The sequence below is a fragment of the Citrus sinensis genome, chromosome 2, assembly GCF_022201045.2.
Source record: "Citrus sinensis cultivar Valencia sweet orange chromosome 2, DVS_A1.0, whole genome shotgun sequence".
NCBI classification, from domain to species: Eukaryota; Viridiplantae; Streptophyta; class Magnoliopsida; order Sapindales; family Rutaceae; genus Citrus; species Citrus sinensis.
The window spans coordinates 4,346,234-4,631,205 of NC_068557.1; the positions used below are offsets into that span (position 1 = coordinate 4,346,234).

The 284,972-nt window shown below is 33.1% G+C and overlaps 30 protein-coding genes and 1 non-coding gene across 58 annotated transcripts in view; 18 read left to right on the forward strand and 13 right to left on the reverse strand.

The window, feature by feature from the left end:
* Positions 1 to 9,818: 9,818 nt before the first annotated feature.
* On the reverse strand, positions 9,819 to 12,081 carry LOC112497032 (transcription factor bHLH167-like). The gene is made up of 3 exons (XM_025094440.2): positions 11,808 to 12,081; positions 11,190 to 11,483; positions 9,819 to 10,137 (listed from the first exon to the last, which is right to left on the reverse strand). The coding sequence occupies exons 1-3, from the start codon at positions 11,937 to 11,939 to the stop codon at positions 10,069 to 10,071; spliced, it is 495 nt and encodes a 164-aa protein (XP_024950208.2). The 5' UTR covers positions 11,940 to 12,081; the 3' UTR covers positions 9,819 to 10,068.
* Positions 12,082 to 19,271: 7,190 nt separating this feature from the next.
* Positions 19,272 to 73,713, reverse strand: LOC112497282 (transcription factor bHLH167-like). 7 transcript variants are annotated; one of them, XM_052431941.1, is made up of 5 exons: positions 73,463 to 73,627; positions 73,222 to 73,385; positions 72,680 to 72,973; positions 72,228 to 72,254; positions 71,081 to 71,415 (listed from the first exon to the last, which is right to left on the reverse strand). In XM_052431941.1, the coding sequence occupies exons 2-5, from the start codon at positions 73,351 to 73,353 to the stop codon at positions 71,347 to 71,349; spliced, it is 522 nt and encodes a 173-aa protein (XP_052287901.1). In that variant the 5' UTR covers positions 73,354 to 73,385; positions 73,463 to 73,627; the 3' UTR covers positions 71,081 to 71,346. The 7 variants fall into 7 exon arrangements, with proteins under 7 accessions (XP_052287903.1, XP_052287902.1, XP_052287914.1 ...); XM_052431943.1 differs by lacking the exons at positions 71,081 to 71,415; positions 72,228 to 72,254; positions 72,680 to 72,973; positions 73,222 to 73,385 and adding exons at positions 19,272 to 19,694; positions 20,891 to 21,184; positions 21,445 to 21,608 and having other exon boundaries at positions 73,463 to 73,713; XM_052431942.1 differs by lacking the exons at positions 71,081 to 71,415; positions 72,228 to 72,254; positions 72,680 to 72,973; positions 73,222 to 73,385; positions 73,463 to 73,627 and adding exons at positions 19,272 to 19,694; positions 20,891 to 21,184; positions 21,445 to 21,608; positions 22,787 to 22,930.
* LOC107176047 (uncharacterized) lies at positions 26,607 to 27,770 on the forward strand. The gene has a single exon (XM_052434844.1). It carries the CDS (start codon positions 26,607 to 26,609, stop codon positions 27,768 to 27,770), a length of 1,164 nt encoding a protein of 387 aa, XP_052290804.1.
* Positions 36,486 to 38,393, reverse strand: LOC107175280 (transcription factor bHLH167-like). Its single transcript, XM_052431968.1, has 3 exons — positions 38,238 to 38,393; positions 37,632 to 37,925; positions 36,486 to 36,784 (listed from the first exon to the last, which is right to left on the reverse strand). The coding sequence occupies exons 1-3, from the start codon at positions 38,367 to 38,369 to the stop codon at positions 36,716 to 36,718; spliced, it is 495 nt and encodes a 164-aa protein (XP_052287928.1). The 5' UTR covers positions 38,370 to 38,393; the 3' UTR covers positions 36,486 to 36,715.
* A 6,320-nt stretch (positions 73,714 to 80,033) lies between the features above and the next one.
* On the forward strand, positions 80,034 to 80,390 carry LOC127900247 (pentatricopeptide repeat-containing protein At1g77170, mitochondrial-like). The gene has a single exon (XM_052434845.1). It carries the CDS (start codon positions 80,034 to 80,036, stop codon positions 80,388 to 80,390), a length of 357 nt encoding a protein of 118 aa, XP_052290805.1.
* Positions 80,391 to 87,354: 6,964 nt separating this feature from the next.
* LOC102623126 (pentatricopeptide repeat-containing protein At1g18485-like) lies at positions 87,355 to 90,767 on the forward strand. Its single transcript, XM_006470451.4, has one exon. The coding sequence runs from the start codon at positions 88,140 to 88,142 to the stop codon at positions 90,549 to 90,551; it is 2,412 nt and encodes an 803-aa protein (XP_006470514.2). The 5' UTR covers positions 87,355 to 88,139; the 3' UTR covers positions 90,552 to 90,767.
* Positions 90,768 to 90,951: 184 nt separating this feature from the next.
* On the reverse strand, positions 90,952 to 93,964 carry LOC102622818 (uncharacterized). The gene is made up of 3 exons (XM_006470450.4): positions 93,145 to 93,964; positions 92,537 to 92,700; positions 90,952 to 92,447 (listed from the first exon to the last, which is right to left on the reverse strand). The coding sequence occupies exons 1-3, from the start codon at positions 93,758 to 93,760 to the stop codon at positions 91,362 to 91,364; spliced, it is 1,866 nt and encodes a 621-aa protein (XP_006470513.2). The 5' UTR covers positions 93,761 to 93,964; the 3' UTR covers positions 90,952 to 91,361.
* Positions 93,965 to 101,708: 7,744 nt separating this feature from the next.
* Positions 101,709 to 108,646, forward strand: LOC102622518 (stomatal closure-related actin-binding protein 1). Its single transcript, XM_006470449.4, has 13 exons — positions 101,709 to 101,959; positions 102,253 to 102,557; positions 103,150 to 103,278; positions 103,427 to 103,519; positions 104,078 to 104,218; positions 104,562 to 104,630; positions 106,024 to 106,107; positions 106,277 to 106,457; positions 106,804 to 106,920; positions 107,055 to 107,113; positions 107,486 to 107,620; positions 107,990 to 108,139; positions 108,294 to 108,646. Exons 2-13 carry the CDS (start codon positions 102,276 to 102,278, stop codon positions 108,336 to 108,338), a joined length of 1,485 nt encoding a protein of 494 aa, XP_006470512.2. The 5' UTR covers positions 101,709 to 101,959; positions 102,253 to 102,275; the 3' UTR covers positions 108,339 to 108,646.
* A 662-nt stretch (positions 108,647 to 109,308) lies between these two features.
* Positions 109,309 to 111,150, forward strand: LOC102622222 (molybdopterin synthase catalytic subunit). Its single transcript, XM_006470448.4, has 2 exons — positions 109,309 to 109,485; positions 110,159 to 111,150. Exon 2 carries the CDS (start codon positions 110,299 to 110,301, stop codon positions 110,887 to 110,889), a length of 591 nt encoding a protein of 196 aa, XP_006470511.1. The 5' UTR covers positions 109,309 to 109,485; positions 110,159 to 110,298; the 3' UTR covers positions 110,890 to 111,150.
* An 868-nt stretch (positions 111,151 to 112,018) lies between these two features.
* Positions 112,019 to 114,605, reverse strand: LOC102621929 (G2/mitotic-specific cyclin S13-7). The gene is made up of 7 exons (XM_006470447.4): positions 114,317 to 114,605; positions 113,871 to 113,968; positions 113,587 to 113,781; positions 113,356 to 113,481; positions 112,852 to 113,262; positions 112,568 to 112,749; positions 112,019 to 112,468 (listed from the first exon to the last, which is right to left on the reverse strand). The coding sequence occupies exons 1-7, from the start codon at positions 114,354 to 114,356 to the stop codon at positions 112,333 to 112,335; spliced, it is 1,188 nt and encodes a 395-aa protein (XP_006470510.2). The 5' UTR covers positions 114,357 to 114,605; the 3' UTR covers positions 112,019 to 112,332.
* A 1,102-nt stretch (positions 114,606 to 115,707) lies between these two features.
* LOC102621257 (F-box/kelch-repeat protein At5g26960) lies at positions 115,708 to 117,373 on the reverse strand. Its single transcript, XM_052435556.1, has one exon. The coding sequence runs from the start codon at positions 117,167 to 117,169 to the stop codon at positions 115,922 to 115,924; it is 1,248 nt and encodes a 415-aa protein (XP_052291516.1). The 5' UTR covers positions 117,170 to 117,373; the 3' UTR covers positions 115,708 to 115,921.
* A 1,515-nt stretch (positions 117,374 to 118,888) lies between these two features.
* Positions 118,889 to 125,421, forward strand: LOC102620687 (uncharacterized). Its single transcript, XM_006470442.4, has 13 exons — positions 118,889 to 119,151; positions 119,251 to 119,346; positions 119,430 to 119,507; positions 121,790 to 121,870; positions 121,951 to 122,170; positions 122,243 to 122,301; positions 123,381 to 123,430; positions 123,523 to 123,610; positions 123,706 to 123,951; positions 124,060 to 124,152; positions 124,321 to 124,425; positions 124,613 to 124,729; positions 125,051 to 125,421. The coding sequence occupies exons 1-13, from the start codon at positions 119,086 to 119,088 to the stop codon at positions 125,120 to 125,122; spliced, it is 1,371 nt and encodes a 456-aa protein (XP_006470505.2). The 5' UTR covers positions 118,889 to 119,085; the 3' UTR covers positions 125,123 to 125,421.
* A 101-nt stretch (positions 125,422 to 125,522) lies between these two features.
* LOC102620974 (feruloyl CoA ortho-hydroxylase F6H1-3) lies at positions 125,523 to 126,936 on the reverse strand. Its single transcript, XM_006470443.4, has 2 exons — positions 126,308 to 126,936; positions 125,523 to 126,205 (listed from the first exon to the last, which is right to left on the reverse strand). The coding sequence occupies exons 1-2, from the start codon at positions 126,808 to 126,810 to the stop codon at positions 125,641 to 125,643; spliced, it is 1,068 nt and encodes a 355-aa protein (XP_006470506.2). The 5' UTR covers positions 126,811 to 126,936; the 3' UTR covers positions 125,523 to 125,640.
* A 4,450-nt stretch (positions 126,937 to 131,386) lies between these two features.
* On the forward strand, positions 131,387 to 137,614 carry LOC102620410 (cysteine desulfurase 1, chloroplastic). Its single transcript, XM_006470441.4, has 9 exons — positions 131,387 to 131,749; positions 131,873 to 132,032; positions 132,904 to 133,090; positions 134,209 to 134,354; positions 134,433 to 134,505; positions 134,618 to 134,681; positions 135,789 to 135,888; positions 136,936 to 137,094; positions 137,272 to 137,614. The coding sequence occupies exons 1-9, from the start codon at positions 131,433 to 131,435 to the stop codon at positions 137,440 to 137,442; spliced, it is 1,377 nt and encodes a 458-aa protein (XP_006470504.2). The 5' UTR covers positions 131,387 to 131,432; the 3' UTR covers positions 137,443 to 137,614.
* Positions 137,615 to 138,934: 1,320 nt separating this feature from the next.
* Positions 138,935 to 150,215, reverse strand: LOC102620127 (protein DGS1, mitochondrial). 2 transcript variants are annotated; one of them, XM_006470440.4, is made up of 14 exons: positions 149,901 to 150,214; positions 149,562 to 149,676; positions 149,250 to 149,453; positions 147,628 to 147,765; positions 147,293 to 147,454; positions 146,963 to 147,157; positions 145,254 to 145,354; positions 143,873 to 143,962; positions 143,072 to 143,144; positions 142,961 to 142,989; positions 142,743 to 142,866; positions 140,677 to 140,787; positions 139,412 to 139,512; positions 138,935 to 139,274 (listed from the first exon to the last, which is right to left on the reverse strand). In XM_006470440.4, exons 1-14 carry the CDS (start codon positions 150,110 to 150,112, stop codon positions 139,154 to 139,156), a joined length of 1,776 nt encoding a protein of 591 aa, XP_006470503.2. In that variant the 5' UTR covers positions 150,113 to 150,214; the 3' UTR covers positions 138,935 to 139,153. The 2 variants fall into 2 exon arrangements, with proteins under 2 accessions (XP_006470503.2, XP_024951204.2); XM_025095436.2 differs by having other exon boundaries at positions 139,154 to 139,300; positions 149,901 to 150,215.
* A 1,269-nt stretch (positions 150,216 to 151,484) lies between these two features.
* On the forward strand, positions 151,485 to 152,912 carry LOC102619852 (cysteine proteinase inhibitor-like). Of its 2 annotated transcripts, none has more exons than XM_025095413.2 (3): positions 151,485 to 151,708; positions 151,829 to 152,040; positions 152,648 to 152,912. In XM_025095413.2, exons 1-2 carry the CDS (start codon positions 151,607 to 151,609, stop codon positions 152,027 to 152,029), a joined length of 303 nt encoding a protein of 100 aa, XP_024951181.2. In that variant the 5' UTR covers positions 151,485 to 151,606; the 3' UTR covers positions 152,030 to 152,040; positions 152,648 to 152,912. The 2 variants fall into 2 exon arrangements, with proteins under 2 accessions (XP_024951181.2, XP_006470502.2); XM_006470439.2 differs by having other exon boundaries at positions 151,829 to 152,035.
* Positions 152,913 to 155,209: 2,297 nt separating this feature from the next.
* LOC102619566 (elongation factor 1-beta) lies at positions 155,210 to 156,666 on the forward strand. The gene is made up of 5 exons (XM_006470438.4): positions 155,210 to 155,501; positions 155,593 to 155,665; positions 155,875 to 155,995; positions 156,125 to 156,238; positions 156,343 to 156,666. Exons 1-5 carry the CDS (start codon positions 155,299 to 155,301, stop codon positions 156,504 to 156,506), a joined length of 675 nt encoding a protein of 224 aa, XP_006470501.2. The 5' UTR covers positions 155,210 to 155,298; the 3' UTR covers positions 156,507 to 156,666.
* Positions 156,667 to 157,390: 724 nt separating this feature from the next.
* On the reverse strand, positions 157,391 to 165,244 carry LOC102619274 (uncharacterized). 3 transcript variants are annotated; one of them, XM_006470437.4, is made up of 14 exons: positions 164,868 to 165,242; positions 164,737 to 164,777; positions 164,342 to 164,434; positions 164,198 to 164,272; positions 164,044 to 164,093; positions 162,538 to 162,627; positions 162,329 to 162,385; positions 161,119 to 161,188; positions 160,173 to 160,274; positions 160,044 to 160,096; positions 159,051 to 159,201; positions 158,871 to 158,955; positions 158,014 to 158,142; positions 157,391 to 157,842 (listed from the first exon to the last, which is right to left on the reverse strand). In XM_006470437.4, the coding sequence occupies exons 1-14, from the start codon at positions 165,145 to 165,147 to the stop codon at positions 157,661 to 157,663; spliced, it is 1,458 nt and encodes a 485-aa protein (XP_006470500.2). In that variant the 5' UTR covers positions 165,148 to 165,242; the 3' UTR covers positions 157,391 to 157,660. The 3 variants fall into 3 exon arrangements, 2 of the variants coding, with proteins under 2 accessions (XP_006470500.2, XP_052291067.1); XR_008052391.1 differs by lacking the exon at positions 158,871 to 158,955 and having other exon boundaries at positions 157,829 to 157,842; positions 164,868 to 165,244; XM_052435107.1 differs by lacking the exons at positions 157,391 to 157,842; positions 158,871 to 158,955 and having other exon boundaries at positions 158,005 to 158,142; positions 164,868 to 165,244.
* Positions 165,245 to 169,684: 4,440 nt separating this feature from the next.
* On the forward strand, positions 169,685 to 169,829 carry MIR393A (microRNA MIR393a). The gene has a single exon (NR_129310.1). It is a non-coding gene; the product is annotated as a microRNA MIR393a (primary transcript).
* A 2,545-nt stretch (positions 169,830 to 172,374) lies between these two features.
* On the forward strand, positions 172,375 to 179,080 carry LOC112497251 (syntaxin-81-like). Of its 7 annotated transcripts, XM_052435049.1 has the most exons (12): positions 172,375 to 172,580; positions 172,726 to 172,818; positions 174,363 to 174,462; positions 174,805 to 174,888; positions 175,072 to 175,176; positions 175,488 to 175,631; positions 176,371 to 176,613; positions 176,728 to 176,859; positions 177,115 to 177,580; positions 178,213 to 178,506; positions 178,600 to 178,641; positions 178,867 to 179,080. In XM_052435049.1, exons 3-9 carry the CDS (start codon positions 174,385 to 174,387, stop codon positions 177,256 to 177,258), a joined length of 930 nt encoding a protein of 309 aa, XP_052291009.1. In that variant the 5' UTR covers positions 172,375 to 172,580; positions 172,726 to 172,818; positions 174,363 to 174,384; the 3' UTR covers positions 177,259 to 177,580; positions 178,213 to 178,506; positions 178,600 to 178,641; positions 178,867 to 179,080. The 7 variants fall into 7 exon arrangements, with proteins under 7 accessions (XP_052291009.1, XP_052291010.1, XP_052291008.1 ...); XM_052435050.1 differs by having other exon boundaries at positions 177,115 to 178,506; positions 178,784 to 179,080; XM_052435048.1 differs by having other exon boundaries at positions 177,115 to 178,506.
* Positions 179,081 to 192,351: 13,271 nt separating this feature from the next.
* On the forward strand, positions 192,352 to 205,076 carry LOC102626563 (protein FAR1-RELATED SEQUENCE 3). Of its 3 annotated transcripts, none has more exons than XM_015527791.3 (6): positions 192,352 to 192,583; positions 192,958 to 195,383; positions 195,469 to 195,558; positions 195,857 to 196,006; positions 200,093 to 200,209; positions 203,960 to 205,076. In XM_015527791.3, the coding sequence occupies exons 2-6, from the start codon at positions 193,044 to 193,046 to the stop codon at positions 204,002 to 204,004; spliced, it is 2,742 nt and encodes a 913-aa protein (XP_015383277.2). In that variant the 5' UTR covers positions 192,352 to 192,583; positions 192,958 to 193,043; the 3' UTR covers positions 204,005 to 205,076. The 3 variants fall into 3 exon arrangements, with proteins under 3 accessions (XP_015383277.2, XP_052290636.1, XP_052290637.1); XM_052434676.1 differs by having other exon boundaries at positions 192,995 to 195,383; XM_052434677.1 differs by having other exon boundaries at positions 193,060 to 195,383.
* Positions 205,077 to 205,888: 812 nt separating this feature from the next.
* On the reverse strand, positions 205,889 to 215,759 carry LOC102626268 (serrate RNA effector molecule). The gene is made up of 12 exons (XM_006470386.4): positions 215,025 to 215,759; positions 212,598 to 212,722; positions 210,775 to 210,832; positions 209,558 to 209,632; positions 209,385 to 209,459; positions 209,265 to 209,312; positions 209,040 to 209,108; positions 208,134 to 208,934; positions 207,998 to 208,046; positions 207,208 to 207,488; positions 206,931 to 207,107; positions 205,889 to 206,427 (listed from the first exon to the last, which is right to left on the reverse strand). The coding sequence occupies exons 1-12, from the start codon at positions 215,510 to 215,512 to the stop codon at positions 206,367 to 206,369; spliced, it is 2,307 nt and encodes a 768-aa protein (XP_006470449.2). The 5' UTR covers positions 215,513 to 215,759; the 3' UTR covers positions 205,889 to 206,366.
* A 3,329-nt stretch (positions 215,760 to 219,088) lies between these two features.
* Positions 219,089 to 220,361, forward strand: LOC127900248 (uncharacterized). Its single transcript, XM_052434846.1, has 3 exons — positions 219,089 to 219,868; positions 219,959 to 220,105; positions 220,191 to 220,361. The coding sequence occupies exons 1-3, from the start codon at positions 219,089 to 219,091 to the stop codon at positions 220,359 to 220,361; spliced, it is 1,098 nt and encodes a 365-aa protein (XP_052290806.1).
* A 2,794-nt stretch (positions 220,362 to 223,155) lies between these two features.
* Positions 223,156 to 226,221, forward strand: LOC102625785 (uncharacterized). 2 transcript variants are annotated; one of them, XM_006470385.4, is made up of 3 exons: positions 223,156 to 223,602; positions 225,003 to 225,330; positions 225,819 to 226,221. In XM_006470385.4, exons 1-3 carry the CDS (start codon positions 223,578 to 223,580, stop codon positions 226,033 to 226,035), a joined length of 570 nt encoding a protein of 189 aa, XP_006470448.2. In that variant the 5' UTR covers positions 223,156 to 223,577; the 3' UTR covers positions 226,036 to 226,221. The 2 variants fall into 2 exon arrangements, with proteins under 2 accessions (XP_006470448.2, XP_006470447.2); XM_006470384.3 differs by having other exon boundaries at positions 223,171 to 223,606.
* Positions 226,222 to 228,370: 2,149 nt separating this feature from the next.
* Positions 228,371 to 233,396, forward strand: LOC102625506 (surfeit locus protein 1-like). Of its 4 annotated transcripts, none has more exons than XR_008052414.1 (7): positions 228,371 to 228,758; positions 228,861 to 228,976; positions 229,090 to 229,328; positions 229,633 to 229,804; positions 229,916 to 230,171; positions 232,808 to 232,873; positions 233,115 to 233,396. XR_008052414.1 is itself a non-coding variant. In XM_052435149.1 (7 exons), the coding sequence occupies exons 1-7, from the start codon at positions 228,587 to 228,589 to the stop codon at positions 233,116 to 233,118; spliced, it is 1,053 nt and encodes a 350-aa protein (XP_052291109.1). In that variant the 5' UTR covers positions 228,375 to 228,586; the 3' UTR covers positions 233,119 to 233,396. The 4 variants fall into 4 exon arrangements, 3 of the variants coding, with proteins under 3 accessions (XP_052291110.1, XP_052291109.1, XP_006470446.2); XM_052435149.1 differs by having other exon boundaries at positions 228,375 to 228,758; positions 229,888 to 230,171; XM_052435150.1 differs by having other exon boundaries at positions 228,372 to 228,758; positions 232,808 to 233,396.
* A 352-nt stretch (positions 233,397 to 233,748) lies between these two features.
* Positions 233,749 to 238,474, forward strand: LOC102625235 (uncharacterized). Its single transcript, XM_015527673.3, has 6 exons — positions 233,749 to 234,045; positions 234,156 to 234,352; positions 236,109 to 236,189; positions 237,213 to 237,446; positions 237,911 to 237,988; positions 238,076 to 238,474. The coding sequence occupies exons 1-6, from the start codon at positions 233,931 to 233,933 to the stop codon at positions 238,328 to 238,330; spliced, it is 960 nt and encodes a 319-aa protein (XP_015383159.2). The 5' UTR covers positions 233,749 to 233,930; the 3' UTR covers positions 238,331 to 238,474.
* Positions 238,475 to 241,572: 3,098 nt separating this feature from the next.
* On the forward strand, positions 241,573 to 250,485 carry LOC102624562 (protein ALTERED PHOSPHATE STARVATION RESPONSE 1). 4 transcript variants are annotated; one of them, XM_006470381.4, is made up of 6 exons: positions 241,573 to 241,737; positions 242,417 to 243,585; positions 243,861 to 243,932; positions 246,337 to 246,551; positions 247,458 to 247,681; positions 249,437 to 250,485. In XM_006470381.4, exons 2-6 carry the CDS (start codon positions 242,478 to 242,480, stop codon positions 250,116 to 250,118), a joined length of 2,301 nt encoding a protein of 766 aa, XP_006470444.2. In that variant the 5' UTR covers positions 241,573 to 241,737; positions 242,417 to 242,477; the 3' UTR covers positions 250,119 to 250,485. The 4 variants fall into 4 exon arrangements, with proteins under 4 accessions (XP_006470444.2, XP_006470442.2, XP_006470443.2 ...); XM_006470379.4 differs by having other exon boundaries at positions 241,577 to 241,819; XM_006470380.4 differs by having other exon boundaries at positions 241,577 to 241,813.
* Positions 250,486 to 252,948: 2,463 nt separating this feature from the next.
* Positions 252,949 to 254,051, reverse strand: LOC102624273 (NDR1/HIN1-like protein 13). The gene has a single exon (XM_006470378.4). It carries the CDS (start codon positions 253,951 to 253,953, stop codon positions 253,183 to 253,185), a length of 771 nt encoding a protein of 256 aa, XP_006470441.2. The 5' UTR covers positions 253,954 to 254,051; the 3' UTR covers positions 252,949 to 253,182.
* A 2,659-nt stretch (positions 254,052 to 256,710) lies between these two features.
* LOC102623990 (probable inactive receptor kinase At5g10020) lies at positions 256,711 to 262,478 on the reverse strand. Of its 2 annotated transcripts, XM_052435423.1 has the most exons (4): positions 262,021 to 262,478; positions 260,875 to 261,738; positions 258,747 to 260,312; positions 256,711 to 257,550 (listed from the first exon to the last, which is right to left on the reverse strand). In XM_052435423.1, exons 2-4 carry the CDS (start codon positions 261,563 to 261,565, stop codon positions 256,943 to 256,945), a joined length of 2,865 nt encoding a protein of 954 aa, XP_052291383.1. In that variant the 5' UTR covers positions 261,566 to 261,738; positions 262,021 to 262,478; the 3' UTR covers positions 256,711 to 256,942. The 2 variants fall into 2 exon arrangements, with proteins under 2 accessions (XP_052291383.1, XP_006470440.2); XM_006470377.4 differs by having other exon boundaries at positions 260,875 to 262,478.
* A 2,565-nt stretch (positions 262,479 to 265,043) lies between these two features.
* Positions 265,044 to 268,016, forward strand: LOC102623514 (protein ETHYLENE INSENSITIVE 3-like). 2 transcript variants are annotated; one of them, XM_006470375.4, is made up of 2 exons: positions 265,044 to 265,210; positions 265,707 to 268,016. In XM_006470375.4, the coding sequence occupies exon 2, from the start codon at positions 265,880 to 265,882 to the stop codon at positions 267,743 to 267,745; it is 1,866 nt and encodes a 621-aa protein (XP_006470438.2). In that variant the 5' UTR covers positions 265,044 to 265,210; positions 265,707 to 265,879; the 3' UTR covers positions 267,746 to 268,016. The 2 variants fall into 2 exon arrangements, with proteins under 2 accessions (XP_006470438.2, XP_006470439.2); XM_006470376.3 differs by lacking the exon at positions 265,044 to 265,210 and adding an exon at positions 265,258 to 265,474.
* A 14,748-nt stretch (positions 268,017 to 282,764) lies between these two features.
* LOC127900242 (L-ascorbate oxidase-like) overlaps positions 282,765 to 284,972 on the reverse strand; it is a 4,044-nt gene continuing 1,836 nt past the window's right edge. Inside the window, exon 4 of the mRNA XM_052434807.1 lies at positions 282,765 to 283,816. Coding sequence (XP_052290767.1) covers positions 282,857 to 283,816 — 960 coding nt within the window. The 3' untranslated portion in view covers positions 282,765 to 282,856. The remainder of the gene's footprint in view (positions 283,817 to 284,972) is intronic.

Consider the following 284,972-nt stretch of genomic DNA (forward strand, 5'->3'; position numbering starts at 1 on the left):
AACTAAAAAAATGGAATTCTCAATTCGCTATAACTAAATGATTGTGATAGATGGCTTAACAAACTCCTAATTTGAATATTAATTGTTAGATTAAATATTTTACCAACCATATTTATGTGTAATGTTAATGATTTTCCACAAGCATGTGATGACCAAAAAAAAAAAAAACCATTACAAGATGAACGGTCTAAATTCATTCTAAAATTAAAGAGATAAAATTATACTTTGGTGTTTTCTATCCGAAGTTAAGAGAAATCCGAAGGGAAAAAAAATTAAAACCCATGTATTTACAACATAGCTAAAGGATCAAAATAAAAATTTTTGAAGATAAATTTAACTTTTAAGAGACAAGTATAAACAAAATTTATATTACAATTGAATTAGAGATGTAATGTGTTTATTGTTATTGTGCTTTGTAAATAATTCATATAAGAAAGAGAGAGAGGCAAGTTTGATACATCATGAATATTGACATTTACTATAAATAATCCATATAAGAAAGAGAAAGAGAAAGAGAAAGAAGCACATGTTGGTGCAAGTGCCATAAAATTAAGCCATTTATCTAATGAGCTCTGGATCCTCTATTAATCTTATCCTAATTTTTTGAGAATCTTGTGATCAGTAGTAATAATTTAATTGAATGGCAAAGATTTTTTTGCTTTTGTTTTCCAAAGTTAATTCCTTGAAGTAGAAAAGTAAAATAGTAAATTTCGATAAACAAATCCAATATTGTCTTTCATTCATTGTTTTCCAAATCCAATAGTGCAAGTTTGATACAAATATTGTTGTTGCTTAGTTCTTTGCTTGATAGTTGGGAGACATTAGTGGTGTCGATAAATAATTCAACACCAAATGAGAAAATTAACCTTGAATATGGTTATAGATAGGCTGCGGAATGAAGAATCTAAAAGGAAAAGTTTTGAAGCAGTTTCCTCTGAGTTAGATACACTAGTTTCAGAAAAAGCAAAAAATACAGAAGAGAAGGCAAAGAAGAAATTCCCGTCAACAGAATAATGATAACCCCAAAGGAAGATCTAAGTCCTAAAGGAGAAACATGAAGTGCTTTCATTGTTAGAAAATTGGTCATATTAAAATGAGTGTAGATTGTGGAAAAGAGAACATGCGAAAGAAAATAGTGACACCCAGAAAATGATAAAGAGAACACTGCAACCATATTTGATGGTGATTTGGTTATTGTTTATGATGAGAACTCAATAAATCTCACTTGTCATACCAATGATTGTGTGATTGATTCAGGTGTTTCGTTTCATGAAACTACACATTGTGATTACTTCACATCCTATTTTAATGGTGATTATGGCCATATTCGAATGAAAAATGAGGGGGCATCTAAGATTGTGGGCATGAGAGATATTTGCTTAGAAACCAACATTAGTTGTAAATTGTTACTTAAAGATGTCAAACATGTACAAGATGTTCGCCTTAATTTGATCTCTACAGGCATGCTTGATGACAATAGTTATACTAACCAAATTGGTGAAGGAAAATGGAAGCTCATCAAAAGCTCCCTAGTGTTAACTAAAGGGAGGAAAATAAACACTCCCTATGTGATAAAAGTCAAGATAAAAAAAAAAGAAGATGTGACTGTGGCTGTAAAAGATTATGACATTGAGACATGACACAAAAGGCTTAGTTACATTGGTGAGAAAGGAAGATACTCTTGCTAGAAAATGATTTCTACCTAACTTCGCATGTATGTCCTTCAAGACTTGTATTCATTGTTTAACTGAAAAGACACATAGAGTAGCTTTTAAAAGCTTTTCTTCATCGAGAAAGTTGTAATTACTTGATTTGATTCACACTGATATTTACATAATGCAAAATAGATCAATAAGATGTGCACTTTATTTCGTGACTTTTATTGATGATTGTTCTAGAAAAGCGTGGGCTTTTGCTTTGAAATCTAAAGACCAAGTGCTTGATGTATTTAAGTTCTTCTATGCTTATGTTAAGAGAGGGATAAGAGGAAAATTAAAATGTGTCAGGACAAATAATGATAGTGAGTATAGAGAATCATTTGAGCAATATTGCAGATCCCACGAAATAAGATTTAAGAAGACTGTACCAAAAACCCCACAACAGAATGGTGTTGCAGAAAGAATTAATAGAATGATTGAAAAGAGGGTTAGGTGTATGCTTTCTGACACTAAGCTTTTTAAATCTTTCTAGGGACAGGCTATGCGTATTGCAGTCGACTTGATTAACATTTCTCTTTCAGTTCTATTAGATGGCGAGGTACCTAAAAGAGTTTGGAATAGGAAAGATGATTTTTATAAAAACTTAAGAGTGTTTGGTTGCAGAACATATGTTCACATCCCTAAGGATGAGAGATCAAAGCTTAATGATAAAGCCAAAGAATGCATTTTCTTAGACTATGGGCATAAAAAATTTGGGTACAGATTATGTGATCTAATGGCAAAGAAATTGATTACAACTAGAAATGATGTGTTTCTTGAAAATTAGTAGTTGGTGATGCAGATAAGAGCGATGAGTCTCAATCATCTCTAGAGATTCTTATTATCCCAACTTCAGTTTCCCTATCTGTAGTTCATGACAATTATGGGGAGCTGGAGATGACAATAATGATGTTCGAGCAAAACCAGTTAAGCAAGTACCTCTAGAACCACCAACACCACCAGTTGAGCCAGAATTGAGAAGATCCACTAGAAAACTATGACCTTTTACTATATTTCTTCCACATGAATATGTTATGCTTATAGATTGAGAGGAGCTAGAATGTTTTGAAGAAACTGTCTCATCAGTATAAAAAATGAGTGGGTTAAAGTCATGTAAGAGGAAATAAAATATTTGAATGAAAACTATACTTATGAATTAGTGAAACTGCCTAAGGGAAAAATGGCACTGAAGAACAAATGGGTTTACAAGTTGAAAACTGAAAATAACTTGCAACAATATTACAAGACTAAATTAGTTGTAAAGGGCTTCGGTAAGAAGAAATGTGTTGATTTTGAAAAAATATTTTCTTTTGTAGTGAAGATGTCTCCTATTAGAGTAATTCTGAGATTAACAACTAGCTTAAATTTGGAGATTGAATAGCTCAACGTAAAGCTCGACATAAAGACAACTTTCTTAAACGATAATTTAAATGAAGAAATATACATGGAGCAACATAAAGGGTTCAGTGTCAAAGGTAAACAAGAATTTGTGTGCAAGTTGAAGAAAAGTTTATATGGGCTGAAATAGGCACTAAGGTATTGGTACAATAAGTTTGATTCTTTTATGGAGAATCATGATTTCAGCAAGACTGTGTGTGGCCATTATTTTTTTGTGAAAAATATTGGTGATGATGATTTCACCATTCTTTTGTTTTATGTGGATGACATGTTGATCGTTGGCCAGGATGCTAGTAAGATTGACAATTTGAAGAGAAAGCTTAACAAGCCTTTTACAATGAAGAACTTAGGACTGGCGAAACAAATTATTGACATGAAGATTTCCCGCGACCAAAAATCTAAGAAGTTATGGTTATTTGAAAAAACATATGTTGAAAGGGTTCTTTAAATATTTAACATGGACAATACAAAATCTGTTTGTTCACCACTTGCAGGTCATTCCAAACTTAGTTCTAAGCATTATTCTACAAGTGAAAAAGAGAAGCAAGAAATGAAAAGAGTTCCTTATACTTCAACAGTTGGCAGTATGATGTATGTCATAATTTGTACAAGATCAGATATTGCTCAGACAGTTGGTGTAGTCAGCCAGTTTCTCTCCAATCCTAGTTAGCGGTAAAATAGATTATCAGATATTTTAAAGGCACTTCTAAGGCAAGTTTATATTTTGGCAGTGACAAACTTATGTTATAAGTGTACACAGACGCAGATATGACAAGGGATGTTGATTCTAGAAAATCCTTATCAGGATATTTGCTCACATTTTTAGGGTGAACAGTCTCATGGCAATCCAGATTTTAGCAGTGTATTGTCTTGTCTACCATTGAAGTAGAGTATATTGCAATAACTGAATATTATAAAGAAACCTTGTGTATGAAGAATTTCCTACAAGAGTTGGGTATGAGATAAGATAGTTATGTTATATATTGCGACAGTAAGAGTGTCATTTACTTGGCAAACAATTCAACATACTATTCGAAATCCAAGTATATTGATGTGAGGTATCATTGGATACAAGATGTGGTTGAGAAGAAACAATTACATCTTGAGAAGATTCATACAATAGAGAATAAATTAAATATGATGACAATGTCGTTGCCCAAAGAAAAACTGAAAAGCTATATGTAGCAAGTGGGCTTGGTGGTGCCCCCCAAATGATCTAAATGGGGAGATTTGTTGGATCCATCTTATTTGGGTGGCTCGAGCCTAAATTGCATTAGTTTGGGCAACTAAATAATTAAAAAAAATTGAAAGGGTGAAATGAAATTTTATATTAAAATTAGGTTTAGAATACGTGGCTAGCTATATATATAAGAGAAAGTAGAGGCATCAACAAACTTTTGTAGAGAAGAAAAAGAAAAGAGAGAAAGAGAGAGACAATGGTGTTGAGATTATTTTGGTTTAATCTTTGATTGGACGATTTGAATGTGAAATTAACTCCGATTTCTGTCAAATTTTGAGGGTAAAGAGAGAGATAATGGTGTTGAGATTATTTTGGCCAAAAATTTCAATCTTTAATTGAGCGATCGAAAGGCAAAATTAACTCTGATTTCTCTCAAATTTTGATGATAAGTTCTTGGTATCGCCTTTTATAATCCTACTAGTCTTGATTTTTATTTTATCATCTCGTTGGCTATTATTTGAGATATCCACTTATTAGAGAGACAATTATTAGGTTGTTGCTGTAACCTAAGAATATTGAGATTCTTAATGTTATTAGCCTCTAGTATTATCTAGAGAATTTTTTTTTTCTGTAATCTCATTAATATAGTGGAAGATTATATCAGACTACGGTCCCGTGATTTTTCTCGTTTAGGATTTTCTACTTAAAAATTTGTGTAATTTGTAGTTGTTTTTTTGCTTTGGATTTGTTGGTTTATTTTTCTACCTATTTATTTGTGGTACACATTCTATTTTGATCACAGAAAGACTGAAAGAATTTCGTTTCCGCTTAATTTGCAATTGTTGTGTGAGTCTCTTTCCTAATAGTGGGTGGTCTGGTTTGATATCAATATTATTCATTTATTTAAGTCTTTTATCACTAACCTAAAGTTATGGAACATGAGATGTAGAAAAAAAATTCTTAAATAAGTGTAGAGCGCAAAATGGCTTTGTATCCCAATCCTTCTTAAAAAACTTCTAAATTTAAGGGCTATTTTTTTTACTTAATGATTTAATTAACTTAATTTTAGTCAGTTAAGTCATTAACTCTATTTGTTTTTTCAACTTAATGAAAATTTTCAGCCATTAAGTCATTACGCTATTAAGTCATTAAGCTAATTTTTTTTAATTTTTTTCTTAATATAAAAAGTCTGAATAATATTGTTAAAAAATATTTTCCAAAATATCCTTATCTAATTAATTAATTTTTTTTCCTTAAGTGAATTAAATTTAATAATTAGCATTATTACATATCTCTATATAACTTGTGATAATATAGTGGCAGATTATAATTATTTTTATCTTTTTATTTTCGTCATATTAGCATTATTGATCTTCATAATTTTTTATGAATATTTTTCATATAAAAACATCATAAATTATAATAAAATTAATTAACATGTAAAATATGGAATATTAAAGAGTTGTATTCAATTGAATATGATTTATCATTTATGTTATGATAATTTATTATCTTATTTATATTCTTTGAGATGTTTATTATTTGCTAACATTTATAATTTGTAAGGGTATAAAAGTAAAATATTAGTTTTTAGATTTTTTAAGCTAAAAAAAACTTAATATTTATGTTTAGCAATTCAGACAAAAAAAAAATGTATCATTCAAATTTAGACATTCAGCTCTATTTAGAATTTAGACTAATTTAGATCTATTCATATTTCATACAAAAAAACAAACAAAAAAACAAACGCTGCCTTAATCATCAAACTTCTAGTTGTAAAAATAAATGAAGGGCAAGTATTTTTCTTCCCCTTTTTTTTGCTTCACTTTTTTTATACCTTATTAAAAAAACTCTCATATTATTAATACTATTAAAAATTAATATTTTTTTATTACACATTCAAACTATCAATTGTATGTTAAATAATTATTGTGAAAAAAATTTAAATTAAGAACATGAAATTAATTTCGTATTGACTTTTATCATAAGGAAAATTCTATAATGTCATAATAAAAATTACAGCATCAATACTGTGATAGACATAAATATTATAAATTACACATTGAATTTGTAAGTGTAAGATAAAACTAGTAAATTCATACAAGATTATTAATTATTTAAAAATTTAACATTGTTTCTACAGAATTTTAGTGAAAAAGATTTTATTTATTTACAAAAAAAATATTTTCTTTAATTAAACAAAAACATTACTCATTAATTAAACAAAAAAACTATACTAAAAAAAGAGGAATAAGTTTGATTGATTTGGTTACCATGAATTCTATATTTATTCTAGGACGTTTGTATACGTTTTCCCCATTTTCTATAACGACAGGTATTCGTCGCCCAAAATTCCAAAACCTTTCAATCATCCAGCAACTACATGTTTATAATTTTGTGCGACAGGCATCTGTTTTCCTTGCGATTAAGGAATGCTATAACAAATAAAATGGCCAAGAAGCTGCGGTCATAGTGTAATTCGCCTGATCCAAAGAGGGAGCCAAGTATAATGAACATTTCTGCATCCGAGCATTTCTCAGGGCATATTACGAATCTTTCAAAGTTTGGAAATGTAATGGAAGCACATAATGAATGTGATGATGATCAATTGTAGTTTGAATTTGGTCGCCAACTAGCGCTATTATCGATCAGTGAGTGATCTTTAGTTACGGGACTTTGCCATGGGGCATACGATATACACAGAAACGCAAAGCTTGAGACAAACTGAAGGTTGCGTGATTTGTACTTTGACAGTGATATAGGGGTGAATCTTAAACAATTCGATGAAAATTTTGAAGATTTGAACTTTAATGATATAGATGACTTTGATGCGCTATCGATTGCGTTATATTACTTTACGGATAGAGTACTCAATGAAAGAAAAAATAAACGCAAACTGAATTCATCATTGTTAAAAAATATTGATAATCTTGGGTACTTTAAAAGTCTTCAATAGGGTTGTTCATCCTGGAAAACCGTATATGATAGCTTAGACACTACCTTAAACCAAAAATTAAACACTTTCCAAGATAGCACTCTCAAAAAGATGAAATACAACTTTTATGGCTTTTGTTCTATCATGGGGTTCAGGTGCATTGAAAAGTCAAATATGATTATTTTGTCTTGTATTTAACAATGATTAATATCTTATATCTTTGTACGTGTTCAAACAAATGAAAGATACATATAATTTGTTTATTGCACTTACAAAAAAATCCATACAATTGAGAAAAGAGAAAGATAGAATACATTATTGCTCTTGAGATTAATTATTTAGGAATAACAAATACTCATCTCACCATAAAACTCCACCAGAACATCACTCAAGCTAATTTTTTTCCCAAATATGTTTGTCCTAGGGGGTTTCAGATGTGTTGTAATATCACTACTATTTTTTTCTTTTAAGTTTTTTGGGATAAAATCTATATATACGTATAATTAAATTGTTGTATCATGCATGCATATTTCATCTGATGAATTATTAAGACATTAGCATCAGAGAATCAGTTCTTTCAGTCGGTCTTGAACTCTTTCAGTTTCCACACCAATTCTTGAATTGATGGCCTGCAAAAAGACACACGCGCATAACTTTGTTAATTTTCGAAAGCCAACCCCACCGGCCAAGAAAAGGCAATCCATGGCATGCAATTATCAACATATACGTATGGACTATATGTGCATACGCGTTCAAACCTATGCATCCTTTTCATTCTACGATCCTTATCAATCAAAATGCATATGGACTATTAATCTTGTGATTTATTTCATTTCTCAAGCATTGAATAGACATTTTGGTCAATCTGTTTGATTTACACTTTATTTTAAAGGAAAAAAATAATAAAAGCAGAGAAGAAGAATTTCAAATGTTAAAATTAAAGGATTTTTCATTGTAGGGTTGGCAATTTGTGGGATTCGATCGAGTTTTTTTAAATTATGGCCCAAGACCACATTATTGAAACGAAGTTCAAATTCTTCAAAAGCCTTTCTAAATTTGGATGGCCAGGCTGGCCAGCATGAGGTTTTTCATTAATTATAAAATAATTTTTTTATAAAATAAAAAATAATTAAATTAAAGATAATTATCTAATATATAATATAATAGTAGTCCGATATACAAAATATTAGTAACACAATATAATCAAAATATTAGTAACACAATATAATCAAAATATTAGTAACACAATATAATCAATCACAAATACTAATATAAAAAATATTACTTTAATATTTTAAGTTTTTTCTTTTCTATTTAATTTTAATTTTTTATTTATAAATTAAAATGCTAAATCCCTATCTAAATTCAATCTATGCGGGGTTTACATTTTTTGAACTCATATCCAAACCCATGGCCCAAGCTTTTTAACTAACCCTACTTCATTAGCATCTTGTTGAAGTTATTTGAATAAAGTTATTTATTCAAAAACTAGGGATTAATAACTTTTTTAGTTTTTCAGTCAAATGAGTATTGACTTGGGCTTGGCTTGCACCCCGATGGAGCTAAAATAAATTTTAAAAAATAAAAGCAAAAACTTCAATGTGAACTAAAAGATTAAAAATATATATACTCTCTATTGGATAACGTAATTAAGATTCAAAGCGAAGTTTTAAATTATTATGCTCTCTATTCACTCTTCAGCAAAGTAATTGAAAAGCAATTAATTTTTATTAATTATATATATTCAAGTGTAGAGAAATTTTATGCAAGAAAATTAAATGCGGGAGAGCCGATCGATATCGATGGTTTTAGCAGAAAAGCAACTTGATTTCATGTTCTTCTTCAATTTAATTACTCTAATTTTACTCTAAAAAAGAAATAAAGCTAAAACAAATTAGACAGAAAAATGATATATATATATATATCGTGTGTGTGTGTGAATTGTGTGACGTTTATAACTTCAGCTCCTTCTTCCTCGAGAACGCTGATATATATATAGAAACCTAAAACCGAAATGTAAATAAAAACCAGTTCATAACAAAAGAATTCACCTGCAAGTGATCATTAACAGAATCATGTGACAGTAGTGACAAAACAAAAATCAATTACAAAATGGACAATCTAAATTCAGTCGGGGAATGGATGGATGAGATTAGATCTCCTGCAAAAAAATTCAAGCCTTTTCCTATAAATTAAGGCTTGAGGAGAGATTAAAAGATCTTTTGGTCATTTCTCAACAAATTCAAGAGAATGATAAGAGAAACAATTTCACTTTCCACATATAGAGCTTGCAAATACCTTTATACTTAAACTTTTCTCTTTAGATTAAAATACCCTGACTTGATCATTGGAGTATTCTTCAAAGTACACTCCATATCAAAACCCTAACTTATTTTTTCAGATTATTAACGGAAATTATTTTTTTCAAATTATTAATGCATCAGCATCAGAGAAGCAGTTCTTTCATCTGAACTCTTGAAGTTCCCACACTAATCCTCGAATTGATGGCTTACAAATACGTACGTACGTGTTCAAACAAATGAAAGATACATTAATTTGTTTATTGCACTTATAAATAATCCATACAAGTGAGAAAAGAGAAAGATAAAATCCATCATAGATCTTGAGATTAATTATCTAGGAATAACAAATACTCATCTCACCATAAAACTCCACCAGAACATCACTCAAGCCAAATTCTTTTCCAAATATGTTTGACCTAGGTGGGTTCAGAAGTGTTTTAATATCATTACTATTCGTTTATTTAAGTATTTTGGGATGAAATCTATATGTAGACACATATCAATTGTTGTATCATGCATGCATATTTCGTCTGACGAATTGTTAATGCATCAACATCAGAGGATCAGGTCTTTCAGCCGCTCTTGAACTCTTTCTGTTTCCACACCAATTCTTGAATTGATGGCCTGCAAAAAGAGTAAAGACACAAATGCATAACTTTTGTTAATTTTGGAAAGTCAAGACCACCGGCCAAGAAAAGGCAGTCCATGGCATGCAATTTTCATCAAATATGTATGGACTACATGTACGTCCGTGTTCAAACCCATGCATCCTTTTCGTATATTCTACCATCCTTATCAATCTGTATACATGAGGACTATTAATCTTGTAACTAATTTCATTTCACAAGCATTGAATAGAGGAGAAAATAACAAAAGCAGGGAAGAAGAATTTCAAATGTTAAAACCGGGGAATTTTCTCAAAAACTCAGGATTAATAACCTTTTTAATTATCTTTGAGTGCTTCTAAATGACTAAAAGAATGAGAGAAAACTGAGAGAAACTACAATTCAAATTGTCGTTTTACTTCCTCTCTTTCTTTTGTTAGCTTTTTTTCTCTCTCTCTTCTCTCAGCACATACTTTATTTTCTCAACTTTCTCCCATTCTTCTTGATATTTAGCATTTTCCTTTAGCTTTTTAGTCAAATGAGAACTGACTTGAGCCATGCTTGGACCATGGATGGAGCTAAAATAATTTTTTTTGGAAAAAAAAGAAGTAAAAATTCCATTGCGAACTAAAAATTAAAAAAAAAATGATATATTAAAGTCTTTATTTTTCTTTTTTTTAAGTTTTCAGTACATTAAAAATATACTAACATCCTTCTAGGATAACATAATTAAGATTCAAAGCAAAATTTTAAATTATTTTCAAAGAAAAGTTTTAAATTATTATACCCCCTATTCACTCTTTAGCAAATTAATTGAAAACCAATTAATCTTTATATATATATATATATATATATATATATATATATATATATTCAAGGGTAGAGAAATTTTATGCAAGAAAATTAAATGCGGGAGAGCCGATATCGATGGTTTTAGCAGAAAAGCAATTTGGTTTCTTATTCTTCTTCAATTTAATTTCTCTTATTTTACTGTCACCAAAAAAAAAAAATCATAAAGCAAAAAAAAAAAAAAAACAAATTGGACAGAAATATGAAGATGTGTATATATACCTTGGACTGAACAGAGAAGATGACCCGATCACCCGAATTGAATTGTGTGACATTAATAACTTCAGCCCCTTCTTCCTCAAGAACACTGATTATTTCATGAAACATAAAGTTTCTATTCAGCCCACAAATCAAATTCACCTCCAAAGTAGAACCCGAAGTTGATATGTTCATTACTGTTGGCTCTGGGTGATCATCTCCTTTCAAGAGTGCTTTCTTTCTCTCAAGACTTTCCTTATTCTTCTGCAAATGCATTATATAACTGGTCGCTTCATCCAATATCTGTGGCATTGACAGCTGCATCAATAAGTTTTATGTCAGACCCACAATCATCGATAATTTCGTTGACTTTGGAATACTAGCATCAGATCAGATTCAGATTCGGGCGAGCAGTAGCTTGTTAGCAACTTTATAACGTTTAACTCGCAGAATTTAGAAAAACACAATCCAGGTTACTTAGACTTGATCGTGTGGTGGCTCTGGCAAACACCGTTACATGCTTGCTAGAATTTATTAAAACTAGTAGTATCCCAGTTAGTTTTAGCATTGTTTTCTTTCATATATACAAAAAGATATATATATATATATATATATGTATATATATAACCAATATTCAAGAACCTTGGAATTGCAAGGGATGACAGAAGCCAGCTGGGAAATGAGATCTTTCATGTGCATTCTTCGATGTTTCTCTTTTATGTTTCGCTGAGCCCTAGATGATGAACCAGCTGCAGAGCAATTTTCCCCCACCATATTTTTCGGATTCAAATAGTACAAGTGTGCCCTAAAACACAAGAATCAAACAATACAATCATCATCAAGTGCTTTGTTGATTAAAAAATTTAGTATAAATTTAAAAAGCAAAAAGAAAAAAGAATTTGTTGATACCTAAAAAAGATGAAATTATGCTAGCTAGTTATCAATACATGAAAGAATTATATGTTGTCTGGTATATAAAACCAGTGTGCGTTCGGATGTTTATAGGGAGAGGGAGTAGAGAGACAGAGAGAGAGAGAGAGAGAGAGGATTTTTTTCTGCGCTTATTAGCTAGGTCAGGGAACCAGAAAGTGACCTTGACTAGTTGGTTCATGTGATGTTAAATGGTTACACGCTTTTGTTTACTAGAGGTAAATTATCAATACATGAAAGAATTATATGTTGTCTGGTATATAAAACCAGTGTGCGTTCGGATGTTTATAGGGAGAGGGCGTAGAGAGAGAGAGAGAGAGAGAGAAAGGATTTTTTTCTGCGCTTATTAGCTAGGTCAGGGAACCAGAAAGTGACCTTGACTAGTTGGTTTGTGTGATGTTAAATGGTTACACGCTTTTGTTTACTAGAGGTAAATTATCCAACTAGTTAGATTTAAATTAACTGTTGATGTAATTTTGTGCTTGTTTTTCTTATTATTAAGATGTAGCTGGTGATTATAATTATCTGATAATGATCAACATGTAAATGGATCTTAATTGTTTGTCAAATTTCTCATAAAGTTATATGATAGAAAAGAGTTGTAAGTAATTTTTTTAAGAACTACTTGAAAGATAATTAATTGGTAACGTTGGAGCTAGAAAATGAGAATTGGATGTAACATTATTGGTCAAATGAAAATACCACACCATCAATATAAATTTTTGATAATATAGTTTGTTTAATTAGGGTTTATTTAATTCCTTTTAGAAGGTTTGCACATAGCACTTATTAAATAAGATTATCAATACAAATATAATACTAAGAGAAAAAAAAACTATTAGACATATAAATACAAATAGAATATTAAAATAAATATTAATAAAATAAACGATATATAACATGCAATTCTTTTTTTAATATTAAGCTATTTTCGATATGCCCTGATTTTATTCATATTTAAATCCATCAACTAAAAAAATTATTTTGAAATTTATGCGAATAGATACGTAAAATATTATAACATTATAAATAGAATATATATAATATAGATTTTGTAAGTCATTTTGAATTTTAGACATAATTATTTTAATATCAGTAATCTAGAAATAGATTTCTTTATTATTAGAATAGATTTTATTGTTATCGTGTGATTGTATAAGTTATGAGAAAAAAAAAAAATACATTTGATTGTACAAGAAAAATGATTTTGCTTTTGAATTATTTTGACGATGGGTCGTGCTATTTGTTCTCTTTGCCTTAAACTGGCAAAAGAATAAATCAAGGTGAAACTAAGCATTTATACACTGACCCATCATTCACCATGACATAATTCATCTTAGGGAAAATATCCACCGTCCACTGGTTTTTTACAACTTTTTTAAAAATACACAATTTCTTCTTTTTTTGGCTAGAATCCACCTAAAATTACATTTTGTTTCACTTTTCTATTTCCGTTTAGAATCCGTTAAGAAAACTAACGGAAACTTAAAAAATGACCATTTTACCCCCAAAACGAAAATTACAATTTCACCCTAAAAAATGCAAAAAATAATCAGATTTAATGATGAATATCATTATTGATACGTTAATGAAGTACAAAAAAAAAATCTTAACTACTAGAGATTATAACTTAATGAATAATAAAACTCTACTTATCTTAAATTCAATTGATGGTTTGCGAGATTGAGCTATTTTTAATACTACTGTTATAATTTAGCATTCTAATTACAAACATATTTAAAAAAAAAATCTGCATTTGATGGTTGTGAAATTAATTTCTTTATTGACCGACGGGAAAAAATAATTAGATTTAATCTGATTATTTTTTGTAATTTTTAAGGTGAAATTGTAATTTTCGTTTTGAGGGGTAAAATGGTCATTTTTTTAAGTTTCCGTTAGTTTTCTTAACGGATTCCAAACGAAAGTGGAAAAGTGAAATAAAATATAACTTTAGGTGGATTCCAGCAAAAAAAAGAAAGAATTGTGCATTTTTAAAAAAGTTAAAAAAACGGTGAACGGTGGATATTTTCCCTTCATCTTATCATCTCTATCATTGTTGAATTTTTTTTCATTTTTCCAATTCGCGTACTAAAACAGTAAGAGGATACTAATAACAAGAGAAATGCCTTTATTGGTTTGATTTTGCCGATCTTAATGAATTTAATTGCGGCTGGTCAACTAATGCTATCATCCTGCTGGATTCAGATTTGGTTACGATCTGAGCCTTTGCTCACCTTCAAAGAAGGTGATGACAAGCGGTATTTGTTGTTTTCCTCATTTTTTTTCTCTTAGTGATCTGTCTCAAACGACAGCGTTTTTTGTTAACTACCGCTGCATGAATTTTTCCCAAACTCAAGTCTTGAGCATAAAATACCAACAAGATATCTTAGCACCAGACCAACCACACCTAGGGATGTCAACTGGATCGTTCCATAATGGATATCCATAATATCCATCCAATTGAATTAGATAATATCCATCTAAAATTTTTTGGATTTTGAAATTGATCTTTTAAAATTATATCCAGATGGATATGGATGAATATATATATTTATTTTTACCCAATGGATATCCATTTAACCCAACACAAATTTAAAAAGTTTTAATTTTATAAAATTAAAAATGAAAAATATAATAAACAAACAATTGTAAAAATATTAAAAATAAATAAATACAAAATTGTCTTCAACTAAAATATTTATTGTCAAATATACCCCCACAATAAAATTATAGAAAAATATTTTAAGTTTTGAAAATTTAGAAAAATTCACCGTTTACATTGTTCCACCGCCACCGGAACCACCGCTATTCCGTCGCCGGCAGTAAAACTTCATCCAATGTTGACACCGCTGACATAAATATATTGGAAACTACATGATCTATACAAATATGGAACCGATCAACAACAATCAGGAACAACGATGGTGCACGCGCCGCAAACGTGCGACGGCCATGTGGTGGCCGCGGATCTTTGCGATGCGCGTGCGCCTCCATCATTTGTTAGTTTCTAAATCAAACACCACCTTTAGATAGATCGTTGAATTTCCGATCTGTGGGTGTGGGATGTGTCGACTAATAGTGACGTTATGGTGGCGGCGCCGGGAGAGACGGCGGTGCCGGCGACGGACTGAATTGTAATTTTTTTTTAAATTTTCTAAAATAATTTTAATTAACTTTTAAAATTAATGATTTTAGGAAATAGAAAATAAAAAAGATTTTTTAATGTAATAAATCATTGATTAATTTTTACTTTATTATTATGTTATATTATTTTCTAAAATTTAGAAATACAAATTTAATATCTATGGACATCCATGGATATCCATATTTATGTGGATAAAATCCATATCCAATATTAAATATTGGATATGGATATGGACAAATCCATCATGGATAATCATGGATTTAGACATGGGTGGACAATATCCATATCCAACTGGATATTTACCATCCCTAAGTCCACACCACAAGTAATTTTTTTTAAAAAAATTGTGATATTTCACGATTTAATGTTTGGGGGAAACTATTTCTTTGGGTTCTCATCTCCTGGGCAATAATGGCGACTATTTATATGCAATGAATTTGATTGGTTTTATTAAGAGACTGATAGATTGACAAACATATACAGGTAGGTCCGATGTCAGGCGCCCGAGGATTTAATCAGCTTTATCATTGTATTCGTATCAAAAGGGGCAGAATCAATGGATCTCACGATTCAAATATTGAAATTTTTGTCAACTTCCCATCCACTTGTTTCTTCTACTTCCTTTTCTGAATTCAACACTTGAGTCCTAACTTATTCGCATTTGAATAAAACCAATAAATTGACAAATAATTGAAATCTCAAACATTATTTGTGTTTGAATAAAACCAATAAATTGACACATAATTTACAATTTTTTTTAAAAATTGTGATATCTACATCTTCATCTTCGTATGGGTGGAAGAACTATTATGAGGAAGATTTGGATATAATTCGAAAAAGGTTTTTATTTTTATTTTTTGCGTACCTTTGACATTTTCTGCAACTGAAAAACCTGCTCTTAACTAATAGTGGTATAAGTTCTTGATTTTGAGTGATAACATATACGAGTAGTTATATACAAAAAGGATATTTTATTAAGCAAGAGAAAATGTGGAAAAAGAAAAACACAAATCAATCCTAATCATTGATAGCAAATTTTCTGAGGCATAAAAATATTACAAATAAATTATATAATATAGATCTTGTGGCTTATTTTGAATTTTGCATATAATTATTCTTATATTATTAATTTGTGAAATATGTGTCTTTACTATTAAAGTAGATTATTGTTATTGTTGTTGTTGTGTGATCGCATAAGTGATTGTATAAGAATAATTATTTTTCTTTTTCTTTTGAATTTGTTTTATTTACCTTAAAATGAAAAAGGAATAGACTCCAGTTAGTAAAATTTTCAAATAGAGTTTTTACTTTTACAGCTTTTATAAGCAGAATATTTTTTAAAAACATTTGAGTCATTTGGCTGTCAATGCGTGAGAGCTTTTATTAAAATTTATAAAATTACTTTAATAGATAATTTTTTTAATTTATGTTATGTAATAAATGAAATAAAATTATAAAATAAAATAAAAAATTTCAGGGCATTTTAGATAATTTAACTATTTAAAAAAGTTCTACAACATGTACTCCAAAGAAGACAACAATTCTCTCTTAGGATTCTTTCTCTCCTAATATCTCCAAGTGAAATGTGTGGTTAAGATTGACTCTTGAACTTTTATGTTGACAATCAAGCTGACTTGTTTTACTTTATTTATAATTAAACCGGTTTTTTTCACTAAATTTAGGAACTTTTTACTTCTCAAATTGGAGTGAGAATCCTGAGGAATAGATATTTTGGGACTGAAAGTGTGGAGTGAGAATGAAAGTACAAAATGAAAGTATGTTGTGTTATTTACACTGGAATGAGAGTATGGAATAAAAATCATAATTTTATTTATGTGTTTACTTTGTCTTCGATCAAGAGTGAATTGTTTTGAATTTTTTAATTACAAAGTTAATAAAAAAATATATTGTTAAAATAACCTTTATTAGTTTTAATAAATAAATTAATAATTATTATTAATATTCTTAATGATATAAATTAAAAAAAATTAATTTTTAAGAATGCATGGATTAAATCGATGATTAGCTTAAACTATAACGATTGAAAGAGCACTTATCTTATTTCAAAACCCATCAAAATATTGTTGCTGTTAAAAAAAAAAAAACCAAAAACAGAAACAAAGGTGCAGCTAATTGACCGTCAACGTTGATTATAATCTATAAACACGTGCTAATGTTTGAACTTTTTTTGTCGATGTGCACATGAAAGTCGGTCTGGCCGTGATTACTGGGTTTTGACATTGACTAATGCGCGTTTGCTTTCACCTTAAGTAAAATGCTAAATGTCAAGAATGTTGCACTCTTAACTCAAAAATGTTCTCATAAAAAAAAAAAAACAAAAAAAACTCAAAAATGTTGCACGTGCGGCGTGTCGGTTTTCTCCTGGACACGCATGTAAACGCAGACTGTTTTCTCCGGCCCATTGACGCGTGACTTTGTGACAAACACAATTCACTCTCATTTTTCTTGTCATTTAGCATAACGGAAAGGACGCATCTACGCAGACTATCCTTTCCTTAAATTTGTCATTTAGCATAAGGTCATTGATAAGGGTTCCTTGCCTTTTGATAATTAATTTGTCTGTGTTTCAATTTTCAGATTAGCCATCCATTTACCCCTATGCGTTAGAAAAATATCCCAAGACATCTTTGTTATGCAATATGTGACACTCTTATTTTTATTTTTCTTATCTTTTATAATAATATCCTTATGGTGCGTTCGACCTAATGAATTATATTGTATTATAGTATATTAAATTGTAATACAATATCATATTTGGTGTAACTTGAATTATGGTGGATGCAATAATATTTTATATCATTATTTATATTACTATTAATTCTAAATTACTATCATTCAAATTTAGCAATATTTATGTATTTATTATTACTTATTTTAAATTATTAAATAATAATAAATGTTTATACATTAAGTACTGTTATATAATTAAATAATCCATTATTCAGTTATATTTTAATATAATAAAAATAAAAATATAATATAATATTATTACATAATAAATTATAAATTTATTAACATATATAAATAATTGCAATGTAAAAATAAAAGAAAATAAAAAGTTAATATTACATAATGGTATATTAAATTAAAATTTTAAATTTATTTTATTATTATAGTTTAAATTAATTATAAAAAAAAAACACTAATTAATGCAGCAAGTGCTTGCTGCAGCCAAACAGGAGGTTGCATTGCTAACAGCTTGTAGACGTACAGGGAGGACTATTACTGGAGAAGAGGGGAAGAAGAAGTACTCTAATGAAATGCAAACTCACAATGTTAAGCCAACAGAAAACAGAAATGCACTATGCTTGTATGGTTGATCTCTTTGGCCGAGCTGGCCTTACGGAGGATGCATGCAGCGTAGTTCATCAAAAACCTGCCTGTTGAACCAGATACTAATATCTGGTTACCTATTTATGCTCGATATGGGCATGTCGAATCTATCGTAACGTAGAGTAGAGTTGGGGGCTTAGGCAGCTGAGCTTCTGTTTATACTGAAGGCCCAACACAGTGGATATTATATTCTTCTTTCAAACACGTATGCAGACGCAGGGAGATGGGATGAGGCTGGCAGGGTTAGGGCATCGATCAAATCAGGAGGCAAAGAAGAATCCTGGCTGCAGTTGGGTACAAAAAGTTAATGAGAGAATGAAGACCTTCACTCCGGGGGCTGTGTGATGCAAAATCCCACCCCCGAAACAATTTTGTTAGAAGAGTAAGCTGATTCTGAGGGTCTAATTTAATTGTCTGAGAAATATATCTGTGCAGTTTGGGTAATGGCATTCGAGAGACCCCGCAGTCACTCCTGGGGTATTGGCTGATGTGTGGATAATCAATATCCAATTTCTCGACAACTCTGAAAATAAAGAGATTTTCCTCAATGGTGTAATATCAGAGTAACGAAAACATGCTATAGAAAAAGAATTGATTTATTGTTTTCCCAAGTAACCATACATATATATATATAAAAGACCACTAAACTAGGATAATTGATCAGCTCACAAAAGATAGTAGGAAAATTGTTGTGTGTGAAGCAAATCCAGAAAATCAAAACGACAGAAGACCTTGTGTTCAGAAGCTGGATTCACTAAAGCCAAACGACATTAATTCGTGCGTTTTGATGAGTATATATAACACTCTTCAGAACGACATATAAACTTGCCGTTTAGCCTTAAGTTAGGCATCAAATAAAAGCTGATCATATTTGCCCTCCCGTGGATGTAAGCTAGAGAAATATAGCCGAACCTCGTTAAATCTCTCTTGTTCCTTGTTCTTTCTAATTCTTCTGTTTTCTGAACTGTGTTTGGTTAATCAGCACCAATTTTGTTGATTCAACTTAGTTAGATTCTGCAGTTATCAATCTTGAAGCATCTTGGTTTGTGATCTTGGGCAGGATCTAAGGTTGCTGGTGCTGTTTTATAGCACCTTAGGTCCTACAAAAATACACCAAATGAGGACACAATTGATCAGCTATTGTTTTCTTTCCATAGCATTCTGAATTAGCTTACATATAAAATTAAGTACAATCAAAAGGCCCAATAACAGAGGCATCACCGACGCCATCAAAATTTTCGGGGGATCTTTAAGGTCAAAAGAATTTCTAAAATATTTGCATTATATTTTGCTGACACATGCATCAAGAGAGAAACTAGGGGTGGGCATTTGGTTCGGTTTTCATCGAACCGAACCGATATTTTTAATTCGATTGGTGGGATCCCAGAAGAATATAACCCTGATTTTGACTATATCCCTTCACTTCATAGGTGATCCCATGAGTGTGTTTTTTATAAAATGATTTTTTTTATAAAATAAAAAATATTTAAATTAAAGATAATTATCCAATACATAATAGAATAATAGTTTAATACATCAAACATTAATAAAAAATATAATAAATCACAAATATTAATATAGAAAAATATTATTTTAGCATTTTAAGTTTTTTATTTAAATTTAATTTATTTTTATTTATAAATTAAAATTCTAGGCCCCTATTCAAACCTAATCTATGCACTTTACATTTTTTTGGGCCTATATCCAGGCCCGCGAGCTTGGACTGGCTCGGACTTTTTAGCCAACTCTACTTCATTAACATCTTGTTGAAGTTATTTGAACAAAGTTATTTACTCAAAAATTAGGAATTAAAACCTTTTTAGCTTTTCAGTCAACTGAGTACTAACTTGGGCCGGGCTTGGACAGGGATGGAGCTAGAATAAATTTAAAAAAAAGCAAAAACTCCAATGTGAGCTAAAAGAATAAAAATATATATATTAAGTCTTTATTTATTTATTTTTTTAAGTCTTTCAGTGCATTAAAAAGATACTAACATCCTCATAGGATAACATAATTAAGATTCAAAGCAAAGTTTTAAATTATTATGCTCCCTATTCACTCTTCAACAAACTAATTGAAAACAAATTAATTTTTATTAATCATATATATTCAAGTGTAGAGAAATTTTATGCAAGATAATTAAATGCGACAGAGCTGATATCGATGGTTTTAGTAGAAAAGCAATTTGGTTTCATATTCTTCTTCAATTTAATTTCTCTTATTTTACTGTCACCAAAAAAAAAAAAAATCATAAAGCGAAAACACAAATTAGACAGAAACATGAAGACACACACACCTTGGACAGAACAGAGAAAATGACCCGATCACCCGAATTGAATTGTGTGACGTTTATAATTTCAGCTGCTCCTTCCTCGAGAACGCTGATAATTTCATGAAACATAAAGTTTCTATTCGACCCACAAATCAAATTCACCTCCAAAGTAGAACCCGAAGTTGTTATGTTCATTACTGTTGGCTCAGAGTGATCCTCTTCCTTCAATAGTGCTCTCCTCCTCTCAAGACTTTCTTTATTCTTCTGCAAATGCGTTATATAACTTGTGGCTTCATCCAATATCTCAGGCATAGACAACTGCATCAATAAGTTTCAAGTTAGACACACAAACCTTATATATATAGTTGCTAGTTTGAGGGTTGAACAGAAACTTAACGGTTTTTGTTAGATCCACAACATCGATGTAAATCCTAAACCCTAAAACTTATATATATATATATATATAGTTGATAGAATTTATTAAAACTAGTATTATGCTAGTTAGTTCTTAGTATTAATTGCTTGCTTTTATAAATACAAAGAAATGAAAAAAAAAAATCTGACCAAAATTAATATACCTTGGAGTTGGAGGGAATGAGAGAAGCGAGCTGGGAAATGAGATCTTTCATGTGCATTCTTCGATGTTGCTCCTTTATATTTCGCTGAGCCCTAGACGATGAACCAGCTGCAGAGCTATTTTCTTCCGCCATAATTTTCGTATTCAAATCGTACAAGCAATGCCCTAAAACGCAAGAATCAAATAATACAATCATCATAAAGGGATTTAAAAAAGGGTAAAAGCTTGTTTAGTCCCTATATTATGAGGTTAATGTCTATTTAGTCCCTGTATTTTTAATAACACCTCAAAACGTCCCTGCTACTAAATATTGACACTTATGCCATTATTTTTTATTATTTTTAACTTATTTTTACAATATTACATTTTTACAATAATGTTTCTTTTTTGGATATTAATAAAAAATTAAATTATCAAATTAAACTCAAAAATAAAATAAAAACAAAAAAGGTATATATTAATTTTTGTGGAAGCTCACGTATGTCTAAAAAATTAATATCGTAAAAAATTACATCATCAATTTTTTTAGAAAAATTAATATTTTAACTCAAGAGTGTGTTCCACAAAAATTAATATATATTTTTTATTTTATTTTATTTTTTGGTGTTAAACTGGTAATTTATTTTTTTCTTTTTAATAATGTCTAAAAAAATTATTATAATAGGGTTATTTTTTTTCTTTTTAATAATGTCTAAAAAATTATTATAATAGGGCAATATTATAAAAATAAGTTAAAAGGAACAAAAGATAATGGCAAAAGTGTCAATAATTTAATGGTGGGGATGGTTTGAGGTATTTTTAAAAATATAGGGACTAAACGGGCACTAATTTCATCCAATATCTTTGGCATAGACAACTGCATCAATAAGTTTCAAGTTAGACACACAAACCTTCTATATATAGTTGCTAGTTTGAGGGTTGAACAGAAACTTAGCAGTTTTTGTTAGATCCACGACATCGATGTAAATCCTAAACCCTAAAACTTATATATATATAGTTGCTAGAATTTATTAAAACTAGTATTATGCTAGTTAGTTTTTAGTATTGCTTTCTTTTATAAATACAAAGAAATGAAAAAAAAAATCTGACCAAAATTAATATACCTTGGAGTTGGAGGGAATGAGAGAAGCGAGCTGGGAAATGAGATCTTTCATGTGCATTCTTCGATGTTGCTCCTTTATATTTCGCTGAGCCCTAAACGATGAACCAGCTGCGGAGCTATTTTCTTCGCCATAATTTTCGTATTCAAATCGTACAAGCAATGCCCTAAAACGTAAGAATCAAATAATACAATCATCATAAAGGGATTTAAAAAACAAAAAGCAAAAGGAATTTATTGATACCTTAAAAGGATGAAGTTATGCTAGCTAGCCATCAATACATGAAAGAATTATATGTTTTGTGGAATATAAAAGCAGTGTGTGTTTGGATATTTATGGGGAAGCGGGGTGTAGAGGGAGAGATGATTTTTTCCTGTTCTTATTAGCGACGCCAGGAAACATGCATTCAAGAAAACCTAGCAGATGTGACCCTTGATTAGTTCGTTTATGACCGTGATAATTAAGCTTTTGTTTACTAACAGTGAATTATCCAACTAGCTAGATTTAAATTCAGTGTTCGATATAATTTTGTGCTTTTGTTTTTTTTCCAATAAGATGTGAATATTGGTGATTATAATCATCGGATAATGATCAATATGTTAATGAATCCTAATTGTTTGTAAGATTTCTCATAAAGTTGGAAACAAAGCTATATGATATGTAGGGGACAGTTATAAGTAATTTTTTAGAAAATATTTGAAGGATAATTAGTTAGTAATGTTTGAGTCACAATTTGAGGATTTGGCGTAATCCTATTAGTCAAATGAAAATAACACAAGATCTACAATTTTTTTTTTAATAATATAGTTATTTTGGACAGGGTTTATTTCATTTAAGAAGGTTTGCATAAAGCACTTATTAAATAAGAAATCCTCTTTAATAATGAACACAAATGTAATACTAACAGGAAAAAATAAATTAAATAACATATAAATACAAATAAAATATTAAAATAAATATTAATAAAATAAAACATATATGACATGCAATTTTTTTTAATATTGAACTATTATTGATATCAACAGTTAATCCATCAATTCAAAATTTTAATTTGAAATTTATGCGAATAAAGACATAATATATTATGACATTACGAATAGAACATTTAACATAGATTTTTTGAATTATTTTAAATTTTAGATACAATTATTTTAAAATCATTAACCTGTGAAATAGATAAATCTAATATTAAAATAGATTTTATTTTATTATTGTTGTTGTGCGATATATCGTATAAGTGAGAGTAAAAAATGCATGCATTTGATTGTATAACAAAAATTATTTTTCTTTTGAATTTTGATACGCGTGCTATTTGTTTCTTTGACTCAAATTGGCAAAAGAATAAATTAATAAGGTCAAACTAAACACTTGTATTATTTTCAAATTTTATCAATTTACGTAATACCCATGTAAAATTGAGTCAAACGAATTAATTATTTTTTTGTTTTTTTGGGTAAAATGAAAAGGACCACTCATTGCCAAATTAATTAATTAAAAAAAATTGCAAGGTTATGCTTTTGTACCAATTTTATGAGAGGATAAGAATAATAAGAGAAATGCCTTAATTGATTTTGATTTGTTTTTGCCGATTTTCAAGTGTTATAATTGCGGCGGGTCAACTGATACCATTATACCCGTATTAAAGTAGTAAATATCTTCAGTTGCATTTGGCAAACACGTCCTTCATGTTCCTGTATACCATAACAAAGTATGAAACATGATAAGGAGACAACTTTTGCTCGCCGAAATGGTAGACCGGGTAGCAAAACCATCGTAGTCTCAATTTCGTTTACACGTGAAATATGCACTTATCTCCAATTTCGGTCCCAATATCGCTGCCTATTATATTTAGTAATATCGGTTGTTTCTTTTTGGACCTACATTATATATAGCTTGTTAGGAAAAAAAATTTATTGCGCGTTTTTATAGTTATGTCTAGATAATTTTTTAACATTTATTCTTATTTTATATATTTTAAAGAAAGCTCAGGTTAAATATGGGCTATCAAATTTATAAGCAAAGATATTGAAAATTATTAGTTTTATTTAAACATATTATATTATAGATAACAAAAATAAATACCTAAATTATTAGATATAAGAGTACATGTTCTTGGATAATTTGGTTGTTTATGTTACAATATTTAAAATAATTAAATGAAAATTATCTTAAGTAACCTTAATGGTCAAAGATAGTCCAAGTTAAAAAAAATTATAAGGAAGATTTTTAATTAAAATTAACTGTCCATCAAATTTTTGTTGACTTGTATTTTTTTAAGATGAAAAATAGAACCGGTTATAGTTATTTCCTAGAAGTGAGGTGAGTTTAGAAAAGTAGTGGGATGAAAAATAGAACACGTTTGCTTATTTGTCTGAAAATATAAATTTTTTTATAAAATAAATTTTCTTCAATTTATTTATTTACTTTTTTTTGTTATTATAATTTTAATCAAAGTGAGATCAAATTCCATATAGCAATAATAATTTTCAGAAAGCCCTCTCATAATTTATTAAGTTTAATAAATTAAAATAAAATGAAAAATAAAAATAATAAATGTAGAATTAATTAGCATATACCAAAATAAAAATTTGTACTGCAATTATATTCATTATAGACATTTAAGTAGTTTATTTGTGCTAATTATATTTTACAACCTAAAATATAAAGAACAAAAGAGTACAATAAACAAAATTATAAAATTCCAACAAAAAAAAAGGTTCTGGATCATGTTATATTTTACAGTGAATAAGAAAAGATGGGGAAATTTACGAAAATAACCATTAATATTTTATTATTTTCGCAATTAACCCTCTCAGCTTTTTTCTATCAACATTAGCTAAACACAAGCCTTTCTTCCCAAATTACCCTTCTTTACAGAACAAAACCAACATTGTTTCTCCCATATCGCCAAACCAAAAGCAGCTTTTCACTCTTGAATCATCAGCCAACGGCGACCGCAAAAGACAACGGTAAAAGTGATATCCGATCATAATCTATCCGGATCAAACACAAATCGACATCACTTAGTGGTATGAATTATTTTCTGAACTTACTGAACTGAGTCGGGTGAATTTGAATCTTGCGACAGGCACCCTGTCGCACCAAGCTTCGGGCGACAGGTTGCCTGTCGCACCCACCCTGGAGATTCATTAAAACTGTATTATTTTAATAGGAGTCAAATAAATTTTTTTTTATAATTTCAGGCTTAATGGATTCAGTTGTACTTGAATTGTGTTACGATGGTTGGTGGGAGATATTAGAGAATGGCCGTATGGAGTACGTGAATGGTAAAAATCGAGCTTTTTTGGTTGAAAAAAATTATCTGTTTGATCAGTTATTGGCAAGAGTATACGAGGTGTTACAAATAAACCCTAATGACTATAGTATTACAATGAAGACAACTTTGAGGTCTAGTAACACATTATATCGTATATGTGCAATGCCCATGGATATATGTGATGATGAAATGGTGAGGGTTGTGTTGCATATGACATCTGACGTAGCTAATTTTGGATGCATTCCTATATTCGTGACCACATCACCTCGAGTTCCGAGCGAAGGTATTGAGCCACATGTCGATACAGAAACTTCGTTTAGAGCAAATATGTCTGGCCCCGATAATGATGAAGAGGTGTTGCCAAGGACAATATCGCTACAGCAATATTACTCTCCAATCCACGACAATTATGACAACATTGATGATAATGGCGTTACGTTACAGGATGTTGGAGCAACGGTATTTCCAATAACAACGTCGTTGGAGCAACGATATTCTCCGTATCACAACAATGATTTTCGGGACAATGATGATTTTCATAATGAGACAGAGGGGGATAATGTTTGTGCAAAACCTTCTAATAATACGAGGCGGGGCACTCGTTTCAATAATGATGGTGATGATGGAGTAGCCGGTCCTTCGAATGTTCCGTCGTTTCAGCATGAGGATGAGTATGAAGACAATACTCCTGTGAATAACAGAGGTAATAGACCTATTCCTTCTATGGTTTGATCGAGAAGGAGAATTGACCCCCTTACAAGTCTTGCTCCAACTTTGCCTTCGAACATGGTTGCTCCAAGCTTTGTTAGCAGTTGTGACTCAGATGATATCAGCGTGGGTAAGCTATTTGCTGAGAAGAATGAGCTTATATTACAACTACGCAAGGTGGCCTTTAGAGATAAGTTTGATTTCAAGATTGCACGGTCTACTACGACACGTTTCGAGGCTCACTGTTGTTCAGAATCATGTAAATGGCGTATTCGAGCAACTAGAAGTTCGAACGAGCAAAATGTTCCTTGGGTGGTGAAGAGAATTGATAATGTACACACTTGTCATAATGAGGTATTGGTTGATGGACGTCATCAAGTAAAGAGCCGGGTTGTCGGTCATATTATCGCAGAAAAATATATTCAAGATAAGAGGATTTATACTCCCAATGACATAAGAGCAGATATGCAACATGAATACGGTGTTCAGTTAACATACCAGCAAGCATATAGGGCGAGAGAAGTTAGTCTTGAAATAATTCGCGGCAACCCTGCAGAGTCATACAACTTGCTCCCTAAATACTCTCACGTACTAACTACAGCGAATGAGGGTACAGTCACTCACCTCGAGCAGGATGGAGATGGTAATTTCTTATACTATTTTGTAGCACTCGGATCTTCCATCAAGGGGTTTATGCAGTACATTCGGCCTGTCATTGCTGTAGATGGTACTCATCTGAAGGGACTATATCGTGGAAGCATGTTCGTGGCAACATGTCTTGATGGTAACAATCAATTGTATCCGTTAGCCATTGGGATCATGGATTCAGAAAACAATGATGCTTGGGAATGGTTTATGATGAAGTTACACGGAGTTATTGGTGATAGACATGAGTTAGTAATTATCTCTGATCGATGCACTGCCATAAGGAGAGCCGTTCTTAAAGTATTTCACAATGCAACTCATGGCGTTTGTTTTTACCACATCAAAGGTAACATTAAGTCACAATTTAGAATGTCCAAAGCTCTTTGGGATGAATTTGAGCCTGCCTTTATTAATGCAGCAAAAGCATATGGCCATGAGGAATTTAAGAGACAACTTGAGGGGTTGTGGATGATCCACTCGGGTGCGGCTGATTACCTAGAAAATAATGTCGGTACGTGTAATTGGGCAAGGTCTCAGTTTGAAGGTAGGAGGTACATCATTCTTACCACCAACATCGCGGAGAGTGTTAATGCTTAGAAGAAGTAAAATTGAAGGGATAAGGTGGAAGTAATAATTAAAGAATTAATAAAGTAATAATTGAAACAATAATAGTGGTGGGCCAGCACAAAAATTTTGCCTTGTACTTTCTTAATCATTCTCCAAATAGTCAAGAACGCCAAATTTGACATTCTTGAGTTTTCTTTGCAAAAGTTTAAAAACAAAAATATTTTGTTCTTCAATTTTATTTGGAAAATGACTTAACCAAATGTGTTTTGTGTTTTTCATTTTCGGTCATTTTCGAAAAGCAAAAAACTCCCAACCGAAAATGTTACCGAACGCACCGTAGATATCCATCCTTGTTCTAATGATCTAATGCCAGTCAAGCATGCCACCATTAGCCTTATTATCCAGTGATAACCCCATGTAACTAAGGGTGTGGATTCAAGTTAGGGTTGGCAATAAAATTCGGATCCGCAAAGATCCGAAAGATCCGGATTTGGATCTTAAAAGTCAAGATCCGTGTTCGAATTCGGATAACCGGATAATTGAATATCCGGATCCGCATTATTTTATAATTAAATTATTTATTTAATTAAATTTTAATTGAAGAATATATAAATTAAATTATTTATTTAAATGTATAAGAATAATTAACTCTATAATCTTCACTAACTATGAAAATAAGTTAAAAAAACTAATAATAATAATAATAATAATAATAATTAGAGAATATTATAATAAATCGGTTTAACTTAGGTTTTTTTAATGTTTGATTTATATTGAGAAATTATTGTTTGTGAATTTTTGGTGTTGTTGTATTTTTTTTATATGTTAAATTGATGTTAAATTGTTGATTGTTAAATTATAATTGAATTTTATTTAATATTATCATGTAAATTATTAAATTTAAAATTATTGTTATGCAGATCCGGATATCCGGAATATCCGCCTTTTTTTTGGATATTTCTATACTTGTGGTGAGTTTATTTTTTTGGATACAATTAGCCGCACTTTTTTTTTATAACAACATTATTTTGATGAGTTTTAAAAAATAAGATAAATATTCTTTTAGTCTTTATAATTTAAGTTAATTATCTATTTAGTCCACGTATTTTTAAAAATTATATAAAAAATTTGTAGCAATCTCACAAAATAATTTATCAAAAATCTAACTACTTTAATATTAAATGTTGCTTATTTTATCAACCCCAAAATGACACTAAAGGTTCCCAAAGGTCTTTGTACCAAGTCAAATAAGATAAATAAAAATACAGCGGCAGCAAATTCAAACTTGTCACAGCTTCTTGTATTCTAGCTTTTAAATGAAAACTAAATGTGTATATTTATTTTTTATTTTTTGTCTGAACCACGAGGTGGTCCTGAGTGGACCCCAACTGTAGGAGGTACCTTTAAGCCCCTACCACAATCTAGACTAATCTCCGCTCGCACCGGGTCGGCCTGGAAGGGGTAAAGTGCTAGCCAAAGTGGTGACTCCATACGAGAGCAGGGCTTGAACCTCTGACATCTCTTAAGGAATGAGAGTGCCGAACCACTCACACCAACCAACTTTGATTACTAAATGTGTATACTTATAAATACACACAAACGACCACGCATTTATTTTTCATGTGTGCATTTATACACACACACTCGCACAAAGGACTATATATAAACAATCCTTTGTATTGTAGCGTTTACAATAAATGCATGGTCTGATCACTCATAATACCTAAACCCATGCAAGGATTATTCGCAAAGGATTAAATTATGTATGATATGTATCGAAAATATGGTTGTATAAACCTAGCTCAAAACGTTTTTAACATGTCCCTTAGGGATGAAGTATCTCACAATATACTTAATAGCAGGCCATTCTCAAACTAGTGATTGTTCAGAATCTGAGTTTGTTCTCTGAAATGCGGCTCTTGGGTATGAAGCATGATGTTGTATCTTTTACGGGTGCTATATCAGCTTGTACAAATCTGGCTACAACGGAGTAAGGGAAAGAAATACATCGTGTTACAGTAAGAAAACATCTTCATACACATCTCTTTGATGCAAAATCAATTTTGGACTTCTCATGGGTGGCTCTTCCTCTAGATGAAGGCTCCTAATTTTATTCCTAAATTATAGAAATTGAAATAGCAACGAGAATGCATAAATTTAATGAACCAAGGAGTCCAGATTCTTTCTCCATCTTTCTCCATCTTCGTGTACCATCCTGTTGTCACCTGCAAATAGATTTTTTATCTTTGACTAACAAGCCAAAATAATAATATAATAGAAAGTTTCAAGCAAAGGAATGAAACACTAAAAGATTACCTATATATAGGCACATACATATACATATATATGTATTCGCCTCACTTTTGATACCTTATTGAAATACTAACATAGTATTTAATATTATTGAAAATTAATATATTCTTAATACATATTCAAATTATTGACTGTATACTAAATAATTATTATGAAACAATATATATAAGTTAAGAATATGAAATTAAATTCATATTGACATTTATTATAAAATATGGTTTGTTTTACCATACACTAAATAAATAGGAAAAGTGTATTAATTTGAATAAATTAAGCTAAATATAAGAATAAGTCATTTTAACGGTCAAATTACCTAGATACCAAACTTAATTGTAGAAAATTTAAATTATTATGGATTTATGTGTTAAAACTTTTTTCTTTTTTAATTTGTAACAAAAATCAGGGACTATAGTGTCAATAACCGGACAAAAACGTCTTACTCATAGGGATGGCAGAAATCCCCATAAAGATGGAAACCCTTGCAGATTTTCCCCATTCGAGAAGGGAATGAGGCGATTTTATACCCTATTTCTTCAATTTAATTACTTTAATTTTACTCTCAAAAGAGAAATAAAGCTAAAACAAATTAGACAGAAACATGAATACACACACACACACACACACCTTGGACGGAACAGAGAAGATGATCCGATCACCCGAATTGAATTATGTGACGTTTATAAAACTTCAGCTGCTTCTTCCTCGAGAACGCTGATATATATATATATATATAAACCTAAAACCGCCAGTTCATAACAAAAGAATTCATCTACAAGTGATCATTAACAGAATCATGTGACGGTAGTGACAAAACAAAAATCAATTACAAAATGGACAATCTAAATTCAGTCGGTGAATGTATGGATGAGATTAGATATCCTGCAAAAAAATCAAGCCTTTTCCTATAAAATAGGGCTTGAGGAGAGATTAAAAGATCTTTTGGTCATTTCTCAACAAATTCAAGAGAATGGTAAGAGAAACAATTTTACTTTCCAGATATAGAACTTGCAAATACCTTTATACTTAAACTTTTCTCTTTAGATTAATCTCAAAACACCCTGACTTGATCATTGGAGTATTCTTCAAAGTACTTAGAATTCACTGATCTTAAGCATACAATGTGTTTGGCTAGCAGGAAAGTGACAGAAAAGGAGAAAGAAAATAAACTGAATAAGAGAGCTTTTATTGATCTCAAATTTTTTTATTACACTCACACATTCATCAACTTATATTATTCATTAACAGCAAATAACAAACTTCTTAACAGTTGTCAATTAAACATTGGTTAAGCTAAACCAACAATAACGAACTAACTAATTTGTCCAGCTCAGCTATCCAGCTCATCAATCTTAGTCAAGTGAATCTCAACCATTGATCTGCTGTTGTTGACTAATCATCTCAACACCCCTTCTCAAGCTTAACGATCGTGGAACAACATTAAGCTTGTCTCTATAGTAATTGAAAAATGAGTAAGCCATAGGCTTTGTTAGCACATCTGCAATGTTCCACTCACTTGGTACATACTTGATTTCCACTTGCTTGCTTGTTACCTTTTCCCTTATGAAATGCACATCCAATTCTATGTGCTTGGTTCTAGCATGATATACTGGATTTGTTGCTAATGCTGCTGCTCCATTGTTATCACACCAGATGATTGGTATTTGGCTGCACTTCAATTTAAGTTCCCCAAGTAAGGCTTGAATCTAAACAATTTCTGCACAAACTATTGACAATGCTCTGTATTCTGATTCTGTGCTAGACCTTGCTACAGTTTGCTGCTTCTTGGAAGACCATGAAATAAGATTCTGCCCAAGATATACACAATATGCTCCAACTGACTTTCTGTCATCAACATCACACGCCCAATCTGCATCTGTATATGTTGTTAACCTCATTTCATCACCTGCTTTAAACAATAATCCATAATCTTCAGTTGCCTTCAAGTATCTTAGAATTTTCTTACAAGCAATCCAGTGTTTCTCAGTTGGTGCAGCAAGAAATTGACTTAACTTATTCACTGAAAAGGCAAGTTTTGGTCTTGTAAGCACCAAGTACTGCAAAGCACCTATTATGCTTCTATATTCAGTAACATTGACAACCAAGTTATCATCATTTCCTGCTCTTCTTAGTTTCTGTCCTGTACTCATTGGAGTATCACTTTCTCTGTAATTTTTCATGTCAGTTCTTGTAAGCAAATCTCTCACATATTTAGCTTGTGAAAGATGTAAACTACCCTTTGCAGCATGTGTAACCTCAATACCAAGAAAGTAGCTGAACTCACCAAGGTCTTTTAAAGCAAAAGTGTCCCCAAGATATCCGATGAATGTTTCAATTATTGTATTTTTATCTCCAGTAATTAATATATCATCCACATATACTAACACAACCACAATACCTCCAGATTCATGTTTGATGAACAAAGATGAGTCTGCTTTGGAGTTCTGAAACTCTCACTGCAACAGTGTTTTCCTTAGCCTATCAAACCAAGCTCTAGGAGCCTGTTTCAAACCATAAAGAGCCTTATGCAACTTACAAACATGACTAGATGGAGACTGAACAAAACCCTCAGGCTGAAACATGTAGACATCTTCATTGAGCTCTCCATTAAGGAAAGCATTGTTGATGTCGATTTGTCTTATTTTCCAGCCCTTCATCACAGCAAGACTAAGTATAATTCTGACAGTTGATTGTTTGACCACAGGACTGAAGGTCTCAAAGTAATCAATATCAGGGGTTTGATAAAACCCTTTTGCTACCAACCGTGCTTTATACTTAGAAACAGAACCATCTGCATTGTACTTAATGCGAAAAACCCATTTACAACCAACAATTTTAGTAGCTTGAGAGGCTGGTACAAGAATCCAAGTTTTATTTTCCATAAGTGCATCATACTCAGCCTGCATGGCTGCCTTCCATTTGGAATCTGAGAGAGCTTGAGAGACTGTAGCAGGTTCTGGTTCTCCAAGAACAGAAGAATATGCAAGAAACTTTGGCTTAAACACTCATGCTTTTACTCTTGTGAGCATTTGATGAGTGGGCTGTAGAGCTTGATGATGTGATGGATTATGATGTGGATGAGGTAACTGTATAGTTTGATTTGGTGATGGATTATGATTTGCATGAAGTGTCTGTAGATCTTGATTAGGTGATGAATTATGAAATGGCTGAGAACTAGATGAAGAGGAAGAAGCTGAAGCTACTGGCATATGAAGCTGTTGTATAATGGTGTCACTTGAGCCTGAAGGATCATGAAGTGGAACTGACACTGAAGATACTTTAAACATAGGATGTTTATATTCAGAAACAGAGGAAGAATTCTGTTTTGAGAATAAAGGATCAGTAGAGAAAGGAAACTCAGACTCATTAAACACAACATGCCTAGCAACATAGACAACACCTTTGGAGCTTAGGCACTTATAACCTTTGTGATCTGGACTATAACAAATAAACAAACACATTGTGGTATGATAATTGAATTTGTGTTTGTTATAGAACCTCAAATATGGAAAACATGAACAACCAAAACATTTCAGAAAAAGCATAGTCAGGCTTGTGTTTGTGAAGAAATTCATCAGGAGACTGATGGGATGACAGAACTGAAGTTGGTAATCGATTGATGAGAAAAACAGATGTGGAGAATGCTTCCCACCAGAAACTAAGAGGTAATTTGGCTTGTGCAAGGAGAGTTACACCCATCTCAACAAGATGTCTGTGTTTTCTCTCTACTCTACCATTCTGGTGATGTGTATGAGGACATGGATGTCTGAATAAAATTTCATGTTTTTGAAGATAAAGTACAAAGGACCTGAATTCACCCCCCCCAAACTGACTGTAGAATCTTAATGGATGTTCCAAATTGTTTTTCAACTTGAGTTTAGAAAATGATAAAAACAGACAAAGCTTGAGACTTGGTTTTCAAAGGATAAATCCAGGTATATCTACTATAATCATCAATGAAACTGATATAGTATTTATAACCATTGAGAGATGTAATGGGTGCTGGACCCCATAAGTTTGTATGAATAAGCTCTAGTGGTGAGGCTGTTTTGTTTGCAGTTGTTTTAAAATGCAATTTATGAACTTTTCCATATTGGTAGGCATCACAAAAATCAGGAATCTGAGTTTTATTGTTGAATTGCAAATGTTTACAATCAGTAAGAACATGTTTCATGACTGTTGAGCTAGGATGACCAAGTTGCCTATGTAAGATATTTATTGAAGTGCTGGAAACTGGACTTGAATGAGACAACAAACAGTTTTGAGCAACTTTAGCTTGATTGTTTGCACTAGAACAAGACTGCAAATCATCTGAACAATGTGACACCATGGACATTGGAGCAGAACATGACTCTTTATTTACAGTAAAAAATAAGGCTTGATGAATTTTACTTCCAGGCTCAAGTTTCAGCTTATACAAACCCTTCATAGTCACACCCTCTAGCAAAATTATCCTCTCCTTCTTGTCCTTGAGAAAACAAGTATTTCCACAAAATTCAATGATCAAGGAATTATCAGAAGTTAGCTTAGAAATGCTTAAAAGATTTTTGGTGATGTGTGGCACAAATAAAAGATTTTTGAGCAACAATTTGTGATTTCCAACTGCTAAATGAGTATTTCCTATACGAGAAATAGTAAGGCCATATCCATTTCCAATTATAAGCTTTTCATTACCTTCATAAGGTTCACTGATGCTGAGATTGTTGAGATCATTGGTTATGTGGTGAGTTGCTTCACTGTCCAGATACCAGCCATCATCCATTACTATTTCTAATGTTGCCAAATAAGCTGACATATTTCTTTGACTGTAGCCTTGATTGAAACCTTGATTGTAATTGTTTTGATGTGGATACCTTGCTGGAATAAAATCCTTGTTGAACCTATCCTTGCAGGTGGCAGCTGTGTGTCCTATGATAAAGCACACTTGGCATCTAGGTTGATATGGCTGTGAAAAATGACCAGGCATTTGAGTTCTCCCACCTTGATTCCAAGATCTTCCTCCATGCATATTATTTCCTCTTCCACCTCTCATTCCTCGATAAAAATTTCCACCTTGATTGCCTCTAAAATTTCCTTACATCATGTATCCAGAATTTTCAGATCTTGATACATCTTGATTGAAACCAGATTTTGAGTTGTATGTTCCAAAACCTTTCTTATTATTGTTTCCTTTCTGAACAAAATTAGCAGCAAAAGCCATATTTGCATCCATAGTTTCAGCTAATGCTTGTTGTTCTAACATTCCCTCATGTGTCATTAACATAGAGAGTGATTATGATAAATTGAGATCTAGTCCTCTTCCTGTAATCAAAACTGCTACAGGATTGAAATCTGAACCAATTCCTCCTAATACACTTATCATAAAGTCATAGTCACTCATTGGTGCCCCTGCTGCTGCCATACTATCTGCTATGCCTTTCATTTTGTGAAAATAGTCATAAACACTCAAATCATTCTTCTTTGTCATCATCATTTGATTCTTCAGTTGTAATGCTCTGGTTTTGTTCTGTGAACCAGAGAGTTTTTCCAGAGTCTTCCAAACTTCAAAGGAAGTCTTGCATCCGAGAACGATTCCAAGAACACTCTCAGTCATGGAAGAGAGTAACCAACCTAGCAGCTGCTGATCAGTTCGCTTCCATATCACAAATTCAGAGTTCGGAATTCTCTGATCTGTGTATGGTGCTGTGATTGAACCATCAATGTATCCTTCTAATCCATTTCCCTGAATGGGTGCCAATACTTGCATTTTCTAGATCAGATAATTTGATCTGTCGAGCTTGATTGATGTAGGAAACGTATAGGAAACAGTTGTGGTTTGATTTGAACTTGACAATGCCATCTGAGCTCTGATACCAACTTAGAATTCACTGATCTTAAGCATACAATGTGTTTGGCTAGCAGGAAAGTGACAGAAAAGGAGAAAGAAAATAAACTGAATAAGAGAGCTTTTATTGATCTCAAATTTTTTGATTACACTCACACATTCATCAACTTATATTATTCATTAAAAGCAAATAACAAACTTCTTAACAGCTGTCAATTAAACATTGGTTAAGCTAAACCAACAATAACGAACTAACTAATTTGTCCAGCTCAACTATCCAACTCATCAATCCTAGTCAAGTGAATCTCAACCATTGATATGCTGCTGTTGACTAATCATCTCAACAAAAGTACACTCCATATCAAAACCCTAACTTATTTTTTCAGGTTATTAAAGAAAATTATTTTTTCAGATTATTAATATGCATCAGCATCAGAGAAGCAGTTCTTTCATCTGAACTCTTGAAGTTCCCACACTAATCCTCGAATTGATGGCCTGCAAATACGTACGTACGTGTTCAAACACATGAAAGATACATGTAATTTGTTTATTATACTTATAAATAATCCATACAAGTGAGAAAAAAGATAGAATCCATTATAGATCTTGAGATTAATTGTCTAGGAATAACAAATACACATCTCACCATAAAACCCCACCAGAACATCACTCAAGCCAAATTCTTTTCCAAATATGTTTGGCCTAGGTGGGTTCAGAAGTGTTTTAATATCATTACTATTCGTTTATTTAAGTTTTTTGGGATGAAATCTATATATAGACACATATAAATTGTTGTATCATGCATGCATATTTCGTCTGACGAATTGTTAATGCATCATAATCAGAGGATCAGGTCTTTCAGTCGCTCTTGAACTCTTTCTGTTTCCACACCAATTCTTGAATTGATGGCCTGCAAAAAGAGTAAAAGACATACGTGCATAACTTTTGTTAATTTTCGAAAGTCAGCACGACCGGCCAAGAAAAGGCAGTCCATGGCATGCAATTATCATCATATATGTATGGACTATATGTACGTCCGTGTTCAAACCCATGCATCCTTTTCATATATTCTACCATCCTTATCAATCTATATACATGAGGACTATTAATCTTGTAATTAATTTCATTTCTCAAGCATTGAATAGAGGTTTTGGTCAATTGGTTTGATTTACACTTTATTTTAAAGGAAAAAACAACAAAAGCAAAGAAGAAGAATTTCAAATGTTAAAACTGAAGGAATTTTCTCAAACACTCAGGATTAATAACCTTTGTAGCTTTTCAATCAAATTGAAACTGACTTCGGCCAGGCTTGGACGACGGATGGAGCTAAAATAATTTTTTTTTTAAAAAAAAGCAAAAACTCCATTGTGAGCTAAAAGATTAATATATATATATATATGTCTTTATTTTTCTTTTTTTAAGTCTTTCACTACATTAAAAATATACTAACATCCTTTTAGGATAACATAATTAAGATTCAAAGCAAAATTTTAAATTATTATAGTCCCTATTCACTCTTCAGGAAATTAATTGAAAACCAATTAATTTTTATTAATTATATGTATTCAAGGGTAGAGAAATTTTATGCAAGAAAATTAAATGCGGGAGAGCCGATATCGATGGTTTTAGTAGAAAAACAATTTAGTTTCTTATTCTTCTTCAATTTAATTTCTCTTATTTTACTATCACCAAAAAAAAAATCATAAAGCAAACAAAAAAAACAAATTGGATAGAAACATGAAGATGTGTATATATACCTTGGACAGAACAGAGAAGATGACCCGATCACCCGAATTGAATCGTGTGACATCAATAACTTCAGCTCCTTCTTCCTCAAGAACACTGATTATTTCATGAAACATAAAGTTTCTATTCAACCCACAAATCAAATTCACCTCCAAAGTAGAACCCGAAGTTGATATGTTCATTACTGTTGGCTCAGGGTGATCATCTCCTTTCAAGAGTGCTTTCTTTCTCTCAAGACTTTCCTTATTCTTCTGCAAATGCATTATATAACTAGTGGTTTCATCCAATATCTGTGGCATTGACAGCTGCATCAATAAGTTTCATGTCAGACGCACAATCATCGATAATTTCGTTGACTTTGGAATACTAGCATCAGATCAGATTCAGAATCGGGCGAGCAGTAGCTTGTTAGCAACTTTATAACGTTTAACTCACAGAATTTAGAAAAACACAATCCAGGTTACTTAGACTTGATCGTGCGGTGGCTCTGGCAAACACCGTTACATGCTTGCTAGAATTTATTAAAACTAGTAGTATCCCAGTTAGTTTTAGCGTTGCTTTCTTTCATATATACAAAAAGATGAAAATATATATATATATAACCAATATTCAAGAACCTTGGAGTTGCAAGGGATGACAGAAGCCAGCTGGGAAATGAGATCTTTCATGTGCGTTCTTCGATGTTTCTCTTGTATGTTTCGCTGAGCCCTAGATGATGAACCAGCTGCGGAGCACTTTTTCGCCACCATATTTTTCGGATTCAAATCGTACAAGTGTGCCCTAAAACAGAAGAATCAAACAATAAAATTATCATCAAGTGCTTTGTTGATTAAAAAATTTAGTATAAATTTAAAAAACAAAAAGAAAAAAAGAATTTGTTGATACCTAAAAAAGATGAAATTATGCTAGCTAGTTATCAATACATGAAAGAACTATATGTTGTCTAGTATATAAAACCAGTGTGAGTTCGGATGTTTATAGGGGAGAGGGCGTAGAGAGAGAGAGAGAGAGAGGATTTTTTTCTGCGCTTATTAGCTAGGTCAGGGAACCAGAAAGTGACCTTGATTAGTTGGTTCATGTGATGTTAAATGGTTACACGCTTTTGTTTACTAGAGGTAAATTATCCAACTAGTTAGATTTAAATTAACTGCTGATTTAAATTTGTGCTTGTTTTTCTTATAATTAAGATGTAGCTGGTGATTATAATTATCTGATAATGATCAACATGTAAATGGATCTTAATTGTTTGTCAAATTTCTCATAAAGTTATATGATAGAAAGGGTTATAAGTAATTTTTTAAAAAATATTTGAAAGATAATTAATTCGTAACGTTGGAGCTAGAAAGTGAGAATTCGACGTAACACTATTGGTCAAATGAAAATACCACACCATCAATATAAATTTTTAATAATATAGTTTGTTTGGTTAAGGTTTATTTCATTCATTTTAGAAGGTTTGCACATCGCACTTATTAAATAAGATTATAAACACAAATATAATACTAAGAGAAAAAAAAAACTATTAGACATATAAATACAAATAGAATATTAAAATAAATATTAATAAAATAAACTATAGATGACATGCAATTCTTTTTTAATATTAAGCTATTTTCGATATGTCCTGATTTTATTCATATTTAAATCCATCAACTAAAAAATTTATTTTGAAATTTATGCGAATAGATACGTAAAATATTATAACATTATAAATAGAATATATAATATAGATTTTGTAAGTCATTTGGAATTTTAGACAAAATTATTTTAATATCAGTAATCTAGAAATAGATTTCATTATTATTAGAATAGATTTTATTGTTATCGTGTGATTGTATAAGTTAAGAGTAAAAAATGCATTTGATTGTATAAGAAAAATGATTTTGCTTTTGAATTATTTTGACGATGGGTCGTGCTATTTGTTCTCTTTGCCTTAAACTGGCAAAAGAATAAATCAAGGTGAAACTAAGCACTTGTACATTGACCCATCATCGACCATGACATAATTCATCTGATCATCTCTATCATTTTTAAATTTTATTGGTTTGATTTTTCCGATCTTAATGAATTTAATTGCGGCTGGTCAACTAATGCTGTCATCCTGCTGGATTCAGATTTGGTTATGATCTGAGCCTCTGCTCATCTTCTAAGAAGGTGATGACAAGCGGCATTTGTTGTTTTCCTCATTTTTTTCTCTCTTAGTCTGTCTCAAACGACAGCGTTTGGTTAACTACTGCTGCATGAATTTTTCCCACGCTCATGTCTTGAGCATAAAATACCAACAAGATATCTTAGGCATAAAAATATTACAAATAAATTATATAATATAGATCTTGTGGCTTATTTTGAATTTTGCATATAATTATTCTTATATTATTAATTTGTGAAATATGTGTCTTTACTATTAAAGTAGATTATTGTTGTTGTTGTTGTTGTGTGATCGCATAAGTGATTGTATAAGAATAATTATTTTTCTTTTGAATTTTGAATTTGTTTTATTTGCCTTAAAATGAAAAAGGAATAGACTTCAGTTAGTAAAATTTTCAAATAGAGTTTTTACTTTTACAACTTTTATAAGCAGAATTTTTTCTAAAAACATTTGAGTCATTTGGTTTTCAATGCGTGAGAGCTTTTATTAAAATTTATAAAATTACTTTAATAGATAATTTTTTTAATTTATGTTATGTAATAAATGAAATAAAATTATAAAATAAAATAAAAAAGTTAAGGGTATTTTAGATAATTTAACTATTTAAAAAAGTTCTACAACCTGTACTCCAAAGAAGACAACAATTCTCTCTTAGGATTCTTTCTCTCCTAATATCTCCCAGTGAAATGTGTGGTCAAGATTGAGTTTTGAACTTTTATGTTGACAATCTGACTTGTTTCACTTTATTTATAATTAAACCAGTTTTTTCACTAAATTTAGGAACTTTTTACTTCTCAAATTGGAGTGAGAATCCTGAGAAATGGGTATTTTGGGACTAAAAGTGTGGAGTGGAAATGAAAGTACAAAATGGAAGTATGTTGTGTTATTTACACTGGAATGAGAGTATGGAATAAAAATCATAATTCTATTTATGTGTTTACTTTATCCTCGATCAAGAGTGAATTGTTTTGAATTTTTTAATTACAAAGTGAATAAAAAAATATTGTTAAAATAACCTTTATTAGTTTTAATAAATAAATTAATAATTATTATTAATATTCGTAATGATGTAAATAAAAAAATTATTAATTTTAATGTAAATTAAAACTATTAATAATGACAACACAACTGAGACATTATTATTAATAATATAGTACAAAATTAACATTTTCTTAGAATCAACTATTCATTATTATTAATATTAATATTGAAAAATATAATACTATTAAAATTATATAAATATAATTATATTATGTTTTCAAATAAAGATAGCATATAGTAATATAATTAATTCTCTAAGAATATAATAATATTATTTTTGGGTAATTTTAACTTTGAACCAATGTAAGTTATTATTTTAAAACTAAATAGAATAATATTTTATTTAAATGCGTTTAATATTATTAATTTTAATAAATTTAATATTATTAAATAATATTAGTATATTATTTATTAAATATAAAATTATTTTTAAATAAATATAAAATTATTTTATAATTATATTATATCTAATAAGTGAAGGATAAAAAAGACAGAGATGAGAGTGCATTCCCACGAAAGTGAGAATCTCACTCCTCACTCAAAAAATAAGTAGGACTCCCACTTTCCTCCTTAAATAAGTAAATAAACGTTTGAATGGAAAGAATTCACACTCCCACTCCAGCAAGTAAATACAATATTAGAACACTATGAGAGGATCCTAATCTACTCCCAAAAAGCCTAAAATTTGGGTACTTATTACAACCAAATAATCCTAAAAAAAAATTGAAAAGAGTTATAAAAATTAAATAAATGTGTATGATCATTAGATAAGTTATACTAAACATGTACTAAAAGGTCCCAATTATATATATGTTTATGTTAAAATAAGTTCCAAGGTTATGCTATTTGCGCCAATTTTAGGAGGATAATAATAATAAGAGAGATGTCTCAATTGCTTTCGTCTTGTTGATTTTAAGGAGTTTAACTACAGTGAATCAACAAATACTACTTATTTTAATATATTATATCTAACAATAATGTTAGGAATCCCAACATTGGAGTCTCAACTTGAGTTCCAATGTCATGTGTCACTTATTCGTTAGATGATGAATTTTATAGTTTGTAAAATTATTTAACCACCAATTAAGGGATGAATGACACATTTGTTAGAATTCAAATTGGGATTTAGATGTTGAGATGCCTAGCATTACTCTATATTTAAATAGGATCAAAAAAATGCAGTAGTACACAATATGGTATAAAGGAATTAAGACTAGTAGATGATATAATTAAATAGGTTTTATAGGAAACATATATCCAGTTGGGACTTTTCATATAATTTTTAAGAATGCATGGATTAAATCGATGATTAGCTTAAACTATAACGATTGAAAGAGCACTTATCTTATTTCAAAACCCATCGAAATATTGTTGCTGTTAAAAAAAAAAAACCAAAAACAAAAACAAAGGTGCTGCTAATTGATCGTCAACGTTGATTATAATTTATAAACACATGCTAATGTTTGAACTTTTTTTGTCGATGTGCACATAAAAGTCGGTCTGGCCGTGATTACTGGGTTTTCACATTGACTAATGCGCGTTTGCTTTCACCTTAAGAAAAATGCTGGATATCAAGAATGTTGCACCTGCGACGTGTCGGTTTTGTTGTAAAGTAGGGAATTGGAATCATGCGTCCATCCGGGACACGCATGTAAACGCAGACTGTTTTCTCCGGCCCATTGACGCGTGACTCTGTGACAAACACAATTCGGTCTTATTTTTATTGTCATTTAGCATAATGGAAAGGATGCATCTACGCAGACTATGCTTCCCTTAAATTTGTCATTTAGCATAAGGTCATTGATGTGGGTTCATTGCCTTTTGATAATTAATTTGTCTGTGTTTCAATTTTCAGATCAGCCATCCATTTACGCCTATACCTTAGAAAAATATCCCAAGACATCTTTGTTATGCAATATGTGACACTCTTATTTTTATTTTTCTTATCTTTTATAATAATATCCTTATGGTGCATTTGGTGCAACTTGAATTATGGTAGATGCAATAATATTTTATATCATTATTTATATTACTATTAATTTTAAATACTGTCATTCAAATTTAGCAATATTTATGTATTTATTATTAGTTATATTAAATTATTAAAAAATAATAAATTTTTGTACATTGAGTCACTACAAGAAAAATGATATTTTATTACAAAAAAAATTAGTCACTAAAGATAATAAATTAGTCACCTTATATTTTTTATGACAAAAAATAAATCGTCACTTGTTAGTCGTAGAAAGACCGTTTTAAAAGGTTCTAGCGACCAAAATTATTTTTGTCACTGAAAAATGAACTTTTTATGACTAAACATTTTGTATCAAATTAAAGTTTTAAGAGTCATAAATAATATTAAAAATGAAAAAATAGTGCTTTGAAAACATATCCGTGACAATATTTCTTAGTCACTGAATGTTACTTTTGGTGATGAAAAGTAATTGTCTCCAATTGTTAAAATTGGTGACTTTTTTTCTTTGTCGTAGATTATAATCACTGTAGTCTTGTATGCTTTACTAAGATTGTAGGTGACTAATCTTTTTTGTCATTAGAAAATATCACATGTGACTAAATTTGATAGTCACAAAAAGTTACATCAAATTAAATTTAATGACCAAAATTTTTATTTTGGCAATTATTTTGTCAATATTAATAATAACAATAAAAAAACTACAAACTCTGATAAGTAAGAATGTAAGAATGAACAAATAATTATAAAATTAAATAAACAAAAGTTGATAAAAAAATTATAATATAATCAAATAAATTCAACCACAAAAATTACAAATATCAATTATCTAAAATAATATAATGAGAAAATTAAAAAGGATTACTAATTATCTTGGTCCTTGGTAATTATTGATGAATTTAAATGCCGTTTGTAGTTGTCATGAAAATTGACTTGAACTTGTCTTTCATTGTCTTCTTCAAATGCTTCCAAACTTGTAGATTAAAGACGTTGGCCTCAACGTTATCCTACAATAAATATTTTGACAAGAATAACATTATATACAAAGAAAATTTTTCAAGTGAAAATTAAAATAACAAATAATTAATTTGTAACCAAAAAGTACAACCTTACAAATACTATAATAGCAAACTATATGCTATTCTTTAAGCCAATATATTTCTCTGAAACTTATCTCCACTTGAAATTTCACAAGTATCCGTTGGCCATAATAATTGAAATCCAGTGCATGCAACAAACTAGATAATAATGAAATTAAATAGAAAAAGAGAAAGTTTAAATAAAACTTCTGCCTTCTCTAACTTCTCAGCTATTACTTTCTTTTCAGCTTATATTTTCTTTTAACACCTTTCTATTCTCTCCTTGTTCATGCTTGAAAGAAATCACATGAAATTTATGCACGTATTTTTCACAGATTGAATTAAATAATCGGTCTAACTCAGGTGGAGCGCTTTCCGCGTTCGACCTAGTTGAGGAAAGAGTTGAAGAGAAAGAGCTAGTTGTATCTAACATAATGAGTATATAGTATATTCTATATACTATATACTCATTATGCGTTTCTCTTAAGGCGCAGAGCGAACTGTCGGACTAGGAGCTGCGTTGTTTCATAAGAAGTTCCCGTGAGGACCGTTGACTTTGATTCCCCGTCCATGAGGTTTCGAAGCATTAGCTTCTCCCTTTTTCTGCCTCTACCAAAGGGAGAGTTCGCTTCATTTCCTCTGTCGAGCCTACTTAATTGCCTTGCTTACCCGCGATAAAGAAACTTGACAAGCTGCCAATCTTAACAAGACACTAGTACTGTTATATAATAAAATAATCCATTATTCAGTTATATTTTAATATAATGAAAATAAAAATATAATATAATATTATTACATAATAAATTATAAATTTATTAACATATATAAATAATTGCAATGTAAAAATAAAAGAAAATAAAAGTCAATATTACATAATGTTATATTAAATTAAAATTTTAAATTTATTTTATTATTATAGTTTAAATTAATTATAAAAAAACACACTAATTAATGTAGCAAGTGCTTGCTGCAGCCAAACAGGAGGTTGCATTGCTAACAGCTTGTAGACGGGGAGGACTATTACTGGAGAAGAGGGGAAGAATAAGTAGTCTAATGAAATGCAAACTCACAATGTTAAGCCAACAGAAAACAGAAATGAACTATGCATGCAGCGTAGTTGATCAAAAACCTGCCTGTTGAACCAGATACCAATATCTAAGGTTGCTTGTGCTGTTTTATAGTACCTTAGGTCCTACAAAAATACATCAAATGAGGACACAATTGATCAACTATTGTTTTCTTTCCATAGCATTCTGAATTAGCTTACATAAAATTCAGTACAATCAAAAGGCCCAATAACAGAGGCATCACCGACGCCATCAAAATTTTTGGGGGATCTTTAAGGTCAAAAGAATTTCTAAAATATTTAGATTATATTTTGCTGACACATGCATCAAGAGAGGAAACTCAAATGTTCTGTTGTCTAAATTACTGGACAAACATCGCTCCAAACACTATCCATCAGCGCCCCTTTTGCCCCAGTGCTGAAAGGTTGTCCTCATTATCAGCAGACCAATGAATAAACAATCTTCTTCCCTATAGCAGAAGAGGATCGATTACCACTCCCAGTACCAATATTCACGCCAATGCTCAATCCATCAACTCTAGGCTCTTAATCATCACACCACCCTTCTGTCTCAATAAGTTTACCTTTAACCAGCAACTAAATAAATCAAAATAACAACAACAATAATAATTCTTAAGAGTATGAAAATTTTAGAAGCACAAACAGCACATCAGTACATGAGGGATATGTATGTATGTATGTATGTATGTATAGTTATGCCCCTTCTCGTTTTTCAAAATTTCAAGGATAGCAAGTTGACCCCTGTTGTTACAAACAAACAAGCTGCTGTTCTTTGTGTTTGCTGCTGCTAGTACTCTCTGTTTCAGCTTATCTTCGGTTTCTATATGTCTTCTTGGCTTTTTGACTTCTTTATGGCTTCTTGCTTGTCTTCCTACTTGCTCTGCTTCTATATTCCCCATTTTCCTTTTTCTTGTTTCTCCCTCCTTTACTGTCGTAATCTTGTCGCTTTTATAGGTAATTTTGTGCTTATCTAATATAGGTGTGGAGCTAGCCAAACTACACCTGTCTCTTATCTAATATAGGTGTCAAGCTAGCCAAACTACACCTGTCTTCATTTTAATCTCCTGCATACTAACCTTATCACCCAAAAATTATTATTTAAATTATAGATAATAATCTGAATTTATGCTAGTAATATTTTATTCACTAACAACCCCTTGTATATGGCTCAAGGTATCATCCAAAGGGAAGAAGCATCACAATGCAATCAGTTACGCAAGAATCCTGTGAAACACAATTCACAATACAAAATTTACAAATCAAAAATCATACGGAGTAGAAAAATGTAAAATGGTACCTGGAACAAACCTTGGACGCAGAAGAAGCTAAAAGTGAGAGAGAAGGAAGCAATATACTTTTCTATATTCAATCTCCTTCAAGTATGTATGAGATAACGATAATGGCGATTACTTTGTGCAAGTATTTTAATCAAACTTCCTTAAAGGGTAATTATACTACAATCCCCTTTGTTGTTGTAAAATTTAAATTAAGTTCTTATATTTCTAAATATTCACTCAATGTTCCTGTTTATTTTAATTTTTTTAACTTACCTTTATTGAAGCACCCCACCGTCAAAATTTTTAAAAAGAAGATTTACTATATAACCCACTTAAATATTTAATATATCCTTACTAAAACTAATTTTTATTTTTACTAAATAAATAAATTAAAATAACATATAAAATTTGAGTAAATTGATATAACATGCCCACTAGTTTCAATTCTATGTCTCTAATAATTAGCAATTGAATTTTATCACTAACCTAAAGTTATGGAACATGAGGTGTGGAAAAAAAAACATTTCCCAAATGAGAGTAAAGAGCAAAATGACTTTGTGTCTCAATCCTTCTTAAAAAACTTCTAGACTTAATCATCAAACTTCTAGTTGTAAAAATAAATGAAGGGCAAGTCTTTTTTTTACCCCACTTTTGTGCCTCACGTTTTGATGCCTTATTAAAAAACTATCATATTATTAATACTATTAAAAATAATTATCACATATCCAAACTATTGACTGTATATTAAATAAGTATTATGAAAAAAAATATAAATTAAGAACAAGAAATTAATTTCATATTGACTTTTATCATAAAATATGGTTTGTTTTACTATGTATTAAATTAGACAATTAATAAGAAAGTGTATTAATTTGAACAAATTAAGCTAAATGTAAACATACGTCATTTTAACTGTCAAATTACCTAGGTATGTAATAGACGTAACTGTAAAAAGTTTAAAATATTATGGACTTATATGTTAAAATTTTTAATATTTTTTTCTTTTTAAATTTTGTAGCAAAAGTTAGGGACTATAGTTTCAATAAATCAAGAAAAGCATCTTAGTTATTAAACTATTTTTAGGTTAGATCATGATGGTGGGTTAAGAAAAGACAAAAAAAAAGGGGTGACGTGGCTGGACCACTTCTGGTTTATTTCTTTCTAGAGTTGGACTATTGGCACCCCTCTCATCTCCTCATAAAACTTCCTTTTTAGTTATATTCATTTTATTTTTGAAAATACCCTTTTTTTTATATACACTTTTCTAAGTTCTTAATTTTCATTTGATTTATTTTATTGTTAAAACTCAAAGTATTATTGTGCTATTTTTTAATTATTTTCAATTTTATTATTAATCTACACACAAATTAAAAAGTTATATGAGTGATAAGTTTTTTAGTGTTAATCATTGGCTGAAATAATACATATTTCAAATTATAATTTCAAAGCAATTTTAAGTATAAAAATATTTAATCAATAAGAAATCAAAAGAGAACAATAGATTATTCTAAATTTGTACAATTTATTTTAGTTAAATAGAAAGTAATATATAGATTTTTTTTTTGTTTGAAAATGATTGATTATAAATTAAGTAATTTGCTGGATTTAATTTTCAATCCTCTTTAATTGTAATTTTATTTAAAGTGTGGTTTTATAAGCAAAATGTAGGGGTGCCAATAGCTCCACTCTTCTTTCTATAATTAAAATCCCACAAATGTAGGCAACGAGGCCAAATCCTTTTCATTTTACGATCCTTATCCATCTCGTAATTAGTTTCATGTCTCAAGCTGTCAAGCATTAAAGTCAAAATCAATCGGTTTCGTTTAGAAACATTATTATTGCTTATTTTTTGAATTGTGCGACATTTATAACTTCAGTTTTTTCTTCCTCAAGAAAGCTGATAGTTCATATTCCAATTGAATTAGAGATGTAGTTTGTTTATTTTACCTATAAATATCATAATAAGTGAGGTAACATCCATTATATTCATATCAGCACTAATCCTCGAATTGATGGCCTGCAAATATGTACGTACGTGTTCAAACAAATGAAAGATACATGTAATTTGTTTATTGTACCTATAAAAAATCCATACAAGTGAGAAAAGAGAAAGATAGAATCCATTTTTGATCTTGAGAGGCAAAATCCCTTCTGGTTTATTTCTTTCTATAATGGAAATCCCACAATGTAGGCAGAGAGGCAAAATCCTTTTCATTTTACGATCCTTATCCATCTTGTAATTCATTTCATGCCCCAAGCATTAAAGACAAAATCAATCGGTTTGGTTTAGAAACATACTTATTGCTTTTTTTTTTAATTGTGCGACATTTATAACTTCGGTTTTTTCTTCCTCAAGAAGGCTGATAGTTCATATTCCAGTTGAATTAGAGATGTAGTTTGTTTATTTTACTTATAAATATCATAATAAATGAGGTAACATCCATTATACTCATATCAGCACTAATCCTCAAATTGATGGCCTGCAAATATATATGCGTACACATTCAAACAAATGATAGATACATGTAATTTATTTATTGATCTTGAGATTAATTATCTAGGAATAACAAATACTCATCTCACCATTAAACTCCACCAGAACATCACTCAAGCCAAATTCTTTTCCAAATATGTTTGGCCTAGGTCGGTTCAGAAGTGTTTTAATATTATTACTATTCGTTTATTTAAGTTTTTTTGGGATAAAATCTATATATAGACACATATAAATTGTTGCATCATGAATGCATATTTCGTTTGACGAATTGTTAATGCATCAGCATCAGAGAATCAGTTCTTTCAGCCGCTCTTGAATTCTGTCTGTTTCCACACCAATTCTTGAATTGATGGCCTGCCAAAAGACACACGTGCCTAACTTTGTTAATTTTCGAAAGCCAACACCACCGGCCAAGAAAAGGCAATCCATGGCATGCAATTATCGACATATATGCATGGACCATTTGTGCGTATGTGTTCAATATATATTCTATGATCCTTATCAATCAATATACATATGGACTATCAATCTTGTAATTAATTTCATTTCTCAAGCATTGAATAGAGGTTTTGGTCAATCTGTTTGATTTACACTTTAAAATTTAAAGGAAAAAAATAACAAAAGCAGAGAAGAAGAATTTCAAATGTTAAAACTGATGGATTCTCACCGTAGGGTTGGTAATTTGTTGGTTTGAATCGGATTTTTTTAAGTCCAGTCCCAAGCCCACATTATTGAAACGAAGCCCAAGACCTTCAAAAGCCCGTCCAAATTTGGACAAGCTAGGCCTGAGCATTTTCATTAATGATAAAATGATTTTTTTTATAAAATAAAAAATATTTAAATTAAAGATAATTATCCAATACATAATAGAATAATAGTTTAATACATAAAATATTAATAAAAATATAATAAATCACAAATATTAATATAGAAAAATATTACTTTAGTATTTTGAGTTTCTTATTTAAATTTAATTTATTTTTATTTATAAATTAAAATGCTAGACCCTTATTCAAACTTAATTTATGCGGACTTTACATTTTTTTTTGTCCATATCCAGGCCCGCGAGCTTGGGCTGGCTTGGACTTTTTAGCCAACTCTACTTCATTGACATCTTGTTGAAGTTATTTGAATAAAGTTATTTACTCAAAAATTAAGGATTAAAACCTTTTTAGCTTTTTAGTCAACTGAGTACTGACTTGGGCCGGGCTTGGACAGGGATGCAGTTAAAATAAATTTAAAAAAAAAAGCAAAAACTCCAATGTGAGCTAAAAGATTAAAAATATATATATTAAGTCTTTATTTATTTATTTTTTTTAAGTCTTTCAGTGCATTAAAAAGATACTAACATCCTCATGGATAACATAATTAAGATTCAAAGCGAAGTTTTAAATTATTATGCTCCCTATTCACTCTTCAGTAGCGTAATTGAAAACAAATTAATTTTTATTAATCATATATATTCAAGTGTAGAGAAATTTTATGCAAGAAAATTAAATGAGGGAGAGCCGATCGATATCGATGGTTTTAGCAGAAAAGAAATTTGATTTCATGTTCTTCTTCAATTTAATTACTCTAATTTTACTCTAAAAAAATACTAATAAAGCTAAAACAAGTTAGACAGAAACATGAAGATACACACACACCTTGGACAGAACAGAGAAGATGACCCGATTACCCGAATTGAATTGTGTGACGTTTATAACTTCAGCTGCTCCTTCTTCGAGAACGTTGATAATTTCATGAAACATAAAGTTTCTATTCGACCCACAAATCAAATTCACCTCCAAAGTAGAATCCGAAGTTGTTATGTTCAATACTGTTGGCTCAGTGTGATCCTCTTCTTTCAATAGTGCTCTCCTCCTCTCAAGACTTTCTTTATTCTTCTGCAAATGCGTTATATAACTGGTGGCTTCATCCAATATCTCTGGCATAGACAACTGCATCAATAAGTTTCAAGTTAGACACACAAACCTTCTATATATAGTTGCTAGTTTGAGGGTTGAACAAAAACTTAACGGTTTTTGTTAGATCCACGACATCGATGTAAATCTTAAACCCTAAAACTTATATATATATATATATATATATATAGTTGATAGAATTTATTAAAACTAGTATTATGCTAGTTAGTTTTTAGTATTGCTTTCTTTTATAAATACAAAGAAATGAAAAAAAAAATCTGACCAAAATTAATATACCTTGGAGTTGGAGGGAATGAGAGAAGCGAGCTGGGAAATGAGATCTTTCATGTGCATTCTTCGATGTTGCTCCTTTATATTTCGCTGAGCCCTAGACGATGAACCAGCTGCAGAGCTATTTTCTTCCGCCATAATTTTCGTATTCAAATCATACAAGCAATGCCCTAAAACGTAAGAATCAAATAATACAATCATCATAAAGGGATTTAAAAAACAAAAAGCACAAGGAATTTATTGATACCGTAAAAGGATGAAGTTATGCTAGCTAGCCATCAATACATGAAAGAATTATATGTTTTGTGGAATATAAAAGCAGTGTGTGTTTGGATATTTATGGGGAAGCGGGGTGTAGAGGGAGAGATGATTTTTTCCTGTTCTTATTAGCGACGCCAGGAAACATGCATTCAAGAAAACCTAGCAGATGTGACCCTTGATTAGTTCGTTTATGACCGTGATAATTAAGCTTTTGTTTACTAACAGTGAATTATCCAACTAGCTAGATTTAAATTCAGTGTTCGATATAATTTTGTGCTTTTGTTTTTTTTCCAATAAGATGTGAATATTGGTGATTATAATCATCGGATAATGATCAATATGTTAATGAATCCTAATTGTTTGTAAGATTTCTCATAAAGTTGGAAACAAAGCTATATGATATGTAGGGGACAGTTATAAGTAATTTTTTAGAAAATATTTGAAGGATAATTAGTTAGTAATGTTTGAGTCACAATTTGAGGATTTGGCGTAATCCTATTAGTCAAATGAAAATAACACAAGATCTACAATTTTTTTTTTAATAATATAGTTATTTTGGACAGGGTTTATTTCATTTAAGAAGGTTTGCATAAAGCACTTATTAAATAAGAAATCCTCTTTAATAATGAACACAAATGTAATACTAACAGGAAAAAATAAATTAAATAACATATAAATACAAATAAAATATTAAAATAAATATTAATAAAATAAAACATATATGACATGCAATTTTTTTTAATATTGAACTATTATTGATATCAACAGTTAATCCATCAATTCAAAATTTTAATTTGAAATTTATGCGAATAAAGACATAATATATTATGACATTACGAATAGAACATTTAACATAGATTTTTTGAATTATTTTAAATTTTAGATACAATTATTTTAAAATCATTAACCTGTGAAATAGATAAATCTAATATTAAAATAGATTTTATTTTATTATTGTTGTTGTGCGATATATCGTATAAGTGAGAGTAAAAAATGCATGCATTTGATTGTATAACAAAAATTATTTTTCTTTTGAATTTTGATACGCGTGCTATTTGTTTCTTTGACTCAAATTGGCAAAAGAATAAATTAATAAGGTCAAACTAAACACTTGTATTATTTTCAAATTTTATCAATTTACGTAATACCCATGTAAAATTGAGTCAAACGAATTAATTATTTTTTTGTTTTTTTGGGTAAAATGAAAAGGACCACTCATTGCCAAATTAATTAATTAAAAAAAATTGCAAGGTTATGCTTTTGTACCAATTTTATGAGAGGATAAGAATAATAAGAGAAATGCCTTAATTGATTTTGATTTGTTTTTGCCGATTTTCAAGTGTTATAATTGCGGCGGGTCAACTGATACCATTATACCCGTATTAAAGTAGTAAATATCTTCAGTTGCATTTGGCAAACACGTCCTTCATGTTCCTGTATACCATAACAAAGTATGAAACATGATAAGGAGACAACTTTTGCTCGCCGAAATGGTAGACCGGGTAGCAAAACCATCGTAGTCTCAATTTCGTTTACACGTGAAATATGCACTTATCTCCAATTTCGGTCCCAATATCGCTGCCTATTATATTTAGTAATATCGGTTGTTTCTTTTTGGACCTACATTATATATAGCTTGTTAGGAAAAAAAATTTATTGCGCGTTTTTATAGTTATGTCTAGATAATTTTTTAACATTTATTCTTATTTTATATATTTTAAAGAAAGCTCAGGTTAAATATGGGCTATCAAATTTATAAGCAAAGATATTGAAAATTATTAGTTTTATTTAAACATATTATATTATAGATAACAAAAATAAATACCTAAATTATTAGATATAAGAGTACATGTTCTTGGATAATTTGGTTGTTTATGTTACAATGTTTAAAATAATTAAATGAAAATTATCTTAAGTAACCTTAATGGTCAAAGATAGTCCAAGTTAAAAAAAAAAATTATAAGGAAGATTTTTAATTAAAATTAACTGTCCATCAAATTTTTGTTGACTTGTATTTTTTTAAGATGAAAAATAGAACCGGTTATAGTTATTTCCTAGAAGTGAGGTGACTTTAGAAAAGTAGTGGGATGAAAAATAGAACACGTTTGCTTATTTGCCTGAAAATATAAATTTTTTTATAAAATAATTTTCTTCAATTTATTTATTTACTTTTTCTTTTGTTATTATAATTTTAATCAAAGTGAGATCAAATTCCATATAGCAATAATAATTTTCAGAAAGCCCTCTCATAATTTATTAAGTTCAATAAATTAAAATAAAATGAAAAATAAAATAATAAATGTAGAATGAATTAGCATATACCAAAATAAAAATTTGTACTGCAATTATATTCATTATAGACATTTAAGTAGTTTATTTGTTCTAATTATATTTCACAACCTAAAATATAAAGAACAAAAGAGTACAATAAACAAAATTATAAAATTCCAACAAAAAAAAGGGTTCTGGATCATGTTATATTTTACAGTGAATAAGAAAAAGATGAGGTGTAGATTAGAAGAAAAATTGAAGGGATTAGGTGGAAGTAATAATTAAAGAATTAATAAAGTAATAATTGAAAAATTAACAGTGGTGGGCCAGCACAAAAATTTTGCCTTGTACTTTCTTAATCATTCTCCAAGTAGTCAAGAACGCCAAATTTGACATTCTTGAATTTTCTTTGCAAAAGTTTGAAAACAAAAATATTTTGTTCGTCAATTTTTTTTTGGAAAATGACTTAACCAAACGAGTTTTGTGTTTTTCATTTTCGGTCATTTTCGAAAAGCAAAAAACTCCCAACCGAAAATGTTGCCGAACGCACTGTAGATATCCAACCTTGTTCTAATGATCTAGTGCCAGTCAAGCATTCTACATTTAGCCTTATTATCTAGCGATAACCCCATGTAACTAAGGGTGTGGATTCAAGTTATGGTTGGCAATAAAATTTGGATCCGTAAAGATCCAAAAGATCCGGATCTGGATCTTAAAAGTCAAGATCTGTGTTCGGATCCGGATCTGGATAACCGGACATCTGGATAACTGAATATCTGGATCCGTATTATTTTATAATTAAATTATTTATTTAATTAAATTTCAATTGAAAAATATATAAATTAAATTATTACGTGACTTGTTATCCGACAGTGCAGACCAGACTAGTGCCTATTCAGGATCACCTCTGGAATTTACGTCGTCGGTTTCCTGTCGATATACTCAAATGGGGAATCAAAACTTTTGTTAAAACACCTTCTTTCTCGGGTTATTTAACCCTAAACAGACTTTCCTTTAGTCTAAAACAGGGTACCAAACCATGTAAGAATTTATTCCAAAAGTTTTCTGATGCACAGGATCCTTACTAGAAAGCAAGTGCATAGCATACTTCCTTAGGTTTCAAAATGAACAAATTTAATTCTTTATTCTTTTTCTTTCTCTAGAGAGCTTCATTTGCAGAGAGAGGAGAGAGGTTTAGAGATTCATAGTGATAAAAACACACAAGAGTTTATTTCTTCCAACTTCTATATCATATATCTTATAAGCAAGGGGAGAATCCTTTATATAGAGGAATTCTCAGAGAAGATAAGACATGACCCCTATCTTTTTCAAAAGCAAAAGATAAAGATACGACAACATTGATCATGACTTCTCAAGTGATCATGACCTGTAGCACACCTTTTTAGAAAGCTAAGCCCACCGATCAAGACTTTGGACAAATGGACAAAAGATAAAGCATGCTTACAAAGACTTTTACAACTAGCAAAAGCTAAGGCGTAAGGCAAGCCAAGACAAAACCATAAAGTAAAACATAATTATTACAACAAGACAAACTACTTTATTGAAAGCAACAAGACAAACAACTTTATGGAGAGCGGAGATTCATGTAATCATCTTCGGATGAGCTTTCAGTTTCATCGGGGTCAGTGTCACGGTTGGATTTTGGGAAAAAGATTTTGGAGAGCTTTGGATGCTTACAGTGGGGACCACGGCAAAGGGGATAAGGACAATCTCGTCGGTATCCTGGCCTTAGTGATGTTTGAGTGGCTTTGTCAACTTTGGAGAGTTTAGTGGTCGTGTCAGCATTGGGAGGTTGGGATGAGGATCTTGGTTCATTCATGGATTGTTGTGGAAATTATTGGAGATGTTGGTTGAGGGGAAAGAAATCTTCCCAGGGGTCTTGGGAGTCTTGGAAAAGGAAGTCAGTGTAGTCTGGATTTTCTTCTTTGATAATGATTCCCGTGGATTTCGGTTTGGATATGGCGGATGGAGTGAAGATCATAGGGAGGTCATGTTGTGGGCCTAAGGAGGTGTGGAAGATATCTTTAAGTGGCGGAGGTTGGTGGTTTAATTGCAAAGGTAGTTGTGAAGGACATATTGGATTTCATTTTCAATGACAGCTAAATGTGGTGCAGTGAACCATTCATATACCTGGTCTTGAGTCCAAAAGAGTTTTGTGTCTGGATGTTGAAAGTATGGCCTGTGAATGATAAAGACTAAGGTAAACATTTGTGCTTCCGAGGCAGGCATACGTTCAAGGTTGTAAATTTCTGACAGTTGTTGGAGCTTCATTCTCCACCATGGTATGGGGGAGAACCATTCAAGTAATGTCCAGGTAAGAGAGGTGGCTTTGTCTGGGTTAAGGAGATGTTCCAAAGTGAGAGTAATTGGTAGGACTAACTTAGTGGCATAAAGGACTGTTATGCACCAGATGTACCATAACACATCTTCAGTGGTTTCTCTGGATGGATCAAGGGTTAAACCTGTAAGGAACAGATTTTCCGGGTGGAAGGAGGAAAATGGAAAGGGTTATGTGACAAGGTAGGCTTTCATGAAGAAGCGAAAGAGAGCTTTCTTTGCAAAATTCTTGGATGGCAAAGACAGAAGAGAAGTTTTTGTTAAAGGGAAAAATTTTCTTGGTGAGAGCTTCTGGGGGTAATGATGTAGTCATGGAGATGATCGGAAAGTGGTATGTAGTAGAAAACAAGGTGAGAGGTTTTTCTGGTTTTGAGAGTCTGGATAGCATTTGTGTGGTCAGCATTCCATACTGGGGGCTTCTTTTTCAATAAAGCTTAAAGGTGATGAGTGTAGTGATCCACATGTGGGATGAAGTCTCTGATGTAATTGATGATGCCGAGAAACTGTTGAACTTGCCTTTTGGAAAGTTGCTGATCTGGAAAGTGAAGCAACTTTTGGGCAATGTGTTTTCCTAGCTGATAATGGCCATCTTTTATGATCATGCCAAGGAATTCAATGTTCTCTGTGGCAATGGTGCTTTTCTTGGCAGACAGCATAATTCCATGATTTTGGACAATATCATATAATTGAGTTAACAGCTGGCGATGTTCATCATGTGATCCTGAAAAAAGTAAGATATCGTCAATGTAAATCAATGCATGATGCAGGATGGGCTGAAAGATATGGACCATGGATTTTTGAAAAATGGATAGGGCAGTTTTGAGGCCAAAGGGTAAGACGGTCCATTGGAAATGGGCATTTGGGATACAAAAAGCAGTTTTGTAACGCTCAGAGGGTTCAATGCCTAATTGCCAGAAACTTGATTTTAAATCGAATTTTGAAAAGATCTGGGTATTTTTTAGAAAAGTAAACATGCTTTGTCTACGGGGCAAGGGAAACTTGTCATCCTGCAAAAACATGTTTAATGGCTGGTAGTCGGGTTGGAGTTCATCTGGAAGAGAGGCTAGAAAGACATGTTTTAATGTCAGTTCATTGAATCTATTAAGCTTATAGAACAACAGGGACATTCACTAGTAATGGAAATCAAGATCCTTAGCATTGAGGGAACATCATTTCATGTTGAGATAGTCTCGACGTGCAGCTTCAAAGACTGTAGAAGGGTCTCCAAGGAATTGATCATGGAGAACAGCAAGAGCACTTGAGACTTCTAGTAGATCCACAAACTGTAATTGGCGGTAGCGACCTAAAGAATCAAACCAATCTCTTAGAGCACCCGTAAAACGAGTAGCAAACCCTCTAAGGACTGATTGAGTTGTGGCTCCTGGACGTAGCATTTGAATGTCAATCTAGGAAGACATTTCATTAAGGCGATCACGCCATTTATGAGATGGAAGATCATCAAAAGTGAACCATGGGCCATTTGAAGATTTTTGACTGGGTGAACTGGTATGGGCTTGAGCTGGAGGGGGTTGGTTTGTGGCAGAAGATTCAGGCATTTCTTCTTCAACTTCTGAGGGAATATCAACATATGGTTCTGTATGGGAAGTTTGGCCTTGAGGAGGTTGATCAGGTTGGGCCATCAAGATTCTGGTGATATCAGCATAAGACTTTTCAGAATCACTAGTGGATACTGAAGATTCTGTGTCAGTCTCAGTATGGCTATCGGAAACAGCTAGATTTGAATCAGAAGTTTGGTCATCTGTAGTAGGAGAGTGGTCGACCGTATGGGCACTAAACTGATGCATTGGTTGTTTATCTTTGGATTGAGAAGGTGGTTGGGATTCAGTTGGTAGTGGAGGTACTGGTGGCGATGCCGGAGTATGACCAGGAGAGTGTTGGGCAGGGATGGTAATAGATGATGGATGATGGATGAAATGTGACGGGTTGCGGTTGAGGTTTAGGCTTTGGTTTAGGTGGTGGTGGTAATGGATTGTCTCTAAAAAGAGTATGGGTCATGCCAAATAACTTGGAATGATCATACTGTCGGATGGGGGAAAGCATAGAGGCAAATTGATGATAAGTTGGACCTATGGAAGGGATAAGAGGTGACGTGGTAAAAAGGGTAGGTCTGTGTTTTTCAGATTCAATCTGATCAAGTTCAGCTTTTAAGCGTCTGATTTTCCTTTCCTTTTGGTCAAATTCTAGGCCATAATAGCGCTGGGCAAGCATAGCTCGTAGCTCAAAATCGAGTTGAGTAATTCTAGACTGGAGATTTTGGTGGATCTGCTGCATCTGTGCAGAGATGGAGTCAACTTTTGTCTCAAGTTGTTCAGTTCGTAAACTGATGTGCTCAACTTTGGAGTTGATATTCAACAAAGTATCATTCTGTGCTCTGGCATTTTGGGTTTGCCAGTTGAGGACTGATTCAAAAAGTTTAGGAGGTTCTAAGTGGCCAGATGAGGTAATTGGTGAAGGGACAAAGGGTTTGGACACGGCATTCCGTTGGGAATCGGTATAAGTGTCTAAAGGAGGAAAAAAGGAAGAATAGTCTAAAGAAGTGGATGAAAACATCATAGAAGTGAGTGGCGGTGTTGGAAGTTGGATTGGTGATGGAGTCTCAAATTTGCAATACTTTGTAATCCATTTGAGTTCTTTTTGGTAAAAGGGTAATGGAGCTGGTGGAGTTGGAGGATCTTGTGGCGGTTTAGGATCATAGTGGTGGCAGGAAACTGGAGGTTTTTTCTTTTTGGGCTGTCTGGACAGTTGTAATCATTGAAGAATAGGTAAAGGAGAGCCGAGGAGGCTCTTGTGGAGCACTTGGAGATGGTTTAAAAGTCATTCGGACTGTTCCATCTTGGCGTCTTTCAAACATGCTTTCAAATGTCTGAATTGGAGCTGTATTGTTATGGAACTGTTCATAGTTGGAGATCCATTCAAGAGACATAAGCTTGATGAGCTCATGACGGGGAATTTGTCTTGGGATTTGGATTATGGTTGGGATCTGGTCAGATTCGGCTAAGACCATGAGGGTATCCGAATGATGTTCAGGAGTTGGTAGATCTAAGGCATGATTTTGAAGCCTATAGACCAATTGGTGGTGTAAGGTGGCAATTTTGGCAGAAGAAATTTGTTCAGCACCTTGAATTTGAACTTGAACCTTCAAGGTTGTGGGCAAGTTGGGATCTTGGAGAGAAAGGTTAAAGTTTGGATAGAAGGCGAGTAAAATACTGCCTGCATGGAGGGCAGTGAGAACAGTGCCGATAACAGCATCTTGGTACTGTTTAAACCGGGTATCAAGCATAGCAAGGCGAGCTGTAACCGGTAAACCTTTTCTTCCATGAAGAGTAAGGATTAATTTGATGCCTCCAAGATGAAGATGAGTATAACCTTCTCGTTTCCAGTTGGAGAGCAACTCGGAAGGAATCTCCAGAGTGACATATTGCTCAGCAGAGGTGGCTTGAAGAGCACACTGATGCAGGCGGGAAGACTGGATATATTATTTAGAATGAGGGCGTCTGGTAGAGATGAGGATGCGGATACTGCGGGTAAAGAAGTTAGGTCGTTTGTACAACTGAGAATGGCTAATAAGAGGGTAAGAGGACTCACTGATTTGGACTGATTCAGGAATATAAGAATATTCTACAAGGTTTTTAATCTTATTGGTGGTATGAGAAGTGCAAGATCTGGGCAAAGAAAGAGTAGAAGAAAGAGTAACAGGAGGTAAAGATGAAGTGGAAGCCATGAATGAGAAGGTCTCTTTGCGCCTGAAGTTTTAGAGAGCAAAATAGAAAAAGCCTTAAATTATACCATTTTGGTCAGGAAAACGTTGATTTAGAAAACATAAAAGTTTCAAGGATGGGTATGAAAATCTTCATTAACTATGAAAATATGTTTAAAATAATAATAATAATTAAAGAATATTGTAATAAATCAGTTTAACTTAGATTTTTTTTATGTTTGATTTATATTTAGAAATTATTGTTTGTGAATTTTTGGTGTTGTTGTATTTTTTTTATATGTTAAATTGTCGATTGTTAAATTATAATTGAATTTTATTTAATATTATCATGTAAATTATTAAATTTAAAATTATTATTATGCGGATCCAAATATCCAGAATATCCACCCTTTTTTTGGATATTTCTATACTTGTGGTGAGTTTATTTTTTTGGATACAATTAGCCGCACTTTTTTTTTTATAACAACATTATTTTGATGAGTTTTAAAAAATAAGATAAATATTCTTTTAGTCATTATAATTTAAGTTAATTATCTATTTAGTCCACGTATTTTTAAAAATTATATAAAAGATTTGTAGCAATCTCACAAAATAATTTATCAAAAATCTAACTACTTTAATATTGAATGCTGCTTATTTTATCAACCCCAAAACGACACTAAAGGTTCCCAAAGGTCTTTGTACCAAGTCAAATAAGATAAATAAAAATACGGTGGCAACAAATTCAAACTTGTCACAGCTTCTTGTATTCTAGCTTTTAAATTAAAACTAAATGTGTATTTTTTTTTTGAACCACGAGATGGTCATGAGCGGACCCTAACTGTGGGAGGCACCTTTAAGCCCGTACCACAATCTAGACTAACCCCCGCTCGCACCAGGTCGGCCTGTAAGGGGTAAAGTGCTGGCCAAAGTGGTGACTCCATACGAGAGCGGGGCTTGAACCTCTGACTTCTCTTAAGGAGTGAAAGTGTCAAACCACTTACATCAACCAACTTTGGTTACTAAATGTGTATATTTATTTATTTATTTATTTATTGGTTTTGACCATGAGGTATCCTGGGGAGGGCCCCAACTGTGGGAGGCACCTTTAAGCCCGTACCACAACCCAAACTAGAAGTCCATGCTCGAACCGAGAGGCACAGGTTCTCCCAACAAAGGCGACTTCCTTGCGACTCGAACTGGGGAGCAAACTCAATCAAGCCACTTAAGGGGACTTCATTGCCAGTGGAGCCAACACTTTGTTGGTTAAATGTGTATATTTATAAATACACACAAACGACCACGCATTTATTTTTCATGTGTGCATTTATACACACACACACTCGCACAAAGGACTATATATAAACAGTCCTTTGTATTGTAGCGTTTACAATAAATGCATGGTCTGATCACTCATAATACCTAAACCCATGCAAGGATTATTCGCAAAGGATTAAATTATGTATGATATGTATCGAAAATATGGCTGTCTAAACCTAGCTCAAAATGTTTTTAACATGTCCCTTAGGGATGAAGTATCTCACAATATACTTAATAGCGGGCCATTCTCAAACTAGTGATTGTTCAGAATCTCTGAGTTTGTTCTCCGAAATGCGGCTTTTGGGTATGAAGCATGATGTAGTATCTTTTATGGGTGCTATATCAGCTTGTGCAAATCTGGCTGCAATGGAGTAAGGGAAAGAAATACATCGTGTTACAGTAAGAAAACATCTTCATACACATCTCTTTGATGCAAACTCAATTTTGGACTTCTCATAGGTGGCTCTTCCTTTAAATAACTTAGGCGGTTGCCTAGGGCCCCAATATAGATGAAGACCCTTAATTTTATTCCTAAATTATAGAAATTGAAATAATAACGAGAATTCATAAATTTAATTAACCAAGGAGTCCAGATTCTTTCTCCATCTTCTTGTACCATCCTATTGTCACCTGCAAATAGATTTTTTATCTTTGACTAACAAGCCAAAATAATAATATAATAGAAAGTTTCAAGCAAAGGAATGAAACACTAAAAGATTACCTATATAGACACATACATATACATATACATGTATTCGCCTTACCTGTGATACCTTATTGAAATACTAACATAGTATTTAATATTATTGAAAAGTAATATATTTTTAATACATATTTAAATTATTGACTGTATACTAAATAATTATTATGAAAAAATATATATAAGTTAAGAATATGAAATTAAATTCATATTGACATTTATTACAAAATATGATTTGTTTTACTATACACTAAATTAATAGGAAAAGTGTATTAATTTAATAAATTAAGCTAAATATAAGAATAAGTCATTTTAACGGTCAAATTACCTAGATACCAAACTTAATTGTAGAAAATTTAAATTATTATGGACCTATGTGTTAAAACTTTAAATATTTTTACTTTTTTAATTTGTAACAAAAATCAGGGACTATAGTATCAATAACCGGACAAAAACGTCTTACTCATAGGGATGGCAGAAATTCCCATGGGGATGAGAACCCTTACAGATTTTTCCCATTCGAGGAGGGAATGAGGCGATTTTATACCCTATTTCTTCAATTTAATTACTCTAATTTTACTCTCAAAAAAGAAATAAAGCTAAAACAAATTAGATGGAAACATGAATACACACACACACACACACCTTGGACAGAACAAAGAAGATGACCCGATCACCCGAATTGAATTATGTGACGTTTATAATTTCAATTGCTTCTTCCTCGAGAACGCTGATATATATATAAACCTAAAACCGAAATGCAAATAAAAACCAGTTCATAACAAAAGAATTCATCTGCAAGTGATCATTAATAGAATCATGGGACGGTAGTGACAAAACAAAAATTAATTACAAAATGGACAATCTAAATTTAGTCGGGGAATGGATGGATGAGATTAGATCTCCTGCAAAAAATTCAAGCCTTTTTCCTACAAATTAAGGCTTGAGGAGAGATTAAAAGATCTTTTGGTCATTTCTCAACAAATTCAAGAGAATGATAAGAGAAACAATTTCACTTTCCAGATATAGAGCTTGCAAATACCTTTATACTTCAACTTTTCTTTTTAGATTAATCTCAAAACACCCTGACTTGATCATTGGAGTATTCTTCAAAGTACACTCCATATCAAAACCCTAACTTATTTTTTCAAATTATTAAAGGAAATTATTTGTTCAGATTGTTAATATGCATCAGCATCAGAGAAGCAGTTCTTTCATCTGAATTCTTGAAGTTCCCACATTAATCCTCGAACTGATGGCCTGCAAATACGTACGTACGTGTTCAAACAAATGAAAGATACATGTAATTTGCTTATTGTACTTATAAATAATCCATACAAGTGAGAAAAAAGATAGAATCCATTATAGATCTTGAGATTAATTATCTAGTAATAACAAATACTCATCTCACCATAAAACTCCACCAGAACATCACTCAAGCCAAATTTTTTTCCAAATATTTTTGGCCTAGGTGGGTTCAGAAGTGTTTTAATATCATTACTATTCGTTTATTTAACTTTTATGGCTTCTGTTCTATCATGGGGTTCAGGTGCATTGAAAAGTCAAATATGATTATTTTGTCTTGTATTTAACAATGATTAATATTTTTTTTCTTTTTCCTTGACATTGTATCTTCGTTAGTATCTTCGTACGTGTTCAAACAAATGAAAGATACATATAATTTGTTTATTGCACTTACAAACAATCCATACAATTGAGAAAAGAAAAAGATAGAATACATTATTTCTCTTGAGATTAATTATTTAGGAATAACAAATACTCATCTCACCATAAAACTCAATTTATGCGGGGTTTACATTTTTCGAACTCATATCCAAACCCATGAGCTTGGGCCAGTCCAGATTTTTTAGCTAACCCTACTTCATTGGCATCTTATTGAAGTTATTTGAATAAAGTTATTTATTCAAAAACTAGGGATTAATAACTTTTTTAGCTTTTCAGTCAAATGAGTATTGACTTGGGCTTGGCTTGCACCCAGATGGAGCTAAAATAAATTTTTTTAAAAATAAAAGCAAAAACTCCAATGTGAACTAAAAGATTAAAAATATATATTAAAGTCTTTATTTTTCTTTTTTTTAAGTCTTTCAGTGCATTAAAAAGATATTAAAATCCTTATAGGATAACATAATTAAGATTCAAAGCGAAGTTTTAAATTATTATACTCTCTATTGGATAACGTAATTAAGATTCAAAGCGAAGTTTTAAATTATTATGCTCTCTATTCACTCTTCAGCAAAGTAATTGAAAAGCAATTAATTTTTATTAATTATATATATTCAAGTGTAGAGAAATTTTATGCAAGAAAATTAAATGCGGGAGAGCCGATCGATATCGATGGTTTTAGCAGAAAACCAACTTGATTTCATGTTCTTCTTCAATTTAATCACTCTAATTTTACTCTCAAAAAAGAAATAAAGCTAAAACAAATTAGATAAAAAAATGATATATATATATATATATATATCGTGTGTGTGTGTGAATTGTGTGACGTTTATAACTTCAGCTGCTTTTTCCTTGATACTGAAATGCAAATAAAAATCAGTTCATAACAAAAGAATTCATCAGCAAGTGATCATTAACAGAATCATGTGATGGTAGTGACAAAAGAAAAATCAATTACAAAATGGACAATCTAAATTCAGTCGGGGAATGGATGGATGAGATTAGATCTCCTGCAAAAAATTCAAGCCTTTTCCTATAAATTAAGGCTTGAGGAGAGATTCAAAGATCTTTTGGTTATTTCTCAACAAATTCAAGAGAATGATAAGAGAAACAATTTCACTTTCCAGATATAGAGCTTGCAAATACCTTTATACTTAAACTTTTCTCTTTAGATTAAAATACCCTGACTTGATCATTGGAGTATTCTTCAAAGTACACTCCATATCAAAACCCTAACTTATTTTTTCAGATTATTAATGCATATTATTTTTTCAGATTATTAATGGATCAGCATCAGAGAAGCAGTTCTTTCATCTGAACTCTTGAAGTTCCCACACTAATCCTCGAATTGATGGCCTGCAAATACGTACGTACGTGTTCAAACAAATGAAAGATACATGTAATTTGTTTATTGTACTTATAAATAATCCATACAAGTGAGAAAAGAGAGAGATAAAATCCATTATAGATCTTGAGATTAATTATCTAGGAATAACAAATACTGATGTCACCGTAAAACTCCACCCGAACATCACTCAAGCCAAATTCGTTTCCAAATATGTTTGGCCTAGGTGGGTTCAGAAGTGTTTTAATATCATTACTATTCGTTTATTTAAGTTTTTTGGGATGAAATCTATATGTAGACACATATAAATTGTTGTATCATGCATGCATATTTCGTCTGACGAATTGTTAATGCATCATAATCAGAGGATCAGGTCTGTCAGTCGCTCTTGAACTCTTTCTGTTTCCACACCAAATCTTGAATTGATGGCCTGCAAAAAGAGTAAAAGACGTACGTGCATAACTTTTGTTAATTTTCGAAAGTCAGCACCACCGACCAAGATAAGGCAGTCCATGGCATGCAATTATCATCATATATGTATGGACTATATGTACGTCCGTGTTCAAACCCATGCATCCTTTTCATATATTCTACCATCCTTGTCAATCTATGTACACTAGGACTATTATTCGTGTAACTAATTTCATTTCTCAAGTTAATATTACATAATGTTATATTAAATTAAAATTTTAAATTTATTTTTTTATTATAGTTTAAATTAATTATAACAAAAAAAAAACACTAATTAATGCAGCAAGTGCTTGCTGCAGCCAAACAGGAGGTTGCATTGCTAACAGCTTGTAGACGTACAGGGAGGACTATTACTGGAGAAGAGGGGAAGAAGAAGTACTCTAATGAAATGCAAACTCACAATGTTAAGCCAACAGAAAACAGAAATGCACTATGCTTGTATGGTTGATCTCTTTGGCCGAGCTGGCCTTACGGAGGATGCATGCAGCGTAGTTCATCAAAAACCTGCCTGTTGAACCAGATACTAATATCTGGTTACCTATTTATGCTCGATAGGGGCATGTCGAATCTATCGTAACGTAGAGTAGAGTTGGGGGCTTAGGCAGCTGAGCTTCTGTTTATACTGAAGGCCCAACACAGTGGATATTATATTCTTCTTTCAAACATGTATGCAGACGCAGGGAGATGGGATGAGGCTGGCAGGGTTAGGGCATCGATCAAATCAGGAGGCAAAGAAGAATCCTGGCTGCAGTTGGGTACAAAAAGTTAATGAGAGAATGAAGACCTTCACTCCGGGGCCTGTGTGATGCAAAATCCCACCCCCGAAACAATTTTGTTAGAAGAGTAAGCTGATTCTGTTGTAGCGGCAGAATGACTGTAGCCTAACAAAATTAATTAGGCTTTTGAAAATTTTCAAAATTGTCTGAGAAATATATCTTTGCAGTTTGGGTAATGGCATTCGAGAGACCCCGCAGTCACTCCTGGGGTATTGGCTGATGTGTGGATAATCAATATCCAATTTCTCGACAACTCTGAAAATAAAGAGATTTTCCTCAATGGTGTAATATCAGAGTAACGAAAACATGCTATAGAAAAAGAATTGATTTATTGTTTTCCCAAGTAACCATACATATATATATATAAAAAACCACTAAACTAGGATAATTGATCAGCTCACAAAAGATAGTAGGAAAATTGTTGTGTGTGAAGCAAATCCAGAAAATCAAAACGACAGAAGACCTTGTGTTTAGAAGCTGGATTCACTAAAGCCAAACGACATTAATTCGTGCGTTTTGATGAGTATATATAACACTCTTCAGAACGACATATAAACTTGCCGTTTAGCCTTAAGTTAGGCATCAAATAAAAACTGATCATATTTGCCCTCCCGTGGATGTAAGCTAGAGAAATATAGCTGAACCACGTTAAATCTATGTTGTTCCTTGTTCTTTCTAATTCTTCTGTTTTTTGAATTGTGTTTGGTTAATCAACACCAATTTTGTTGATTCAACTTAGTTAGATTCTGCAGTTATCAATCTTGAAGCATCTTGGTTTGTGATCTTGGGCAGGATCTAAGGTTGCTGGTGCTGTTTTATAGCACCTTAGGTCCTACAAAAATACACCAAATGAGGACACAATTGATCAGCTATTGTTTTCTTTCCATAGCATTCTGAATTAGCTTACATATAAAATTAAGTACAATCAAAAGGCCCAATAACAGAGGCATCACCGACGCCATCAAAATTTTCGGGGAATCTTTAAGGTCAAAAGAATTTCTAAAATATTTGCATTATATTTTGCTGACACATGCATCAAGAGAGAAAGTCAGGGGTGGGCATTTGGTTCGGTTTTCATCGAACCGAACCGATATTTTTAATTCGGTTCGGTTCGATTTTAAATAAAAAACCCGAATAGTTTGAAAATTAAAGAACCGATTGGTTTCTATTCGGTTCGGTTCAAAACCGAACCGAACCGAAAAACCATTCGGTTCTTTCACTTAAAAAAAATATTTTAATATTGATATATATAGGTAAAGTGAACGGAAAAAACCTAAATCTCACACTCACGTCTCTCAAACACGGCAGCAGCACACCTTCCCTCACTCTCACACTCTAATCAGCACATTTTATTTCTACCATCGGCAACCGCTCTTCTCTAACACCATACATGCAGCTAGCAGCCGCTCCTCTCGCACCACACAACCATCGTCAACCCTTAGCACAGTCGCCTATCAGCTACCGGCCATTCGTCACAACCCCACAACAGCCATCCTTCAGTCGCAATCATCGCAGGCCGTCGGCCACCACACAAGGATTCTTAGTTGGATTCTTAGTTTCTTCTTTTTTCTCTCACAACAAATATTATAGATCTAGATAGGGGTGGGCATAAACCCACAACCCATGGGTTTATCCAAACTCAAACCAAATTAAATGGTTTGGGTTGGGTAAATCATGAAAATGGGTTAGATGTGGGTTTTATGTAGAAAACCATTTCATTATGGTTTGGGTATGGTTTACCCATGAGTTATGGACAAAACCCCAACACACAAATTTTTCAAATGCAATAAATGAAAACAAAATAAATGAACACAAATAAGTGAAAGACCACCATTAAATTTTTTACGGCGTGATCAATTGTCAACAGTTAGAAAATGAAAATAACAGTAAAAATAAATTTAAATTAAATAAATATTGTTGTAAATAACATAAATTTTTTTCCTTATTTACAAAAATAATTCCTCCGACATGGAAGGATCATCATAGAAAGAGCAGGAGACTCTACTAAGAAGAAATAACATAAATTTCTTCTTATTTACAAAATTTTTTTCTTATAATTATTTATTTTATGAACATTTTCTTATAATAAATATTTTATAATATTTTAAAATTAAATGTAAAAAGTATAGGTAAAATATTTTATTATTTATCTTATAATAAATTTTTATTTGTCATTCAAGTTTTCTTATAATAATTTTTTTATCATTTGACTAATAATTTTCTTATATATTTATTATAAGAAAATTTTCACAAAATAAATAAGTATAAAAAAATTTTATTATTAATTTTTTTGTTCATATCAAAACATATATTTCTTGTTTTTAATGCTTTATTTTTTATTTAGTTTCTATTCATGTGATTTATTTAATTTAGAATAAATATAAATAAAAGAGTAGTTGAAAATAAGGGTAATATTGTAAACTTATACTATTATGGGGGTTTTTGGCCATTATAAAAGCATTAGGGGGAAAAATAATATACGTTGATTACTGTAGGGGGGAAATTGGCAATCTCCCTAAAATTAAACATATAAGTAGACAACATAACGCAAAACTACCAAAATGATCAATAAAAATAAATATTACATAATTAAATAAATAACAAGTGGCAAAATTTATTATTAGATTGTTAATGTCATGTTTGTGAAAGTTTATTATTAAAGTGTACATTCTTATTTATTGAGAAATAATAATTTTTGTGATTAAACTTTATTTTGATTTTCTAGTATTCTTTAATTTAAGGACTAAGTTATTGTAAAATTTATAATTTTTATCCACTATATTTTTTATATTTTAATATCAATTTAATAATTAATAACAATTAATAATTATTATAATTTTGATATAATTAAATTTTATTAAAATAAAAATTATTTTGATAATAAAATTCAAACCAAACCCAAACCAAACCCAAATGGTTTGGTTTGGTTTGGGTTAAAAATATTTGGGTTGGTTTGGGTTGGATCCAAATTTTTATGGTTTGGTTTGGGTTGACTTAAAATCCAACCCAAACCAACCCATGCCCACCCCTAGATCTAGATCTATTTCTTTGTCCAAGTAAAATTTGATTTTTTCAGCATTTTTTGGGTATTTGTAACTGTTGCGGACTTGCTAGCTTTTGGTTTATTGTATTTGTTGTTGTTGCCGATTGCTAGCTTTGACACCCATGTGTTGGCCTCGTTTGGTTGGAAAAATGGGGATTTTGATGGCCTTGTTTGGTTACTAAAAATGTTGATACGGAAATCCCATGTGCAGGCCTTGTTTGGTTGTGGGAAAATGGTGATTTTGAAACCCATGAGATTTTTGGTTTGTTATTATTTTTTTTTTTTTGTCGATTTATAATGTGTTGGGGCTTTATTATTTTGCTGAATTTTATTATATTGAATGTAATGTTAACACTGTGGGAGTTTCTTACGTGAGAAAATTGTAGAGTTGAAACCAAAAAGAACCGAAATAATCCGAACTGAACCGAAATTCAGAACCAAACCGAACCGAACCGAAAATTTTCGGTTCTGATTTGGAAGAACCGATTGGTTTCAGTTCGGTTCGATTTTCTATCTAAACCGAACCGAACCGTATAGTGCCCAGCCCTAAGAGAAACTCAAATGTTCTGTTGTCTAAATTACTGGACAAACATCGCTCCCAACACTATCCATCAGCGCCCCTTTTGCCCCAGTGCTGAAAGTTGTCCTCATTCAAAAATCATACGAGTAGAAAAATGTAAAATGGTACCTGGAACAAACCTTGGACGCAGAAGAAGCTAAAAGTGAGAGAGAAGGAAGCAATATACTTTTCTTTATTCAATCTCCTTCAAGTATATATGAGATAAAGATAATGGCGATTACTTTGTGCAAGTATTTTAATCAAACGTACTTAAAGGGTAGTTATACTACATTCCCCTTTTTTGTTGTAAAATTTAAATTAAGTTCATATATTTCTAAATATTGACTCAATGGTCCTGCTTATTTTAATTTTTTTTAACTTACCTTAATTGAAGCACCCATCGTCAAAATTTTTAAAAAGAAGATTTACTATATAACCTACCTAAATATTTAATATATCCTTACTAAAACTAATTTTTATTTTTACTAAATAAATAAATTAAAATAACATATAAAAATTGAGTAAATTGATATAACACCCCCACTAGTTTCAATTCTATATCTCTAATAATTAGCAATTGAATTTTATCACTAACCTAAAGTTATGGAACATGAGGTGTGGAAAAAAAAAATTCCCAAATGAGTGTAAAGAGCAAAATGGCTTTGTGTCCCAATCCTTCTTAAAAAACTTTTAGACTTCATCAAACTTCTAGTTGTAAAAATAAATGAAGGGCAAGTCTTTTTTTTACCCCACTTTTGTGCCTCACGTTTTGATGCCTTATTAAAAAACTATCATATTATTAATACTATTAAAAAAAATTATCACATATTCAAACTATTGACTGTATATTAAATAAGTATTATAAAAAAATAAATTAAGAACATGAAATTAATTTCATATTGACTTTTATCATAAAATACGGTTTGTTTTACTATATATTAAATTAGACAATTAATCAAAAAGTATATTAATTTGAATAAATTAAGCTAAATGTAAGAATAAGTCATTTTAACTGTCAAATTACCTAGGTATGTAATAGACTTAACTGTAAAAAAATTAAAATATTATGGACTTATGTGTTAAAATTTTAAATATTTTTTCTTTTTAAATTTTGTAGCAAAAATCAGGGACCATAGTTTCAATAACTCAAGAAAAGCATCCAACTTATTAAATTATTTTTAGGTTAGATCTTAATGGTGGGTTGAGAAAAGACAAAAAAAAAGGGGTAACGTTGCCGTACCCCTTCTGGTTTATTTCTTTCTATAATTGAAATCCCACAAATGTAGGCAGCGAGGCAAAATCCCTTTCATTTTACGATCCTTATCCATCTTGTAATTCATTTCATGCCCCAAGCATTAAAGACGAAATCAATTGGTTTGGTTTAGAAACATACTTATTGCTTATTTTTTGAATTGTGCGACATTTATAACTTCAGTTTTTTCTTCCTCGAGAAGGCTGATAGTTCATATTCCAATTGAATTAGAGATGTAGTTTGTTTATTTTACTTATAAATATCATAATAAGTGAGGTAACATCCATTATACTCATATCAACACTAATCCTCGAATTGATGGCCTGCAAATATATACGTACACATTCAAACAAATGAAAGATACATGTAATTTGTTTATCGTACTTATAAAAAATCCATACAAGTGAGAAAAGAGAAAGATAGAATCCATTATAGATCTTGAGATTAATTATCTAGGAATAACAAATACTCATCTCACCATAAAACTTCACCAGAACATCACTCAAGCCAAATTCTTTTCCAAATATGTTTGGCCTAGGTGGGTTCAGAAGTGTTTTAATATCATTACTATTCGTTTATTTAAGTTTTTTTGGGATAAAATCTAAATGTAGACACATATAAATTGTTGCATCATGCATGCATATTTCGTCTGACATAATTGTTAATGCATCAGCATCAGAGAATCAGTTCTTTCAGCCGCTCTTGAACTCTTTCAGTTTCCACACCAATTCTTGAATTGACGGCCTGCAAAAGGACACACGTGCATAATTTTGTTAATTTTCAAAAGCCAACACCACCGGCCAAGAAAAGGCAATCCATGGGCCATGGCATGCAATTATCAACATATATGTATGGACCATATGTGCGTATGTGTTCAATATACATATGGACTATTAATCTTGTAATTGATTTCATTTCTCAAGCATTGAATAGAGGTTTTGGTCAATCTGATTGATTTACACTTTAAATTTTAAAGGAAAAAAAATAACAAAAGCAGAGAAGAAGAATTTCAAATGTTAAAACTGAAGGATTCTTCATCGTAAGGTTGGTAAGTTGTGGGTTTAGATTGGACTTTTCTAAGACAATTCTCATGCCTAGCCCAAGACCTTCAAAAGCCCATCTAAATTTGGACCAGTCAGGCTTGGGCTAGGCCTGAGCTTTTTCATTAATGATAAAATAATTTTTTTATAAAATAAAAAATATTTAAATTAAAGATAATTATCTAATACATAATAGAATAATAGTCCAATACATAAAATATGATAAATCACACATATTAAATAGAAAAATATTACTTTAGTATTTTGAGTTTTTTATTTATTTAAATTTAATTTATTTTTATTTGTAAATTAAAATACTAAGCCCTTATTCAAGCCTAATATATACAGACTTTACATTTTTTGGGGCCCATATCTAGGCCCGTACGCTTGAGCCGGCTCAGACTTTTTAGCCAACTCTACTTCATTGTCATCTTGTTGAAGTTGTTTGAATAAAGTTATTTGCTAAAATATTGGGGATTAAAATCTTTTTAGCTTTTCAGTCAAATGAGTACTGACCTCGGCTTGGGTTGGACGGAAATGGACCTAAAATAAATTTACAAAAAAAACAAAAACTCCAATGTGAGCTAAAAGATTAAAAAATATATATATTAAAGTCTTTATTTTTCTTGTTTTTTTTTAGTCTTTCAGTGCATTAAAAAGATGCTAACATCCTCATAGGATAACATAATTAAGATTCAAAGCGAAGTTTTAAATTATTATGCTCCCTATTCATTCTTCAGCAAAGGAATTGAAAACCAATTAATTTTTTATTAATTATATATATTCAAGTGTAGAGAAATTTTATGCAAGATAATTAAATGCGACAGAGCTGATACGATGGTTTTAGCAGAAAAGCAATTTGGTTTCATATTCTTCTTCAATTTAATTTCTCTTATTTTACTGTCACCCAAAAAAAAAAATCATAAAGCGAAAAAACAAATTAGACAGAAACATGAAGACACACACACCTTGGACAGAACAGAGAAGATGACCCGATCACCCGAATTGAATTGTGTGACGTTTATAACTTCAGCTGCTCCTTCCTCGAGAACGCTGATAATTTCATGAAACATAAAGTTTCTATTCGACCCACAAATCAAATTCACCTCCAAAGTAGAACCCGACGTTGTTATGTTCATTACTGTTGGCTCATAGTGATCCTCTTCCTTCAATAGTGCTCTCCTCCTCTCAAGACTTTCTTTATTCTTCTGCAAATGCGTTATATAACTGGTGGCTTCATCCAATATCTCTGGCATAGACAACTGCATCAATAAGTTTCAAGTCAGACACACAAACCTTATATATATATATAGTTGCTAGTTTGAGAGTTGAACAGAAACTTAACGGTTTTTGTTAGATCCACGACATCGATTTAAATCCTAAACCTTAAAACTTATATATATATAGTTGCTATAATTTATTAAAACTAGTATTAGACTAGTTAGTTTTTAGTATTGCTTTCTTTTATAAATACAAAGAAATGAAAAAAATATGACCAAAATTAATATACCTTGGAGCTGGAAGGAATGAGAGAAGCGAGCTGGGAAATGAGATCTTTCATGTGCGTTCTTCGATGTTTCTCCTTTATATTTCGCTGAGCCCTAGATGATGAACCAGCTGCAGAGCTATTTTCTTCCGCCATAATTTTCGTATTCAAATCGTACAAGCAATGCCCTAAAAAGCAAGAATCAAATAATACAATCATCATAAAGGGATTTAAAAAACAAAAAGCAAAAGGAATTTATTGATACCTTAAAAGGATGAAGTTATGCTAGCTAGCCATCAATACATGAAAGAATTATATGTTTTGTGGAATATAAAAGCAGTGTGTGTTTGGATATTTATGGGGGAGCGGGGTGTAGAGAGGGAGATGATTTTTTTCTCTTCTTATTAGGGCCGCCAGGAAACATGCATTCAAGACAACCTAGCAGATGTGACCCTTGATTAGTTCGTTTATGACGGTGATAAGCTTTTGTTTACTAACAGTGAATTATCCAACTAGCTAGATTTAAATTCAGTGTTCGATATAATTTTGTGCTTTTGTTTTTTTTCCAATAATATGTGATTTGTAAGATTTCTCATAAAGTTGGAAACAAAGCTATATGATATGTAGGGGACAGTTATAAGTAATTTTTTAGAAAATATTTGAAAGATAATTAGTTAGTAATGTTATAGTCAGAGACTGAGTATTCGGCATAATATTATTAGTCAAATGAAAATAGCATGTGGGCCACAAACTTGTATATTAAAGTAATTTTATAAATTTTTAATAAAAATTTTTATTGACAACCAAACAACTAAATTTTTTTTAATAAAAACTCTATTTACAAAAGCTCTACTTAAAAAGTTGTACCAAATGAAACCTTAGTCAAATGAAAATAGCACATGATCCATATAATTTTTAATAATACAGTTATTTGGACAGGGTTTGTTTCATTTTAGAAGGTTTGCATATAGAACTTATTAAATAAGAAATCCTCTTTAATAATAAACACAAATGTAATACGAACAGAAAAAATAAATTAAATAACATATAAATACAAATAAAATATGAAAATAAATATTAATAAAATAAAATATATATGACATGTAATTTTTTTTTAATGTTGAACTATTATCGATATTAACACTTAATCCATCAATTCAAAATTTTAATTTGAAATATATGCAAATAAAGACATAATATATTATGACATTACAAATAGAACATATAACATAGATTTTGTGAGTTATTTTAAATTTTAGATACAATTATTTTAAAATCATTAACCTATGAAATAGATAAATCTAATATTAAAATATATTTTATTTGAGTGATGATACATCCACAAACACAAACTGATGTGGCATTAATTCATTGGTTGGATGAAAATATAAAATAATAAAAATAAATCATGTGGGCCAAGAGATATTTAATTCAACCAATAAATTAATGCCACATCATTTTGTACAAAATAAATTTATACATGAGTTTGTGGCTATATCATTATTCATTTTATTTTATTATTGTTGTTGTGTGAACGTATAAGTGAGAGTAAGAAATGCATGCATTTGATTGTACAACAAAAATTATTTTGCTTTTGAATTTTGATACGCTTGCTATTTCTTTCTTGGACTCAGCTAAGTTGCAAAAATTATTTCTTTCTTGGACTCAAATAAATCAAGCTCCTTCCTTCTTTCTTTGCCTCAAAATGGGAAAAGAAAAAATTAATAAGGTCAAGCTAAACACTTGAATTATTTTCAAACTTTATCAATTTACGTAATACCCAAGTTTTGATTTTTTTTTTCTGCCCTAACATGGAAAAGAAATAAAATGGAGTCAAACTAATTAATTATTTTTGTTTTTTTGGGTAAAATGAAAAGGACCACTCATTGCCAAATTAATTATAAAAAAAAATTGCAAGGTTATGCTTTTGTACCAATTTTATGAAAGGACGACGATAGCAACAACAGCAACAACAACAACAATAATAATAATAAGATAAATGTCTCAATTGATTTTGATTTGTTTTTGCCGATTTTTTAGTGTCATAATTGCGGCACACTAATTGCGGCGGGTCAACTGATACCATTATACCAATATTAAGTAGTAAATATCTTCAGTTGCATTTGACAAACACGTCCTTCGTGTTACTGTATACTATAACAAAGTATGAAACATGATAGCAAAAACCAAAGCAGTCTCAATTTCGTTTACACGTGAAATATGCACTTATATCAACAATTTCGGTCCCAATATCGCCGCATATTATATAAAGTAATATAGGTCGTTTCTCTTTGGACCCACATTATATGTAGCTTGTTAGGAACAAATTTATTGCAAGTTTTTATCGTTATGTCTAGATAATTTTTTTGATCATTTATTCTTATTTTATATATTTTAAAGAAAGCTCAGGTTAAATATGGGCCATCAAATTTATTTGATTTATAAGCAAAGATATTGAAAATTATTGGTTTTATTTAAACATATTATATTATAGACAACAAAAATAAATACCTAAATTATTAGATACAAGAGTACATGTTCTTGGATAATTTGATTATTTATGCTACAATGTTTAAAATAATTAAATGAAAATTATCTTAAGTAACCTTAACGGTCAAAGATAGTCTAAGTTAAAAAAAAAAATTATATGGAAGATTTTTAATTAATTAACTGTCCGTCAAATTTTTGTTGACTTGTATTTTTTAAGATGAAAAATAGAATTGGTTATAGTTATTTCCTAGAAGTGAGGTGAGTTTAGAAAAGTAGTGGGATATTATATAGGGTGCATCTGATAATGTTTTTTAATTAGTATTTTTTGGTCTCATTTTAGAGAAAGATAATGATGTTTTTCATGTCATACTTTTTAAAATAAAAATTTGTTCGGTAGTTTGTTTTCAAAGTAATATATAAAAATGAAAACAATAAAAAACACATTTGCTTATTTGTCTGAAAATATAAGATTTTTTTATAAAATAATTTTCTTCAATTTATTTATTTATTTATTTTTCTTTTGTTATTATAATTTTAATCAAAGTGATATCAAATTCCATATAGCAATAATAATTTTCAGAGAACCCTCTCATAATTTATTAAGTTTAATAAATTAAAATAAAATAATAAATGTAGAATTAATTAGCATATACCATAATAAAAATTTGTACTATAATTATATTTATTATAGACATTTAAGTAGTTTATTTGTGCTAATTATATTTTACAACCCAAAATATAAAGAACAAAAGAGTATAATAAACAAAAGGAAAAAGGACAAACACACCCCCAACGTTTAAGTAAAGTGACAAAAACCCCCATAACGTTTCAAAAAAAAATATTTACACCCCAATTTATTATAATTTTACCATTTTACCCTTCTAGCATAAAAAAATTATTAGATTATCCAATTTGTCTATATATTGTTAATAAAATTATAAATAGACAAGTTGGATATTATAAAAAAAATTATAAATATACCCTCATTGCCTCATTCTTCTATTTAAATTTTTATCAATAACCAATTTTCAAAAAAAAAATCTATACGCCTGAAAAAATTGTAAATAAATTATAATTTTAAAAATAAAATTGGTTATTAATAACCAATTTTATTTAAACTTTAAACTTGTATATTTAACAATTCTCCACATGTCAATCATTTAAACTTGTATATTTATAACTAATTTTCTATGTTATTTATTATGGTATTAATAACCAATTTTATTTTTAAAATTATAATTTATTTACAATTTTTTATAAGTGTGTAGATGTTTTTTTTTTGAAAATTAGTTATTGATAAAAATTTAAATAGAAGAATGAGGCAATGAGGGTTTATTTATAATTTTATTAACAATATACAGACAAATTGGATAATCTAATATATATTTTTATATGCCAGAAGGGTATAATGGTAAAATTATAATAAATTGTGGTGTAAACGTTTTTTTTGAAACGTTAGGGGGTTTTTTTATCTCTTTGCCTAAACGTTGAGGTGTATTTATCATTTTTCCTAAATAAAATTAAAAAATTTAAAAAAAAAGGTACTGGATCCTATTACAAAGAGATAAGGCTTGTTGAGTGGTTACAGTGAATAAGAAAAAGATAAGAGGTCAAAGAACTAAAATTGAAGGGATAAGGTGAAAGTAATAATTAAAGAACTAATAAAGTAATGACTGAAACAATAACAGTGGTGTGCCACCACCAAAATTTTGCCTCGTCCTTTTTTAATCGTTCTCCAAATAGTCAAGAACATTAAATTTGACATTCTTTGAGTTTTCTTTATAAATGTTCAAAAACAAAAATATTTTGTTCTCCAATTTTTTTTTGAAAAATAATTTAACCAAACGTATTTTGTGTTTTTCACTTTCGAAAAGTAACCGAAAATGTTACCGAACGCACCGTAGTAGATATCCATCCTTTTTCTAATGATCTAATGCCGGTGAAGCATGCCACCATTAGCCTTATTATCCGGCGATAACCCCATGTAACTAAGGGTGTGGATTCAAGTCCTTATAGGGGTTGGTTTAATTTAGATACAATAATATTAAGAATTCTAATTAATATTTGAGTTGATGTAACACTCGTTTATTGAACAGAGTAGACTTTGCGAACTAACGCTCAGGTTAATGAGTCATATCAAGCGGTCTACGTTTGCATGCGTATTTACGACGGAATCACGACTCCAATTTGGAATCTCCAATCACATTGATTGAGGAATTCAAGACTAAATTTAACACGAATACGTCACAGATACAAAGATTTTTCAATTATACAATTACGAATACAAAATATTCAAGCCGTGATTAAAATCTGTGGGGATAAAAAAGGCTGTATTTCGTCAATGCATGCAAACTTTTAAGCTTTAAACCAAATGCATATCACGCTACATATGCCATCGCTTTATGAGTATGGACCGACATTTATGTGCACATGGCCATAAATTCAAACACAGCATGATATTGCAAATTGACGGAGTACAATTCTGAAGCCAAAAAAAAAAAAAGTTGATAACCGAGAAAAAAATTTCTATGCTTGTGGTGAGTTTTTTTTTTATACAATTAGCCGCACTTTTTTTTTATAACAACATTATTTTGATGAGTTTAAAAAAAAAAGATAAATGATCTTTTAATATTTATAATTTAAGTTAATTATCTATTTAGTTATTTTTAAAAATTACATTAAAAAATTGCAGCAATCTCACAAAACAATTTATCAAAAAGCTAGCTACTTTAATATTCAATGCTGCTTATCTTATCAACCCCAAAATGACACTAAAGGAGGTTCCCAAAGTTATCTTTGTACAAGTCAAATAAGATAAATAAAAATACAGTGGCAGCAAATTCAAACTTGTCACAGGTTCTTGTATTCTAGCTTTTAAAATGAAAACTAAATGTGTATATTTATAAACACACATAAAGGACGGCCATGCATTTAATTTTCATTTGTGCATTTATACACACACACACACACTCGCACAAGGGACTAGATATATACAGTCCTTTGTATTCTAGCGTTTATAATAAATGCATGGTCTGATCACTCATAATAACTAAACCCATGCAAGGATTATTCGCAAGGGATTAGATTGTGATCTGTTTCTCACCAATGCTCTGACTGATATGTATCGAAAATGTGGCTGTCTAAACCTAGCTCAAAACGTTTTTAACATGTCCCTTAGGGATGGAGCATCTTAAAATATACTTAATAGCAGGCCATTCTTAAACTAGTGATTGTTCAGAATTTCTGAGTTTGTTCTCCGAAATGCGGCTCTTGGGTATGAAGCACGATGTAGTATCTTTTATGGGTGCTATATCAGCTTGTGCAAATCTTGGTGCAACGGAGCAAGAGAAGGAAATACATCGTGTTACAATAAGAAAACATCTTCATACACATCTCTTTGTTGCAAACTCAATTTTGGACTTTTCATGGGCAGCTCTTCCCCTAGGCAACTTAGCCGGTTGCTTAGGGCCCTACTATAGATGAAGACTTCTAATTTTATTTTTAAATTATAGTTATTAATTATTTATTTATATTAATTATTATTTTATAAATATATTTTCCATAAACAAACTACTAAATCCTTACAAAGTCCCCTTCTAACATTATAATTAATAATTTTAATCCCATTAATTTCCTCCATATTTTTCATCTAAAACTCTATAAAGGTCACATTTTTTTTAAATTATTATCCATTAATATATTTTTCCAATAAAAAAATACATGAAATCTTCATTACTTTGGTGAAAAAAACTATTTTCTCTACCCTACTTTTCACTTAAGAAAAAAAATTTAATTGTTTTATTTTTCATTGATCACTGCTACTCAAAGCATCAATCCATCAAAGTTAAAGTTCTCAAATTTTCAGGTTCTATCTTTCCATTCTCTTATTAATTAATTAAGTTGTTTAGTTGTTTTTTTTCTTTTTAAAAATATTATTGTGTTCATAGGTTGTTTCCTTGTAATTATCTAGCATAATTGTTTAGCTAATTACTCTTGTTTCACTAGAAAAAAAAAATTGTCTACTAAAAAAATATGCATTAGGATACAAAAAACTTTAAAAATAAGAGAAGAATAGAAAAGTTAGTTTAATCTCAAAAATGACCCATTGATAAAAACTTGTTTAAGATCAACTATGTCATAAGAAAGATTAAATAGGTTAATTATATTGTTTATTGAGAAAGATATATTTAAAAAATTAGAATATTAAAGTTTGATTAATAATTTTACTTCTCAAAAGCTAGAGAAATTGATTTTAAATAAATAAAATTTTAATATAATTAATACATATATTTTACCTCAAATTTTTTGGAAGGCCTAAGTAAAACAATTTGCCTAAGGCCTAAAATATGATTGAACCGCGCCTGGACTTCTATACTAGGACTGGACGAATTGATCTAGCTAATAAGATATTTGATCGTCTCCCAGTCAAAGATTCAGCCTCTTGGATTACACTGATTTTAGGTTATGGAATGCTTGGTGAGTTGGACGTTGCTATCAATCTCTTCGAAGCTATGAGAGAAGATGGTGTGGAGTATTATCCTGTTTCGCACATTGGTGTTCTGACGGCTTGTAGTCTTGGAGGACTAGTCGAGAAGGGGAAGAAGTTCTTCGATGAAATGCAAGCTCGCAACGTTAAGCCAACAGAAACGCACTATGCTTGTATGGTTTATCTCTTGATAAAGTACAATCAAAAGGCTCGATAACAGAGGCATCACCGGCAAGATCAGAATTTTTGGGGGATCTTTAATGTCAAATCACTTTCTAAAATATTTGCGTTACATTTTGCTGATAGATGCATCAAGAGAGGAAACCCAAAACGTTTTGTTGTCTAAATTATTGGATAAAATGCTGATGTCTCCAAACACTATCCAGCAACACCTCTTTTGCCCCAGTGAAAAGTTGTTCTCATTATCACCAGACCAATAAACCATCTTCTTCCTTACAGCAGAAGAGGATCGATTAGCACTCCCAGTGCCAATATCCATGCGAATGTTCAATTCATCAACCCTCTTAATTATCACACCAGCCTTCTGTCTCAATAAGTTTACCAAAATATTTGCGAAGTTTCTGTGATCTCTGGGTAAAGAAACTTTATCCACCAAATTTGCAACTTTATACAAAAAAATTGTTAGTCCAAAATTTCTGAACAGAAGATGAGCACTAATTAAGTAAGAACATCTCAGCTTCTTGAGTCAAGATGAGTCAACACAAAGGATGAATAAGAAGCCAAGTCAGCAGGATGATTGTGCTGTGTATTTTTATTCCATTTTCTGTTTTACTAGTTTGTGGTTAGTTGTAGATTTAGCTAGCTCAGAAGATTGATATAAATACATGCATTGGAATTTTCATTTTGTATAATTGAAATAACAAGATTCAGTTCTGGAATATTCTTCTTCTGAAAATTTTCTTTCTTGCCAAAAGCGGTAAAGCATTATTCTTTCAGCTCCATACAAAAAGCAGTTCAGAACTCTCCCCTTAGTAGAAGTCCGACGTTGCATCAATTGGTTCAAGAAACTAATCATTACTAAAAGGAAGAAAATTTGCATCCACTACCCAAGCGCTATACCTATATTCTAAACACTTTTTTATTACATATACCTTCACCAAGACTTCCTTTGTCAACCGAGCAGTGGAAGTTTGTAAGCTCAGTGATTCATATGCTCTGATATCAATCATTGGACGTCCCCTTCTGGCAAGATCATACAGAAATTCAGAATGCGGGCCTCCAAATATGTGGTTCTGACTATTTATCCTCTCAAACTGGCACAATAGGTTCCTTGTTACTGCTTTGGATGCCCCAAATAAGCTCGCTACCAGAACTGTTTCTTGTCTCTGAACAGAGGGAAGAACAGAACCAAGATCATCCATGCTTTTCACAACTCTTCCAGGCAATACTTCTCTGAAACAGAAATCGTGCCATTTCAGATTACTCAAAGGCGGCATAGTCGGAATGTTGAAATCACGCGAACTTTCATCCAATGGTTTGGAATCTGGCCCAGCTGATTTTCCGTAGTTAACACCAGCATCTCGGTGAGAGACACTCAGTGCCCTGGCATTTGGAAAATTGGTGTAGAAATTGAAATAGCAACGAGAATGCATAAATTTAATGAACCAAGGAGTCCAGATTCTTTCTCCATCTTCGTGTACCATCCTGTTGTCACCTGCAAATAGATTTTTTATCTTTGACTAACAAGCAAAGGAATGAAACACTAAAAGATTACCTATATATATATAGACACATACATATACATATATGTATTGGCCTCACTTTTGATACCTTATTGAAATACTAACATAGTATTTAATATTATTGAAAATTAATAAATTATATTTTATTTCACTTTTCCACTTCTGTCTGAATTCCGTTAAGAAAACTAACGGAAACTTAAGCAAATAACCATTTTACCCCCCCCCCCTCCCCCAAATTATAATTTCACTCTAAAAATGCCAAAAATAATCTGATTTATTTTTGGCATTTTTTAGAGTAAAATTGTAATTTTCATTTTGGGGGGGTAAAATAGTTATTTGGTTAAGTTTCCGTCAGTTTTCTTAACGGAATCCAAACGGAAGTAGAAAAGTGAAACAAAATGTAACTTTAGATGGATTCCATAAAAAAAAAATTGGGTATTTTTGAAAAAGTTAGAAAAAACGGGTGGACGGTAGATATTTTTCCTAAAATAAAATATGTGTGACATGCAATTTTTTGGTCCTATTATGTTGGAACGGTTCCACGATAGGGTATTGATGATGATTGTATAATTATAGAGATAAATATTAAACTTACACTTACTGCTATGATCTGACTGTCATCATTAGTGCATAGCCACTGCCTTATTTTTAATGTTAAGTTATTATCGATATGTCCTAAATTTATTAAATGCTTAAATCTATCAATTCAAAAATTAATTTTCGAAAATATTTAAAAACATTACAAATAACTATTTTGATATCATTAATCAGTGCAATAAATTTCATCAATATTAAAATAGATTTTTGTATTATTATTATTAACTGATAGTATAAGTGAGAGTGAAAAATGCATGTGATTGTATGAGAAAAATTATTTGGCTTTTGAATTTTGACGTGCTATTTGTTTTCTTTGCCTTAAAATGGCAAAAGAATAAGTTGAGGTCAAACTAAACACTTATATAATGAGCCATCAACCATGACATAATTCATTCCGTCACCTCCATAATTTTCAATTTTTTTCAATTTATGTAATACCCATGTTTTTCTGGATCGTGCATTTTTTTTAATTCCCTGCCTTAATAAATTAACATGGAAAAGAAATAAAATGAAATCGAATGAATTAATAATAATGATAATAATAATAATAATAATATGAAATCGAATGAAGTATTATTATTATTATTATTATTTTGTAAAATGAAAAGAACCAATGGTTGCGGCTGGTCTACTAATACTATTGTACTAGTTATATGACAATGCCCTCAAAATATGCAAAAATGAATACTATTTAAGTGGGATGCACTTAAATTTTGCATGAACAGTTACACAATCATTTGTAAATTATATTTAATGTAACATACAGTCCATGTAATATGGCAATAGACCCCACTTTCATGTTATTAGTTTTAACTTATTTTACAAAAATATAAGTTACATAAGTTAGTAATTTAGTAAAACTCATATATCTTAAGTTACACTTAAGAGAATATCGGTGCATTTACTAATTAGTAATCGTAATAGGAATGAAAATCAGAATAAATTATTTACTTTAGTTGTAGGAATCAGAATCAGAATCAGAATTAATTATATTGTCATTAATGTGTTTACTTCATCTTGGAAGCAAAATGGATTGTTACAAGTTACTAAACTAACATTAGTCAATAATAATAATAATAATAATAATAATAATAATAATAAGGAAGGATAAAATGATAATTTTAAAATTTAAGTGGGGGTAATATGGTCACTTTAGGAAATAGGATTAATAATTATTATTATTATTTATAATAATTATATTAATAATAGTAATGATTATTATTCTTATTATTCTTATTGGTATTATTATTATTATTATTAGTTATAATGATTAATAAATATAATTAATATTAATAGTAACTATTTTTTATCATCATGAATAATAATAAATTATTCAACAACAACATTAATAATAATAAGGATAAAATGAAAATTTCACAATTTAAGTTGGAGTAATATAATTATTTTAGGGAATGAAAACTTTAGCTATTATTCTTAATTTTAAATGGGACTCACCACTTTAATTTTTAATCGAATTTTTATTTATATAAATAAATACACCATTTATTTTAATTTTTTAATTCTCATTCCTATTCCGATTAAATAAACACACGATAAGTCATTCATGTTTCAGTATAATCTACGAAACATGATAGGGTAGCAAATTTTCTGACCGAAATGGTGGACCGAACAGCAAATCAATAATAGTCTCAATTGCTCTAACACGTGAAATATGTGCTTTCGTTGATTTCTGCCTCAAAATTGCCGCTCAGTCTATAAAAAGCTTGTCAGTGTCGGAACAAATTTATTGCACGTTTTCTCAGTAATGTCTAGGTACTTTCGTATCTTTTTATTATTTTAAGAATTCCCTCGTGTAACTTAACATTAACCTTATGTCAAGGGTGGGCCTAAGTTACATTTCAGGGGTCCGCCGTCCGCCTAAGTGATAATATGCCATTTGCCTATTGACGAATGCTCGTCAAATACGGGACCCTCGACTTTATGTCATTTACCGGCGGCGGTATTGAAAACTGCTGGCTTCATTTAAAGTTTTAAACACATTTTTTTAATTTTTTTTGTTAAATAAACCTCGAGAGAGATATAATGTATTGAATGAAAAAAAAAAAAAAAAAGACCAATGCCAGTCAAACACGCGTCCAGCGTGCGGCCTCATTGTCCCATAGCTGACAGTCAGTCATGCACAACTGTGTGCTCTTGGTAAGAATTGGTGCTAAGTTAGAGCTGCTGCCTGTAATTGACAGCTCTTTGAAAAAAGTCATGTGCGTAACATAACAAAATTCAGGTAATAAATGCTACCGAAGCCGCATGGCTTTTTCTGATTTGACAGAAGATTAACAGAGACTGCAACGTCCTAATAATTTGTGACAAGTCCCGGGTCACTGACAATGAGCCATATCAAGCGGTCTTGCGTTTACACGCGCATCTACGACTGAAACATGACTCCGTTTTGGAGCTTATAATTCCCTGCATTGGCTGAGGAACTCAAGACTGCCACACGCACGTCACATGCAGGAGTTTTTTTTTTTTTTTTTTTAATTTTGAATTTTATAATTAAGAATACAAAATATTATAGCCGTCATATGCAAAGCTTTTTTTAATGTATTTTTTTTAAATTAATGGGAACAAATAAAGATTTTATTGGGCAAATAAGATTTTTAGCATAAATTAAAAAAATAATTTTGAGAAAAATTTGCTATCCTGCGTTAAAATTAAAGTCTTAAATTTCATACATCTAACGATTAATAAGAGTAAAGTTAATGTCTTATATATTTTTTGTTGATGGTGAGACTAAAATTTTAGACTTACTCATCTAAATTTTCAGAATACAAATTCTCCCATTGAATTTTATAAAAAAAAAATTATACAAAAAGACTGAGAGACTTTAAATTTTAAACCAAATGCATGTCATGCTACATGTCATCGATGTATTAATAAGTAGAAACTACAGTAATAGCCAAATAGACCGATATTTATGTGCACATAAACATAAAATTAAGGGTTTAACTATGTTGGAACCGCTCTAAGGTAGAGCAAGCCTTCATAACCACACAATCAAAGTTATAACGTATTTTTTACTATTTATCACTTTGCGTGTGTAGTTGTGATTTGCGCTCTACCTTATAACATCTCCAAGGTAGCCCTTGCCTAAATTCAAACATAGCGTGATATTGCAAATGACCGAGCGTATTTCTGAAGGGAAAAAAATGATAACCAAGAAAAGAGTGAAGAAACATTATTAGGGTTACTGACCTGCAATCATTTTCTTTTATAATGAATCATTCAAAGAACTAGAGGTCATCAATGCAAACATCGAAGGAGCCAACAATACAAATGTCATAGGAGCAGGGGTGGCAATATGTGTTAGAATTCATTTATTCGATTCAATTCGATGCGAATTAAATAGGTTTGGGTTTGAAAAAATTGATTCGTTTAAAAAATGAGTGAATTCGATTCGATTCATTAGTTAAACGAATCGAATTCAGGCTTGAAGATATTGATTCATTTATTCATTTAGGATTCGTTTAATAATTGGATCATAAACGAATCGAATATGAGTTGATTCGTTTAAAATCAGTTTAATTAAACTATTTTTTTGTCCTTAAATTTCTTTTAAAATTTTTTAAAAATTAAAGGTTAATATTGTAATTTTGAGCGATAATAAGACTACCCATAAAGTGAAACAAGAATTAGGGCAGGCAGTCCTAATTTTGCATTTCACTGTTTCGCTCTTTCTTTCCCTTCATCTCTCAGCTACGGCAACCTTCTCTTGTCTCCAGTGTTCAGTGTTCACGATTCGCCCTCAGCAATTTCTTTTTGTTCTCTCCACAATTTCTTAGACGACACCATCTCACCTAACTCACACTCGCATAGTAAGCTTTGATTTTTTTTTTTAAAATTTTAGAGCTATTTAGAGGTATATCTCACATTATCATATATTCTTTGCCTTTAGATTTCTCCATCACCTGAGATTATTCATCCCTACACATTTGAATTGATATGATTCTTTTTCTTTTACCTTTTTTTTCCAAATTAATGCACTGTCATCGTCAAGATGCATCCTTTAGTAATGATTGAGTTTTTGAGCTTAAAAGTTATTCAAGCTTATGATTAGTTGTCTTTAAATTTCCATCTCATAATTGATAAAATGGATTAAAGCTAGAGTGAAATATTTTATAATTTATTTACTAATATTAATTATTGTTTCTATTACTCATCTTATCCTAAGGCCTAGCTCTACTTCTCAAATCTTTCTAAATGTGGTCATCATATCCGATATTATCGTATGCTTGATTTGTTCAGCTTCCAAAAGTTACACATCATTGGTCAAGTTTCCTTACTCTAGAAGAGAATTAATTATTATTATTTCCTTAACAATACTACAAATTTGCTATATATTTAATATTTTAAAATTTTACGGTAACTATCATCAGTGTTGCAGCATGTTAATATCATTTTATTTACTTTTTGTTGTAGGATTTTTGTTTTCAAGGTGACAAAGAAAAAATGAAGAGAATTAAAGAAATCACCTTACTTTATAATTTGAATTTGAATTATTGTTAAGAACTTGTTATTTAGTGTTTGAATGACCGTATCTTTAATCCTAAAATATGGTATGGATTATTTGTATTTTGTAGGATATTAAATTTGTGGTTTTTTTATATTTTATTTTGCTTAATTTTTGTATTAATTATATTTTTCTAAACGAACTGCAAACGAATTCATATTTGATTCAATTCATTATGGATTCGTAATAGGATAAAAAAATAGTAAACAAATCCAGATTCAATACAATTCATTTATTAATTCTACTAAACAAATTAAACGAATCAAACTAAATATCCGTTTAATAAATTAATCGAATCTGAATCATGAAAATTTCAACCCAATTCGTTTACAATTCGATTCGAATTTAATTTGTTTATTCGGTTTACCACCCCTATAAGAGCTACCTTAATACAACCTCACACAATAAAACACAATTATTACAATCTTCAGACATTAAGAATTTATAATTCTAGATAGAAGAGGAAAAATTTCACCCATTAAAAGCAGGACAAATTTTACGGGAAGGATTGATTCTACCTTTCCCCAATTACTGTAGGTAAAAAGAAATCGAAGATTTTGTAAGCATAACCTAGATCTAGCACCTCCACTGATAACATAAGCTGAAAAACAAAAGAACACCCGCTGCTCATATGGGTGAGAAGAACAACACAGCCGCAAGGAGCCCTTTCAGGGCCATAAGTGGCAAAACCACCAATCTAGCACCACCACCAAATGGGTGAGATAATATCCACCGGAAGAGAGCTCCCAGCAGGACAAGAGGTTGTTCGTAATGGGGACAGTGGATTTAGGAAGAGAAAGAAGAGAGGATTTTTTTTTAAAAAAAAAAAAATTGAAGAAATGCAATAATGTATCTTTTTTTTTAATATGCAAAAATGTAAGAAAAAAAAGTTCCCTGTATTGTTTCAAAAAAATTAATTGATCATCTGTCTCCTTATGATTGAAAAAATAAATCAAAACAAAGTGGCAGCAAATTCAAACTTGTCACAGCTACTCTTAAAAATGTGTTTGATTTCTGAATCCCTTCATAGAACCAACGCGTATTTTGGGTCGTTTTTGAATAGAAAGCTTCACACAATCTCAGTATAATTCTACTTGTGTTGGGACGCATTCAAACAAACACTTTTATAATTGCCATTTCCATGTTATTACGGAGCCACGCACGTACTGCTCTTAGTCTGGGACTGAGTTTGTACAAACCCGAAGCTCATTTCCTCTTCACAAAAGCCAACCACCAGTCCCACATAAATCTCCTCGCAATTTCCTCCGACTGCAAGTCTCTATACCAAATCAAACAAACCCACGCCTTCGCAATTCAAAATGGCTTCCTTCCTACAAGTGTCTCCCTCTCCGCGTCTTTAATCCTTCGCTACGCGGCGTTTGAAGAACCAAATGCTGCTATCTTTCTCTTTGAACAAACTATCTCACATTGCCGCACTGCATTTTTGTGGAACACACTCATTCGAGCTCTATCCGTTGCCCGAATTCACGATGGCTTCACAACGTATAATCGAATGGTTCGGACCGGCGTTCGGCCTGATGATCATACCTTCCCTTTTGCCCTCAAGGCGTGTGCCGATAATATGGAGCTTCAAAAGGGCATGGAGATTCATGGGAGTCTGTTCAAGCTTGGTTTTGATACAGATGTTTTCGTTGGCAATACCCTTTTGCTGCTCTATGGTAGCTGTGGGTGTTTGGGTGATGTGAAAAAAGCGTTTGATGAAATGCCTGAGAGAGATACTGTGTCCTGGAATACGATAATAGGAATGTTTTCGGTTAATGGATATTATGTGGAGGCGCTTGATTTGTATTATGAAATGATTTCAAGGTCTGGATTTAAACCAAATCCTGTTAGTATTGTCAGTGTTTTGCCGGTTTGTGGGTGCCTTGCAGGCGAGGTCATGGCAAGGCTGATTCATTGTTATGTTGTGAAGGTTGGCTTGGATGTTCAGGTGACTATCAGCAATGCATTGGTTGATGTGTATGGGAAATGTGGGAATGTGACGGCTTCGAGACAAGTTTTTGATGCAATGGTACAGAGGAACGAGGTCTCTTGGAATACCGTAATTTCTGGTCTTGCCTATACTAGGAATAATATGGAGGCCTTGGATATGTTTAGGCTGATGATTGCTGCAGGGTTGACACCCAACTCTATTGCAATATCTAGCATTTTGCCTGTTTTGGTTGAGTTAGAATTTTTCAATTTAGGGAAGGAAATTCATGGTTTCAGTTTAAGAATGGGAGTTGACTCTGATGTTTTCATTGCCAATTCATTGATTGATATGTATGCAAAATCAAGCCGCCCAGCAGAAGCGTCCTATTTGTTTCACAATATTGCAGAAAAGAACATTGTTTCCTGGAATGCCATGGTTGCTAACTTTGCTCAAAACAGGTTTGAGTTAAAAGCTTTGCAATTAGTAAGAGAAATGCCCATTCATAATGAGTTTCCCAATTCTGTTACTCTGACAAATGTTCTTCCAGCTTGTGCACGGGGTCATTTTCTTCGCCCTGGGAAAGAAATCCATGCAAGGATTATTCGCAAGGGATTAAACTTTGATCTGTTTCTCACCAATGCTCTGACAGATATGTATGCAAAATGTGGCTGCCTAAACCTAGCTCAAAACGTTTTTAACATCTCCTTTAGGGATGAAGTATCTTACAATATACTTATAGTAGGCTATTCTCAAACTAGTGATTGTTCAGAATCTCTGAGTTTGTTCTCTGAAATGCGACTCTTGGGTATGAAGCATGATGTAGTATCTTTTATGGGTGCTATATCAGCTTGTGCAAATCTTGCTGCAATAAAGCAAGGGAAAGAAATACATGGTGTTACAATAAGAAAACATCTTCATACACATCTCTTTGTTGCAAACTCAATTTTGGACTTCTATACTAGAAGTGGACGAATTGATCTAGCTAATAAGATATTTGATTGTCTCCCAGTCAAAGATTCAGCCTCTTGGAATACATTGATTTTAGGTTATGGAATGCTTGGTGAGGTGGACACTGCAATCAATCTCTTTGAAGCTATGAGGGAAGATGGTGTGGGGTATGATCCTGTTTCGTACATTGCTATTCTGACAGCTTGTAGTCATGGAGGACTAGTCGAGAAGGGGAAGAAGTACTTCGATGAAATGCAAGCTGACAGTGTTAAGCCAACAGAAATGCACTATGCTTGTATGGTTGATCTCCTTGGCCGAGCTGGCCTTATGGAGGATGCAGTGAAAGTTATCAAAAACCTGCCTGTTGAACCAGATGCCAATATCTGGGGAGCTTTGCTCGGGGCATGTCGAATCTATGGTAACGTAGAGTTGGGGGCTTGGGCAGCTGAGCATCTGTTTATGTTAAAGCCCCAACATTGTGGATATTATATACTTCTTTCAAACATGTATGCAGAAGCAGGGAAATGGGATGAGGCTAGCAAGGTTAGGGAATTGATGAAATCAAGAGAGGCAAAGAAGAATCCTGGTTGCAGTTGGGTCCAAACAAGGGACGAAGTGCAGGATTTTGTAGTTAATGACAGAATGAAGACCTTCACTCCGGGTCCCGCGTGATGCAAAATCCCCTGAAAATAATTTTGTTAGAAGAGTTGAGCTGATTTTGAGGGTTTTATTTATCTGACAAATATGTCTTTGCGGTTCTGGGAATGTCATTCAAGAGACCCTGCAGTCATTCCTGGGTATTGGCTGATGTGTAGATGATCAATATCACATTTCTTGAGAACTCTATAAAACCAATACACAATGCAATGTAAAGATGAGTTTCCTCAATGTTTAATGTCAATAAGGAAAAGGTGTGAAGAAAAAGATTTGATGTTAAAAAAAAAATGCACACTAAACTAGGACAATCGTATCAGCTCACATAGGATATTAGGAAAAATACCAGGTAGGGACAATTGATAGCTTATGTTTTGTTCTCATAGCACTCTATATTAGGTTCAATAACTGAAGCACCTTTGAAACCATCAAAATTCTTGGGGAATCTTTAAGGTCAAAAGAATTTCTGAAATATCTGCATTACATTTTGCTCACAGATGCATCAAGAGAGGGAGCTCAAATGTTTTGTTGTCTAAATTACTGGACAAAATGCTGATGTCCCCAAAAACTATACATCAACACCCCTTTGCTCCAGTGAAAAGTTGTCCTCTTTATCAACATGCCTAATCACAACTCTTGACCAACAAGAATGTAAATAACCTCACAGCCATACCATCATTTTGATATACATCACCAACTCCTTTGGTGCCTGGATTTTGGAAGCTTCAAGTTCCCAGTACTTTGAGCGGAGCAAAAGAATATGGAATATGAATAAATGAAACTTATCAAACCATAAGGACTTTAAACTTTAATAACTGCCACCAGATGCTATGACTGGTGACAAATGACTGCCTTGCAAGATGAGTCACTGTCTATATCCCACAGACTCAATTCTTCAAGCTGCTTTTGAATTCTATCCGGCCCCAGGTCAGCAGACCAATAAACAATCTTCTTCCCTACAGCAGAAGAGGACTGGTTAGCACTTCCAGTGCCAATATCCAACCCAATCTTCGATTCATCAACCCTCTTAATCATCACACCAGCCTTCTGTCTCAATAAGTTTGCCATTATATTTGCAAAGTTTCTGTGATCTCTGGGTAAAGAAACTTTATCCACCAAATTTGCAACTTCATACAAAAAATTCTTAGTCCACATTTTCTGAACAGAAGATGAGCTCTTTACAAAAAGCAGTTTAGAACTCTCCCCATAATAGAAGTCAGAGGTTGCATCAATTGGTTCAAGAAACAAATCATTACTAAAGGGAAGAAAATTTGCATCCACTACCCAAGCACTATACCTATATTCTAAACACTTTTTGATTACATATACCTTCACTAAGACTTCCTTTGTCAACCTAGCATCAGAACTTTGTAAGCTCAGAGATTCATATGCTCTGATATCGTTAAGAAATAGGTCCGCATCAATCACTGGATTTCCCCTTCTGGCAAGATCATACAGAAAGTCAGAATGCGAGCCTAAAAATATGTGGTTCTGACTATTTATCCTCTCAAACTGGCACAGGAGGTTCCTTGTTACTGCATCAGATGCCCCAAATAAGCTCACAACCAGAACTGTTTCTTGTCTCTGCACAGAGGGAAGAACAGTACCAAGATCATCCATGCTTTTCACAACTCTTCCAGGAAATACTTCTCTGAAACAGAAATCGTACCATTTCAGATTACTCAAAGGCTGCATTTTCAGAATGTTGAAATCAAGCGAACTTTCATCCAATAGTTTGGAATCTGGCCCAGCTGATTTTCCATAGTTAACACCAGCATCTCGGTGAGAGACACTAAGTGCCCTCTCATTTGGAAAATGGGTGTAGAAATTGAAATAGCCATGAGAATATATAAATTTAATGAACCAAGGAGTCCAGATTCTTTCTCCCATCTTCTTGTACCATCCTGTTGTCACCTGCGAATAGATTTTTGATTTATGAGTAACAAGCCATAATCAAATAATAGAAAGTTTCAAGCAAAGGAATGAAACATATAAAAGATTACCATCCCATCAAGAAATGGCTTGATGCCCCTGGCTTTGTGATCGTCATACCACAACCTGAACTCCTTCCAAGGTTGTGGAAAAAGAAGCTGACCCCAAGTGCCAACCAACTGGTACAAGAAAAGCTGTGTTCCATTATCTAGGTGTATTTTGTTTCCATGCTTACCTATAAGCAGCAACTAAACAAGTCAAAATAATAATAATAATAATTCTTAAAGAGTATGAGAATTCGAAAAGCATAGACAGTACACGAGGAATAAATTTTAACACATACAATAATATGCTTTCTGGCAGCGACAGAAGTGAAGTGATGCAGTATAGATATAGTCAATGTGGATGCCATCTAGTTGAGATCGTAAAATCTCATGCTACCAAAAGTTTTGGGGCTTAAACCCTGCTCACATGATTATGTGTGTGCATACAGGCCCTTCCTAGTTTTTCAAAATTTCAAGGATAACAAGATAATCCCTTTATGCATGGCTCAAGTTTTCATCCAAATGGAAGACGCATTACAATGCAATCAGTTGCACAAGAACACTGTGAAACACAATTCACATTACAAAATTTACAAATCAAAATCATACAGAGTAGAAAAAACGAAAAATGGTACCTGGGACGAACCTTGGACGCTGAAGCGAGGCTCCGTAGATAGAGCGAGTAAGATTGGAAGGAGCGTGATAGTAGTAATTGACGATCAAACCCCTAAGAAATTTGTAAAAAAGAGGCGAAACCTCCAAATCATCTTCAACGACAAAGGCAAACTCGTGATCTGAAGTTGGCCACCAAGCCTCGAGCCATTGAGCCTGCAGCCCCGCGTTTGCAGTCCGATAATGAACGAATTTATCCCCGAATTTCCACTCAAATCCATCAAGAAAACGCAAGATCGCCCGTGAGTCCGACTCCGACGACGATTGATCGGCGAGAGGGGCAGAATGGTCAACGTAGACATGGAGATGGACTCTGTCGGTTAGGTAATCGGCAGCGGAAAGAGAGTGGAGGCAGCGGGATAGGGAGTTGAGGCGATTGAAGGTGAGGACTTTGATTATGAGAGTGAAATTGGAGGAGTGGGAGGGGGCATTTTGGGGAATTAAGTTAAAGGTTTCGGTTTCGGTGCGAGTGAGATTTTTGGAAGTGGGAAGAGATGAATGGTAATAATAAGAGTAGAAGAAGACGAGGGCAACGAGTGAGTAGAGTAGCAAGTGTCTCTTTTGATTGCTACCCACCATTTTTTTTTTCTTTTTTTGGGTCTTTTTTCTCCTAAAATCTCTGTGACTGTTGTTAGCAGAGCCAGAGGCTCTCAATGCTTCTCCATTAATATGCTGTTCGTGTGATACTGTTTTGTTTGCTCCGTTTCTTTTCTGCTGCCCGGATCTGAACTCAAAACACTTTTATTTTGCTTTAACAACCTCCTATCAGAATCGGAACGATCTAAAATTGAAATATAAAAATAAAAATTAGAATAAATTGTTTATTTATTTGAATCGCAGATATTAGAATTGTAAGAATTTCCATAATTATAATTATTAATAGGGGAAACCTTAGGTGCAACTGTGGCACTGTGTTACAGTTGCATCTAGCCGTTGAATGCCAGTGGATCCCACCAATCCAACTGCATCCAACGGTTAGATGCAACCGTGGTACGGTGTCATAATTGCACCGTAGCATAATCCTTATTAATATAATGGTTTTATGTGGAAAGTCTCATGATCTTTATAAAATTGTTGCAAATAAAGAGAATTTTTAAATATAAATGAAAGAAGCGTGAAGAGTATTTTCAAAATCAATTTTTATTAAAAAAAAAATTAGATTCAATCTAAAAATGTTTTCTAAATGAGAAAATATTTTTAAAATAATTTTTGAGAAAATATTTTCAGTATTCTTTCAAATTTTTTTTGAAAATATTTTCAAAATTCTTTAAGATATATTTCCAGATTCATTTAAAGAAACAGTTTCTAAAATAGTTGCCAAATACATTTCTATATTTATTTTTTTGAAATTTCTAGGCTATAACAATTTCATAACATTAATATTAGACTATTGGTTCTTTATTATTCATTAGCGTACTTTGATACCACGTCACTATTTATAACCAGTGTCATTATTGTTTAAGCTCAAATTTGTTATCCAACTAAAAACTAATCATAGTCAAAATTAAAATATAAGCTTAGTTAAGTCATGGTAATACATGTACATCTGATTGTAAATATTAGTGTAATATTTGTTATATAATAATTATAAATATTTATACAATGTAGTAATTTGATGTATAACCAATATTTAAAAAAAAAATCATAGTAACACCTAATTATATTTTTGTACCTTACCCTCCATACCGGAGAAACCTTAGGTGCAACTGTAGCACCGTACCACAGTTGCATCTAGCCGTTAGATACCAGTAGACCCCACCAATCTAACTGCATCCAACGACTAGATGCAACCGTGGCACGGTGCCACAGTTGCATCGTAGCATGATCCCTCCATACCGCATAATAAAATCATGTGGATCGTAAATCACTGAACCTGAATTTGCAATCAAATCTAACATTTTTTCAATGGAGAAACAATTGATTCTTCTGACACGTGGCCTTAGACAAAATTTCCGCACCAAATGGATAACAATCATTATAAGAGAGGGATAATGAAAAAATATGCCCATTTATATGAAATTAATGTACAATAAACACTCATATTTCCCATTCAAATATACACAATTTAGTGAGAAAAATTAGTTATGATTTTCATTTTCTCGATTTGATGGGACTTAATTATCAATTTTTAGAATTATATTTGTCAATTGAATATGTTTTTTTTTTAACTTTTACAATTTATAGATACAGAGGGTTGACATTATGCACACTATTGCAGATCAAAACCCTATAAATATATTATAGCATGTAATTTACAGAAACATTACAGTTCTGAATTTTTTTAAAAGTTCAGATATATAGACTTTATATTAAGTTTACTATATATTAACTCCTTAGTCTATTCTTATGAATAATACAGGTTCTTCTCTAACGATGACATCCGCGCTTTGTTGAAGTGATGATGTCAATAAAATATAAAAAACACGGATTTTATACATTAAATAATGTGTTTTTTGGTCTATTAGTGTATTAAAATTTATGTTTTTTTATATTTTACTAGCATCTTTATTTTAACAAAATAAAGATACCCTTCTTAGAAAACAATATATATAATCACTTTACCATATATTTATTAGATTATTTAGCAAGCCTAGCAACAATCATACATCTAAAGGCTTGGGTGCATACACAGTACCAGGATGGATGTGTTTTCGAAATAATTCTATATTGATTGCTTTGTAGAGAAACAAATTGGATCGCGGTTGGCAAATTTTAAACTTGATATGATACTTAGCGTTGTTATCTAAGGAATCGCTCCTGCTCAGTTATTTTAAAGCAGATCTTTAATAGCGCTTTGGACCAGTAGCCCGCATCCTCAAGTATTCCAGCTGATATACCAAATCAATTTTGTTTTACCAAATAATAATTAAATTCTTTAAACGCGGTTAGTCAATTTTTATAATCACTTTACCGTATATTTATTAGATTCTTTAGCAAGCCTAGCAACAATCATACATCTAAAGGCTTGGGTGCATACACAGTACCAGATCTGGTTCCCAGAAATGGTGCTCTGAAGGAATGGAGGGAGAAGAGAAGATTTACAACTGAGGATCGAGATCTGGTCTCTTTGCCTAAGAGGAATGTACAATTTATATGGCAGATCTGATAGAGATCAGTCTGCAGAGCATGCTTTAAAAATAAATAAATTGCTGAAATTTAAATGTACATAAAATTAAATTGCAGAAAAGTAAATTGCAGAAATTTAAAGTGCGGAAATTTAAATGTACATGAAATTGAAATTGCTTTAAATTTAAATGCTTTACATTTATTTCTTTTGATCTGACAGCTTTAAAAATGGAAAATCGGAAAATAGTCTGAAAACAAGGAACTTAGGAAAAATTCCTTGAATACAGAAGATTTTCTTTAATTCCGAGAGAGAGAAGAGAGATAATTCTAGAGAGAAGGGAGAGAAGAAGAGAGAGAAGTTCTAAACTTTAGAAATGAAAAACCTGAGGAGTCTAAGTCTTCCTCTCGGTTTAAATACAAAAAATTTTTAAACTGTTCACTGTAGCGGAGCTTTGAGTGCACAGTAATCTTTGGAACTCTGCACTGTTCACTGTAGCGGAGTTTTGAGTGCACAGTAATCTTTGGAACTCTGTACTGTAGTAGAACTGTAGCTTTATACAAAATACAGAATACAGAATACAGAATACAGAATACAAATACAAGATACACCCCGGGTGAAGAGACATGTGTGCTCTCACTTGTGTCCAGAGGACCACCCGAAGAAGAATAAGGGAAATAAAAACTCTTATTTTTTTTTTAAGTACAAAACTTGTACATAGATACAAATAAGTAAAGTTTTAAATTGGCTTTAATACAGCTTTAATGCTTTATTGGAGAGAAAATACCGAAGCAGTCATCTTCATTTTCATCACCAAGAGAAATAAAAGGTTCTTCATCTCCTGAAGTGCTTGAAGAGGAAGTTGCAACAGATGTCTCTGACCTTGTGGCGAGAAGTTGATGCATAACATTGAAGTATTCATCTTCAGTCTTGGCGCTGGCAATGAGAGATTGGGCTTTTGTTTTTTGGCTCAAGAAAGTTTGGTGGACTTTAGATTGTTTAATGGTCGGTTGAAGAAATCCTTTAGCAGAGAGCCAATCTCGGACCAAATTGTCAGTCAATTTTGACTGTTCGTCAAATTTTGACCACCATTTTACTTTAAAGGTTCTTTGAAGGATAATTTGGGCATCTTGAGCGTGGTAATTGAGGTTCCACATCCAAACCCAAGGAAGAAAGAAGTTTGTACAAAAACAGAAGAAAGACGAAAACCTTTTCTCTGATTCAGATGGATTATAATGGGCTTTGAACAAATTTAAACAGTGGGTGGCATTTGGTGTAAGGATATCAGGAGTTGGGCCAAAATGATTCCACCATTGTTTAAACCAATTAGAAATGCTTTGTACGGTTATTTTGGAATTAAAGAAACCACCCATTTTTCTCATTTTACCCAAAATATACAAATTTTTTTTTTTAATGAATTCCACCTAAAGTTTACAAAATGTATCATTATTCATATCGCCTAAACTGCATAAGAGAATCTAACAAAATATTAATAAAATAATTATTTTACCTTTTAATGTAAAATTATTATTTCACCCTAGTTAAATGATAAAAAAATTAGATGACTTCGGTTATTCTTTGCAATTTAGACATAGAATAAAAAATGAAACAAAATAATCAAAATTATAATGAATGAAACAAAATAACCAAAATTAAAACGAAAATAATTAAAAGAATTAAAACCCAAACCTAATTCCAAACTCAATCCAATAACCAAATTAATACCAACACGAAACCAAAAAATTAAAAGTTAAACCAAAAAATTAAAAGAATTCTGGCAAAGCAGTCGAGAGAGAAGAAAAAAAAAAGGCATCAATTACAGTAAGATTCAAAGGTAATCTTCTTGCTCATCCGCTCTAGATTCAGCCTTTTCTTCCTTTTTTTTTTTTTTTTAATTATCAACCTATTCTTGTTCTTTAACAAAAATTGTACTGTCATCTCTTTTTTCTTAAAAAAATAAATAAATAAATTGCAGTATCTTCTCTTCTTAGTCAAATAAAAATTGTCGCCTTTTCTCTTGCCTTTCGCTCATTACCAACTTCAATCACGTCAGCCCCCATGGCGCAGCGCCGCATCACCGGACACTAGAGTCGCTCAGATTTAGCAACCGCATTCCTCACTCCATCTTGCCTTACCACACCATGCCACTGCCACTAGCAGCTGTTCACCAACCATGCATCTTTTTGTTGTTATTTGATTATAAATTAAACAAAATTTAATTCTGATTTTGGTTGTGCGTGGCCGTTGAGTTAGGGTTAGAGCTGAGCATTTTTCTTCCAATTGAATTAAACTACTTCGTTTGGATAATTTGCAGCGTTAAATTTTTTATTTGTTAAAATTAAATGATAATTTTATCTTTTCAACGTCGAAAAAATTTTAACTGAGTTTAGATAGTAGTGGATGAGTGGAAATAATATTAAGTTCGAGTGGAATTCTGTCCCAAAAAAATGTGTGAAAAATGAGTAGCCGGTACAATCCTTCTTCTAATGTAAACGCTTCATTCTTTTTTTTTTTTTACGTGGACAGACTTTTAAGGCATTTGATTTAATAGAGTGAGATTTTATTTGTTAAAATAAACGATTTTATAATGTATTAAAAAATAATTATATTAATATGCACGGCTTACATTTGAGAATGATTATACGTATAATTATGTGAAAAGTTATCTACTGATAATAAAATTCTTAAAAACACCGAATGACGGCTCTCCAATTTCTCAAGTCAAGACTTGTTTCTCAATGAGGTCGGTGGATTTGTATCATACACGAGCTGCTTTTGAAAATTTAATAATAGACGAAGAAAGCTACTTGCTGGGGAGAATTGAGATAAAGAGATCTGGACGGCTTTGGTCTACTGGCGTGCAGCCAACTTAACAAAGTCTCAAGAAGACATCTTTTTTTTCTTAATTATAAATGAAAAGATACGTTTGGTTTAGAAAATTCAGACAAATCTTTTTCAGAAATATATTTTATGAGATTCTAAACAAATTGTGTGATAATTCTAAAGGACGTGTTTGTATTAGAGTTTATATTAGTAAAAACTATTAAATTACTTTAATAAACATTTTAAAAAAAATTTTAGTTACAGCCTAATAACATAAAAAAATATTTAAAAAGAACTTCTAGCATTAAAAAAAAAAAATAGTTTTGGCAGCACAAAAGTCATACCAAACGAACAGTAATTATTACTCAATTGTAATTATTAAGGAATTTATCAGTCACATACTCTAAGTTTATCGTGTTGTTAAAATACAATAAAAATTTAAATTTTTTATTTTTTACCTTAATCTTATCATTTGTATCAACCGTCCACCAAAACATTAACACCATTAGAATATTGAATGAAATCCAAGGGAAATGATCATTTACCCTTGAATTTAAGGGCATTTTTGACTTTGCATAATAAATAATAAAATAAAATTCAAAAAAATTATCGGCTATCTAATGATGCAGAAACGAAAAAGATTGATGGATAAGAGAAACTGAGTTTCCAAATTCATAGAATTTTTTTACTCGACCATGTTCAGCATAAGCATTTTTTATTTGATTTGTCTCATCGCAAATTTCAAAATAATATATTATCTAAAATGAACAGCTTTAACCTAGTTTATGCCCTCATGAAGGTACCCTATTCATCCTCCGCAACCATCCTACATCACTATCTCCTAATTTTACAACGTTAATCAAATACTACAAAAGCTCAAATTTATTTGATTTTCCACCATAAATTTGTACTTTTATTTCAACCATCTATCAAAACATTTATATTGTTAGCATATTTAACATAATTTAAGTAAAATGGTCATTTTACCATTGAATTTAAGAGGTTTTTTTTTTTTCACTTTGCACTATAAACAATCAAATAAAATTTAGTTTTTTTTAATTATGAAATTGAATTTAAGAATTGGATTGATTGGGTGTTTATGAATTAAGGGTAAGGGTAATTTTTGAATTTAGTTTGATTATATAAATTTGTTTAGATAAATTGAGAAGACAAATTATTTTTTAAATTAAGGAAAAAATTAGAGATTGAAGTGTAATTAATTGCATATTGGTTAGCTTTTTATTTTATATTTTAAACCATCATTTTATTTTGTATTTAACATATTACATTTCTAAATTTTTCTTGTGTCATCATTAATTATAAACTGTAGTTAACCTTTTTGTCGATGGTTGACACCAATTACAAACTTAAGGTAGAAAAATGAATAAATTCAATTTTTTGTAAAAATTTTTCATAACATTATAAACTAAAGGTTTATGATTGCTAATTTCTCTTTTATTTTTTATTTAACATGTTAAATGTCCAATTCCCCTTGTGACATCATCAATTATAAATAGGTGTTAACATTTTGGTCGGCAGTTGATACAAATTACAAACTTAAGGTGAAAAATTAAATAAATTTAAAATTTTGTAATATTTTTAATAATATAATAAATTTAGGGTATATGACTGACATTTTTCTTAATTATCAAACCATATTTGTCACAATTTTAATGTAACACCTAGAGTTTATTCAGAGGAATAATCTTTTTTTTTGTCAATCTCTCTTTCATGTGATATGTAAAGGAGAGAACCTAAGATTACATTCATAATTTATGACCCGTGCTTTAATTATATAATTCTTTTATGTGGGAATACCATTTTCGGTTCGAGCTCATCGCTCGTCCAACTTTTTCCTCGGAATGTTGTTGAAATTTTATCAATAAAAAAAGAATTAAAAAAGAAGAAAGAATGCAAATTAATTACAAAAATGATATCTTTGGGAGTTCTAAGAATCTTCATGTAATTTTTTATGAATAGGGGCATATAGAAACAGTTAAGCAATATCTATATTTGCTAAGGGTTTATTTGATTAACGTTTGAAGTTTGAAATTCTATTAATTTATGTATGATTTCTAGACATTTGCATCTTAATACAAAATTTTTTTTTTGACTCTTTATCTGAATGAAAAAATATTTGAATGAGAAGTATATTATATTATAAAATTATCTTTATAAAATATATTTATCTCTTGAACTATAAAATTTAATTCCTTTATTTATTTTTATTTACAAGAACATAAATATTAAATAGCTATATTTAAGATGTTTTTATTTATAAAAACAAAAAAAATACCTTTAGATATTAAAAAAATAATTCAAATATTTATATTCAAATTCATACTAAAGGAAAAAAAACATTACCTAAGTTATGCACAATGGAATCATAGTACAAATAAAATAATAATAATAATAATTCTTAATTTTTTGTTTTTGTCCTTTGAAATTCGAATTCGAAAGTGCAACCAAAATTACCAAATGATGATCATGAGACAACAACATGTGGGACCCGCGAGGAAAATGGAATTTGAAAAGCAGAGGCTTGACAATACAATAGAGCATCTGAAGTCATCTGGTAACAGTGAACAGAAACACAGTTGTATTGAAATTTTTTCTTTGAAAAAAAAAAATTAATAATAATATTAATAAGGAAAGACATGGAAGGGCGGCTTTTTCTTCTAGGCTTGCCTTTTTAAAAAGTAAACAAAACCTCACGCATTTTGCTTTCCCTTTTTAAATTATTTTCTCGTTCTCTTCCTTCTTCTTCCTCTGCCACGAATTGGACATTGTCTCTAGCCAGCCATAATCAAATTCAAAATGCCCAGTTAAATTTTCACCTGATCCAAGGAATCTTCAAAAAATTCCTCTTTGTTACATTTTTTTCTTCATCTGTAAGTTCAACTTTCCCTTTTTGTCTCCATTTGTTAACCTTTTTTTTTTTTTGGAATTAGGGTTTCATTTTCGTCCTGACCAGTTAATGCAGATGTTTACTGTTTGTATATTTAGTTATTTTGATGGTACTATACACATTTGTTGAGTGATTGTTAAAAAACTAAGTAGGTTGTTTGTTAACGGTTGGTAAATGCTGCTGACCCACAGTTTCTCTTTCCAGTTTTTTTCACAATGATTATCATGTGGTTCAATTCTTTGGTATTAAGCTATAACGCTTGTTGGTGATGAACAGATGAGACCAGTTAGTTTGTAATTATGACGAGACTAAGCCGTGATTTTGGTAACACAATGCAAAAAGATGCTGTCCCGGCTGTATCAGCAGATGTAGTATTTGCTTCCAGTCGGTTTCCCAATTACAAAATTGGAGCTAATAATCAGGTAGTCGATGGTAAAGATGATCCGAAAGTACTCTCCATGAAGGAGGTCGTTGCGCGCGAAACTGCACAGTTATTGGAGCAGCAAAAACGCCTCTCTGTCCGTGACCTTGCCAACAAATTCGAGAAGGGCTTAGCTGCTGCTGCTAAGTTGTCCGAGGAGGTTGTGTTTTTATTTCACAGTTTCCTAATTTGTATTCCTAGGCCAATAATCTTCTTAAATTGTTTGAGAAAATATTTACCTAACTATTTATTTAAATTGTTATATATTTTAGTAATGGAAATTTATCTTAACTATGACTATTAAACTCACTAGTTCAGGTTTTGGGTGATGTAGTGTTCAGAATGCAAAACCGTAGGGACTTTTTTGGAGTATTTAAAGAATGTGATTATGTTAGGCCAATTCATAGGCTTGATAGAAAACTTGGAAAATGTTTGGTCTAAAAAATTAACATGTTTAGCTTAGAAAACTATTTTCGATTTATACTTCCTATGTATCCTTGGACCAATGCAAAATGATGACTGGTCTTAGAGTTCTCCCTTTCTTGGATTTCCTTCTGTAAGGAAGTGTAAATGGAGTTTGGAAATAATTTGATACCCTTTATAGTTTGTTGCACTCAAGTGTTGCTGCTTTCTTTGTTGTTACTTTCTACAGTTGTGAAGCTGTACGAATGTGAATTTTCTATGAAATCAAATGACTCAAATATTAATTTCTTTTTCTTTTCTTTTCTTTTTTTTCACTTGGGGAAATGCAGGCTAAACTCAGAGAGGCAGCGTCATTGGAGAAGCATGTTCTTCTGAAGAAGCTGAGAGATGCACTGGAATCCTTGAGAGGACGTGTGGCGGGTAGAAACAAGGATGATGTAGAGGAGGCTATTGCTATGGTTAGTATTGTAATTTGGTCCTTCATTGAACTTGTTCCTTTGTATTTTTAACACTCAAATGCCACATTTAGATTTTTGGTTCATTTAATACTGCTGATGCTAAATTTCCTATGCAAATTTTAACTGAAAATATGTTCTTTTCCTCCAGGTGGAAGCTTTAGCAGTTCAATTGACTCAAAGGGAAGGGGAATTGATTCAAGAAAAAGCAGAAGTGAAGAAGCTAGCAGATTTTCTGAAAAAGGTAACCGTATCTTTTAATCGAACTTGTTTATTGCCTCTTTATCGTGATCTTTTAGTCACTCTCTTAGGGAATTCCATATCTAAATTGTATTTGCTACATCTGCTGATAATCTAAGGAGTTTAGCAATGATTGGTGTGGTGCTCGTTGGTTCAACTAGGAAAACCTCTTGGTGCTTGGGGTAGTGTAAGATATATGGGGTACAAATCAAGGTTGGAAGGGCTTTGGTTTATATTCATATGATTTTAAAAAAAGAAAAACTTGTCTCCCTTTTCTTCAGACGGTGATTGGTTCAATGTGCATGTATTCCTTGTTCAATGATGATTGGTTCAATTGTTTTGGTTAACTATGAATTTTAAGAATTTCATGGGGGGAAAAATTCCTGTAGATAGTTACCCTGCAACAAATTTATGACTTATATTTATCATACATCTAATGTGCATTGGTGTTGTAGTTTGGATTTTTTATGTTAATTATTTGCTTGTTTATATTTGTCAATACGCCATTTCAATGTCATGCATGCACTTTATCACACAAATGAGTACTTGTGTCAATTTTTAGGCTTCAGAAGATGCCAAGAAACTTGTTGATGAGGAAAGAGCTTTTGCTCGTGCTGAAATTGAGAGTGCCAGAGCAGCAGTTCAGAGGGTGGAAGAATCTCTTCAAGAGCATGAACAGATGTCTCGTGCTTCAGGGAAGCAGGTAATACAAGGTTTCAATTGAACATGGATGTGAAATTGGAGAGCCTGAAAACAAAGTATAAGATTCACCACTGATGAAGCATGCGATCAACTGCATTGACCATTTGAACAGAATATAATCAGCTTATAACCAAATTATTTTATTCAGCTGTAAATGAAAATACATTTCTCATTACATGTCCATTTGCAGCATTAAATCATGCTTGCTTTGAAGTCGGCAATTTTCAGGAATTATGAGTTTTACATCTTTCTCTGTTTCTTGTGTGTAAACTTAGATATTTATTCTTGTTGTTGCTTAGTCTCTTATTCTGATTCCTCACAAAATATTTGGCATGTGATTTCAGGACTTTGAGGAATTAATGAAGGAAGTTCAAGAGGCTAGGCGGATTAAAATGCTGCATCAGCCGAGCAAGGTGTATATTAGATTTGTGCTTCTGATGTTTTTTCTGCTTACAGAAACACGAGATATCTATTTATAAATATTTATAAGCATGTTGCATTGTTGCTATAACTGCTATTTCAATTCCCCCCCCCCCCCCCCCCCCCGAAATTGTTTAAGTTTACATGTTATATTTATCTTTATGGTTGATTTTCCAAGTTGTTGATCTATCTGTTTATTTTATCATGTACAAAGAGATATCTAGGCGATTGTGTTTGTCTTTTAAGATGTTTCATGTGCTATTAGCTCAATGAAATGTCACACGGCCTATGTGTCAATACCATAGATGTGTGGTGGAAATATATTGGTTGGACTTTGCCATAGAATGTTGGACATGGTTGCTTCAAAGGTTAAGAAGATAGTGTTTTCCGCTGCTTTTTTCTGTAAGGAAGAACTGGCGTTAGAGAGACAGAGAGAGAGAGAGAGAAACAGAAACAGAAAGAAAAAATGTAGGGATGAAGGGAGGAGAGTCATTTGTAAAATAAAATGAGCAGACACATGAGAAAGAGGGAGCCCGATGTTCAGGAACTGTGGAAAGTATGGTAGATGAATGATGGTATGTAAGTCCATGATCTTTCGACTAGATAAAGCGGATGCATAGTTTGTGTTTTTCCATGGTGAATCAAGTTTATGATGGTCATATTGATCTGTGTGGATGAATGAACTGAGGACATAACTTTCTTTCAAAGAACTGAGGACACAACTTTCTTTGATGAATTACTGGTTTGGGTGGCTTTGTTTACCTTCATTCTTTTCAGAAAATAGTTTGATTCCTATGCTAATGATTCTCTGTGCATTCAGTTCTGTACAGTAGTTCACTTAATTATAATGATTATTGAATAGTAAAGGAAACCGCAACGTGCTAGTTGTGCATTTTTTAGTTGCAGAAAATCTTGAAATCTTAATGGAGTTAAAATTTGAGTTCAGGTTTCCTGATACTGCTCTCTAGAGTTTCTATAGCTGTTAGCTATCATTGGTTTTTAAATTTCTATTGAACCTATTGTTTGACTCTACATCTTTGTTTACAGAGTTATGGAGACATTCTGTTGTGTAATAGTCATTCTTGAAACTTTTCACTCCATTAAGTACTGTTATTATTTTCCACCGTTATTGTAATTTGCACCTTTTATTTAGTTTCTTATTTTTATGTCTTATTCTGGATTGATAAATCATATCAACACAGGGTGATGGTTCAGTTAGTGGTCTTGTAGTCATTCTTGTCATCTTTCACTGTGTTAGAGGGTGTAACTTTGATTTGAAAACTTAAACATCCGTCTTTGTGGTATTATGAATGCACGCTAAACCGATGTATTATATCAACTGAAAGCCATTTGTATATAGGGAGTAAATCAAGCTTAAATTTGTAGGTTATGGACATGGAACATGAGCTACGGGCATTGAGAATTCAACTTGCAGAGAAGTCTAAGTGTTCTCTTCTGCTTCGGAAAGAGGTCTGTTTGTTACATTACTAAACTATTGCTCTTTTGTTAGTAAGAAATTTTCCTGACCTATTTTTTCATGGTCTGGGTATCCAGTTCATGTTTGTATGTGCTTAGGTTGTAGAAAATGTTTCTATGATTTACTTCCTGAATGTTTTGTATTTCATCTAATGTTTTCCAGCTAGCAATGAGCAAGAGAATCGAGGAAAAACTTTCTGATTCATACGAATTAGATGGTTCTGAAGCTTTAGGTTCCTACTTAAGGATTAAGCCTTGCTCAAATAATGGTCCAGAACTTTCCAAATGTTCAATTCAATGGTATCGTGTACCATCTGAAGGAGGAAAAAGGGAGCTTATATCAGGTATAAAATAACTAAATGATTTTGTTGCTTTAAATGTGTTAGACTATTAAGAATGGATATTTGATTGTACGTGATATATATAATTTTTGGAGGTAGTTAATGAAGAAATTTAAGTAGGTACAATCTTTATCTTTAAGTTTGATTGCAAAATCGAGATGAATAAAATCAGGATGTCAACAGGTCATGAATTCTAGTCAGCTCAACTGGTAGAACAAACCCACTTGCATGAGTGGGAATGGCGCTTAGTTTCAGTTTCATGCAATGTTAATAGGGATGAGTTGATGGGAATATGATCTGTACAAAAGGTCTTTTTGCCCAAGTCTAATGATATGAATTTCCACCCCAGGAGCCACCAAATCAGTCTATGCACCAGAGCCTTTTGATGTTGGAAGAATACTACAAGCCGAGATTACTTATAATGGCCAACAAATAACATTGACAACAACTGGTGCCGTTGATCCAGGTGTGATTTTGGTTGATCTTGTTTTTAACTTGGTTTCTTTTTTGAATTTATTATTAGTTTATGAGGTTTTTATCTTTTATCAGTTATCATATGTGATTATATATGCTTCAACTGATTTAATATTTATCAAACAGCTCCTGGATTGGGAAGCTATGTGGAGGCACTTGTTCGGAAGCATGATGTTGAATTTCATGTACGTGCTCCCCCACAACACCCCCCCCCCCCAACACCATTTTCAAGACTTTACCCATTTCTAATATAACTCACATTCCATATATATATTATTCTGTATTCATTTCCATTTTTGGTGTTGCAACCACCATTTGATGACTATTTTGGTGATCCATTTGGTAAGTGGTTTGACCATTGATTTTGGTCATGATATTGATTTTTGATATTTTTCTATTGTAACTTTATTCGATAATCATACATTCCATTGAGTTCAACATATAGCAAAATCTGGTGTTAACATTATCCTTGTAGGTCATTAGTTACTGCTTCAACCCTTAATATTATACATATTATACTTTTAATATTATACTTATTCTTCTTTTACTTTCCACAGGTAGTTGTTACCCAACTGAATGGAGTAGATCATCCATCAGAATCAATACATGTGCTTCATGTAGGAAAGATGAGAATAAAACTGTGTAAAGGAAAAATGACAATCGCTAAAGAGTACTATTCCACTTCAATGCAGGTACTACAGATTTCCTTCTTTTCTTTTATATTAGTACAAAGATCATTTTGATGTTGAAGGAGAAAAAGAGCAAGTAATCTTGGGATAAGGATCAGTTTGATATTTATATGCAATTATTCAATTCTTATCGTTTTCATTTGATTGGAGACTAATGACTAGTCATGTCAGCAAGAATCATACATTGGAGAATCGATTGAGAAAGAAATTAGATGTGACTTGCATGACATTTTAGTTTTCTGCTCGTGCTCAGATGTCAAATGCTTAATTATGAAGTCTTAATTGCTCCTGTTTATATTTTGGTATTGAGAATGAAAATAAATCATGTCTCTCATAATAATGATTCCTGACATTATCTTATCATATTTTCAGTTATGCGGCGTTAGAGGGGGTGGCAATGCCGCGGCTCAGGCATTGTTTTGGCAAGCAAAAAAAGGGGTTTCTTTTGTTTTAGCATTTGAATCAGAGAGAGAAAGGAATGCAACTATCATGCTTGCCCGGAGGCTTGCTTTCGACTGCAATGTAGGTGTTTATAATATATTTTTATTTTATTTTGTTTTATTTTTTCAAGTTTTCAGCAAGCATGGGACTTTGAGCCTGATATATGTACATATATTTCTCTCTTCTTTTTAATCTGACTGGGAGATCTTTTAATTCGAAATGCTTAAAATGCCAGATCATGCTTGCTGGACCGGAGGACAGATCTCCCTTAGGAAGCTAACCGGACTTCTTTCGTAACTACTGATTCACAAATTGTAATTATTGTCGAGTTTCGCTGTGTATTATATCAGTTTGAACCACCAGGATTTCGCGTTGTATGATTGTGTTCTTACTTCTACCGTTCCTGACATTATCTTATCACCTTCTGGCCTCAGCACCAAGGCGTTTTTATTTGCCTTTTTTTGTATGAGTGTGACATATTCCCAATGAAATATGGAGAATTATTTGCAGCTGTACTTCAAATGTATACACGATGAAAGATTGTTGTTTTATTTACCGGGAGTTATGATTGATGATTGCTTTATTATATCTGAAGGCCTTTGCTCAATCCTTTTTGTCCGATGAGTCACTGGGGATACTCCTGAATCGGGTAAATTTTAGAAAAAGTGAGCTTTTAACACTCTTCTGGAATTCTTATAACATTCCTTTTAAAAAATAAAGCGTAGTTTTGAAATAGTTCTTTTTAAATAAAAAAATTAGAAAATAAATTTATGGCACGATTGATGTGAAGAATATAAAGAGAGAAGAGGAGAGAAAAAAAAAAAATTCCCTTGAATATAAAGAGAAAAGAGAAGAGAAAAAAAAGGTAAAAGGAAAGAAATAAAAAACGAAAGATGAATTTTATGTTCGATTAAATGATAAAAATGAAATTGATTTTTTTTTTTTTACACATTTTCTCTCTCTTTTCCTTTCTAATTTCTCTTTTCTCTTAACATGAGCTTAGAGTTTATTCACCCCTTTATCTTTGGGGGGAAAAAAAAAAGTAACACGCATTTAAAGAAAAAGAATAAATTTGTTATTTAAAGATAAAATTTTAATTTTATTTATATTTGATAAATAAAAGTTTTAAGGGTATAATAGTCATTACACAGTCGCTCCCTATTGGAATCTTTTTTTTTTTTTTTTTGGAAAGGCGCTCCGAATTGGAATCTAAATTAACAAAATAAAGCAAAAAATCAAAACCATGGAGGCTAATATCTCAATACACATTTAAGAAAAAAAAAACACAAGTCAACAAGAAGAGCTCTGTCTTTTCTTATCTTAAACCCTAATTTTCTCCCTCAAGTATTTTAAAAATTGTTCTGATTTTTCTGCAATTCTCACGCCAGCCCAACCAATTTTGTTGCTGCCACCACAACTCATTCCCTGTAAGTTTTTCTTTTTTTAAAAAAAAAATTCAGTTAAGTTGTTTATAAAATAGAGTAATGAAATTTGGATTGTTGCTTTAGAGTATTTCACTTCCGTATTTGAATTTGTATGTAGAAATGAGATGAAGACATTCAAATAAGCTTTCTCACTGACATGTTTTGGTCAATTGCTTCGAAAATGGTTTACTTTATAACCTCCCTGCTAGTGCTTAGTGTTAGTGCTAGCTTTTTGTTGTGTGACTGGAAAAGTTAATGGAGAACAAGGATCGACACCCATATAACCATCTTTTGATTTATCAAGTCTGAAAAAGAAATTATTATTATTGTATTCATGTTTGTGAAATTCTGTTGTTAAATTAGTTGATGGATTTAGAATTTCTGGTTTCTGTTCTTTCTTTATGCTGTTGTCGAAAGTCGGGCCTTTGGTAGGCCATTTCATGATTTGAATTGGATGGATGGTTTAGAGTTTCAGGTTTTAGTTCCATGTGAATTTGACCTCCCTTGCATGATGACATACCTAATTTTCCGTATTAACATTGTACATTTTATTCCTCTATGCTATTATGGAAACATGACATTGGTTATTTGCCAGACTATGTGTTTTTTGTTAATTTATGTACAAGTCAAGGCAGGACCTGTCTTTCTTGACTGTATGTTTTCCTTTATGTGACAGTATGACATTGCAGTTCATATGCCATTGTATAAGAGTCTCAAGTGTGAGACCGATATATGAGTTTTAATGGTTCCTGAAATTCCCCAAGAATAGTCTTGGTATACAAGTTACACAAATATTCACAGCTCAGAGAAATCCCAATGGCTGGAGAAGATAGAACTCTGGTGGAAATCTTAGAAGAGAATAACCCAGTTGACATGACAAAGTATATGACTTATGTCAGTGCTCCACAAGCTGGTGCCATAGCAACGTTTTCAGGTACAACAAGGGATACCTTTGATGGAAAAATAGTCGTGGAGCTAAGGTATGAATCATATGTATCAATGGCAATACGCTGCATCAAATCTATCTGTTCACTGGCTAGATCATCTTGGAATCTCCACTCCATTGCAGTTGCACACCGGCTAGGCCCTGTGCCGGTGGGAGAAACAAGTGTTTTCATTGCTGTATCAGCTGTTCATCGAGCTGATGCCCTGGATGCTTGTAAGTTTTTAATTGATGAATTAAAAGCTTCTGTACCCATATGGAAGAAAGAGGTTTATTCTAATGGAGAAGTTTGGAAGGAGAATTCAGAGTTTATGGAGAGGAGGCTCGATCTGGGGAAGAAGGATGGCATTTGCTGTGGAAGTGGAAGAGAAGTTCCGGTGAAGTCACACGCTAGAAAGACCTGCTGTGGGGCCAAGGTAAAGGTGGATGATGAAGGACTGGCCAATATCAACAGCAGCAAGTGAGCAGTTGTTAGAAATTTCAAAAGGGGAGAATTTCCTCTTATTGGAGTTTTTTGTTTCTTTTTTATTTGTATACTAAAGTGAAACAATAGTTAAATACTTGACCATGTAATGAATAACTCATGCCGAAATTTCAAAAGGGGAAAATTCCCTCCTATTGCAGGTTTTTTTTTTTTTATAATTTGTATTCTAAGGTGGAACAATTCATATTCATAACCATGTAATAAATAACACACTTCTCTATTAAAATTTACAATTGCCTTCTATAGTTCCATATTTTTGCATTTGTTCTGTTTTTTTTTTTTTTTTCAAAAACTTGATTTTGCATGAGCGCCAGCTAGTTGAATTAGTAAAATATCTTTGGTTGATACAATATTAATGGGGTTTGAACACACATGGGTGGGAAGGAATTTTTTTTTGCTGTAGCAAAAAACAACTCATCCTCCCACCCCTCCCTGTCAGGTGACAACTTTATAATGAGTTTCTTAAGTGTGTCCAGAAAGACTATGTTTCTTTCTTATGTATCTACAAAGATTGAATTGTTTATTTTCTATGTCTGCATATTGAAATGCAGTACAGCAATGCCACCCCCTCCCTAACCATTTCTCATTGCTGTCTATGTATTTTGCAGTTCTTTCAATAGTATAAAATGATTTCTCAAATGTAAACAATTCAGGTAACTATTCCTCAATATCTAACAATAGAATATTTAGAAGGAAAAATATAATAAATAGTGAGAAACAACTGTAAGGCCTCGGAGTTGTGATTAGGGATTCAACTGGAAATGTCATGGCTGATGCTATCAATATTTCAAAGTTTTATGGGGATGTAGCATATGCAAAAGCCGATGCTCTGCAAGCTGGGGTTTACCGGTGGGTAAAAACGCAGGTCTAGCTTCATTAATTATTGAAACTGCTTCTCAAATGGTGGCTGATTTATTGGATCATGGTAAACATTGAAGTTCAACATATCCCAAGATCTTATAATGCAATTGCCCACTCTTTAGCTAAGTTAGTTTTAGATCATTATTTTGAAATTGTTGTTTGGTTGGGTTCATTTCCAACAGAAATCATGAATGTATTCATTTTGTTGAATAAATTAAAGTTACACTTTAAAAAAAAAAGGAAAAATATAAAAAAGAAAACACATCATCATGTTTAGAAACATGTTATGTATCATCATCACATCCAAATTACACACAATCATGTCCAAAATAAACCCCCACTGATAAATGAGGCAGTAACAGAATATACACAATCATATCCTGATAAACCCCATTGATAATGAGGCAAGAACAAAATAAGTTCTTAAGATAAAAGACTTTTGGCTGGCTTAAGAAGAGCCATAGCACCACAATCCAAACTGGAGAATTTCTTGTACAGTGCCTTGAGCTTACTTTCCGCAGCTGCAGAGTGAAATTTATTGAGGCAAGAACAAAATAAGTTCTTAAGATAAAAGACTTTTGGCTGGCTTAAGAAGAGACACAGCACCACAATCCAAACTGGAGAATTTTTTGTACACTGCCTTGAGCTTACTTTCCGCAGCTGCAGAGTGAAATTTAACCAACAGCTTGGCGCAATTCCTATTAGCAGGACAAGAAAAACTCAACTAACAGAAATGTACAAAAACCAAAATATCAGAATCATAAACAAGTATCAATTTGAGGGGAAAAAAATATTACCTTAGCTGATCTTCAGAGTAACCTGTGTGGTGCTTTAATGTTTCAGTCCAGAAAGGGTTCTTATTAAGGGTGCATCTCGCAGCATATACAGCTGATGCCGCTATCATCGAAGGACAGTACAGAACTATTGTGGGATACTGCATTAGTCCAAGTTCAGCAAGGAAAAAAACCATGTTTTCCATCTGCATTTTTATTATTGTCGTTATTAAAGTAGTTAATAACATTAAAATCTTTAAAAAGTTTCAAGCAAAGTAATGCAAAATAATGAAAAGCCAGAATCATACCTCCTTATCAGATGTAACAGACGCCTTGATATATCGAACCAGAAAAACATAGGGTGTAGGAACAGTTAAATGCCATTCCAACTTTCGCAAGATTGCTTTTTCCGCGGCCAGGACTTGTTCTCTGAGATAGGCACTGTCTGATATGCGTACAAAGTCATTAACTTCTGGCGCCCAAATCTCCTCATACTTGCATGCAATGAGCATTGCGCTGATGCCGACTAACTGAAGTTCCTTCCGCTGAATAGTCTCCTTTGAAAGGAAACGATCAACGATATGAACGGTAAGATAGAGGGTTTCTGGCATTAGTTCAAATTTTCGATGAACTTCAGTTAACCAGTCCACCAGAATTGATCTCATTTTTGCATTAATTTCTGGTTGTGCATCCATGTAGTCGTGTACTCGTCCCTCATCCTACCAATCAACAACAAATTCGCATCACTGTATCCGAAAAATTACGAGTGAGCCAGAGACAAATTAAAGAAAAGTTAGAGAAAAGATCATTACTTCTGTGAGCTTGTAGAACTTGTAAATATCATCAACATATTCGACAACTGCCAGTTCATTATCAATATCAGTTACATCAATGTCTGATATTAGGTCCTTGGGCTTGTTGATGAGTCCACAAGCAGCCTGCAGGGGTTGTTGTAGATGAAATTCAAGCACTCAGGCACGGGGCAAAAATCGACAAATCAAATAACCAAATTGCAAACACCAACAATTGTAATCCAAATTTACCTTGCTTCGAGCAGTGAGGACTGAAGTGAAGGACTTGTTAGGTTCCTTCCTTGAAATTTTTCTGTTAACAGGTTTGCTCTCGTCGCTTTCATCATCAGAGCTTATTACAATGACGCTCTCAGGTTTCTTCGGCTTGTCAATTACCTTGCTTTTTTCTTTCCCCACGGCAGCATTTACAACTTCAGTGATTGATTTCTACAAATGCCAAGTAGGAGTCATGAATTGATAAACAAAATTGAGGAGGCAGACACGTAGAGAAAGAGAAAGAGATTTCTATCCGATACCTTTCCCTGAGGGGCTCCTTCAGTCACAAAATTACCAATATCTTGAAGAACTCTTCTGCCTCTTCCGTCTGCTAATACATTCTTCTGCTTCACTTCGCCTGAAAGATTTGCAAGAAGAAAACTTACACTTCAATTAAACAAAATTTATATCAAACTAGTAATACGACTGAATAACAAAAAGGCCCAGAAAAGCCAACCAAATGAACCCTAACCCATGAGCCAGAAATGTTAAAGTCTCAATGAACACAAAAGAGCACAAAGGTTCGCTGACGCCAAAGAGAGAATTTTTACATATAAATTTCAAAGCATAGTCTATCCCATTTGCATATAAATTTCAAAATTCCCAAATAAACCCACAACCATACACAAAAAGATCATGAAAAATAACAAGACGTTAAAAAGATCCCAAATAAATCAAATGTTCAACGATGAAAGAAAAAGGGTACCTTTGAGTTGATTCTGAGGAAGAACAGCTCTTGAAGCCATTTCTGGTTCTTGGGTTTGGCTAAAGACACCTCCAATGCTAGCAAATAGTGACGAGAAAAACTCTTGGAGACGGCTACTACTACTACGCGTCTCTAGATCTCCCTCTGCAAATTCTTGGGTCGCCACCCTCTTTCTTGCTTTCTTTCTATGAGTTGCTGATTAAAAGACCAAAGAATTCTCTGCAAATTCTTTTCTCTTTCTTGTTTGCTTTGTGTGAGTGAGTGGAAATCAGAGAAACGCTCTGTTTGATTCCTTTTCAAGGAAGCCCGAAGCTCCAACGGTCAAATTTTTCATATAAGGGAATACTTACCGTTGGATTTATTAAAATGATCTAACGGCTATCATCTCGCTTTATTGTTTTGGAATTTTCTAGCCGTTAGAGGTGCGGGCCTTTCGGGTCCATGGGCCGCGGGCTGTTGTTGAAAGCCTGCAAGAGGGCCGCTGCCGCTTAATGCGATGGAATGAAACGATGGGTTGAGTCACCCAATAATGTTTTCATTTTATTAAAATTACCAAAAGAGACAAACAAAACAAAGGAGTAGTTCAACAGCATGCATACACAACATCATCATCCTCCCACAGTTACTGGAAAAAGGCATAAACGTCACAGAAAGTATGTAATTGGCTTATTTAACCCTAAATTAATTGAAGTCCCACTAGTTTTTATTAGTTTATTAAGGGCAATCAGACGATGTAATCAACAAAACAAATGAGGCAAGAGGTAGAGTTTTCTTTCTAATTTCTATATAATAAAAATATAAAGGTTGGATAACTATAGATGTCCACTTCTGTTTGATTAATACTGTAATTTAAAAGTTACATAATTAAAGTATTTAATAAATATTTATTATTATAGTTTTGAAGTTAAGTTGATTGGATGAAAAATCAATAATATTTTTATAATTTTCTTTAATTTTATTATTTAAAAACAACATTTACTATACATTACTAATTCTTTTTCATAATTTTTTAAAGCCCCAACACTTTCAATACGAACAGAACCAACAGGACAAATGATTTGCCCCCACCATTCTAAAAAAAACTCAAAAACATTTTCCCATGTTATGTGGCAGGATGATATCTCTACGGATATTAATTGAAGTAAATTTCCGAGCTGTATCAATGAACATCTAGATTGAATATATTTGGGTTTCCAATATACCTCAACTATTTTTAGGAGTTTGTTTCCTTGATTTTCATGTTGGACTTTGCAGGTGCTTATCTATGTCGGGCAAAGGGCTTTGTAAATTATATTGTATACAATATTAAAAAGGCCTATCCAACATTTTTAATAAATAAAAGAATTATTATTTTAGAAAATAAACAAATAATTTAGGGGTTGATTAAAGTCTAAAACTTAAATCCTTCCATTTTTCATTAAAAAAAAGAAAATGAAATGTGGTTGCTTGAAGTTGAAGCCAGTCAATGTGGGTTACATGCCCAAGATGACGCTTTTTGCTTTCCTGAAATAAATAAACACGTTAGGACAATCATCTTTGTCTGCTACCCAAACTACATATACACAAACCACAACACAACAGTAACCTCTCTCTCTCATCTCTTACTCAGCATTCCAAGTTCACACAAGTGGCGCGTGGTATATACTCCGGCAGATCCGGACCGCAGCTCCAGTCTCCGGCCACCGTGTCGTAAATCCAAACAAACCTTTCGTCGCTTGCCCTCAAGACTCTCCCGTTCTTCATTAAAGCCAACATCACCTTGTTTCCGACACCCACCAGACTGAACTTGATGGACCCGTCTAGCCTCACCGGCTGCGCCAGCTGCGGCGTCTTCATCCTACTCCACTCGCCAAACCCTCCGTGTCTCCGACGCGCGTCGAATCTCCAGAACGACATCTCAACCGCATGACTCGTGAGAACATAAATAAACCCCACAGCTGCACACGCGGCTATAACGCATCCTCCGCCGGGAACCGCGCGGCTTCTCAACCAGACACGCGCCCCCGCGTCGTACAAATCCATCGAGCTCATGTACATCTGCGCATCCGCCGCTCCCGTGGGAGGCCCGTCGATCTTCAACCCGCCAATCACGTAGAAGACTCCGTCCGCCGACGCGCCTGTGCAGCCGTAACGGAGCCTGGGGGCGCGGGAGACCACGCGCCATTTGTTGCTGTCCGGGTCGTACTCGTCGACCGTGGCGGCCGCACACAGAGAGCCGCCGGCGATGTAAATCTTACCGGAGACGACGGCGCAAGCGAACTTTTTTCTCGGCGCGAGCATACGCGAGAGTGAAATGATACTGTCGGTCCAAATATCGTAACGAAGGGTCGCGTATCGGCCGATAACGAAGATTCTTGGTCCTATAGAAGCGAGTCGCGACTGGGGCAAGTATTCGTACAAGTTGCCAAGAAAAACGTAATCGGTCGGGACATAAATCCTCGTGTTCCAAGCAAAAATGGTGTAGTCAAGGGGCTCGAAGGTGAGAGTGGAGGCAATGAAGCCGGAAGCGGAGGGGGTGAGGGCGTAAACGGTGTTGTGGAGGCGATTCTGGTGGCGGCGGAGGTTGAAGAAAGAGGGGGAGTGGAGAAGGCGGGACCAGCGGCGGCAGACGAAGCAGAGTGTCGAGAGTGAATCAGATGGAACTCTTACGAAGCACTCTAAAAGAAGATCGTCCGGCAGAGACGACAGCGTAGTACTGCTGGTGGTTAGTGATTGAGATTGACAGTGGTGGTGAAGATGATGATTTCTTGTCGCAGAAGCTCTAATAGATGATTTACAATTACCGTCGTGTGGATTTGGGAAGCAAGATTTCATCAGCCATGAGAAGTGGCGTGAGTTGCAGCTCTCTGACATGTTCCAAGGAGAATCTAGAGATAGGTAGCAGTGCTTCTGACTTCTGAGTAAAAACTACTCTATCATCAACTATGAAGAAGAAGAAGAAGAACAAAAAAGTTAAAATGTGAATAATAAGATTCTTTTTTTTTTCTTCGGCCCCCTTTTCAACGACATGTGCAAGTGGACTTCGTCTGTAATATTTATTTTCACGGAATTAACGGATTAACATCTCTCCCATCTGAGCTCTCCTCCATTTTTTTAAGATATGCCTTTTAATAATAGTTTAATTTTCCATGGGATTTAATTCCTTAATTTTTTTTATTTATTAATCACTAATCACTAATCACTCATGTCTATTTTTATTTAGAAAGTGATTAGATTACGAGATTTGACTTTGATCAATTGTATAATACAAGTAGAGTCTCTCTAGAAATATTTTAAGTGGGGATGGCAAAAAAATTCAATTTTAATAATAAGGTTGTCCTCCACTAAATCTTGTTCAATAATTATGTATATAATCTCTTTAAACTTATAGGAATATTAATCAGATTTACTCATTAATAGAAATCAATCTCAAACTGAATTTGTAAATAAAATCGCGTCCAATTCTTTCTTCTTCTTCTTCTTTTTTTCATTACAGGTTAGTCTTCCAAGGATATTGCAATTAATTTGGTTTGGTTTGGGTTCAGTTTGGACTTTTCATAAATGGGCTAAGCTAATTTTGCTTTAAGCGATGCTACTATCACCACCCCTCTATGTTCATAGCTCTATTCTTAATTAAATTTATATTAACGAGCAAAAATAAATATAATTAAAATTGAATATAAATTCTTTTTATTATTAACTCTTCACACCCCACCAATTACTGTACTAGAGTTCTTTTAAAAGAATATATATATATATATATATATATATATAACGCACCATTGAAGCTCAAATCAAGATCTAAACCCTAAAAAAGTAGTTATTTATCAAACAATGGAGTTAGACTCTAACTTCTATTGGAAATCTTTCTTATTTTGGCCTTAATTTTTTATTTTTTCTCAGATAAAAATTTTGCAAAACTTGATGATGAACATTCAATAAATTTGATAAATGTTTTATTTTAATTTTTCTAAAAAACTTTGATAGTTAACCACTTAAATTGGTCTGTTTTGCACTTCAAAATCATTTTGAATTGGGGGAAAAAGTTCCTATATTAGACCTGAAATAAGGAGTTTATGAAGTGGGAGCATAGCCAAAAAAAGAAAATACCAAGATTGATTTAATTAATTAATTTATGTACTTGTATGTAATTTTATCTATGTAAAAAGCAATCAATGCAAAGTGCTTTTTATAAGAATATTGAAGGGGGATTGATAGGTCTTTCTTTGGGCGTTTCATAGTTGGGCTTAAATCTTAATTCAGTTATAAAATGCGTGTAAATTTCTTTTTTAATAAATTTTGATGGATCTCCTATCGATCTTTTTAAAGTATTATTTAAATTCTTTAAATTCTTTCTAATATTAAAAAAATACTTATTTTACTTATATTTTATTAAAAAAAATTTATTTTTATTATCATTTCGTAACAAAGAGATTGCCCCACTTACATTATAAACGTATAAAGACTTTTTCACAGGACTAATGGCCGATTGGTTAAAATGCGTTTAAGGTTGACGGAAGGCAATTTTGTCCTTGCACATAATATAAAGATTAAAAACTGAAAATGAAAGGGCCCTTTGCATACAAATTCTCATATAAATAAAAGCCTAGGAGTAGAAAGCAGAAAGGAGAGTTACTGTTGAGTCAGAAGATTGAAAACTGATTGCGTATCACTCAGGATTACGGCCTCAACCTCAACCATTTGATATATATAACGAAATAATTAAGTAATTAATTTTTTTAAAAAAAAGAAAGAAAGATTCAGATTCAGAGAGAAGAAAAAAAGGGGGGATGGATTTCCAAGTGGTGGTGTTGGCTGGTGGCACTTCAAAGAAATTAGTTCCGCTGGTGTCTAAGGTCTCTCACTCAAAATCTCTTCTCCTCCATTCTCCCTCTTTTTAATTTGCTTTTGCTTTACAAAATCCTTTTTTTTTTTTTGTTTGGTTTTGATTGCAGGAGGTGCCAAAAGCCCTACTTCCGGTGGCCAATCGACCGGTTCTCTCATACGTGTTGGAGCAATTAGAGCTCAGCAATATTAAGGATCTTATAGTTGTACGTTTTGTTTCTCCCTTTGGTTTTTAGCTTTTTGTTTTGTGTTTTTGCTTATCAGTGCTAATGGTATTGGTGGCTTTTAGGTTGTTGAAGGGGCAGATGCCGCTCTCCGTGTTGGTGGTTGGATTTCAGCAGCTTATGTTGATCGTCTACATGTCGAGGTTGGTTTTTTAACCTTTCCCTTAATCAATTTTTTTTTTTTTTTGTGGTTGTAAGAAGATTTAATTGAATGTTGTTAGTATCTCATCATTAGTCCAGGACTGTGGTAGTTATCACTTATTAGGTCTTAGTTTTGTATAAAATTCTTGGTTTCATGGTGTTGGTGGTTTCTGAGGCATTCCACTTACTTGTTTGCATTATCACCCCAATTTAGAGGATGAGATTGTCTTGAATTCTTTTCTGAGGGCTTTTGTGTGATAAGCATTTTGATCTTTTAAGCTAACTCTTGGTTTAACTGGTAGACTAATGCGTAGAGGGGAAAAATCATAGTATTGCTAATCTCACATTGATAGTGCTATCTTTCCCCTGCAGTTGGTTCTTACTATATGAAATCGAATACCCTAATTAACTACTATCAATTTTTGATATCCACAAGGCATCTTGGAAACTGCAACCAAATCCCTTTTATGTTGCGCTATTTCTTAATTTGGTTGTCCAGCGCAAATTTATTGAGAGTGTCCGCAGCCTTCATCATAAAGGTCCCTGAGAGTCAAAAGCAATTTCAACCTCTAAACTGTGTGGCAATTATTAACAGTTCAGTTCTTATTAGTTTATGTGAGAAGCAATAATCGATAATGTCTTAAATGTCAGTAACTATGACATGGCTTGTGGCACCTTGATGTGATGATAATGAAGACTTGAAGCTTCAATGATAAAAGGCAGGGGTCTAAAGAGTTTGAGGCATGGCTTTTGTGTGAGATTGTGTCTGTTTTCATATATGGGCATATTGGTGTCCTTTTAATTTTATTTTTGTTGTTTTTTTTCATGTAATTTTGTGCTTCATTGCAAGAAATATAATCAAGTAGGCTATCCCCTTGTTAAGGAATTAGTGGCCTTTTGTAGCTGTGTCAAACTCATCAATTATGTAATTTTCTTTGTATACTCCCAATAACTTTAAAGTTTATATATAATTTGATGAATATTGTTTCAGTGTTGTTAATAATCATCTGCTTCCCCACTTCTCTTTTTCAACTGTATTTCAAATGAAGCTTTCAAAGTTATGTGTATATATATCTCACCCAAATGAATGAGAAGATTGGAATAGATAGGGTTTTGTACTTCCTAGATGTCCTGTGGAAAATGAAATCTTTTGACTCTCTGCTGGTTTTGATTAATCCTAGACGTGATTAACTTCAACGGCCTTCAACAGGAGTAGGACGTTCCACTAAGGGTACATATCAACCCTCTTGCTTTAACTCGTCTGTCGAAAAACGCATGCTTGGAATAATTATTCTGTTACTTGTTTTCATTAGAGAATCAATTTCATACAATGATTGGGCTGATAATATCCATGCAAGAGTTCCTATCACTTATGTCTGGCATTCAAGTTATGGGGTGTAAGTGGAAGGTGATAACAAGGTTCCTGACCGGATTGGAAATCAATAGAATTGTGTTTGGGAATAGTAGAGTCCACTGGACTATAATTCATGCAGCAGGAACTTAATCACTGCTAGCTCTTATCTTTTAGGCTTGTGTTGCACAATAGTCAAGACCAGTTGAATTATCATCAAAGTAATGAAACTATAACCTCCCTTTGGGACAAAGGAGATTAAGGGCTGAGAGATAATCAGTCGTTGAAAAAAATTTGCATTATTTTAAACGTTGACTACTGATGAGTTGTGAAGAGTCACTCTGTGTTAAACTCACAATTAGTTTAATAGAAGGCTTTTTCTCGCAGAAGAAAGTGCGGGCTATTTTCTGTTATTTTTTGGAGTCCCTTTTCAATTCTCTATCTCTAGAAAGTTCTGGAGCTTCAGGGATACACTGTTAGAGTTCAGGTGATGTGCATTCTGTTCTGGAAGTTCAGTCTTCAATTTGTGTCAGTCTGTGCAATTATGCAACATTTGTCTCTTTAGCTGATTTCTTGAATATACATACAAGTTATCTGTGTTTTATCCTAAAAATTTCTGCTAGGAAATAATCTACTTTTTTAATATCATTGCGAAGCCTTTGAGCTTTTCACCCACTTTAAAGTTTCTTGGAACCCAAGGTAACACATTCACAGATGTGCCTGAATTTGATATAGTGTTAAATCACAAGACTTATTTGTATTTTAGTCGTCTTATTAGTCCTTTATGTTTTGAACCTACCAAGTCTTCTCTGCGTAAAGTCTGGAATCTTGAATTTTATTTTTACAAGGTGTTGGGGCCTTATATCAACTTAAGAACTAATTTGTATTATCCGTCTAATACGATATATACATAATATATCTGAAATCTTGCAGGTTGCTACAGTCCCTGAGGATGTTGGAACTGCTGGTGCGCTCCGGGCTATTGCTCATCACTTGACTGCAAAAGATGTTTTGGTGAGCACTGACATCCTTAGTGGTCTTTGAGTTGCAGAAATGTGTTTATTTATTCCCATTGGTACACAATGTGCCTGCAGGTTGTGAGTGGTGATCTTGTTTCTGATGTTCCGCCGGGTGCAGTTACGGCTGCTCATAGACGACATGACGCTGTGGTGACTGCAATGATTTGCTCTGTTCCTGTTAGCGGCCTATCGGAGGCAGGATCGTCTGGTGCAAAAGACAAAACCAAGAAACCCGGGCGCTACAACATTATAGGAATGGACCCCACAAAGCAATTTCTGTTACACATAGCTACAGGTTCAATATTTGAATTTTAATTCTAATAATATTAGAATTCGTCCTTATTTTTGAATTGGTAAATTTTGATAGGGGCTGAACTTGAGAAAGATACTCGAATTCGAAAGAGCATTCTCCGTGCTGTTGGGCAGGTGAAAGATTTCCATCTGCCTCTTATCTTAATTGCATTTTGTTAATATGGTATCTAGTCTTGTTGAGCTGTGATGTTCGCATAGCACGGTGTACTCTCACATCTCTCGTTATCAAGCTATATAAAACATTCTTGAGTGCTCAGGATGAAATATCACTTTTACACCATTTGACAAAACTCTAGATTTGGGGGATATTTGCATTTCAGTCCCCAATGTTTTTTAAAGTGCCACTTATGTGCCTCTGTCTAGTGTATTACGGCTGACTTCATTATGCTGTTAACAATACATCAGAAATGCCATTTTGCCCTTGAGCTTAGCAATAGTTGAAAACAGCATTTAAAATATTTTCTTTTGGAGACATTACCTAAAAGAGTTAGTTTGAGCAACAGAGTCAAAATACCCTCAAGATCAAATGCTTATATATATATATATATACACACACACAGAGTAAATGAAAATGTGGCACAAACAATGTCAGTAGCTTTTCATTTGAATGGTAATGCCTCTTGGGGTGCTACAAGAGATTTGAGGTTTGATTCCTGGTCACATTGGGGCAGAAAGAGGGGTTTGGTTTATATTAATCTAATATTTAAAGAAAAAAAAGCCTAAAAGTAAATGTCACAGAAAAGTTAACTGTCATTTTGTCAATTTATAGGTCCAGGGATAAGATGATGTTTCTGATGTTATGTTAACTTGCACAGTGAAGTTCACAGGTCAAGGGACCACTGCCACTTTGCCTATGTGCCCATTTTGTGAAACCTATGGTTTTTTGTCAATAAATCAAGGAGATGTACATATCCCTAGTTAGTGATACCATTCAAACCTTTCTCTGCACTGTCTATATTTAAGAATGTTGTAACTCCTTGACTGAGTTTCTATCCAGTATGCATTCCAGTCCCTACAATTATTGCAGTAGTCAATGATTTCTATTTTCTACCCTCGTAACTTTTTCGTTGAAAGAAACTAAATTATCTTAAAATTACATCTTTCTAAGTTAAATGTCCATCAAACTACTGTTAAGTTGACTAGATCAACTTGTTTCTTTTAACTAATGTTCTTATTTTCATATATTCTTGTAGATGGATATTCGAGCTGATTTAATGGATGCCCATATGTACGCATTCAATAGGTCTGTCTCTTTGCTCTTCTGCTTCCAAGTTATCTTTTAAATACGTTCTTATATGTGCTTCTTTCTTATTTTTCTCTTTGCATCCCTCCCAGATCTGTTCTGCAAGAGGTTCTAGATCAGAAGGATAAATTTCAAAGCTTAAAACAGGATGTTCTACCTTATCTTGTTCGGAGCCAGCTGGTTAGTTTGATAATTCCTGCATATTCATTGTTGTTGGAAACATCTTTTCCCCCTCTCTCATATCTGTGATCTGTTTCATGATTCATACGCATTAGAAATCAGAGATATTGATAAATGGTGCACCACAAGGACAGCAAGCAAAAGAAAATGGAAATGACAAAGTTAGCTACCGAATCCTTGCTAATGCATCTACTCCAAGCTTTCATGAACTCTATGCATTGGGTCCTAATGGCTCTGCTCCTGTCCGAAGAACCCATAAATGCTGTGTTTACATTGCCAGCAACAGCAAGTACTGTGTGCGGTTAAATTCCATTCAAGCATTTATGGACATCAATCGGGATGTGAGTTCAGACAGCATATCAACATATCTAATACGTTTTTACTTAATTTTACCCTGATGTACTTCTGCTTGATTCAGTAGTGCTTATTTTCATTTTTTAATGTGTCAGGTCATAGGTGAGGCAAACCATCTGTCAGGTTATAACTTCTCTGCTCAGAATAACATTATTCATCCTTCGGCAGAGCTTGGATCTAAAACTACTGTAAGTTCAAGTCTATGCTAATACAAATTTTTCCAGTTGAAAACTAGTCCGCACTCCAGATAATTGCTAATTTGCTACCAGTAACCAGTCTACGTATATTTTGTGGTTTACTAAGGCTGTTATTGTTGCACTTCCCTGGACACTCAGCAATTGGCTTGATAATTGTAGGTGGGACCACATTGTATGCTGGGGGAGGGTTCACAAATGGGTGACAAATGTAGTGTAAAACGATCTGTAATTGGCCGCCACTGCCGGATAGGTTCAAATGTAAAGGTATGGTGATTTCTTATTTGTTGACTTCAGAAAAGTTTAATTTGGACTGGATGACAAATTGCTGTCGGTAAAACTGTGTGGTCAAATTACATAGCTATTTTTGTTTTCTGAAGTTGAAAAGAAAGCTAATATGTGGGCTAAGATAATTATCTTTATTTTAACCTTTAGTTCTTTCATGTGTATGCAGGTTGTTAATTCAGTTGTGATGAATCATGTTACCATTGGAGATGGTTGTTCAATCCAAGGTTCTGTGATTTGCAGCAATGCACAGCTCCAAGAGCGTGTTGCACTGAAAGATTGTCAAGTACTCTTTCTCTCTACCTCTGTATTTTTGTCTCTGTCAAGTAATGAATATTTGTGACTTAAAACTGACTCTAAATTTTTCTAGCTGTCCATTTATCATAATCCATTGGTTTAGGGTGTAATGTTAATTGAAGTCAGGACGGCATGTTTCATTTGGCAACTTAACAACTCTGTAAACCTTGGATTGCAATAGATGAATGCTTTGGAGTCTATGGCTCAGTTAAAATTAAAATTCTTTGTAACAGTAGGTTGACCTTATATAAATATCGATAGACTTAATACACTTCTGGTTGATAAACTATGATGTTACCCTCCTCCGCAGGTTGGACAAGGTTATGTGGTTTCTGCAGGCTGTGAGTACAAGGGAGAGTCCTTGGCCAGAAAAGAGAAATGAATACCAATGTCAATGAGTCATGTTATTCTTGCAGCATGTTTTATCATTTTTGTTTTTCGGTTAACTGCTGGCGGTTTCATACATGGCAAGGCAAGAGAAATGCGGATCCTAGATAGTGTCATTCTGGCTTTCTGTTGAGTTATTGTAACTAAATTGTTGCGTTGCTTGTATCTGATCGAGGTTATTCCATGTATTCTAGTGACACAGACGACGAGATTTGTAGAATACCAATTTTGTCATCTCCTCACAGAAAGATGTTCAAATTTATTAAGAACTGAAAATGAAGCATTTTTCTTGCAGCAAGTGTTTCTTCTTCTCCAGTCATTTCTCCTGGTGAAAGATTGTCTCGTTCTATTTTCTATCAATAGTGATGTATCTTATAACTCTGTAATCATGTTGATGGCCAGAAACGAGACTTTTATTTTGAATTAAGGGATATGATTATTACAATGAAAAGAAACTGGAATTTCATGCATGGAAAGAAGGCTACTCACATCCCTATCGTTATTATTTTCCCATCATATTCTTGCATAGTCAATGGTCTTCTTCCCATCATGGGGTTTACTGAAGTAGAAGTTGAAGTAATCTGAGAAAACAAGTTGCTTGTATATTGGTATCTCTCCACTTTCTGGCAAAGGACCGAAAACGGCATCAGGTGCAGGGTTCACAAAGATGGGAACTGAAACCCTGTTCTTGATTTTATTGGCAACAACTCGATGCTCGATACTTTTGTATTTATCATTGCTTATTATCTGCAGCACATCACCAATGTTAATCACAAGGGCCCCTTTGATTGGAGGGACGTGGATCCAGGTGTCATCCTCTATCCCTCTCACGTAAAGCCCACCAATATCATCTTGAAGAAGAACAGTAATGGTTGATATATCGGAGTGAGGTCCTACTCCAGCTGTGAGTTGTGGGTTTGGACACTTTGGGTAGTAGTTGAGGTTGATTCTTGGCGAACCCATTAGAGTATGTTGTGTGTCTCTGTCAAAATCCTTCACATTGAGTCCTTTCAATAGCACCTGTAATAGATTCTTTATGACAATTTCAGCCTTTTTCATGTATTCTAGCACTTCATCCCTACAAGCAAGCCAATAGCTCTCAATCGTTATTATATAACAGCAGTTACATAGAATTTCTTCAGAACAGAAAGTAAAAAAAAAAATTCCAAAAATTACATACTTGCAAACTGGTGGCCATAGAGCAGAAGCCTGATCATTTCCAGGGATGTACTGGAAGCTCAGGTAATCTCTCCATTCCAAAGCCACCTCGGCCTGAGGAGAAAAGCTTGTTGCTAAGAACACAGTTTCAGATGGCGAAGCTCCTTTGTAATACTTGCTCCTTTGCTCATTTGGCAACCCAAAGAAACTATGAGCTGCGTCCGTGATATTTTCAAGAACCTGTAGAGGAATTCCATGATTGATTATTTGAAAGAAACCCCACTTACCTGATGCTTCGCAGATTGATTTGATGACCTCAGGATCATCCCAATTTGAGACATCGATGATGAGAATTGAGTCTTGAGAAACTACTTTGGTCAAGTCGAATCTTTGCTGAGGAGGTAGAATATATCTCTCGGGAACTTTTTGAATGCCTGAATCAACTAGACCCGTTATTCCATTGCCTCTATTTACTACAAAATCGGTGACATCATCAAATGAGTTCGGAATTGTTGAAGAAGACATTACTGCGCCTATGCAGATACGATAACTGCGAGTTCGGTCGCTTGTCAGATATTCTTTTTTGTAGTGGTTGGTGCCTGATCTCGGACGTAGGGATGGTAAAACCCCGGGCCGGGTCCAGGTATCGCAATGACCGGACCTGATCCGGATGCATATATGTCGGGGTCAGGTTGTGTCGAGCTTTAATATGAGTATCCGGGTTTTATAATTTTTTAATATTATGTGTATTTTTTATTTTTTGGTAATTTTATAAGTTTTAAATTTATTTTAATAAAATTTGACATGAAAATATGAACTTTAAATGTTTAAAATTTTATATATATGTAATAAATGAAACAAATAAATATAAATATTTAAAATAATATTTTTTATAATATTTTTAATAAAATTCGGGTTTCAAATTTATCAAGTGATGCTTAAGACCAGCCCGACTTCAATACCCGGCCCAAAACGCCTGGGTACGGTCCGGGTCTGGACCGAACGGATATTTTTACCACCCCTACTCAGACGTTTCATCCCTTTCGCCGAGTTATATTAAAATTTTAAATTAATAAATTACACCAAAAGGATCAAATTAGTCTATAACAAATTAATAATATACCATAAGTTACGTCGGGTTCAAAATAAGAAAACTAATATTCGACCATAGGTTATGTTGGGTTCAATATAATGGCTAACAACGTAAACATAATATTAAAGAGAATAGAAAGGAGTATAGATAGGATATTAAAATTAAGTTTTCATTTTATTTTTTTGTTGATGTGATATTCATTCATTCGATTTTAAAATAATAATTCTATAAAATATAAAAATTATTATTTAATAGATGAGTGATACATCGAATCCAATAGATAATAATTCTTTAAGCAAATGCTGAGTTACAATTATTGTAACTTAGAGGCTCCCAATTCTTTATATTATTTTATAAAAATTAATTCCATATAAGTATACGCTACACATTCTTTATAACCTAAAAAATTAAAAAAAAAAAACTTAAACTCACTGGGATCAAAAGATCTAATAAAAAATGAGTCTAACATAATTTACCCAGCTTAATTATTATTATAAGTGAGTCACATTTTAATTGAAAAATAAAATCATTGTAAGCTCTGAACCAATAAAATAATAAAAGATAAAATTAAAATTATAAAAAAAAATATTAGAGCATCACTAAAAGACTTTTCAAATGAAACTTTACTTCTCATACGAGAAGCTACGTGAGTATGACAAAACTTTAGAGGCTGTATAATATTAAGGTCTTAACCTTGTGTGGAATTGGGGCATTCGATTTTAGAGGCAGAGGTCGATAGCCTTTGCATACCGCGTATGATGGAAACTAGAGATCATACCCCGATTGTGCACACTGCTTTGATAAATTCGATCAAAAATCTTCTCTTGAAGGATTGGCATGTTTTATTTCGACATATATATCTATTGCAAAGCCAACTTTGCAGCTGATTTTTTAGTTAAGAATCCAGGACCTTTGCCTCCTGGATTTCATGTCTTTCAGGAGCCTCCAACAGGACTTGGTCCTTGACTCCTTGGCTTTCTGATGATACGTACGGGATGAGAATTTCCAGATCTATAATATCTTAGCTTGGCTGAGCCTTTTTGTACCAAAAAATAAATAAAATAAAAGTTACGTATGTAAAAAGAGTTGTAAAAAACTTTTTCAAATGAGATTTTTAATTGAAATAGTACTTCTCTCTCTCCAATATTATATTATTTCTATCTTATTACTCTTGAAGATAGAGAAATATTATAATTGTTATTATTTTGGTGGAAGAAATAATTTGATTAAAATATAAATTTATAGTTATTTAAAGATTCTTTTAGGAAGGGGCTTTCCTTTTTCACCTTTCTATTTACTACATAAGTAAATAAATAAATATTTGAAAGAAAAATTAAAAGAGTTTTTTAATACATAATGCTTTAACAAAGTGATTCAATACCATAATTATTTTATAACAATAATAATTGAAATTTTAACAACTGAACTTTAAGTTAAGTCCAATTCCAATTATTATGTATTTTTTATTTATTAAATAATAAATTTTATAACTGATGTTCAGCATTACTCATTGCAGCACAAACTTCCCACTATTATTATTATTATTATTATTATTATTATTGTTGTTGTTGTTGTTGTTGTTGAATATTATATACAATACGCACAACCAAATCTTAGGACAAGATACGCAGGAGAGAACAATTTTTTCAGACATTGTGGACCAAAGCCCAACAAGCAACTGCCTACTAAAGTCCAATACGTATAAAACACAACCTCATAGAGATTCAAACCCGAGATACCGATCAATCCGAACATCCGATCAAGGATCCGGGTTGTTGGCAAACTAGCCGCCGATATAGAATAACAAACAACAAATGAAAACTTACAAAAATTATTTTGTATTTTTTATTTATTAAATGATAAATTTTATAACTGATCTTTAGTATTACTTAGGTCATGTTTGGGAGTTAGGATTAAGCATGGGATTGGATTAACTTTGGGATTAAATATTTTATCTATTTGCTTGGATTGGATTAGGGAGGACTAAATTTAAATTTAGTCCTTAAATCATAGGATTAACAATCCCAATTTATAAGTGGGTTTAGATGGGATTAGAATAAGAGAAAAAGATTTATTCATATTTCTTTCATAAATAACACTATTTTTTACTTGTAACCTAAAATTTAATTAATTAATTATTTATTTTATTCATGATTTACTTGAATTTATTTTTTATTTTTTTATAGTCTAATTAAATTGGTACTTTTACTCCAATAAAATTAACTATTTAATAATTCGTTATAATAATTGATTGTATTAAATTTAATAATCACCAATGTAATATTAAAAATAATCATGAAAATTAATAATACAAGTAAATAATTGATTTTATTTATACATTATTTGCTAACTTTTTGATAAAATAAAATATATCTAAATATCTAATAAAAATTAATTAAATAATTAAATAGTTTTATTAATTTATACTTGTTTATTATAATTATGACTACCCAATAACTAATTTACTACATATATTAATGCTCTTGTTAATTACTTTTAAATTAATTTTAATTATTACTCTTAAATATTCATAAATATTTTTTTGTATTTAAATATGATTTAACATTGACCAATCCGATATTTTATCAAACATAATATATAACATAATATAATTTAACTTAATCCAATCTAACTTAATCTGGTCCAATTCTAATAATTAGTTCAATCCAATCCAACATGTCAAACATAACCTAATTGAATTAGGATTCCAGCACAAACTTCCCACTAATATTTGTATTTATTACTATTATTTTTGAATTTTTTATTTTTTTTCAGACATTGTGGACCAAAGCCCAACACGCATGACGCAATGGTCTACTAAAGTCCGATACGTGTAACACACAACCTCATAGAGATTCAAACCCGAGATGCCGATCAGGCCTAGGGATGGCAATGGGGAGGGAAGGGGAGGGACCGATCTCCCCGTACCCCTCCCCGTCCCCGTCAGAATTACTTGAGAAAATTCTCATCCCCTCCCCGAATAATAACAGAGGATCCCCAAGAGTCTCCAATCCCCGAATAACTAATACATTTTTTTTTTCAATTTTGAGTTAATCATATTAAAATAAAAGTAAAGTTCGAAATATATCTTACATTAATATCTATTACAAAAGTCACATACATTAAATTAGTAAGTAACGCAACATGCAAGGAATACAAACTTCTTTTACAAACTATCATGAATAAATTAATAGTTTAATACAAAATTGTTACAAATAAAATCGAATTTAGATTCAAAATTAACTTTTTCAATGGTGGTGTGGGCACTTTATAAATGTGGATTATTTCCTTTACAACACAATAGTTAAATCGGAGCAAATCAAAAGCAAATATTAGATTAGATTAGATATTAAAATTGTGATTCGCTGTGGGCAATTATAACATCTAAAAATAAATAAAAAAATAGATTTAAGTTTAAAATATTTAAAGAATATTAAAATTTAAAAAAAATGTTTGGCTAATAGAATCTACTCGGTCTTTTTAATGTCCTAAATAAAAATTTAGGACTTTAATTAGTTAATTAGGCCTAAAAGTTTAATAATATAAATATTTTGATATTTTTTATTTTTACCAATATTTATAATTTTATAATTTAAATTTTATTATTTATTTACTAATAATTTTAAAAAATTAAAATAAAACTAAAAATTAAAATGGGGAAATGGGTAGGGGATGCAGATTCCACCTTATCCCCGTCCCCTCCCCAAATAAGAAATTGAGTAAAAAAATTTCTCCATCCCCTCCCCGAATAAAAAATTAGGTATGAAATTATCCCCATACCCTCCCCGAATGAGAAAAATCTCCAAAAATACCCGTTCCCGTAGAAATTTTTGCCATCCCTAATCAGGCCGAATATCCGATCAAGGATTAAGGAACCACTAGCCGCCCTTATAGCCACGAACAACAAATGAAAACTTATAAAAAACAATAATAAAATAAAATAGCATAATTTTGAAAAAAAAAAGAAGGGTAAAAATGAAAATTTACATGGTAAGGCCAATAAATAAAATCAAAACGGCCGTCTGAGGATAGTGTAGTGGTTGGCGTCGAAAAAATGGAGGCCGTGGTTCCGAAACTGGCGTCCTTCAATCTCTTAAACCCTAAATCTAAGTCTAAATCCGCTATTAGAAGATTTTCTTCTGCTCTCTGCGTATCGTCGTCGCCTTCTGTAACTTCGACCGACTCAGTTTCGCTGGGTCACATAACCCGACCTGATTTCCCAATTCTATACCAGGAGGTGTATGGGTCGAAGAAACTCGTGTACTTGGACAACGCCGCAACTTCTCAGAAGCCCATTGCTGTTTTGAAGGCCTTACAGAACTATTATGAAGCTTACAATTCCAATGTCCACCGTGGCATTCATTTCTTAAGGTTCCTTTTCTTTCTTTTTTTTTAAAATTATTATATATTATATATTTCTCAACTCAATTTCAATTTTTTTTTTGAAAACATAATCTTGATTTTTTTTAATTGCCTGTGAATGAATGAACATAGTGCAAAGGCTACCGATGAGTACGAGTTGGCTAGGAAGAAGGTTGCTGCTTTTATTAACGCTTCTGATTCTGGAGAGATCGTTTTTACCAAAAATGCGACTGAAGCTATCAATCTAGTTGCTTATTCCTGGGGCCTCTCTAATTTGAAATCTGGAGATGAGGTCTCTCTTTCAACTTCAGCTCATTTTTCTTCTTCTTTATTGCAAATTCAATAAATTTACATGTTGATTCTGGGATTTTGGATTTTGATACTGGGATTTCATGTGACTAGTCTTGTTTGCAGAATTGCTTTATGAGGACAAAATCTATTAGAGATTGCTTGCGTAACTACATAAACACAGAGTTGTATGGTTGCTAAATGAATTAACTCAATCTAGGTTACTTTCTAGATAGTGGCTCAAGGTAAGATTGATGTTACTGATAAAGTTGAAAAGAGGATGTCTTAATTTCTCTTTATGCCTCAATGTGGTGTGTTGTGTCAAACTGTATAGGGCATTAACCGTCCTTTTTTCCAACTACCCAATTGCTATAAAATTTTGGCAGAGTTTTCTCAAGGCAGTGAAGTTGGTGTGTGATTTTATTAGCACATACTTGTCTGTGTTGTTGAGCAATTCTGTCCGTTTGGTGGGCCCAAAAAGCTTTGGTTTAAGTAAATGAATTGTGTTGCAATCTTTTGCTGATTCGGCGAGAAAGGAACAATGGATGAGTTTATTTATTTTGTTTTGGAGGTTTTTTGTGGACTACCAGTTTGGTTTTGTATCTATCTCTCTCTCATTTTCTTTTAAATAATATTTCTGGATTCTTATCAGAAAAAATAAAAAGTAAACAAACCATGAATATCTTGATTTTTTGCAGAACGAAGATGATCACCTCTTTGTTTTTTTAGCTTCTGGTTTTAAAGCATATAAGGACACCGGTTTCTGGCCTAAATACATTTCAGTAATAGTATTTATATGGAGGAGATTAATTTTGGCTATTACATTGTTCTGCATATCCAGCTGAAGATGCTGTCTGACGTTATATTTGCTGCAGGTGATACTCACAGTTGCCGAACATCATAGTGCCATCGTTCCCTGGCAGCTTGTAGCTCAAAAGACTGGTGCCAATTTGAAGTTTTTGAATTTAAATGATGATGAAAGTCCTGATCTTGACAAGTTGAAGGAAATGCTTTCAAGGAAAACCAAACTTGTAGTTATTCATCATATCTCTAACATGCTTGGTAGGTATCTAATGATAGATATTTCTGCTTAAGGCTATTGGTTATTAGTAGTCAATGTTAGACACACTCTAGTTTCTTGTTCTCTTGATCTTTCCTTGTGTCTGGCACATACTTTTGGAACCAAACTGCCTGTCACTTCCTGTTAAAAATTGTCATGCTTAATGGTCATTTTTTTAAAAAAAGATATATAATTTTGGTAGGAGTGGAGAGCCTTAAGGATCATATCTGAGCCAAAGTAAGAGTGGGTTTGTTTTGGGTGGTAAGAAACCAAAGTAGCTTTGCTTATTACCTCATTTTGTTGATCGTAATCATTTCATTTCAAGTTGTAACTTGCCCATTGATTGTCATTTAGATTTTCCCACATCATTCAATGTAAGATTGCATACTGTATTTTGCTTTCAAACATAGAGGGAAGCCACTACAAAGTAGATATCTTCCTTTGATGAAGAAATATGCCTTAGTGGGTACATCTGGTGTAGAGTTAGTTTCCTTTTCTTTCTTTTGCATATGAATGGAAGCATAATTTCCCTTTTGCTTTATTTTGATTAATATTAAAGAAGTTTATCCATGCTGGAATTACAGTGATTGTTTTCTTGGAAGTCTATGTTGGAGTATCCAATCTTGTTTAAATACTTAATTGCGCTAAGTTGGATGCTACCATTACTAGATTGCTCTTGGTTGCAAATTCGTGTTTTTGTGCTCATGTTTAGCTAGCTGCTTTTGGTTAAGTTTCTGGTCAGCTTGAAAATGTTTTTAGTTAGCTTTAAATTGATTTTGAAAAGTACCAACATTTGTTAAGTATAATATTGTTTCTTTTATTCTGGTTCTATCCTCCATTTAACAACGTAAGCTTTGGGCTGACTTCGCTTAACTGATAATGGTCTACATTACTAATATTTTGACGTTGCTTCTTGTTGTTTTGATGTATGAATTAACTTTCCATGGCAATGGTTGTGTATATAAAGGCCGAAGCTAAGTTGGTTACTCTAAGTGCATTTGTTTAATATATTGTATGGTTGATTTACTGATGCTACTAGAATAGTCCTACTAGGATGTTGATAAATAGTGAATACATGGAAAAAGATATACTCATACATTGGCTTTTTATTCATTTGTAGCTTCTATTCTTCCAATTGAAGAGATTGTACATTGGTCACATGATGTTGGGGCGAAAGTGCTTGTAGATGCTTGTCAAAGTGTTCCGCACATGGTGGTTGATGTCCAGGGCCTTGATGCCGATTTTCTTGTTGCCTCTTCTCACAAGGTTAGGTTGTTGCCTTGTAGGCTGAAGTCTAAACTTTATTATTCATTGTATTGAGCTTAAAAAATAATCATGCTTCAGATGTGTGGGCCTACAGGCATTGGATTCTTATTTGGTAAGAGTGATCTCTTGTCTGCCATGCCTCCATTTTTAGGTAAGTTCTTATATTCTAAACAGTTCTGCATCTGTGTTTATGACAGTTATGATGCAGATGGTAACTTACAAGCTGTTTCAAACTTTTTTTTTTTTCCTCCCAATCTCTACAGGTGGCGGAGAAATGATTTCAGACGTTTTTTTAGATCATTCAACTTTTGCAGATCCTCCATCTAGGTTGGTGGATTTATTTAAATATTGACCCAATCTTATAAATGAATGCATATCAGTGGAGGGCTAGCACCATTGTTTTCTGTAGCTTGTATTTATTGCATGAGTTTAAGTTGGTGACTTGGTATTTATTAAGCTCATTTACATTGTCATCAAGACTTCTTAGAGTGGAGGTAGAGAAATATAAATCTTGAGCTTATATCTTTGTTTATAATTGGGTGAAATTTTCCACAAAACTGAAGGGGTTACACTTTGGAAATTGTGACATATCACAACTTATGAGGAGAAATGCCTTGAGAAATTCTTGGGAAAGTAGTAAGATTGGGCTGAAACTGATTTGTCTACTCATTCATCATGCTTTTAAGCGCAGAGTTCCTTTCAGATATCTATTTGTCAAGTACTTGTTCCTTTATCTCTAATTTTTACTTTGATTTTCATTTCCACCGTTCCCAATACTCTCACTGGCATTAAGAGTGGTTCCAGTATGGGTTGCCCTTTTATGTTCCAATTGATGAGTCCTTTTTCTTCTATTATTCCTTGGCATCTTTTTTCTTTGTTATTCTCACAACATTGGAAATCAGAGGTCGTCAGCTTTTACTTTTTGTGCTACTAGTCAAATATTTTTATGGAGACATCTCCTTGAGATGCCTGCTAGAAGCCAGAGTGACAAAAAGATTACCCAATGAAGGATTATGCCTCCGTGAGATGAGTTCAATCTTCTGTTTGATCTTTGCAGACTTCATTGGGTAATTCGATATGTTCCCAAAAATGCAAAAGGCATTTCATATTACATATAAGAAAAGGGATTATCCAAGGATCTAAAACCCCAACTCATTTTGGAGGTCATATTCTTCCAGTCTTTACCATAGGTGCCAAAGAATGAAAAATGCCCAAAAGGAAAGACAAAATCTGACACAGTCTTCATCATTAATCAGGCTCCTTAAATCTACTGGCAATTCCCATTAAATGAAGTTAAAGATCATTCTGCTGTGATGCATTTAGTTGTCTAGTAAAATGGTTTTCTTTTTCAAGCACCCGTTGTTTGGTTAACTTTTATGTTTGTGCTATGTGCTATTTTTGTCTTAATGCTGTTAAACTTTTTATGTGGATTAGATTTGAAGCTGGAACACCAGCAATTGGTGAAGCCATTGGATTAGGAGCAGCAATTGATTATTTGTCAACAATTGGAATGCAGAAGATTCATGCTTATGAGGTAAAGTGGATAATCTGCTCTATAATAGTAATACAGGAGAGACACAATACAACTCTGTGAGGCAGAAATATGTTACTGTCATTGACCATAGGAGTTGCTTTGTTCTCAAGGGTTCTTATGAAATGGGTTCCATGTAGTTCCCTAAAGTATCAACTAGGTCCAATCCTAAGGTTTGTCATTTATGCCAAACAGCTACTGTTTGAAACAGAGTGCATTAGCAGGGGCCTCTTTAATCCACAAAAAGGAAGCAAACAAAATCTCATGGACTTAGTTGATATTTTAACTAAACTCAGGGACCTATTTAATGAAACTCCTTTTCACAGTGTTGCCCACATCTGTTTCCTTATCCTTCTCTCTCAAAGGACTAGGATTTTGTATAAGGAATTTATTGTCATGTAGACCTAAAGTAATCGCTTAGTTTATTTTTTACATATGAGTTAAGGTTGAACTTGCAGGATTTATTTTTGTGTAGCCATTGGCACATTACTTTGTATGATATAGACTCGAACTTATTATTGGGGAATAAGGAGATAAACTTTTTTAACATTGTCTTGTGGCCCATGAAGAATGGTCTCTTATAGCTTGATTGGAGTGCGTTGAGTGTGCCTCAGTTTGTGTTTAGTTAGTGTTCCAAACTGTACTCGGGGAGAATTTTTGGGGAAAAAGAGCATTAGTATGTTTGGTGGGGCCGTGCAGGAGGTGTTTGAGGAGGAAGATAAGTCATCAATTGGTTTCTGAGATGAATTTTAAGGCGATGTTCTTTTATGGGGCACTCACTCTTCTCTGTTTTTACCATCTTCCCTTTTATGACTTTTTGGAACTTCGAACTTTTTGGTTTTTCACCCCCTTAGTTTCCTTAGTTTCCTTTTTTTTTTTCCTACTTTCTAATTGGCTTCAAGTGTACATAGAGTTGCACATGCTGTCTTATAGGCTTTTTCTTTCTTCTCATAAACGAAGAAAGGGGAAGAAAAATCAAAGGGGAACGAATTAGGATGCTATTCAATATAACTATATGTTCTTAGAATGTTTGCAATTGTGGTTTCACAGATGGAGCTGGCCAAATATTTATACGAAAATCTTCTGTCCATCCCAAATATACGCATTTATGGGCCCAAACCTTCAGAGCATGTTCAGCGTGCTGCGCTCTGTTCTTTTAACGTGGAGAATATCCACCCTACAGATATTGCAACTCTTCTTGATCAACAGGTACCATAACAAATAAATTCTTGTCAGTCGTACACTTGGAAAAGTTATGCAGTAATTGTTTTTTCCATTTTATTCTTGTTGATCTTTCTAATGGATAATGAAAGTTCAGGAAAAGCTTGCTTAATAGATTGAAATAGCAATAAATCAACAAATATAGCTAACATACTTAATTCTCAGTACGGCGTCGCTACCAGATCGGGTCATCATTGTGCTCAGCCTCTCCATCGTTATTTAGGAGTCAATGCAAGTGCCCGTGCCAGTCTTCACTTCTACAATACTAAAGAAGATGTTGATGAGTTCATCCACGCACTCAATGAAACTGTTAGCTTTTTCAATGTGTTTAAGTAGGGTTTCCTATTATTGTTCTGTACTCTAATTTATTTTAATCAACTGTTCAACCCACATGTACCATATTTATACACATGTTTGATGCAAATATTTTCTTTTTATGTGAATTATAATGGCCGACATCTGTAACATTTCTACATATAATGTACCACATCTATGAGTTCTTTTTTAATTTTTAGTTTTGTCTCCCGTGTTATGTGGTATTCAAGCTTTTGTACGGGTCAGCTTACATTTTTTGTTTGGTCATTATCATGTACAGTTTTTGGAATTCCTGTGTTTCTGGGATTTGTGTAAATTGGAGTATTTGTTAGCTCAAATACATTGGACACATGGCTGAGCGCATCACAGCAATTATCACAATAATGTTATGGGATCATATCCGACATTCCTTCTTGGAAATTTTAAATTTGAGTAATATTGGAATGAGTCTCGATTAATATGATAATTTATTTGTAATTGTCAAATCCTTACGTGCTTAATAATTTATTTGATATGATAGTTATGGTTATTTAAATTCAACCGTTGAGATTTTTACTATTACTATTTCCTTTTTGTATTGGTGGATCTATAATTACTTTGTCCAGCACATTAGGCTACAAATAATTTGAACCAAGTACATTAGGCTACAAATAATTGAACGTATCTTGATTTATCAACACTATATTTTAGATTTTTTTAAGGTGGGAATTTGCGTCATAATACTCAAACTTTTTTAACATTTTAATATAGCATTCTTATGATAACATGAGACTTAAGCTTAGCAACGAGTTAAGTCAGGCTCGGGCCATGCCAAGCCTATCTTGACCTAATTACTTTAAAAAAAAATAACTCTTAAAAAGTCTGATCCTTTTATTAGGCATTTTTGTCATCTCTAATGAGACCATCACTACTTATAATAATTTTAATGCCTAATATAACATATGCTCTCATACCCTTTATATCAAAATTAGAAGCAAGCATCTTCTCAATCTCGTTTATCATTCCTAAATTAGGACTCAAGATGCGCATGTCATCAACATACAAACAAATGATCACATTAAGTAGCAACATTAGTAGATTTAAGATAGATACATTCATCTAAGTCATTAATATACATTCATTTGATACCAATACTCAGATCAAATTTCTCCTAACACTTTTTTTGTGCTTGTTTTAAACCATATAATGACTTAACAAATTTGTCATATATATATATATATAATAATAATAATAATAATAATAATAATAATTTTCTGATCAGGGATTTTAAAATGCGGAAAAGTACGGGAAAACTTTAAAACCATACGGTTTAAAGTTTTCTTGCACTATACTGTTTTAAAATTTTCTTGCACTATGCGGTTTTAAAGTTTTCTTGCACTTTCCCGTACTTTAAAATTCCGGACTGGAACATTTATATATATATATCTTATGTCTTTCATCAATTGTATATATTAATATTTTTTATTTTATTTTCATAAATGTCCCTAATTTAACTTCTTGGTTTTTACGCTACTTTTGACAAACATAAATTTGGTATTGCATAAATTTGAGAAAAGGATTATACAAATGTCCCTACTTTTGACCCCATAACAACGAAAGTAAAAATGATGCACCAAAGCCAAAAAGTCCATCACTTCTCTCCCAAAATTCAAAACCTTGAAAGAGGACCAAAAACATGCCTACCACAAAACTGCCAAAAAGGAAAGAAAAAGAGAAAAGAAGAAAGAAACAGCTATTGCCTTTTAAGTGAAGGAAGCAAACAATCATACATCCTCTCCAAGCGTGATGTTACTCTGAGCTTATAAGCAGTCTGAAGTCCAGGCTTTGCCAAATCAATAATATCCTGTCTCAAACTGTTCATTATAACACTGGTAAGCACCTGATCAAATTCACACTCCTTAAATTTAATGCTAGCACGCCATCAGATAAGGAACACAGACAGCATAAACTGAGGGAAAAAGAATAATTGAAATTGGTTGCATAAACTTACTATTGCCATTCACCAGTTTCTTTTGCATGCCCCTTCACAGCATGAAGTAGGCGATCCAGACTGTATAACACTAATCCAAACATGCAGTGTGCTTCTTTTTCCTGTAAAATACAGGTGCCAATAACTTTTCAGCCACTGGTTATGCCCATATTTGTTTCTCATGCACATATGCAATTATAAAATCAGATCAAGCTTCCAATATTAATGAAAGATCAAGCCAAGAAAAGAAGCAGAGCATTTCTTAAGCTCATGGAACAACAAGATCAAATTTGCAACTTGTATTAGACAAAGATATATCAACGGAATATTAAGACAATATATAAGGTAAGTAATACAAGACAGAAAACATTAGGAAAAGAAAATCTGATCAGTTATAAAGAACAAAAACTGAGCATAACATGGCTAGAATACCGTCAAATTGGTTAGATATAATACAAAAACGTCATGTTTTCAACCAATTAATACATTCAAGGATTTAGAAGGAATTTCAGTTGTGAAACAAAAGACCTTATTAAAGTTAAGATTTGCAACAATAGAAATAAAATTATGGGCTCAAAGAATCAAAGAAGTCTTAAGATTTTTAGGTTTATGTAAACTGATAGGAACACAAAAACAACAAATAACAAAATACCCTTTGGTAAGAATTACAAACAGTTGTGCCCAACATCAAATAAATCTCAACCATTTAAATGGATTCAACATTTCAACTCATGCAATATCACAATATCTTGGTGGGCTTGACAATAACACCAACCCCTGGAAAGGTTTATTTTTACCATCACAGACTATTTGTAGAATAAAGATATTCTGTCAAGAAAAATAATAATTTACCTTGGTATCATCACCTGTATGACTAAAAGAGTTACGTTCTTGTAGTTAAATTAGAGTTACGTTCTTGTAATTAAATTTTCAAGTCACAATGTCATTAACATTGTTACCAAAAGCAGCAGTAGCAATAGAAGCTATGAGCCAAGAAATTTCTTACTATCTGCAAATCATCTCTATTTGATGTCTATTTTCTATACTTAATACTTTATTGCAAGATTTCAATGAAAAAGAAAATTCAGAACTTCCAGTTTTCTGAATGTGACAACCGTTCTAATGCAGGTCTCCACACAGACTGTAAGATCAACCTCGATTGAATATGATTGTCATCTTAGAATGTGTTAATACAAAGCAGCTAAGGGAGAAAAAGACCCAAAAAGAAAGATCCCAAACAAATTAAACTAATTAAAGGAAAATCTGGAACACATTTAACTTCTTACCAGTCCTTGATCAACATAGATTTGGTATTGCATAATCCTTTTCTCAACCTCCACAATGATTAGCCTCCTCTGGATTCGGGCAACTCTGCCTCTTCCTTCTGCTCTAGAATCCTGATTTATAGAAGCAAAAATATCAGATGAATGACCTAAGAATCAGCTCCAGAGTAAAAATACGAATTAATAAATGAAGACAATTGATATTATGACAAGCATCAAATTTTCGCATTCAAAGTTTAGGACTTTTCCACTAAAAATATGGAAGTCTGCAGACTTGAATTTACCATATCTCATCCACCAATGCTTGTCTCTCATGTGGATGGTCCTTAATTGGCGAAGCTCTCATTCCCTCATTAATTTATATCTCACCCACTAAAGCTTAACTTAAATATGGATACTCCTTAATTGGCCAAGATTATTTTCCCTCTTCTATATGTTGACCAACTTTTCATTCTTCTCTCACATTTTAGATTTATCGAGTGAGAGAGTGAGAATTTAGAAAGAGCTGCTCTCAAATTTCCAATGTGAGAGAAGCTTAAGATTTAAGTCATCAAAAATTTGAGAGCTTATATTTGTAAAATTCTTACTCTTTCACTTCAGAAATATAAAGTCGTCAGCTGAGTCGTTAAAAGGTTGCTTAAAAACCACCAAGGGCAACCATGAACACTGTTGCTAGACACCGAATATCACCCCTCTCTCCTAGAAAATTTTAGAGCAACTCTCTCTAAAAGTCTCACTCTCTCAATAGAAAAATTTAAAATGTGAGAGAAGAATGAAAAGTAGACCAATATATACAATAGGGAAGAGGATTTTGACTAATTAAAAAGTATTCAAATTTTAAGGCAAACATTGGTGGGTAAGATATGAATTATTAAGGGAAAAAGATCTCAGCCAATTAAGGAGCATCCAAGTTCCAAATAAAAGGCAAACATCGGTGGATAAAATATGAATCAATGAGGGGAAGTTCTAGAGAGAACTTTCAAAATTAAATTTTTTGGAATTTGAAAGTTTAGAACAAAAGCTTCAATCCTAGGAAAGGCCCAAAGTTAACAATAAAGCCCAAAAATCATAGGATAAAAATATCATTGGAAAGATATTATCCTAGGATTGCTATATCCTTAGAAAATCATCCTAAGATAAAATATATCCTATGAGGGAAAATCATTTAAACATCCTAGGAGAAAAATTATCTAAGCATGAAAATTTTCAAGGACAAAATATCCATAAAAATGGTCCAAGGATGAAGTTTTTAAGGAAAAAATATCCTAAGGAGGAAATCGCCCAATAACTAAAATAAAAAGCCCAAAGATGAAGGAAAGAATCTCCAAAGACCAACCCAAGAATAAAGTATCACTTTCTACTTTCTGGGCAACTGTTGGATCAAGTTCAGAATGGGCCCAACAAAAGCCCAAACGGAATTGTCCCAACAAAGCCCAAAAGAGAATATGGTTTAATTCATCCTCGTCCTGAGGCAAAAATAAGAGGATGGCGGGGACATCTCCTCCTCAGACCCAAGGTGGAGGATGAGGACACCTCTCCTTCGAAACAATGAAAGGGCAGGGATACGTCCTCCTCAGACCTAAGGAAAAGGACAAGGATATCTCCTCCTTAGACCTGAGGAAAAGGATGAGGATGTCTCCTCCAATCCAAGGAAGAAGACATGCATACATCCTCCTCCAATCTAAGGAAGAAGAAGAGGACAACGTCCTCAAATAATTCAATGAAGGTAAAAGCTCCAATGTGAAGGCTTCATTGAGAAATCATATCCACCGAGTCAAAGAAGCTACTCATCTTACAGACTAGGATTGAGTCAATCTGGCTAGACAATGTGACTCAAAAGAGGACACACATGATGCCCATAAAAAGGAAAAATAAATAAAGGGAATCATGATTCCTCCTGATAAGCAGAGGCAGCAACCAAAGCTAGTGTAGAATTAAAAGCTACAGCAAGATATCTGTGCCAACAACTAAACAGTTTATGAAACCACACCTTTATGGTAATACTCTCCTGTGAATCAGATATTATACACATGCATGAAATATAACAAGCAACCTTCAGTATTACTTACCTGCTTAAACCATGCACGCACCAACATGAGCAAGATAAAAGAGAGAATGAACGCAGGTAAGGCAGCAAGGACAGCAAAGTTGATTTCATTTGCTCTGAGAATCTGATCCAGTTCAAGCATTGCCCTGTAAAGACCCACATAATTAGGTCTTGGAAGGATGAATAAAACTAGGATATCAAAAACTTTGCTGTGTTCACGATAGCGATTCAAGAACTCACGTCTCAATATCTAACTTCAGCTTCTGAACCTGCAGTGCATGTAACCCTTGATACATTAACATAATTCAAACTGTACACAGCAACCAAAAGTTAAAAAGCAGCACGAACTACCTGAATCAGGAGAGCACGAGCCAGCTCTCCATTTACAAGATTCTGAATAGGATGCATAAGTTCCTTTTCATACCTACAATCACGATAAAATGTATACTTCAGTAGTTCAGAGCAAAGAAGGAACAAGAGTAATTTAAATTACAACAAAAGAGAGATGATTAAGTTATTGATTGTAAGATATTTTAGCACGAAGGTAAATTCTGCTTTATCTTTGACCAAAGGATGAACTCAGCAAATATATTCACATGTTCGACGATTTAGGATTATTCTTCATCAAGTTTTTCCACTTCGGCGCTGACACAGTTATACTGATCCTTCTATTTTTCTGAAAGAGCAATTATGAACATCGTGACTAATAATTCCTAACCCTAGTGACATTAGGCTAAAAAAGAAATAAGCTGAAAACAGAAGATAGAAGAAATTAGAGGGGATAGGTAGAAAAAAATAAGAGGAGAAAAATTGAGAAGAAATGGAAGACAGATCAAGGGAATTAAGGAAGAAAATCAATATTCATCGTTTAACTAATTCAGATCTGCTGGATGTATTTTGCTTTATCTTTCCTGTTTCTCAAGATTTGAACCATAAGGAGAAGGTTTGCAATCCATATTAGCATCCCTTTCAACACATTGTTTGGAAAATAAAAAAATGGTAAACAGAAAAGGAGGATGAACTTTGAGGCAACAGACATAGTATCCCCCACAAATCATTTGTTTATTGTTATTAAGCAACTGTCTTTTAGCAAATCCTCATCGTATAAATCAATTATATTTGGCTCCAATTAGAACCAGAAGAAGATCACACCTGGACATAACTATTTCAAGCATTTCCTGATCTGATGCATTCTCTGGGAGCTTTTGACCTTTAGTCTGCTCACTAAAAGCCAATAACATCCTGCATATAAAGGAATTATATACATGAAGGTTACGGGGGAATCAACCGCAAGAAGTCACAAAAATTAGTGCCAAACCACCCATCAACAGATGAGATTTCACATGTATGATCCACAACTAGGAATTCATTAGGAAACAGATACTTGAGGCTAGCCACATAACTTCAAATATCAGACCACATATCGTGACTATTTTACAGAAGAGCAAAATTAAATATTCCTCTGTCTCAGCCATCTAAGTAGCAATGGAGAAATTCAGAAGTTAAAGTTTCTCTCTGATATAACATGATATAACTCATTATAGAAATTCAATTTTTTATCTGATATAACATGATATAACTCATCATAAAAGTTCATTTTCTTTTATTACAGTAAGCACGTCCTCAGTAGATTCATCTTTCCTAGGCTGCAATAACACCGAAGAGTGATTTACCCTTTTCTTTTTTTGGTTTTCTTTCTTTTTTACAGCTCTAAAACATTTTTACCAAAATTAAAGAAACTGATACTCCGTTCATGGTTTATCACCTTGAAGCTTTCTTTTTTCTACATTGAATTTAAAAAAGGAATAGAAAATGTGTTGTTAGTAGAACTTGTAAACATTGATAAAACATAGTCATGTCATCAAGCTCCCCTTGCTAACTACAACTTCTCCAGTCAACATGCATTTCTCAGTCCATTACTACGGATGAGAAGCTACAGATTTTTAGATTATCACTCATATGTTTCAGCTATACAGATGCATAATTTATTCTTCAATTAACAGACCTAAAGTGAAACCAGCCTCAATGTCTAAGAAAACTATTAACAACGGTAAAAGCAAGCTCCAGAAAAAAAAAGATGATGATTCGGAATTGGATACGGTTTGTGGAGAGAACAAAAATTAAAGCTAGGTTCTTGCCATCATCTTTTTCCCAATTCATTGCCGGCCTCAACTTCCTTTTTTTCAATTGTCGAAACAAAATGTTGGTTTTGCTTGGTCTGGTCAAGTTAAAAAGGATATCTAGGATGTTGGAAGGGATGAGATAGGTTGAAGGGTAGTTAAGACTGTAAGTTTGAGGCCAGATCTTTTTATACGGAATTAACGTAAGAAGAAATGGGTATCAATTACTTAGCTTTTGGTGTGGCTGTTCCTCATAAAGCAGGTTTATTTGCTTGGACAACTTCATTATGCAAGATTCTTTATCGCATAAACTCAAAAAAAATAAAAAAAATTCTGTGATTACAAGTAACATACATATTTAAAATGTAATATTGTAACATAGATGAAAGCGCAAGTCATTGTCAGGCATTAACCTGTGCAAAGAATTTGAAGTCATCTGTACCTCTTCAACCTCCATCACACCTTTGTGCCTTTTCCTAAATGTCTCAAATAGTTCATCTCTAATTGACAGAAGCTGGCAATGGATTGAGTTAGGACACAAATAAAGAAAGAGATGGTTAAGAGATAGAAATTGTGTCGGTTGTGGTTCTACACTGTACATATTTGAGAAGTAAACAACACAATTAGAAGAATGCAAATCCTCTTTTGAAACTCATTTGCATTCCTTTTATGTGAAAGTTAATCCTCATTTTCCATTGCATCAATCTTCTTTCCCACTTTGTTTCTATAATCATATGCTTTATGCATATAAATAAACAAAAAAAGAGAAACAAATGCAGAACCAACTTCATGATCCATTTTAATTCAAAATCATGTTTTACTCCTAATCATTCAAAAATACTTTTCATCACCTATTAAAAGTTAGTCATAGTGTTAATTTTGGAACTATTAAAGTCACCACTCTACCTAAAAGTTTAAGATTGCAAGGGCCCAACAGTGTTTTAGCTCCACACACCCCTTCACAGCCAAGCTCAATTTATTCAACAGACCATCACATGGATGCAAACATATGCCCACTTATTGTAATTTAATGAATTTAGAGAATGGAGAAAGAGAAGAAAATAGGTTCGAAATTGACTTTGATTTGACCTAAAAGCTTAAACTTGAATGTAAGAAGCCAACACTAGTACTTAAAACTCTAAAATGAATGTTACTGCACTTCAGTGTACTCTTAAGATACAATTTCATGCTAAGTCTTTCCACATTTTCATTAAAATTTTGGCATTATAATCAATGTATCAATTATTAGAAATCCATTTCATTCATGTAGTGAAGCAGTTTGTGCCAGCAAACATGATGAAGCAGTTTGTGCCAGCAAACATGATGAAGCAGTTTATGCCAGCAAACATGCCTCGATAACTTTGGCTTTGGAAAATTGGAAAATTCTTTCTTGATCAAAATCAGATTAGGCTAGGGGAATCTTGATGAGAGAAGTATTCTTTTCTGTGTAAATGGCTATCATGACTTCCTTTCCTAACAAAATTCCTTGTGGGAATGAAATAAAAAGCATACATGAGCTGCACGTGAACATTTATGAATCTTTAGGGTAGTGTATGGTGACTGGAAGTTAGTGAAAATTTTCTATATTTTCATCCATTTGGAGGATATAAAATAGAAAGAGTAAAATTCTCTTGAGATGTTATAGCCTGTTGGTCAATAGAGTGGAAGAAAAGGGGTAGAGAAGTTCAAAGTTCTATGATGAAGAATTGTGTACCTAACCAAAATAAGGGCTTCAATCTGCACTGTTTTTGAAGAAACATCTAGAAGCTCTGATTTTACACTTAGGAAAAGTGTTGTCTAGAACTACTTTTATTCCTTTCTTCAGTGTGTTGAATCCTTTAGGACTGTTCTGATAGCATAGGATTTGACTTCTAGTCCTTTGAGCTTTTCACATATTTTCAATCAACTTTGTTTCTTACCAAAGGAAAAAAAATTCTTGAATTTTGAATAGAAAATACTTTTAGCCTCAAATCTGTACCAATTCTACATAAACTTCATTAATGTCTTATACAACTAGCTTTCTCAAAATTCCATGGTAGCACAAACGAGTCAAAGCACTGTATCACCCAAGAATCAAGGTGAAAGTACTCAGAAGAGAGAAAAAAGACAAATTATGTCATACCGGTTGCTCTACATGGTCATTGAAGAAGCCAACCATTGAGTCCTTTGCTTCACAAATCCAATTCTCAAGATCAGAACTACCCATTAAACTACTATGCCGTAGTAGCCAAATAGAACAAAATGATAAGCCAACAGCTCCACAAGTGTAATGGACCCAATATCGAGTTATCTTCCTTGGCTTTTGGTGTTTAGCAACCTACAAGAAGAGCATAGAAAAGCACTGCAATTTGTATGTTTCAAAACAACCTAACATTTTGCAATTGAATCTCATCAGAAATAGCCAGTCAGCAAATTTATCACTGGTGGCACAAAAGATGGAAGAATTCCATACCATATGAGATAAGTATACATCTAGTTTTTGTAGATTTTGGTAAATCAAGTTAATAGAATCTTTAATTTCACAATCTGTCCACTGAGACCCTCCTTGATTAACTTCCGGCAGTTTCTCAAATAGTACAGGAAATGAATGACTCCCATCAATGGAAGAGTCGCCCTGCATAGCCATCAAATAAGAAAACAAAGGAATCTGAAATATATTTTGAGGAGTAAACAATAGAAGCAGACTGTGTAAATCTATATGACAATTGAAGTGGAAACAATTCAAAAGAGAAAATTGACATACAACAATAGTCACAGAAGGAACAGCTCGATGGACTTTGAAGTTACCTGACGTGTTGCATGCAGATGACCAATCGATGCCTCCAACTTTGAGAAGAGATCATTGATTGTGACCAATAAAAAGGGCAATAACTTCTCAGGATCCTCCACCAACTCTTCCCCATATTTCTCAACTTCCATGTAAACCTAATTGAATAATCAAGATTTCATGGTTAACTTACTATTAATGATTTAAAAAAAAAATTGAATACAGAATTAAGTAGCTGAATAGGGAGTAAATGTGAGTCTATATGACATAAATGTGAGTAGCTGACTTGCACAGGAGACGGACACAAACACAGACAGAGAAAAAGATAGAGAGAGAGCCCAATTCATGTACTTAAACATGGTTCTTCACAAAGTCCTCGAGCACTGTGTTAAAAGCTCAAAATGGGGACCCAGCCAACAATCAAAATTTGTATTTCAGAAGATAAACAAAGCTGAACTTTAACCCGACAGTGAATATAACCAAAACTGAACTGTAACCTGACAGATGGCAAAAGTAAAAACTACTACCGTTACAATCGCAACATAGAAGATACTTTGTTCGATCAGTAGTGAAGAGCCTTAGAACAGATTGCAAAGAGATAATTACCAAAAAGGCAACATTTACAAGAGATCTCTTGCAAAAGATGGCATTCATCTTGAACTACATCATGGATAATACGAAGTTACCAAGCAGTGTACAAATTAATGTCAACAGAAAAAACTATCCATGAAATACAAGGCATCTAGCATTTTTAAGTTGTAGCCTGTCCTAACAATCAACTAAGCTTGGAAGCATACAAATCTCATAAAAAGCCAACAACCAATTATTCCTTCTGTGTAAGCCACCTCCTGCCTCGTACACACTCAAGTCACCCACTGGCACCTAAAGAGAGGAACTCCTTAAAGCTTTATAATATTACTATTGATCAACGATTGGAATCACAAAGTCCAAATTGTCAGCACAACATTATACCCAGTTTATATGCATTTTATCTCCTCAAAGGAAAAACTTAATGTCAAGATACTTAGCAAATTTCAAAACACTCTACATGTTCCATATTTTTATTAGTCCCTGCAGTGGCCCAAAAAGCATGTTGGGTGACATATCAAAACTAACGATTATAAAACAATAAAAAAATTTTAATTGGAAAATGATGGAAAAGCTTCAGACCAATGTTCACAAGTGAAAATTCCCAAGCTGATGCTTATTAGGTACCAATGCTCACGGAAATAACTACCAGCATATCTCAGTATAATATCTAAGATCTTTGAATACTTCCTATCATTAAATAAACAAAGAGTATAAAGATAACAAGCTAATAATACTCTATTGTTCAATCTTTAAAATCTAGCAAAAGAGATATATTGTGATATTCCTCCAGCAAAGAACTTGATTACGCTGGGGTTACTAAGCCCAATTAATAATAATCTGTGCATGTTTTGAGTAAAAGGTCACAAAAAATGGGAGTTTCACATGCTTCACTTTTTGCAAACACAAACATGAATTACCAAATGCTACATATATACCATTTATAAGAAGTTGAAAAAAGCCATAAAAAGCAAATTTTTGCAAGGAAGAAGAATAGGACGACAAAACATCATCTTAATATATACAAATTGAACTAAGACAAGATCAGGAAAACCTGTGCTAAAAATGTAGCAAGAGAAGATCTTAAGGTAGTCAAAACAGTTATCCTCTCAGATATGTGAACAGACGCTGATTGGCATAGATGTTGAACAGAACCACCTTCAGCCATACAGTCTCGTAATATCTGAGCTGTTCCATTGATAAAAGCAAACGGCCCTCTCTCAAACATCATGAAGTAAGCTTTTTGAGCATTAGACCCCTAAATGAGGAGAAAAAATGGTGTAGAATTAGGAAATCAACAAGTACATAACTACATTAAGGCTCTATTTGGTATTGAAGAGTTATGGCTTAAATGCGGCTTACTAACCTCTGCTCTAGATTGCCAAAATTGCAAATTCTTCTGAATATTATGCAAATTCAAAAAGATGTGCTCCATTATGTCTTCCAATACATCGCATATCCTACATGCCTCTGTCATAACCCTACATTGTAGAATTTCATATATATATATATATAGACACACACATACAATATTAAAAAAATTTCCAATAATTTCATATGAATCGATGTTGAGGCAAAAATTGACAAAAGCAGCTGCTAGTATGGTTCTGCAACTCATAACAACAAAATAAAAGCCTGGACATTCCATTCAACTCAACAAGTAACTTCAATCAAACTTAAAATATAAATGGAGAAGAGGACGTACACAGAGGAGTCAAGTGAATGCGAAGGCAATGGAAGAGGGAGAAAAGGCCGGCGTTTGCGTGATGCTTGAGGATATAGAATTGAGATTTTCCCGAGAAAATTGGAACCCGAAGAGGGAAAGAAAGTGGCAACTCGCTTCCAGACATAATTGGAGTAGGACGAAATTAGGGTCTTCAAATCCTTTTCAGCTCCACTTTCAGACTGCCCCTCCATTTTTCAACTGCCTCAACTTCTCAGTATTCTCACACTTCGCAGCTTTCAACTTTAAAAGTTCTGCGCAATCCAACTTTCTGGAATTTGAACGTTTGGTTCCGTAAGTACTGTACATATCCAACTTTATATAGTGGACCTCGTTTTGATAGGAAATTACGTCAGTATCCCCACTCACTCTCGCTTGAGCACGTGATGTTTACGCATAAGCATTTTTACCGAACGATAACAGAATCAAAATTGCTTCCGGTCGGGGTTACCATTAACTGAAAAACTAACGAAAAGTTAAACCCGACCGGTATTATTTTCAATTGAAAAATAAATGAGACGAAACTTGTTACATGGTTTTCTTAGGCCAAAAACTAAGTTATGGAATCATCAAATTGGAAATGACACACTTAAAAATATATGATGCGCAACAAAATGTGTAAGCCAAGGCCAAAATGGAATGAAATGTTGGCATGGGGTTTCGGCAATTTCAACTCTATTTTCACACTAAGAAAATCTGATGTGCAACAAAGGGTGTTTTTCCGTAAAATTGTGCTCACAATGAGGCTATTTTATGTCCATAACAAGACTAAGTTGTCGGCAAACCAAGGCAAGGCAATAAGTCGTGGCCCATAGTTAACCTCGCCCGTGCAATTTCGTTTGTGCGAGAAATAAGAATAACCGTGTTTATTCTCTTTTGCGCCACAAATGGCCAACCCAAGTAGCCAACGCACGAAAAGGCAAGAGAGGTCAAGGAAAGCCAAGGCAATGCGAAGGTTGAGGCAAAGGTGGTGGCGACTGGCGAGGCAAAGCCAAGCAAACGAAGGGAAGGCCGTGCAAGCCACGGCCCATAGGCACATGAAGGCCGTAGGCCTTGCAGGGGAAGCCAAGCCCATATGGAGCCTATGGCCTTTGTATGCCAAGCCCAATCCTTATTATTATTTTTTGAAAGACTAACTTATATATTATTCAATTAATAGAATATTTTATTTATTACTGTGTTTACCAAAGCCACCGCCTACATTGCAATTTGTCCGTCAATGCGAAAACAGAATAATAGGTAACGTCCATTTTGCTTCGTTGACTCTCCAAATGCTTAACAATTACGCAAAGTGATGTATTCTTGAGGGTTGCCATGTGGTAAGGGAAGAAAGTCGGAATATACGAACGAAGTTTAGATTAACAATAGTACTACTCTCTGCCGCTGCATGAAATGAATCACGATCAGCTGTTTCCATAATATATAATTAAACTTAATTTTATTATAATATTATTTATTTGTTGTATAACCACGTGATAAAATTGTACACTAGAATATCTCTGCGTGATAGGATAAAACAAGTACGAGCCAAGCCACGTGTGTGATGACGATGACTTGAGTAAACAACTAACGATGGAGACGATTCAAATTGTGCGTCGCCCTTGTCTCTCGCTCCATAAGGAAAGTAGAAAAACACAACAACTTAAAATCTTTCTCATCGCTTTATCATCAGACTTACGCAGAAAACAATGGCTACAGTAGGCGGTGTTCGTGAGGTTGAAGCAACAGCCAACAATCAGGAGATCGTTAATCTCGCACGCTTCGCTGTGGATGAGCATAACAAGAAGCAGGTAGGTACTTAGGGTTGGGGTCTGTTTGTGGACGATAACGATTTTGGAGATCAATTGTTTTGCTGATCATCAATTGATGAATTTTGTTGATTGATTTTTTTTTCTTTTTTTTTTGGGTAGAATTCAAATCTGCAATTTGTAAAAGTTGTAAGTGCGAAGCAGCAAGTGGTTTCAGGGACTCTGTACGACATCACCTTGGAGGCTGTTGAAGGAGGTCAGAAGAAACTTTTTGAAGCTAAGGTCTGGGAGAAGCCTTGGATGCAATTCAAGGAGTTGAAAGAATTCAATACTGTGGCTCAGTCTCACTCCTCAACCGCTTAGCTTGTGGTACCGTACGACCATTTTTTTTCTTTTTTACATTATGGGGTTTTATAATGGGGAAACAACAAACTTAAGGATCTAAGAACATTAGAAACTTAGACCTTAGGGGCCAACACGTAAAATTATCATAGAATTAGAGCAAATTTCAGCGAAGCCCATACCTTTGCTGAAATTGGGTTTTCGATTGTAATTGTTTTCATTGCATATGCAAGTCATCGAGTTGCCTTGGGTATGGATCTGAGAGTTTCTGCTATTCTAGCGGAGATTAATTTATTATTGTACTTGGAGACACTAAAGGATTTGGTAAACAATGTCTTTTGTAGTTTACAAGACAAGCTAATTTTATATGATAAAAGCTAGTGATAATATCTCCAGTATTTTTGTCGAAATTATTATGTAAAATCGTACTTACCACGTAGTATTAATATTTATTTCATAGCAATTTTTAAGTTACAGTACCTTAATACCAAATAAGACATTATTATACCTCTAAAGCTTTTGGTTTTGGACCATGTAGAGAGTTAAATATTTTGAACTTTTGTATATGTATTTGACTATTTGCAGAGATGCGCTTGGCATAGTTCAACAATTGGTATTCATTGTACCTTTTAATTTCAGGTGACTGAAGATGACATCTACGTGTAGCTTGCAATGGATCAAACAAAGAGACAGTATCAATAAGAATGGAGCTATAACCATGTTCAGAATATAAAAATAAATGTAACCGGATTTATGAGTTTGGTTCTTTAATCTTTTGCAAGTTATGTGTCGATTATTTATGGTAGTAGCTGCAACTCAGCGCAACTTTTATAACTGTGTGAAAAATAATTGAAATGACCTTTGGTCTGTAATATATATACAAGATTAATCTCTTTCTACTTTATCTCTTTAGTTTTTGGTTTAACTTTGCCATTCTATATGCAAACAATTTGTCTATCAGGCAAATTGTTTCTCAATTCTTTTGAATTGGATTTTGCCTATTTAGAGTTGCAGCCGCGATGATTTTTTAGCAGGGAGGAGTCTGTATTACCAGGAGGGACAGGGTATTTTTCATGCATCGCGTTCAGAGGCGATGTTAGCCACTTTAAGTACCGGCAGAAGGATTTGGCATGGCCTTTAAGTACTCCAGGTTCTCTTCCAAGTCAATATTAAGGTGAACGTTTCTGTTTCCCACCTTTGAAGTGCCAGCTGCAATACTACTATTCCATTCCTGGATTCTTCGCCCTTGGATGGTCTTTCAAGGTTTGCATTGTTCTTGTCCTGGTGATTTGAAATGTGTTTGATCATCTTCGAACTTTTCATGATGCCACTACCTCTGCCCCCGCCCCTTTGAAACGAAGTCACTTTGCACATTGTCATTGATAAGTCGCTTTGCACTGGATAAATCTTTGCAGCTCATAAGAGGACAGCTAGCGTACAAACACTTCCTGCTCATCATCTTACGATAATAGACACTTGGTGCTTTCATTCACAAAGGAGGTGAAAGCTTAAAGAGCCATATCCAGCATTAAGCGGTCAAATTAAATCCGAGCATAGAGCAAATAAAGCTGCTTAGACGTGATACAAATACAATCGCTGCAGCCTGCAGGCCCAAGCTAAAGAAGATAATACGTAAATTGTGCTCTTAGTGATCACAAAAGATCTGGCATATACGAATGAGCAACAATTTTGTGTTCCATCAACTCAGATTAACTCAAATCCGATGAATTCTTAAAAAAGGACACATTTGTATTTTCGTCAAGAATTTCATCTTAACTATTTTCTCTCTTTCTTCTCGTTTCATTATTTAATTTTTCTTTTAATTGCATGAAATTTATTTGATGTTTATCAGGCCAATTTTTTTTATCTTTTTACTTACAACGAACCTCCAGTAACTTCCATTATGTACACATATGAGAAAGTAGAGATGTCTAAAGACATGACTCGGAAACGCATTAACCACAAAATTTAAAGGTTAATAAAGAGAAGAGTCTAGAAATTGAAGCAAACATAATCATTAGTAGTAATGTTCTACCTCATAACTTTCTTTTTCAGATATTCCTAAGTTACAAACTTTTGATATTTACATTTAAAGTATCTATAGAGACAATCTTAAATTAAATGAAATCTAATGCAGTTAAAATTTTTACTCTCATGAATATTTAGTCTACCCAATAAATCTGACTATGTGAGGAGATATTTACCTCCACATAATATTGAGGTAGGAATTTATTGACCTTGGCAGTTTCCACTTAGCCATAGGTATAATAGAGAAAAGCAGCATTGTCTGCTAACTTTGAAACTAAGGTGACGTTTGTTTTTTAACTTAATGACTTAAAGTGACTTAATTTAATTAATAAAGTTAATTAGAGGTGTTTGTTTTTATAACTTAATAAAACTTTTTACATAATTTTGACTTTATAAAATAAGCCAATTTTTTTGGCTTTTTACTTAATAGAGACATCTGAATTAAGTTAATTATTTTCTAATGTCAAAAATATCCATGCTTTATGATTTATTTTTCGTGTTTATCCCAAAACTCACTCATAGAAAATTAACCCACATAATAATCTCATCATTATTTTTTTAACCGTCATGAAATCCCTTCTCACTTTGGTATCAACTCCTCAAGTATTGAAGATCAAAATTACATGTGCAACTTCGAGATGAAATGACAAATCAATTGTTTCAAGTATCTTATTAGTTTTTTCTTTCTTATATTATATACGATAAAATTTGAAATTTATGATATTTTATATATTAAAATTTCAAAATCATTATGTATTCACTCGAATATAGTTTTACTTATAAATGTTAAAATATTATGGTATTTAATATATTATTTATTTGATATTCAAATTTAATAAGGATGCAAATGTAAAAGTACATATTTTCAGTTTTTTAAATAAAAAAAAACAACTTAATAATTATTTTTTAAGATTCAGACGAAAAAATAAACATATTATTCAAATTTAAATATTCAGATCTATTTAAAATTTAAATTAATTCAGGTCTATTCAGATTTCAAATAAAAAAATAAACGCCACCCAAGTGTTCTTGTGGCCAAATTTGAGGGGGAGATTTGTACTTTTACCTTTTGTTTTAATTTAAATGAAAGTTAAAAGAGTGAACTTCACTTCGCCGCTTGACTTGAGTATATTCGAATCCGATTTAGGGTTTTGAGGGGCATATATATAACACACACACATAAATATCAATCGCAAAAGTAGGAAGCGATTATCCTGTGTTGAAGTTGTGCGCATCTTCTTGCCTCTGCCTTGAAGACTAAAATGGCCATCACCTTTTCAGATCTCCACACAGAGTCAGGCCTTAAGTCTCTTGATCAGTATCTTTCTGGGAAATCTTATATCTCCGGTAATCAACTGACAAAAGATGACATCAAGGTCTACGCTGCCGTTTTGGTGAAACCTGCTGATTCTTTCCCCAACGCCAGCAGGTGGTACGACAGCGTTTCTTCACATATCGCCCCAAGGTTTGTCTTTTCTTTTTCTTCTCCTGCTGCTACAATATAATTTAATTGTTATAATATTAATTACACTAATGTTAATTATTGGCATCGGCAGCTTCCCTGGCAAAGCCGTTGGTGTGAGAGTTGATGGCAAAGGTGCTCCAGTTGACGCCGCCGCAGCCAAGCCTGTATGTATAATTTCATGCTCTTATTTAATGTATCACTAATTAGACTAATTTGATTTGTGTTGAGTGGTTTTGTCTCCATGTGAACTTCACAATGTGCTTCTATATTGTGATAAAGCTGTAATTTTGCTGTGTATTGGAGCAATCGACAAGTACGATAATTGACTGAAATTTGTTGGAGTGTTTTAATGTTTTTTTTCCATTGTAATCAGGCTGCTGCTGGAGGTGGTGATGATGATGATTTGGATCTCTTCGGAGATGAGACTGAGGAGGATAAGAAAGCAGCAGAGGAGAGGGAGGCTGCTAAAAAGCAATCATCCAAGAAGAAAGAGAGTATAATTTCTTCTCTTTATATCTGATTTGTGTGATTAAACAACATTGAAACTGTCGGGATAATAATATAACTTTTGCTTCCTGCTGCAACGTCCTTGCCGTTATTGATTGCCTTTTATACCATTTTAGGTGGAAAATCATCGGTACTTTTGGATGTAAAGCCTTGGGATGACGAGACAGACATGAAAAAGCTAGAAGAGGCAGTTAGGAGTGTTGAGATGCCGGGTCTCTTTTGGGGAGCATGTATGTGTTTTTATTTATTATCAACTTATTTTACTAATTTTATTTATAATAGACATGACTAAACAACATTTAACATGAATATTCTTGCATTGAATTTGTCACAGCAAAATTGGTCCCAGTCGGTTATGGGATTAAGAAGATGCAGATCATGATGACAATCATTGATGATCTTGTTTCTGTGGATTCACTCATAGAGGAACACCTCACAGTTGAGCCCTGCAATGAGTATGTTCAGAGCTGCGACATCGTTGCCTTCAATAAAATTTAAGAATCCTCTCACTGTTTTGCCTTATAGTGCAGCCATTTTTGGCTGCAATTTAGTTTTTGTCGTTTTAATTGTGTTCTGGTTTTTAATGGTTTTGCTTGGCCTGCATTTTCCGTTGCTAAATTGAGAAGAAATGACAAAATGATCTTTCAAATTTCCTTGATATACTTCTTTATATTATTCATTGCCTCACTAATATCATAGAAGACTCTGATGATGTATACCAAATATGGAGGATGTGTTTTAAAATTTTAATGCACATGAAGAATGGGATGTAATATTGTTTTGTAACGGGCCTATTTATATGATGGTACACTATTGCCCTCAACTTCTGGCTCCAATTGCATAACCTTGAATCACTAAAGATGGTACACCCCTAGAATGGTCTGTCAAAATCTTAAATGGCTTTATGTATGCTTGCTTTTTATTTATTATTCCTAAATTTCTTTCATTTTCAACTAAATGCATCACAATAATGCTGAAGAGTACCCCCGGCCTGGCCTTCTCTGCTTGGTTAGTGACATGCATGCCAGTTACACCCAGAATCATAAGATTCACGCCAGGTTCTAGAAAGAGATGCGCTTATTTTCAGGATAATCGTAGGATTTTAAAACATGCAATTACTCTTTTACCCCGCTTTAGGAACACCACATATTATAAAACTCAATAGAGTAAATAGATTATAATATATTAGGTTTATCTCTTTGGATTTTTTTCCCCAATCGAACAAAACCTGGCGGCTTTCGTAGATGAGGAGGTTGTTGGCTTTGGCTTAGAAGGTGTCAGTTCATAGTTTGATAATGAAGGGGGGAGAGAGAGAGAGAGACGAAGGCATTTAAATTTATCATTTCAAAAATTCACATACCCTACCAAATACTGCTGAATGCTTCACACCAACAGCCATTCGACCTTTGTTACCAAATTCAATCTCATCGTCAAGAATTTACAAATTAGCCTCCCTAAAGCTTTAGATAATTACTTTTCTATACTAATCTTCATCAGCGATCTCTGTATTTTATTTTGTACAAACCACTTTTAACACTTACATATATAAATACAATTTGCAGAACAAAGCAGGGTAATTTGTATCATAACTCTTGGATCAGAACCAGAATTTCCCGTGATTTTAGTTACTCTATGCAACAAATCCCTGGCATTCATGGGAGGCCAAACTTCTCCAGTATTTCTGAAAGAATTATGTATCCTGCAACTCCAATCACAAGGGATAGAGTGAGCTTTCCTCGGGGAACAATTCGTGGTATTGTCATTGATGGCGACGAACTGGAGTACCTATCTGACCATGACATTACAGCCGGAAGAATTCCAAACAGCACCAACACTAGCCCCAAAAAAAAAAAAAAAATTGCAGCTCATTAATAATGAAACACAGAGATATATAGTAACTGAATTGTCAATGTCTGCAGCATGTACAAAAGCTCCAAACATCAGTGCGTGGAACATGAATCCGAAAAGGAATCATATACAAAAGAAAAGAATGGAGCAGTGATACCTCCATACGTCCCAGCAAAATCTAGGGCTTTGAAAAATATTTCAGGATCTAACAATGACAGTACCAATGGTGGAATCAGAGTCAGCAAGTAGGGCTGAGGACTGCTTTGACCAGATGGGAGTTTCAGCACTGAATATTTACAGAAATGAAGAGAGTAAAGAATCTTCTGAAAGTGGGAAAACTTTATAAACATGAATAGTGTAAATTTCCATTTGAATCTTGTAAAGTACTAACCAATGAAAGACCCTATATGTACGAAGACCTTTTAATTCAAGAAATGTGTTATTAAACCTTTGCAACTTCATACACATTAACCAGTCAGACAATATGCATAATATGAAATCTAATATACATTAATTGAATCCATATGCCTGTTATAATGGCATTGCTTCCCTATTTGATGCATTTTTACGAATGATTAAGAAAACAAAAGCACCATTCTGCAAACTAATTCCACAACATACGATGCCAATATGCATATTTGTACAGTTATGGCCTTTGTCTTTTTGACACTTCCCATGACCAACACCAGATATCTCCCACAAGTGAAACCCAAGACACTTGATAACAGCTTTTCATCGACACATTGCAGAAGACAAGCAGTGCAAGTGCAAGACTTTTGAGTACAAAATTCTGTTGGGAAAAGTTAAAACTCGAATCTACTTATCAAGGTTGTGCTTTAGAAAACATAATTATTTTTTCTTAATATCAGTAATTTGTTTCTGCTGTCAATAATTTCCTAGTACAATGAGTAGGCATGTTGCCGGGGTGATAAGGAGGAACTAGCAGCAGAAAAGAGCACAATAAATAAAGTCAAATAGACATCAATCTAATTTGAAAGAATGAGGACCACTCACAGTCGGCAAGGAAATCAGACAGGCCTAGTATAAATCCAATATAAGATGTTGCAATTGCAAGAAATGAGAAAACCTCTATAATAGGCTGCACAATAAGAAATTTCATCACAGTAAATCCTTTATGTTTGAGTTAGATTGAAGTTTGGTTCAAAAGCAATAAGATTTTGGAAGGAAACTCACTCCAACAGCCCCATTGGAAGATCGTAATTGTTGGATTGGGTCAACAATCTGACCTGAGCTCATTTCAAGACCTGAAATAGATCCTAGAATAACAGCATTCCAGACAAGAAATAAACCAAGGGGTATAGATGTGCCCACAACAATTGCAGTCCTGGAAAAGAAAGAACCCAAGGATTAAAAACCCCTGTTAGGTGATAACACAGTGGCTCAAAATTTTAAAAAAATATTGGTAAAGATAAAGATAGATGACAAGTCATGTCCGCTATAAACAGCAAGATATGAATATAAACTGTGGCCCAGGATTTTAAATTTGAATCTGAAACGAAATCATATATTTCTGTTTAGTACATCATGGGTTTTGTTTTGGAATGTGACAGACCCATAATAAAACCTGTTTGGTAGAACTGCTGTAGCTGCCAAGCAACAAGACTTTTTAACTCAATTTTAACTTCAATTGCATTTGGAAGTGTGACGTGGCTGGGCTGCATGGGACCTAAGACAAATTCAAGCTAAGTTGATTTACGCACAAAAAAAAAAGTTGGTTTAAGAAAGTTCCTCGCCTCTTTCCTAACTAGCTGTGATTTAAATCTCTTCCATCTAAAGCTTGTTGGAAGTTACCATCAGATAATTTCTGTACATGATTACAATCATTCTCTTTACAGATAGCTATAAAATATCTGGAAAGCACAAAAAGCTGCTGTCATTCATATAAAATGGAAGTGATTCCAATGCAAGTATAAGCTTTGAATCAATCATTACTTAAGAATTAACAAAACTATTTAGCCTAGTCCTGCTATTTTTGAAAGGATGACAAAAACATTTAACTAACTATTTAACTTCATAAGTTGTTATTTTAACTTGATAATTAAAATTTCTTCATGACAAGCAAAACTGTGATGATAATATGCGTTATTTCACAATAAAAATAAACCAGATGATCAAATAGTATTATATTTCAGAATCAAGGAAAAGTGAGATGGAAAGATCTGTCACCTTACTTTTGAAAGGTTTCCTTCAAGATTTGTACAAAGGACAGGCACTACATTCTGAACAAAGCAGATATAATACGTTATGACTGCTTCAATACTGCATTACTGCAGGTTGAGGATGTACGGATGTTACCTGGTAAACAAATGAAAGTGCAATTATGGGTATACTCATAGGAACGGCTTCAAAGTTGGCTTTCAGAAGAGCATTCCATTGCAGGTCTCCAGAGGCAACAAACTAAGAGAGAAAGCTTTCTCTATATTATCACGTGCGCATAAGTAAACTTTCCACCAGAAAATATCAGTTTGGACTGTGATCAATGTATAAAAGTGAAAGTACATATAGACGAATCATAAAAAATAGATGAGACTAGAGGTCATGAAATAGACTGCTAATTTTTCCATAAATTTGGAAACATTTCTTATTCACTTTGGGAAGAAGTAAAATTATCAACAGCTTAGCCACGTAAGACTTCTTTACTGCAAATCAGAAAATTAGTTTTGAATAGCTGAACATTAAAGTTCGAACCAGTTATAAAGAAGCAACAAATTGATTTACCATGTCAAAATGTTACTATCTTTTTTCTCAAAGATAGGAAACAATGAATTTAGGAATAGAGTACCAGAAACTTCTCATTAACATCTTTATTTAACCCCAGCATCATAAGAAGGAAAATAAATAAATAAGAAAGCATGATCCTTTTTTCCACCTTAGCTACTCTCCCTTCTCTTGGAAATTTAATAGAGGTTCACCAATTCTCGATACCTATAAAAAGTTTTTTTTTCTAGATTTCTGGTAGTTATTCCTTCGTGAAGAGTTTTCTCGATTCACATAAAACAATTGGCTAAGACCTTTCAAATATCTTAGTTTGCAAGAATAAGAAAGAGCAATATTTAGTTGGGAGACGATCTTTGCAAATATAGTCATCCCACACTGGAGGCAGAATTGGCTAATATGATCATGCTCAATATGAGCCTCTGTTTAAAGATGCCAGTGGCATACATAAAACTCATTGTTTTTATATAACCTGCCATAACCCAAAGAACATGGAATTTGAAATGATGAAAAGTTGTGTAATTACCACGAGAGCTGTGAATGAAATGATGATTCCAACTACCAAAGCCCCATTGGCAGCACCAATAAAGCGTTGGCTACGATCATAGGTAAGCGAAAAGTCAGTTCTAATTTAATTGATAGATGCATTCATTCATTCAGGCAAGAGAGACAGAAAAGTAATAATTTTTGTACAGAAGCAACATGAATTTAATAGCTAAATATCTCATGAGGTCCATGAACCTCAGGTTTCCTCCATTAAGCCCGCAAGATTTCAATGTCTAATGCTTTTCATACATTGACTAACCTATCTATTAGTAGTTGTTTTATTATAGTGTTGAAAGCTTAGCAAAAGATGACAATGTAGAACTTAATCAAGCAACCAGACTCGTGGTGTTATCTAGTGGTATGTCATTCTGTGAATGGGACCAGGTCCTCAGTTCAACTTTTGACAACCAAGTGAACTAGGCCAAGGAGTAAATTTGCTAGATAACAGTGACATAGCTCATACACATAAAAATAATAGGGATAGGGAGATGAAGTTTTCAAATCAATCCCTTGACCAATTAGTGTATGATTTCTCTTTTATTGAATACGTATTCCTTATTGAGTTTAAGTCTATTTCCTGTTGAATTTATTTTTGTGTTTCATACCTGGTTCTCTAAAAGTAATAGGCAGAAAAATGAAGAGAAGATGAAAAGAAGAAATAATTGGAATGAAAATTGTGAAGCCATAATGAGTTTGAGGGAGCTCGGTGAAACTAGAACTAGGTAGTCTTGGCTACTTCAGATTTGCACTTCATTGCCTAAATCATGACAGGAAGAAGGAATAAATGGTTGAAAATATTCAATCGCAACTGCAAGAGTGCTAATCCAAAGTTTTTTCTCTTCCTCTTTTAAACAGTATAACAACATGTTTTAAAGCAACCATAACAAGCTTTTAAGGAGAAAAAGAAAACAAGGCTTTAGTAATGGAGATCTCCATTAAAGCTAAATTCCTACTATTGAACCATTTCCTAATAACTCAAACTTTTAGCTCAATGGTAACTAACAGAAAAGTCTTAACAACTTTGAATTTTCTGTAGTGTTTCCCCTTTTCTCAAACTTCTTGTCCCTATATTCTTCAATTTGATCTTTAAGTGAGGACCCAAATGATTTAAATTATCATATGGATATTGAAGATGTAATGACTTTACTTGAAATATCAAATCCAAGAAAACAGGAATAAAGCAACAGTACCTTCCAAAGTAGCACAAGCCTCCCAAAATCAATGAGAATAAGGTTGCACTCTCCCATCTGCAATAAAAATGCTGTCCATCAACACCTAACAAAAATGCAATAATACTTGAAATATAATCCACAAATTACTCATCAAGAAATTATATTTTAAAAAAAGACAAAAGGCAGTGCAAATTTCGGCACACAAGAGGATTAGAATTAGTACATACAATGGAATGCCAAGAAAATTTGTCAAAATATCTGAAGATCGAGCCACATATGCAACAAGAAGGGCGTAGTGTATAAATATGTATGACCAGCTGCAAGTAAACAACAAACCATCTTAGCTTGACAATATAATACACACCAATCCGTACAAGGCCATATAGGTGGCCAGGACTCTCAGCTCATTGTCTTCCAAGTGCTGTAGTGCGAATACAAACTCACCTGCCAGGGAAATGTAGTTCAGAATGTACATAATCATAAGAAAACTCACTGATCAGATTGCATTTCTAGGTAAGGAGTAATTGATTCAATAATTCAAGAGTCAAAATAAGGTTCATGACAATGGAAAGAACAAATTTACATAAGTTGGCATCATCAGAAAACAGTAAATGACATCATAATATTCAAAATGAGACATTAGAGAGAAAAAAAACGAATGCTGAGATGGAAATAACATCAAATTATTCTGTCAGCAGTCAGTCAAGTACAAAATTAGTTCCATTAGAGAAAATATGCTGAAAAGCGAAACCTTGATAAATTTTCCGCTTTACTGAAGGTTTGGTAAAACCAACCAACCGGAAAAAAAAAAAAAAAAAAATTCTGCTTTTCAAGGATACTTGGAAACAAATTACAGCACTCAACTTCCATGTTGAATGAGATACTCACTGCCTGTGAAATACATATTTCCTTCACCAAAGAATTTATAGAAAATAATATTGTGTGAGAGAAAGATGAAAAGAGAAAAATGATATTCCAAATCCTACTTTCATTTTGGGATACGAAGCCTGATTTTGAGTTTGGTGTTATGCCCCAAGGTAGAGCAAGAAAAGGACAGTCATGGATAGTTCTAATTGAAAAAAGTTCTAACCTCAACTATCCAAAACATGGCTTTCACCAGATATCAAAAAGTTATATTACATCTTAAAATGCAGTAATTGTTATATAAATCAACCACTGAGAGGATGTAACGTTATGTTTCAGAGGTGTACAACATTTTACAAGTCAAGAATGAATTTTATAGTACATCAATATAAAAAATACAATGTTTTTACGCAATCTCATACACCTTAGCAATTATAATGGTAAAGGTTTCTTTTGCCATCTAGTATATAAGGATTGTTGATTCTGAAAATAATACAATAAAAACAACAGAACTTGGAATCTTACGAGACTGTTCACCATCTGTTAATCTTTTCTGTTGTTATCTTTTTGTGGAAAATGTTAAGTCAAGAATATGGTATCAATTTTTTCCTCAATGCACTCTGCTTCAACATGAAGGAAAAGCAACAGTTTCAGATCAGTATCAAGATTCATGTGACGCATTAGTTTTAAGAAACTTGATCCACGTCAACCGTGACGTGCTCATAATATGCCGATTTTGAAGCACCGAATAAAACAATGATGAATAAGAATACATTATCAGAAAAGAATGTAGATATTACTTCCTCTTTCATAATGCTTATTCACATACACATTGACGTGAAGATGAGCATAAACAAATATCAGCCTACCTTGCAATTTGAACTCCAACTGTACCAATAGTTCTCATGGCCATTGACACCTGAATTATTAACGCAGAGGGAAAATGAATTGTATCAGCCCTATAAACCAGAAGTGAACAACTAAGAATTTGTTTTTTTTTTCTATATGAAAAAAGCTACTTACCAATGATACACCACCAGAACCCAGTTCACACATTGTGTTGACATTGACTTCAGCAATGAGCAATCCTGTCACAACCTGCAGGAATAAAGGAATGGTAATTATGTGCCGAAACATCTCATTTCAAAACATTAATATATGAGTTACCATGAAAATCCAACAAAGAATGACAGCAACTGCAGAGGCCAAAAATCCAGCTTCTTGAGTCACAGCAGGAATTGCCAGGATCCCAGCACCTACCTGATCAAAAACAATCATCCACTCAATCACCAAAGTATAATTAAACTATGACTCCGTTTGGAACTGCTGTTGCGGACACATTTGTAAACTACTTAGTAAACACTTTCAACTATAGTTTAGAAGCTAAGGTGATTTCACTCTATAATTGTTCACTGAAAAATTTTTCATTTGAAAGATGTCTTACCAAACACCATAGCATAGGCTTTTATTTCACAGTAGTTATGGCTTATGACTTACAAGACACAATACCACAATACCAAACAGACCCTAAACAATATGAATTTTCAAAATAAATAACGTACTGTTGTGCCGGCAACAAGAAAAATGGCACTGGATAAACTTCCTGTAAAGAACATTAAAGCATCGATTCAGCAAATGAAACTATAAGAAACCAAAAAAAAAAAAAAAATAGAATTAAAAAAAAAATAGTTACCAGATTCCCTCGTCAAAGTGGCTTGGTTAAGATTAGAAAACAGTCTCTCGAATTCAAATTCAAATTCTTGTTCGGTGGACTGACTCTGCCTATTAGAGAAACACTTAATTACTCTAGGAGTTGGAGATTGAGAATGTAGTTGATGTTTAAGTGAATGTGTAGGAATGTGAATACATTGATGGTGCTTCTTTTCTCTTGTTGTTATTGATGATGATGATGATGATGCTATTGATGGGATTAACAATGTTGGAATTTGCATACAACTTAAGAGAGCAGACATTGTTTCCTTTTAATTATTTATTTGAGTTTCTTTCTTTCTTTCTTTCTTTCTTTCTTTCTTTCTTTCAGTGCTGTGAGCATGAGCGACAGCAAGAAAGAAATTACAATGAAAGGAATTTGAACTTGCTTTTGGAATTTTTTGATAACGTGGTACATTCCTGGACCATACATCCATCCATCATCCATGCTTACCTTTTTGTCAAATTCTATAGTGTGGACAAGTGCTCGCTAATATTCTCAACAGACCAAGTGAGTGTTTCCTATTCAGTCCACGAAAGCAGTATGGCAATGGGAACTAAAGAAAAGTATGCATCTCGTGTAGTAAATTTTTTCCCTTTTTCTTACGGTTAATGCATGGTTGGTGTTCATTCGTTGGCAAAAACTGTTGCTCAAAGGATTAATAGGCCTCGAGATTGTGCAGCTGCTTGCGCCTGGAGGTGGAAGGCTTGGCATCTCGACTAATTATTTGCATTTTCGATCCCAATTTAATTGCTCCACGGAAACATTTAAGTATTTGTGATCTTTATTCATGCTTTGAGCAGGTTGATAATGCTGGAGCTTCTTCGGAGACAGTTGATTACGATAATTTGAAGGCCTTAAACAATGTGGATCCAAGTGCTTGGGTAAGTTAAAAAAGTTTTTATACCGGGTTTCCCCAACAAGGGATATACACGTATGAGAAAGTACAGGGGTGCTTGAATATAATAAGAGTTGGACTTTTAGCACCCCTCTCATCTCCTCATAAAACTCCGTTTTTAGTTAGGCTAATGCTAAGTTACATGCATGTACCTTACACCCCTCTCACATGAATAGTGAATGATGTGGGTCCACTCACTATTCATGTGAGAGAATTGTAAGGTACATGCATGTAACTTAGAGGGATCCTTTTAGGCATATTTATTTTATTTTCGAAAATATCTTTTTTTTTTATATACACTTTTTTAAGTTTTTAATTTTCATTTGATTTATTTTATTGTTAAAACTCAAAGTATTATTGTGCTATTTTTTAATTATTTTTAATTTTATTATTAAATCTACACATAAATTTAAAAGTTATATGGGTGATAATTTTTTTAGTGTTAATCATTGGCTGAAATAACACATATTTTAAATTATAATTTCAAAGTAATTTTAAGTATCAAAATATTTAATCAATAAGAAATTAAAAGAGAATAATAGATTATTCTAAATTTGTAAAATTTATTTTAGTTAAATGGGAAGTAACATATAGGATTTTTTTTTTTAAATGATTATTAAGAATTAAGTAATTTGCTGGAAAAAAAAAATTATATGTGTTTAATTTTCAATTGTCCTTAATTGTAATTTTATTTAAAGTGGAGTTTTGTAAGAAAAATGTGGGGGTGCCAATAGCTCCACTCATATAATAATGGGAGTCAAGTTTAAGTTGGGCTTTCCGAAGGCCCTAAATTTTAAATTGAGTAGGGTTTTTGACACCCTTCAAAACTTCTTATAAAACCTCTTTTAAACTGAAATTACTAAAATAATTAATTACAATTTAACTCATTTATTATTTTTTAAAAAAATTAAATAAACACTTAAATATATTATTATTATTATTATTATAAAAAATATTTTACACTCACTCCAATCGATGATTTATGTTTATATTTTAATTTTAATAAAAAATATTTTTGAGAAAATTATAGTAGTTTAAAGTTATAAAAATAGAAACTTTATAACAAGAAAAAATATTAATTTAATATATTTAGGATTTGTATGTAAATCTTTCAACCTTAAGAATGAAGTGAAGAGACTTTAGTGAGAAGTATAAAAGGCTATGGGCCTAATTCAACTCAAAAGTTAATTCAAGAGTTGAGAGTTGTCCAAATACTGAACCCAAGTTCAATACTAAGTAAATATGGGATATTTTTCTTAACACTCCTTATTAGGTTCAGGCTGAGCCATTCAATGTGGGATATTTTTCCTAACACCATTCATCACGTGTAGGTCTATCTTTTTGTCATGTGATTAAGTAGTGTGAGCCTACTCATGCATGAGCTAAATTTGATTAGTTCTTGTCACATGAAAATGTAGTGTGGGTCCATTAATACATGAGTTTTTAACTCTGATACTATATAAAAGTATATGGGTCTAACTCAACTCAAAAGTTAGCTTAAGAGTTGAGGATTGTCCGAGTCTTATATATTCAACCCAAGTTCAATACTTACTCGATATAAAATGTTTTTCCTAAAAATTAGGGGCTTGAACAACTCGACTTCAAGGATAGATATCTATATGCTTAATAATTATCAAATTATTTTTTACGTAACCATTTGTTTTTTTGCATAATCATTTTGTTGAACTCACACATATGCGGCGCCCGCGCGCAGACAAACACACACACATGCACACACGCACATGCACACATACACACATGCGCGCGCGCACACACACATTCGCACATGCACACGTAAAAATACACACTTGCACACATGCACACGCGTGCACACACAGAGAGAAACAAAGAGTTCCTATGTTTTGAGTGGCTGGTAGTTGCGTTATTGCTATATATTTTTAGAATTATTTTCATTATTAATTTTCTTGTGAAGATGTCGGATCTCAATAAAAGACACGTACTACAAGGAAAAGAGAATATTTGACTTTTTTTTTTAATTTTGTGAGTTAATAAGAAGTGTCAAATAGACTTGATACCTCATTGAAAACTACGTAAATGTAAAATATAAATGACATTTTTTTACAATGTGTCAAAAAAATGTATCTTGTAAATAAGCTTATAAAAAACAAAGAAAATAATGGCAACTTTCCGATCTCCGATAATGATGCCCCCAACTACAACAACGATGTTGAAGAGGTGATCTTTTAATTTGTTGCTTGCTTTATGTAAGAATTCATTTTTTTTTTTTGTTATTGTTAACTTCACAATTGATTTTATCCAATTACAGATTTAAAAAACCAATAATGTCAAATTAAGAATTCCTTATACATAGTTGAATTGAATTGAAGAAATTCAAGTGGAATCAGTTGAATCACTTCGAATTTCAAAATTTTCAACTGTTTGTGGACGTATTCAAAATCTCTATTATGTGAATCTTCAATGAATCATTTTATGTTCAACTCTAGCAACTGAAGTTGCAAGTTGAAATTCAGCTGATGGTCGTGAGATTAATTGAACTTCGTATCTCATCTTCTTTCTTTTTAATTTTTATAACTTAGTTTGATATAATTGTAGATATGCAAAGCCTTCAAAGTGCTTTGTGAGGGATTTAGTTGCAGTTGAATTTTTTATCGTTGATTCCACTCAACGATAAAAAATTCTGGACTTAGGTGAACGAATTGCTGTAATTCCTTTGCTTTATATTAGGATTAAATTTCATTTTGTATTTATAAGACTTTCATAGAATTTTATTTCAGTGACTATAGCGATCATATTAAGTTTCCTCGATGAGCGATAAATGAAAAATTCATGGAAAGTTACAATCCTCACCACGTAATAGTGCACCTACCCGTCTTCATCGATATTGTTTTTTGACCGGAAGGTCGAGAGCTAATTATCGAGACTTTGGACTATCCGGACAAATATCAACAAAACCACCATCCTGAGGGCTAATTAGGGTCTAGTTGCCTGTAAATGTTATTTTCATTTTCTAGATAATTTCTTTCATTTAGAATCGCATATTAATTTGCAAATTATGAAAGATAGCCCTTGAGGTTAGTTTCATTTGATACTGAATATTGACTGATGCTTACGTGTAGAGATGTTACGGTGATTTAAAGATTTGCCAAGGTGAAGAATTGTTGAAAAGTCAAAGACTTTTGGTGAGTTTATTCAAATTGGTTGAAAAAGAAAAGGTAAGCCACATGCATAATTGACAAATTGGAGGAAGTTAGCACCGCATGTTAACAATACAGTTTATGTGTACTTTAGTTAATATATAGTTTAAAAAATAATATCATAATTATTTAGACATTTATGTGTACTTTCATGTTAACAATACAGTTTTAGGTTTGCTTTTCTCACTTTGTTGTTTAGCGTTGGCTTAAACAATAATATATATATATATACACACATGCGCGTATGTTTTGCAACAAGAGTAGAAGATGAAATCTTAGAGAATTTTCTAATTAAAATCAATGGTTATTCATATAACAATATGCATGTTTGGGTCCAATTTCACAACATATAATGCTAAAAATTATTATTAAATCCGAAAGATTCTAAATTTCTAATCATCAAGTCCTGTGAGCAGACCATATGTCAAATATCATGTATATTTGGCCACCCAAATTTATATACAAATACAAATATAAGCCTCTGTCCGACAGGTCAGAGAACTGGGTTTGCAATTAATTAAAATATATATTCTCATGATTTGGTAAACCTTATAAATAATATACGTATATATTCTGATCTCCAAAATTTAAAAAGAAAAATCTCTCTATCTCTGAATTTTATATAATATATATTAAAGGCTCCCTTAAGCCACCCACTTCACTTTCCTCGATAACGGAGAGAGAGAGAGACAGAGACAGAGACGGCTAAGTTTTGGGTTTCTTGCTTCTGCAACTAGAGGATAAATCCAAAGGGATCGCATTGATCCTAAGCCTTAATTATAATTCCCATACTTAATATTCATTAGGACGATGCTATCCCTCTGGATTCCTCCTTCGGTAGCTCATATGTATATATATAATCTCTACATATTATCATATTTTATCTTATATGATGTTTGTGTGCCAGCTTGTGTGTGTGTGTGTATATATATATATATGTATATGGGGATGGTTCCTACACACTCACCATGCATCACCATGACTGTTCATCTCTGCTCTCCGAATGACTCGCCGATAAACTCACCGGATAGTTGCCCGATACACCACGTAACGTTGTCGCCGAAGAAGTGGAAGACACTGCAAACTTGTCTCCTAAATCAAGTAAGTCAGGATGTCACATGAGCAAATTTACCCTTTCTGCTTTGTTCTTCTTAACTTATTATTATTATTATTCCTTTTTTTTCCCTTTCTCTCGCTATCAATTAATATCTGTGTTTACATTTATATAGCTTGTGTTGATAGATCATAAACTCCAAATCCCACATGAGCATATATATTTGGGTCTGAGTTTTTCTCATAGATGCGAAATTGGCTCCAGGAGGTCAGCTGATGATCATCTATATATGTTACTATTATAGTCGTATATGTACAGTTGTCACGAATGTGGGTTTTGCTTATTTTATACAAACACAAACTCAGTTTCTGGTACTTACGAATTATTATAAGCCAAAACTGAAAACAAATATTTCATTTTAATATTTCTAATTCCATCAGCACATACATATAATCTATCTTAGCTTACATATATTTCTAGCAAAACATTAAGCAATATTTTAACTAAATGGTTGAGGTTTCTAAGCAGTAGAATTGTTATTTTTTTTTCTTAATTAATTTTGCTGCGAGTTATCTGTTTCCTGCAATAAGAAACGAGTATGGAGCTGCTATCAATGAATCATCGTTAGCAGAGGAAATTTGTTTTTTTTTTTTAAAAAAAAAACCAAGTGGAGGCTAGCAATGCATGCAAATAAAACAGTCATTAAAACACCTCAATGATCAACTGACCAAATAATTATAAACTTGGAGAGTAATTTTATCCATGATAATTTTCTAGTCACTCTCTGCTTGACCAAACAAGAAACGTAAAGAGTCAAGACTCCAAGTCACAAGCTTAAAGGACTTTAATCAGAATCTAAGGCACTGGATGATTATTATGCTAATTTAAGCCTTAAGTGTTCGCTTCTTCTTCTTCTTTTATGTTCCCCCCCCCCCCCCCCCCCCGTCCAACTTTGGGGCCTCATATTGAGAGCCTCAAAGGAAAAGAAATCACACACATGACATGTAATGAGACCTTCAAAAATGTCCTTTAAAACTTACTCAAATTTTGAAATAAAGATTAGTGCATGCATGATCAATCTTTCTGTGATCTCCCTTCTTAGAGAAACATCAAACACCCTTCTTGAATGGGCAGTTAAAAAACAACAAAGTCAATGTGGCCATTTTCCTTGCATCTTATATTAAACTTTTACTGGTGTATATATAACTTTTATTAGCATTTAATCAATAGAATCCAAGCACACAAATAGCTTTTCTGCTAATATTTATCATGTGATATGATCATTGTCATGTTGTTTTGGTGGAAGCAAAAAACTTGAAGTGCTTTAATGAAAGGAACTGAAGCTGAATATATTACCATTGTTATCAGCGGCCTCTGCAGTGCTTTTAGGTTCAGTAAACATGCAAACGTGGTTATAAGAAGTAAGGGTAATATCGTAATTTCGGTTCACTTGCATGTAAATAAGGGACATTAAGTAGATAAGCAGACATTAATAAAAGAGTATTTAAGTCCATAAACTGTGTAAATAGCACCACTTCATTTATTCCCGATATAGTATTTTTGAATTTTGAAAGCCTAATTTTTTTTTTTTTTGAAAAGTGAAAGCCTAATTTTTAAATCAAGGGCAACCAAGTCTTTTTCAATCAGTTAACGGAGTATCCATCAAAGATAACGGCCGAATTTGCTGATTTGGGGGCGCGGTGATGGTTGTTGAAACATAGGTGCGCCGCCAACTTTTTGTTGAAGGCTGGCGAAAAATAAGGGTAATTTTTAAAAATCTCCCCTGAAGTTTAGACTTGTTGCAAGTAGATGGTAAGAATCTGTTTATTTGTAAAAAATCCCCTACCGTTAGTTAACTTTAACATTGACCGTTAGTTGACTGTGCAAAGACAATATTACCCTCAACAACAATTTGTAGACGGAAATAACTAAAAAAAAATTTAAAATTATTGGCGCAAAAAGCACAAACTCTATTTTTTGACAATTTTATTCTTGTCAATTCTAAAAATTTACAATATCATAGGTAAAAATTATAACTATTTCATTTTCAAGTTTTTAATTTTATCTTTTTTATAGAAACTTTAAGAAAATATCAATAATTTAAAGATAATTTTTAAAATTTTTAATTTTATCTTTCTTGTAGGAACTTTAAGAAAATATCAATAATTTAAAGAGGGTAAAATAGCCAACAATTTTAATTTTTTTTTAATTATTTCCGTTTATAAATTATTGTTAAGGATAATATTATCTTTGCACAATCAACTAACGGTTAATGTTAAAATTAACTGACGGTAAGATATTTTTTATAAATAAATTAATTCTCGCCATCTACTTGCAATAAACACAAACCTCAGGGGAAGTTTTTAAAAATTACCTCGAAAAATAACCCTCAAAACTGAAACCGAATCGATTACAATTACAGACACATCTTCGATTGCAATTTTTTCCCCCACGGGTCACTTTCTTTCTTCTCCAAATCTCGCAGCCGACTGCTTCAGTCTTTCCATCACATCTAAGATAAGCAGCCGTCGTCGTTCGTTGCTTGCCGTCCGTCATCCGCACCTGAGGTCAGTTTCTCTATCTTTTCTGCACAGTTTCTTTCTTTCTCTTTTTACTTTGCCATTGTTTTGATTTTATTTGATTTTATGATATGGGATTTATAAATTGAGATTTTCTGAATCTAGGTTTTTTATTTTGTAACGTGATTTACAGTTCCATCTTAGCTGATTGGTGTTCTCAGTAGAAGATGAAGAACAAATTGTAGCTCTGGCTCTGCCCATTTGCTTCAATTGTGAAGACTGAAGGGTAAGAGGCCGACACCCTCGCGCTTCTATAATTTATGGATACTGTGTCATGGGTTACTCTTGCTGGTAGAAATTCAGTGATATATTCTTGCTTCTATAATTCTTGCCCTTTTTTAAATATAGGTATTTAATTTTTTTAACGATAAAGAGTAGTGCTACTGTATAATTAAAGTTGGAATTAATAAAAAAATTTATATCGCAACTGATTTTTTCTTAGTTGTCTTCTGGACTGGAAAGTAATTAAATTAATCCCAACTGATTACAAGTGCTACAACAACTTGAAGAACAGTTTGAAGATTTAAAAGTAAGAGTGTGTTGTACATGGACACAATTCATTGATGCATATATGTGCTGAAAAGAAGAAAATGTTACGTGGTGGGGTGCTATCTTGGCTTTTGCAATTCATTGATGTAATAAACTGAATTCTTGCACAGTTGCATTAAACTTTCAGATGTTTGAGTGCTAACTTGACTTTTGCAGAACAAAATTGAATTCGCTAGATTGATCTCAGGATAGTTTATGAGAAAGATATATTACCATTAACTATATATCACTGTTATACATTTTTTCCCCCATTGCATTCATAATTTTAACAATACGCATGGTTTAACTAATGATTCATTTGTTGTTTAGTGGAGGTATATGATTATGATTTTTCTGCCAATTTTTTTTAAATGTAGGTCTATAACGTTGCTGCAATGTTGAATGTTTTCATCCTCTTTTCTTTCATATTCTTTTATTTCATGTCTGAATGTTTCTGATTTTCCTGGATGATTGTTTAGTTTCAGTTTCATTTCTGGTTTTCGAATTCTGTAAAATGAGGTGACAAATTCATGTGATTGATCTTGATGAATTAGTTAGTGAGTCAGTTTATCTAAACATTACGTATGAGTTCTACATCACGGTTGCTAACATTTGGTTGATGATTGATTATATTTTGGAAGCATTACAGGTCATTAGTAAAGCAATATAAAAATAGGTCATCAGTCCCGAATTCAGATGAGAACCCACAATCCAGCCCATAACCCATTTCTCTTACCCTCACTGACAGAGTTGAATCTTTCTAGCTCCAATGGCAGTGTTTCAGAATTCTTTTAGTTGAGATTGATAAAAAATGAATACCAATCCCTTGCAAAGACTGAGATCTGCTTGAGTTTCAGCAAATTACAGTACAATTAGTCTGTCTTCATCCTCTTTTTCCCCCCCTTTTATGTGTTTTTCCTTTCAACATTACTGTCCGATCTTGTTTACCAATTTTTAGATACGTTATGGAATTGAATTAATAATTTTTTTTTAAAAAAGCGTTATACCGATTCTTTAACAAGGACTCAGTATCTATACAAATGGGTATCTTTATTTTTCTCAGAAGAATCCAATCTCAGCTTGTTTGGTAACCTTATATTCTCGCATGAATTTTCCAAATTTGCATTTCTTTGACACGGGTTTATTAGTAATTTTCTATTTTTCTGTTTAATTATGAAAATGAGGAATCTTCATTTGATTTCTCAAGTGTGTGAGGTGTTGATGGTTCTATTTTTGCTGAAGGTATTACCTGTGGTGATAAATTATGGCGAGAATTAGGGATAGAACTGAGGATTTTAAAGATGTGGTGAGGCATACTGCTGTTTCTTTAGGTTATGATGAGGTATGTTTACTCTGTCAGTTCATTTTGTCTCTAAATGTTTTTTTAGGATGCTTTTTACTGTTGAAGAGTTCTTTGGAAAATTTGAGTTATTGGGGTAGGATTTTTATAGTGTCTTGCAATATGTATATGGCATCTATATGAAAGATCCTAAACATCGTGTGGATGATTAATAATTTTGTATTTTGAGGGCAAAGCACGGGTAGCCCTGTAAGCTTTCTGGAAAAGGATATTTATAACATTCATATGTGTGGATTTGCTTGTTATTGTTCAAATTGCAATCACCACTTCTGATATCTTTTAAGTCTTAACTCCAACTTCCCATGTTGTGATTGCTTTTAACAGTCCAAACTGGCAGCCATAATGGCTTCGTTCATAATTCACAAACCACGGGAAAGATCGTCTTTTACCAAAGCTGCTCTCAAAACGGTATGCTCACGATTGTTGCTTCGTGCTTCGAAATATGTTAGTTATTTATTCCACACAATGGTCAACTTTGCTGGAATTCAATTTCACAGGAAGAATTGTTGTTGTTTACTTTCTTCAACAAATAAGAAATCAAATATATGTGCTATCCATATGATTAATAAAGTTTTTCACTCCTTTTGTTAGCTTGAAAGCGTTGGAGCTTTGAAACAGTTTATTTTGAATCATAGGAAAGATTATGTTGAGATGCACCGTACAAGTGAGCAAGAAAGAGACAGCATTGAGCATGAAGTAAGTATTTGTCTGTTATGAATTTTTTTGTTGTTATAAATTTTTTGTAAAGGAAAAAATCATTGGAGACATTGTCTTATCTTTCCGTCTTGCACGATATACAATATTCTAGCTTATTGTAGATTCATTGACAAAACTATCTGTGTATCTATCTACTTGTGAAAGTCATTTTTGTGTTTATGCAAGAATCTATGGAAATTGTTCATATCAAAATGCAACATGTGATTTTTTTTCTCGGTAATGAAACTGCATATTTTCGAAGAGTAAATTGTTTATTCCTCAAATGTTGATGGTGTTTCAAATTTATGCAGGTTACGGCTTTTATTAAAACTTGCAAAGAAAAAATTGACATTCTCCAAAATAGCATAAATGATGATGAAGCAAATTCAAAGGGCTGGCTGGGCCTTAAAGTGGATAGGTCCAACGCTGATACAATAGCTCACAAACACGGGGTGGTATGACTATGTTTATCTGCTGTAATGCATATCCTATGTTTAATTTACTTGCTTATCTCTTGATATTTGAGCTTGATTAAATTTTTTGTGGTGTATTTGAAGTCACGTTGAAAATGAAAACTAAGAGGCTTCTTTCTCCCTTAGCTATTTGTTTATAACCAAGAAATTAATAGTCTTGCAAAATTAGATCTTAATAGAAGACTAGCTGCTTCTTCTCTGCTCGTTCCCTTAATTTTTGACACAATCACTCAATCGTTGCCTTGGTTTTGAATGGTTAGGGACTTGTACACATTGTACACGCTGCTCATGTTGCTTTCATTTGATGAAAAGGCACTCGAATGTTGATAGATTTGTGTTGGATGGGCAATAGTACTATCAGTGAAGGGGAACACAAGTTATTGAAGGATATTAACTAACCATAAATAGTGGCAATTTTTTGTTTTACAACTATGGATTAACTTTGTGGGTTTCACTAGGATAATATGCTTGGTAAACAAAAAATTAGTTCATTTGTTTCCATTGTGGAGCAGTTAAGCAATTGCTTAACGAGTGAGCTTTTTCGGAACTAACTCATCTTATTTTCTGAAATTCTTGTATACCGTTTTCTTACGCTGTTGATTCAAGAGCAATGTTTTTCTTGTTTATTTTCTTGACTGTAGATTCCATTGGGTGACTTCTTGTTTCTTAGCACATTGTTTAGCCAATTAATTTCCTGTATACTTTTATTCATAATCTGCAGGTTCTAATTTTAAGTGAGAAACTCCATTCAGTTACGGCACAGTTTGACCAGATGAGAGCCATCCGTTTCCAAGATGCTATTAACAGAGCAATGCCAAGAAGAAAACTCAAGCGAGAGACTGTTTCAAAATATGCAGATACTTCTAATCCTAACAAATCTGATATGAGGGAGCTTGATGAAATTCAACCTGAACCCCTTACTGTCCAGCAGCAATTATTGGATGATGAAACACGTGCCCTTCAGGTTGAATAGAATTTGTTTCCTATAATTTTCACAGGGTTTTCAACCATGTGTGTCCTCAATAGCATTAGATCCTTGTAAAATCTATGGTGCTTTTCTGATGAAATTATTATGCAGGTAGAGTTGACTAGTCTCCTTGACGCTGTTCAACAAACCGAGACTAAGATGGTAGAGATGTCTGCATTGAATCATCTGATGTCAACACATATTCTGCATCAAGCCAAGCAGATAGAGCATCTGTATGAGCAGGTCAGAAACTTTTACAAAATTTTACATATATAAAGTTTGCTTTTTGAGAACTCTACTTGTATCTTAATTCAATAATCAAAGGAGCATTTAACAATTGTTGCAATACAGTAAATTGAGACATACCTCTTTTCTCTTGTTATCATCATAATTAGTCAGGATTCACTTTGTGTTTCTCCATTGGTTGGAGTTCCAGTGCTGGGATTATATTATATAACCTCTCTTATATTTCTTTCTCCTAAACTTATGTTCACACAGGCTGTTGAAGCTACAAAGAATGTTGAGCTTGGTAACAAAGAACTATCTCAAGCTATCCGACGGAACACCAGCAGCAGGACCTTTCTTTTGCTTTTTCTATTTGTACTTACTTTTTCAATCCTCTTCCTTGATTGGTATAGCTAAAGAAATATTCATTTCCCCACTTAAAAGGGTCCCTTTTAGTCTGACAACGTAAAGAGAAAAATTGTGTCTATTAGTTATTCTTTATCAATAACTCAAAAAAATTGTGTCTTTTTGAATAAACTCAAAAGCCCATATTTTGAAAAAAACTCAAAAAAAAATGTGTCTATTAATTAAGAAGGTTAGGGTTTTAGGGTTTCTCCTGGTTGCATTTTGTATAATCAATTGCAGCCTCAGTCTTAGTTGCAGAGCTTCAGTCTTAGTTGCAGAGCTTGTTGTGTCGTTCAGACAAAATGGTCAAGGGACACCAAGGAGAGGGAGTCAGGTGAGGTCCCTATGAAAATGATCTCACTCACCCAATAAATAACCCTAATTTTTTACTTTGATTTCCCCTTTTTTCTCTATTTAAAAAGTTACTTGTGTTCTCATTTTATGTCATCAAGAGTTAATCATCAATTCATCGTCTTTTGTGTTGGAAATCATCTCCTCTTTTTTTTTTATTAAAAAAAAACAAAATTAGTTGTTTCTTACACATTTGCTAATAATCAGTCAAAAGTTCAATTTCAATCGTGGGTTTTATTTCTAGGAAATTGAAATGGTGTTTTTACTTTTTAGTCTTAACCAAGTAAAGCAAAATACTGATTTGATAATTCAATCATGTGTATACTATTAAAATTTAGAAGTAGCTTCTGTGATGTGTTTTGTTTGATGCTCTCTGTAACAACAGAAGGATTAATTTGTGTTGTTATGAGGAGTTTGTTCATTCTAAAATTAATCTAAAGAAGAGATATTGACTGGGTTTTTAGTTTTGTTTTATTTGGTTTTGAAGCATAATGGAAGTTTTTAAATGCTAGCGTTAGATATTCTATTTGATAAGTAGTGTATATGGTTTGAAAATTTTTCATGACGATTATCCTATCCTTAATTCCTTAACCACTCTTAATCTGAGTTTTATAGGGACCTAGGATAGCATCGGAAGAGCGAGGAATCTTGAAATTCTTTTTAATGCTATTACAACTTTAAGGTCAAAGTCCAACCAGTACCCAAACACTTCATTGATCCATATTGAGGGAGTGAACACCAAGGAAGAGGTGTCATAGTACTGTGGGAAGCGTATGGCTTACATTTACCAGGCTAAAGTGAAGAAGAATGGATTGCACTATCATTGCATCTGGGGCAAGTTCCAAGGCCTCATGGTAACAGTGGGGTTGTTCGTGCTAAATTCAAGTCCAATCTGCCTCCAAGTCCATGGTATCTTAACCATGTCATTATTACTACTGTTATTAAATGGTTCCCTTGTCTTCAGATTTGATTTTTGAGTTTTTTTTTTTAATGTCGTTCAAGGAGACAGAGTTAGGGTCGTCATGTACCCCGGCAATATCTAAGGTAATTTTACCCTTTTGTTCATATGCATGTCAGTTGCATTGTGGTATAATTATAATTATTTGGTTTGAGAAGTTCATATTTCATGCTGTTTGCTTTGCAAAATGCCTTTTTTGTCCTTATGTGAACTTTGTTCCTAGTATAGGATTCAATCAGTTGTCTCCAATGCAAGATTCTGTCCTCTCAGTTGGGCCTGGGTTCTGATCCAGCTCATATTTTCTGTTGCAGGTCCTCCAGCCCCTAGATGTCGGATTAAGGCTGTCGACAACTTGGAAGGAATCTCTGCCTTTTTACTTGTGTTATAAGCTAGGTTTGAATTCATGTGTTATGGAGCCGAATCATTTTTGTTTCATTAAGATGGTAAATGAGACATTATATTCACTGAAACTGATGTCAGATCTTTTTGCTCCAGCAGTTTCTATCTCATTGCATATTTGGGTGATTTACATGGTTGATCTAAAACTTCAGTTAGGTTCTAGCAACCATATTCTGCTATTATTTCAAGTACTACTTCTCGACGTATCAAGTTTATGAAACCATTAACCTTGTTGCTTATTTGTTGACATACTCCAGTATGGACCAACCTATTTGATTTTTCTGGTTGCATGGAGTGTTCCGATTTCATGGTATGATGTGTTATAATCTGTTCATATAATTATATGATGCTTCTGTGCTGTTTTCAAGGTTCTGTCCCTTGTTTATTTGGTTGTAACCCTTAGCAGGGGCAAGCTTTCCCGGTGCGAACTGAATCTGAAAAGATTTTGACCTTTTTCTCCACTTGACATTGTAGGATTCAAGGATTCATGCACTTAGTAAAATATTTGTTTATGCTTAATAAGTTTTGGTGGAGTAATTATCTGAAAAAGGCAAGATTCAAGAACAAAACAGAACGTTACAATGCGGCCTCCGATTTTTAATTTTTCAGAAAAGATTTGATCGTTTTGGTGGTATATGACCATTGATTCGTTGGATTATAAACATCTAAATCTACCCAAAAGATTTGAAGACTTTGTTGAATCAAGTAGATTTGGAATTAGAGAGGGTAGGGCCAGCAACGTGGAATGCATTTGCATTATCTCGTGTTATGTTTATATCTTGGGAGGGAGATTTCGACTAGGTTAGTAAGTTATTAGACTAAGATTTTGACTTCATTCGAATCATTCCTAACAAATTGCTACATATTATTGTAAATTTCGCATTTACAATGGGTTGTCTTTAACTAATCTTAATTAAATTAAAGTCTAAGGATGTGTTATAATTAAGCTTCAAAAACTAGTTTAAAAAAAAAAAAACTTGAATAAGCAATTAAAAAAAAACTTGAAATATTGACTGAATCAAGTTTTTTAAATACTTAAATGTGCCATTTCTTTCTTAAATAAATGTTGTATTGAACTGTTGATAAAGCATCCTTTCTTTGTTTCTTTCTTTTTTAATGTATATATGAAAAATTATTTCTTTAGCATACTGTAAAATGGATAGATAGATCTGGGTCTGTGCACATTAGCACGCCAGAAAATTGCCATGTGAGAAAATGCAAACATTATGTAGAATATTTGTAGAGGAGCACTAAGGAGAATAAATATTGTGAAAATATCTCTTAATATTAAGAAATAGGTGGCGAAGTGAAACAACTGCATAATGTGGGTCCTGTCAAACACGTTTTAATGGGAATCCATCAGAAGAATACGCCACGCATGATTCAATATCCGAAACCTGGAAATATTTTGTAAACATGAGTGAGCCAGAACCTGTGATTCACATAATAAAATTTTTTAAGTAAAATTTTAAAAATTAATTAAGACTGCATTTGGACCAACTTTTACAGCCTAACCCCCCTTACTATTTCTCCGTAGATTAAGGTCCAATTTCTTGGATTATAAAGTCTTAACATACCTAAAACATGTATCTTGAATTTTTCTAATTTATTTCACTCGTTTTTTTTTCATCAAAACTAATTAATGGTCAATTATTTCATATGTATAAAATCGAATTACATTTTATTATAGCTTCCAAATATCCAATTTATTTTTCTTATTGAATAACCTTATTTTATTATAGCTTCCTAAGGGAAAGAGAGACAATTGCTTTGTGCTCAGCTCAGTTTTTAGAAATTAGAGCCAAGAAGAAATATAGCAATACAACTCTGGTTTTTAGATATAGTGTTGCATGGGCCTTGGTGATACGTATAGTTTCCCATTAGATGGTGTAGTGCAATTGCAGAAAGTTTTTTGAGTGATTCTGCTCAAAGGACCTTTGATTTTCCTCTGTCGTATGTAGCTGTGGGGTGAACCAAGTTTTCCACTTGTTTGGATTCATAATGTGTAGTGCGGCGACGGCTGCGAGGGCACTCAAATCAGTGCTACAAGGGATTTTTGCTTTCTTCTAAATGGTAAGAATTGTGTATCAGTTGGAATGTAATTGACCACAAGTTCTTGATTTTGTTGTTTTAATCATTTTTTAAACTGGAAATGGATACCGAGATATTTGTACTTGTATTGCAGGGAGAAGCTGAATCCCATGAACCTGCTCCTTCTGTACATGGCTCCAATAGCTGTTTTGTTTCTACTCTCTGCACTTTCTCTTGCAAGGGATCATCTGGTATCTGCTATTCAACTCAGCGCTCGCCTATTTTGTTAACCCTGCCAACTTTTTGGTTACAAAAATATACAAGTGCTAGCTTTGACTCTCCAGGTATTCCTAACCAGCCCTCTTGATTGTTTCCTCCCTATATGTTGTTATACAGTTGCGATCATTTTTTTTTTCTGCATACTTCAGCGTCTAGGCCTTGAAATGTCAATGTTCTTCTACAGAAAATTATTTTTTTCTACAGAACGTACAAGCACTGTGGTAATCCCCTATGCTGGTTCTGAATTTTGCTTACTTGAAAAATAAGGAGGGAGAATGAGAATTAAATTAGTGTCGGGTCCATTATTATTGACTCATTGCATTACTGCAGCCAATGGTTTAGCTAGAAAATTAAATCAGTGGGAGTCAAATGACCGGCATAAAATATAAAGAAGGAAAAACTTTGGTAGTTCTCTTTATACTAAAGCTTGAAATGATGTCTTATTTAGTATTTTATTTTACTGTTTTTCTAATCTTATTAATTTTTCTCCTTATACTTCTTAGGAAGCCAAAACTTTAAGAGAAGGCAATCAAATTGTAAAGATTGAAGAGCAATTTAATTCTTTAAGTACTCTTCTAATTTAAATACTCTTGGAGAATCACCAAAAGACTCTTTTTAATTTAACAAATACTTATTTGCTTAGCTATTTAACAAATAGAAGAGTGAAAAAAATAGGTTATTTCCTAAAAAAACTCTTCAAATAAAAATAAGTTTATATTATTTTTAAATCAAACTTTTTCTTCAACCAAAATAATAGTAATTACAACACTTCTCTCGCTTTAAGAATAATGAGAGAAAAATAATAAAATATTAAATCAAAGGTCTAAAAGACTCCTTCAATAAGATTTTTTAAATGAAACAGTGCTTCTTTCTCTTTAATATTGAAGAGAGAAAAATAATTTTATTTGAAAAATCTCTTCTTTTTTTTTTAATACATTGATATATTACAATCAAAACTCTACTAATATTTACAATCAGTAATCAGTCGGGACTCTCCCCGAATAATTATATTACAGCACAACCTGAATATCAACCCTCACCTAAAGTTGGAGGAAAATCTATCCTTACTATTAATATTGGAGGGAGATCGATTCTACCCCAATATGAAGAGACAATTAAACCCCTATTATACAAGGGAGTTAAGTCCCAGTGTTGTGCGAGCGCTGGGACTCGAACCCATGCCCTCAAGGTTGTTGAGGGCATGGGTGTGCCAATGAGCTATGGGTTGCGGGCCCTCAAGCTTGAAAAATCTCATTTGAAAAGTCTTTTGAAACTCTTTTTATTGATGTAGTTTTTCAAATAAGTGGTAAAATCTTATTTAAAGAGTTTTTTGGTGGTGCTCTAAATATATGATTTCAGATATTTTTGTTTCTTTTTTTAGATAATAGGTTTAATTTAATTTATTTTTAACATTAAAATAATGCGAGAGATCTCAATAATTGAATCCTAACTGGAGTCCTAACTGTTACGTGTTATTTATCTATTAGATAATAAATTTCATAACTAGTAAAATTAGTATTTCTACCATCCAATAAATAAATATTATATTAGTTGAGATTCTAATGATGAATTCAACTACTGATATCCTTAACATTACTCTTAATATTTAATAAGATTTTTTTTTTGCTAAATTAAATCAAATATCAAATTAGATGTTAGGGTTTATTTTTAAGGGATGCAATTGGACTTTGGACATTTAAATTATGTAATTGGACTAATAAATTATAAACGGATGAGATTTTTGTTAAATTTTAAAATAAATCTAATCTTGAATTTGATGTATCTAATCTTGAATTTGATGTATCTAATCTTGAATTCTAAAGGGTAAATTTATGATTTCAGGTAATCTAATAGAGCAAGTCATTTGAATTTTTTGGACAAGTTGAGGCAGCTGCCTCAACTTGTCTCTTAGTGGCTCCACCACTAATTGCTGTGTTCCATTTAACGAATATCTTTTCCAGTCCAATGTTTCATGCTTATTATATAATATAAATATATAAATTACGAACATAATGTATAAGTAACATGTCTAACACATACAGCTACTGTGTAGAAGGGTGTTGAATGTTGATACATATTTTATGTAGTTGGAAGTTTTTAACTTCTTCAGCTAAAGAAAATGTGTCCACAGAGGATTGATTAATTCCAAGCGAGATGACAAGAAATGAACTTACGGATATAGAAATGCCAACAGAGGAGACACTGGATGGAATAGTGAGAAGATGAAAATGCAATTGAAGCCAATGGGTGGGTGGCCAGGCCAGCAGATGATCCAAGGCCATTCTCAATGCCAAGAAGTACCCCAATCCAATATGTGCATAAAATGTGTTCATCCTCGCTGTGTTAAAACGGATGAGAGAATTGGCATGCCATGCAGGGCAGGAGGGATAATGACTGTTGAAGAAGAGGCCAAAGGTCCTGTCATGTCATGTGCTCACTTTTACCAGATGGAGGCCCTACAGGCTGCTGTTTTGATCAGAAACAAGTGGCTGAGTTGAACATTGCTCTTCAATTTCAGCAAGTTGTGAACTTAACAAGTCAACAAGTCGGCAAGTCATATATGAATATTCTATCTTTTATGAACATTGATTTTTATTTTTATTTTGGTTTGAGAAGTATAAATATTGAGTTTTAAAAATGAAAATTATTAGCGTTATATTTGTAGCTGGTTTTATGTATTGAAATCAAGGACAATTATAAGCAGGGCAAAAACCCAAAACTTTGGTTGCAAGGCTCGCGTATTTCAAAAGATGAAAATATATGTTAATTTCTTCATCTTTGAATAAGTACTTTATTCGTATTATTTGAATGTATCAAGTTAAATAACATTTAGATATATATATATATATATAAAAGTAAAAGGACAAAAAAAAAATCTCTTAAATTTCGGTTCAATGTTCTTTCAAAAAATAAAAACTATAAGTTACTGACTTCTAAAAGGATAATATAAAATATTAATTGTTATAGCTGGATGTGAAAGCGTATTGTGCTTATTTTCACTTAAGTTCAAGTCATAACATAAACAAATGTTGGTATTTAATAGATGGGATTTAGATATAAGTTGAAAAAAATAGATTTTTTGAAGTGAATATTAAACTCGAGAAGAATTATGATTCGTTAGTGCCTAAAAGGAAAGATAAATTATAATAAATTTGTAGGATTTCAGTGTGATTAGACCATTTACAATAAAAACTATTATACAAAAGAATAAAGATATTAGGAATACTAATTAATTTAGGGATATTTTTTTAACTTCTATTGTAATTTACACATTATTTTTTCTTAAATTTCTCAATAGTGCTCGAAAATCAATTCACGTTCAATATTTTGGTGCTTAGTATTTTGTTGAAAATTTGTACTAAGCTTCTTTAGATTCAATTCACGGTCAGCCATTACCAGAATGGTACATGTTTGATTTCAGATGGAATTTATTAATTAGTGCATGAGAAAGCGTGTTTAATAATTACAATTACGTAACAAATTTATAATTTGAGAAAAATTACTTAATTTCACAAATTTATAATATTTTTTTTTTAATTCGTGAACAAGCTGATGCACGGTGACTAATCGAACAAGCCAAGGCGCATCTAAAATAAATAATAGCATTCAAAAATTTTATTCTAAATAACGTGGCATGTGATGTGTTGTTTATTAAATAAGAGTGGAACTATTAGCATTCTGTAATTTTTTTTTCATACTCTTTTTCTATCAAAACCTACTTTAATTTCCAAAATATCATTTTCCTTTTTTCAGTTTTTTTAATTAAAAAAGAAAAATAATTCAGTTTCTTCCAAACAACTCTAATTATAAATATTGTTTTTATAAATTTTTGAATTATTAAATCATAAATATTTTACTCAAAAAATCAAATATATGTATGAATTAAGTAGAATTAAAGTGAACTCAAATAGTTATTATTTATTTTTTTAAACTAAAAATAAGTTTAGAAAATTTTGTAAATTAAAAATAAGTCTACAAAACTTATTATTAGAAAGTTTTGTAAATTAAAGTGGACTCAAATAGCTATTATTTATTTTTTTAAATTAAAAATAAGTTTAAATTAAAAATAAGTTTTGTAAATTTCTCAAAAAAAAAGTTGTTTGTGAGAAAACAAAAATTGTAAAAGATTTTGGTGTAGTTGTATGGGTGTAAAGAGTTGAAAAGAGAAATATAATGGTATAACTAGATTTATTTTGTCCTTTAATGTAATTGTAATAGGAGAGGGGTTTTATAAGGATTATAGAGGGGTGCTAATACTTCAACTCATTAAATAATGAGAGCCTCTAACTTACAATCATTGGGGGTTTTTAATTAAATATGCCTTAAAAGTAGGATATTTAGTTAAATATATCACATGCTTGAAATTATGTAGATATATCTTTTTATGTGGTACATTGCCTAAAATATCCTTAAAGAAAAATATAAAACACACACAACTCACAACACTCTTTACTTCTCACTTTTTTTAACTCCACACAACAAAAACTCACAAACAGTTAATGCACTAAGATTTTTGTTTGCAGCTAGGTGCATTATTCATCCCATGAATAAGGTATCTAAAACTTTTTTTTTTATTTGTGTTATCTATTTAATTTGTTGACATTATATTATTTTTAGGGTTTTGTTTAGTTTGTGATAAACACTAAAGCAACTCATATTTTCATTACATTTGCATCATATGACTATTATTTGATGGATTTTATAACTACATTTGTTAAAATCTGAAGTTGTTGTCAAATTTTTTTTCTGCACCCGACATACACGACAATAGTCGTGTATGTCTGTATTTACACGACTGTAGTTGTGAAAATGTGTAAAAAATTCTAATTATTATGATACCTTATCGTTCTATTGGTTCAAACAATATATTTTTTTACTATATATATCGTTTTACTATTATTGGACTATAGTCGTGTGTGTTAATAAGTCACACGACTACTAGCGTGTACGTATGAACTTACATACTATAATTGTATATATATGTAGAATGTTCCAATTGTTATGAAATCCCAACATTTTTTTAAGAAGAAATATGTTCTCTAATTTTTTTTTTTTGAGAGGCTCTAACTATTTATTGAGTCATGTATTTTTGTAACTTACATGACTTCTGTCATGTATGTATGAATTTACACGACAACAATCGTGCAAGTTTGAAAAATATAGTAGTTGTTATCACACCTAACATTCTGTTAGTACAAAGATTACAGTTATTTTTTTATTAAATATATCATCTGACTTAGGGTTGAAATTATGGATAAGGGCTCATAATTGACAAAGCCCATAACATATGGGCTTAGTCAAGGGCCTGAATGAAAAGCCCGGACTTTATAATAAATAATAAATAAATATATATTTTTTTAAAAACTGTATAATATATTAATATATCATAAAATTGAAATAAAAAAAAAACTAAAACAAAACAATTTATAATATTGAACTGTGACAAAATCCCTAAATCGGTAAATCTCTCATTCCCTCACTTCTCACTCACCTCTCAGTTCTCACTCACTGTCACGGCGTCACCGTGCCGGTGTCTCACTGTTCTCGCCGCCGGCAGCCAGCAACAGCGAGCATCTCCAGATTCCAGCAGCGTCCAGCCAGCATCAGCCATCAGCGACCCACCGTCCAGCAGCAACAGCAACAGATTCCAGCAGCAGCAACAACAGATTCCAGCAGCAGCAATAGATTCCAGCAGCAACAGCAACAGATTCCAGCAGCGGCAGCAACAAATTCCAACAGCAGCAACAGATTCCAGCATCAGCCACCGCCCAGCCACCCAGCAAGGCAGCAACAACATCTCCCGCGTGTCCAGCAGCGCCTCCCACCCACCAGCACAGCCGCGCGATTATCTAATTTTTATAGAAAGCTCTTAAGGTTTTTGTGTTCTTATTTCAAATTTTTACTTCTTCAGGTCTTGCTATGTATGAAAGAAGTTGTTCAATGTGGTTAAACTTTGATTTGTGCTTAAATCAGATATGTTTAGCGAAGCAATAACATGTGCACTAGTTTTCGGGGAAACAAAATAAATGAGCCATTACTTAATTAACTTAGCATATTCCTTTCTCAAGTCACCAGTGGAGAGTGGAGACTGGAGGCTGTATTGAATATATTACCTAATTTATTGGAAATGGTGGTGTTATAATTTTTCACTCTTTTTTTTTTGTTCTGTCAAAGTTTTAAGTTACTAAAATGGAATGATTCGGATCAACACATATCTTTACATGCTTGATTTTGTTTTTTTTAAAACAATCATTTGGTGATTTCTGGTGATAATTTAATTCACAATTATGAATCATTACAAGATTACAATATGTACATGTCCAATTGGGCTCTCACGATATTATGTATTGGATAATTATGTTTTGAAAATTTATAGTTTTATTTAAAATTTTTTTGAAAATTCATAAAAGCCCAGGCCCGTCGGCCCGTCCAAAGCCCACCCAATTTGGATGGGCTTTAAGAGGGCCTGGACTTTTTAAACATTATATGGGCCTGGTCCTGGGCTTGGCAAAGCCCGACCCAGGCCCTTAAATTGCCAACCTTAATCTGACTGTTTACAGAACTATAGTTGTGTATTTTAGCAAGCTACACAATTATTGTTGTGCAAACATTCATATTTAGTGATAAATTTTTATCTTTTTGTTTCACAGATGAATAAATGTGTTTGTGTGGCTTTCTAAGAATAAGTATTGAAGGGAGGCGACCAGAGGCTTATAAAATATGGACCGAGTGTTTGGGTTGAAGATGTCAAAAATTTATGACGAATGTTAAACAACTTCTATTGTATTACGACTTATTTACAATTTCAATAAGTATTGGATTTATGTTATTTGATAGGCAACCAAACTACAATTAGTTTCATTTATTTGAAGTTTGATATGTTAAAGTCTATATTGATCGTGTCATCAATATAATGAATGTTTTAGGAGAGTTTTTATTTTGTGCACATACCCAAGTACAATCGTGTATTTTGGCTGTTACAGAACTGGTCATATTTATTTCTAAATACCCGACTGCAGTCGTGTATCTGTGCAAATACCCGACTACAGTTGTGTATTTTCTCACAGAGAGCTTGGTAGTGTCGTTAAGGTGCACCAAATTTAAAACTTTACCATTAATATAAATAATTAGTACAGAGCGAGTAAGGATCCATCCCACAGAGACTATGCTCGTTATATTTATTATTAACTCCAAAGCAAGATTTAAAATAAAATAATAGTAATAGTAATAATAATAATAGTAATAATAATAATAATATAAATTAATCTAACTAAAGAAAATGCCAATTAAAAATAAAAGGGGGTTTATGAATTTTTAACTAAATAATAAGAAGTAAAGAAATTAAAATTACGAACAAGAATTTAATAAAAACTCTAATTAAATGAGAAAGAAATAATAATAATGAAAACTTTGGTTAAAGGATCATTCGCCACCACCAAACATGCACATAATATATTAATTCTATCATCAATTTATATTGAAACTATCAACCGTAGACAACAATAAGCTCTGTTAGTCTCAATCTTTCCTTAGTGTGTCGTTAGACAAAATAAGCTCTTCACCTAATCTCTAACCATTAAATAATTTAAAACATGCTCTTAAAATTTAAGATAATGGAAGCATTAAACAAAGAAAGATATTAGGTTGATCTAGGCAATAAACACACAAGCTCAGATTATTTAACCTAGGTTATGTTCTTCAATTGAAATCACTAATTCCAACCTGCTACTAATGATTAAAATATCAAGACAATTACGGATCAAGAATTTTAATCTAGCAATAAACACACAAGCTCGGATTATTTAACCTAGGTTATGTTCTTCAATTGAAATCACTAATTCCAACCTGCTACTAATGATTAAAATATCAAGACAATTACGGATCAAGAATTTTAATCTAGCAATAAAATTTATTCAAGTCCTATCTAATTGGCCACTCAAATAAAACAAGAATAAACCATGAACATTAATTATAGAAGAACATAAACAATCTCAATTAAATAAATTAAATGATAGAATTTAAATTTAATTGCATAGCATGTTTAGGGTTTTAAATTCACTCTCAACCAAATAAAAATCTAGCCTAACATAATTGAATTGGGAATAAGAGAATTGATAAAACCAATCATGGAGATTAATTCAAGCGGCTATTGATTTTCCTCTTGCTGCCGAATTGGATCTGCCCTCCTCCAAAGTCTCTTGCTGCCCGAATTCTTCTCCTTTGTTTTTTTTCCTTCTTGCGGCTCTTGGCTTTTTCTTTTTCTTGCCGAATTGGATCAGCCCCTGCTCTCCCTCTTCTCCCTTCCGTCCAGCAGCTGCTCTCCTTTTATAATGCTAGTTGACCGAATTCTTCTCCAACAAATCCAAAGAAATCCTTTTTCAATTAGAATTGAAATCCTTTTCCAATTTAACGCCACCCAAAGCCATTAATTCCAACTTTTGAAAGTCAATTGTGGGCCCGTTTAAATGTTTTCCACTTTTGCAATGCCATGCACGTGTACTCCAATTGCCAATTGGAAAACATTAAATATTTTAATTATTCAACATTTCTCAATTGGATTAATTGCTTTGATTTTTGTCTTCCAATTTAATCTTCATTCCTTCTCAATTTGAATTTCTTCATGCCTTTTTATTATCCACAATCTCCAATTAATTTCCTATTCAATAAAATAATACAATGAATTAAAAATAAGAAATAAAAATAACTAGCAAATATATAAAAAAATAAAATATGTATATTAATTAATTCCCTATTAAATTAAAAATTAACTAAAATAACTAGAATATTTAAGATCAAAATAAGAAAAAGATGGAGAAATTAAAAGCAAAATATATGGAAAATATGCACTTATCAGAGCTTGTCATGTTTATTTCTAAATAACCGACTGCAGTCGTGTATCTGTACAAATATCCGACTGCAGTTGTGTATTTTCTCACAGAGAGCTTGTCATGTTTATTTCTAAATACCCAACTGTTGTCGTGTATCTGTGCAAATACCCGACTGCAGTCGTGTATTTTCTCACAGAAATCTTGTCATGTTTATTTTTAAATACCCGATTGCAGTCGTGTATCTGTGCAAATACCCGACTGCAGTTGCATATTTTCTCACAGAGAGCTTGTCATGTTTATTTCTAAATACCCGACTGCAGTTGTGTATTTGTGCAAATACCCGACTGCAGTCGTGTATTTTCTCACAGAGAGCTTGTCATGTTTATTTCTAAATACCCGACTGCAGTCATGTATCTGTGTAAATACTCGACTACAGTCGTGTATTTTCTTACAACGTATTCCCTGTGCATAGATGGCAATCATGTTATATCACATAGATTGTACAAACTATCTTATCTATCATTAATATAATTAACAAAGAAACAAAATATATGTCAAGTTATTTTTAATTACATCAAATATCAACAACATCCTCATCATAACTATTACATCTCATAGTCCAAAAAATGACACTACAAAGTTTTTTTCTATGACTTATGCCCAAATAACTTGACAGCCAAGACTTTTCGAAATTGTGTAACATGATCTTGTTGGCAATATAAATTGACATCAAGTCCATGGGCTAGGACCTCCAAGTACTGCAACAAAAATGCTCCACAATCACCAGAAAAGCCCAATTTGTGAGTCATGTGTGCCTTGTGTTTTTGCAGCGGTTGTGGCAACGGAAAGTCGGGAGAAGAAAGTAAGGCGTTGGGTTTAGGGGACGGTGAAGAATAAGAGGAGAGCAAAGCGCCAATGGCGCGCGAAGCGCATGCGGAACGGGCACGGAGAAAAATCAGTGTGGAGGAGAAGCAGCCGAGCTCATTCCCTTCGCTTCTTGGGCCAAAGTAGTGCAGTCTTTCCTGGCCAAATCAAGGATTGCTAGTTAAGAATGTTCTTTAGGCGAAGAGAGAGAGTTTTGTATCTCTGAAGAAGAGACAATAATCAATTGGAAGAACGAACGCGATGGTCTACGGTGCGCGGGATGGGTGCCCCTCTATTTTTGTAACTGGGTTCTAGTCTTTGAACTCGAAACATAAGAAACAAATAGAAGCATTGAGGGCGCTATATCGTGAATGCTTTTGGGAAATAAGATTTTTAATTAGGGTAATTTAGTACTTGCACAAAATAAAAGGTATACGTGCAGAAATTTGAAATACAGGGGTGTATCTGGATAAATAACCTATTTTAAGAGTATAGCCAGGACAAATCCATGCAATCATTGTAACTTACAGCTCTCATGTGAACCACACAAAATTATAGGACCTGCAATTTGTGTGGTTCACATGAAATGTGTAAGTTACAATAATTGTAACTTAGCATTTGCCTTAAATAATTGATAGTTTTTATAAATGTAAATAAATAAATTATATTATTAAATTAGTTGGTGAATAAATATTACATAATTTAAGATGAAATTTTGAAATAAAATTTTAAAACGTGTAGATGCGCGGCTAGAGGGGTTATTTAAAAGTATATTGATATGGGTGTTGTGGCGGCCCCAGGGGTAGAGGTGGCAAAAATACCCACCCGATCTGGACCCGAACCGTATCTTGGCGTTGCGGGCCGGGTATTTTATGAAGCCGGGTCGGTCTTGGGCATCACTTGATAAACTCGGAACCCGGATTTTATTAAAAAAATTATAAAATATATATTATTTTAAATATTTTATATTTATTTGACTCATTTATTATACATATAAAGTTTTAAACACTTAAAGTTTATATTTTCATGTCAAATTTTATTGAAATAAATTTAAGACTTATAAAATTACCAAAAAATAAAAAATATATACACATAAAATATTAAAAAATATATAATTCGAGTACCCAAATTAAAACTCGGCCCGGACCGGTTGCATCCGAGCAGGATCCGGTCATGGCAATACCCGGACCCAGCCTGAGGTTTTGCCATCTCTACCCGGGGGGGGGAAGATAAATTTATCGATTAAGTTTTATCCAGTTGTAAATAGGCGGTGTACGTGGGGAGATATCGAAAAAAATTGCCCAAAATTAAAATATCCGTTTGATAAATGCGGGTTTAATACCCAGCAGAAAGATCCGCTTGATAAACCGGGTTTAATTCCCAACAGAGACGTACAATGCGCGACAGGCCTGTTTCTGTTTTAAGTTTTCGTTTTGTCAAATTTTAAAAAGTTAAAATTAAACAGCCAATTGAATAATATAATTTTAGGGTTTCTCAAATTCTTTCCCAAAAATGATGATGTGATCAAACCCACTCTCCCACTCTGGAACATTTTTTCTCGTTTGCCATTTCATCTTCCGTTTTGTACTTGATGTACTAGCGACTTCAATTTTCATTCAGCACAAAGGTACTCTCTTTCTTCTCCCTCCCTCTGGAGTATACGTGTGTGTTTGCTTCATACTGAGTTGCGAGTTGCGAGTTGCGAGTTGCTTCATTTGGTTTATGTTTCAGCTCCATAAACTTTAAATTTTGTTGTTGTGTTATTCTTTTGTGGACATGCATGTTGAATCAAGTTCTAAATGCTGAGACTGGGAATTGGGTTGCATTCTATCTGAGTTCTAAGTTAGTGTATGTGCATATTGCCGCTACTTAAGATTCAATATTCTACTTCAATGTTATTCTTTTTATCTTTTCGTCTATTCTTTGAACTTTGGTTTCTTAGAAATCAAACTGGTTGTTTTCCATTTATGTCATAATTAAGATGGTAAAAACTATGTGCAGATTGCATTAACGAGACAGAAATATATGTGTATTACAGCTGCGCAGTTGATTCTCAATTAGTAGAAAGAAATGAACGTTGAATTTTTATGGATGTTGATGTAGTTGAAGTTGAAGGGGGTATGGGTCAGCGTGGAGTGTCAGATGATGGAGAAATTGAACCCAATGAAAGTGCAGAAGCAAACAATGCTGAGAATTCCTCGGCCCATGGTGATGATGATGGGATTATGGACCCTTACGTGGGTATGGAATTTCATACTGAAGATGCTGCCAAGACTTTCTATGATGAGTATGCTAGACGTGTAGGTTTTAGTTCCAAAGTTTGTCATTTTAGTCGTCCCAGGCCCGATGAGCCAATTGTTTTTCGAGAGTTTGTGTGTGGAAGAGAGGGTTTGAAAAGAAGGCATGGTGAGAGCTGCGATGCTATGCTTAGGATAGAGTTGAAGGGTCAGAACAAATGGGTTGTAACAAAATTTGTGAAGGAACATAGCCACCCTATGGTCAGTCCAAGTAAGGTGCATTACCTTCGTCCCCGAAGGCATTTTGCCGGTACTACGAAAGCTGAAGTTTATCAAGGTGTGGGAATTGTGCCAAGTGGGATTATGTATGTGTCAATGGATGGGAACCGTGCAACTGTAGAAACAAACAATCGTGGAGCTAGGACAGCTACCCCTGTAGAGACTCGGACAGCTCCTCCCATAGAGTCTCGGACAGCTCCCCCTGTAGAGTCTCGAACAGCTCCCCCCATAGAGTCTCGGACAGCTCCCCCCATAGAGTCAAATCGTGCAGTTAAGAACACTGGGGCCCTGAATTATGTTGTAAGGCCTGCTAATAGAAGAAGGACATTAGGGAGGGATGCTCAGAATCTGCTGGACTATTTCAAGAAAATGCAGGCTGAGAACCCAGGTTTCTTTTATGCAATACAACTTGATGATGACAATCGTATGGCTAACGTATTTTGGGCTGATGCAAGGTCAAGGACAGCATACAGTCATTTCGGTGATGCAGTTACATTAGACACAAGGTACAGAGTATATCAGTATAATGTACCATTTGCTCCGTTTACTGGCATAAACCATCATGGACAGATGATTTTATTTGGTTGTGCTTTACTACTAGATGATTCTGAGGCTTCCTTTGTTTGGCTTTTCAAGACGTTTTTGACAGCGATGAATGATTGCCAACCCGTCTCTATAACCACAGACCAAGACAAAGCTATACAGATAGCAGTTGCTAAAGTATTCCCAGAAGTTCGCCACTGTATCAGTAAGTGGCATGTCTTAAGAGAAGGCCAGGAAAAGCTGGCTCACGTATGTCTTGCACATCCCAATTTTCAGGTAGAGCTGTACAATTGCATCAACTTGACTGAAACAATAGAAGAATTTGAATTGTCTTGGAATTCAATCCTTGACAAATATGATCTCAGGGGACATGATTGGCTTCAGTCATTGTATAATGCTCGTAGTCAATGGGTTCCAGTTTATTTCCGGGATTCATTTTTTGCTGCAATATCTCCTAATCAAGGATTTGATGGTTCCTTTTTTGATGGTTATGTGAATCAACAGACGACAATACCGATGTTCTTCAGGCAGTATGAAAGAGCTTTAGAGAACTCATTTGAAAGGGAAATAGAAGCTGATTTTGATACAATTTGCACGACACCACGCTTGAGGACACCGTCGCCTATGGAAAGACAGGCTGCCAACTCTTTCACTAGGAAAGTATTTACAAAATTTCAGGAAGAGTTAGTTGAAACTTTTGTGTACACTGCAAATGGAATTGAAAGTGATGGAGCTATCAGCACATTCAGGGTCGCCAAATTTGAAGATGATAGCAGGGCGTACATCGTTACATTTAATCATCCTGAGATGAGAGCAAACTGCAGCTGCCAAATGTTTGAATATTCAGGGATTCTCTGTAGACATGTATTGACAGTTTTCACAGTCACAAATGTTCTTACATTGCCATCTCATTATATCTTGAAACGATGGACAAGAAATGCAAAGACTGGGATTGGAGTGGATGAACGCACTGCCGAACTACATGGGCAAGAGTCTTTGACAATGCGGTATAATAACCTATGTCGGGAAGCAATTAAATACTCAGAAGATGGGGCAGTAGCCCAAGAGACTTATAATGTTGCTATGAGTTCTATTAGAGAAGGCTGGAAAAAGGTTGCGGTTGTGAAGAAAAATGTTGCCAAAGTTCCACCTCCTGGTTCACATGTTAGTGGCACTGGTTATGATGACCGGAAGATCTCTGCATCACCTTCAGATAGTACTCCTTTGTTATGGCCTCGACAAGATGAAATGACAAGACGATTTAATCTTAATGATTCTGGTCCTGCAATCCAACCTGTTTCTGATTTGAATCTTCCACGCATGGCCCCTGTGTCCCTTCACCGAGATGATGGTCCTTCTGATAACATGGTTTGTATAAGGAAACTTAGATTTGTTTCTTTGCTAATTTGTCCTTTATATTGACTTGGCCCGTATATTTGGCCCTTTTGTATAGGTTGTACTCCCTTGTCTAAAGTCCATGACCTGGGTGATGGAGAATAAGAATTCGGCCCCGGGGAATAGAGTAGCTGTGATTAATCTGAAGGTACATATCTTATAATCTGAAACCATTGTGGCAAATGGGAATTGTTGGATTATGACCTATGTCAAGTTGGAATTATGGTTTATCTGACAACTAACAACCGCTGTAATTTAAATACATGGTACCTTTGAGTAATGTAAAAATAATCGTTTGTGATATTCTTTGGAGCTTTCATTGAATTTTTTGTGTGAACTTCAGCATTGGGTGTGGAACAACTGGCTGTTATGATCTATTGCCCTTTATTAACTACAGAATGGGAGCTATGGTTTTTTATTCATATATTCCTTTTATTCTTCTGCAGTTGCATGATTATAGCAAGACTCCCTCAGCAGAATTGGAGGTTAAGTTTCAGCTCTCTAAGGTTACACTGGAACCCATGTTAAGGTCCATGGCATATATAAGTGACCAGCTTTCAACGCCAGCTAACAGGGTTGCAGTCATCAATTTGAAGGTATGAAATCGAAATTCAAGACCTATGATCCCATAAAGCTTGCTTCTGAATTTTGGTAACCTGCAGCTCTTATATCCTTTTGACTTTTTGCTTTGCGGCGAAAGAAGGTAACATATGAAATGCTTCTAATATTGTCAAACTGCTAAGTGCTAACTTTTAATTAATATAAGCTCATAATTAGTTATTTCCACCAAGCCTGCACCTACATTAAAAATGAGCATGACTAGAAAGAGAGTTGAAGCTTTTGTGATTAGACATCTTGATGGTTGGTCTATATTTGGGATTATTTAGAATCTAATAGTTTTGGGCTCTGTTCAGTTCTACACCGCTGAATATCTGTTCTTAGTATCTTATTAAATGCATCTTCCTAACCGAGGTTTGGTGGTAAAAGGAATAAAATAAGACAAAAGAGAGAGAACTGGGTTCTGATGCACTACACAGACAATTTACTTCTTCTTTTTCTATTGTTGATGTATGGATTGAAATCTATTTTCCTTGTTAAAAAAAATAAAAATAAAAAAAATAAAGATATTAGCTTGGAGATAGGCGGTAAATTAATGGGATTTTGAGATGTAAACATTGTAGTTTCCAACCTTTATTGAGAAAGTCATTGTTGGGCAGCAAAAAGCGCTTAATACAATGGAACATTTGCTTTCACGTTTGAAAATCTTAACAATTGATAAGAGCAAAGCAGATTCTTTTTTTCCCTGATGCCTTTTTATTTATTTTTTGGGTTTACACCCTCTTCTCCCCTTGTTTACTGCTTTAAGAATTTTTTACAGTCCAGTGGTTGGATTATTTCAAATACTGTGATGAGAGGTGTGTATATGTGCATGTCCTGTTTTCTGAAATTTTGGGGTCAATTATGCTTTCATTTTTTGTTTGGTCTTCACTTTTAAGTGTCCCATTAAAACCTTTACTCACTATATTTACTGTACTTGTTCCCTATGATATAGATCACAGCAACAATTTTTATTATATTCAACCATGAAAGAAATTGTATGAAGTTTCTAGAAGAAATTGTAAGATGTATTTCTAGAAGAAATTGTAAGATGTACACTTGAAAAACTGTGGCACTCATTGATTAATTACAGTTAACAAGGGTAAACTAGGAATACACTAGCCGACAGAGGAGCATATTAGACATTGCATTATGACTTATAACCAGAAGATGAAACTGAAATCAGTAGACATAATTTCAGCATAATGTTTAACTAAGTTGAATGAACTCTAGATGATTTATTGTGTTGAAAATGAATCAAGATGGAAAGCAATTTAAATTTGTTCATAAAAAAGGTAGAGACCACCCTCCTTGTAACGCTTGCTTTAATGCCTCTTTAAGTTCTATTTCATAGTGGTACTCGAAGTTGTATGACTGATCTGCATGTTTTGGCATAAAAAAATTCAATTGTTTTTTCTGATCATGCATCAAACACTGGAAATTCAGTGTTTGAAAAGCCATTTTCGCACTTCTATAATGTCTTATTCTTCCTCATTGTCATATCTATAATGTCCTTTTCTTCGTCATTGTTATATCTATGTACAGTGTGTGTGTGTAAATGAGGTAGATTACAGATTTACAACAGATACCTACCATCCCTAGTTCTTCTGTATACCTTCTCTGGACATGAACATATTTTGAATTAATATATAGTAATGCCCTAGAAACGTTTTTATTGTACTTGTTTGAGTTGGAATCTTAGATTTGGTTTTGTTAATGAATTTGGGGAAGGTTTCTAGTTTCTTGTTTTTGTTACTTGGCCACAATTTTTAGGACCTTAAAATTATGTGTTTTAGGAGACTTGAGGATTATTGGAATAACAAATATTCGTTTTTCTGTTTATCTTACCCCTTTTCTTATCCCAAATTCTCACTGTTTGCCACCAACCAGCTTATATTTATTCTTTTCTTGCTTATGTCTTTGTCAATTCGTAGTTGTTCTCTTTTAAATATTTTCTTAATCAAGCCTGTAATAATTTTCTGCTGATTTTTTCATTGAGAAACAGTTCCAATTGATTGGATTTATCCATTTTTCATCTTTCTTCTACTTTTTCCCTATTGTTTACTATGAAAATTTATGTGGTCTTTAAGCCTTTTTTTTGGAAATGACCCTTAGGTCCCAATTTTTTGTTGAATGTAACACTTAGGTCCCCAATTTTTCATAATACTCTATCAGGTCCATGTTGTCATGATAGTGGCTGAAAATTTATCTTTTCAAGGACAAAATTGTCTTTCACTATACCATTTTTCTTTTTCAAATTATAATCTGACAAGTACAGTAAAAGAAAAAATAGAGAAAATTCTCACATCCTTTGACTCTTCCCTTTCTTTTTTCTTTTTCTTTTTTTAAAACAGGAAACAGAGAAACTTGTATTAAGAAGAAACACATGTACAAAAAGTGAACAAGGTGTCCACAAAAACCCCTTAAGATCAGGAAAAGATCTATACAATAGAATACTGATCAGATTTTTGACTTTTCTCTTTCTTTTCGACATTATTTGTCTGTGAAGTGGCATAGCAAAGACCACCAAACCCATGCGGGTATACTCATACTGAATTTTGTTGTGAAAGAATTGTGAAGAAAGATGAGAGTAAACAGATATCTTGATGGCTAATTTTGAGGATGGTATTGGTGGTGGTAGTTCTTGGAGGTTCTTCTTCTTCTTTTTTTTTTTTCCTGTTCTTCGTCTAACTTCTTGAATTTTTTTAATTATTTGTTTGAAGGGCTCATGAATGAAGGTAAAGGGTCTTTTCTGCAATTAATGCTAAATGTGATTTTTCGAAATGCTTTGATTAGTGGATGTGTGCAAAATGATGAACTAAAGTTTCAAAAGAGCTGTTTGATAAAATTGCCAAGTGGTTTTGGATGAGAGATTTTGAACAATTCAGTGGCTCAAAAAAGTTTTTGGGTTTTATTTTTAATTTTTTTATGAGTTAGATTTTTGAATTCTTAGAATGATTCATCTTTTGAGTTTGTTTGAAACTTTGAATTGTTTCTGTCTTTGTTTTGATTTCATTTACCTTGGAAATTAGAGGCTGAAGTTTATGAGAGATACAGAAGTTTGTGAGAGATACAGAGAACAAGCGTTGAGAGAGGGAATGAAAAACAATTTTTATTTTCGTATTCTTTTTTTTAAAAAAAAAAATCATTAATTTGTAAGCTAGATGTTTTTGGTTTATTTGAAGGGGTAAAAAGGTAAAATGTTATAGAAGTATTATACTCTGTCACAGATATAACAATAGGGATTCAATGGAGTCTTATGAAAAATCTTAGGCGCTGGGGTGGCGCTTTTACCCCCCAAAAAAAAGAAAAAAAAAATTTGGGGACCTAAGGTCATTTTCCTTTTTTCCCATCTTCTTCTACAGACCCTAGGTATTTTTGTTTTTAATAGATTTACCTATTTCTTTTGTACAACTGTATTTTACCTTGTCAACTAATTTCACAGCCTTAGGAATTGTAGCAGGGATCTCATCCTTTACCCCTTTTTAACCACAAAAATGTTAAGAGGAACAGTGTGGATTAGTCGTATGTAGATTTTGGTTCTGAAGACGTTGGAATCAGCATATGATGAGGGTGTTAAAGTTAATTGGTTGCTAGATTTAGAAGGGAATTACTGTGCTTGCCTCAGGCTACAATATTTTGAAGCACTGGTTTGTTAATGTGATGAATGGGAGTACTGATTGGATCCTTCCTTTGGTAATACAATGATGAGAATGGGTTCAAAGTTGAGGTGAATTTAATATTGTCAAGCTGCTTATTTTTAACATTTATGATAGTCCATTAACTTCTGAGTTATAGTTCCCGTGGGATTTTAGAGAGAATGAAGGAATACTTAACTGCAAAAGAGAGTTGGAATCTTTAATCCTGTCTACTTTCTTTCTCTCTCTCTTTCTCTACCCTTCCCCGTACCCCTCCCAATTTTTAGAAAAAATAAAAGTGACAAGAACATTATTTGTTGTATATCATGTGATTTTTTATTAAGATTAATGATCTCCCAGCTAGAAATTGTTCTGTTGGCTTATTACTTGCTCTCTTTTAGTTCATTATTCAATTAGTTTATTTATTTTTTTGTTCTTTCATTTCAGCTTCAAGATACTGAGACAATTTCAGGAGAGTCAGAGGTTAAATTTCAGGTCTCCAGAGATACCTTAGGTGCTATGTTAAGATCAATGGCCTACATCCGGGAGCAGCTTTCAAACACTGTAAGCATTGACTCTTTGCTCCTGTTATCACTATGTTTTCTAGTGCATGAATTATGAATATTGTTCTTTAATACAATGTTTACATTTTCCCTTCTTCCTTCAAGCACTGTTTTCCTTTTGAATTTTTTAAACGTTTCTAGCAAATACTGGACGTTTACATGATTCGTCGAATCTTTTCAACAAGCATGATGTATAAAGACAAAACTGATGTGATTGCATATGCTGTCAAGGCATTTTTCTTTTATGCTAATTAAACTTAATATTGTAATGAACTTTTCATTGGAACATTCGTTGTAGTGTTTGGATTTATTTTTTTTCGAATGCATATTTCTGCATTTTCGAAATAATACTGCTCACTTCTGAGGAAGTACATTGAACTTTACACACACGCACGCACAGAGTAGTGCTCCTATCTGTATGTCCAGATTTTTCCCAATATCCAGACATTTACTCTCAGTTGTTAACATTATATATATATATATATATATATATATATATATATATTGATTTGACCAGTAACTGCAGCTCTCTCTCTCTCTCTCTCCCCCTCCCCCCTTCCCCCATCTCCATTTAATATATCTCCAGAGTCTGGTCACTAGCTTTCTTCAATGTCAGGGCCAAAATTTCTCTCCTTTATCAGACATCATCATCCACCATAGCGCCATCACCAGTGACAACATTAATTTCAGAAGCTAATGCTTGCCCAGCCAAATTAATTTGTTTATAAAAGCAAGTTTGCAAAAAACCTCATGAAAACCAAAGCTTTTTTCTTGTGATGGTATTGACCAGGAGTAATCCAATGAGAGAAAATAGACTGGAGAGGAATTTCACTCATTTGAAAATTTCGTTCCCGAATTTTTAAGTTTTTCGCTTGTGTTTTGATTTTTTTCCTTCATTGCTCAAAATTTGCAGAGGAAATATAAGAAATTGTTGAAGATGATTTTTTTTTTTTTTTTTTTTTGAGAATATCACTAATCAAAGTAATTGGCTCTTTCATTTTGGCATCCTTCTATTTTATTTCTGGAATCAATTTATGAATCATTTCATGTGTTCCCTGGCATAATGCATTTTTTAAAATTCAAATTTAACAAACAAACGAAATTTTATTTAATTTGTGAGAATTTTTTTTCCTTAAAAAGCTCAGTCCATGATTGCCGAAATTTCAATAGCTTGACTTTCATCTTCTTTTACTTGTGAAACTAATCGAGAAAGGTTTTTCTGAAATAATTTTGATAGAGATTGTTAATGTTGTAGAGAGAGAGTGAGTGAGTGAGTTTGAAGAAATTAATGAAGAGAGAATTGATGCAGTATTATACTTAATAAAAAAGGATAATAAAAAAGGATGATTCATGGGGAGAGAAAAACTGCAGTTATCAGTCAAAATCATTTCAGTAAAAGTTTTTTTTTTTAATTTTTGAAGTTATCTGCTCTCGGCTGTTTGATGTACCCAACGGCTGAGAGTAACTAGTCCGGATATTGGTAAAACCCGAATGTCCAGATGGGAACGCCATTGGGTGTCTATATTTTAGATATTAGTTTCACTTTTGGATCCATAATGGGCCTAATTGGACTACCTTGGCAAGTTAGATGCATCCTTGTACTCTGGTCCAATTAGCTGACCTGCTGCCTTCGTCAACAAGAAAAAGCACAGGGAAGTTATGCTATTTATTTGAAACCAAATGTGCAGGCCTGTTGTTCATCTGTTTCTTTTGCCTTGGTATTTGGACTTTTTGTTCACAGACGGCAGATATACTAGAACATGTCATAGTCTGAATGCAAATGAGTCACTAGGGATAGGGTGGTGAATATCCTACCTATTCCAGGCAATGGGCAAAAAGATATCAAAGTTTTCCTCTCTCTGTGAAAGCTTAATAAAATTCAAACAGCTTAGAGAGTTTATGGATCCATGTTTCTTTTTCCTACTCCTTCCAGGTTCCCATACTAACACTCTCTATCTTCTTCCCCTGTTTAGAACCTGCCCAAAGTACTATATTTTTAAATTATGTACAAGGAATGAAAAAATGAGAGAAATAACATGTGATTGCAGTGCCTATTAGATGCCAAAGGAGTCTTAGACTATGTTTGGGAGCTTGGATAAATTGTGGGATTGGATTAGAAATTGGGACTAACAAAATAATCTAACGTAAGGTTTGTTTGGTTGCCATGGACTAATAGAGTAGACTAAAACTTAGTCCAAAACTAATCAGATTATAATCCTTATTTTTATATGGGTTTAGGTGGGATAAGATTAAATGAAAAGTTTGTGTCCTCTTTATCACTCTTTTCTTTTTCATTTAACCTAATATTTTAGGAAAAAATTAAACTTGGAAGCTAATTTCATAATTTTTTTAACCTTTAATTTTAGATCATATAGAATATCAAAATTTTATTCATTAATTTATTTAAACTAGTATTTGAATATTATAACATAAATATAATCAATTATTTCTTTACAATAATATTGGAAATTGAATATTAAAGTCAGTAAAAATATTATATTATTTAAATAGTTATTTAGCTTTATTAAATTAAATTAACATAGTCCCTTTCGATATTGTACCAAACAAAAGATAGTATTATATATAACCCAGTCCAATCCAATCTAATCTAATCCAATTTAATAATAAAGTTAATCCAATCCAATCCTGCCTTCCAAATGTAGCCTTATATCCATGTCTTGTGTTAAAAATATGTTTTGATTGGCACATTGGAATGGTTAGACACATACAAGTAGTACCGAAATGTAGTTCGTTGGTAACCAATGTTAACGTAGATGGAGCACAAGCAGCCCATGTTGATGTGGATAAGACCTTAAGAAACTTCCATATATAGTTGGAAGAGCTATGGATATTAACTGTATAGTTAATGAATATACTTCAGTAATTTGACGATCCTTGTTCTATTTCTTTTGTAGTCTATGTATATGCGTGAACCTGTGTTCTGTTTGCAGAGTAAACTTAACCTTGAAGATCTAAAAGAATATTTCTTTTGTGTAAACGGTTCGCAATTGGTTGGTAATTATGTCAAAAACATGTACAATCTGAAGCTCTTCATCTCTATATGTTATTTTCTTTCTCCATAGCCTCTCACTTACTGATTTAAGGCAACGATTTATATCTCCTTGTCTAGCCCTTCTGAATTAAAATAATCCATGATAAAAAATCTCCAGTCATTCATGTGTTTTCTTATGCTTTGTCTTTCTATCTTCCCATAGACATCTCTAGACTTTGCACTACACTTTCCAGGCCTGTTGTCTTTCTATATATAGTTGAGACCTTGTAATCAGAATTAGCATCTATTGGAGTTTCTGATTGAAGTAACTGCCTGGAATAAGATATGGTGCCATCTAACCTAGGTTAGACATTGTATTTTTTTGTATTTTTTTAAGTCAAAAAGGCCTTAAAGTGGTGAACTTGTCTGTTGACTCTCTGTGATAGTTCTCCACTTGAAAATGTTTATTAACTTGTTTGAGTATATAACAAGTGCAATCATATAGCGTTTTTCTTGTATGATTTAGCCATTTAGCGAGCAGGTCACTTATTTGCTGCAATTTTTATAACCTTTATAATTTGAAATTAACACAAATGTGCTGTTCATCAAATTTTTAGGTTACACTTTGTATTCAGTGAAACTGCTTATGTGTATTAGCAATTTTACAATCAAGCATTTATTTAGGACCATGAATCTTATTTTCCCCTCAAATTACTTCTAAGAGTATCCTGACTGTGAGAGGTTTTTCTATTTTCACAGGCTGAGCCACAGTCAGAACCTCCATCAAAGAAGCATCGTAAATAAGTCGTTATTTGAATTCTGTTCCCAGGTGTGTTCAACTAACTTGCCTCTATGGGTGGAAAGTGTTCACCAAAAATTTGGTCACGTCTCAAGGAGCCATGTTGCTCTGTTTCACCGAATTTTTGATCACCAGTCAGTCTTTAAGGCGCTGGGATGCTATGTTTAGTTCTTGTATTGGCTAGCCTTCTTTTAGCTTAGTTAGGTTCTGCATTTTTCTTCACTTTGCTTCATCTTTGTGTAAGCTTTTTCTGTACCATATTTGTACATGAATGCATCAGATTCGGAAATACGAGGCATCAGAGAGAGCCCTAGTTTAAGGGTTTTTTTTTTTTTTTCTAATCCTCGCTGTATGATAACCTTAGGAATAGTTGAGACCTTAATGGAGAGTGTCAAATTATCCAATTTAATTCTGCTTGCTGTGAATGCTTTTCATGAGCAACCATTGTTGTAACAGTTAGCGTGCTATATGTTTTTCAGTATCTTACATTTAATGCATGCATTATTCGTTGTGCATGCCAAAGCAGTAATTGGAGACGTTAGGAGAGTTGTTCTTGGGAGTGATTGTCCAGTGTTTTTGCAAAATTCGGCTGCCTGCACCCAGGCTCTCTCCCATTGTAGACTTTGAATCTAATTATTTTCAAAAAGTTGAAACCTTGAAACTGCAAAAGCAAAATTCTGTGTATCAAAGAACGAAGACCGATTGGAAGGGAGTTCGGAGGAGTGGTAACAATTTATCGGATATTTCTTGCAGTTCCGATATTTTAGTTCAACTTTGATGAGTAGTCATGACCGGTATGTTCTGTAATACAGTTGTAATACTGAGTAGGCCAAACTGTACTTATACAAATTGGTATGGAAGTATTATATCATGCTTACATGTCCCACAGTTTTTTTCACCTTCGGTGGTATGGGAAACGTGGCGGTTATATGATACCATCACATCGATTTGTGTTAATAGAGTGTGTATTCTTGGTATAACCATTTGTAAAACACACAAGTTAATTTGTAACAGTAAGAGGAAGTATTGTACACGTGACTATATCTTTTTTATCATTGAAAATGTTTTGTAGAGCTAGTAATTTGTCTAAATTTATTTTGTATAAATTAATATGGTATAAATGTTTTGGTTGAATGAACATATAAAATTATAAAAATAAACTATGTAGGTCGTGAGATAAATTTATTTTGTACAAATTGATGTGGTATAAATTTTTTGGTTGAATGAAACATATAAAATTATAAAAATAAATTATGTAGGTCATGAGATATTTAATTTAACTAATTAAATGGTATTATATAAGTTTGTATCCTAACCCTAGACACTTGCTAAAAAATGTGCATGCATTGTGTGTGGACTTCATAGGTCAAATAAACATGCTAGCACCCTTTATCTCTGAAATCTTTTGCCACTTACATTCCCCTGATTGCAAAGAGGCGCTTCTTCGAGTTGGACTACATGAAAGCTGAACAAATGTTGCGAGTCCTACACATTTTCCGATAAAATCGGTTCGTTTTTGTTTTCTTTTTTGGGTGGGGGGAAGGGGGGAGGGGATGGAATTACTGTTTATGAATGTATATGTGTATGATAAAAATAATTAAGCTTATAACCTGTTTAGTATTGATGTTCTATAATTTTTAAATCACAATTATCAATTATTATTAAAAGAAATTAGAGTCATGAAATAAAATGAGATAATTATAAATTTTAAATAATAATTTAGATAAATAATAAAAAAATTATATATTTTTATATATTGTTGGAGCTGGGGAGTTCGGTTGACCCTCGAATCATTTCTTCAATTGCTGGCTGTGCATCAGAGATTATATCTAAAATAAGTAAGCGAGACTCAATTGAGATAAAATAGTATAAATAACGTGAGACAAAACTATTATAAATCGCGCAAGTGCCAGTCATCGTCATTGGACATTATAAATAGCATCCGCCATAAGGTTTACGACACATTGTCAATGAACACCCAATATAAATAAGATTTGAAAGAAAAGGAATGAACCATCAAAAATCTATTTCCATTGCCCATAGTTTTAAACCCACCCAACCCCCCAAATTTATAAATTTGGAAAAAAAAAAAAAAAAAGATGTCTTGTTTCAAGTCTGTAAATAAATAAAAGTGGACCAAAAAAATTACAGAGTTTTATATCACCAGCACAGATTACGCAGGCAGGCAATATTGCAGCTGCAGCAGCAAAGAACACTACCATCAGACGGGATGTAAGCACGGTGCCAGCAATCAACGTCCACAATGGGTAATCAAGCAAAAGACCTGATTTCTTCAATAACAGGAACACTACAATACAATCCTAGTTGTCTTGAATTGTTTCAAAATCCCACCAGTTAAGAAGATATCTACAAGCTCCTGTAGTCCATAACAGTAACTTCATCCTCTGGTGCATCTAGGTCTTGATAACTGAATGAAACAAGAAAATGAGTTATAACCAAATTCCAACCAACTCCATTGAAAAAAAAGTAGGAACAATGTGTTTTAGACAAAAAATGGGTTTGCTAATAATGAAAATTTTACATGCATCAATATAGCAGTCACAATCTGAAGCCACTCATGTATTTCATTACTTTAACAATAATGATAAAAGGAGTCCAAACTGAAAACATATAATAAAGCTTCCCAGGAAAAAATATATATAGAGAGAGAAAGATGGAATGTAAATTTAGTGGGTGAGAGACCAAAAATAAATAAATAAATAAATAATTGAACTAATTTCTCTAAAATCCAAAATAATTCCCCCAACGTTGATGCCTTGACATTCTTGACAAGTTGACCATAACTGACTTCAGATATTGATAACAATTTCAGCCATAATCCCAACCGTCAAGTTTAAATAAATTATATATGCGTAAAAAACAGCAGTAAATAAAAACCATGAAGTTGGCCAAAGATGCCCCAATGAATACCTTCTTATACGTCGAGGATCCTGTCGAAAGGCTGGAGATAAAAGAATAGGGCCTGGACCACTTATTTGGGGTCCAGGACGTCCGTGTCTACCACCCCCTTCAAAAGGAGGGCCACCCTGATCTCTAATCATCTGCATAGCGACTTCAGGAGGCGCTGGAACAAAGGGCCCCAGTGGACTGCAATTAGAGTAATAAGTAAGCTGTCTAGAAAAATAAAATCTACAGCCTATCGGCTTCAAGATGACAGATAAATTTGTTGCACTAACTGTTGACCTACCCAGCACCAGGAACAGGCATCAATACTGGTGGAGGAGGTATATCTGACGGAAAAGGAGGAGCAACACGAATGCCTTGTCCACCAAAGGTATCAAACATCGATTCATCGCGATTTGCCCCTTCAGGAACATCATCATTGGAAGGAAAATCACTTGCCTGTGCATTATCAGACCTATCGTATCTATCACTGCCATTAGGCCGATAGTCACGATCTCTACGGTTACCACGTTCATCTTTCAATCGGTTGTCTGGACCTAGTTTGCGTCTCAATGGCCTGTCCTTCTGCAAAGAAAAAACAAAAATACAAACATATAAAAATATGAATATAAATATAAATAAAATAACATTACTACCAACAACAATGAAAACAATGAAAATGATAATCATGAGTTAAAGCCCTAATAACAACATAAACAGCATATAGCAGAGGTTTCCAAAGGAGTAGGTGATTATTATTTTTGGTCAATTCTTTTAATTTTATTTTGTAACAGCTTCAGTACGTTAGTGAACAGAAGTTGCAGCTTAAGACAACAGAAACTAAAATGCAATCTTTTGGCATATGCAAACAAAAATCAGAACAAGTGAACAGAATGAGGGTTGAATACTCAGTGTGTATGTATTTGAGTCTGTCTGTGCAAATAAAAACACAACTGAATGTTACTATCAAATAACTACTGTGACTAACTCGTTTCCAATGACATTTTGTCAGTCAAATTAATATTTGCATGTATAGCAACACATTAGCACATTAAGCCACACATATTTTTCTAGTATAATCGAATAAATCATACCGGCATGGGTTGCTGCATAACAGGGGTCCCACCAGGTGCATCAGGATCACTGTAAATGACAAAAAAAAAAAAAATGTGATAAATCTTCAGAAGAAATGTATAGAGAAACCCAACAAGCAACAAAGTCAAGACTTACTTCATGTAATTCTGGAAATACAGCTCTTCGCGCACTTTGGAGGTGAGCTCTATCACAAGTTCTGGGTGCTTGAGTTTAAGATGCTTGTGCACAAACTCAGCAGCATGAAAAAGCTTTGTGCAACCTTTGGCTCCACAACCATACTTCCAACCATATTTTTCATCCCTAATCTTTCGGACAAAGGGATCCAGAGCATCAACAGCAGCAGCATCAATCTTATCCTTAGCAGTCATTATTTCCAAGGGATCTTGACTTCTCAATCTCTCTTGCCAACGAAAGTCAAGTTTCTTTTCCCACTCCGCTCCATTATTAGTTATGTCAGAACTCTTTCCCTCAGCTCTCACATGTCTGAGACCCTTGGCTTCACTTGTTTCAACCATCCCATAATAATCCACGCCATGTATGCGCCACAGATAAGTAATAAGTGTATCCAGCAGCTCAACTCCCTCGAGGCCCTTAACAGAGGTCAAGCCTCGAATGATAATAACTGGACCAGTGGAGCCATGGGATTTCTCCCGGTTCATTTTATCATTATCAGATCCACATAAAATATTTTCCGTAATTCCTTTCTCAGAGTCAAGTTTACGAACAAGGGCCTGCGCTTGTTCAATGTCAACTTGAATTCTTCTTGGCTCTGAACTAATTGGGTGAGCCTTAGGTGCAGCAGAAAGAAGATCAGTTTCTTTAGCTGGTCCCCGACCGTGCCGTCTTCTTTTACCACCATTGTCTACATCATCATCAGAATTTGGTTCACTCGTCTGTCCTAATTTATTTGACGATGATGCATTGACACTGGGACCTCTGCATTGTTGAGTTGGAAACATTAGTTTACTGTAATAAAAACAAAACACTGGCGACCGGCAAAATATCCACATACACATTTTAAGGGTGAAGTATGGATCTTACAAGTCCAATGTTCCACTCTGTAAATCAAGCAAAAAATCCTTTGCCACCTTTCGTGCAAGGTCATTCCTCCTAAACAAAAATTCCCCATTGAATTAATTCAATATCATAAAGATAATTAAATGCCAGAAAAGAGATGATTATAAAATTGTTGGTGAGAACACAAAACTTTGATAGCATGTTTCCAACTTCATAGATACCATGGATCTGATAATCAGTGGATCTCACCTCTCTATAACAGCAACTAAATTTGTTGGATGATATTTGTCTTTTAACCTACAAACAAAGCACATATAGTAAGAACAACGAAGTGTACAAAGCAGGAATAAAGTGAAAGACGAGAAGTACCATTCCTCATCTTTATGAGCATCAAAAAATACTCGCTTCTGAGTTGAAATATACTCCGACTTGTATTCTTGGTATCTACAAAATCAAAGGCCACCTTTATTGTTATAATTTCAAAACTTCAGGTCCGATGTATGCTGCACAATCAAACTCTATAAAGACCAAAATAGTCCCACCTGCGTTCTGCTTCAGCTGGCAGTATATCATCTTCAAGCTCCTGGATGAATTGCTTGTATGACATCAAGCCTTCCCTGAAAGAATTTAATTTATATGTATTTAGAACTATAAATGAAATTTCAACATCAAATGGAATGTCATCTTTATTGAGGTCAAAATAAAGGCAGGGAAAAAAAATGGGAAAGCAAAGAGAGAAACAAAAACAATGGAAAATGAGCAATCAAGGAAATTGGATCAAACTGATAACTATTCCATATTTTCTTCTGTCACATTTCTCTTTCATGAAGCAACTACAGTAACAGAGATAGGGTTGATATCTTTTTTGAATCATGAAATTGTATAAGCTTTAAAGTGATCTTTGAATTACTACCTCTCAATTTTGAGACTAAAAACAACTCAATTTCAAGGGAACACTGAAATTGCAAGAAAGCAATGATTTCTTGTTGCAACACGTGCATTCTCCAGGCTGTGTATAAGGACAGTCAGAGCTGGTGATGCAACACTAGTATGCAAGTCTTTAATTTAAAATGTCAGCCTAACTTTAGTGTTGTATCAAAGAAAGTTTCTGAGTACCAAGTAAATATGTATACTCAAATTTGCTTCACTAGAATTCCGATACAGCTAATTGAAGATCTGCAACAATGAAGATACTGATGAACAAATTCATTTTAACTTAACTATCTCACAAGCAAACTGCTTTTCAACTACCTAACAGTTTAAAACACACAAAACTGTTCCACCTGAACCTTGCTTTTTAACAGGCTAATATAAGATAAAAATGAAAATACAAGAAAGGACCAGACACCCACTTATGCGTCACATACAACCCTGCAGAAATACTACTTAGTATATATACAACCCAAATGTAAGCAAATCAATAAGAGTACAAATGTGCCCGTGCAGGTGTGTTACACTCAGAAAACTGTTCATTTTCATTCAACTAGCTCTCCACAACTTTAGTACGAAGTGAAACCTACTCCCCTACTTATATTAACTCCTCAATTAGATAATAAGATTTCCCATCACCTCCCTCCAGACAGAAATCATGCCTTGTAAATAATATGGTAAAAAGACAAAATTAATATTTTAGTATTCATGCAAGGATTTAAATGAGTTGAACAAAATCAACTGAACAAAAAATCATGCAGTAACAATCAGAAGAAGAATAAGCCAATCTCTCTGAAAACTAAAGTCCATAACATCACGGAATGCTTACCTTTGTGTACTCCCTGTGTTGGAAGCATCACCATATCCACCACGACTTGAGTCCCATTCTGCAAAAGTAACCGAATTAGTTCTACTAGAAAAACAAACATGAATGCTATATACATTTCTGCACCACTACAGAAATTGCCAACAGCAACGAGATTTAGAGTATACACTCTTGTATCTGTCAAATCAGAATCACACATACATCCTACGATATGCAACAGAATTCCCTAGATATTTTTTAGTATATTCTCATTCCTACAGATGGTGCAGATGCAAATGCTGTACATATATTTTAATAATAACTGTGATAGAAAATTAAAATCAAACTGTTCTCGTAAAGCTCTGCCCCAAACATATCCATAAAAGCTATATTTATAATATTACATACGAGCTACTAATAACAACGAGATTTAGATTATAAACTATGGCATCTGTCAAATCAGCACCACACATATGGCCTGCAATATGCAACAGAATTCCTTAGATATTTTTTAACATGTTCTCATTCCTACAGATGGTGCAGAAGCAAATGCTGTACACGTATTTTAATAATAACTGTGATAGGAAATTTCGCAACACTCTGCCCCAAGCATATCCATAAAAGCTATATTTATAATATTACATACAAGCTACTAATAACCAAGAATGCTACAAAGATGTAATCATATAAGATCCGAAATCTTATATTATCAATTTTCTTTCTACACGTTCATGGCAAATGAAGGTTCATTCTCATATAGTTAAAATGTATATATGTGGTCAGAAGGACATACAATTAAATGTATACACCAAATCTCAATAGGAGACCTATCACAAATCATAGGGTAGTTCATATCCATATAATCCTACACCATCTAAGTTCAGAATGTCACATAACAGTTTCCGCATGTCGATATTTTCAAAATTATGCCATATCGAAGCACGCAAGAATAAGTTTCAGCACCACCACCAATTTGAACTAACTACAGGTGTATGTTGCACCAGATAGCAATAATGCCTTGAGTCGAAAACCAAAGTAGATGCTCCATGTCAAAGATCCAAACACACATTACAATTTATATGTGCGTGCCATGTCCAACAGACATGCTTGATTAGGTCCATTTTAAGTATATCACTAACCAGAATAATTTGACAAACCCATCTTTGAAAAGGAATTGACCAATAAGATAAGAAAATTTCACAACATATGAAAAATTGAAAATATGTGCAACAAGAAGCATGCAACCAGACCCATGCATACATACACACATCATCTATGTGATTATATCAAGCCAGGACTAACATTGGTCACTACGCTAAAATGAACATGCCTAAACAAAGGCACTGTAAACCACAGAATTGTTCTATGAAAGTCTGTTCCTTATCTAAAACACGTGCACACTCCTACAATAGGACACCTTTTTCCAATGCTCTTCTGACAAACGTCAATTAGGTATAAATTACATGCTCCTTTGGCCAACAAAATATCATTTAGTATAGATGTGATTTTTTTTTTTTTTTGGCATAAAAAACTCAGACTAGCAATAAAAGCAAGCCCATAAAACAAGTATTTCAATTTTTCTTTTTTTCCTTTTTCCCTTTCGCATGAAATCTCCTAATTAGGGTCATCTGGTGAGTAAGAGAGAGATGCATATAGAACAACACCAGTGTATTTGAGAATTTAGAATGATTCAGAAAACTCAAATGCAAAGAATATTCATCGCATATTTTGCTAACTATTTAACAAATTACTCGGTAAAAAAACAGTACTAACATTTGGAGTACAAGAGGACCAAATCAGATCATAAATTTGAAACTGTAGCGGTTAAAAAGCAGTTAACCACTTACCAGATGGACCGCTTTGATACCCACCGGATGACCGACCAGCAAACCGGCCATGAGGCCTTTCGTCACCGTAGCCAGGCCTGCCCCCCATTTCCCGTTCATATCCACCAGTGTAATCATACCCAAACCTAAAACACCAAAAGAAACAATAGATGACATGAGAATAGTATGTGCAAAACAACTTGCTAAGAAGGGAAATCTTGTTTTCCCCATGTGGATAAGATGGAAAAAGGAAATCAAATAATGATACAAATTGAGAAACTGAAGAAATATCCTACACAGGAAAAGCACACAGAGTCCATAGTTAGGAAGCTACTGCAATAATAATGGAAGCAATACAGTTTTTGAGAAAAAGGGTGAACGTATGCCATGCTACAACATTGGCTGACCATATCCTATCTTCAGTGAATAGAGAATCTGCAAACTATATGCACCTAATGACCTGATTTTAGTGAGTAATTTTTCTTCAAGTGAATGTTGCAACCACTTAAAGTAGAAGAGATACTACTATATTAATCCCCCCACAAGTCAAACCACTCAACTTAACACTAAAATTTAAACTCTTCCCAACACCCTTTTGCTTCCATAATGCTTATAACATCATGCTTATGCAGTAATTTAGATAATAACTTCAATGACACCCCTTTGCCAATCTTTGTTAATCAATTTTTAAGTACTTTACATTTCGTATTTTAAGAAAATATAAGTCTAGTCACACCCCCGCAAATTGATAATCTGCTATCATGTTTCATTTCATCATATAGTAGTCCCATGGCACGGTGGTGTCTTAATCACCATTTAAATGAAAAATAATTAAACAAATAAATAAAACATGCCTCCAAAGAATGCTAGAAAACTCATATTATGTGAAAACCGAGATGTATCACTAGCAGAAGAACTGCAAATTTACTTAAAGATAACTCTATGAAGCTCTTGCAAGACATCTAACACAAATTTGACATTCCCGTTACTAGAAGTCCATATAAAGAATCCAATTATGCTGGAAACTAAGGATGGTACAAGAAAATGCTGATTAACTCCATTCTAAGATTCCCAATAAAACATCTCATAAAAGCAAAAGGCAGTAAAAGAAGATATCACAGTAACTCAGCAACAGTTTTATGTATGGAGTGGTGTAAGAAGGAAAATTGCCTCTCAACTTGTCAGATGGATCCACCCAATATTTGGATGAAGTTATTGAAAATGTAGTAATGTACATGGAAATGATTCTTTAAATCATAGAACTCTAATGCTATGAACAAACATTTATCGAATTTCAAGAACAGTAAGAAGTATTCTCACGCTACCATCAAAAGATTCAGACATATGGACCAGAGACTTTCAACTAATAAAGTTATTATCATCACATTTGTGAAGCATATTACAAACCAAGAAGGTCCTACCAAAAAACCATTGCTAAGATATTCTGGCAACAGATTAAGCAGCCTCTACAAGAAGTAAATTCCAATTTTCCTATAAAAGTCATGTTTGTAGGGCTTCTTTTATACATCCCATGTAATCATCCTTCTCGCCTTAGTTTTTCATCTCCTATTAAACCTTTTAATATTAAAAAAATTAAGCATTTTTATTCTCAAACATCTTGTTTCTTCAACTGCAGCTTTCTATAGAATGTTACCACAGGTCTCAAATATAGCTAAAGAAAGCTCTACACCTCAAATAAAAACCAGAATCAAGGACTTTGTTCACACCGCTTTCTTTTCAACACAGACGATGCATGCAATCCCATTTAGGATACAGCAGCTTTCCAATAAAGAAAAAATAGAGTTTATCTATATTACTGCTATAATCAGGGCTTCATCTCCACTGTTGTCAAAAAAAGAGTTTCACAATTAGAAGAATGAGATTTTGCCTATTCTAAAGATACCTATGTCTCACAACTGTAGAGAACTGAAAGAGATCGGCAACATGTACCCAACATCGTATGCCAAGAACAGGAATGAAAATGCAGATAGCATTGCCATATCTTTAAAAATAATGATAGAATTTATCATCCTCCGTATATCACCACAGACTCATAATATTGTTAACTTCATAGCCCTTTCTTTTCAAGGATACCTTTTAGTTCACAGGAAATTGATATTTTCTCAACAAAATATACTCATACTTTACTCAAGGTTTACTTGTTTGATCCCTTCATAAGAAGATTACAATCCAGCTGAACTTCATCATTATCAATATTTTTCTGGTTACCATAACATTTCAGTTAAAAGTTTCTAAATGTTATTCTTAATCATCAAGTAGTAACATGCAGCTTAAATCTTATCATATATGCATAAGAGTGAATGTTCATATGACATTTGACCAGGCACAATTATGATCACCTAATTTTCCCAATAACCAGCTCTAAATTACATCAATTTCCATAAATATTCCACATCATAAACATCCAATCAATTAATCACATCTCACCTTCTATCAGGCCCAAAGCCACCACGCGGACTACCTCGCCTAGGCTCATAGCCTCCATCGTCTCTCCTCGACCGCTTATATGGAGGGGACCTTCGAGGTGGCGGAGAGTGCCTTCTATCTCGGTAAGGCAAAGGCGGAGGCGGAGGACTGACGGTGCTCCTCCTCTTATAATCCCTATCTCTCTCCCTAGGCACCGGTGGCGGGGGAGACCGGTTCCTGTCGTAATAATCCGGTCCGCGGCGGTTCGGTAGCGGCCTATCGAAGTCCCTGTCGTCACGCCTCTCTCTGGAGTCTCTCTCGCGCCTTCTAGTAGGTGGCGGCGGTGGTGGCGGTGAAGATTGAGGGGCGCTGTTGTTGGTATTGTTGTCGATGTTGTCCTCGTTGTCGTTGCCGTTGCCGTTGCCGTTGCCGTTGTCGTCTCCAGCGGAAGATTTGTCTTTGCGGCGTCGGTCCAGCGAATCGACCGCCATGTTCATGACTTGAGCCATCAGTGCGAGGAACCCTAGAAGACCCAATGAAATTAAATGAGAGCTTTTTCCCCTTTTTTTTTTCTCTTTTTTCTCCTTCAGTGTGTGTGTTTGTTCTAGTCTGTGAGTAAATTGCAACTGTTCGGGGGTTTGGAATTTGGATCGATCGAATCTGTGAGAGAGAGAGAGAGAGAGGTGGAAATAATATTTTAAAAAGCGGAACAGGTAAGTATTTTATGAGAATACCTGGTCTGGTGTGTATCTTGTGTGTCGATTAATAGAGTTTTTAATGATTTTAGTTTTTCTCTCTTTAAACTTACCATACACGGTTTTCTGCGATTTGACGGAGGGGTTTTAACATTCACCTCCCTAAACGTTTTTCATAATAACACTTAGATAGGGTTTCTTTCTTTTTTTTTGTCCCTCCAACAATTATAAGTCCTGATGATAGCAGTAGGGATGGCAAAATCTAATTCCGAATCTGCATTTTTGAGATTCGGATGCAGGTTATAACTGTGTAGATTTGCGGATATATTTTTTGAATATTTGGATCCACATAATGCTAAATTTAAATATAATTTAAAATTTAATAAATTTACCTAATAAAATTAAATAAAATTTAATCATAATTCAACAATCAATAATTTAACACTTTGAATAATATTCAATAATACTAATCCACAAATAAAAATACTACAACATAAATCAAACATTAAGAATAATATAAATTCAAATCTAACACCACTACAATTCCACAAATAAAACACCACAAATCCACATAAATTCCATTGAAAACAATCCAAATAAAAACATCACTATATATATATTAAAAATAATAAGGATCTAGATACTCAGTTTTTTGGATGCACTTACATTCGAATTTGGATCTTAATTTTTGCATCAAAATCTGATTTTTTTTAAATTTGAATATTTTAAATATTCGTACGTTCAAGTCAAACCCATATTTTTTTTGTCATCTCTGATAGCAACCAATTATATTGACATATTAGAACAAACTAAAAGGCTTGGCCCATACTTTCACCAAATTGTATATTATTTTGTAACTTTACTTCCTGTCTTGATTGTGTTTTTATCTAAAAATCAACATTAGACCCATCTAATCCGTAAGTACACATTTCTTAGTAGACGTAAATCATTATTTCAAGCAACCATCAGATCATAATTTAGAAGGTAGAGATGTACATAAAGACTCAAATTACATAAAACTCTTGGTTAAGCGCCCACTTAGGGGACCTTAGGCATTATTAAAGGCCTTGTGATATGGGCTAATAAAGAATCAAGCATTTAGGTTTATCGCAAAACTAGGCACCAATTACAATATTTAATAAGAGACCTTGTAGATGATGTTGAAAATTGATTAAAAAAAAGAGGAAAAAAGAAAGGTAGCTAAGCCACCAAATTTGTTGATCAAATTTGATGGCTAAGCCACCAATTTTGATCAAGGTTGGTGGGCTTGATTTTAGGCAAAATCTTGCCTATAAAAGGAAGCTCTCATTTGAGAGCTTGGTATCCTAAATCCCAGAGAAAGAATCCAAGTTTTGGTGAGAAATTAAGAGATAGAAATATTCTTAAGCATGTAGTTATATTGAAGGAGCATTTGGCTCCTCAATATGGGTATTACGGGTTTACTTTGTTAAGGGATATTTATCAGGATTATGTATTTGGGGCTTGGGTGAGAGAAAATTATTTCTGAGAGTGGTTGTAATAATTTTCCACATAGTGATTATTTTTCTCTGGTTGTCTCTCGACAACGGCCGTGGGTTTTCTCCGGATTTGGAGTTTTCCACGTAAATCTTGTATTGTGTGATTGGTGTATTCTCCATTTAATTTTTCTATTAATTTGTTGCTTGATAAATTGCTTGGAGTGATCTTGGGAGGAAGCTCAATTTCCTAACAGATGATCCCTTATTAACCTAGTTTATCTCAAATAATCAACCTTAAGATAGATTGCCAAGTGATTGGGCATCACAATATGACTTTCATAAAGCATCAAAATCTATCTTTTAAAGAGGGAAAAAGAATCCTCCCTAAAATATAGAAGAGAAATACATTTTAAACCCCAACCTTTACCTCGTAGGCTAAGGTTATGTATCATATAAAAGGAATATGTTTTCTTAAATCATTTAACAAACTATCCATAACCATCACTCATTAGTAGCCTTCCACCATTAATAGTTCTTCTTTGATCGAGCGACAACACTATAGCCCTCATAAACCTTACTTATGGTACCTCGAACTCTAAAAAATTGACAAAATGTTATCCTTTATTCCACATCAAATTTTGCCCAATTCACACACTAGTGACAAACCATAACACACATCTCAATCACACATTATGGAGCCCCAGTTGTTTATAATCCGCCCTCCCGACATCTATCATAATACAATTTCATGTAAACTTATCGTTGTGAACTCTATTCGATCCTTGATTATCTATAAACCCCAAAGTAATAGGGAAATTTACAAAACAAGCTAAAAAAAGAAGGCATTTTTCAACTTTAACCCCTCAAATTTTTTTCTTTCAACATTAGCCAAATCACCAAATTGTGGACGAAATTACCCTCCTCATTCTCACGTTTCCCTCAAGCAAATTCCTTCCCCTCTCACCAAACTCTCATCACCGAAAGTTCTATAGATTGTCGGCGGCGGCATACATCGGCAGCGGAGGAAGTTGTTGGCACTTGAAAGAAGCTAAATCACGTTGAAAATCTTCGGAGATCTCCAAAATCAAAGAAAAAAATTGAAAACCCTAGGTGAGTTGTTATTGTCGTTTTTCTTGTTGTTGTTGTTGTTGTTTGGGATGTTGTTGTTGTTGGTGGTGTTTTAATGGCGGTGGTGGGTGAGATGCATGTGGGAAAGGGAAGAGAAGAGAAAGGGGGGAAGCCAACTCGCTCGCGCGCGCAGCGCGCATCTCGCGTGCGACATGCGCTGCGTAGCACACGAGATGCGCGCGGCGTGCGCACCTCGCGCGAGCGAGATGGGCGTGCCGCGCGCATCTCGCGTGAGACATGCGCATGTCGCGCGCACGAGGTGCGCACGCCGCGCGCATCTCGTGTGCGACGCAACGCATGTCGCACGCGAGATGCGCGCTGCACGCCCATCTCGCGCGCGCGAGGTGCGCATGTCGCGCGCACGAGGTGCGCACGCCGCGCGCATCTCGTGTGCGATGCAACGCATGTCGCACCCGAGATGCGCGCTGCACGCCCATCTCGCGCGCGCAAGGTGCGCATGTCGCGCGCACGAGGTGCGCACGCCGCGCGCATCTCGTGTGCGACGCAACGCATGTCGCACGCGAGATGCACGCTGCACGCCCATCTCGCGCGCGCATCTCGTGTGTGACAGGCGCTGCGTCGTACGCGAGATGCGCACGTTGCGCCCATCTCGTGCGCGAGGGCGCGGCCTCGCGCGAGGGAAGCCAAGCGCGCGCGAGTTGCGTGCAGGCAAGCAGCTCGCGCGCGCTTGGCTTCCCTCACGCGAGCCTGTCGCACCAAGAGGCAGTGCACAGTGTTGCCTTAATTTTTTTTTCTTTTGTTCATAATTTTTTAATGTGTGATACTTTTAACTTGTACTAGATAAATGGGCAAATCAAAATTAGCATTGCATAACCCACCCGGACCGATTAAAGAACCGAGAATGATGAAGATACCTTATGTTGATCACTTCCCTGGGCGTATCACGAGTATGTGCAAATTAGATGTCGTTGTTAATGCCATCCGGGAAAAATTAACAAGGCAACAGTGGAAGCTATTCAAAGATGATATATTTGGGCATTTCCTACAGTGCCGGCGCTATCCGTTCAGTGGCGTGATTGTGCACAATATATTGCTTCGGCAAGTGTCACATGGCGATGGAAATGACAAAGATGAGTTATGGTTTCAAGTTGGCGACCATTTGATACGGCTATCGATTGGAGAGTGGTGCCTAGTAACGGGACTTTGCTATGGCGAAAAAGTATTCCTGACGAAGCATAAAACAAATCATAGGTTACTTAATAAGTACTTTGGAGGCAGGATTCGCGATATAAATCTTGGCCAGTTCGAGGAAATATTTATGAACTTACGCTTCAAGACTATGAATGACACCGATGCGCTAAAAATTGCCATGTTTTACTTTGCTGATAGAGTGCTACACGGAAGAAAGGATCATTGTCAAATCAATTTCAATTTACTTAATGAGGTAGATGACATAAATCATTTTCGAAGTATTCCGTGGGGTCGTTTGTCATGGGAAACAATATATAAAAGCATTGATAATGTATTGAACGGCAAAGCCAAAAAATTTAAGAAGGCAAGCGCAGAAAATCCATTGCATAGAATTGAGAAATACAACTTTTACGGCTTTACGTCGGCAGTGCATGTGAGTGAAGAAGTTTTTTTTATAACTTAGTTTTGTTATAATAAATATTTAATGACACGTTTTTTTACTTCATATCTTTCCTTGTTGAAGGCATGGATTTTTGAAGCGATCGAAGGACTACCATTAGAGTGGGTGGAGAAAATTAAGAGGAAGGGTGCTCGGATCGTGCGATGGAAGCCTGTGGCTTCTTCAAATATTAACTTCGGCGAAGTGTATTCATACCTGAACGAGCGTCTTGTAAGTCATTTATATGTATGTTTGTATATAAGTATTACATAATATATGGTTATACTAATTGGAAATTTGGTAATCTTTACGACAGGATGGCACCATTTTCCAAACCCTGAAACCGGATGCAAAGGAGAGAGCCACAAATTATTGGAAGAGTGTCGAGGATTACGTGCCATATTTGCCAAGTTGGGTCCGTAATGTGGGTATCATCTATAGTATCATTGAAAACCGGATGCAAAGTCATTGTTTTCTGAATCCATGACCCCAATAGCTAACGGATACAGTTGATTATTACCATCCAGACATGTTGCTACAAACATGCTTCCACGATATAGCCCCTTCAAATGAGTGCCATCTACAGCGATCACATGCCTTATGTACTGTGTGAAGCCCTTAATGGAATATCCAAGCGCAACAAAGTAGTATAAGAAATTATCATCTCCATCCCGCTGGAGGTGTGTCACTGTGCCCTCATTCGCTTTGGTCAAAACATGAGAGTATTTGGGAAGTAAGTTGTATGACTCTGCAGGGTTCCCTCGTACTATTTCAAGACCGACTTCTTTAGCCCGATATGCTTGCTGATATGTTAACTGGACCCCGTATTCTTACTGCATATCTGCTCTAATGTCATTCTGCGTGTATATCCGTTTATCCTGAATAAATTTATCCGCGATAAGATGGCCAACAACCCGACTCCTAACTTGGCGGAGGCCACTAGGCAAAACCTTATTAGAGCACGTATGAACATTGTCAACTCTTCTCACTACCCAAGGAACATTATGCTCATCCGAACCTCTTGTTGCGCGAAGACGCCAATTACATGATTCCGAAGAACAATGAGCCTTAAAGCGTGTCGTTGTGGACCGTACAATCTTGAAATCAAACTTTTCCCGCAAGGCCACTTTGTGCAATTCCAGTATTAACTCATTCTTCTCAACGAACAACTTTCCCACACCAATGTCGGCAGAATTACAGCTTCTAACTAAGTCTGGAGCAACCAAGTTTGAAGGCAAAACTGGAGCAAGACTCACCAGGGGATCAACTGTTGTCCTCCTCCTCGAACGGGCCATCGGAGGAATATGTCGATTCTCTCTATTGTTAACAGGAATATCATACTGATGCTCATCCTCATTATTGAAAGGAATATCGGAATGACCAGTGTCCCTATCATCAACTTCAGTATTGGAGTTCATGCCTTGCACATTATCAGCTTCTGTGTTGTTGGTGTTATAACCAGGATCATCATAACTGCGGAACTCATTATTTTGAAATGGAGAGTAATGTTGCCCTAACGATGTCCCTAATGGTAACACATTATCTTCAACATCCGCTATTGTAATGCCATTATCATCAATAGTGTCATTGTTTTCGTTGACTGGTGAGTAATGTTGTTGGAACGACATTTGTTGTGGTAACACCTCTTCCTCAATATCAGGGACAGACTCGTTTGCTCTAAACGAACTTTCACTTTCCACAAGTGGCTCAGGATTTTCGGCCGGAACTCGAGGATGTGTGGTGACAAATATAGGGATGCATCCATAATTGACCACATCAGAGGCCATGTGCAGCACAACATTAACCATTTCATCATTAAATATATCCATAGGCAGTGAACATGCACGATACATTGTGTTACTAGATCTCAAAGTTATCTTCATCGACAAACTATATTCAATAGGATTTATCTGTAAAACTTCATACACCCTTGCCATAAATTGCTCAAACGTACAATCTTTCCGAACTAAAAATGTTATATTCTTCGCATTCACATACTCCGTACGGCCATCTGCTAATGTCTCCCACCAACCGTCATAACATAATTGAAGTACAACGGAATCCATTAAACCTAAAAAAAAAAACAAAAGAGATAAGATTTCACGCTACAAAACCTAGTAAAAATGAATATGCAGTACATTTATGTGGATGAAATGAAGTATACAATTTTTTATTTACTTCGTTCTCATCGTAAGCTTCGAAATGATATATTATACGCCTAAAACGGACACATGTAGCCCAAGTTATTACTTTCGGAAAATAACTTAAATTTAGTGAGACAGGCAGTGGGACAGGTGCCTGTCTCACATAAAACCAGCAAATTTATGTGAGACAGGCGTCTGTCCCACTTGCCTGTCTCACATAAAACCAGTGGTAACAAGTGAGACGGACGCATGTCCCACTTGCCTGTCCCACTTGCCTGTCTCACATAAAACCAGTGGTAACAAGTGAGACAGGCGCCTGTCCCACTTGCCTGTCGCACATATTTTGGTGAGACATGCAAGTGAGACAGGTGCATGTCTCACATAAAACCAGTAGATTTATGTGAGACAGGTGCCTGTCTCACTTGTTCTGGGCTTCTGTTTTACTCGATTTTTCAGGGGTTTCAATGATTGATTTTCATTTCTCAACTCAAACTAACTACTTTAACAAGTCACATTGTTTTGTTAATGAAAAATAACAACATTTGCAATAAAAATTCACTTCAATTTCGAACTCAAATGATAAAATCAATAGATTAAAAGTTTAGGTTATGGTAAGAGTATAAACTAACCTTAAGAAGCTCTCCAATTGATAATTATATCTTCAATTATGTAATACTTGTTTGATGAAATTTGTTAATTTATTGAGAGTAATGGAGTTTGTTGAGTGATGAAATTTGTTAAGTTGAAAAGGGAAAAGTGGTGGAAGTGCTGGAATTGATAAGGGAAAGTAGCATGCCTTTGTAAATTTGATGAAAATGATGAGGGTAATATAGTCCAAAAATAGGATGTTTGGCTAGTTATGATAGAAAAAAGTTTGAGGGGTTAAAGTTGAAAAATGCCTAATTTTTTTAGCTATTTTTGCAAATTTCCCAAAATAATATCCGAACACCCAATTCTCCATTATTTATTAGTATACTCCGATCCCTCACCATCATCTATGACCATATGAGTATGTGATCCATTTAAGAAAGCTGTTCAACGTTTCAATACAAAAATCATTAGGCCAGACCAACACTCAAAGACGCTCGTAGGCTTTACTGTTATTTTGCAATTTCTAAAATATTGAGACCATAAGAACCATTTCGTATAAGAAAAATATTGGCATAAACAAAAACGGGTATATACGGCACCAACACTCAAAAACATCATTATTGTTTTGGACTGGGCCTACCCAAACCCGAATCCGGATTCATCTCTTTTTCTCTCCTTACTTTGTGCATCCCACAGAGCCAGATATTCAGATCTCTTGCTGTCACCAATTTTGATAAAGGCCATTCAAAAAGCAAGACGTAAATGTAGGCGCTACCGATTTCACTAACACTGAAAACAAACCCTTAAAAAATTATAAATTCGATACCTAAATCGGATTATTGGATGATAATGGACGGTTTGAGTGCGGAAGATCTGTCCACGATCGGAGGCATCGCCACCGTGTCGCTTTTGCATTCGTTCATTCCGACGCATTGGCTTCCTTTCTCCATTGTCGGCCGTGCTCAGAAATGGACTCTCTCAAGAACCCTTTTTGTCAGTATGTTTTTTTTTTTTTTATTAACGTCAATTAAATCATGAGGATATTGTGAAATCTAAATACTAATCATCGTTGTTTATCAGTTTTAATTATGGATTCTTGCAATTTTTTAGGCTTATGGAAATGTGCTTGATACTTGATAGCAATTTACATATCAAGGTTTTTTTTTTTTTGGGGGGTACGGTTCTTTGGAAAAGTTGTCTTCTAGATAACAAAAGTGATACATTTGAAGCAAAGTCTAGCTGTAGAGCGGCCTCCTTAGGACTCAGCCTTCGGTTGGAGCTTTTATGAGTGAGCAAGTAAACTGATAAAAAAGCCAAAAAAAAAAAAAAAACAGTAGCATGCAAGGATTGGTTGATAAGCGAAAGCAGCGAATGGAAAACAATCCCGCGGGCCTTATGCTTTCAACCAACTGATCCCTACATGCCACATAAGCTCCACCTCAGATTGTACAATATAGCTTGTATAACATTTTGTAGATGTATAATTATTGTTCACATAATAGTCATAGTTTTGAAATTTGCATTTCTGATTTATCTGGAACAGTCAACTCATTTTAACAATTTTTTGCTCATATTGTGGCGTATGCAATTGACATGTCCAAGGTAGATCCCTTTCTGAAATTTCAAAGGATAGAATGGTATGATATCTTATTAAAATTTGCACATGCATTCATGGAGCATGAGATAATGGGAGAATCTTCTGTTTGGTCATGCAATTTTTTTTTTTATTAAAAATGTTGTATCTTTTGGTACATCTGACTTGCATTTTACCTCAAATGATTTGGATGATTTTTAAGTGCTAGGAAATTTGGATTTAGATTTTCATAATTGCTTTTCGGAGATTCTTGATGGCTTAAATTGTTATTAGTTTGTATGGATCTGAATTTCAAGTTTCTGACTACCATTCAAAGCTTATAGTGGAGCTAATTTAGATACTTTCTAGTTTGCTCATCATTGCCTTAATTGAATTTTAGTCATTTGTAGCCTTTCTTCATATTTCAAGAGATCTGAACTTCATGTTGATTTAGCTACTTTTCAAGTTTGCTTGTTCTTGATTGAGTTTTAGTCATTCGTTGCCTTTCTCCAGATTTCAAGACATGCTGCAGCTCCTTGATGGTTTCCTTTAATAAAGTTTTGTTTGCTATCTCTAAAAAGTTCATTCCTGGATTACATGTTGAGTAATATATATATACACATAGTGCATGAGAAAGTTGCAATTTGTAGGTACTTCATGATTTTCTCAGGAAGCTTTGTTTTTGCCTTCAATTATTTGATATCTGTAGTTATAACAAATAATCTTTTATATTTGTGCTTAAAGGCAAAGAAATGAAAACTTTAGAATATTGATTTTCTGCTTCTGTTACTTAATTTACTTCTGTTTTTCCTTTGTGCAGCTGCATTTGGAGCAGTTTTACATGTACTATCCACGTCACTTCTTGGAATAACTGCAATCACCATGGCAAACACTATTGCTGGTGAAGATACAGTGCATAAACTCGCTTCACTTCTGCTTGTTGTTCTTGGTGGTAGCTATATATTGTTGTTTATATCTGGGAAGGGTGGCCACAGTCATTCACACAACCAGCCCATGGAGAAAATGGCTGTTGCCGGGCTTGTCCTCGTTCCTGCGTTATCTCCTTGTGCAACCACACTTCCAGTGTTCCTTGCTGTTGGGAATTCATCCTCCATGATGGTGCTTGCCATCATAGTGCTTCTCTTAAGGTATCAATCTGATGGCTTTTGAATTTTAATTTCCTTATTTGGGTTTTATTTTCCTCCAACTCTATAAAAATTATGGCAAAGCGGTGTTTAGTTGGACAAATTGACCAAAATCCAATTTGAGCAAGTTGAAAAGATTTATTGCATGTGCCACATGAAGGGTTCATTTTGCTAGACTTGCAAACATGGTAAGTGAATCTCTTCTTGCATACAGACACAAACACACCTACAATGCTTTATTGTCAAAGATCTGTATTGAAATTTCCATAGTTGTAGATTTGCACCAATCTTACTACAGATGGCATTTGATTATTGCCCTGCTTACATGATTGAATTTTAAATAGTTGATTGAGGCAGGCTTTCACTTCCTTATTAATCATAAGCCTACTTGGACTCACTGCTTAAGTGACTTGCCAAATTTCCTGTTGTACTAGATCTGAGCTGCTGTTCTGTTTTATAAGAATATCAATCTGGTTGTATTGTTTTTGCAGCACTATTACAGTGATGACCTCCCTGGTGGCTTTATCATTCTATGGTGCAAGCCAACTCAAATTTCACTGGGTGGAGCGATATGACAAACTGCTTGTAGGTTCGGTGCTATGTTTGGTTGGAATCTTGACACTCATCTTTCACGATCACCATCACCATCACGACAGCGGTGCAGTTTCTGGTGTAGATCATTCACATAGGAAATTGATTGTTCTTTAGTCATTTCTAGTATCCTGCAATATGTATTGTGCTGAGTGTTAAAATAGAGAGAACGCATTGGTGTGGACCTGCTGAACAGCTACCATGATTCGTATATCGAGCTTGTTTGTTGTACTTGTTCATTCTTAAGTATCTCCACTGGGTGAAACTGGATTGAGTTGTTCTTCGACTCAATCCTTTTCTCTAGCAAGTTCTTTCACAGTTGAGTTCAAGTACCAATACGGGGCAATGGTTGGAGTTTAGTGGTTGAGATTTCTCATGAACATCCGAACTCTTTTTTTTTTAAAAAAAAAAAACTTTCATAATGATATTGTGAAACTGAATTCCAGGCTTCCAGCTTAAAATAGGTATTCTTGCTAGTTAAACTAATAATCGGTATTGTTTGAAGGGAAATTTTTAGTTGTCCACTCTAGTTTACTCTCTTATCAAAAAATATTATAAAAATTTAAATTTATTTAATTTTTCATTCTAAATTTACAATTTGTATTTATTGTCCACTGAAAACATTAACTATTCATAATTGGTGACATTACAAGGGTAATTTGGATATTTATGTAAATAAAAAATAAATTAATAATTTAAAACATAAAAGTTAAAAACTATTTTCTATAACGAAGATGCAATTAAATTTATTTAACACTCTACTCTAATTTCTTCCTTAGATAATACAATTTAATTTATCTTTACAAATGAACATAATTAAACTCAATCTATAAATTCCCCTAAACCCTAATTTAGAAATACCCAATCAGTCCAATATTTTCCTTAAATTTGATTTCATAAACGCCCAACCTAACCCAATTTGCTGTGTCAAAACCATCGTTGCTTTTGTTTGTCGATATTACCGCCACTTCCACCAGCCTCGTGGATAGCCGCAACTACCACAATACTCCTCATGGCCCCGTGCATGTTTTTGCCAATTACCGTAGATGGATCATGGATGGAAGATTTAGTTATGAAGTATATAACACAAATTTTGTATGTGATTTGCGAATCCTAAAAAGCTGTAGAGAGAAAAGATAACGAAAAAGATAATGAGATGCATTTTATTTTATTTTTGATTTTATGTGATAGATGAAGGATTTAATACAAATTATGGTTAAGGATCAAAATCATTAGTAATTTTGTTTTAAAACAAAGAGTGTGTCGGGTTTTGATTTTTTTTTTCCTTATTCTGTTTATTATGCATAGTACAAAGTCAAAAATACCCTTAAATTCAAAGGTAAAATGGTCATTTTATTTAAATTCTATTAAATATCTTAACAATATTAATTTTTTATTGGACTATTGATATAAATTACAAATTTAGGATGAGAAATTGAATAAATTCAAACTTTAGTAGTATTTTTTATAATATGATAAACTTAAGGTGAATGACTGATAATTTCTCTTGAATTCAAGGATAAAATAGTTATTTTATTTAGATTCTATTAAATATTCTAAGATCAGGTTATTTGAACCCACTGATTTTCTCTCTATACTCTCTTTTCAATTAAAAATTTTATTATCAATTTTTTAAAATAATTACTTAATTAGCCCTTTATTCTCTTTCGCCTATGAATTTCACAAATTTTCATCAATTTATTTAGATACATTTTTGTATCTACAAATAATTGATATCACAAACTAAGATGAACAAAACTCATTATTGAAAATTGAACATCAACAATTTTTTATCAGTTATGAAAGTTAATGAATATCAAGAAATTAATTTCTACCAAACATAAAGTTAATGAATATATATAAAAAAAAAAATCTTATAGCTGGAAAGTATGAGTTATGGATCATAATCTAATAAGAAAGGCCAAAAAATGAATTCAAAAGAGAGTGAAATTGAATGTATAATTTATAGAATGTAAGAGTAGAAAGAGAATAGGCAATTGTAAGGCCGAGATAGAAAGAGACTAGTGAAGGGTAATTTTGATATTTTTAAATTGTAGATTTTTAATAGTGAATTTATTTTTTCAAATGGGTGTGGAGAGAAATTTGGTAGGTTCAAATAGCTCCATCTATGTTTTAATAATATTAACGTTTTGGTGAATGATTAATATAAATTATAAACCTAAGGTAAAAAATAAAATAAATTCAAATTTTTGTATTATTTTTAATAAGAGGATAAAATTAAGTTTGGATGACTGTAAATTCTCTTACTTTAACTATTAAGTTGGAATATACTGAAAGATATATTTAGATCATGAGAAATAACAAAATACATTAGTTGTATACGCCATCAGGGTAAATTTGTTTGTCTTAAGTTTAAATTCTGCTCCCATGGATGAAAGAAAATTAGGTCGCTGCTAGGCTATATTTAAATTTAAAAAAAAAAAATTGCACAGGCCATAAGAGAGAGATTTTCAAAGAATTTTAAATCTGAAAGAAGGGCAACATGTAGACTATTCACCAAGCAGATGAGAGGAGCTGAGGAGAAGTAGTGACTATTTATTGAAAGTGGTCCATCTTCGTGAAATAAAGGCAAACGTTTGGGTGACCGAATGATATTTTCCCTTGAAAGTTTTACTGAAAAATAAAAGCGCCTGTCTTTTGAAATCAAATGAAAGTGAAGGAGAAGATGGCAGTAGCCTCCATCTCCAAAACCCTAACGAAACTTGGTGGTGGTTCGTCCTTTTTGCTTAGCCATAGGGCCCCACCACGTCTCTACTCTAGTTCTGCAGCTGCTGCACTTTCCTCGGCACCGCAGCTTTCTTCTTCTTCGCAGGATCAAGGTATTAACATTATTAAGATTATTTATTTATTTATTGTTATTATTTCTTTATGATTAATTATGAATGATCAATAATAAATACGGTAGCTGGTTCAATTGGCAGAGAATGTTAGAAAAGGCTCCGCCCCCAGTTCCACATGGTCAAAATGGTTGCTGTTTTTACCTGGAGCCATCTCTTTTGGACTTGGAACGTGGCAAATTTTTCGAAGGCAGGACAAGGTCTTGTAACTTGACTTAATTAACTCTCTCTTCCATTACCTCGTAGTGAGATTTTATTTTAGTCAAGTTCAATAATTAAATTAATTATGTGTGTTTTTTCTTAATACATGCAGATAAAAATGTTGGAATACAGACAAAATAGGTTGCAAATGGATCCCTTGAGGCTCAACATTACGTCTCCTTTAACCGAAGATCTTAAGTCTCTGGAGTTTAGAAGGGTGATATGTCAAGGAGTTTTTGATGAGCAAAGGTCAATCTATGTCGGTCCACGTTCTAGAAGCATTTCCGGAGTCACGGAAAATGGCTACTATGTAATTACACCTCTGATGCCAATCCCCAACAACCCTCAAAGGTTTGTTGTGTCAGAGCCTTTTGTTTTTTTGACTCATAACTGCTCAAAATAACTGTTACACGATCAGTCTACTTGGGAATTAGTATCCTTGCGTTTGTTTCTTTAAATCATACTGATTATAGTTCATATACTTGGAGTTGCTGGTGAAATATTATTTGTAATTCAAAAGGATTCCAGACTTTTAATATTTTAAAGGCTTCATGATTCTACATTTCCTCCTTTTAGAAATGTTCATTTCTCCTTGTAATCAATATTCTTTGCTCTTCTTCCTTTCAGCTGACAATGTAATCAATATTCCTTTTAGTGTGAAGTCACCTGTTCTGGTCAACAGAGGGTGGGTCCCCCGCAGTTGGAGAGACAAGTCTTCTGAAGTCTCACGAGATAGTGAACAGCCTTTAAATTTAGCACCTTCTGTCCAACAAAGTCAGCAAAGCTCTTGGTGGTGGTTTTGGTTAAAGAAGCCTAATATTGTTGAGGTTCTTTATTGTGATCCCATGATGTTTTGTTAGTGGATATTTCAGCTTAAACAAGCAATCTTTACTTTTCTTGAAATCTACAGGATGATGTCCCTTCTATTGCCTCTGTAGAAGTTGTTGGTGTTGTTCGTGGGAGTGAGAAGCCAAGCATTTTTGTACCAGCAAATGATCCAAGCTCCTGTCAATGGTTCTATGTGGATGTTCCTGCAATTGCTTGTGCTTGTGGGCTCCCTGAAAACACTGTCTATATTGAGGACACCAATGAAAATGTCAATCCTAGCAACCCTTACCCTCTTCCAAAAGATGTCAGTACTCTGCTTCGGAGTTCAGTCATGCCTCAAGACCATCTAAATTATACATTGACATGGTGTGCTTCTTACCTTTCTCATCTTAATTTTTGCACATGGACATGCACTACCTTCCTGAGATAGTTTTCATGTTACCATTTTGATGATTTCAAATGATACAGTTTTGATTGATATTGCTTTTATTTTGCTTATGGTTGCTGGAGGAAAGAACTTGTTCCCAAGTTTTTTCAGATGAATCATTCATTATTTAGATTGGTCATCCTTCTTTTTTTCCTTGACAGCATCAAGTATGACTGTTTTGATACAATCATGTGAATTAATGAGCAGTTTTAATAGGATTTGATACCTGCTTAATAAATTAATAGAATTAGGAAAATTAGATCAGCAAATGTCTTTTGAGAGTGTTTTTGGTTGCATGACATTAATATCATTTCAAGAGTAATACAAGTATAGAAAACTTTCCTTGCTGATGATGGCATCTTACAGACATACCATATTAAATGAGATTCAAGATATTATGTATTGCTGTGTTTACTTTCTGGAGTGGGAGTGAGGAGTGTGGATTCCTCCCACTCCAGTGTTTACTTCACTAAATTGGGGAGGGATTGGGAATCCCACTCCGTGGGCCCCACCCATTTTTGGAGCGGGGAGTGGGAGTGGGAATCCACTCCCACCTCTCCCTTTTCTACCCTTTTTTTATAATTTAATTCAATTTAATGTTTTAGAATTAATAAAATAAAATAAATAATATTATATTTATTTGAATAATATTATTATTTTTAACTAAATAATAATTTGCATTGATTCTAAGTTAAAATTATTTAAAAATAATATTATTATATTAATAGAGAATTAATAAATATAATATTATTATATTTATTTTAAAAATAATAGTACTATATTTATTTAATAATAATAATTAATAATAATAAATAGTTTATTCTAAGAAAATATTAATTTTGTACTAAATAATATTATATTATTATTTTATATAATAATAAATTTAATATAATTATATTTAAATTTAATATAATTATATTAAATAAAATAACTTTTCATTTTATATTAAAATTAATAAAAAAATGTGATGTTCATAATTAAGAATATTAATAATTATTATAAATTTACAAATATAATAAAATAAATTTTTATTCGTTAAATATATTTTTTATTAGTTTTGTAATTAAAAACTATAATTCTTTAAATAAGGATAAAATTGTAATTTGAAACTATTTACTCCCAATTCAAGACAAAGTAAACACATAAATTGGATTCTGATCTCAATTCCATGCTTCCATTCCAGTGTAAGTAAACAATCTATTCTCACTCCCACTCCACATTCCCAATCCTAGGATTCCCACTCCTCAGGATTCTCACTTCAATCCAAAAAGTAAACGCTACCTATGTCTCTCAACAGAAGCATGTCATGGCTATTTTTGTCAAGAAAACATCTAGAAGTGAATAAAAAACTATTTTATCATCAAGTTCATGAAATCTACTGCTTTGATAACAGGATCAAGGTCTCAATATGATTGGGAAGCTATTTCAGTTTTGCACTGAATCTTAATTGCATCTTGTTTCATTTGTGTCTCAGCGGGAAAAGTTTGATGTGTCCTTGAAAGGATTATCTGTTAACATATTTTGTGTAGTTATAAATATTCTGCTACTTTAGCTTGTAGGACAAGGTCAAATACAAATGAGAAATTTTCTCTTTCAAAATGGTTTGAAAGTAGTTCTGCAGGAGACATCATGCTCAAAGATTACAAGAGAAGAGTTGGAGAGATAAGGCTTTAAGAATCAAGATACAATTTGGCATTTGGATTGGATGTTAACATTTAGAAGTCCTAAGTCAGTATGGGAATCTGAAAAATTTATGAGTTCTGATCAGGTCGAAATGCTAGACTGTCTCATCCTTCACATTTATAGTTGTGTCAGGACATGAAAAATAACTGAAAGGAGGTAAAGTGAATTAGTATGGGTAGATTACGTTGGGATTCAATTTAGTATTCATGTAAGTGATAACAAGATTGTTGAGGAAGAGTTGCTATAAGTACCAGTCAATTAAAAAAATTTAAGTACAGTGATGACGATTAAATATTTTTTATTGTATAAGCTTCGGGGTACTAATGATCAAATTAACTTATGCATCCACTTGCTTGAAGAAATGGCTGAATGCAGAGGTGTTGTTGTTTATGGCCCTGAATATTTGCTTTTGGATGGTGATTAATTTGGCATTGCAGAAAGTATTTTGCATGTAATCGTTCACATGCACCATTAGAGTCTGTAATTCTAAACTAGATTCATTATAAGTTAATGATCATTGTTTTTCTTAGTTTTTGTCTCATCCCAAATGTATCTGCATCAATAAATTTCAGGTTTAAATTGGAATAATTCCCTAATAATTAACAATTACACTCACAAAATAAATTTTTAAATTTAGTTGAACTTCCAATTGGCTATTGTTAGAAATAGAAAGTGAAACTTGGCTTGAAGGGGTAAAGATAATATGCATTACATACGAAGATTATACATGCAAATTATTGACTTTTAAATCTCTAATTAAACTACATATGCAGTATGACTCTCATATATGAAATTACATCAATATGAGAAATTCCACTCAGTGAAGTCTAGGAAATTTGAGAGACCTGCTGTTGAACTTGTTGTAAGATATCTCCTTTTTGTTTTCGACCAGGTATTCTCTTTCTGCTGCTGTTACATTCATGGCTTTCAAGAGACTGAGGCCTAAAAAGAGTCGGAGGTAGCAACTCTTTAAATTAAAAGATTTGGGCTTCGTTTGCTAATCTTTTTGTCATTCGATACTGCACAGGAACTCAATTAGCAAGAATATGGAGTAATTCTGTTCAATTACATTAAGTCTTTTCCTTCTCTAGGCAAAAAAGTTTTTATCTATTAGCATTGATCATCCAATAATTCACGCCATTGTTGAACTGGAAATTTCGGTTTGTTAACTCACTCAGCTGGTATCTTCTTGGTGGCAGTTAATTCATGAAAATATTGTAACTTGGTGATGTGATTGAGTGGTGCTTCACTTTGTGGGGAAGCTTTTGTTCTTTTCGTCATCCTAAGTTTCCTGTATTTTATATTATCAGAAATTGAACAAGGATATGACCCTAGATTTAGGGCAACATGGAGTTGTTATTTGATTTTTTTTTCTTTTTTCTTTTCCCCTTTCTTGAATGATGATTGCGATCGCGATTCACCTAGCTGAGCTTAAATTATTTGTAATATTTTTCCAGTGTTAAAATATAAAATTGAAATTAGCATTTTCTTTTCCCCTTTCTTGTATAACATGGAGTTGTTATGGGTTGAACCCATAACATGCCACCAAGCATACTCACGGCTCGCACCCAAAGGGAAAAATTGTAGATTTTATTATAGTAGGATTTTTATAAATTAGCATTGAATAGATTAATAATATTCTTAATATAATTTTTTTTAAAAAAATGAATATGTTTAAAATACTTTTTACGGTGCAAGGAATATTCATGAATCTGAATTATTATTATTTTTTAAAGGACGAATCTAAATTAAAATTTAAGGGAAAAAAAAAAAGTAAAGTAATGATAATTAAAAGAAAAGGGACAAGCACGTGTGATGCACTGATAAATGGAACTATCATAAACAAGATCCGGGCTCGGCCTATGCTTGGCAAAACCCGGTCCGGTCCGGAGCTTTTGCGATTGCGACTTGCCAGCCCTAATGTTTCCCGCCATATCTCTGAATCAGTATTTAGGGTTCTGTCTACGAAATCAATCAAGTATTTCTCAAAAGCCTGATTTGAAAATAAGCAAAAAATGCCGTCATTGAACTGGAAGCATCACGCTCTCATTCAAGCGTTGATGACACGTGGCCCTCTCAAGGAGAAAGACTTCCACGCCATCTTCTCTGGCCTCACTAGCAAAAGCCCAGGTTTTGCTTTTTAATTTTTCACTTGTTTTTAATATGTGATTGATTGAACATTCATTTATATATTCATTTTTTTTCCCTAAATCATCAATGTAATTTGTAATTTGATATAGGTGCTCATCAAGGGCTGTTTAATGAATATCTTCTAAACATAAACAAGGAACTTTCCTCATGTCAGTTTGAGTTGCGAGCCTGCCGAGACCAATATGTTGGCCAAGTTTGTTACGGCGTCGTTAACAATGTTGCTGATGAACAATCCAAGCTTGGAACAAAGTATACAGTTCAACAAATTGCCTTCTTTAAAGGAATTGTAAGTCCTGTCTCAAATTTATACCCATTAAACCAAATTATTAGCTTTGCAACTGTTTGTTATTGAACCAATGACTGACAAGTCAACTGTACCTAAAATTATAGGTACATGCCAAGATGCGGCTCATTTCCAAATACTATATAGCTAATTTTAGCTACTCTGCATATTATGGAATTGCACTTAACTCTTCAACATATTAAAAGTTAATTAGTAGCAACAGTGACAGTGGAACTCTAAAGTAAAATTTAATTGACACCCAAATGACTAGTAAGATATGAAGTCAGTCCTGCATCAGTTGATCATCAAATAAACTCATTCTGGAATTTCATCATACTTCCTGGTTAAAGATATTAGATTTCACGTTTCAAACCATTCAAGCATTAGAAGCTACTAATACACTCATTCTTGGTGCATTCATATGTGCTTGATATCCTGTTGTCTTCTTGATGGTGGAATAAACAATGATATCATAATCTGCTCGTTGCCAAAATATTAAATTTACCTGGAATGATTAGATTAGTGTTGTGGGGAGGTGCACAGCTTGAAATTTTGGAAGAGCGGACTAAAATGTGTTTTTCTTATCAAATGTGTACTCGTAATTACCCAGAAGTTATTTCTTTGTATTAAATCTTAATATTGTGAAGGAATAAAAACGACTAATCATGCGTCGCAAGAAACTTTCTGGACGTATATCCAAGGAGCTGTCCCTAAGGAAATTTCAACCCATGACTTCTTATTCAGAACCCAAGGTTATACTCAGTTTATCCCTCCTATATTCTGGAAAAAGGTCTATTTTGAGTTCATTCTTAGCTTGAAAAGTTGCTTTAGGAGCAAGGATGCATCTAATTAAGTTTTCAAGAGTTATGAAATGCCTTTATGCAAAATCTCAATCACTCGTTCATCCAAAGTTTGATGAAAGTTGCAACTTGGTGTGATATCTGCTTTAATATTGTATAGGGCACAACTCACTATGTCATACCATAAAAGCATGCTGTTTTATGTCCTTAAATCCTTTGCTTGTTTGTTGTACTTTGGTTTTGCCCTAGTTCTGATCTTTAGACTAAGTATGTCAATGTGGAGCCTTTGTCTATGGTAGTTAATATTGGTTGGGATGTAGATCACTTTGTCGGTATAGTCCTTTCCTATTAAGGGATTCCTTACTCTAATATGGTAAAGACCAAGATAAAAGACAAAAAAACACAAGTTCCAATACACTATAGGACAAAATATACTGCATTGGAGTGTGTGTTTTTCTTGTCTTTTAGTTTATCCCTTATTGGAAAATTACTCTCTCTCTCTCTCTCTCTCTCTCTCTATATATATATATATATATGTATAAGCATTCTCAGATGTATTGAGATTTAGAAAACTTTGTGATGTTATGTGTTTCCTCGTCCTTCCAACTATAAGAACTTTATTTATTGGATATCAATTGTTATGAGATAAAGCCAAGTTCGGGCTTCACTATAATCTCTTGTTTACTTTGAATTCTGAGATGCTTCTTTTAACTTTATTCAATCCTATTAGGAGGTACTTGGTGACTTGATTTTTTGTTAGTACCTCAGGAGTCTTTTAATATGTCCTGAAAGCTTTTTAATTGATTTATTTTACTCTTTTGAGCTGCATAGATCTTTACATGTATGCTTTATTTTGGATATCTTTTACACAATTTCCTGTATTTTTTCTGCTAATACCTATTAAGCTTTCTCTGTTTTATCAAAAAAAATAAGTTATATGCATCTGATGTTGATATCAGTTAGAAGCAATTGCCCAAGATGTGATGGCTCAGGGTAGCATATCCAACATTGACGCACTCAATATAAGATTGGAGAATCTGGTATTGTGACTTTCTTCCATTGGCACATCTTGTTCATTAGAAAATTTAATCCAGTGTGTTGCATATGATTTAGGAGTATATGTGTTATAAATTTATTTCTAAATATAAACTTTTTTGTATATATGCATGTCGTGTAGCACACCAAAGTGATAGTACTCATTTCCGGTATGATGAAAGTTGTCGTCACATATCATGCTTCAAACTTGTTTTTGAAGTGCTAATATGGAAAGCAAAAATGAGAGTTTGAATCTGGTGTTTTTAAGAGCTGAAAACGCATCTGGCTGTGTTTTCTGAAAATAAAATTTAAGATCTTAGAACGCATCTAGCTGCATTTTCTAAAGTAAAAATAATAAAAATGTATGCAGTAATATTATTTGAAATGACAAAAATATACAGCACTGTCTCAAATCAGAAATATCTAACAAAATAGAGACACAGTTTATAATTTCTAGGTTAATGTTCCAAAGCAGCATACTTCATTGTGTGAAAGCATTATTTTGATTTGCAATTACTTACTGAATTGACAAATTACATTGTAATAGTAAAAGCCTTGGGCTTTAAGACTTGGAGATCTCAGCAGACAAAAATAGGTCAAACAAAAGCTTCTTGTTGGTGGTGTTGCCAAATAATGTCCTCATACTCTATAGTAGGCAGCTACCTGTACCAACTATAAAAAAATGAGAAAAACAATTTTCTAAAAAAGGTGAGGAATGAAATGCACGTGCTGTGGACGTTTGAAGTAAGAAACAGCTTTTATGAGGTGGAGTTTGAGTTTGGATGTTATTTGGGGCTTCCAATTCTTATGAATTTAGAGGAGTTCTCCTTCTACTTCCATTGAGTTCGGATCATGATGCTGCTTGTTTGTTTATTTTTATTCTCCGTTATTTGCTATTGGTTTCTGTATTATAATGAGCTTCTAGTTGACTGCTTGTCTATTTTTTTTACTTGTATTTTCAGTTTTTGAAAGTAATGGTATTTTCTGTTTGGAAAAAGTACTTGACAATTCTCTTGGTTTATTTTCAGGTTTTGTCGACTCAGGGATCACAGTTAGTGGATGGTCCACTTCCTGCTGCATTCAGAAATTTTACAATGTCGCAGAAGGAAAAAACTCTGGATGAATTTGTGCAGGACCAGTGGCTTTGTCGCACCCCAGATGGAAAAATTGGACTTGGTGTTCGATCTTGCCTTGATCTGCGGGGTTGGTTCCGCAATTTGGATGTTCCTTTTTGTGAAGTGTGCAATGAAGCTGTAGTGAAGGTATTACTCAAATCGTTTCCCTGCCACTCCATTGGACTTGCATAATCTGTTGGGTTGGTGCAATTCGTATTATTTATGTTTTTCTTTCACGTTTTCTCTTAATTATTGTGTGTGGTATAATAATCCCTTATTGCAAATTTGCATTATCTGAATAGTGATATAATTGGAAGTTGTAGTTCATATGTCTCAGTTCTTTATGAAAACCCACAACTAAGTTTGAAAGTAATGATTATTTGAAGTTTTGGACAAATATAGCTTCTAGACAGGTCTGTTAATTGGAGGTTAAAAATTCTACAGACATGTATACTTAAAAAATTTAAAAAGTAGTTCTTAGTTCTTATATATATGTACGCAAACACATATTTTAAAGAAACTCAAATGCTTAGTTCTGAACATTTATCAAAAACCTCCAGGTTTTAAAATTCCAACTGCCACTGATGTTGAGTTGTAACCGTTTTTGACAGGGAGAATTGTGCCAAAATGAAGGATGTGCAGTTCGAATTCATCACTACTGCCTGAAGAATAAGTTTTCGCGAAGAAGTGTATCGATCTTGTTGCATTCCCTTTTGTCATGTATATATAATGAACATATTTCTCATAGATAAGTCTGCTAACTTGATAATTTTTAGGGTGAAATACTTTGTCCACGCTGTGGCTTGAGGTGGCCGAATCAAGTACCAAAGGCGGAAATCTTAGACGAAGAGGAGGTGCCAAATGCTACAATTCAGAGCCAGCCAGCTCAAGGACCCAAGAGAAAGAGAACTAAAACCAATGAAACTCATGCGAAAGATGCTGTTGGATGTGGTTCCTCTCAATCTTCTGTGCCCAATTCTGATTTTAGAAGAATAACTCGGCGTTCTTCCCGTCCTGCCAGCCAAAGTTAAATATTGTTTCTGTGCTCATTTTAGGAGTATAAGATGGAAATGGTTGTGTATTTTGCTAGCTTCAATGTAAATTGTGTGTTATGTTTTGAGGACAAACACCGTGGTACTACTAGTCAACATAATATTACTGCAATTCCTCAAGAATTGCCGACTTTCAGGTGCTCTATAGACCGCTGGAATTGGAATATGGGATAGTTTTGTTTAATAGATAGGCAAGACAATGGTGACGTATTGATTACTAAACGCTGAAACTGAATTATTATAGTTTTTAGATAATTTTTTTAAAATTAAAAACTAATTAATTTGCAATTATTACCTTAATGGTTATGAAATGTTTAATAATAATAATTTGAGTAAGAACATTGAAAGTTCTTTTAAAAAGTCATCACAAATTATTAATTATTGGCAGTCTGGACAGAATCCTAACAGTCATTATATTATTGTTCAAAGATTCTTATAAAATTTTATTTTAAGGTGATACTGATACCAGAAGAAAGAAGCTACAGTCTGATCAGAGCACATGCTTGTAAAGTTTTGTTCAACCAGGGTTCTTTTGGCAGCTTTGCTGAAAAATAAAGCTTGGTCTGTAAAAAAGTCTTAATTTACTTTTCTTGCAAGGCCACATGTACAAGTTCTCAACACTAATAGTGTAAATTTTGGTTTATCCCAATGACAATCTTTAATTTTTTTTTTTTTTTGAAAGTTCAGTTTACTCACATTTTTCATTTAAAAAGAAAAAGAAATTCAACAAACACCTCTAATTTTTTAAGTCTTTTATTAGGAAAAAAAAGTATCATTTTAGGTGGGAGTAAATTAAAATTTATCCTGATGTATGCTCTCCTCTCCATTGTTTGTTTGAGGACTTACAACTGGGAAATTGACCCGTATGCTTACTCATTCTTGTTGATCTTTCAAGAAATTGTACCAACGAAGCTTGTAACTAATAATTAATTACTGTTATTTTTATTATTAAAAAATGACCTACGGAAGCAGATGGTATGGTTTCTGTACGAGTTTCCCTAAAATACTCGACTAGAAGCCAAATTCCATGAGTCATTTTTGACATATTTTATATGTCAAGTTGATTGTAAAGTCGCAACAGACGTCTAAAGGTTTGCTTGAAAGTTGCTAACTCTATATTTTTATTCTTTATTCGTCGCTGCTTTAATTAATTTCATTAACCAAACAAAACCCACCCAAATGCTTCTTTTGGACCCACTTTTAATCTCACCACACAAAGAGTTAATCTCTTTAAACCAAAAAAATTAAAAAAAAAAAGGAGATAAAAGAAAGAAAATGTTAATTAAGGAAAAAGAAGGACCAAAGGTTGTGCATTTCATGGCAACAGTTTCATGATGATGTACTTTTTTGAAACATCTAGTAAATGCCAGCTATTTTCTTGCAATTAAATAATTAATAAGGTTGATATGATTTGATTTCTGCACTTGTTTTGTCCATTTGCATTTTCCAGCTTGTTAAATTTTAATATTTATCCCCACCAATATACCATGTTATGTTTTCTTGAAATTTCTCTTCTGTTAGGTAATTTCTACTTTATTTATTTAATTTTCCTTCTAAATACATTAAGTTTCGTTTAAGATTGAAGTACTGTAAAAAAAAAATTGTAATTATTAAATAAAAATTAATAATATATAATAAATATAAATTTTAAATAATAATTATGATAAAATTATTAAAGATATAATAAATTTTTTATTATACAAGTAAAAAATTATATTAATATACCTTATAAGTTACAGCAGTTAGTGTTTATTAAACACTTTAGTACTATAATTTTTAAGTTATAACTGCACAACTTCAATCCCAAACGCACTATAAATTTCCCTTTTCTATTTATCAGTGATAAAGCCTACTGCATGGTAATTGTAATTCTGTATTTGCTCCTAAATGATTTTGTGTTATTGCGAAAATAACTTATTTGTTAAATTTATTCATGCACTAAACTTCAAAGCCAAAAAATTAACTAGTTTTTTTTTTTAAATACGTGGAAGAAAGCTAGACTGACGGCACTCGGCGGTACGGGACACGTGTTAAAATCAGATCTACGGTTGGAGAAAATAAAAAATTAAAATTAAAGATTTTAATTAAAATATACAGTGACTGACCACCGGGGTTCTGTAACTTGTGCCCAAAACTTTAATAAGAGCCAATCGAGTCATACCACCATTAAAAAATATTATTATAATTTTATTTCTTTTTATTTATAATTCTGCGAGAGAATTTTTGTGTGAAAGTTGCGTTTATAACTCTCGCTTTTAGCAGCAGCTTGTCTTTACTTAGGGCCAGTTTGGCGTTGCAGATACGAATAAAATAAGTTATTTGTCCTGTACAGATGAAATAAATTATTAATTAAAAATATAATTTAATATTTAATAAACTGTGTTGTTGCGATTGTTATAAATTAAAAAAGTATAATACATGCGTTTGGTAAATTTTATTACGAAAGTACTGTTGTATTATATAATAACTAAAATAAACATACATTTTAATTATTTTTTATTTTATGTTTAATAAATTATTTAAACATATTTTTTTTTAAATATGTAAAATTACATTAAAAATAGATTGCCAACGAATTTGAAACAATTAATTAACAAAAATATAAATATATAGATTAAACTTTAAAAGCATAGTTATGAAATTAGCAGATGAACTTATCACATCAAAATTAGAGAGAATGTACTTAATTATGGTGGTAACTAAATGTAACGGTAAAATAATATCTAATGATTTATATATTAGGATTTATGGATAAATAAGATATAATTATTTTTTTATTAAAATATTAAAGTTATAATAGACATTTTAAAAAATCGTAGTAGCTTATTGAATAAGCTACTTATAAAAAGTAATTCTTTACTTATTTTTAAAGACTGCTGATAAAATAGAAAAATTATAAAATAAATTATTTTTATAAAATTTATTAAATATTATTTTTATCAAAAATTATGAAATAAATAATTTATTGAATTTTAACTTCAATCGCAAACGGAGCCTTAGTGACGAAGGAGACGAAGGTGTCGCGAAGAGATTTTAATTTTTTTTTCATAAAGAAAAAAAAAAGGTTCACTTTTTAAGGGGGAAAATAGTTCTTTCGATATTGATAAATAAAATAAGTAAAAAAATGACAAATTATTTATTATTATAAATAAATAGAAAAAAGGTCGAAACAAAGGAGGTGGGGACCACAGTCCACAAAGTGCTGTCTTTTCCAATATGCCTTTTGCATGGGAACAGCAGCCACGGGTTGCTGACTCGACTCGACTCCATCGGATTCATTTTACAGAATTTGATCTGATCAGTACTTTTATTCTTTTCTGGAAATAAAATAAAATAAAATAAAAGATGAAAAAGGCAAAAAGTAACGGTTAACACTTCCTGTGTTGGTGAGTAGAGTTATTTATGTGAAGGATTCACTTCTCTCTCTATAGAGTAACAAATCCTGATTGAGTTTAGTATAAGGTTGAAGTAAGTTTTTTTTTTTTTTTTTAAATTAAATTTTGTAATTTCATTTTATTTTATTGATTATGATGCCTCTGTTCTTCAAGTTTTCTTAGCAGTTATTGTTTTTGTCTTTGTGTTTGATTCAGCTCTTCTATTTTATTTTTATTTTTATCTACTACTCTGTGTGCATAATTGTGTATGCCATGATGAATTCTTAATTGGTGAATTAGAAAAGAAGATGGGTCTTAAAACTTAATCCTGTCGTGAATTTTGTTCCCGTAGGTATTTTTTGGCTGTAATTATTTATCCTAGTTTTATGTTTTATTGTATGTTATCGGTTTTTGTGATTTCAATTTGATTTTGTTTTCTTCTAAATTTGCTTTTGGATCCTGGATTTTCTCTTTTCAGCATTCTTTTGTTTAGCTTTTCTTTAACTTATTTAGTGAAAAGATGGAAGCTTCATCCTTAGATCCTATGTTTTAACTAATATAAATATTTGGTATTGTTCTGGGACCTTCTCAAACTTATTTTATACGCTGTACATACATTTTGTTAATAGTTTTGAGATTCTTGGAAGTTCCATTTCGTTGTTTTATCTCAAATGCGTGTATTTATTTACAGGGAAAGCCAGAGTCCTATTTGGTCGTACAGACGGATACCTTCCAACATCTAGAACTGGATAATGGGGGTTTCCAGCTCTAAACTAGAAGAAGATAAGGCCCTGCAGCTATGTCGGGAAAGGAAAAAGTTTGTTAGGCAAGCACTTGATGGAAGGTGCTCCTTAGCAGCCACTCATGTTATGTATGTTCAGTCCCTAAGAAACACAGGAACTGCTCTCAGAAAGTTTGTTGAACCTGAAGGTCCAATTGAATCTTCTTTGTACACTTCTACTAATGCAACCCCCGAGCCCCTATCTTTAACAGGAAAGTCCCCTTCTCAGTTCTCATTTTCTCCTAATTTTTCACAGCATGTGGAAACGACTGGAATCCATTCCCCGTCTCCGTCTCCTCCTACCTCTAGCAGGTTTCAGGCAAATCATATGAAATTTAGGGGCTTTTCTTACAAAAAAGTTGAAGAAAAGCCTCCTTCACCAGCTATTGAGGCAGTAATATCATCAAATACCCCACAAAATACCACGCCGCGTTCCACTGAACCAGCTGAATCATCACAATTTGAGGATTCACCCCTCCCTCCAGAAACCCAACCATGGGATTACTTTGGTGACCATCCAATTGACCATCAATTTTCTTTTCAAGAAGGAAGGGGAATGAACCAACAGTATGAGAGTGCTGATGATTTAAGACGGCTTAGGGAAGAGGAAGGAATTCCAGAGCTAGAAGATGAAGAAGAGAAGGCTTCTTTTCATGAGAAAGAACAACAATCTCAGGATTTGGAGGATGACTTTGACGAGCCGGCCCCACAGACTCTTGTTAGACCTTTTGAAAATCGAAACAGGCTACATGATCATAATGCACCGAGTGCTTCACCTACCATGCCTTCTGCAGAAAGTGTTGCTTCTGAAAGTGAGTTAGTGAATGGGGGCAGAAGCAACTCTCCTCCTTTATCGCCAGTCAGAGCAACTTCCTCTATAGCTGCTCATCCAACTGACCAGAAGGAAACACCAGTGAAAGAAGATTGTATTGAAAACAAGGTTGCCTCTAAGGACTTCTTCTCAAGCATGAAAGACATTGAACTTCTCTTCATAAAAGCCTCTGATTCTGGAAAGGAAGTCCCAAGAATGCTTGAAGCAAATAAGTTGCATTTCCGTCCTATTTTCGAGGAGAAAGATAGTATGAACTCACTGACTCCCCCTGAAATTACTGTTTGGGAAAATATTTTTGATGCTTGTTTTTATTGCCCCTTCTATTAGCTATAGTTTTGTATGAATCTAGGGATGCTGTGTGCTTTTTCTGTGGGAATTTTTGTTATAGTTTGGTGCTCTATGGAGGGCTAATAATAAAATCGGCTTTACAATATGTATTTTTGTTTTTTTTTCCCATAGGTATTAACTCCCTTGTTATGAATTTGTGAGTTATTTTCACTAACACAAATTTCACTTTTGCAGGTGATTCAATGGCATCTACAATCTTGAAGGCCTGTTTTTCTTGTGGTGAAGACCCACCCCAAGTTCAAGAAGGTAGGCCTCTTTATCTTTTTAGTTGCAATAAATACACTATAATGACCAAGAAACAGTAAAGATTTCTATTCTTCAATATCACCAAGTATAATGCTTAATATTCAGGTTAGACTTAAGGTTTAATAATATCTAGCATAGTGGTGGATTGATCTTTAATTGAATTATTATTAGGCACTATTTTTAGTGACCATAAGGTGATGTATCTCTGATTTTTGTTCGTACATTTTGAGTTTTGGACCATATTCCTGGGATTAGGCCATGATTGGACTTGACATATTGAAATATCGATGTAAAGACACGGTTCTCTAATTTTAGTTAAAATGCAAGTGATTTGTTTCTTAAATCTTTGTTGTTGTTTTTTCCCTGTAGAAGCCCATGCTGCGTCTTTTTCATAATCATTTTGAGATTTCTTTCATTGTCACGCCTTACTGTTTTGGTATGATTCACAGATCTCTTTAGCCAGGGGGTGCATAAGGCAGTGTTTTTTTGCCATTCTTGTTCTTTATACTTTTGAAGTGTTGCTAGTCCATCTTACCTGTCTATCCTAATTTTCCTTGAGACATTCTTGTTAGAAGTATTGTTAAAATTTGAATTCACATATGAATAAAAACACTTGTAAAAGCTAATGTGGGAATGTTATATCATTGCTCCCTGTCCCACAGTTTCAAGGGAATCAAAAGAAAATGAATAACATGAGGCGTGTGACAATCATGTAACATGCTTCATTAGTTTGTGGTTTTAATTTCTAGTATTATTTTTCATATATTACCTAGAAACCCCTGGCCAGAAAAAAAAAATGTAACTATCTACCAAAAAGTCTTAAAAATTTTGCTAGAAATATACCCTTAATCCCATTGGAAAATGATTGTGTGGAATTTAGGGAAAAATGCTTTGAAAATTGTTGCAATTTTACTAGACAAAACTTGTAGACCATCTAACAGAGCACTATGCTTTTAATATTTTTGAATTATTTAGGAAAGTATTAATACTCCAATACCACAAGAAGTTGAATTGGTTGTCATCAATTGATGCACATTCTATAGTTGCATTACAGAATTAAAAACTGGTGAACTGGCATGTCAGAAATGTATAAGAAAGACTGTCATAGCCAGATAGATAGTGTAACTAGACCCCTTCAAAGTTCAAAGTCTTAGTGCTCCAACACAATAATAAATTTGTTTACTTTAAAAATTTAAAGCTTTTATCATAGCATATGTTACCGAACAACAGTACATTCTAGAAACTATTGAAGACATTTTCAACTTCTATTTAGAAAGGTGAGAAACAACTTATCATTTTTAAAAAGTTTGTTTTGAAACCATTCTTATCACTGTTGTTTCTGGAAAACAGAAAACAAACTTTGAGAAACAATACTAAGAATCCCTTAGCATTTTTGCTTTTAATACTCCAAAAGATAAACATAAAATCTTCTGCAGTTTGGGCTGACAATTTTGACATGATTTACGAGCACAAATTGAACCTAACAATAAAACTATTTGTTTATGTGTCTTTGTAAACAGTCTAGCAGTTCCCATGCATGGCAGCTATGCCACTTCCATTCCACATTGCAACATCGAGCTGAGATGTCCCACTTTCTTACTTGGCCATTTTCAGTTCCCATTACTGTCTAAAGTTTGTACAGAATTGGGTTCTTCTTCTAAAGACTTGGGTAGCCTCTGGTTACAATAGCGTCAATTTGTTGTAGTTATCTTGTAGAGTTATCTTGTTAGTTGTAGTAGATATACTTAAATAGGTATATCGAAAGGAAAGTAAGAGAGGTTTTTCTACCATTGTTAGTTTATAATTTGGAAAGTGGTCCTTCCAAACAACCATCTTTTATCAAATTTATTCCTAAAATCCATGATTCATGCACCTGATTGCATGAGTGTACCAATTTTAAATTTTTCTTGGTGTTTCGGTTGAAAACAGCTCTTTACACCATACACTAGCTTTGTTTGAGTTGATCTATCATCTCTGGAAATCGATTTGCAATCAATCTATTTTATTCTTTGTGTTTGGTTGATCTGTTTGTGACGTAACTCAAACTTTTATGCTGAAACTCAATGATTTTTTATATGTTCATAATTATAAATGAATGCCATAAGATGATTTAAGCTATTGTCACATTTCATCAACTCGACAATTATCAGTATGAAATTATGTAAGTTATTAGGGTTGTATAATAGTAATGCCCTTATCTTGACATGGTATTGACAATTAAAAACTGTCTGGACAATGAATTGTTGGATTTCCAATCATAGATTTGCATTTATTACTTGCTAAATGTTTAATAATCTGATAAAGCCTCTGTCTTCTGCAACCACTTTTATGGAATATTTTTAATCAAATTGTGGCCGATCGTTCTTTCTTGGTCGCTAAACATGTCTTTTATATGTTTGCTCAGAGCCTGTTCAAACAGATGTAAAGTACTTAACTTGGCATAGGACTACATCATCTCGATCATCTTCATCCAGGAATCCTTTGGGCGCGAACTCAAAGGATGATGTTGAGGACCTTACCGGTGATATTTTTGATAGTATTCACATGATCTCAAGCAGTCATGCCTCAACTTTGGATAGGCTATATGCGTGGGAGAGGAAACTTTATGATGAAGTAAAGGTACCAAATTTCTTATTGTGGTTATAGTTTTGATTCTGGAACTTCTTATATTCACACTATTTTCTTAGTGGTTCATTAGATGATGATCTATTACAAACTAATATGGAATGAACAAAAGCATAGGGAAGAATCTCATCCATATTTGGAGAGCAATTAGGTTTAGAATTCATGATATATTGCTGTTAATGTAGTTGTCGACTTAATTATGTTAAGACTTGGAAAAACTGATGCCGGAATTCTCTTAACATTCTTTTGAGCAGTGATATTATGCTTTCAAATTCAAAATCTTAATTTAGTTTTCAATATTGATCAACTCTCCTGCAACATCCCACCTGTAGTGGAGAGAAAATAATGGGAAAAAATCAGTTTGGATGACGGCATGATGCCATGGAGTGATATCTCATATGAAATAAAAAATTTTCGTCTAAATATTTGAAGTTGTCTTTCTTGCTTTGCCTTTTGTTTAATTTACTGGAGTTCAATCATAATTATGGTATATGCCATTTAGAGGGGGAACAGAAAAATAATAATATTAACACCACGCTCTTAGTAAATCAAGATGCTGTTTGAGTCTTTATGAAATGAAAATGCAGATGTTTCATATGTTTTATGTACTTAGTTTATTTGTAACTTGTCTTTTGACTAGGATGGACAGTTTTTTCTTTTTCTTTTTTATTTTTTAGATAAATAGTTTCTTATTTAGTTGAACCGGGTTTAGTGAAATCAATCTAAAGCATCAATCCATAAATCTTAATCGTTCTTTTTCAAATCTTAAAATTTTCTATACATTCTATTTCAAAATGGCATGAGCCTTTCTTCTCAAGTTGTTTTGCTTGAAAGCTTGAGAAGTTAAGGGTGTTTTCCTTGTCATAAATATATTACTTTACCAAGTCATCTTGAATCCAGGCTAGTGAGATGATCAGAAGAGAGTATGACTCAAAATGTAGAATTTTAAGACAGTTGGAATCAAAAGGAGTAAGTTCCCACAAAATTGATAAAACCCGTGCTGTAGTCAAGGATTTACACTCCAGAATCAAAGTTGCAATTCACAGAATTGATTCAATATCAAAGAGGATTGAAGAATTAAGGGACAAAGAGCTACAGCCACAGCTTGAGGACTTAATTGAAGGGTATGCATTTTTACTATCTCCTTTATTATTTATTATTGTTTGTTAGTACCTGATTTAACCATTGCATATATTTCATCTGAAACAATTATCATGGCTACTTATTATTATTTGATGTCAGACGTACGTGCTTCTTGTGGGACTCACTTGTCCCAAGAAACATTGTACATTTTTAAGCCTGCAACTTGTTATGACATGTGCTAAAAGTTTTACTTGTTTATGAAGGGAACGGATTGGACTTTTAGTTCTTTGCTTCGCAAATTACTAGTGAAGAAAACACACACACACACACACACACGTACATGTATATACATATATATACATACAGTTAGGTTCCAATCGTTGTTATTGATTCCATCTCATGTAAGCAAGTTTTATTTTATGGTTTGCGGACATGGACAGCCAGAGGATTCATTATTGTTAAAAGGATTATGGGTTATGCTTTAAAAGACTAGTAATTCCATCACATATTCACAAACACATCCCCATACTTTTTTATGTCTTTTTTCCTTTTTGTTTCTGGATATCCAAAAAAATATTCTTCAAACTCATAGAACAACATAAAAGACTGCAACATGTAATAAATAATATAGACAAGGTATGCGTGATAATTTCTTTGTCTAACAGTATTAGAATTTGTGATGTCTAGACTAACCTCCTTTCATAACTTTGCTTCAATAGAAAATTGTTACTTTTTCATCATTTATACGGACATGTTTAGATGTCAGATTTTGCAAATAATTCATTTACTTTTATTGATAAATATTTTTGTTCCTTGTCCTCGCATCTCCATATTTAATTCTTGCTTTATTGAGCTAGGATTGTCTTAACGTAAGGAAGCATGTCATTAATTTTCAAAGTAGCAAAAACTTGGTGTTGGATATTCTTTCTTGTACTTACAGTGGTTTTTTCTTCAAACTAAGGATGCATTTTTTGTTCAATAATGTTGACGATTATTATTTTTTGGTCCTTGAACTTCTAAGTTTCAGACTAGCTTCTATCTTTTGGATATTCTATTCTTTATTACTTCATTAATGTTGTTTGACATTGATTAATAAATCATATGGTTTTCAAGTCTTTTGGTTTGGTTTAATAGTCGTTGAAGTTACAAACGGAGTTTGAAGAGTGGAAGCATTAGTTGCATGACTTCGTTTCTTTCACATTTCCGCTCCATCCCCTCTTCTGTTTTCAGGATTTGAATTTCTACTGGATTCATCTCTTCACTCTTAACTTGAAGAGTAGGGAAACACCATCCTGCAGGGTGGCTAATTATTATCTTTTTATTTGACCAGGAGGTCCTACCTGTATAGTTACCATTAAAGTTGATTTATTGCAATCTGAAAAAAAACAAACTTTTCATTTGCATTCTGGAATTAATGAGTTTGTGATTATGGGCTAGACTTATGAACTAGGTGAGTGAAAGCCTGCCTGCATTTGCATTTAAGTACTGCTGCAAGCTCCTTGCAGCAGTATTTAAAAGTTCCTAGAGGGATTTTGTTTACTTGCAATTTCCATATTTTCTTAGATTCAGTTTGTGTCACTCTCATTTCTCAATTTTGTTCTGTTACAATAATTATTATCAGCTTTACTTAAACAGGATTGCGTCCTTTTGTTTTCTCCATTCTTCCTCTCTCTCTCTCTCTCTCTGTGTGTTTTTTTCTTTTTTTCCTAATTATTTTACATTAAATTCATTGAGGTCATATTACCTTACATTGTCCAGCTAACTTGCTGTGGTTTTTATCCTTGTATTGATGCCAGGTTAAGTCGGATGTGGGAAGTGATGTTTGAATGCCACAAGCTTCAATTTCAGGTCATCTCGGTAGCATACAACAACGCCCACAGCAAAATCTCCATAAAGTCAGATTCACATCGGCAGATTACCATCCATCTAGAAAATGAATTAAGCTCTCTCTCTTCAAGTTTTACAAAGTGGATCAGTGCTCAGAAATTCTATCTGCAGGCCATAAACAATTGGCTGGTTAAGTGTGTCTCTCTTCCTCAGAAGTCTTCTAGAAGGAAGAGGTGGGCGCCACCCCCACCACCATTGAGAAATTTTGGACCTCCAATATATGCCACCTGCAGTGTCTGGTTGGACTTGCTTGATTGGTTGCCTTCCAAAGAACTCACTGATTCTATCAAGAGTTTAGCTTCAGAAACAAGTCACTTTTTACCTCGCCAAGAGAAGAATCAAGGGAAGAGTGGTAGTGAAACAGCAGTTAATTTGTTGGCAGATGATGCTTCGGAGGACTGGATTTCGGGCTTTGACCGTTTCCGGTCAAGCTTGGTGGGATTTCTTGGCCAGCTGAACAACTTTTCGGAGAATTCTGTACAGATGTATGCAGATCTCAAAAAGGCCATCCAAGATGCTAAGATTAAGTACGATGAATTGGTCAACCGAGAAGCTAAGAGTAGCAATGATCAGTTGAAATCACAAGCTTAAGTCTTGGCTCTTAAATAAATCTGGAAATTGGAAAGGAAGAATAATTGCGCATTGTTCATCAAGATATGGTGCGGAAACACTGAAGCATTTTAGGTATGAGTTCGAATTATCGGCATTTTTGTTCAGTGAAAAGAAATTAAAAAAAAAAAAAAGGGTGGGGCATTTGGTTGGAGGTTCTTTTTAAGTTATATTTAAGCAGAAATAAAAGGAAATAAAATTAGTTAAAACCATTTGTTGGGGTAATTAGGTCAAGGCTGTAATTATATTATCAAGTGAAATGATTGTAAAGAGAGTTGTTGAAGTTACAGAATCTACCTTTGTAAATTTAACTTATTAGAAAGTTGCATAATAAATTCCCACTCCTCAATCCTTGCACCCATTTTAGCAAAATTACACTGAAGGTTGTGATATTTTGCTAGCTTAAGTAATTAATATTTAAAAAAAAAATCAATTTATTGTACAGGTGTTTTTTGAAGGCTATAAGAGAACAGAAGACATACAGTTTGTTTGAGTTTCTAATGCCTGATTGGCTGATGAAAATGGTAAGCCGTACTTACAACTAGATATGCTACTATAGTTGCCAGTGTTCGGACCCGTGCTCAAATACTATTGACAGGAAAATCTTGGGGGCAGGGTTTTTTAAGATTTAATATAAATTAATTTTGGTAATTGTTTAATTGTAAATATCAGCAGTAATTTAATGTAATGTTAATAATATTTTAATTGTAATTAGTTGATTGTAATATAAGTATTGGAAAAAAAAAAAAAGGATATGCCCATTATAGTTGAATTTAACAATGAAACAACACAAATAGTTGTATCAACACCGAACACTTATAAAAGTTTGAGTAAAAAAAAAAAAAAAAAAAATTAAACTATCAGCTCGGATGGCATGAAAAAATTGGTAGAAAAGTAAAGACTAAAAAGTAGTTAATAAAAAATAGAAGAGGATTTTCCTAAGTTACAGAAAAATATTATGTTGGTCATCAGATGATAAATTCTTTTATATCTTCTTATAAGCTGCGTGTCTGTCAATTCAATTTGTACAAGAGTATTATTGGCACAATTTGTTTGTTTGTTTGCGTTGTGTCATCATCATTCATTTAAATTTGATGATGTTAAGAAAAAATTAATGACTTTCTAATTATTATTATTATTATTCTCGTGTTCTTAATATCAAAATGCAAGCTGAAGGTATTCGCACTTCTCCAATGTATCACACTTTGTACTTTTATTTTGTTCAATTTGATTTAGTCCAAAGATCTGTGAGAACAGACAAATTTCTTATGTTGGGAAATTTTTGTGCAACAATTGAAACTTGAAACTAATAAATGATTGAGAAATTTATATTAAATAAAAGAAAATGAATGGAAACGTAATCTCCTGCAATTCCCGTCTGCTCAAAATTTATTAGTAAATGTTATTGACTTATTGTTGTTGTCGGTCAGTCATGATACTGCTGCATATTGTTTAAAGAAAATTAAAAAATTATTATTATACTAATTCAAAAGAAATAATTAGGACTAAATCAAATGAATTGAGAGCAAAATGAAGTTCTTTTTTTTTTATTTATTTTTTTAACGTTTACACTCTACAATTTACAGACGTATTATAATCTAGGGTCTATCGGAGCTCTATACGCAAATATTTATAATACAAGTAAGTTATACAACCAACAAAAAAAAAAAAAAGGAAATTAACTCAGAAATTTACTCACATACATCCGAAAAATAAAAAGAAATCTATTCAAATTTTATCTATATTTTTATTTTTATAAAAAAAAAAAACAAATAGAGCCCTCGTAAAATCTCGAACCAATGCTCCCAGCAGCAAAAAAGAATATTTGATTCTCAAGTATGTCTTTGTCTCAACTTTCACTCAAATTATAATCCCCTCAGCCGCGGTAACTTCTTTCGTGCTTGAATTGAGTTCAGGTAAAAATACAAAAACAAACATTGCCCTTATTCCCAAAGTAGAGGCCTAGAAAAGTAGCTTGAGTACAGGCCAATCAGCTTGTGCAATGTTAATTACAGGATTATTGCAAAAGCTATAGCAAACGGATTCAAACCGATTCTCTCCCAAATTATATCCCCAGCTCAGAGTATATTTATACCCAATGGACTCATTACTGATAATGTGATTATTGGTTACGAATGCCTCCATAAGATTAGGCATAGTAAGGGTAAAAGAAATGGATTGGTGGCCTTAAAATTGGATGTGAGCAAGGCTTATGACATGATTGAATGACAATTCCTTGAACAAACAATGACTAAGATTGGCTTCTCGGAAAAATGGATTGAGTTGATAATGAAGTGCATAACTACTACTTCTTTTTCAATAATCCTAAATGGTGATCCTAAATCTGAAAAGGGATTTTTCAAAAGCTGTAATTCAACATGTCCCTAGAAGCTTTAATGCTTGTTCCCATTCCTTGGCTAAATTTGCTTTCAAGGAAAATACATTTACTATCTGGTCGGGAACAATACCAAAAGAAGTGGGAAATGTATTAAACAATGTTGTTTGATTAATGAAAGAATTTCTTTCTATTAAAAAAGACAAAAACAAAAACAAACACACGAATTGGAGTAGTTAGGCACGTACACTTGTTACTCGCATTCCAAAAGTTAAGTAAATATTCTCCAATCAAAATCCACTCTACCAAAAACTTTGAATTATTCTCCAATTTGTTGCTTATGTAAGAAGTTTTATTACTTCATACTTCTTCATTACATATGCGACTTTATCCTTAATTAGATAGAGACAGAGTCTTTTAAGGCCCAGTCTTTCGACGCTACAAGAATATATATTTTAAAAAATAAATAAAAAAGTATAGTCCAATGGTAACTTAATTTCTTTTTCACCGAGTGAATAGGGTTCGAATACCAAGTATCTTGTTTCCACACAAGAAGAATTTTACAAAACAGACTAATAACAAAGTATAATAATAAGTGTGTATTTGCAACAAATACACCACAAATTATAATAATAATTAATTGTATAATCTAATAATCCTACAAAATTACAATGAATCCTTTTGATTTGAAATTTTTTTTTTTAAATTTTTTTACCAAAGTTTGACAGAGTAATCACAGTCCTTAGATACGATCTTCGACTGAGACGTCAGCTTATCCACCGTTAGATCACATCTCACTTTTACCTTAATCGTCCACGTCTTAACCGACCCCACTTTTATTTTAACCGGCACTCTTAAGTTCACCTTAAACGGCACCGTCTTGCCACTCGTCTGAGCAGCAACCAGGTCTTTGCGCATAGAGCTGGTCAACTCGATGGACGATCCTTTCAGCAAGGTCTTGAAAACCGTGACATTGTTGCTCGGCTGGTAAAACTGAGGCCATTCGCCGTCGCACAAGGCGACGTCCTTGTAGGAGACCTCCACCGAGCTGCCTCTCTCGTAGTAGATTCCGATCTTGTCGTTCGGATTGTCGGCGGTGACGGAGACGTCGAACCGGGGAGAGACGACGGAGGACGGCGAGGTGAGGTTGAGGCCGGCGATGGAGACGCCGTCGACGGAGTAGTTGGGGGATTCGGGACGGAAGACGAGGTAGAAGACGCCGGCGGCGATGGCCAAGAGGAGGACGAGGAGAAGCAGCGAGCAGCAGCAGAAACGGAAGCAGCAGCAGGTAGTAGTGCTGCGGGATTTGCGGCGGCGGCGGGAGAGGCCCTTGATGCGGTCGGCGTTCTCGGGGGGCGGAACTCGGTAGATTTGATCCTTCGGGACTTGGATGACGTAGGTTCCTGCGGCCGCGGGCGCCGGCGGATGTGAGGGCTCTTGTTCGCTGCGCGGTGTCGTTTCGGGGTGGATCCTTTCAGCCATTTTGAGCAGCAGCAGCAGATAGCGCTACGACTGCAGGTAAGTGAAAATATATATTAAAAAGTGTTTATCAGAGAGTAAATTCGTTTATGTTATTATATCATACGCACGCAGCATAGCATATATTTTGATAAAGAAACCGCGTACGCCCGCTACCGCGTATGCCTAAACTTTGGTGGCCGTGTCTGACAAAAAACAACAAAAATAATAATAATAATAATAATGAATTTTAGAAAGAAGAAAAAAAAAACAATAAATACGTCACAGACTTATTTATTATAATATAGGCTAGAAAAATAATATTTAATTAAGAGCAATATTTTTCAATGAAAAATACCTGTTTTTGTTTTTATTTTGGAGGGAGGGAGGGAGTAATTATTATTATTTAATGCACGACGTGATTACATGCACTTTTAATTTCAAAATGCGTTATAACATTGTTTAAGTGACAATTTTAAATTCATTTTACTAATTTTGAAAAAAAAAAAATGGGCAATCAATTCAATTGGATTGCGAGAAAAAAGATAAAATTGGACAGTGAGTATATTACGTGTTGTTTGGAATTTGAGTTGGGAAAAAGAACAAAAAGACAAACCAAAATGGAATATTTGACAGCTAATAATAAGCACAGCACAGATAATTGAACCAAGTGTGTATTTTGTTTGTTGTTCATGTGCTCACAATCACAATCCACCAAGTGATGCCTTGCACGACGTCGACTTATATTGCACCTGAAAAATCTGATTGGATTATCAGATTCAACTTTTATAAATATATGATGTATTTTTTTTTTTTTATCTCTTCTAATAAGAGTATTCATCTAAGTCTCGGTCAAAAATCAACTCTCAGCACTAATGTATGGGCTTCTAAAAATTTCGATGTTTCAAGGGCGCTTAGATAATATCAACATACTAATTTCTGTTTTTTTCTATAATTTCCTTTTACGATTAAATGAAAGTTTGTAACTCACACTACAAAATTTATATGTAATCAGCAAAGAGAAATGGTTAACGTAAATTGATTAGACAAGAGTTCTCTTAATTATATAGATCTTAAACAACACAACACAACTCAAAGCTAAATTAGCTTTGAAGATTTCTCAAAACTAAGCCGCACGCACGCACGCACGCACATGCTTTACAGTTTCTACATTAAAAGCAGTATTACGGTATCATCAAACTAAGAACAAATGAAATGATCAAATAAATTTTAAAACAGTATATGTAAGCATGTTGGTATGTAGGAAGAAGAAGCACAAACCTGTTAAAATGTTAATGATCAAATTAAACTCTTCGATCAAATCAAAAGCTGCCTCTGCCTCTGCCTCTGATCTGGTCTTGGGTTGCTAAACTTGTGTTTTTGAGGGCGGGCGGGCGGCCGGGCGGGCGAGCGAGAGAACAGGTAAGCATATCGTGCGTATGTGTGTGTATATATGCGCACACACTCACACACACACACACACGTACAATAAAATATTTGAATGAGTAAAATATTAATTTATTTATTTTGTAATAAAAGTAAAGTATCAAAATGGGCTAATGGTAATGTGTTTGAGGGCGTGGTATTACAGTTCATAATTTGATGTCATGTGAAGAAATGTATGGAACCTTCATATTCGCAGCTGCTGCCTCATAACCATTTCTTTAATTTCATTTTCTCCGCGTGGATAGATTAACGTTTATTTAGCAGCTGGCGGTATTTGTGTTCTTTTGGTTAATTGGGGAGAGTGATGGTGACACCCGGGGGCTAATTTAATTTATTAATTAGCTTGACGGTCACTCTTGCTGGGTGTATGTATGGACAATTGTCTGCATACACTCCCAAGATTTAGGGCTCAAGTAATCATAAGACAAAATTAATCATCCAAAACTAAAACAGCACTATTTATCATCAATTTTAATCTTAGAAATATAAACTTGGTTTGTGCATTTGAAATTTTGAAGCTTAGCTATGTTGGCAACTGTTAATGTAAGTGCCCTATCACTTGCTTTGAACTCTTCAAATTCTCATTAACATTTATATTATATGCGTTGCGTGCGCTAAACATCTCTAAGAAGCAATTAAGCAAATGGCTGGCTTTTAGTTTTGAGTAGCCTAAATTTGCAGGCAAGTACAGTTAATTCTTTCATCTTTAGTTCCTGTTCTTTCCTGTTGGCTGGTGCAATCTATGCATGGTTCACGCCACCCATTTTGGATTTTGCATTTTTTTACCCCCTCCCTTCCAGACTCTCTATATTTGACAATATCATAAATTAGGAGAGGGCCGGACCATAATTAAATCAACTGCAGGCTGCTTAATTAATTAATTATTTATTATTTTTTCCCAAAAAATAGAAAGGTGAGAAAAATTCAAATCAATTTTTTATTCCTTTACCTTCTCACCATTCGAATTTAGATGACTAGCCAAAAGAGTGGTATCACGCAACAACAATGTAAGAGAGTTTTAACCTAATTTGTTCCTTATGGCAATTATTCAATGGATATATCAAACTATGTCATCCTTGATTTCATTTACGAAACAGTTAGTGAATTTTGCATATTTTGTAGTGTTATTTAATTGTATAAAAAAATTTATTTTAATATAGTTTGTATGACTTTAATGAAAAATTCTATTTTGCCTTCAATGAATTACTAGTTAACATATTTGCACTAATGATGAGTTAACGGAAAAATATTTTAGATTATTGTTTGAAAAGTATGGATGAAATGAGTTATTGCATTAAATCTTAGGGATGAAAATGACTTTTTCCCTACTAAAAATAACTAAGAAAGAAATTAAATTTCTAAGTTTAAGGGTTGAAACAGAGAAAGAATGGTTAATGTACAAGGAACTTAAAGTGCTTTCCCTCTGACTCCTGAATCTGATATGCCTACTGAGCCATTATTCAATAAGATTAACAGAGAAATACTGTTGAACTTACATTATGAGTCAAAATCATCTAAGGAATGAACCAATATTTGGGGTTAGTAATGCTACAGTGGGAGCTTCTATTTACCTTGACTGTCTTTTTTCTAACACTATCGTCGAGAGCTCTTCAAAAACTGACATCATGTCTGGCCTTTCAGAGGCCGGCAGGATACATCTTAGGGCCACCTGTAACATATCACTGAGAATTCTAGGAGGCTGCTCCATATCATGCCCATCCATAATCAGCCTGTCGAAACACTCACCAGACCGATTTTCAAGAGCTAATAACCTAACCCAGTCTGTCAAATCAACCACTCCTGGGTCCACGCAAACAATCTCCCCAGAACTCTTACCGGTCAGGAGCTCTAGTAAGATAATCCCAAATGCATAGACATCACTCTTTAGTGATGGGCATGGTTTGCTTGTGCTAGCAAATTCAGGAGGTCGGTAGCCAAGAGCACCTGCATTCAGAACTTGGTCTGCTGTGCCAGCTGAAGTCAAAATTCGGTGAAGACTGTAATCAGTGAGGACTGCATTCATGGTCGGATCTTCTAACAAAATGTTAGTTGATTTGAGGTTGCCATGGGGTATTGCTCGCTCGTTATGTAGGTAATTCAGACATCGAGCCACATCGACAGCAACTCTGAGTCGTTCATCAATAGATAAGGGTGGCAGTTTTCTTGGATCTGTCTCTGCAGAACATGAAAAGCATCAAGAGCATCAAAAACCCAAATACGTTAGGTCCCCTGGCAAACAATTTTTACTTGACTTTATGTCAGTTTTTAGGAAAATCCCCTTAACTAGTAATTAGATAATTTACCTTGTCTATACCATGAACTTGGTCATAAACTTGGCTCCGGCACTTTTGACAATTATAGATATACGTAATGGCAAGACAACAAAAAGCATTTCTTTTAAGAGCGTGCACATTAATCAAACTCAATAGAGAAATAAAGGAGCACAAGTAGCTAACTAGGACTCACCATGCAAATTGAGGGAACCACCATATCATATAAATTCCACTACTTAAATATTCATTGACATGAAAATGCAGAAAGCAGAGATGAAAGTGAAATGAGTTATGGGATGCGAATCCATTTCATTCAACTGACTATCAATGTTAATTTATAGAATGAAGGACTCCATGAATCCAGCTGCACAACTGAATTCTTCCATCAGCAATTCAAATGATTTCATTCTTAGTTGAATGTTGGTTTTTGATTATTTATTTTTTTGTGCAAGAACACAGGACTTTAGGGAGGTATATTCATAATGACTCTTCTGTAACAATGACACAAAATATAATCCTACAACACAATAAGAGAGAGAGAGAGAGAGAGAGAGAGAGAGAGTTTACAGAAAGCACGAAAGGATGTGGAACGCATTTTGACATTAACAGACAAGAATTGATGATATTAAAAATGCTTGAAAAAAACACTTTATAAGTACTGAAAGTTACAACTTACAAAAAACCAAACCTTGGTGGTCAATCGCTTTCAAGTCGAATGTATATGTCAAACTAGATTGTGATTCTATGAAGCAAAATTACACCTTTGCAGCAATCTCTTAGTAGGTTTGCGTGGTTTCTGTCTATTTAAATATGTGCATTCCCCGGGTATCAGTTAAGGGGATAATTCGACGACAATGAGAGGCTATATGGAATAGAAAATGATAAACAAATTTATGGATGACATGCGATGCGGAGAATTCTTTGAATATACATGCAATAGGATAATCAATACAAAATATTCTAAGAGTTCCAGTTTTTTCAGATCGATTACCCACCATCTGAATTGGCCATCTTTCAAGGTATATTTCAAAATACAGAAAGTTCTAAAAGCTCTACATTACTTTGTTTAGAAATAAAACCAAAGGACAAGACCTTTACCTTGCAGATAGACAGCCAGCGACTGTGCATTAATATAATTTGATATGACTAGCTTCTCATGCTCCTTTGGGCCCCAGTAGTAACCTTGCAGGGAAACTAAATTTGGATGCTTGATGTTCCCAAGTTTCTTTACTTCCCTCGCAAATTCTTTCTTTCCTTTAGCTATTCCCTCCCTCAACCGTTTGACAGCCAATATACTACCAGAGTCAAGCGTAGCTTTGTATAAAGTTCCGTGACAACTCCTTCCGATAACTTCTGCTGGAGCATGTGAAAGTTCTTCTGCTGTAAACATCAGTGAGACATCAAAGAGATGCAAGTCACCAGCTAATTTTTCAGGAGAACAAGCATTGAGCACATCAGAATTCTTGGTGAAACGCGAGTTTTTAGATTGTGATGGATTTGAAGATGACAAAAGAGACACAGGGGAAGATAATCCTTCATCTTTTCGTACTGAATCAGGATGATAAAGTTCTTTAGGCTTCGTTACAACTGATGAAGTTTCCCCAGCATCATAAGCAGACTCCATTGGGGATGACGGTAGAGGGTCTTGATGGAAAGTGAAGGAAGATAAAGAAGGATCCCCCTTTTTGTTAACCCCTGATTTCTGAGAGAGGGAAGAACTCCCTTCTGAGAAGGCTTTTTGTTCCCCATCTCTTTTAAAACTGTCCCTCCCATGTCTCTGCCAGAGAGCCCTAAAATAAATCAACATGCACAAAAGAGCTACCATTGTAACACCGCAGACCAAACCCACAATCAGTGCAATTTTAGTAGCAGGTTTCATATGGTTCCCATGCCCTCTCAAAGTCAGATCTGGAACATCTTGCTGTGATGGCGAATTTGGAAAAGTAAGCAAGGAATTTCCAGGATGGAATGCTGAATCAGGAAAGTTCCTTAAGTTTTCAGGTACAACACCAGAGAGATTATTAAATGACACATTGAATTCTTTTAGACCATTTGGAAGGCCATCAGGAATACTGCCTTCAAATTTATTGTTCGACAGATTAAGATAGACCAAGTTGTGAAACTTACTGATCCCCGGGAGTAAACGCCCGCTTAATGAATTATAAGCTAAATCAAGGGATGTCAGGCTCAAATTTTGAGTAGAACCTGTTGAAGGATTATTTTGGATTTCCTGAAGAGGTAATGGGCCAGAGAAGTTGTTGCCTGACAGGTTAAGATCAGTCAATTTTGTTGACGTGAAGAAGCTTGGAAGAAGAAAACCATTAAGATGATTGAGACTAAGATCAATCACTTTCAGTTCAGGGTATGTTCCTAAAACTGCAGGGAGATCACCTTCTAATGAGTTGTTTGATACCTTGAATGAAGTCAGCCTTAAAAATTGAGAAGTTTGGTTTGGCACCATTCCAGTCAAGAAGTTAGAGCTCAAATGAATATCCTCGACATAATTTCCCCAATTCTGCATTCTGGACAGATCCCCTGAGAGCCTATTGTTACTCAAATCTACAATGGTGCAGTGACCAACCCTAGCAGGTAAGGAGCCTGATAATTTGTTAGAAGATAAATTAACCTTCTTTAAAGTTGCCGAGGTTATACTTCCCACTGGACCTGCCAAAAGTGTTAAATATTATAAACATCAACAATAAAATGAGAAAGACAGAGAGGCGGTATTAAGAAATCATATACAGAATTTCTAAACTAATGTTTAAGATCATGAACATCAATAGTGGTTTATACTTTATACAACAGAAAATAAATCCCACAGCCAAAATATGCGATTGCTTCATCATAAATCTCAAGGAATTTTTGAGGACTTCACATCATGGTTTCATACAAGATAAAGCACAAAAAAGCAAAAGGATTTTAATTTGTGATATTTGGATATTTTAATTAGCCATTGTTTGGTTTCTCCTGGAATTCATCTCTTCTCCCCTTATTTTTTTTTCCCTCCCCTCTTTCCTCTCCTATTCTTTCATCTCTTCAAACCAAACATGGCATAAAAGATTGCATTGCCAGCATGCAATTGAATCCACTAATATTGCAAGCAAAATGAAACGTATATTACTGTATGAATGGATAAAAATTGGTATTGCTTTGAGCCATATTCAGCACATTATTTTTTGACAATTTCATAGTTATAAATATAATTAGACTGATAAAATCAAAGTACCTTCAAGCTGATTGAGGCTGAGATCCAGTTCAGATAACATCATTGAGCTTTCCTGCAAAAGAGCAACTGGTAGAGACCCTGACAACTGATTGCTTCCAAGCCGAAGAATCCGAAGTGAGAATACAAAGTTGAAGGAAGGTATGGCACCCACCAAATGATTATTACTAGCATCAAACACCTCTAAATTATCGAAATATGGCATTCCATCATGAGGAAAGAGCTCTCCAACTAAAGAATTTTCACTTATATTTAGATACTGTATCGAAGAAATAAAACTGGAGTCTCCAAGGCCCAAGTCCAATGAACCAGAGAACTGATTATTGCTTAGATCAACGTGAACCACACTACCCAACTGGGACAGAAGATGCATAATATCACCTCCAAAACGATTAGCCCGCAAGTCTAAGTACTTCAACTTCCCAAGACCACCAAAACCAGAAGGAAATGTACCTTCAAAGCTGTTTGAAGAAATATTCAAAAGCATTAAATTCTTCAAACTAACAATGCCGGAGGGGATCAATCCATGAAACAAATTGTGTGAAAGGTCCAAAAACTCAAGAGACTGAATGGAGCCAATGTCTGTGATATTCCCCATCAATTGATTGTTTGAAACAGATACATTGCACAGCATTTTAAGGCCAATAATGGTTGGGAAACTAAAATTTCCAACTAAACCCATATCATTCAGCATGATAGATGTGACATAACCATTAGTGCAGGTTATCCCAAACCAGTTTCGGGGACACCCATCAGATGATAAGGACTTTGTATCCCATGAATCAATAATTTGGCCAGAAGGGTCTTTCGCTATGCCTTTCTTTAGCTGCAGAAGAGCTTCAAAATCTGACTGTCCTAGTGCATTCACTACCAACAATAACACTATCAAACTGACTGTCTGCATTCTGTTTACAGGAGTCCTAATCCCCCAAAGATTAGAGAGGGCATGAAGCCAAACGCCGTATTACAATTAAACAAGAATTAAATGGTACAAAATAGGCTAAACCACTTTCAGTTCATAATAAGGGAATTGAAACAAGTCAAATCAATCATGCATTAAAAAGGGACAAAGCCTTAAGTAAAAAGACTAAAAATTCATGCATGAATATCGCACATTTTCAAGAAAAATGAGTAATAGTAGTAACAAACCAAAAGAACTGCTCTTTCATCCAAACTCGGTGCATGAAAGACCCCAGAGAAACTTGAGAACCCACTTGGACTTGGTAAGTGTTGGAAGAAATGAAGGTAGTGAATAGTTAAAGGAAGACTATAATGATTCAGAGATTGGTAGTGGTAGTGGTAGGTGATGCTGTTTATTAGTTGAAAACAAAGTCGAGGACAAGAGATAGAGACAGATTTACTTTCACTTGTGTTGTGTTGTTTGTTTTCGGGTAGAGCCAGAGCAGTTACTGTTACACTTACATGGCAGCACCAGCTCCTAAACTGTGAGCTTAAGGTGGGTTGTTGCCTTGTGCAAATTTTTTTCCCTTTGCAATTTCAACTTCATCCAACCGATCCCAACGCGTTTCATATGCAGGGCAATGGAAAATGCCAAATGGGAAACCCAATGCCTTCTTCACACTACTCTCACTTTTCTTCCACTCGATTATTCAATAAAAAGCTAAACCTTTGAATAATCTTTTTAATCAGCATACATTACTAGCGGCCATGTTACTCACAATTGTTACAGCACATTTAATGGGCATTATCGATACTAATTGGAATCGGTTGAAATTAGTATAGAATAAAATTGAAATAGGTTAAAATCTAATTATGGAATAAAAATTAAAATAAATTATATATTTTTGTTGTTGGAATTGAAATCGAAATGAATTATATTATCATCAACACGTTTATTTTGTTTTAGAATCCGAATAAATTGTTATAAGTTGCTAAAACAATCTTAATTGATTATTGTCAATTGCAATGATTTATTTTAATCATTATAATTATTATTATTGGTACACATTATTTTATCACTAAAATTTCTAACAATTACATTTTACCACCTATTATTTCAACTTTTATCATTCTATCATCAAATTTTTAAAAATAGCAAAATTTTGTAGAGAAATTATTATAAAAGTCGATTTTAAAGAGTGTGTGTGTGTATAAAATTGAATCCTATAAACTTTGAAAAACACACAATTAAGTTTATATAACGATAAAATAACAAATATTATTATTCTTTTGACTTAATATACTAAAATTTCTAAAATGCCCTTACAAAATCAACAATTTTCTAAAGGAGTTAAACGATTTAGAATTAAAATAATGAACATTGAAACATTAAGTGAGAAAAATAGTTCTTATAAAAAAAAAAGTGAGAAAAATAGTTGTCGAAAGAGAATTAAGTGGTAAAATGACAATAATTCTTTAATTTTGCATTACATTATGTTTCTTTTATCATTATTGATATTATATTACCTCAATCAACGATGACTAGGAATCTAACGGGAGTAATTAGGAAATCTAGTGTGTTTGATTAGTTATGATGGGAAAAAAGCAAAAAGAAAAGAGAGAGGGTTAGTTTCAAAAATCAGAAAAGTTTTGTGGTCAGTTCTGTAAATTTCCCAATGTTGTGACCAATTTACAAATAGCGATTTGATTTTTATAGGATCAATTGAGCAGCTTTGCCTTTACATACATCAAGGGTTAAGAATTTGTGAAGTTTGCGCCCCGTTTTGTAAATATGATTTTATCTCATATTTATACAATAAGAAATTTAAGATATCATTATAATTTTTATTAACACTTCAATATCAAATACAACATAAATAGTGTGAGTATAGACATTTTAAAAGGCAAATAAAAGAAGATTAACGTTCTCTCCCTCTGTAGGATTTTTTTTTTTTAAGAAAATATAAAATCTTCCTTATCATGACAAGTGGAAAACTATAATTGTCGAGTGTTTTTAAGCTTTTAAGAATAGTTATTGTAGTGTTTTTTTTTTACTAAATTATTGAAAATAGTTGTATTTTGTTTTTCACAATTTTATCCATTTAACATAATTTTATAATTTTTAATCATAGCCTCATTAATACTCAAACGACCAATTTATTTTTATTAAAAACCTTCTAATATAAGATATACTTAAAAAAATAAATTCTACTTAAAAAAGTTATAGTAAACCCCAAAATCTTATTCTACGAGTTCACATATCATCTTAATCCAAACGTTGCGCTCAACATTTAAGGGTATATTTGGAATTGAGGTTGGGCAGTTGTACCTTAAAAGTTATAGCATTAAAGTATTTGATAAACACTAACTATTGTAGTTTGGAAGTTATGTTAATTTGATTTTTCACTTATATAATAAAAAATTTATTATATCTTTAATTATTTAATGAAAATTTTTATTTATTATATATTATTAACTTTTATTTTATAATTATTATTTTTTTCACAATAACTGTAACTTAAAAATTACCGCATCTCAATTTCAAACGTACTCTAAATCTATGCATTGTGTTATATAGGTAAGTTATTATTATAGTTTTTATGAATAAAAGGATAATAACTTACCCCAGTTTGGGAAGAAGAAATTCCTTTTTTTTTTTTTTAATTTAATGGCAACTTTAATGGAGAGGATAAGATCCAAGTAAACGGGGAGTCAAACTGAATTCCGCGAATGCAAGATTTCCACCCACATTTTGCAGAATTTGAGGATAAGATTTCGAGTTTGTCGTAAAAGGCAGAAATATCATTAAATGAAATATCTCAAGCACAGGAGTTGGGAGTTTACCAAATCCAAATAACAAAATAAATGTATTCCCACTTCACTGTTAAGCCCCCCCGCCCCAGGCGTTAACTGGTGAGGATAAGAGCTGAGCAATTTGCAAAATGGCCGGAGGGGTCAGGTCACCGTAGACTATTAAAAGCAAAAACGATGCGACACGTCACACACACAGACGGTCCCCACTCTGCATTATTCATTCGTCTCTCTCTCCCCATTTGATCGATTATCGTCAACTCATCATCCTCATCATCATCCCCATCCTCATCATGATCATCACGGAATAAAATATTTATCACGTGTCTTAAAACTCTCTCCCGTAGAAACTGCCATCCCAATGTTTAGATTGGATTAACCTGACCTTCATTTACCATTTTCCCTTTATTTTCTTTTCTTTTCTTTTTTAAATATAATAAATAATAAATATAAATAAAATAAAGAAAACTCATCGTGTCATGCTCCTCAAAAGTTTTGTAAAACGCCTCACTTTTTCATTCAGTCACGTTCATTTTAACTACACCTAAGCAGCTTCTTCTCTCTCTCTCTCTCTCTCTCTTTCTATTGACTTCTGAGTTGCTGCCCAAGACCCGTCTCTTCCGTTCTGGTACCACTTTTTTTTAAAAAAAAAAAATTAAATTCAGCTTTATCTGATTTTATTATGCTTTTCTAAAGAATTTCTGTTTCTGGGTTGTTTTGATCTGTTTGGATTGAAGTTCTTGATGTTGATTGTGTTTACTACTAAAGCTGTGATACCTGTTTTCGAGATCAATCTTCTCTTCTTTCTGTGCTTACTTTCTTCTCGGGAAAGTTGAACTTAACTTTACTAATTTTCCCGGGAAATTTGTGAGGATTCCACCTGTTATATATGGTATGATCTGTCATTTGATTGCTGATGATTGCTTGAGTATTGTTTGTTAATTTTTTGCAAATCAATCTATTTATGAATCTGTTTAATTGTTTTCACTCGCGATGTTTAAGCAAGTTGCGTCTGTGTTGTCAAATAATTGTTGTCTGATCTTTGTGGTAATTTAATGTTTAGATGGACATTTCTGCTAGAATATTATGATGATGTTTGTTGGTTATTATCATGATTTTTACAGGTAAAAAGGGTTGCGATACTTGGGCAACTTTGAAGTTTTGATACAGTTGTTGCTCATAGATAGTCAAGAGAAGGAGGTGGTTTTATTGCTTGACGTTTTTTTTGGTTGGAGTCCTATTAGATTAGCGAGAGACTTGCAAATTTGGGGTTTCTGTGGGTGTTAACGCTGTGGGAATGATGATGAGTTTTGATGAGATGGGGTTTTGTGGTGACATGAACTTCTTCTCTGCTCCTCTGGGAGATGCAGATATGGCCGTCCAACCATCTGAACCGGAGGCTACCGTGGAGGATGATTATACTGATGAAGAGATGGATGTTGATGAGCTTGAGAGGAGGATGTGGAAGGACAAAATGCGTCTCAAACGGCTGAAAGAACAAAGCAGGGGCAAGGAGGGAATTGACATGGCCAAGCAACGTCAGTCGCAAGAGCAGGCAAGGAGGAAGAAGATGTCGAGGGCTCAAGATGGGATCTTGAAATACATGTTAAAAATGATGGAAGTTTGTAAAGCTCAAGGTTTTGTCTATGGGATTATTCCAGAGAAAGGAAAGCCTGTGACTGGGGCATCTGACAATCTCCGTGAGTGGTGGAAGGATAAGGTTAGGTTTGATCGTAATGGTCCAGCTGCTATAGCTAAGTACCAAGCTGATAATTCAGTCCCTGGCAAGAATGAGGGCATTAACGCAATTGGTCCAACCCCGCATACCTTGCAAGAGTTGCAAGACACCACCCTTGGTTCACTCTTGTCGGCTCTCATGCAGCACTGTGATCCTCCTCAGAGGCGGTTTCCCCTGGAGAAGGGTGTTTCCCCCCCATGGTGGCCCACTGGAAAAGAGGAATGGTGGCCGCAATTGGGTTTGCCCAAGGATCAAGGTGCTCCACCTTACAAGAAGCCACATGACTTAAAGAAGGCATGGAAAGTGGGTGTGTTGACGGCAGTGATCAAGCATATGTCCCCAGATATTGCCAAGATTCGTAAGCTTGTGAGGCAATCTAAGTGCCTGCAAGACAAGATGACAGCCAAGGAGAGTGCCACATGGCTGGCCATCATCAATCAGGAGGAGGCCTTGGCTCGAGAACTTTATCCCGAATCTTGCACTGTGTTGTCCTCTTCTGCAGGAAGTGGATCTTTGGTCATTAATGATTGCAATGAGTATGATGTGGAAGGGGCTGAAGATGAGCCAAACTTTGATGTGCAAGAGTGTAAGCCTCAGAATCTCATTTCTTCCAGTTTGGGGATGGAAAGAATGAGAGAGAGGTTACCGAATCAACAACCACCTTATGCAATCAAAGGAGAGGTTGTCTCCAACTTTGATTTTGTTCGGAAGAGGAAGCCATCTAATGATCTGAGCATGAAGATGGATCAACATATTTACACATGTGAATACCTTCAGTGTCCTTACAGTGATCCTCGTCTGGGCTATTGTGACAGGACTTCAAGGGACAATCACCAGCTGACATGCCCATATAAAAGTGGTGCTTCAGAGTTTGCTGGGTCTGATTTTCATGTTAATGAAGTGAAACCAGTTATTTTCCCTCAAACATTTGCCCAGTCCAAGCCAGCAGGTCCAACGTTTAATTCTGTGCAACCTTCCTTTGATATATCAGGACTTGGAGTTCCAGAAGATGGTCAAAAAATGATTAGTGAGCTCATGTCGATCTATGATAACAATATCCAAGGAAACAGGAATGTGAATCCCAGTAACAACGCCGTTGTGACAGAAGGTCAAAATACTCTTCAGCCAAGAGCTCAGCATCAGCAGGAGTATTACCATGGTCAAGGAGCTGTAATGGATGGGAACTTGTTCGAAGGATCCAACATGCATGATAACAATCATCTGATGTTCCCACGAGAGGAAAATCAATTTGATCGGTTTAAGATTATGAATTCTCCATTCGAGAACAACAGCAGCGGCAGCAACAACAATTTTAGCTTGATGTTTGAGTCTCCATTCGACTTAGGATCCTTCGATTATAAAGAGGATTTTCAAGCAGCAGGGGTGGATACCATGCCGAAGCATGATAGCTCAGTCTGGTTCTAAAAACAATGCCAGCTTCTCATCCTCATCCTCTGGGCATATTTTATGGCTTCGGTATTGGCTTATGATGTGGTAAAACTTTAATTATGTTAAAAAGCTGTTAGTTGTATTTTTCTTTTAGCTGTAGAAATTAGAAGCGAAGCAGGTTGTGAGATGGGCTAATAAGAAAGGTGGTAAAATTCCCATAGAAGATGCCTGATGCTGTTACTGCTAAATTATGTGTATGAAGTGAAATGTCAAATAAATAAGTTAGTGTAATTTTGATTTGAAAATATATTAATGTTCAGTCGAAAGTTGAAACATGGTCAATAATTTATCACGTGGGCGGCAGGGAAAAGAATAGGAATCTGATGGTCTATGTACTGTCGTTTAATGGGTTAGTGGTGGGGGGGGTCGGTCATTATGGTTCGTTGAATGATATAAATGAATGGAGGAGTTGTCGTTTTCTATATTTTAGATTGTAGTTGGTGATCCCATGTGGCCACACCCATGTGAGTGGTAGACCCAAAAACGCTATCGGATGCACAACAAGTTGACCAGCGATCGTCGTCTTTTTTTATCATCATCAATTGGTGAGTGGTGGGGTCAGTTGATCTGCATTATGCCTCCGCAAGCTAATAAGCTGTCGACATTTCTATGTTCAAAGTTTGGAACTTGTCAGTTATCACTTCACCCTCACTCGTACCAACTAACCTAATAAATAATTAATACTTGTTTCAAGAAAATAAGTAAATGAAGATTAGTCAATCACATGAGCAAATGCAGATAAATTATTAACTGGCCAAACCACTTTGAAATTATTTTTAAAAGGAATCTTCAAGTTTTTGTTTTAAGGATCCGTAGTTACAATTAATGTAAGACACACTCTTTATATGAATAGTATACAGATTCTACACATGTATTGTTCATGTGATTGGGTGTATCTTATAGTAATTGTAATTTAGAGATTGCCTTGTTTTAATATTGTTCATGTGAGCGGATCTATGTTACAGTAATTGTAATTTAGAGATTGCATTGTTTTAATATTGGTTTTAACTTTTCTCAAGACTCTAAAATTCTCAAAACACAAAAGAAAAAAAATTCCTTTTATTTATCATTTTAACCTTCTTTCAATGGCTATCTTTACGAAAATTCATACACAAAACCATTCAAACTTATGAAATTCACACAATTATAATCCTAGTAATAGTGGTCATTACGAATGTAGCAATTCAAGTTCCCACACAGCATTGTGGCGGTTAAAATTCATTCCTCAATTATAATCCTAGTAATAGTGCCTATTGTGAAGGTAGCAGTTCAAGCTCCCAAACAACATTGTGGCCACTAAAATTCCTTCATCAACTATAATCCTAGTAATGGTTATGAAGGCAACAACTCAAGTTCCTGCACAGCATTGTGGCAACTAAAATTCATTAGTCTGATTGTAAATATGAATACTAGTCTTATATAATATAAATTATAGTCCGACTCTAATATCAATGTAAAAAAAATATTTTTATTTAACACATTTTCATATGGTTTATCTAATATATAAGTTCTTATTTAAATTTCATAAGCTCTTTTTAAAAATTTTTAGTACTATTTAGTTGCATTTTGAGTAGAGTTTTTGGTAATTAAATAAGTTATTTTATCTAAATTAAAACTCAAATTTTGAGATTTTGAAAAAAGTAGTTGTAGAATTTTTTAAAGCTTTAAATTGTCTAAAGTATTCATAATTTATTGGGAAAAGGACGTCTACACACTAAGACTTAGGGAAATGGTCACAAAGATCCCTAAGTTTTCACAAAGAACACCAAGACTTCTTTTTTTATCATAATATCCTTTGAATATAGTAATTAAAAAATGAACTTTAAAGGTTTTTAATTAATACAAATAATATGATCTATTTAGTAGACTAATAGTATTAAATTATTTTTAACATTTAAAATAATATTAAAATTATTATATTTATTTTAATAATATATCTTTATTTATTATAAAGATTTTAAATAAGGGTAATTTTTAAAAACCTCCCCTGAGGTTTGGACTTGTTGCAAGTAGATGACGAGAATTGATTTATTTGTAAAAAACCCCCTACCGTCAGTTAATTTTAACATTGACCGTTAGTTGACTGTGCAAAGACAATATTACCCTTAACAATAATTTGTAGATGGAAATAACTAAAAAAAAATTAAAATTATTGGTTATTTTACCCTCTTTAAATTATTGATATTTTCTTAAAGTTCCTACAAGAAAAATAAAATTTAAAATTTAAAAAATTCTCTTTAAATTATTGATATTTTCTTAAAGTTTCTACAAAAAAGATAAAATTAAAAACTTGAAAATAAAATAGTTATAATCTTTACCTATGATATTGTAAATTTTTGGAATTGACAAGGATAAAATTGTCAAAAAATAGGGTTTGTGCTTTTTGCGCCAACAATTTTAATTTTTTTTTTAGTTATTTCCGTCTACAAATTATTGTTGAGGGTAATATTATCTTTGCACAGTCAACTAACGGTCAATGTTAAAGTTAACTGATGGTAGGGGGTTTTTTACAAATAAACAGATTCTCGCCATCTACTTGCAACAAGTCCAAACCTCAGGGGAGGTTTTTAAAAATTATCCTTTTAAATAAATATTTGGTTAAATATATTTTACAATTAACAAAATATCTCCCAATTAATAATGTTAAAATTAACTTTTACATAAAAATTCAAAATAATTTTAATTTTTATTTATTTATTTTAATATTACGTTTCTATTTATTGTTAAAAATTACTTTAATATAATAAACTAGGTCTAATAGATTGTAAAATATAAAATTATTTTTCAAATGTTAAAATTTTTAAAACGTATATATTATTACATTTATTTTAATGTCATATTTCTGTTTATTAAAAAATTTTGAGGTAAATTCTTTTGCATTTATAGATTCAAAGTGTATTATGGTCAAAAGAAGGTTTTAGTGTCTCTTATTTAAAAATTAAGTGTCTTTGTGACCATTTCCCCAATCCTTGGAATGCAAGTGTCCTTTTTTATTTATCAGACAATTTATATCCTTATGTTCATAATATAAATTAAAAAAAAAACTTGTATAATTAAAATAATTTTATAATTTTTGGTAGAAACTTTTATTGATAAATAAATAACACATGTATATATTTTTATAAAAGATCTACTCAAATAATCTCTTTTTGAAAGGCTACAACAGAGTTTCTTTTTTTTTTTTTTTTTGGTGGTTTTCTCGTCTTTCACCAGTTTTGGGCTTTTACGTATAATATTGATGCTCAGAAGTCAGAATGCTGCTCTTTGCACGCAAACGAGTGAAAAACATTGCACAGAACGCTGCAAACGACACCGTTTCTTGAGAGCCAGCGTAAAATGACATACTTAAAAAAAATAAAAATCAAGTCTTTTCTTCACTCTTCACTCTATCGATTTCCTCCTTCCACCCATTGCAACTCACGCTAAATGCAGTCACTCACCACTAATCGCAGCCCACTTCAACGAACTGCCGTCGCACTTCGTTGTTGGTGCGAACAACCGTTATGTCTCAGAGGGGACACCCGTCGCTCACTAGTTGGGGTGCCAGAAACTAGATACAGGAGAGATTAAGTTACACATATATACAACAACACAATTTAGTTTTTTTTTTTTTTTCAATATCAAAATGATAAATTTTATTCAAATTGTTTAAATTCCATAATAACTAACGTGGTTTGTTTACTAGATATTAATTAATATTGATACCTAATTATTGGTTAAGTTTTTTTAAATGTCTCATTCTTTATCTTATGATATAGATTGAGCAACCAGTTCGTTAGAATTTAAAATTTTAAAGACTTTTAATTTTAGCTCTGCTATGAGTTTGTAAATGCAGTTTATTGATGAGTTTAGACAAGGCGCTAAATTCTTTAACAATTGAGCGAGAGATATAAGAGAAAAAAATTAACATAGATGAGGAAGAAGATAAGAGAATTTCTTATTAAACTTAAATGATGAATTTTAATTTTATAGAGAAAAAAATAAAAGAATAAAGAGTGAACTAAAAGGAGATAATCTTTATATTTCTAAAAAATTTCATAGACTTACAATTAGGGCAATTAATAATAAATGGATCATTAAAAAAAAAATTCAATTTTTTCACGTCAGCATTCGGCCCCTGCTCGTACACTTTGGCACCACTCACCACTCACGGCAGCCTATGCTTTCTTGATTGCTTCGCTAGTGGATAACTTGATTTGCCTTTGCTTTCAATAAGGTGGTGTGAAATTTACAAAGCCACCTATCAACACCTACTTTTTACCAGCTGTGTTGCTCCCTTATGATTGGATATGATGAGAGTAAAATGGGGTAAGTGGGTTTTGCTCTGTTTTATGGGAGACAGGAAAGTGCGGGATACCGAGAAGGGGATTGGTGCAGGATGGTGCTTGAGTAGTGATGGCAATGGGCACCGCCCACAGCGGGTTTGTCATTACCAAACTCAAACCTGCACAAAATTTAAATTATTAAATCCACCCGCAACCCGCAGCGGGTTTTAATTTTTTTAAAAAAACCCACCCGCAACGGGTTTTAACAATTACCAAACCTGTAATGGTACCCGACGGATTTTTTACGGGTTTTCGTATTTAAAATCACAAATGTTTAATATATAAATTTATAATAATAACCTCAAATTCCATATAACACACTCAATTTTATATTTAAATAATGTAAATAAAAAATTAAAATTTCCACATTAATCCAACACAAATTCTCAAATTTAAGTATAAATTACACAAATTCATTTAAAAACACAAACTAGTATCTAAAAATAATGATTACATTTCATATTATCATTTAAAATAAGCTCCAAGAGAAGATATTCATTTCATTCACCACTATAAGCACCCATCCAACATAATGCCTATAATAATAATTAAGATTAATATTTTCAAATACTAATTCGAAGGGAAATGCCTTTAGTTTTCTTTAGGTTATAACTTTAGAATAAGAGATGGGCCACATACTCGCATACACAACTTTGAGTCTTTGGCTATTTGGTAATTTGAATAATGACATTATTTTCTTTATACATTTTTATATTAAAATTAAATTAAAAATATTGGGAAAAAATATTGCGGGTTTGGTGGATATCCATGCGGGTATCCACCGGATATAAGGTTAATACCAAACCCACCCGCATCCATGTGCGGGTTTTAGTTTATAATACTAAACCCGCCCGCAACGGATAAAATTACCCGCAGCGGGCGGGTTTTGGTGGGTGGGTTTGGACGGATTTGCGGGTACAATTGCCATCCCTATGCTTGAGTGATTCGCTGAAGGTGGCGGCCAGTGGAAGGAAACGGTGTCATTTAATGAACAACGACAAGGCCATTTTGCGTTTGAACCTGAGGCCGCTCTTGGAACAGAACATGTAGTTTCTCGTATTTAAATATTTAATGGTTTTGGCTCTTTTATTAGTTTATTGCCCTTATTTTTTTAGAAAAATGCTGAGGAGAGAGAAAGTTGAGAGAAATAATAAATAAGATGGTAGAGAGAGAGTGGGTAGGTAAAGTGAGAAGGTAAATTTCTCTCATTTTCCTCTCCCCTACCACCACTTTATTTTTGTTTGGTCAACTTAAGTAGACCCTTAAAAAGCGGTGCCGTTTGTGGCGTTTGTGCAATATTTTGCAATAAAATAGCATTTTCCATATTATTAGTGGTTATGTTGATTATTCAGTTTTCTTCGTTTTCATTGAAAAGGATTAGTGAATTTTGCAATAAAATGAAGATTTTGTTTTGCACTTTCTACAAATTTCATGTTTGATATTGTGTTTGAATATGATTGGAGATTTCCTGTTTTGGAATGATTGTATAAAAGTATGAGAGAAGCAAGATACTAAATCTTGTGTTTTATGATTTGTCATCTAACAATAAAAATTTCAAGTACATTCTTACTCAATTCTTTAAAAAAAAATTAAAATTAGCTACTGTTTATTTTTGTAATTTAATGACTTAGTGTTTTTTTTTTTTTTGCTTGAAATCTGAATGTGTCTGAATTTAGTTAAAGTCTAAATAGAATTGAATGTATATATTTGCATGATATGCATTTTTTTTCAACATCTGAATATAAGTGTTAAGTTGTTTGTTTTTCAAAAAGAAAATATCTAAAATAAGATATCTTGATATATATAACCTCATAAATATTAACAATGCTTATAATTATTGGTTAAACACGTGACAAGTTATAAATAAATTATTTGATTAGTAAAAGAAAAAATTGATCATGTTTACCTTAACAAAGCATAAAAAAATAAAATATATATCTAACACATGTATTTTTTTTTCTACATTAATAGATGATACTAATAATGTTATTTTCAATATATTATATTGATGGTTTTTCTTGTTAATTTCATAAGTCAATCACAAACTATTTAATTATTTGGATTAAAATTAATGTATTAAATAAAATTCAAAAATTGTCACAAAAATCGCAAATATAAATACAAAGATGGACATATTATAAAACAAACTCACATAAATTTTTGTTACATTTAAAATTATGATTAAAAAATTTTTGAATACATGTATATAACAAAAAAGGGGAAAATAATAAAAGGACAATTTATGTAATAGGAAAAAAAATTATTTAGCTGAGGTATTAATGAGAGAGAATATTAAAGTTTCATTCAGATGTTTTGTTATTTAGATAACAGTCATAATTTTTAATTTTTTCATATCTAAACATCTTATAATCAGACATAAGTAATAAAAAATAAAATAAAAACTATAAATGTCTAAAAATAATTAAGATTTAGATTCAAATAAAAAAAAGAACCCCTTAATTAACTTATTTTCAACCAGTTAAGTCATTAAACCTGTTTAATTTGTTTTTCAGCTTAATAAAAAGTTTAAGTCATTAAGTTATTAAGTTAATTTTTTTTATCTTTTAATTAATCTAAATAGTCTGAATGACATTATTAAAGATAATCTCAAAAATATCCCTATCTAATTAATTTTATTTTCATCCTTATCAAATAAAGTTATTAATTAGTATTATCATCCATATCTAAAACTTGTGGTACTGTAGTAGTAGATTATAACTATTCTTATTTTTTTATTTTCTTCAAATTTGTACTATTTATCTTTACAATTTTTTATGAATATTTTTTATACAAAACCTCATAAACCACAATAAAATTGATTAATATGTTTTAATTTAGACAAATACAGGATTGTATTCATTAGAGCATGATTTATATTATGATAAAATATTATCTAATTGATATTGTTGAGGTGATTATTATTTATTTAACATTAAAATTTTGTAAGAGCAAATATATAAAAGTGCATTTTTTTTTTAGATTTTTTAAGTTGAGAAAAAACAACTTAATACTTATTTTTTACAAACTTACACAAAAATAAATAAATATGTCATTCAGATTCAAACATTCAGTTCTATTAAGAATTCAAATTAATTTAAATTTATTCAAATTTCAGGCAAAAATAAACTTCACTTTAGAGACTATTTTATAAAATAATAAAATTATATTTTCTTTGAATAAACTGAAATCATTAAAGGGCCAAAATTTTAGTATTGCTTTAACTTATTATAAAAAAAAGTTATGGTTTGCTCAAATTAAAAAAAATCAATATATTATAACGTTATCACTAGTATTAAGAAGTTAAAAAATGATATAGTTAGGGGCGGAGATCAGGGAAAAATTATAGGGGGCCAAATTTAAACTTCCAATTTTTATATTATTATATATTAGTGATTTAGTGGGCTTGACTGATTTGTTTCTTACTATTTTGATGCTATCATTAGTGGGCTTAACAATAAAATTATAATATTATCTAATATATAAATTTTATGAGTGATGATACAGCCACAAACTATTGTACAAATTGATGTGTCATTAATTCATTGGTTGAATGAAAATATAAAATAATAGAAATAAATCATGTGGGCCAAGAGATATTTAATTCAACCAATGAATTAACGCTACATCAGTTTGTACAAAATAAGTTTGTACAAAATAAGTTTGTACAAGAGTTTGTAGCTATATCATTACTCAAATTTTATACATTAATTGTGCAGGGGTCAATATGGACATTTTATACTAACTTTTCATATTTAATTTATAAACCCTCAAATTTTTTAAAATTATGCAGGGACCATGGCACTTCTAGTCTTATATGGCCTCTGCCCTTGGATATAGTAATAATTAATAACACTTTTAAAATTTAATAGTTTATTTCCTTCATAGTCACATTTTTTTCATTAAATTAAATTATTCAAATATATCACATTCTCCATAACTAAAAATAATAATAAATATTTTTTAATGTATAATTTTAATAATTTATATTGTAAGCTTATTTATTGCATTTTTATTATTCTTTTATTAAATACATGTATTTTACTAAGAATTTTGATCTCACGTTACTTGGTATATATGTTGTTTTTACTCCTTTATTTAGACCAACATTCACATAAATATTTACCATAAATTCATAAATAATATCTTATTGATATTGTTTGATGTGTTTATTAATTATTTAACATTAAAATTTTATAAGAGCAAAAATATGAAAGTATTGTTTTTCATATTTTTAAGTTGAGAAAAAAAAACAACTTAATACTTATATTTAGATACTTGGACAAAAAACAAATATGTCATTTATATTCAAACATTCCGCTCTATTAAGAGAATTCAGACTAATTTAAGTCTATTTGGATTTCAGACAAAAAACAAATGTTACCTTAGAGACTATTTTATAAAATAATTAAATTATATATTCTTTGAACAAATTGAAATCGTTAGGGCAGCAAAATTTTAGTATTGCTTTAACTTATTATAAAAAAGGTTATGGTTTGCTCAAATTTTAAAAAAAAAATCAATATATAGTAACATTGTCACTAATATTAAGAAGTTAAAAAGTGATATGGTTTAATTAATGACACTTTCACAATTTAATAGTTTTAATTAAATTATTTAAATATATCACATTCTCTATTACTAAAAAAAATTAATAAATAATTTTTTAATATATAATTTAATAATTTATATTATAAGCTTATTTATTACATTTTTATCTTTCTTTTATTAAACATATGTATTTTATTAAAAGTTTTGATGTCGTGTTACTTGATATATATTTTGTTTTTACTCCTTTATTTAGACCAACGTTCACACAAATACTTACCATAAATTTATAAATTATTAGCCCCTGCCCATAAGTAAAATCTCAAAGCATAACAAATGGACCTTTGGCTAGAATTGGACACCGTGGAAGGAACCTAACCTTGTGTTTAGGATTACCTTTTGTAGGAACGAGCTTTCTTCTCAAAGACGACTCCAAGCTTTATTTACGAATGTTCTCCACATCATTTCTCTTTGTGAAGTTGAAAATCTGAACCTAAATTAGATTCCTCTTTCTTTTTTTTTTTTTTTAATTAATTAACAATCATCTATTCAGAATATGCTGTCTACAGAAAACTGAAGCATCGAACATAATCCAGATATATATGTCAAAAGCTAGCCTCTAAGATGCATAAGTATTATTAAAACAAGAAGAACTTGCGTTCAAGTACATATATAAAATTTAGCCTGCTGACCTAAATTTTTTCCTTGTGAAAGAAATGAAATCGTACACATAATAAAAATTACAATTATTTATACAAATTAATCTTGGAGATTGGTTGTTTCCCTGACTGGAGACAGCTTGGTTAACAGTTCTCAAGAAAGTTTTCCCAGTCAAACCACAAGCCAGTTCCTCATTTTAGAATACAACGAACGCGTTCAACATCTTCAGCAAAAACAGCACCCATTCCCATGTGCAAATGGGGCTCAATCTGGCAATGAAAAGCCCAAACACCTGGATCATCAGCAACAGATGTTAAAGCTGTCCAGCCAAAGCCACTGCAGTATTTCTCAATGGTGGATTTGCGAAGTTGAATTCCTCCTTATCCTTCTCCGTAAACTTCCCTTCTCCATACCCTAAAAACCCAGAAATCATGCCCATGCAAATGCCAAGGGTGGATTTCGCTATGACTTGGCTTCAGCATGTTAGCATTCTGAATGATGTAATCCACTTTGGAAATAAAATCAAGCATGTAAATCCCATTTCGTTGGGTCGAATTAGGGTTCCCAGGTGGTTTCGTTACGTCATAATCCTCCGAGAACTTTACCCGTGGACCGTCATGATCAAAAGCAGATTTAAGACCATATTTAATGGATCCTAAATAAGGAGGAGTTGTGATTCTGAACAAGATGTGAAAGTATTGATCACTAATTTGATTAAACGACGCCTATCATATATAATGTGTGAGTTCGGGTAATAGAAGATTCTTGGATGCTTTCAGAGCTTTGTTCCTTTTTCCCTTCACTCCTTCCTTGTGTAGCTTCAACCAACTATGATGATCTGCATTTACACATGGTGATAATGAATAGATAATGAGCAATACTCCAAGAACACCGGGTAATAATAAACAACTTGATTGGAAGTTTCATACATGTGAGAAAGGCAAATGATCTTTATGCCCCAACAAACACTACTCCAAAATGTCTATTGCATTTGGACACATTTGGTTAACAAAGCTTCTATTTTTTAATACAACCATTTCATAAAAGTTTCAAATTATATATATATATATATAGTATATTGCTTCTTTTAGGAAATTTAATTAGAAAAAGAGATGCATACGTGCGTACGTACCAAGCGCATATGCGGGATCTCTGGTGCGTACTGCTGTTCATTTTCATCACTAAACTCGCATTCCTCTTGTTCTGTAGAGCTTTCGCAATAATTCGCCGCCAGTGAACAATTGAATTGCCCTCTTCCTTTTATGAATAGTGACTGATATGGATTCTAAATTTAATTTATCTTGTATTTTATTTTTTGGTAGAAAGTTAATCACGGGTCTTCACATTAGTAGCGAAGCCAGACACTTAAATTGTGAGCGGGTTTAGATGTCTCCAAAATTACAGCCCAAGTATAAAGTTTGTGATCCTATTTAAAGTGTTACAAATTGTTCTTTTTCATAGTTTGCAATGTTATAAAACCATCCTAAATTTTATAAAATCTAAAATTTGATTAGAATATTTTGATATATATATAGAGAGAGAGAACTTTTCGTGTGGATCAATAGCGAGTCTACGTGTGGGCTGGAGTGGGCTACAACCCATCCAAATTTTTGGGCAATTAATAAAAATATCATTTTGCAAAGTTTACAAAATTGTCGTTATTTTATTTACAATTGCACTGCTCTGTTAATTTATAATTTCGTCATTCATATAAATAAATAAAAAAATGGAGCATTTACTTCATTTGAGATCCCATAACATGCTTTCTTTTTGGCTTCTTCAGTTCTTTGTCTTCTTCTTGGTAAGAACTAATAATAAATTTATTTTTTATTAAATCATTTACGATATATTTATTAATTGTAAGGCAGTAAAGACTAAAGATCATATTCTTCAATTCTTGTTCCAAGAATTGATCCAATTTCATTGTGTAAGATTAAATTATTGTTAAGGTCAAATGAAGATAATTTAGCCATCAAATTCTAGCATTCAAATTTTAAATTGATTATTAATGGATAAGACATAGATCATTTGAAATTGATTATTGATCGAAATATATTCTAGATTCAATCTAGTATATTGTATATAATGATATTTTGTTGTTTGGCTTCTAGATAGTGTCAATGTGTCATAGTGACAGGTTGATGGTTGAACGGCTTTTGTTAGTAAATATGTGATTGTTTCTTTTATCTTCTTTTATGTTTATCTCTTGTTTCGACTGCAATGTTTGAATGAGCATAGAAATCATTTCAAAATAAGATGGAGAATGAGTTTCTATAAGATTATATGATTATCTTCATTGTAGGAGAATTTATAGACACCATCGATTTAAATTCAACAATAAATAGATTTAATTCTTGAAAGTATCATAAGGCGCAACTTAAATAGTGCTTAATTATTATAAATTGCTTCTTGAATATGATGTATTTTCTTATGTATTAACTATTTTTTTAATTGAGATACTTGGACCCAAAATTTTTTTTTTCTGACTTCGCCCCTGGTGCGGATCATGCGGATACGAAGATCTCTCATTGTGTGTGTAAACGGCATGCAGGCCGACACTGGTAGTTCACTAGTCGCTGCCAGTTTCGTACGCAGATAAGCTTTTGTTGGAGCTATATTTAACTCGTGAATCACATTTCGGATACGTTTTCAAACAAGTGATAATAGCTACAACCACAAACTTTGGACAAATTTATATGGATTTTAGAAACTGATGATGTGCCAATATTGCAAGCAACAGTTACATAAAACACTCAACAGCTCACGTGGTTTATTTTGTATCATGAAATTTCTTTTGTGTTAAACAAAGGGCGGTGTACCAACCACACGTTGAGTGTGATTGCTTTCATATCTACTTTGTATATATAGTTATAATGTATGAAAAATCTTCTGAGTTAGATTATTAGTGTGCCATGTAAAAGTTGGGTCTCTTTCAGAATTTTCGTAAACCGCATATATATATCTATTGAGGTACAAACAAAATTTGAAATCTCATTGATTATTTTGAGATGATCAAACAAACTTGATGAATGAAATTTTTTTAAGTGAGTTCAAGGGTTATTATTACACAATCGCGTGACCTAATAATTTTGTCACTTTTTCACAGCAGGCTGGCTAGTGGATAACACGTTTACTAAAATCTATCATTTTGATAGAGCAAAATCATGCACTCGCGGAACACCTTTTGAAGGAGGGACCATGCTGATACTCCATCGATTTTAGAAGATCAACATGGTATTTCTTATCATTCATGGTGAAAGAAAATTTATCTGTTACAATACAACCTGTGGTGAATATGAATGGGGCCAAGACTATGCTTCCAGTATTGTACGTAGCACATTAGTTTGCTTCCGTTTAATTACGTCTTATAATTAAGTTATAACCTAAGTTTATATACGTCCGTTTCCAAAAGTACCGTCAGATGTATATTTTATTAAGGCAAATCCAACGATGTAGAAGCAGCCACGCTGGAGATAATTAAGAGTGACTCGCTTTGCTTGTACAGCAGTCACCAGGTCAAATAAACACAAACAGTTGTTCCCTTTAAAAGAACAAGTTGGTGGTCAAATTGAGTTAACAAACTTTCAGGTTAATAGAATCACAAAGGGTTGGCAGACATAAATGGTGGAAAAAATGAAATTAGCACCTTTGCAAGTATAGGTTGCCAATTAATGGTTTAATGTTGATGGAAAATTATGAATAAGATGAAAGATGATGCAAATAAAATTAATTACGTGCAACCCTGAGCTGCATGTGGGAAGATAAGGAGTACGTAATTGATTAGTTCTCTTAATTGTGAACGCGAGGAAGCAACGATTTTTTTTTTTTTTGTTTGGGGGGGGGGGGGGGAGGCCAAGGGGAAGCAAAGAATTTTTTTTGAATACTGTTTATACAGGACTGTAGGTATTACAATTAATATTTACACACAGATTCTACAATTGGGACCTTCATCGTGGCATGTACTCCTCTGAAGCGCTGCCCAAATTCTTCAAACCCTCTCAAATATTCGAGGGCTGTCCACTCTACTCACATTTCGTGAGGAATAGACTGGCTCCACTCAATTATGTGATAATTGAGGAAGGATTGTAAATAAGCCCTTTAAATGCTTTTATGGAGGCTCGAACCCTTGCACTCATTATTCTAAGTGCAAGGGCTCTCCCACTGGACCAAAGGCCCATTGGTAGGAAGCAAAGAATTGAAAAAGGGATTTGTGATTCCTTTTATGGCAAACCACGTGGCCTGGCTTATCGAGGTTGGTGGCTAATGAAATTACATTAAATGGGTTTTTGGGATTGAAGAGGATGTCGGCAAAAGCTTTATTATTTAAGAAGCCGCATAAAGCCAACAGCCAGAGAATCAGAGGGAGACGAAGATACAGAGGCAGCTTGTGAGGGTCATAGGGTTTGATTAAAGAATTTCAGAGAGAAGATGAAGCGAGTTCATATTAATTTTATTATTGTTTGTTCATAAGTATAATGTATATAATTATTTTTAAGAATAAAAGGAGAAATTCTTGAACATGTTGAAGGTACCACATTTAATTAACGTATGTATGCAGCGATTTATTAAAATAAATACACATATGACATACATACATTAACTGAGTATAATACCTTTAATATATTCTAAAATCTCTCAAACATGTTAAAAAGAAGCGAGAGTAACGTGCTGTTAACGTATTAGTATATAGTTCTAAATAGAAAGTACCAAATGATAATGTTGATACAGAAATTGTTAGTGAGAGGATTTGTGAGAGCTGAAATTAAATAAGATTATATTTAATGACGAAAGCCAACCAATTAAAGAGCTTTCCGTTTCTTCTTTCTATTACAAAGCAATGGGCATGGGGGCAATTTATAAACAAGTTTTACCGACCATTGGTTGGAATTATAGAACAAGTTCTGAACTTCTGAGTTGCATAATTATGATTAATGATGATAAAGAGATAAGAAATGAAAATATATAATCCAAATATGTCAGAAGCATCTTATAAACATGCATAGACAGTAAAGCCTTTTTATAGGGTATAGGGATATATTTTATGAAAGAATAAGCTCTATATAATCATAAAAAAATTATGATCTTAATTTGGATGAATTATAAATAAAAATAAAGTTTATATTATAATAAATTATAATAGTCTTAAGAAACTTACTTCCATATAATACTAATTATTTATGTATTGAAAAAAAATGTCTTATTAAATTTAAGTTTTAAGATGGAATTAAATATATGAGATAACATCCTCTCCCTTTTTCCTCCCTCTTTCTGTCTTCTTGTTTAATGAGTACTTAAAATTGAGTTTTGCATTTATTTTTTCATATTATTTACAATCAAACCAATTTAACTTGATTATGAAAGAAATAATAAGAAGACAAAGAAGAAGAAGAATGTGAAAATCCTAATTCATATGTATCATCGTTAATGAGAAGAGACATCTCATCATTCTTCTCTTTCAGACATAGTTATTTATTCAACTCCGAAATTTTATTAATATAAATATCAAAACAACAATAGAAACTCCAGGAATAAAGTACATAAAACAAACTAGCTAGCCTCAATTTTGTTTAGGGTTCATGAACCTTTTCCCAGTCAAACCACAAGCCAACGCCTGGTTTGGAATATTACCAACGGTTTCAACACCAAGAGCAAGAACCACACCCATTCCAATATGGAAATGGGGCTCAATATGGCAGTGAAATGCCCAAGCACCTGGATTATCAGCAACAAATCTTAAAGCAGTCCAGCCATATGGGAATATCACCGCAGTATTTTTCAATGGTGGATTCTTCAAGTTAAATTTCTTCTCATCTTCTTTCGTAAACTTCCCTTCTCCGCGCCCTAATACCCAAAAATCATGCCCATGCAAATGCCAAGGGTGGGTTTCACTCAAGTTTGGCCTTATCGCGTTTGCATTTTGAAGTATAACATCAACTGTGGTGTTTAAACCAAGCATGTAAACCCCACTTCCAAGAGTTGTATTAGCGTTTACAGGAGGTTTCATCACGTCATACTCATTCGAGAAGTTTTCGGGGGGACCATTCTGATCAAAAGCATCTTTAAGACCATATTTGATGGATCCTAAGTAAGGAGTGGGGGGTAAAGTCAGGGACACATTGTTAATAGCCCACTTAGTGAACCCGTTAATGGTGTTTTGAGTGTTAAGAAGGGTGAGCCGACGGTGGAAATTTGTGGGAGGCTTGGGGGATCCCATTAGGGCAAATATTTTGTTGGAGAATGATTTGCTGTGATCATAGTCGTCCCATCTAGGGGTTATAGGTGGTGGGGAGAGAGGGATTTTGGAAGCAGAAGTGGGATGATAGTTTAAGAGTGTTAGGGCCGGAGGGGTTGCAGGTTTTCTTCCCCTAACACCAGCTGAGATCCAGTAATTATAGGAGGGATCTTGATTTGTTGTTAATAAGACCGAATAGCTCTCACCAGAATATATGTCCATGTCATCTACTTCAAATGGTTGCACGTAATTTCCATCAGCCTCCACAACCACCATTTTGTGATTCTGCAAAAGATTTAAGAGTATTGATCATACGACACGGTATGTGACATAGATATAGCATAAAGTACAAATCAGCAGTGAAACCAAGTTTCAGAGTCAGCCTTCGAATAATTAATAAACAAATAAAAGACGACAAGAACGAGGCCCAAGCAAAAGCTGCATGTGCATGTGCATATGTGATGTGAGGTTATAAACAGCCAGGGTACGGATCCAAGTATATGATCAGCAGCAGAGAAATGGGAGTGGGAACCATTCAAATTAGCCATGGCCCCCCATTACACTGTCCTCTTCTCAGTATGTGGGCACGCGCACGTCAGACTTCTTGTAGAATTTGAATGGAAAAGTCACTCAGAGTTCCTGCCTGAAGACTAAAGTAATGTTTAGTGCATGATGGTGGGGGCGGGAATGAGAGCAAATCGATCTCCATTATAATTATGCAACCCCTATCTAGCTGGCTTCCACTAATTAGTAATTATTATGCGTATACACCATGTACATGCTTAATCCACCTGTATAATAAATAAAAGAAGCACAAATGTTTCTCTTTTTTGGCTTTACAGACGTACGTACGTACATATATACCTAACGAAAATGTTAAAAAAAACTGATGATTAATAGAACGTTGACAGAATTAATTATAAATTATACGAAGGTATGCCAATATTAATTAAGATTAACTATAAACTCATGTCGGTTACTATGTTAGTTGATTATTATCAAGGTAAGCCCTGCTCAAGTGTTACCTACCTCTGATTATAAATGTCAGAGTTCTTTGAATTCAAGTGTTGAGTGTTCCATACCATACCTACCACTTCCTAAACTTTCGATATCTTTTTGACCCCCACATAAGAATAATTAAGGGATCAAACACATGATTTAAACGTTTCTACTGCTTTTCTCTTGTCCCCGAAAAAAGTTCTGCCACTTTATCTGTCGTTTAACTTTAATCACAGCTTGTCAACTTTTTATTGAGAACGCGAGAAAAAATCTGACAAAGGTCGCATGATGTATCAAAAGATTCCCAATTTTTTAGAGCACAGATATTAAGATTAAAAAATTTTGACAACACAATGATTATAAAAAATATATATATAAAATAAAATAATCAATTAATATTATAACACCGGATTCATTTGATCTGTCTTTTGTATTTTTTTAA

Coding starts and splice junctions, on each gene's coding strand:
- LOC127900248 (XM_052434846.1), top strand. CDS start 219,089: ATGGGCAAATCAAAATTAGCATTGCATAACCCACCCGGACCGATTAAA. Junction 219,869..219,958: donor GCTTTACGTCGGCAGTGCAT/GTGAGTGAAGAA, acceptor TCCTTGTTGAAG/GCATGGATTTTTGAAGCGAT. Junction 220,106..220,190: donor CATACCTGAACGAGCGTCTT/GTAAGTCATTTA, acceptor TCTTTACGACAG/GATGGCACCATTTTCCAAAC.
- LOC102626268 (XM_006470386.4), bottom strand. CDS start 215,512: ATGGCTCAAGTCATGAACATGGCGGTCGATTCGCTGGACCGACGCCGC. Junction 209,313..209,384: donor GCTCATAAAGATGAGGAATG/GTACTTCTCGTC, acceptor CTTTGTTTGTAG/GTTAAAAGACAAATATCATC. Junction 206,428..206,930: donor GATCCTCGACGTATAAGAAG/GTATTCATTGGG, acceptor TGTTTCATTCAG/TTATCAAGACCTAGATGCAC.
- LOC102624562 (XM_006470381.4), top strand. CDS start 242,478: ATGGGGGTTTCCAGCTCTAAACTAGAAGAAGATAAGGCCCTGCAGCTA. Junction 243,933..246,336: donor CCCACCCCAAGTTCAAGAAG/GTAGGCCTCTTT, acceptor ATGTTTGCTCAG/AGCCTGTTCAAACAGATGTA. Junction 246,552..247,457: donor AACTTTATGATGAAGTAAAG/GTACCAAATTTC, acceptor TCTTGAATCCAG/GCTAGTGAGATGATCAGAAG.
- LOC102623990 (XM_006470377.4), bottom strand. CDS start 261,775: ATGCAGACAGTCAGTTTGATAGTGTTATTGTTGGTAGTGAATGCACTA. Junction 260,313..260,874: donor CAGCCTCAATCAGCTTGAAG/GTACTTTGATTT, acceptor CACTTTTGGCAG/GTCCAGTGGGAAGTATAACC. Junction 257,551..258,746: donor GCTGGCTGTCTATCTGCAAG/GTAAAGGTCTTG, acceptor CATGTTCTGCAG/AGACAGATCCAAGAAAACTG.
- LOC102624273 (XM_006470378.4), bottom strand. CDS start 253,953: ATGGCTGAAAGGATCCACCCCGAAACGACACCGCGCAGCGAACAAGAG.
- LOC102619566 (XM_006470438.4), top strand. CDS start 155,299: ATGGCCATCACCTTTTCAGATCTCCACACAGAGTCAGGCCTTAAGTCT. Junction 155,502..155,592: donor TCTTCACATATCGCCCCAAG/GTTTGTCTTTTC, acceptor TGGCATCGGCAG/CTTCCCTGGCAAAGCCGTTG. Junction 155,996..156,124: donor ATCATCCAAGAAGAAAGAGA/GTATAATTTCTT, acceptor ATACCATTTTAG/GTGGAAAATCATCGGTACTT.
- LOC102626563 (XM_015527791.3), top strand. CDS start 193,044: ATGGATGTTGATGTAGTTGAAGTTGAAGGGGGTATGGGTCAGCGTGGA. Junction 195,559..195,856: donor TAGCTGTGATTAATCTGAAG/GTACATATCTTA, acceptor ATTCTTCTGCAG/TTGCATGATTATAGCAAGAC. Junction 200,210..203,959: donor GGGAGCAGCTTTCAAACACT/GTAAGCATTGAC, acceptor CTATTTTCACAG/GCTGAGCCACAGTCAGAACC.
- LOC102620127 (XM_006470440.4), bottom strand. CDS start 150,112: ATGGAGGGGCAGTCTGAAAGTGGAGCTGAAAAGGATTTGAAGACCCTA. Junction 147,766..149,249: donor TTGCTACATTTTTAGCACAG/GTTTTCCTGATC, acceptor TTATTCAATTAG/GTTTACATGGAAGTTGAGAA. Junction 142,990..143,071: donor CTCGTGCTCTCCTGATTCAG/GTAGTTCGTGCT, acceptor CATGCACTGCAG/GTTCAGAAGCTGAAGTTAGA.
- LOC102622518 (XM_006470449.4), top strand. CDS start 102,276: ATGACGAGACTAAGCCGTGATTTTGGTAACACAATGCAAAAAGATGCT. Junction 104,219..104,561: donor CTCGTGCTTCAGGGAAGCAG/GTAATACAAGGT, acceptor ATGTGATTTCAG/GACTTTGAGGAATTAATGAA. Junction 106,108..106,276: donor CTCTTCTGCTTCGGAAAGAG/GTCTGTTTGTTA, acceptor AATGTTTTCCAG/CTAGCAATGAGCAAGAGAAT.
- LOC102625235 (XM_015527673.3), top strand. CDS start 233,931: ATGCCGTCATTGAACTGGAAGCATCACGCTCTCATTCAAGCGTTGATG. Junction 234,046..234,155: donor CCTCACTAGCAAAAGCCCAG/GTTTTGCTTTTT, acceptor AATTTGATATAG/GTGCTCATCAAGGGCTGTTT. Junction 236,190..237,212: donor ATATAAGATTGGAGAATCTG/GTATTGTGACTT, acceptor GTTTATTTTCAG/GTTTTGTCGACTCAGGGATC.
- LOC112497032 (XM_025094440.2), bottom strand. CDS start 11,939: ATGGTGGGGGAAAATTGCTCTGCAGCTGGTTCATCATCTAGGGCTCAG. Junction 11,484..11,807: donor TCATCCCTTGCAATTCCAAG/GTTCTTGAATAT, acceptor TTATTGATGCAG/CTGTCAATGCCACAGATATT. Junction 10,138..11,189: donor TCTTCTCTGTTCAGTCCAAG/GTATATATACAC, acceptor CTCTTTTTGCAG/GCCATCAATTCAAGAATTGG.
- LOC107176047 (XM_052434844.1), top strand. CDS start 26,607: ATGGTTGCTCCAAGCTTTGTTAGCAGTTGTGACTCAGATGATATCAGC.
- LOC112497251 (XM_052435050.1), top strand. CDS start 174,385: ATGGCGAGAATTAGGGATAGAACTGAGGATTTTAAAGATGTGGTGAGG. Junction 174,889..175,071: donor CCAAAGCTGCTCTCAAAACG/GTATGCTCACGA, acceptor TCCTTTTGTTAG/CTTGAAAGCGTTGGAGCTTT. Junction 175,177..175,487: donor GAGACAGCATTGAGCATGAA/GTAAGTATTTGT, acceptor AAATTTATGCAG/GTTACGGCTTTTATTAAAAC.
- LOC112497282 (XM_052431941.1), bottom strand. CDS start 73,353: ATGGCGGAAGAAAATAGCTCTGCAGCTGGTTCATCATCTAGGGCTCAG. Junction 72,974..73,221: donor TCATTCCTTCCAGCTCCAAG/GTATATTAATTT, acceptor TTATTGATGCAG/TTGTCTATGCCAGAGATATT. Junction 72,255..72,679: donor TCTTCTCTGTTCTGTCCAAG/GTGTGTGTGTCT, acceptor AATTTATTTTAG/GTCCATTTCCGTCCAACCCA.
- LOC102620687 (XM_006470442.4), top strand. CDS start 119,086: ATGGATTTCCAAGTGGTGGTGTTGGCTGGTGGCACTTCAAAGAAATTA. Junction 119,347..119,429: donor ATATTAAGGATCTTATAGTT/GTACGTTTTGTT, acceptor GGTGGCTTTTAG/GTTGTTGAAGGGGCAGATGC. Junction 122,302..123,380: donor TTCTCCGTGCTGTTGGGCAG/GTGAAAGATTTC, acceptor ATATTCTTGTAG/ATGGATATTCGAGCTGATTT.
- LOC127900247 (XM_052434845.1), top strand. CDS start 80,034: ATGATTGAACCGCGCCTGGACTTCTATACTAGGACTGGACGAATTGAT.
- LOC102621929 (XM_006470447.4), bottom strand. CDS start 114,356: ATGGCTTCAAGAGCTGTTCTTCCTCAGAATCAACTCAAAG. Junction 113,969..114,316: donor TCCTCAGAATCAACTCAAAG/GTACCCTTTTTC, acceptor CAAATCTTTCAG/GCGAAGTGAAGCAGAAGAAT. Junction 113,263..113,355: donor AGTTCTACAAGCTCACAGAA/GTAATGATCTTT, acceptor GTTGATTGGTAG/GATGAGGGACGAGTACACGA.
- LOC102625785 (XM_006470384.3), top strand. CDS start 223,453: ATGATAATGGACGGTTTGAGTGCGGAAGATCTGTCCACGATCGGAGGC. Junction 223,607..225,002: donor CTCAAGAACCCTTTTTGTCA/GTATGTTTTTTT, acceptor TCCTTTGTGCAG/CTGCATTTGGAGCAGTTTTA. Junction 225,331..225,818: donor ATCATAGTGCTTCTCTTAAG/GTATCAATCTGA, acceptor TTGTTTTTGCAG/CACTATTACAGTGATGACCT.
- LOC102622818 (XM_006470450.4), bottom strand. CDS start 93,760: ATGGTGGGTAGCAATCAAAAGAGACACTTGCTACTCTACTCACTCGTT. Junction 92,701..93,144: donor GCGTCCAAGGTTCGTCCCAG/GTACCATTTTTC, acceptor TGCTGCTTATAG/GTAAGCATGGAAACAAAATA. Junction 92,448..92,536: donor AGCCATTTCTTGATGGGATG/GTAATCTTTTAT, acceptor ATCTATTCGCAG/GTGACAACAGGATGGTACAA.
- LOC102619274 (XM_006470437.4), bottom strand. CDS start 165,147: ATGTCTGCTCTCTTAAGTTGTATGCAAATTCCAACATTGTTAATCCCA. Junction 161,189..162,328: donor GGCTTGTGCTACTTTGGAAG/GTACTGTTGCTT, acceptor CTATGATCGTAG/CCAACGCTTTATTGGTGCTG. Junction 158,143..158,870: donor GTCTGATTTCCTTGCCGACT/GTGAGTGGTCCT, acceptor GTAAATATTCAG/TGCTGAAACTCCCATCTGGT.
- LOC102622222 (XM_006470448.4), top strand. CDS start 110,299: ATGGCTGGAGAAGATAGAACTCTGGTGGAAATCTTAGAAGAGAATAAC.
- LOC102621257 (XM_052435556.1), bottom strand. CDS start 117,169: ATGTCAGAGAGCTGCAACTCACGCCACTTCTCATGGCTGATGAAATCT.
- LOC102619852 (XM_025095413.2), top strand. CDS start 151,607: ATGGCTACAGTAGGCGGTGTTCGTGAGGTTGAAGCAACAGCCAACAAT. Junction 151,709..151,828: donor ATGAGCATAACAAGAAGCAG/GTAGGTACTTAG, acceptor TTTTTTGGGTAG/AATTCAAATCTGCAATTTGT.
- LOC102623126 (XM_006470451.4), top strand. CDS start 88,140: ATGTTATTACGGAGCCACGCACGTACTGCTCTTAGTCTGGGACTGAGT.
- LOC107175280 (XM_052431968.1), bottom strand. CDS start 38,369: ATGGTGGCGAAAAAGTGCTCCGCAGCTGGTTCATCATCTAGGGCTCAG. Junction 37,926..38,237: donor TCATCCCTTGCAACTCCAAG/GTTCTTGAATAT, acceptor TTATTGATGCAG/CTGTCAATGCCACAGATATT. Junction 36,785..37,631: donor TCTTCTCTGTTCTGTCCAAG/GTATATATACAC, acceptor CTCTTTTTGCAG/GCCATCAATTCAAGAATTGG.
- LOC102625506 (XM_052435149.1), top strand. CDS start 228,587: ATGAAAGTGAAGGAGAAGATGGCAGTAGCCTCCATCTCCAAAACCCTA. Junction 228,759..228,860: donor TTCTTCTTCGCAGGATCAAG/GTATTAACATTA, acceptor TTCAATTGGCAG/AGAATGTTAGAAAAGGCTCC. Junction 230,172..232,807: donor CTAAATTATACATTGACATG/GTGTGCTTCTTA, acceptor GTTTTCGACCAG/GTATTCTCTTTCTGCTGCTG.
- LOC102620410 (XM_006470441.4), top strand. CDS start 131,433: ATGGAGGCCGTGGTTCCGAAACTGGCGTCCTTCAATCTCTTAAACCCT. Junction 133,091..134,208: donor TCATATCTCTAACATGCTTG/GTAGGTATCTAA, acceptor ATTCATTTGTAG/CTTCTATTCTTCCAATTGAA. Junction 134,506..134,617: donor TGCCATGCCTCCATTTTTAG/GTAAGTTCTTAT, acceptor CAATCTCTACAG/GTGGCGGAGAAATGATTTCA.
- LOC102620974 (XM_006470443.4), bottom strand. CDS start 126,810: ATGTCTTCTTCAACAATTCCGAACTCATTTGATGATGTCACCGATTTT. Junction 126,206..126,307: donor CTATGGCCACCAGTTTGCAA/GTATGTAATTTT, acceptor GCTTGCTTGTAG/GGATGAAGTGCTAGAATACA.
- LOC102623514 (XM_006470375.4), top strand. CDS start 265,880: ATGATGATGAGTTTTGATGAGATGGGGTTTTGTGGTGACATGAACTTC.